Source organism: Rissa tridactyla, chromosome 7, assembly GCF_028500815.1.
Source record: "Rissa tridactyla isolate bRisTri1 chromosome 7, bRisTri1.patW.cur.20221130, whole genome shotgun sequence".
Lineage (NCBI taxonomy): Eukaryota > Metazoa > Chordata > Aves > Charadriiformes > Laridae > Rissa > Rissa tridactyla.
Genome location: NC_071472.1, coordinates 37,571,498 through 37,859,855, shown reverse-complemented (window position 1 = coordinate 37,859,855; position 288,358 = coordinate 37,571,498). Strand labels below are relative to the sequence as shown.

Sequence of the window (288,358 nt, the reverse complement as noted above, 5' to 3'; positions counted from 1 at the left end):
CAACTGAAATCCAGCTTGCATAAGTACAAGCCAGAGCTGGAAAATCAGTTTAAGCAGATAAAGTTAAGGACATGACAAACTCTAGTAAAACATTATGAGTTAGTCACTACAGGAACTATATATCAAGATAGCCAATCTGTAGACATGGCAAATAATTACAATGTTTTCTGTCAGCCTTCAGTACCAAGAGATACCATAACATGGGATCACTCCATTGCCACACTACTCTTATCCTTTCCACTTTACTTCATTATAATCATCCTCGATCCTGACTACCCAGAACAGCATATACTAACCAAGATAATGCTGACCGTAACATACAAACTACCTAGCACTGAAAGCACTCATTAGCAAACAATATATTTGAATGCAACATCTGATAATGCATTTCTGAAGTACACTCAGACACAAATTATCAGAAAGACATTATACCTCCCTACAAGTGCAGCCCCTCCATGAGTTAAGCCACCAAGTCAGCTGACCCTGGTGGCCACAGCAAAAAGTGTAAGCAGAAGCCGCTCACTGAAGAGAAAGTTGTCTCCGCTCCACCCCAAACCAGGGCAGCATTTTAAAGTTTTATGTGCTTTAAAACAGAGGTTTCTTTAAAAGTGGATGTTGGACAAACCCACCCATCAGGCTGTTGCCATTTCAGAGGATGCGTTTGTGGACAGATATGGATGCATTTGACATCAAGTTCTGAACATCTTTGCCAAACCCTGTTAGAAATGACCTCCTACATGGAGCTAGTAGGTGGCCCAGAGCTTCTGGGGAAGCGATCTGGAAGCCACTTGCCAGCTAGTACCATAGTGTAATCCTTCCCCTTGACAAGATATATATTTCAGGAGAAGCCTGACAATACCCAAGGGTTTTCAATCCAGGAAAGCCAAGGAAACTGCCCACAGTAGAGTTACTAATTCTCTATAGCTAAGTGTAATTTAAAACTTAATGTAACATAGTTTTTATACATATTAATACTAAAAAAGTCAAGCCAGTTTCATATTTCTGCTCCACAGGCACTTGCACAAATAATTTGATTTGAGCAAGTGGTACAACGTGACATGTAGAAGTGATGAAGGCAGCCAGTTTCAGCATGCCCACATCTACAGGCATCAGTGGTGCACACATGCTATTTATTCTGCCCCAACCATATTTAACAATGAGCAAAGAGTCAGCTATAATTAGTTCTTCAGTCTTTGTAGCAAGACTTCCATAGGTTTGTGTTTGGTTTTGGGTGGGGTTTTTTTTGTTGTTGTTTTTTTTTTTTTTAAAAAGAGTGAGCAGAATTAGAAATAGTTGGCTACCTTACAAAAATCATACAGATGAAGCCTGACAGGAATAAGAGTGCTAAGCCCAAGGCTGCTGCTGTAATTGCAACATCAGGCAATGGACAGGTTGATTAAAATCAGCATTTTCATCTGAGTATTTCAGCCCTCCAGGACATGGTCCAGAGACCAAATTGGTAGAAATTAGTCATGCCTTGCCTATTACCCGAAGGCACAGGCTTGCATACAAGAATTTGAACACATAACTTTAAAAACTTCACTGCTGTCCAAAAAGGATGCTATTAAAGAAAAAAAAAAACCCACACAGATTTAGAAAGATCAATATTTCTTGCATTTCTTCCAAAAATGTTTCTATTGAGCATCCATCTGTTTATTTAACATATATCCTACATATCTTGGGATTACAAGTTTATACTTTATCATGTTTTAGCATCACTATGCACAGAAAAAATGCAGACAGTAACCTAACTTTTAAGAAACTATCAAGAAATCCTAATTCAGCATGAAGTACTGGAAACAGTATCAGGTACACAGTTTTCATTCCCACTGTATTATTTTTATGTGTCAAAGTACTGAATTATATAGATAAGACACAACTAAGTATATACAACATACACAACAAATTGCATCATCTGTACATATCTTGAAGCTGTAGAAAGAAGAATATGTTCCTAAAACCAGCTGAAGATATCATGATTTTACTTGAAAGGGACATTTTTCTTGAATTTTTTTTAATGTCAGGCTTTGCATGTATCAAGTGAAATCCTAATTAGGCATAACCAAAGATCCTTTTCTGATCACTAGAGGGCCAAGGCATCGAGTTAGGTAGTTTATTAGTTCCTTAAATTTGCATTATTAAGTGATTAAGGTTTGGTGCTTAAAATTTTTGGAAAAAATTGAGGCAGTGATTAATCTACTTTTTGAAACTCATAACATTAGGCTATGTTTTAAATGTAATATAGAAATTACTGAACAGGTTTCTGGGTTGACAGATAATGCTACATGATTATTTAGCCTCTTTCAAAGCCAAGGAAAGGTTATGTTTACTAGACCTTTTTTCCCCTCTTTTAGTCTATAAAAAAAACAATAATGCCTCAAATCCAGCAATATTTAGTTTGCTTCCAGAATCATTATTTGAAGAGCCACTATCTTCCTGCAAGAATCTTTCCTTTAAAACAAACGTTAATTTGTCAAGGGCAGATTAAAATAAACTTGCTCTTTGATACACACAAAAAAACTTCCTTTGTGAATACAAACTAGTGTCCTCAAACCATGCCTCAACTAAAAACAAATGGTAAAAGCCTAGATTGCTTGTTCTTTCTTATAAATATTGAAAATCATATGCCAAAAAGGGTTTAATAAGAGTACTTTTCCAAGCTTGCTTCTAGTAGCAAGTGTCTATATTCACCGAGATGAAGCAAAATGCAGAAACATCATATTAACACTAAATGAACAGTAAAGTCAACCAGTCAAAAATTAGTTTTCAAATTTTTATCCTCAATTTATAATTACTCTAGTAAGTACTTGAGAAGGCAGGTGTTCAGTTACTTAAAGTAGAGCTGTTGCATGACAATAGTGCGTTACTGCTACAAAAGATGCAGCCTTTACTATACTGTTTATACTCCTCACTCATGAATAAATATCATAACCAATCAATGCTTGCCTGATAAGTGGGCTACCATCATAATAAATCACAATTGAAATTAGAATCCAAATTATAAAGAGTTACATTTTGATGATCCATGATATTTAAAAGCACGGTGCTTGATAGTAACTATCAGCACCACAGCATGATGCATAGTATATGTAAATACAGAGGGAAGAAAGTAAGAGTAATTTCATTTCCAAAGACCCTGCCTTAAACCAATTTTGAAGTGTCTAAACAGGAAAAAAGTCACCAAAAGACTGCTGTAACAGCATTTTGAGTATAGGCTGCCTATGTGCGCAGTACAACTTCAAATATTATTCTGGAAAAGTGAACAGTTTCACTTCATTTATTTTAGAACATGGAGCAACAGATGTATTGGCTATTAGTTACATCACTATTTCCTCAAATACTAGGAAAAATTGAACATGCTGTCTAGCTCCAGGCTGGTTATCCCTAAGAATCATTAATCAGCTGCTTACCATTTACAGTACAGCAGTTCATGAGGCTTAAGTTCACTTTGATATTAGTGATACAACTATGATACTATCATACTCATTTTGTTCCTGACCCTAATGTTAAAAGACAATCAAAGAATATTTAAAGAAAAAAGTTTTTTTTAATTTCTCCCAAGCAATTTAGGGACTAAAAAAAGTTGGTTTCCAGGCAATATTTTAGTTGGTACATTCCACTATGCAATTATGTTCTATTTTACACAGTTGTGAATTAAAGACATTGAGGCAAGAATATCATTTTTCAGAAAAAAACCTCATCTGTAAAGATTATATTTAAGGTTATGAACTGAGGTTGTCCACCAAGCTATGCCCTACAATATCTTTGCTACAGCAGCAATATGATTATAACTCTTGATTTTCATAAACCTATGGCGAAACTTAGAGATCTGGAAATTCCCTCTTTCACACAGTTTGGACTTGTCAATAAGAACACAATGTTGCTCTAAAATGGGCTGTTGGTCAGGACAGCTGGCATTTCAGAGTTTGACAGATAAAACATTAATAGAGGCTTTTAGAGTGCTGGTCACTCCATTGTCATTCAGAAAGTCTGGCCTGTATCACAAGTATGTATTTCTGAAGAAACAGAAGTTGAACTTACACATTCTCCAATGCAAAAAAAATATCTGTTGTCTAAAGAAAACAATCATCATCTTTTCATCAGAAGCTTGTTGTAATTTCAATAGGAATGTTAAGACTGAGTTGTTTAGAGTTTTTAGTCTACTGAACTGCAAGGATGGGTCAAAAGTTGAGCTACTGATTAAGTATTTCATGAAATCAGGGGAAACTACCCAGTCTGGAGAGCTGCCATAGAGCACAGATTTAATCACTGTTTGAATTACCTCTTCCGAGAATTCTTGATTAGAAAGTTACTTCTGATCTCCAGCCAGGTTGAGATTTTTTGATAAAAGTGTGATTCTATAATACACAAAAGTTTTTATTAGAAAAGCCGGCATGCTTGTCCAATACAACTACATGAATTATGTTTTTAAATTATTAAATATAGAAGAAACATTTTCTAAGGGGCATTTACATTACTTTTTTTGCAGTATCACTCAATTGACAAGTTTATGAAACAAGTATGATTAAGTGATAAGCATATTCTGCTTGGACAATGCCAACTAAAACAGGAAATTGAGGGATCCAATTCACTGCCTTTCTCATTCAATAAGAAAATTTAAACAAGCAAAATCCTGATTGCAAAGAATCTACAATTAAACAGAAGTTACTTTGCAGAGACTACTCTATAAACACCATGATGTATTCAAAGTCAGTTATGACAAAACTTTTGAAGGGTCAAGCTCAAAATAAGCAGTGCTTAACTTAGAATCAATCTAGAAAAAAATAAAGGCTTATTTACAGTTTATTAATCTTCTTAGAAGAAAGTTAGAGAGTTTGTAAGGGACAATGCATTTCCTATATAAACCACCAGATTCTGCCAAAGTTTTCCACTATTCTTCTGTAACAGAAATCAAGCTAAGGTTTTTTGATACAACCAGAGAAGCTAAAGACTGAGTACGCGATGTGACATACTAAACCATTAAGCATCTAGCCTCTCTGTTGTGGATCAGGTCATTAAGTCAGGCGCTAGAATGAAGACAGCAAACACTGTCCAAGTCTCTCCAGAATTGAGACAATTCAAGAAATAAGCAAACAGGCTTCCCGCTCTACCCCAGCAGCAGAGGCAGGTTTATTTCTATAATATATCTTACTGCCAATGCAGTAAAGAGAGCATATGCAGCTACTGTTAAGAGATTACAGCTTTTAGGAAGTCCAAACCGAAATTTCTTTTACAAGGTGTATTTAAAGGTAGGCATAATGAATCATCACTGATGACAAGGGGTTTGTCTTGGTGTTTTGGTGACTTTTTATTTTTTTTTTTGAGGCAGTTAGTTATTCCATCTGTTGAACAATGCAATTGGAGGAGCGGAAGGAGGCAAAAAGAGTAACCTTTCTACTTCTTATGAAAAATGGTTCTATTTGTTACCTTGCCTATACTCTATACCTGACTCAGGCCAGTAAACTGCATCCCTCCATCCTCATCAACTAACAGAGAGTGACAAGAGCATATGTTACACATCATAAATGTGACCTAGCATCACAGATGCTGATCACCAGCTCTCAAAAAGTTAATACATTTCCCTATGCGCATTGTAAAAGTATTTCTACTGGTAATTCTAGATACCATAACTGTATTTGAGTTTTCAGCAGGATGACCATTTGTTCAATCCTAACAGAAATAGTTTAGTTGTATTTACAAGAGATATTTATACTGGAAAGCAGTTTTAGATTCTCTCGTTTCTACCTTTAAATCTAGCGAGTAATTTTCATTCAATATATTCATTTAAAATCATTACCATTTTCTTCCCAGAGCCCTTCTTTCGCACTTCATCTTCATTTTAATGAGATGAGAACAAGTTATTTAAGCAGCTATAAGCCACAACTGAAGTTTTGACCGATTTATAAGAAAGCTAAAATATTTTACTGCAGAGCCCTAAGTCGTCAATAATCATTTTCTACATAGTATTTAAATGTCTGTTGCAACATGTGATCTTTAAGGTAAGCCTCCAGAACATTGCCATAAAATGAGTTTTGGACTGAGAGAAAGCACAATATTCCAATCCTTTGTATTTAATCTTGCAAGTTTTACTCCTTTGCACATCAAGTGAATTTAAATTGTCATTATGTAAAAGTACACTACAAGCTAAATTTGTGTAGCGTTACTTATATTACAAACTCTTAAAGAAGCTAGTATACAGTTCCTTCACATAACGCTTTCCTGATCTGTTTCAAACAGCAAATTCTAGAAAAGGAGGAAGAGAAGAAGCATTAAATTCTCTGTACAGCCAGGCAACAGGAACAGAAAAAACTTAGTTACTTGGTGAAATTGATACTGGAATTAAGTCTGTTTCCAAACAAATCTCTGACACAGGATCATTATTCCTTTTAAAGTAGTATAGGAGACTTCTAAAACATACCTTGAAATAACAAGACAGTCCAAACCTTGATTCAGACTGCAATGGGTGTTTCTTCAGTAGCTAAATAGCTACTGAATTCAAAACCAAATTCATTTAATCAGGAAGCCACCAGTGAGACTTCATTATAAACATGGATAGATATGTAATATTAAAAAGCTACTGCCAAAGGGCTTCAAGTTTTAACTTTAAAAACTGTTCTCTTAATTTTGGCAAAAGCAGATTAGTTAGAAGTCTTCTAGCAGTAGTGCTTTTGAAAGAGTTCAAGATATCACAAGTATTACCATACAGAATTCCCATTTTCATTGACATGACAAGAATGTTCCATCACTTGTTGAATTATAAAGAACTAAAACATGGGATAAATAAGTAAGAGGTAATTTCACTCAATAGTAAGATTACTGCTGCTCATCAGGCTCTGTTTCCCAGATTGAGTTTGGTTTTCCTCCTTTTACCAGTTTCATAACCCTATACAAGTTTAGAAATAAGTTCAAAAAAGGTATTAAACTGTGTGACAAGCAGAGCAACGAATTTATTCAAACCAACTCTTGAGAAGGGCAATGTTGAAAGGACAGGAGATTCCATTATTTCTCCAGATCCATTTGATAAGTCTTATTAAACTGACAGTTCATGATAATTGCTTGAGGCATTTATGTTCATCACTAAAGAATGATGGGGTTTTGACAGTGAGAAAGATATCTTACTGGCAAATGCAGAAGCTGTAACACAAGTATTAGTGTCATCCGATCGACATACTTTTTACAAATATTCTGTTAAGTGTCCTGTCATTTTGTGATCCTGCTCTACTAGAATCAAGGGATACATGCTACTCTACTAGTCCTTAAGTTCTGCAAATACATTAGTTTTTCTGAAGTAGCAATAGAGACTTAACTAGCCTTTTTGTCTGACCTTAACCATTATTTTCCACCAAAGAAGAAGAGATACCTTGTCACAAAACATTGCGTAAGAACAGAGTTACTTATGCCCATCAAATAATTCTTCAAGGGAAAAGTGTCATATTTCTTTGTAAGGCTTAATGAGACTTACCAAACTGAGAGGAAGACTTGGAAGAAAGACAGTTTATTAGTAAAATTCCTCAAGTGTTAATGTGGAAGACTTTAATCCACAGGTGTACTGTAGCTAACCTCTGAAGATAAGACGCATAGCAAAACCTACCATAAGGAAAAGGGTCTTTCATACTACTAAGAAAATTACTACTTCCAAAGTCCGTATTCTTCAACACGCAGTAGATACAGGCATGCAATTCCTACAGTCCAAAAGAAAAAAGTGACAGCTGTCCAGAGAAAAAAGTGCATAACACAGAAGTAGGAGATTGAGCAAGCGACACCAAGCGTTCAGACAGATGTTTTTCCAGGTCAGACAATCCATGAGAAAAAAAAAAATCAGAAGACTGACTACCACTGTTCTTCCATTTACCACCAGGGAATTAAAAAAAAAAAAGCAGCCCTCACCAAATCAGTGCCTCCACACACAAACTATGTTTTGGAATATATACCTAGTGTGGGATATGCACTTACATAGAGAATGGAACAAGACATCTTCAGGACTCTGAAGCAACAGCCCCATACTCCAGGTTAATGCTTATACTTGCTCTGAGTGCTCATCCATTGCTGCTTCTACTTTTACAAAACTTACTCCCAGAGATTCTATAACATTCTAGTATTTTAAAGAAGTTTGCTCCCTACCATTTGAGATTTTTTGCTTTCAAATTTTCAGTCAGTAAGCAACTGGCAAGTGGTCACAGTTACTGCACTGTTACAGAACGTTTATTAGAATACATGTTTTACTTGTCACATGACTAGTTACAGCACAAGTATACTCATATATATACACACACACTTATGATCTTCATCAACAAGAGAGGGGAAGACATTTGCTTTCTGCATTTCAGACATGCCATCACTGGTCCAGAGGCAGAGAATTATACACTTCATCTGCATGGAGTTAACATGAACTTCAGCACAACAGGCACTGATGTTGAAAAGCAGTATGTAGGACAGTATAATGTTCTAATCCAGCCCTTTGGAACCAGCATTTCCGTTCCTCAGTTTAAGCAGTGTGGAATAAGCACCAACATTCAGCCTGTTGGTAAAACAACAGTTTAAGCCATGCATTATATACCCATCATTTTTAAGCTGGTATCAGTTCAGCAGGCATTTGTTTGCAGATGAGCAACACATCTGAAAGTCCTTTGCTATATCTAGCATAGCAGCCTATTCTTTACACCTCAAGAATTGCTCTCCAGTGCTTCATTTCAGATATAACAATAAGCTTCACCAACAAATAAGCTGTCTTCTGTCTGTTTTGATTTGATTTCACCCATTTCTGATAAGGCTATAAGTTAATATTCTGTTTCCTCGAAGAGTAAATAAATAGTGTGAAATAAGTTTGCAAATGCACTGTAAATAATTGGTTTTATTTGAACTACTTAGTACTAGCAAATTCTGCCTCATTTATTTTAGAATATTCTTGTGTAAGTGTGGTACGATTATTTTCTCACAGCTCTTCACTTGATTTTCATGAATATAGGAGCAAACCACTCTGCTGGCAGGACTGGTTGTCCAAAACATCAGTCAAAGCTTTTATAGAAACACACAAACATGAAGGTAGAATTGAAATTATTACACTAGATGTTTGCACTGGATCATAAAAACACCCTCTCATCTTGCAGAGAATTACTTACTATATTTCAAGTGTTGGCTTAAAAGATGGAATGGGTAGTAGAAGGCTCTGCATGTTACTTTGCATTTGAACAACTGTGCAATGAACATACTAATTCATCAAAACAAAATCCTGGTACACCCCATCTCATTACTTCGTAAATCAGTTTGAGGAAATCTGAAATCAAACAAATTGAGCCGAGTTCAGATCTCATTAAGTTTAACTAAATGTCTAGCTTCACATTTACTATGCATTCTTCATTTCTATGGGGAACAAACTAATAGGGAACCTTTAAAAAGGGAAGAACAATGTGTAGCTTAAACTATTGCCTCACCTACCAACAAATAAAACGCTGGCACTCGCTGCACACTTCTTACCATGGGGATCTAAAATACCGTTTCCAAAGGGCTGAACTAAAATTTTATACTAACTTATGTGCTAGTTTTCACCATCAATTTGTCTTGTGTTAAAAAAATACAAGATGAAACATACTAGGTTTGAAATCCCCTTCTCCAAACTCCCTAACAGAGCCTTCTCATCTCAAACCCACAGCTAGAGCAATTCTTTGGAAATAGTCAATAATTCTCATCATTTCAGATGCTCGCCTGGCATCCTAGCCAAGTGGAACTCAGACACCACTTACAAAGACAAATATTTGTAGAACTAAATTCATTACTTGGAAATTTTTGTTACTTTGCACCCATTAGTTTTAAAATTTATCTGTATTTTGTATAGTATTGTTTCTAATATCATTGAGAAAATAAATCATTGAGCATCAATTTCACAGCATTTTTCATCATTTTTATTTTCAGCTTGTTTGTTTTGAAGAAATTAGCATTTTTAATCTATTTTATCATGCTTCTCCTAATATTCACATTGTCTCTATAGAGCTTTTAACCAATATCCTATGCAATAGGCTAAATAAAGTCTCTTTAATTTTATACGTTCAGTGAAAAATAAGAGGAATAAAATGAAATCTTTAGTGTAGCAAAAGTAGTCTGAACTCCAGAAGTGTGAACCATCAACTACAGCTACATTATAAGCCTTCCCAAAAGTATCATTCAAATGGAGTATTATTCAAATGCATTTAATTCAAAAAGCAGGAAGAATCGCTTGAAGTCTATTATTCTTTCCTGAATTTTCAGGATCTTTGCAGATCTTTGGCTCTTTTGCATCCTTTAGAACACTAAATTCATAGTATTAGTCTTGACCACGCATAAATGTTTTGTGATGCATTTATGTCAATCAGTGCAGTAAATGAGCTAAGAATGGAGTTTCTCTAATCACATTATAAAGTAGATTTTGTTTGGGTTGGTGTGCTTTGTTTGGTTTTTTTTTTTAAAGGGAAAAAATGTACTTTTTTCCCCACAGTGCACAGCTTGTATTCTTTTGTGGTTGCTCTAGGAAAGGAAAAAAAAACCAACACACAAGTAGCTGAGCTTATTGCAGCTAACCAAATGAGTTAAAATGGTAAAGTCTTTATCATCTTTATCAAGCAAATCTTCAGGAAGAAAACTTAAAGAACATTAAGTGGCTAACTTGCTCATTGGCAGATTGGGAAGGAGAAGGGACAAGACATATAGCAACCCCTTCTCTCACATGAGAATCATTAGCATTTACAAAGTCTTAAGCTTTGAAGGGAAGAAAGGCTTCCGGACACATTCTGCAAAGGAAACCTTTCAAACATCAACAGAGTGCAAATAAACGATGTGCCAAGTCCGCTACAGAGAGAAAACCTCAATGCCAGAAAGTTTCCCTCCCCCTTCCTTGGGGGGCAGAAAGAGAAAGACAGATTGTTGATGCCTAGTCCTGTACTGAAGTTCCCATAGAGTTCTTAACTCTTGATGTACAAGCTCTAGAAGTGTGATTCATCAGTTCGGCAAGAAAAATGATCAGCTATGGGAACTGACTTAACAGTTACACCATATGATTTTTAAGAATTTCTAGAAAGCTCTGCTCCCACACCAGACTAAATGCTATGATGTTTCTGATACCAGACATCTGATCTGAACTGTCCTGTCCAGCAAGCCTAGAGGTAAGGAACAGGCAAAAATCAGATTGCTGTGTTTCCTAATTCAAGTCTAACATGAAAGAAAGATTTTAATGTTGAAAACAAAGAAACAGTGTTTCAGAAAAGGAATTTAGCCCAACAAGAAGGTTAGGATAATCAAGCATGTAAGATTATAGATCACTGAAAGTTTTGACAACATATCTGAACTTATAAACACTGTCGCAGTCCATATTAAAAAGATATTATTTTTAGAATTTTTTTTATTCTGCTATGCAGAACCAAATTCCTAACTTCCAAGGACAAAGCAGCAGGTATAAGGGAAAAATAAGTCTACAGAAATAACAAGAACCCTTGTCTAGTTTATATCCCATGGAGAAAGAAATTGTGCAGAATTACTTTGGAAGAAGTGGAATCAATTTCAGTCTAAACTGGCTTCTGAAGATAACCTGTGGAAGACAGTCTTACCCTGAAGCTTAAAACTTACATATACAACAGAAACACTCCTTGCTGTTAGTTTCTACATCATTTGATTAGTCTCTCAAAATAACAGAGCCTGTGAGTAGACTTATCTTAACTTCGGACCTGGTTTATCTGTTTTAAGAGCCATATTCCATGCTTCCCCTATTGTAGGTTCTATGTCTTCTATGTGCCTGTCTGGAAAAGTCTAATAAGTAGAAACTTACTTCTAAAATACAGATGACAACTAGTTCTTATCTGTACTCTCTTCAGTAGAATTACACCATTTATGAAGTACTTGAGGGGTCTTCAAGGCCCAAATTCACCAAGATCCTTTATGCAGTTAACCTAGCCTTTAAGAGTAAATGGTGGGTCTAAATGTTTGCATACCACAGTCCCACATATTGAACATTTCAGTGACATAATCCATATAGGTCCCACCACAAATGAAGTGGGGCCATTCGTCCAGCAAGATGCTACATCTCAATTCTGCATTAACAGCCCACAAACCTTATTATTGCTACATTTGTGGTAGAGTATATGCATATATACTTTCTGGGCTTGGAGCCTTGAATTTAGAGACAAGGATATGTCTCATTACAGTTTTTTGTCTGCCCAGGGAAAGTTAATGAACCTAATACATATCACTTAAAACTCAATTCTTGAGTCATTGAGTTTCCATTTACACAAACCTGGAACTGGCAGGCCTCTACATTCTGTAGTGATTATCTTATCTATCACTGAGCATAATAATTAATCAGAAAGTTCAAAAGAACACTTTTGCTCATCTGCTTTATTCATAACCTGACTGGAAGATTAAGACATGCCTTAATTTGCAGTTCTACAATAACAGTTCTTCAAAACCGATTAGGCAGTTCACTGAAATAATTTTGAAGCATGTGGATATACATTAAATCCAGCGATTAAGATTTCAGACACACCTCATTATAGTTTTCTTCGAAAGTCTGACTTTTCACTTTGCATAACAATCCTTGCTTTTTTATGAGCATTCGACCATTGTTGCCAGCTACCACAGTTTACAGTAGTTAATACTGCAATTAACATTTTATTGTGACTAAACTTCAAGCTGAAAGCTCTACGAATGCCTGCGAGCCACACAGACCCTGCTCCACAGGTCTTTCCTCTGATTTCAGTTGAAACAAAATAAGCATTAAGTAGCTTTGTTTTAAAAGCTCAACATAACATCAACATAGCGCTAATCTCTCTAACAGCTTGTATACACATTCCTTGCTGTTCCTGTAGCTCAATGTGCAAAAAACTGTTCTGTTACTGCCTTCTAAGCTGTATTTCTTCTTGGCTTAATTTTTCAGCCCCTCGTCCACAAAACAAGGGTCTTTTGTTCAAGAGCGTTCAGAGTTTGGGCTTTTACCCAGCCACCTTCATCTACATAGTATCTTACCTTCAGTTATTGGCAGTTCCCTTCTCCCTCTGTAAGAGAAGTCAAGCCCCTGCTTCCCATCTGTTTGCACCGAGTCAGTTCCTCAGCCGTAGACGCTCCTCCAGTGCGGCCTCCAGTCCTAGTGAGCTAACTCGAGTCACCTTCTGCAGGCTCAGCTCCTGAGGGTGACCCGCCGCCCTGCACGCCTGAGCTATTATACAGACTTCACACTAGTCATTACAGACTTTATTGCACATTAAAGGTAAAGCACTGATTAGTGGTTCCTGCTGTGCTCATGTGTCACTCAGCCTCTACACGACCATAAACTCCAGCTGTCTCCAATGAGGACTACTTAAAGGTACATTCTTGCTTCAGCCAAACAAAAACAAGTCTCAACACGCACGAAATTTGAGACCATGCCACAAAGCCCTAGGAGGCTCAGCTGTATATTCCACTTCCTTTCTGGAAAAAGGACAAGACAGTCTGCTTTTCCAGGGTAGCTGAGTTGGCAATTCAGCTTAAGCAAGGACCAAGCTCTTTTGCTTGCAATTACTCCCCTCCCCCCACCCCAAGACAGATCCATTGCCAGGTGACAGAACTTCAGAGGATTAACATCATTTTTTAATTGGAAATACATACAGACACAACCTCCATTGACCATGGCAGAATTCTATTTTCCAAGCGTGCTACCATTCATCTGTTCTGTTTTCTGTTTGCCTACCTCAGCAGCTGACTTGTTTTCCCAATGCTGTTCTGTAGTTAAACCATGCCATCTTCTAATCATGAAGAAATGAGTCTGCCTTTTTAATAAGCACTTACTATTTGGACAGCTTTTTTCTCCTGAATTAGGATATGGCAACACTAAATATTAGCAACCACGTACATCCCCACTTCACAAGTTCATGCCCTTGAAACTTTTTCCTGTCAAGCAGTATAACAGTTAGTACAAAAGGAACTGCACCTGCTTTAATTATAACACCTTCTAGTAAATCAATTTCAGGGAAGCAAGAAAAACCACAAGAAGCAAAGAAAGGAGTTTTGGGGTTGCTGTATAACAGGGTTGTTTACTGAATTGTTTGTTTTTAATATAAGCAGTGTAAATAATGGTCTGCAGCTCTAATTTGGTCATCTACCACCACCATTCCCTTACCCGTGCTCAGCAAACATATCAGAACTTCTGTTTCTGCTACGGATCACACGCATTTTTGAACTCGATCAGATTATTCAGCAAGATAGATAGCTCATCCGGTCGGTGCATTTACACTTTCTATCAATACCACTCTAGAAAACCTTAATACATTTCTTTTAGTCAGCACAGAGCAGATTTTGTCTAAGACAAACCTTTTGCATAGGCAAATTTCATTTGAACAATATTTAGTTCTATTTTGCTTCCAGACATTGCTGTCAAGTGTTCAATAACACAGCTGCAGCATCTAGCTCTCCCACATTTATAGTCTGTCAATTCCTAAGGCTCTTTTTTAATTAGAGCTAGACATGCAGCTTTGAATCTTTCAAAATTTACCAAGTACTCCACCCATACTTTTAATTGTGTTCCTTCAGAGGTAAACATTATCTACATGCACTGAACTCATGAAATTTTGATATTAAACAACAAGCTGTCCATGATCTGTTTTGACTTCTAGAATAAAACATTAAAGAATCAACAAACTCTTACTTGTTTGTTGATGCTGCCTATGGACTGGCAGCATACATGGAATGTCCACCACAATCGACATCAATGTTTCAAACTTAAAACATGTCATTTTCCTGCGAAACATTCAGTGGCAAATAAAACCTACACACAGCCTGAGAAAGTTTCCCCTCAAGGTGTGTGTGTGGCGGGGGGGGCACAACTGAATTTCTACTTTACAATACCTCACACTCATTGAGTGTGTGAGCTAGATAATACTTGATTATTAAAACAGACTGACAACCAGGAATTTCAAAACAGATATTCCCTATGACTCATCTGATTATTCTTCACTTAATTTGAACACTACCAATAAGAAGTAGTGACTACTGTGGACACTGGGATAAATCACACTTCATACCATCTTTTAATTCCACTTTAACCTTCACTGAAAGAGGTTACATGTCAGAAAAAAATTAAGCAACTAGATTTTTACATTGAAGTAGTACAAAAAGCAACAGCAAAAAAAAACTTTAAACAAACTAGAAGATATTTTCCTACATAATTGAGTTCTTATTTTCAGATTTCTTCTGCAGCAGTAAGAAAAAAAATGTTCACCATGATCATCATTAGGATACAGCTGTAATCCTCTGGCCTGAACCACAATTAACCAAGAACGACAATCTCTTCAACCCCTTACCAAATGTATTTTCATATGTAAGACCCTAACAATTTGAAAAAAAACCCATGAATTACCTTACAGATAAGTCTTACTTTAATAGTAACATTTTAATGACAAAACCCCAAATAATCAGTGTGTTAATATTGTTTTTCATCTGCAATACTGATGACTGAAGCATTAGAAGTTTAACATTCCTTTCTTAAACTGTTTCTATTTCACGTAAGTATCATTTGTCTTCGGTGTTCAAACTAATGCTTTATTCATTGCTCCCTGTACAATACTGATTGACCTTGTAGATTAAGCTTTTGTATGATATTATATAAAACTCTTTACTGTAGTTAAGTGCAATTATATCCTACTGTAGTTAAGTGCAATTATGTCCAGAGAGTCTTCCATCAATCCCCTTTGTTTCAGATTCACCACAGTTTCCTTTTATACTGACTCTTCACTACAAAATCACAGCGTACAGGAGCTCTGATTTCACTCAGTTTTACCAATTGAGGTAGAAGAACAGATTCAGTAATATAATTTAGATAATTCATAAAGATGAGGATAAATGGGTCATTTAAGATCCAGGACTCACCATCATTTTCAACGTATATATTTATATACTTTTTAGTTTAAGCTCTTCTGTAGCCTTTTATTTTTCACATCTCATATGCTGAACTTCCTTCCTTTATTAATTTGAATTCTATCTTCCTGTCAAAAGCCAGGCCCTGTTCCTAGAAAGATCTATACCCATGCCTAGGTTTATACAACAACTTGCTTCCCCATCCTTTACTTGCTCAGTCCTCCAAGTAAGAGTCATGACAGGTACCAGATGGATATAAAAAACAGACACAGTTTCTTCTGAGAATAATAGGAAACTATAATACAAAATAGTATCAAAGAGAATTAGATTTGAAGTGTGCTTGAAGTTCCTGATTTTCACTCTAACTTTTTTTTTATTCTTATCTGTTAATTTCATAGTAAGGCTGCAATGGTGGTTTGAATCCTTTCAATTTTAAATTCTTGGTTTAAGATAAGTTTCTCTTAAGGCTGAGATTTAGTAAAGATAAGATCCTTCAGAAAGAAAATTTTAGATCGTATATGAGAATATATAAAAAATGGACTTTCCAGTCCCTGTTGCTTGTAGCTTATCAACAATCCATAACTAAGGTTTTTGATTGTGCTACCTACTTAGTGCAAAGAAATTGTTTTAGAGTTTTTTTCCCCCAAACAGTGATTTCAGATGCTAGCAGGTATATAAAGTCTCATCTTACAGTTCTGGAAAGTCAAATAAATAGATCCATCACCATGAACCCACAACCAGAAGTAAACACACTCCTTGATTTCAAAGGGAAATGTAACAAATATTTATACTCTAGTCCTCCAGTAATTTGTGACCGCACACAACCCTATTTATGGGAAAAGCCAATAAGAGTCATTATAACAATTTACATTCAGCAGAGCTAAATCTTCGTTTACAAATACTTATGATTAGAACATACTTTGTTCTGTGTTTGCAAAGCAGTGGGAATACAAGCATTGAAGTGTTTTTCTAGCTGCAAAGTGAAGACTTATAAAAATACAGTTGCTTTAGTCATTTGTTCAGGAAATTCAACAACCTTTGCAAAACAAAACCTGCAGAATAAACAGTGAGACAAATACAACTAGAATGTTTTTCCTTAATGCACCAATCAGTATCTACTACAGCATGCTCCACTGAAATTCACAACGGTTTCATAGGAACACATGCAGGATATCTAATCACTCAAACTCTCTTCTTCCCTGCATACAGCCTCAGAGCACCCGCTCTAGCTCCATCAAGCCTAACACTTCAGCATTCCACAGATATCTTATGAAAGTTATATGAACAGATAAATAATGAATAAACAGAATTCCTTGGGATCAGGAAGTTTAAAGCTACAAACAAGTAAAAGTGACAGTCAAAGGACAATGTATTACTCAAGTTTTTGGGAAGGAAGGAGTATCATAGTTAACATAAGCATTCATAGAGTGTTGAAACAGCAACATTGGCAGCAATTCAGAGTACAGTAATAATAGAAAGAGACCATTTTTTTTAACAACAGATGCATAACGCAAGACCTCCCACTGAGAATGAGAGGAGACTAAGATTTGCAAAGTACGCTATTCTGTTTGGCTACTTTGAAGAGCATGATGACAAGAAAGTGTTATTCCCCAGCAGTAACATGAATTCTTCGTCAACATGGAAAACAAATTCTGATTTTTCTTGATCTTAATACAAAGGTAAAAGGGCAAGCTAAAAAGACGTCAAATTATTTGATGCAACTCCACATAAGCTTTTAGGATTTCAAGTCTTCCCGTTTGTAGTATTAGCACAGCAAAGTTTAAGTAGTCTTAATTCAGAGATTAATAGCCAAGATATGCCAAATAGTTTTTACGTTATAAGACTGGAGAATCCCTGATTAGTTTAAAGTCTCCTTAATGAGGCAAATCAACAAAATAATATGCTAGTCTGCTCACTGTGCCCTTATCTGCATTTATCTTAAAAGACTCAGCAGTTCCAGCAGTTGATACATGTAGTTTCTGAAACACTAAATACTTAAGAGAAGGCAGTCTTTCTTGGTCATGAGAAGGATAGTGTTTCTGGTCAAACATTTAATACTACTGTAATAATCAAGAGTGATACTGTACATCCTGGAGCTTTAGTTTACCTGATTTTGAACAGAGTAATAATTTATATAGTTTTTTTGGCTAAAAAAGGTTATATATTTTTGAACAAGTCTTTTCAGCTTATACATAAAGATATGGAATGACTGATGAATATTCTACTTATGTTCGCATAAAATTAAGTAAGTTGAAGAGTTACTACCCAAGCTAGAACTCTTTCTGCACTATACACGTTCATGATATTTAGACAGTGAGGATAATTATTTAAGTAGCACAAATTTAAGGCTTAAGAGGTCTAAAAATTTGCAATAAATCCAGTAATGAAATGAATACTATTACAGTCTCATATTCCCTACTCCCCACCGCCATTTACCTCTTTGGAAGGGAGCTGCTAGCAATTATAGCTTCATTCTGAGGGAGTTTGTTAGGTCATCTAATGCTAAGGAATGTGGTTTTCCCTGGCTAAGTCTTTAATTATAAGAAACATTCACTTTTTCTCCTTGTCAGAGACAGAAGGAATTATAGCAATATTTATAATCAGGATGTCCAACTTTCCTGTTAACTTAACAACGTGACAGGCAGGAGAATGCACTGACCATTTTTGTAGAGTGCAAAGTCCACCTCCTCTTTACCTGTCTTTCCCACGCGTTTAACAGCATCATCTCAGACGCTCCTGGATTACCACATAGTCATCTTCATTCACCTTCCAGTGTGCTTAAGTTAAGTTCTTTCTGTTAAATCAAAAGAAGCAGGTGTTAGTAGTACTCTACTGAGCACGTTCATTTCTCCAAGCTTTCCAATAAAGCTGACTAAAGAAGTAAGAATACACAGTCTGGTAAGACTTCTAAAATGAAACAATCTATTAAGAAGTGCTTTTCCTAAGCAAAATTTAGTGACAAACAGCCAAAGGATAAAGAATCAGAACAACAACAATAAGAACCATTCCTCCCATCTGAGCATAACAGCTTCTCAGAAACCTTCCTTTAAAATCAGCAGGGAAGCAAAACCATTAAGCATAGAATAACTTACTCCTGTGCACTAAGTTCAGAGAACATGCAAGCAGACTAGTTGCAGAAAGAAACAAGGACAGATCTAGTTCACAGAGAAAGCAAACAAGGAGACAAGACTAACTACAACACAGACAGCAGCAGTGTCCTCACCAACAAGGATGCAGTCTTATAGACCACAGCAGAACATTCACTGTGACATCATTAGGCCAGCAGTTATGAGACAAGCACTAGGTCAGGTCTGAGATCACACTGCAAAAACCACCACCAGACAAAAGGCAGCACCAGGCACAGCACTAGCTTCAAAGATGGATCTTAAATAGCTTTATGCAGAGGATGTGTGGGTAGAGATCCCAGGAGAAGCTGATTTGGGCAATTAAGGCCTATTGATGCACTCAGGGCCCTGAAAACTAGTTAGTTGAAGTTGACATGATTCCTTGAAGCTGAGAATAATTAGCTAACCTGCATGTTTTGACACAGCTGAATAATGTCTTCCCTGACAAAGGCGCTAATTACTCCTACTGTACTTGGGTTATCACAGCTATTACTAGATTTTCTCTAGCTAATAGGAACATTGGTATATTTTGCAAGGCTTTCTCTGAGGGATTTCAACAAACTCTCTGCGGATATACTGGGAGAGATTTGTCAAGGCTGGTGACATATTTTATGCCTTCTGCACCGATATTTTCTACTGGATTTGATAAATCCAGTTTTCTTCAGAGAAATCAGAGAGCTGCTCAAAGGAAGCACTATGTAGCTTAAGCTGAGAGTTTGAGAGGACCCAAGCTGTCTTTGTGTCTGTTCTGAACAAGATTAGATTTAGGCCTGTGTAAATCACCTTAGGTACGAATTTGCAGGGCTTGTGACAGAGAGCTGTGGACTATGATTACACGCACACATCATGTCTTCCAAATAGGACTTTCCAACAGGACTGTGTTAACGAGGCCTTAATTTGATGTAAAACTGATTTGACAAAATCAAAAGAAGCAGCCATTTCAGGCAGGTTCAGTGTTTTTAACAATGTTCCATTTCTGATCAACACAACAGGAACATCTCTGTCTTTCCTTCCCCCTCTGAGAGTAGCACATCCCTCTAAAAGAATCATAGAATCATAGAATTGTTTGGGTTGGAAGGGACCTTAAAGATCATCTAGTTCCAACCCCCATGCCATGGGCAGGGACATCTCCCACTAGATCAGGTTGCTCAGAGCTCCATCCAGCCTGGCCTTAAAAACTTCCAGGGATGGGGCTTCCACCACCTCTCTGGGCAACCTGTTCCAGTGTCTCACCACCCTCATGGCGAAGAACTTTTTCCTAACGTCCGGTCTGAATCGTCCCATCTCTAGTTCTAATCCATTCCCTCTAGTCCTACCATTACCCGACATCCTAAAAAGTCCCTCACCAGCTTTCCTGTAGGCCCCCTTAAGATACTGGCAGGCCACTATAAGGTCTCCTTGGAGCCTTCTTTTCTCCAGACTGAACAGCCCCAACTCTCTCAGTCTGTCCTTATAGGAGCGGTGCTCCAGCCTTCTGATCATCCTCGTGGCCCTTCTCTGGACATGTTCCAGCATGTCCACATCTTTCTTGTAGTAGGGGCTCCAGAATTGGATGCAGTACTCCAGGTGGGGTCTCACGAGAGCAGAGTAGAGGGGGAGAATCACCTCCCTCCACCTGCTGGCCACGCTTCTCCTGGTGCAGGCCAGGATACGATTTGCTTTCTGGGCTGCTAGTGCACACTGACGGCTCATGTTGAGCCTCTTGTCTGCCAGCACCCCCAAGTCCTTTTCTTCAGGGCTGCTCTCAAGCCAGTCACTGCTCAGCCTATATCGGTGCTTGGGATTGCCCTGACCCAGATGGAGGACATTGCACTTGGCCTGGTTGAACTTCATGAGGTTGGCAGGGGCCCACCTCTCCAGCCTGTAAAGGTCCCTCTGGATGGCATCCCTTCCCTCCAGCGTGTCAGCCTCCCCACACAGCTTGGTGTCGTCGGCAAACTTGCTGAGGATGCACTCTATGCCACTGTCCATGTCGCTGACGAAGATGTTAAACAAGACCGGTCCTAGTACTGATCCTTGAGGGACTCCACTTGTCACTGGCCTCCACTTGGACATGGACCCCTCGACAGCCACTCTTTGGGTGCATCCGTCAAGCCAGTTCTTTATCCACTGAATTGTCAGTTCATCAAAGCCATATTTTATAAGCTTGGAGACCAGGAGACCAGGAGATCACACTGTCATGCGTGACAGTGTCAAAGGCTTTGCTCAGGTCCAGGTAAATGACGTCAGTTGCTCTCCCCTTGTCTATTGATGTTGTGACTTTCTCATAGAAGGCCACCAGGTTTGTCAAGCACAATTTGCCCTTGGCGAAGCCATGTTGATTGTACCCAATCACCTCTTTGTTATTCTTCTGCCTCAGCAGTGCCTCCAGGAGGATCTGCTCCATAATCTTACCAGGCACGGAGGTGAGACTGACTGGCCTGTAGCTCCCTTGTTCATCCTTCTTTCCCTTTTTGAAAAGGGGGATTATGTTTCTCCTTTTCCAGTCAGTGGGGACTTCACCAGACTGCCATGACTTTTGGAATATAATAGAGAGCGGTTTAGCAACCTCATCCGCCAGTTCCTTCAGTACCCGTGTGTGTATCCCATCGGGTCCCATGGACTTGTTCACTTTCAGGTTCATCAGATGAACCTGAAAGTGAATGTCTCTGCACAGCCAAATGAAGTGTGACTGAAGCACATGCGAGCACATTTGCACTAATATTAATCCAGAAGTAAAACCCCAGATATTGCAGGAGGGCCCTCAGCATAGAGCATCACCTCTAGGATAGCTCTGCTGAGGATACAGTAATTCACCTGATAAGTATTTTAGCACTAGTCCAGCTAAACTCTGTAGTCACAGCTGTGGTTATAGATGTTGGCCAGTTCACAGCTGGCAGCACAAGCATGCCAGAGAGAAACCATACGGTCATGTCATGTTGTTACTTAGATATAGCATAAATACTTTCTGCACGTGCTAGTCTCTGATTAATGTGTTCAAAGCTTTTTAGCACATCTCCAATCTGTTTCTGAACCTTAATTAGGAATTAAACCTGAGGTCCCTTAGAGCTGCTGGGATCTCCATGTGACTTTCCTTCTGGAGGCACAAAAGCATAAAAGTCTGTCATTGCTATTTCCACATTTATGTTAATTCAGTGTTAAGCTGGGCTTTCAAAGCTGTTAGGAGGAAAGCACATACTGTTTGTCTACTACAGCTCTTGAGTATATTTATTAAGTAAAAACATAGAAATGTTCTAATGAAATTTTTTAGCTACAAAAAGAAATAGGTGTCATGTTTAGAACATGTTATATATGGTATTATATATGATCTGCTGGTGACTTTTTGAGAGTATTGTATGGACTAGAAAAAGACTTTTTGTGTTTTATTTATAATCAACTGCCAACTTTCCAATAATAGCAGTGATCTCATCAGAAGTGAAACAATATGTTCCAATAGACCAAATTCCTCTGGAGAAAGTGTAAGGAAAGGAACAGTTTTCAAAAAAAAACCCTCTGATTTTTGAAGAGGAACATTGCTAAACTTTTGTTTAATATAAACTCAAAATATCAACCTTAAGTTCTTCAAAATACAGGAAAACTACAGAGGCCGTGTATTTCAACTGCGATAATGTTTGCACAATGTCAGCTACATGAGCTTACTTGTGAGAATTAATGTAGCACCTTTTGTAGAAGTCGTCACTGGAGCTTAAGCCACTGCAGAAGTGAATTTAAAATGAGACTCTTACAAGTATTTTTCTGACTCATGTACCCACAGACATATGCACTGATATGCTGAAAATACTGTGATACTGTGATAAAGCACTTCAGAAATGTCCCAAAAATATACTTAAAGAATGACTGTATAATAAAGTAGCTTCTAGTAAAAAATACATCACTTTAATGCAAACCACATTTGAAAAGCCGTAAGTGACTCTGTAAAGAGCTGGGGTGTTATACACCAAATGTGTACAATGTCCACCTGTGTCATTTATAGCAAAATACTCACGTGCAGAGTGGCATGTTGCAAATACAACAAAAACACAGCACCTTAAAGAAAAAAGGGTTTCAGTAAATAATATCAAAGCCCTGTGTGCACTAATAGGCCTTAACTGCCCTGAGCAGCCTCACCTGAGGCCTCCTCTGAACAAGGATTCCATATAAACTCAGGCTGGGGCCTGATTTAGCTCTGTTCCTGAGGGTCTGCATGGTCTCCCTGGTTGGACTGTGGTCCTGGTGTATCTGCTGGTCACCAAGCTGCTGGTCCTACCCGTATGCCTACTGCTGGTGCTGGGGGATGGTGCCATGTTGGTGGGGCCCCAGGCCTGGGCTGTGGCTCCCCTCAGCTCCCAGTTTGCTCCCCCTGAGGGAATAGCCCTGCTCTTGGTGCTCCCTTCTGTATAAACAGTGCTCTAGCCTTGGTATTTTTATTTGTTTTAATGTATATGGGGTATAGCATTTGGGAGTGTGAACTGACCCGCTGTCCAAGGACTCCAGAAGCCATATGGTAAAAGTAATGGTTGCCTCTATTTAGCAGGTTACTTTCCCTATGTAAAACGCAGAGGTAACAATAGAGGCGGTAACAGCTTTCCATCAGGGAGTAAAACCTGGAAAAGAGGAGGCTTTACGTATCACATGGAAGGAGTGGAGAAATAATTTAGCAAGGATCAGAAAAGATAGTAATAGTTACCATAAAGTTTAATGCAATTTATGCAGTAGAAGTTTTACAGTTGCTCGTTGTGGGCTATTAAGCATAAGAGAGCGTGCAAATGAGCAGATTAAAAAAGCAGGTTTTACTCTAGTTCTAAGGACTAAACTAACTTTTTCTGGGATGATGAGAGACATCCTCAGCGAGTCAATACTATTTATATCTCCTTTACAAGGTATTAAAAGGTTTTCTTATGCTATTTATAGTGTTAAAATTAAAATAGTCTTATCTGATATATACTAAAGCTTATATTCATTGAAGGATAGCTTACAATAAAGAAAGATAACTTTGATAAATGTAATTCTTATCTAATAGCCTCTCAGGGAAAAGAAGAAAGAGCTGAAAACTTATTTCAGTGCTACAGCTCAGATCTCAAATATGTGATTGCTATCTTGATTTCCACAGTTACTTGATCAAGCCAATTTCTGTGAAAAAGGTATGCTATTCTAGAAACGTTAAGTATTCTTGAGTTTTAAGTGATACCGGGGGATGGCTATGCGTTATTTTTCCCAGAAACTTTGTGTTCTGAGATATACCCGTGTGCATCTCATGTTAGAAATCAGACTGTTTCTTCTACTCTGTTTATTAAAGCTTAAAGGATATCATGCCCAATCACTCATAGGTGGAGCAGGGAAACTGCTTTTTTGTGTATAGACAGACTTGGACAGAGTACAACAAGCTGTTGGTTAAATCTAAGCCTCGGATTAAAGATGCCTTTAATTGTACATGAAGGAAGCTTTTTAGATTGGAAATATGTAAAATGGATCATTTTTGCCCACGAGTGCATTAGACAATAACTGATGCATTAATGTTCAGATCTCTGCCTTCAAATATTGATTTCATGTGAAAGTTGGCACATCATACGAAGTGGTGTTTTTTGAAAGAGCTTGTTAAAGTAAAACAATATCCATTTTAATGCAGGTTTTCTTTTGTTTTAATTCTGGCTTTGGTTTGGCAAATTTGGTCTAGTAAGTTTTTTTGCTTCTGACTTTAAGGCCTTAATACGACCCTTCTCCTTTCAGAAATGCAAAAATTGAAAGGATATTGAAAGGCCTGGGTAAAGAAAGCATAAAGGTAGTATGACAACGTGACGAATTAAGTATCTTCATATAGAAATTCAAGACAAAGAGACTGCTTTGCTGATGTGACATCTTGTTGGGTGACTCATTCTGAAAGCCCTGTATCTGTCTACCTTGAGCCTGCAGCACCTCTCTGGTTCCCCTGCAGACTGCCTGCGCCAGGGAGTTCAGGAATTGCATAGGCTCCATCAGGCATATCTCTGCCTGGATTCTACTACCCCGTTTTCAGTTCAGTCAGGTATTACAATATGAATGTAGATTAAGATTGCATTGCTATTTCTTTGCCAAATGACACCTCACATATTTGCTTTTCAAAGCTTGTATCAGCAAGAAGTTATTATAATATGCTTGATAACTTCTGCAGTACTGACAGTAGCAACAATACTCTTCCCCCTGGCACCCCTCTCCCCCCCTTCACCCCCCCAAAGATTTGACATCACTAACAGTTGTTTCTACACTGTTGTGATAGATGGAAACAGTTTTGTGTGCTGTCAGCTATATGCCAGGTATGTACCCTGGGGCAGGAGGGATCAAGTGTGGTGTCACTTGGACAGAGGAGAGAAGGAAGGAGAGAGGCCTGGAGGCAGGTTTGAGGAAGAAGCATGCAGAGGCTGGAAGGGGTTTAGACTGGTGAGCTGCAGCTCAGGCAGAGGATAAGCAGATGGACAGGACTCTAAAGAATGGAAGGAACCACATAGAGACCCAAAAGCACTTAGTGGAGTTTGCTGCAGCTCATTTAGTTAATCGAAACAAACACTGGAAGCAAGGAGCTGCACTGTAAAGACAATGGCTGGAAAAAAGTTCCTTGTTAACACTTTAATTTCTGTCTTCTATAGTTCACTAAGTGTTTTTCTATTTAGTAAGTTAATTATCCTAGACTATACAGAAATATAGTCCAGCCTTCTAGATATTCAAAGCCTTTTGAGCTTGGTTACATTGATACAGGAGACCGTCTTGGCAGATTCGTTTTAAAGGGTTGGCCAAACTGGGTTCAATTCTAGCTGCTGCTATCACAAAGGTTAAATCCTGATACACTAGTGCCCCAGTGCAAGAGTTAGGCTTCCGTCCCATGGATGCCCCATGTGGAGACAGGGAGAGGACTGTGGTCTGTGCGAGCAGGGCCCCTGCTCTGGATGATCCAAGGCCTCGGGCTGTGAGGTGCAGGCAGTGCTAAGCACACCTTTCCCACAGCCAGGTGGTCACTGGAGTGTATGGTCTGTACGAGCATAGCATGTTGCCTATGTACCAACAATAGGTGTAGCTAGACTGACCAAAACCTTTAAATAAGGTAAAGTCAATTCACTCAATAAGATATTAGCAACAATAAAGACAGGTACAGAAGGAGCAACTGGGTATAAGAAATTTATAAAGGGACTGCATTTAGATTTTCTTTCAGCAGAGGTTTTAAATACTGAATTACCTATTTAACTAGCTGATTGTTCTTTTAAGCTAATCACATTTATTTGCTTGTTTTTCACTATCTCTGCTATGTAAAATCGACCAAATACAAGGATAAAAGCAAAGCGATACCCTGTCACTAAGAAAGAAGCAGCACGTGTAACTTCCCATATTCTAAATGCAATAGAGCTTTTAATTTAGAAGAGGAGGAGAGTAAATATTTGAAGACTGGCCTTCACAGTGTCTGAGGCTGTGGTGTGTAAGAAATGTTACTTCAATTAGTCTATTGTAGTTGTATGTTATGAATATCAGTTGTTATGATGGCCCTTTCATCCAACATGAACAAAAGTAATGAGACAAAATGCCATAAATGTTATACTGAACTCAGAAGAACAAGAAATCATTTACACAGGACAGATGTGTCTTCCTAGTTATCTCCATGTAGTGGAACATTTTACACGCAATGCTAACTTGTAGTTTGGGGATCTGTGGAGACAATCATTCTCCTTGTATAAAGCCTACTGGAATGTTTGTATTGAACATTCATAGTCCATGGTTTAAGAATCTGAAGTTTTCCATTTGAATTTCCTTGACTTTGAGATGTGTATGTCATTCTGAATGCTATTTTCCTTCTTTCAAAGACTAGAGTATGATCCTTTGCATGTCTTACAAAATGAATGCAAAAGAACATGGTAATTATGTTCAAAACTGTTTTCTTAAGCTATTTTAAACAGAAAAATTAAACAGTTTAATTCCTTCGCATTACTTTGGTTCCTTGCAATGACCTGTAGCAGCCAACAAAGCAAATTAAAGTAGAAGAGGATTGTACTTTTGTAACATACTTGTAATGCAACCTTGCAGTAAGCTATTAAAAAAAAAATTACAACCCAAACCTAGAGAAGCTCCATGTAAGCACTGTATACACAGGTGAAAAATAACGGAGCAGAGGGCATAGTAGTTAGTGCTTTGTGAATTTGATGGACTTCTGGTGTGTGAAAAACATTTCATTTCACATTGCATTGTGGAAAAACACTATGCTCTATGTTTCTCATGTTTTCTGTTCCTCCCAACACTGCTCATTGCTACTCAAGCTAGTATGTCCATTAATTGAACTTCAACTGAGGAAAATATTTTTTTGCAGATTCTGTTGTAGGTCTAAAGAATAACATTTCTATCAAGAAAGGTGAAAAAGAAAGTTTAACTAGTTTACAAGTTGTTCTAGTCCCTAGGTGTTTATATTGAGTTTTCATACATCACTCTGCTGTCTGAACACAAGGTCTATGGACCTTTAAGACTGAAACTTTCCACTTCTGCTTCCTTGATTTCATAGTATTTGTCTCATTCTGATTGTTACTGATAAATAATTCTTCTAATGTATTTTGAGCTAGCAAGAAATTAGTTTAATGTGAATATCCTCTGTAATACCTGCTCATTATAGTAAGGTTATATCGTGAAGGAGAAAGATGATTCACTTTCTTCTGGCATCAGTCAGACTCTATGTTGCTCAACTGTGTATGAGGACAAATGATTGCCATCCACACTGGCCAGGAGAGCTGGTACTTATTGTTAATCTGTCTTTTAGGTTTCTTTGGCAGATTCTTTTCATCTCTGCAACATTTTGGAAATGTACAATATTTTCATAATATTTTCATTTTGAGAATAAGAAAATCAACACAAAAATCATCAAAAAACGAACACCAAAATGATTCCAAATATCTATTATTTGGTTACTTCAAGTACTCTTTCTTTTTATGAATATAGAATATATGTAACAAAATTAAACTTTGTGGATTTTTCAATTTTCTGAAGCAATAAAAACCCTGGCCCATGATATATACTCTCACAAATTGCAATCACAGCTTGACAAATGAAGCTGAAAAGCTTGGTTTCTACAATTCATTCTGGGGCTAATATACTCAAATTAATATAAAATATGGGGAAAGTATTTATTTTTCAAGAAAGAATGGATATGAGTTTTCTCCCTGTGTAAATAAAAATGTCAGTCCCAATTAGGCCTTACCTTGTATCGTGAATTGATACTTATCATTGTAAAATATCACTGTCTTCTGCTGTACAGTGTTTAAATTAATGGACTAGAAATAAATTACTACAGAGCTACATTCTGCATTTCTTCAAGTTTCTAGAGAAGTTTTCAAAAAGTCTGCATGCCCAGACTTAATGAAAACTTTGTTAAAGTGTTTGAGAAGTTTGCCAGCGATAACAAAGAGATGATGATAGGGAATAGTTCAGAATAGCAAACATAAAAGTGATGTTTATCATCCGGATTCTTAAAGGAGAAGGAATAACCTGCAGCTAGAGGATTTTTCCACATGACAGCAGGTAGCCAGCCATAAAGCCAAGTTATTAAGCAGAGAGCATGATACCCTATAAGAACACTTCTTATGAATTAGGGAGAGAAAAATCCTGCCTCCCAGCAATCACAAAGGAAAGAATAAAATAGAGGGAACTGTTCAGAGCCTCCCAGAGGAAGAGGAATACTGGTGAGTGGATGAATACTGTTTACGACCCAGCACTTGATGGAAGGTGTAATAGCTGGGGAAGACTGATTGGGTTAGGAAGGATTTGGGGAAGAGTTCTTAAGCAGTTGAGTCCGTGCTAGTTAATTTAAGGCAATAATTTTAAGGCAAACACAGAAGTGTCACAGGAGTTGGTTGAGTATGATTAATGGCTGTTGTCATGGAACAAAGGAGGGTCTTCAATACTTCTTCCCTACCTAACTTCTCAGTACTTGGCTTACTTAATCCTGCTGGGGTTGTGATTTCATCCAAGGAAGGTTTTAATCATTCCAGGAAAAAGGTATACTGCTGCTAAGTTACTTTTCATGCTGTTTTGAAAAGCATTTCTCACAAGCAAGTGAAATAAATGGTTTACAATCTTAATCAAGTTAAGATGTTTGTAGTTTCAGTTGGATTAAACATTTTAGGCTAGTTATCTAAGGAATCATCATCTTTTGACCTTTTCCAGTTCTCCCACCTTCTCCTTTCCTTCTTACTTGAACCTTGGGGCAGTTTTAACCAAATTTGACAAGAACTGAAAATACTTTTTAGCTGTTATAGGCTGCACTAAAACAAATGTCTGAGGAGACAGATGGGAGAAACCTCAGGTACAGGAAAAGCTGTGAGTTTAACCACAATGCAAAAAAAAGCATTGAGGAGATGGCATATGATATCCATATGGTATGTCAGGTTTCAAGACTTACACTGCTCACATTGTATTTTATCTAAACTACTCATAATTTAGACAAAAGCAGAAATGTGAGTGGATGATAATGTACAAAAGGAAAGAGAGTATAGATCAGGCTCCTCTAGCATAAACACTAAACGAGGCATGCGGGCAGTGATGAATACTTCTCCTTCAGCAAAATATTACATTTTGAAAAAGAGCTGTCTGCCTTAGAGAACACAATAACTGTGTCACAATATGAGCGTCCAGTCACATTCCTGCAAGCAACTCTGCTTTTCAGTCTGTGTTTTCTTCCTTCTTTTCAAGACTGACTATACTAGGTATCAAGGTCTCTCTGATAAGAGTCTACAAAAGTGTCAAATGAGAAATACGTTTCCTCTGCTTACCTTCCTTGACCATGTGTTTTTTATAAGTTCTTCAAGGAGAAGTTTTGCTTCAGGAAGGCAATACCAATTCCAAAAAAACCCCATACCATTCTCTTCTTCTCAAAAAAAAAAAAAAAAAAAAAGAAAAAGCACGCAATAAAGTGCCCTGGGAGGACTACATGCAACTAAACAGTATCTGTATTTTGACTGGATTAGCTAACATATTTAATTGGCTGAAAAATTTTGGGTAAAGTGAATTTAGGCATTTCTGAATCCATTATGATGTAGCTAGCAGATCTGTTTTCTTATTGAAATTCTATCATTTCCTTCCACAGAAGAATTATCAAAGACAGCTGCCCTTTATTTTTTCATATTATATGTATGAATTTTTTCAAGGGACAAAAGGAAAGTGACTATTTCTGTAAGAAAAATCTGTCCTAGAAAAGATACTTATTTCCGTCTGTAGATGTACTTTTTTTTTTCCTTTCCTCCAGTCCATTAGATACCATGATCTGGGTGTTGTTTACATGGTATGTTGGTGTACTCTGATACTCTGAAAAATCTCAGTATCCCTTTTGGAACTACAACACAATGGCAGTTTGAGCAATCTTCTCAAATTCCCTTAGTATTTTTCCCCTGAGCTCTTGCTTGGGATTATAGCTGTGAAAAAAATAACCTGGAGAGCAGGGAGGAGTATGGGGTTGATTTGTCTGAGGTTTAAAGAAAAAAATATCCTGGCATCTCTCCCAGCTAGTTCACATCATTCATTTAAAAACCTAAAAAAAAAAAAAAAAAAAAAAAAATTAATCCCATCTCTATTTGTATCAAGATATACAGAACCAGTTTCAGAATTCTGAGCAGGGATCGTGCCCATACCCGGAAAGAATTGTCTGTATTTAGTTCAGTTTTGCACTAAAGCAGAGGTATTCCATCTCTGTTCTATAGTAGCCTTTACTTTTTGGAGTCTGGTATAATAACATATGCCAAGTAATGAGGAAAAAAAATCCAAACCACAAGTTGATCTATCAGGGAATATTATATAGGGTACAGAGCCATGAATATTTTCCTTGGAATTTATTAAGAAAAGTCTATAGAATGTTGTGTTGTCTTTTCCAGCAATGTCCTTCAAAGCAGAGCTTGTTTCTTGTTTGCTTGTTTTTCCTCTGCTATTGGACATAGGCTTTCTCTTTCTACTGGGATAGAGAGATTTGAACAAGTCTAATGCTTGTTCCAAAAGGGACAGGTCCATAATATCTGAGGATATCTGAGGAAATATCTGAGGAAAGATGCATTTTTCTGGCTCCAGATCTTGTTTGCAACAACAGGATGCAGTATTACAAGCAACATTTCCAACCGTAAATAATGAACATAATTCAGATTACTGCATGACAGCACAATATGCACCAATAGATAACTTGTCTTGGTTTATTTGCTAAATGAGTAGATGCAGTCCACAGGTTGAACTACCACGTCCAGTCTTTTCTCCGGTGTGTAAGTAGGCAGAAGAATAAGATTTTTTTTTTCCCATTAAGAACTTAGTGATGTAGAAAAATCACATCATCCAGACACCAGCTACTTATTGTTGTATCATGCCTAATTGATGGGTTTTATTTTACTATCATCAGATTAGATATGAGGTGAGATAAATTTAGAAGAGGCATGGGAACTCTCTTGTTTTGGTGTCATGTGCCTACTAAGACTACCCTTGAGAGGCTAATGAGGTTAATTCACAGCAAGGTGCAACAGTAGTTTAGTAATTATCTTTAAAAGGGCTTGCTACCTGTTTGCTGTGAATTTGTAATGAAAGTATTCTGCCGACTCCCAGAGACAGGTAAAGAACTTGGATACAAATTGATTAGCAGTTGGGAGATGGTACCTCCTAGAATAAACAGATGAATGAGTTTTGTTTCTGTGTATTAATTAAGTTAATGACAGCCATTTTGTATGCAGGATTTTCCCTTCTTTGACGCCATGTAGACTGTTTGCTTCAGTCCTCTTGCCTAGACAGAAAGCAAGTAAGCGATTATCCAGAGCAACTGTCATCCTTCAGGCTTTCAGTAGGTTACCAACATCATATGGAACATGGACCTTCCCTGGTAAAGGCTCATCAAACAAATCAGAAAAGGCTGTGAAGTATGTCTGCAGGCGGGTTCACTGAGCAGATAATCCAATTTGCTTATCTTCTGCTCTCTTTGTAGCACCTGCTTCTTGAGAATTCGCTTGCACTTACTGTACTTAGCTTCTCTGAGGACTTCCTATGGTAGAAGCAGAAGTGCTGTAATAACCGCAGTGACGTGGGCTTGAAAAGGAGTTCAGGTAAGAGAGGAGTCAGTATTTTAACTCACGATAACATTCGCTGTATTCATTTTGGAAGTGACTTGCAATAGGACTTTGACTTTTTAGAATTTGCTTGTTTGATAGACAGTCATTAGTCTATGAGATGATTAGAAATGATCATACTAGCTGGGCATCATCACAGTAAGATTAATGTAGGACATGTTTTTGCATTTTAAAGACAGTCTGCAATTCTGCATTTCAGAAATATATTCAATCCTTTAACAGTATATATTGGAATTTGTAAACTTTCTCCCTTGTTCCCTATTTCTCGATCTCTGGAAGTTGTGCTAATATGGCAACGGGTGAACATAATTTGAGCAGTAAAAAAAACCAGAGCTATTTTAAGACTAGGACACTAGGAAATGAATCACTTAAATAAAATGAGAGATAAAATATTAAGACATATATTTTGCAGTTTGTGCAACGATAATATGAAATTAACACATAGCCTTCTATTTGGAATGAAATTTAGGGAAAATAGGAAGACATACTTTAAGAAATGCATAATAGTGAATGCATTTCGCGTGCATATTTACAACACATGTCTCTGAAGTTAAGTGTGGCTTTAATCAGTTTCACAGTGGTGGAAGTATCATTCAAATTAGAGTTTATACACGGTGTAGTTGGCTGTCAAGCAACATCCAGTCTTTTCTGCAATCATGTAATGAAAAGGGCCAGGACCTCATCCGTGCTTTGAACCTTCTGATGTATTTTAAGATGTTTTGCACTCTGAGTTGAAGTAGTAGATTCTAATACCATTAAATGCACTGACTTTCTCCTGTTGCCAAGCTGGAGAGGAGAGACCTTTTTGTGCAGGCATTTTTTTCCCTAGGGCCTCCCTTAAGGCAAATTTTTACCTGGTTTCCATTTTGTAACAGAGGAAAAGCAACCTATTGTATCTGTTTCAGTAGCCAGGACATTCAAATATAATCACATAAAAAGAAAGATGCATTTTAAAGTTATAGAATCTTTATTTATAGAATATAACCAAATGATCGGATGAGTTGTACAAATACTGTATTAATATTTCTTTATAATTAGATTTTCTTTTTCACAAAGAAATTCCTTTAATAGAAAATGGTTGAATCCCTGTGCAAATGGTCCACACAGAAAACTTTCTGATTTTCTTGTTTATTCAAGTTTATTTTTAATCAGCTCTAAAAGGTTTTTTAAATAGTGTGGTTTATATTCTTCACCTCACATAGGATTAGGGAGAGTTGTTTTCTCTTCAGTCTGCAAACACATCTGGAACGAGGAATAAAGTCCAATCAGTGTCCTTCTAAAAGATATTACTTTTAGGATGCAGTGCTGCTGCCAACAAAATTAAGGGCCAAAGTTCTTTTGCATTAACCTAATCTTGCAGTATTTGAACTGTGAATAATGCACAAAATTTTCTGATTGCTGATTACTTGATTATTTTTTAAATGCAGAGAAAATTTTTCTATTAGCATATATTTATCATGAGGTTTTATAAAAAGATAAAATTAATAATTTTATGCCAACAATGACCTGTTCTTTAAATTATTAGGAATTTCACTGGACTTTTTTTAGTTCTAACCCTAAATGAAATGCAAAAAGTTACAGAGCAACTTGCATTTGGGCAGTCATACACATGTTTAGAGAGAATTGCTAGATGTTTCTCACACACACTTATCTAATCTGTAGTGCTTTCAATATGTTCAACTGAAGATCCAAAGACATTTACTCCTTACTGTGCTCATATTTTATTGTCCTAAGGATTCTTCTCTTGCTTGCTCTTTTACCCCACAACTGGACACCAATCTGAATGACAGCCTCATTATCTAAAGTTTGTTGCAGGACACAAAATTAAACTCAGAGTTATAATAGAATACACGTCTAGCAATACATTTTGTCCTAGTCAGTAACAAATGGTAGGACTAGAGGGAATGGATTAAAACTAGAGATGGGATGATTCAGATTGGATGTTAGGAAAAAGTTCTTCGCCATGAGGGTGGTGAGACACTGGAACAGGTTGCCCAGAGAGGTGGTGGAAGCCCCATCCCTGGAAGTTTTTAAGGCCAGGCTGGATGGGGCTCTGAGCAACCTGATCTAGTGGGAGATGTCCCTGCCCATGGCATGGGGGTTGGAACTAGATGATCTTCAAGGTCCCTTCCCACCCTAACAATTCTATGATTCTATGAAATGCTAAGATAATGTGATAGAATACTACTAGTCAATTCAATGTAAACTGTAGTCTTAAATCAGATTTGATCTTAAAGGTCAGCTTCCTACAGCAGTTAGCTTTCCTAGCCCTTAGAAGCATTAGAAGTATTACACAGCAAGTTCAATTAAAAATCCACTGCAACTGAGTCTGTCAACTTTCAAACACTTCAAACAATTTTAAATATGAGAGCTGGATTTTCTCCTACCAAATCGCTCTGTTACTTCTTCCTTTCCTATGAATTTTTATGTGCTATGAATTAAAAAAAGAGGACAATGATGCCATCTTGCTTTCTTTTTTTTCCTCTGAGTAGGAATATTCTTGCACAGATTATCAAACACCTTGCTATTTCTATTGTTTTAATGCAAGCCAGGTTACACAGGGGAAAAAATAAAATAATGATCATCTATTTTGATAAAATAATTGAATCCTACTTTCTTTTCTAAATGTATGCTTTACACTTCAAGGAAGGACTACATATTTTTTCAGACTCATGTTTCTAACACTCTAAGTTTGGGGGGTTTTTTTGTTGGGTTTTTTTTTGGTTTTGTGTTTTTTTTTTGGTAGCGGAATGGTCCCACTTATGTTCATATCAGATATTCCTCAACAGAACTGTCTGGAAGACTGTTTTTGTTTGATACAAGAAGCTAGTTTGAAATGGTCTTGTCCATCCATGGGGATCAATACAGGCTACTTCTTTCTTTCTTTCTAGATGTTTTTATTAATGTTTCCTAACCAAGGACATAAAGTACCTCTGACTTAAAAGGCTGACTTGCAACTGTGGTCTTCTTTATTCTGGAATTTTTACTTTTTTTTTCTAACAAAAATATTTTTGCAGCAAAGTAAATCTCGTCTTTCTGAAAACAGCTGTTTAAACTTGTGATTCTGTGCACTTTGTGTCTGTTTTGCCATACTTTGGTTAAATGTTAAAAGTTTCTTTTGGAAATGAATACACGGACCTAAGCAGTATTTTTGACTGCTATTGATGTTAGCTTTCTTCAAACTTGAATCTTTAAAGCCACTCTGTTTCTCATGTTCCCTTTTCCCTATTATTATTATTTTTATAATGCTTTTTTCTCTTTGCCATATAAGAAAAATAAACAGGCAACAGAACCTCTCTGTTCTGCTGCTCATATGCTGAACACATACAGTCTTTATGCATTATGACTGGGACATAAAATCCAGCTGGTGTTGATTTCAATAAGGAGACATTAATCATCCATCCTTCCTCTTTAATGAAATTGCAAAAGAACGCTCCCAATTGTATTGACACTGAAGATTTCTCAAAAGAAAAAGAAACTGTAATAATATGGCAAAAATAGCTGTGCCTTTATGAGTACATTTTTTAAATGCATAAACTTTTAACAATTGAATGTTCTTTGGCATTGTGTAGAATAGCAAGATTCACAATGAAGAGACATGCAGTGGTATGTGATGCATGCTGATAAAAAGCTCTCATATGAAAGCAGAGATATAAAAAGAAGATTTAGTTTCACATAGACTAGTATAATTTTTTTCCTGTGAAAATCATAGAATCATAGAATTGCCTAGGTTGGAAGGGACCTTTCACATCATCTAGTCCAACCATCAACCTAACTCCGACAAAAACCATCACTAAACCATATCTCTAAGCGCTATGTCTATCTGTCTTTTAGATACCTCCAGGGATGGTGACTCAACCACTTCCCTGGGCAGCATGTTCCAATGCTTAATAACCCTTTCAGTGTAAAAATTTTTCCTAATATCCAGTCTAAACCTCCCCTGGTGCAACTTGAGGCCGTTTCCTCTTGTCCTATTGCCTGTTACTTGGGAGAAGAGACTGACCCCAATCTCGCTACAGCCTCCTTTCAGGTAGTTGTAGAGAGTGATAAGGTCTCCCCTCAGCCTCCTTTTCTCCAGGCTGAACAACCCCAGCTCCCTCAGCCGATCCTCATGAGACTTGTTCTCCAGACCCCTCACCAGCTTCGTTGCTCTTTTCTGGACCCGCTCCAGCACCTCAATGTCTTTTTTGTGGTGAGGGGTCCAAAACTGGACACATTACTCGAGATGGGGCCTCACCAGCCCCCGAGTACAGGGGGACGATCACTTCCCTAGTCCTGCTGGCCACGCTGTTCCTGGTACGGGCCAGGATGCTATTGGCCTTCTTGGCCACCTGGGCACACTGCTGGCTCATATTCAGCCAGCTGTTGACCCACACCCCCAGGTCCTTTTCTGCCAGGCAGCTCTCCAGCCACTCTGCCCCAAGCCTGTAACACTGCATGGGGTTGTTGTGACCCAAGCACAGGACCCGGCACTCGGCCGTGTTGAACCTCATACCACTGGCCTTGGCCCATCGATTCAGACTGTCCAGATCCCTCTGTAGAGCCTTCCTACCCTCAAGCAGATCAGCACTCCAGCCCAACTTGGTGTCGTCTGCAAACTGACTGAGGGTGCGCTCAATCCCCTCATCCAGATCATTGATAAAGATATTAAACAGAACTGGCCCCAACTCTGAGCCCTGGGGAACACCACTCATGACCGGCCACCAACCGGATTTAACTGCATTCACCACCACTCTCTGGGCCCAGCCCTCCAGACAGTTTTTAACCCAGTGTAGAGTACTCCCGTCCAAGCCATGGGCAGCCAGTTTCTCCAGGAGGATGCTGTGGGCAATTGTATCAAAGGCCTTACTACAGTCCAGGTAAACAATATCCACAGCCTTTCCCTCATCCACCAAGAGGGTCACTTTGTCATAGAAGGAGATCAGGTTTGTCAAGCAGGACCTGCCTTTCATGAACCCATGCTGACTGGGCATGATCGCCTGGTTGTCCTTCATGGGCTATACAACGGCACTCAGAATGATCTCTTCCATGACCTTCCCAGGCACCGAGGTCAGACTGACAGGCCTGTAGTTTCCCAGATCATCCTTCCAGCCCTTCTTGTGGGTGGGCATCACATTTGCTAGACACCAGTCAACTGGGACCTCCCTGGTTTGCCAGGACTGCTGGTAAATGATGGAAAGTGGCTTGGTGAGCACTTCCACCAGCTCCCTCAGTACCCTTCCGTGGATCCCACCCTGCCCCATAGACTTGTGTATGTCCAGGTGTTGGAGCAGGTCCCTCACCATCTCCCTTTGAATTACGGGGGCTTCATTCTGCTCCCCACCCCTATCTGCTAGCTCAGGGGTCTGGGTACTCAGGGAACAACTGACTCTACTACTAAAGACTGAGGCAAAGAAGGCATTAAGTACCTCAGCCTTCTCCTCATCCTTTGTCACTGTGTTACTGCCTTCATCTGATAAAGGATGGAGATTCTCCTGAGTCCTCCTTTTGTTACTAATGTATTTATAGAAACTCTTTATTGTTCTTAACATCCAAAGCCAGGTTCAGTTCTAGTTGGGCTTTGGCCTTTCTAATTTTCTCCCTACATAGCCTTACAACATCTTTGTAGCCTTCCTGAGTGGCCTGCCCCTTCTTCCGAAGGCCATAAACTCTCCTTTTTTCCCCTGAGTTGTATCCATATCTCTCTGTTCAGCCAGGCCAGTCTATTCCCCCAATGGCTCATTTTACGTCACTTGGGGACAGCCTGTTCCTGTGCCTTTAAGGCTTCCTTCTTGAAAAACATCCATCCTTCCTGGACTCCTTTACCCTTCAGGACTGCCTCCCAAGGGACTCTGTCAAGCAGGCTCCTGAAAAGACCAAAGTCTGCCCTCCAGAAGTCCATGGTGGCAGTTCTGCTGCCTTCCCTCCTTGCTTCTTTGAGAACTGAAAACTCTATCATTTCATGGTCACTGTGCCCAAGGCGGCCTCAAACTGTCACATCCCCCACAAGTCCTTCTCTGTTTACAAAGAGCAGATCCAGCAGGGCTCCTTCCATAGTCAGTTCCCTCACCTGTTGTGTCAGGAAGTTAAGCCCAGCACACTCCAGGAACCTCCTAGACTGTTCCCTCTCATACTAATCTGTGTTTCTTTTCTCTTGCTCTCCTTTTAAAATTATTTTATAAGGTCACAATTTCAAAAATTCAGACTAGAATGAAAAACAACTGCGGGAAACCATGATGAAATAGCAGGGTACGTGCTAAGTGATCTTTTGGGTCTTTCTAGTATCTGATTCAAGAACCTAGCTTACAATAATAAGGCTAAACAACTATGTTTGGGTACAGCATAAGAAGCAAGATTAGTACAAGGAAAACTATCAAGAACAGGTATGTCACTTAACTGTGGTAAGTTAGTGTTCTCATCTCAAATACTTTTTTTTTTTTTTTTTTTTTTTTACAAGGTGGATTAATGACTGTCAGGGAGGGAAACATCAGTTCATTTTGCTGCTGAAGTAGGGCTATTTCCTCTAGTAAGCTCTGACAGTAAACAGTCAATGCATAAACCATAAGTATGCCTGGCAGCTTGTAAATCCAGTTGGTTTTATTGTCTCCTCCCTTCTTTGGGTCATCTGTTACCCCAGCTGTCATTATTTTCTCTTCCTTTTTCTACTAGTTTCCTTTTTTTCAGAGTCCCCTCTACTCTCTGTTCTTTTATATATACACTTTCATAAGAATTCCTTTCTATCCACCCTAAGCTTGTGGATATGTGGAGTTGCTAGACTCCATTTATTGCTGGCTGCATTGTTTTAGTCTTTTGCTTTCATTTTTATCCTCATCGGCTGTGAGTAAAGGCAAGAGACTTTCTGTATTCTATTTGCTGGTATATGGCATAAACAGATTTCAGGCTACAAGAGTGTAACCAAACACAGCAATAAGTGGCTAAAAGAAAAGGATGTTGATTTACTTTCTGCTCCTATTTCACCAAGAGCAAGGATTTTTATTTTTGTTACTTTTTGCTTATTAGTTCCTGACATCTTAATGTGTTTTGCAGAGTTTAGTTTTTTATGTCTTTGGGGTGTTTAAACTCAAAGTAATTAATTTTCAAATACCTACATGAGTTAATTCTTGAGTTACTCTGGTTAGTTAACTCTTGCTGTATTTCTACAGAACTGTAAAATTATATAACTAAAATGCTTGCAATTCTTCTGTTGATATATATGCATTTGATACGAGAAAGGAGTTCAAGACTTAAGTCCCAAATTTTTCTTCGGAAATGTATCTCTTTGAAGATGCTGAATAGTTCTTTTGAAATAACAGTAAGTGCTTCCTGGGTTTTTTAGAAGTTTATAAAGAATGGTAAAATTTGCTTTAATAGTAAAATTTATATGCTATGAGCTCTCTAGAATAAACATAACTAATTAGGGGCATACGCTGAGAAACAATAATTCTAAGGAGACAGGAACTAATTAAATTCTCCAAAATGTCATATTAATGATTAGAGGAGATTTTTGGCTGAAAAGAACAAAGGCAGAAGTTACTAGAAAGCGAGATCTTCATACCTTAATTTATGGCTCTAAACCTAAAAATAATCTTCTAAGTCCCACTCATTTGAATAGAACAACTTCCATCATTGATATTGAAGCTAATACTAAGAAAATTGTTCATTTGCATTTCATGTAGAGAAGCTGATCCTGCATTTCTTAGGCAACTGTTGACCAAAGGGTGGTATCAGTTAGACCAAGGATAATGCCAAAACTGGAGTAATTTCCTTTCTGTGGAAGAGGTAAATAAATATCCCACTGTACAATGTCATTCCACCCTATGATTTTTGTCTACTTACAGCTGCTTTAAGCAGCTCCTGCAATCTTAGTTTGTTTCTTGCCTCTCCCAGTTGCAGTTTGCTCTCTTTAGTTGTCCTCATCAGTCATTTTTAAGACCCTCCTCTCAAATAGGTAAGTGAAAAAGCAAAAACGAACCCTATATTTCTAGGTTTTTCGCTTCAACACAGAAAGTCTGTATATAAACTTGTAAAGAGGCCACACAAACAGCTCAGTGTAATCACAGGTGAGGGAGCAAGTGTTCAAGGGTGAAGAAGGGCAGTAATCCTTTAAAATGTTTTTGCAATCAGAAATTATCATAGGAATCAGATAATTTTCTTTGACCCTTTGTGCATAACTTAAAATTACAGCCAAGCAGCCTTTACTGGGGGAGTTTTACTTTGTTTTGTTTCCTGTCAGTTTTCACATTAATACAGGAAAAATGTATCCATGTGGTATCCATTTCAGCATTATTTACTATAACTAATCCCAAGTGTGCAATACTTCCAGCTAATGAGCAATATAGATTAAAGGCAGATGTTTGCTGTAACCATGAAGTTGGCATTCATCTCACATCAACATGTTTAATCCGTGCTGTATGTTTACTTCTTGCTATGTTGGTCGTCAAGTAGCTGTAGTTCTCTTCTGTTGTAGTTTAAATAAGAGGCCTCCATCTTGTGCCTTTCAGACATACAGAAAATGGAAGCTGGTAGTGTTCATCAGTGTTTCGTTTATGAGCAGTGAACACAAGGAGGTCTGATTGTCCAGAAGCTAGTTGAGGTTGCAAATCAGCAGGAATTTGATTTTTGGAGAAAACCATGATACTTGTAAAACTGGGGAAGAGACCTGCCAAGCTTAACTTCAGAACCAGTCGAGCTCCTCCATTGCAACACTTGCACAGCACGAATTCCAACCCATCTCTCTGCTGTTTTAACTCGGGCATGATGGCAAACATGTGCCAGTCTTCTACAGCAAATTGGGAAGTGGGTATATGCATCTCTACTTGGAATAAATAGGTACTGAGTAGTTGTCTTGTTGTCTCTACTACTTGTAATGTGACCATGTATGAGGTGGCTTGGTGCTATGATCTTCACACAGAGATTAGCCCTATGCAATGTTGGATGCTGAGATGTTGGATCTGCGTTGTGCAAGCATAAGATGTGGGTCTGTGGGAACCCCAGACAAACAAGATATCAGAAAGGACTAACAAAAGAAGGGTCAGTATTTAATGATATCCAATAGAAGAATAAGGAGTAAAATAAATAAGAATAAATCAATTTGTGCTCATTTAAAAAAAGCGGGTGGCAACAAACTATAGGGAAAAAACCCACAACTGTTCTCAGATGAACAATTAGCAAAACTAAGGTATTAAATGAACAAAAGAAAAACAACTTTCTATAGAAGTCAATGACACAAAAGGAATGATTCAGAAATATTTAAAGTTTTAGACAGAAGCAGAGAGAAATTATTAGAGAAAAATACTCTAGGAACAAATATCAAGAAAATACACTGTTAGGGAAGTTAATTTTATCTGCTGACATTGGTGAGTATGATTGTAGTGCCCTGGCAGACGTCCTTTAGCCTCATTAATCTAGAGAAAAGAGATTGCAGTGGGATGGTGGGAGGTTTTCCCAGGGCATTATTTCTTTGTATTGTTAATATCCGCCATATACTAATGTAAAATTACTTGCCATGTTGGTACATTAGTTTTTCCTGAATATCAAAAGCTTTGCCATTCTCGATGTCAAAAGCTGAAAGGCTCTGAAAGGATGTCTTCCTTCAGGGTGAACTAAGGAGCTTACAATACAGGAGGAGAAATTGTAAATTCAGGAAGATTAGCTAAGGTTCTTCATGTTCTCTTAGGCACAACATGAAAAATAACATTTGGAAGAATATTTTTTAAGTAGGGAAGGACAAGTCTTTCCACTTACCAGAAGTGGAAAGGTTTACCAGGACTAGAGAGCTTATGGTGAATGGAGAAGGAGGTTCTAGATGATTCATGGAAGGATTCAGAAGATGGGAAGAAGAGCAGAGAGTTCTTCCCCTGTAGGGAGTATGTAAGAAATTTTAGGGTTAAATGGGCAATTAGAGCAAAAAGTTCATGTAGTAACATGTTTGGCTTCAAGACGATCGTTATGAATAAAGCATGGCTGGGTTATCATGACATAAGGAGTTGCTGGTCCATGCAAGATGCGTCAATAGCGAAATATAAATTTATTTGTAGACTGTTGGAAATATGAGAACATGTTTGCTCACAGTTCCCTTATTTAGTAGTAGGACTATAGCTTCAGAGCTGACATTTTTAAAGAGCAGAGATAAAAATTAGGAAAGATTCAGCAGTACATGAAAAATATTATACCTTTAGGACTGCGGTCTCCCGTTGCATCCATCTCAATTGGTGGGGATACCCCTGGGGTGTTCCCTCCTGTTCCTAAAACCTGAACCATCAGAGTGGGGAGGAAAGCAGAGACTCACCTGAAGCCACACAACTGCTACATCCCATCCAAAAATTAGGGGAGAAAACACAGCAGTGAGTGCAAAGTAGAAAGTGGAACAGCCGTACTCCAGAAAAAGGGAATGAAAAGTCAGTAGAATATAATCCATCCAAGAAAAGGACAAACATATTAAGTAAGAAAAACAATCTGGCATTTCTTTGGGGAAATGGGAAGACAATATTGAAGTTGAAAAAGAGCAGTTCAGAAAAACTATTTTAAATGCCAAATTTCAGTCATCTTTGTGTATTTTGTGTATGGTCTCTATGAAAACTTCACACTGACTTTGAGATTGCTAAGAAGTATGCACAACTGACAAAGAGTATGCATGATTCTTGTAAAACTATTGGTATTTAGAAAGTATTGTCACCATCTTAACTCAGTGTTAGTTGTAATTTCCCTTTTTCCCCACACTAATTTTGAAGGTGATCCTGATTATTAGGTGGAGAATAAAGGAAAGGAAACATAGTGCTGAATTGTTCATTTTGTTTCCACATCTATGACATGCCTTAGAAATTTTAAGTGACAGGCAGGAAAGCAGATCGATAGCAGATGGGCATTTTGTTTTGATGGTTTCTTTAGTAACTTTATTCCCAGTTTTGTAATTGAGGCTATCTTTTGTTTGGTAGAACAAATAATGATGTTTTTTTCTTGTTTATTGACATGGATAGGATGGGCTACCCAGACATGAAAGGAGAAAATTTGACTTTGTTTAACTTTGATTTTGATAATGGCATTAGTAATGGCTAATCAGTCATTAGTCTTCTGTAATGATAAGGTATTTCTCCAACCACCTGTTTCTTCCTAGTTAATACCTAACAAGTAAATTTATCCACATATCCACCCTGTGGGATGTGCTGGGGGGCTGCCAGCCCCACTGGTGTCCCCATGTTCCACCCCTTGCCCCCGTGGGTGTCACTCACCGCTTCTTCCCTCTGCCCTCCTGCTGCAGGACCTTGTAGCCAAACTGGCTCTTGGTCAGCCCGTGGAACAGCCACGGGTGCCTCAACTCGACATTGAACCCCATGCACAGCCCTGGGTGGGTGGGGACAGCGAGTCCTGAGGGAAGGGGCACCCCTGGACCAAGGTGTCCTGTGGCCCCCCATCCTACACCCATCCATAGGGATGGGGCCACTGCGGTGCAACCCCCAAACCACCAAGGCCCCATACAAAGACCCCCAAAACATGATTTTTTTGGGTGCCGCTGGGAGCACCCATCTCCGACCCAGCAGGGAATGCAAATGGATGTGTGGGGGTAAGGACATAGGGATGGATGCAACCCACGATGGTGGCTGCAGCCCCGTAATTAGGCAGAGCGATGCCCCCACAGTGGGTTTTGGGCAGCAGGTGATGGGTGGGAGGATAAAGAGTCTGGCTGGGGAGCTGTGGCATAGCCCTGGCACCCATGGGTGCTTGGGATGCCCATCACCCACCAGGGGGGAAAGCTGTGGGGAAAGAAGGGGAGTGCGGCCGGAGGATGGTGGGTGTCTTGGAGGGCCTGGCTGTCCCGAGGGGGTATGGAGGAGAGGTCCTGGGTGCTGAGCACCCTGTGGGTGGCTCCAAGCACCCCATGTATGGCACTCAGCACCCCAAATGCAGCACTCAGCACCCTGTATGCGGCACTGAGCACCCCCACATACAGCACCCAGCACCCCACATACAGCACCAGGCACCCTACGTCCTTATGTAAAGGGAGGCTGCAAGGTCGAGCTTCCAGAAACATGAATACCTATTGTCTTTGGTATGGTTATAATATACTGCTGTGTTTTGCCCAGCATCGTGTTGCATTAGTGTAGTTCTGTGAACTGTTTGCTCTTTATTCAATGGATAAGCAGCCATGGCTTTTTTTGAGAGTAATATAATAATAACATCAACCATCACAAATTAGAACGGTTATTACTTTCAAAGGGATGCTTAGGCTCCATTTTGAGACGTGATGAATGTTAAATAGTCACTAGGGGGACGCAGGAGTTCTGGATAGAGTTAGGGTTCATCTTGAACACGTTTTTATCACCGTAAATGCTGCTTCATCAATAGCAATTTTTGAACTTTCAGGTAAAGTGTTGTACTCCATGTAATTATATATAAACTTAAATGCACTCTCTATGGCATTTCTTTTGGAAGGTCATCTGGGCTTTTTGCCTGACCAGCTTCAAGTTACTTTTAAGCAATAGCTGTTTCAGATATAGTCCCACATATGGTCCAAATTCTGGGAAATGTTTACTTCTTTAACTTATCATTCTTTGCTTTCATGAAAGACATCTGAAGATCATTGTCACAAACAGAACTTTAACAGCAACGCTAACTACATCCGGTAAAGGGAAGCCAGTTTTTAACCTCAACTTGTGGCAGATGGACAGCACTGACCAAGGGATTCCTTGTTTGTAACTCAAGGAAGATCTATGGGACTGCTGAAGGCATAGGCACAAAAGACCACAGTTTAGTTTTGTAAGAGTTACAATTCCAAGACTGACAATATATTTACTTGAGAGAGTTCAGTATGATATCAGTCATGAGTGGATTTTTAGATGTGTTTTAATGTTCTCCAGATGGTACAAGTTCCTTGCACTTGTTACTTTATTTTATATAATGGACTATTATCTTTTAGACAAGAATTGGATTTTACCTGCAACATCAAAGTCCATTTACAAGCTGTCTACAGGCTGAGCTGTTTTTCATCCTAAAGCACAAAAAAGAAGGATTACTATGAAAGGACAAACCCAGTAATAATGATGTGAGATATCTAGCAAGAAAATGGGAAAAAAAAAAAAAAGTCTGTTTTTGAAACATTTGGCAGAGTATAACAGGAAAGTCTCATGGTCTGGTAGCTATGGAAATGTGTGAACTTGTGTCCAGTGAAAGCACTTAAACCTTATTGAATGTGTTCATAAAGAGGAGAGCTACCAGGCTGGTGAGGGGTCTGGAGACCAGGTCATATGAGGAGAGGCTGAGGGAGCTGGGCATGTTTAGCTTGGAGAAGAGGGGGCTGAGGGGAGACCTCAAGGCCCTCTACAACTACCTGAAAGGAGGTTGTAGAGAGGTGGGGGTTGGCCTCTTCTCCCAAGTGAATAATGACAGGACCAGAGGAAATGGTCTGAAGTTGCGGCAGGGGAGGTTTAGATTAGATATTAGGAAGAATTACTTTACTGAAAGAGTGGTCAGGCACTGGACCAGCCTGCCCAGGGAGGTGGCTGAGTCACCATCCTTAGAGGTATTTAAGAAACCTCTAGATTTGGCACTTCAGGGCATGCTCTGAAGGGCAGAGATTGTAGGGGTTTGGGGTTTGGTTTTTTTTTTTTTTTTTTGTGTGCGTGTGTATGGTTGGACTCGATGATCTCAAAAGGCCTTTCTAACCATGAAGATTCTATGATTCTATGATAAATCACATATATCAATTGTCAACTAAGAAATCATTCTATAGTTCACTTCTCACTCCTGTAATTCAAGAAGAATACCTAAGAAGCTTGGAGGAAAACTTGGAAGTTAATTCAAATATCTGAACAAGTCTATTCGAAGTCTCTATTTGCAGATGCTAACTCAGGGGTTCATTTTCAATTAAAAGGTGGTGTTCTGTTCCCCTTGCTTGAAGGTACCTGTTTATACCAGCTCCGAAGAAGTCTGCACCAGAATCTGGCAACCATGAATCCCAAACTCCAAAGTGATGCTCACTCTTATTATTTTTACCTAAAAAGATAAATTAATTGTCTGGAATTTACTAAGGATTCTTAGTCTTAGATGGAACAGCCACTGGAAAAGATTAATGGCACTTTCTGCTTTCCAGACATGTCTATTCCAGGACAGAGGACGTATATAAAAATATTTACAGTGTTGAATTTCTGTAAAAAACCACCATTTTTTCTATGAAAAATGAGTAAGCAAGAAATGTCTCATGATTTTGGTAGTATTAATGATCCATGATGGAGACAAGTGGTTTTAGAAATTATGGTACAGCTGACTACAAGAGAAGAGAGTTCATTTCTGCAGAACACAAATAATGTAGATAATTAATTACACTTCAGACTTTCAACTACACTGTAATTGTAATTGGATATTTATTTCCTCTCCTACAAATCACAAATACATATTGTATAACATGGCTTTATTTCTTTTCCAGTATTAGGTTATTTGTTTCAATATTAACCCTGTGCTATCTTCAGCTTTTATATCCTTCCTCTAGCCTCCTACCAGTATTACCAAAATTTCTTCTCTTTTGTAACTTTTCAGTTTTACCTTACATGTGGAAAATAATCCAAGGGGTTTTAACATGCATATTAAATGCATGCCTCACTTACATTGTCTTAGAGATATAAATCACAGTTTTGGTGAGATGTATCTAATGTAAATAAATAAAACTCATCCTTAACTGCACGTGTACCTACAGCCGCTCTTGCATGAAGTAGAATAAAGTACTACATATGGAAAAGAAGCAAAGGAAAACAGATGCATGCCTATAAAATATTGATTTGGCTTTGACTAAAGGCCTTAAATAATTCTTGGCATTTGTGAGGCCTTGCTTAGGTTATTTTACTAAATAGCTTTGAAGATTTTAGTTTCCAATTTACCTGTTCATAGATGCTGTAGTGTTTATGTCAAGGGACTAGAGACTCTTCCAGAGCTCAATCTCCTTCCTAACATTTCATCTAAGAGAAGCCCTAAAAGCAAAAGCTTTAAACAGATTTTTTTTCTATTTAGAGATTTTATTCTTGTATAAATATTTTATTAATATATTACAATATTACTCTCAATGAAATCCACAGGAAAAATCCTTGTGAATTCAGTGAGAGCCAACTTGAAATTTTACTTTGGTTTAGGTACCCTTGAGTACAACTTTGTTACATTGTTTTCAAATTCTAGACAGTTTTAAAAACTTATGTCCATGTGTAGTCTAGGATAGAGTAATGATTTCTTCTATTCTTTCTGTCTTAAGCTAACGGCATGGTTAGTTTTAAAAATGGCATGGTTTCAAATAATTTCAGAAGTAGGCATTCTGCCAACACTTCAAAGGATAACTGACTCAGGAAAAAAAAGAGCAACGATATTAACTATTTTGCACTCTTGTTCTCTGCAAAGACTACTACATATTAGCCTTTTGTTTTTAACGAAAAGTCTCTACTTCTTCCTCTTCTCAAAACTTTAGAATGAAATGCCCAAAGTCTGTTTCTTTCTCTTGGCTTTGTAGATGCAAGGTATATAATCAGCATGAGTCTGTGAGAAGCTCTGCATGAAAAATTGCTTTTCTACTTTGCAAATACTTTGTAATGCTGGCTACAGTACTTTTAACGTTACGTATTTACACAAAAAGTTTCAGGGATAGAGAGACTTGCACCCTTTTCGGGTGGAAATTCTATGAGGGATGGCATAGAGGACCTTCCTCTTTAGATATATTGCTAGTTGACACTGATCTCACGCTCAGGTTTACAATGATGAACAGTAAATCAGTTGCCTCTGCCACCCCCCATACCTGAGCATTTTCAACACCCTGTTTTTCTCATCTGTCTGATACTATTTTCCTCAGGCCCTGAATGGCATTTAACAACACAATAATTAAGACACCAGGATAAAACTGAATAGCCTATGACACCTACCCAATCAAAGTAATGTAACAGTACTTTCTGCACTTACATTTTTACAATGATGAAAAAAACTCATTAACAACATAATAATGAGGAAAAACAGTATCAAATATCCAGCAAGAATCCTTTCATAACTGTGAACACAGGAGGAACACAAGAAATATTGGGATAGAGTGCACCCTCAGCAAGTTTGCCAATGACACAAAGGTGGGGGGGTGGCTGACACACCAGAGGCTGTGCTGCCGTCCAGAGAGACCTGGACAGGCTGGAGATCTGGGCAGAGAGGAACCTAATGAAAATCAATAGGGGCAAGTGTAGGGTGCTGCACCTGGGGAGGAATAACCCCATGCACCAGGACAGGTTGGGGGCTGACCTGCTGGAGAGCAGCTTGGTGGAAAGAGACCTGGGAGTCCTGGTGGACAACAGGGTGACCATGAGCCAGCAATGTGCCCTCGTGGCCAAGAAGGCCAATGGCATCCTGGGGTGCATCAAGAAGAGTGTGGCCAGCAGGTTGAGGGTGGTCATCCTGCCCCTCTACTCTGCCCTGGTGAGGCCACACCTGGAGTACTGTGTCCAGTGCTGGGCTCCCCGGTTCAAGAGGGACAGGGAACTGCTGGAGAGGGTGCAGCAAAGGGCTACCAAGATGATTAGGGGACTGGAACACCTCTCTTATGAGGAAAGGCTGAGGGTCTTGGGTCTTTTCAGTCTGGAAAAAAAGACAGCTGAGGGGGGATCTTATCAACACTTATAAATACTTAAAGGGTGGGTGTCAGGAGGATGGGGCCAGGCTCTTTTCAGTGGTGCCCAGAGACAGGACAAGAGGTAACGGGCACAAACTTGAGCATAGGAAGTTCCACCTAAACATGAGGAGGAACTTCTTTCCTTTGAGGGTGGCAGAGCACTGGCACAGGCTGCCCAGAGAGGTGGTGGAGTCTCCAACTCTGGAGACATTCCAAACCCGCCTGGACGTGTTCCTGTGCAACCTGCTCGAGGTGAACCAGCTTTGGCAGGGGGGTTGGACTAGATGATCTCCAGAGGTCCCTTCCAACCCCTGCCATTCTGTGATTTTGAGTCAATAAACCTTCACATCTTTGAAACACAACCGCGTTCCCAGTTAATCAAGCCAGAAGACACCTTTTTCTCATGTTCTTCCCTCTCTCCCAACCCCCTCCATACCAGATCTTCTAATACAATACTTTGTCATATGTTCTCCGTAAATCCTGTCTCAAAAGAGTTTTTGGTTTACTGTCAAAAAAAAGTGAAAGTTCAGTTAATATGATGTTATATACTTGCCTTCAAGAGACCAACATCTGCTCTGACGATCTGATGAACAGTTACCTTGTTTCCTGGTTTGTTAAGTTTATAGAAGGCAACTAATTGTCTGGGTATCCACGCCCTCTTGGCTGTTGCCATCCCTGATACGGAAACTGATCATACTGCTAATGATTCTTCCCTCAATTGAAATACAGAACTTTTTTTTACATCCTCCTAAGATCATTAAGATCAATGTGGGGATGTGATTTTTGTTTACAACGTGGCAATTTACAGTTCTCTGGCACAGCAAGGAAAACTTAAAATGGGGACACACACCACCACGACAACATTAAAAGGCCTAGAAGTTAAATATGAAATTGGGAGTGAAATTTTCTCTGGCATTTTTTCTCCGGAAGAAAGACTGAAGGGGGATTGCTTTGGTTTCTTATTTAACATCCTTGCAGAGTAATGGTAGGTAGTTTTTGGTCTACGCGAGAGGTGAGATAGTGCTCAGTAGGGAGGTGAAACCTCTCAGGTTTTGTACTTGGTGCAATCCTTTGATCTTTATTCCTTCTAGTAGCTACTTTCTGGTAAATCAGACCAAGTGATTAATATTTACTCTTTGATCTTGGCATAGCTCCAGATCTAAATGAATACTGATTCCATTGCTTTTGCTCATCCTCTATCATCTCCACTCAGTCTTCACCATCTGTTTACATGACTGACATTTACAACCTCATGAGAACAATAAAACCAATCAATTCCTGTAAGGAGCCAAGATGCAAGCCTGTCTTTATGAACACGATTTTGTTCTCTCTTGAGTATACTCTTTTCATTTCTTGAGTGCCTGATTCTTTGCTCAGCTTCTCTGCAACACTCAAGAATGACGGCCCCAGTAACAACCTGACTTTATCCACTTCAGGTTTTGGGGGACCTAGACTACAGAGAAAGTCACTTTTTGCTCCTAGCCTTTTGCTCCTGAATCACAGCAATTAACAAATAAGATGAAGAGGTACTAATGATAGAGTTCATATATTTTTCTCCACTTTTCCTCTCAAATACTGTTCTCAATCCATCCCTAGGTTGCCACTGTTGATGGAAAAGAATTAAAGTAAAATAAATAAATCACATTTTCTTCTATTCCCTTCAAATAATATGCAACAATTTAAGTAAAAAATAGCTTTGCTCTACATTCCTTTTATTTAAGCATTGCAATACAGATTATGTCAAAAATATATCTCAGAAGAAATATGAAGCTTCCTATGTACTGAGTATTTTCTTGTGTTCTAAAAAGTCTCACTTTTTTTAAGAAAAAAATTTGCATGCAGAAAGGATTTTGAAAAATGTGCTTTCCTGCGGTAATATGTTCTATAGTTATATTTTTATTGCATTTAAAATGGTATAACTTGACTTTGGACAAAATCTACCCTGACTTCATCAAACACACTTTACTTCAGAAGAAAAGGGTAACTAAAAAATACGCCCGTATCATCATTTATTCTTAACTTTCTCTGGTGAAGAATCTGCTATGGTACCACAAAAGTATCTTAAAGTGCCCTTAATTTTACTTGCTTTCTGAATCACCTTTGAAAAACTGAAGATAACATGTATTTCAACAGCCAAAATATTTTCTGTTCGTCTAGAGTGTGCTCTGCTTTGCTGTTGTGACTAAACTACCAACATTTATTAGAGCTTTAGTTAAATTCTACTGAGGCTTAGTTTTGGGAAACATAAAACACCTAAGGGAGTCCATAACTTTACAAATAAATATATAAATTTTGAATAGGTAGATTAAAACTCTGAGACTCTACTTAGTAACCAGACTGCAGGTGAGCTTGTCTAATCAAAATAAAAACAGTATAGTTACTGAACAAGTCTGAGTACTTGTTTATAACATATAACAAAGGTCAACTTTGGATGTATGTTATGAAATGTCAAATACATAAACATGCTTCCTGACACTGAAATAAGAAAGCAGTTAAACGAGCTGCCTCGTTGCTTGAAAAACCAATCACACAAACATGAAAAACAGGTAATCAAAGTCTAAATGTTTAACACAATTAACAATTCAAACTCATGATAGACTAGATTACTCTGTGTTTTTATTTCTGAGAAACTACTAAAACCCAAGGGTTTTGGTAGCAATTTACTTTTATTTTTCTTCCATGATGGCATAGAATTTACAGATTATCTCTCTTCCCATCCTTCCTTGTCACTGTTTTTGACAGGCACAAATGGCTAAGGAGAAGCATGCAATGTAGTTGTCAGCTCCAGCAAGGTGCTGTGGAATTGTGTATGGGAATAGCTGTCAGTAACACCACCACCATCCCCCCCCCAAAAGTTTATTTGTGCATTGACCAGTCATGGATCAACTGTTAATGAAATAGGAATGTTTTGCTCAAATTCATTAGATATTCCTTCAACTGTCTTAACAGTGCAATAAAGACAGGCTTATTAGGGTTTGGGGTTTTGGTTTGGTTTTCTTTTTTTTTTTTTCCCCAGAAAAATGTTTAAGATTCATTTTCTGGATGCTGAAAAAAATTCCTGTCTGTGTTGGTACTTAGAATATAATTCCTGTACAACTTCCCCCAAAGTGTTTTCCGTTTCCCTTCTGTCTCAGAATTTAACTTTATTTTTTAGAATTCGGCTGGTATGATTCTACCATAGTCACAACTTTCCACACAATGATCATAGAATCATAGAATGTGTTGGGTTGGAAGGGACCTTTAAAGGTCATCTAGTCCAACCCGCCCTGCAATAAGCAGGGACATCTTTAACTAGATCAAATGATCCTTTGCAACTGCTTCATAGCCTGTTAGTTTGCTGGTAAAAATTACAAATAACTTTGCAACCATATAAGAAGTTTGCATTTGTTTCCTTTGTGAGAGAGAATGAACTGATGGAAAAATTCAGAAGCCTTATAATAATCTCTAGAGCAGACAAATTTACCACTAATTTGCTTTAGTTTTGTGTACATATTTTGGAGGGGTTTAGTTTAGTAGTGAACAGAATAGGCAGCCACACTAATTAACTTTTTACATAATTCACATCTATGCATGTAATTATACATCAGGGCTTACTGATTTAAAAAGCTGCCTGCTCTTGACTTCTGCCCTTCATGGTTTTTTTCTATCATGATCCTTCCACTCCCACTGTAAATTACCACCCTGAACTGCTTTCCATCTTGCCTTTAAAAAAAGAAAACACCCACTGCAGACAAAACACCTTTGCTTTGATTTCAGTGACATGTTTTGTTCTGCTCTCTAAATGGCCATTCTCGAGGTTTGTCTATTGATTAATGAAAAATAAAAGGCATCTTTCACTGTGCTGTGAAAAAAATCAGGCAGAGTAATGACAGATGAGTTTCCTGCCTTTCTAAAGACACTACATGCTCCTTACTGGCAGTATCATGGCAGATGGCCACCAGGAATAAAAGAAATATGGCAGACATGAATTCCTTGTCTTTCTACAGGAAATATGTTGTCTCTAACTTGGATTTCCTGTGGCTGTCATAAAAATATATTGATGTACACTGTTCCAGTGTTTCTAAAACATGTTTAATTGGCAGTGTATGCCACATGTAGTATCTTCAAAGTCAGGACGATGTTACATATCTGTATCCTACCATACTACTTCTGTTCTCCTTTTCTGTCACTGAAGATACTCAAAACCCACCCGGATGCGTTCCTGTCCAGCCTGCTCGAGGTGACCCTGTTTTGGCAGCGGGGTTGGACTAGATGGTCCAAAGGTCCCTTCCAACCCCAACCATTCTGTGATTCCATCCTTCATTGTAGACTTACCCAAGACCTGTGGAAGTGTCTCCGTTAACTTATTTTTTCCTCAAACAATGCTTCCTTCAGGAATGCTGAGCTACTAATTTGCACTCCCCACTTTCTCAACTACTGCCTACTCGTAATATTTTCCCCCTCCCATTTCTTTGCTTCAACCAGACTTTCCTCTAGGCAGAGCTTAATTAGAATAAGCTGTGATGCCAGGTGCGATGTGCACACCCTTGAGTTTAGAGCACTGTCCCGAAAGGCCTGCTCCCCTCTGCTTGGAGATGGCTCTCACCAAACGTGAGCCCACCTGCGTGGGCCTTTAGCCGAGGGGCACCCATGCTCCCAGTCACCCCCTTACTCGCCATCCTCCAGGAGATGTGAGGCTGAACCAGCGCTAGGCTTCCCTGGACCGGCCCCGGGGCAGCGGCACATCCCAGACCCCACGTTGTTCTCCCGGCGCCTCCCGCTACACGGAGGCCTGGGCCTGACTCAGCTCCCACAGCCTCGGGGGGCGGCTGCGGCCGGAACCCGCGCCGGGGCAGCCCGTGCTGGGTATAAACGCTTGCAGCCAGCGATGGCGTCACCGAGGGCCACACTGTGACTTCACGGCTACGCCTTCCGCAGCGTCTGCGGTGCCGTCCTCCCATCCGCCCGCCGCCAGAGACCCCCGGGGCGGGGGCGCGAGCAGCCGCCAACCGCCCCAACGGCCGACCTCCGCCCCGCGCGTGGCCGCGAGGGCACCCCCTGCCGAGCGCGGCGGGGCGCGCCCCTTCCGCCGCCGTGGGGCGCCGGTGCCAGCGGCGCCGCCTCCCTCTCCCCTCCCTCCCTGCCGGCCGGCGGCGGGAGGCAGGGGGAGCCCGGGAGCAGCGGCGGCGGCCCGGCCCGGCGGGCAGCGAGCCCGGCAGGCAGGCGGGGTCCCCCCCACCCGCCCGCGCTGACGTCAGGAAACTTTCTCCGCGGCTGAGGCGGGAGCGGGCCGGAGCGGTCGCCGTGTGCCGGCGCGGCGAGGCAGCGGGACGGCCTCCATCACCTCGCCAGGTACGCGGCGCTCCGGGCCCCGGCCCCCCGGGGGGTAGCTTGCATTGGCGGCGGTGTTCTGAGGGGGTGGGGCGGGCTCCTCGCCGTCCCTCCCGGGGACGAGGGCAGCCGGGGTCGGGCGCAGCCTCCCGCCGTTGCCCGAGGTGCGGTTGGCGAGCGGCAGCAGGGAGGACGGTCTGGGCGCCTGTTGATCGCCGAGGCGGCAGCTGCTGCGCCGGGCTTAGCCGCTCAGCCGCTGCCTTTGGCTGGAAACTTCGCAGCCGGCGGGGCCACGCAGCCCCGCGGGCGGCGAGGAGAGGCGGGCGGCGGAGGCGCGGAGGGGGAGCCCGGCATGAGTAACGGGGCGAGCGGAGCGGCGGGGCAGCCTCGCCCATCTGTCGAGGCTCGTCTGTTCGGCAGGTCTCACCTGCGGGAAGCGGCAGCGGCGGTGGGTTTGGCGGGGCGGACCCGGCCGTCGCCTCCGTGTAGGTGCTCGTTAGACCAGCGCGAAACTTGCGGTGGGCGCAGCCGGCCGCGGTTCTCTCCTCTAACTTCAAAACCTCAAGGACTTAGGGGTTTTAGACATGCTATGTGCTTATGCGATACGGTTTAGGTTTTTTTTCTTTTGCATTTCAAATAACTGGAAATAATCAAATACCTTTCATTCTGTGTTGGTTTGTTGGTTTTTTGTTTTTTTTTTTTTGTTTTTTTTGTAAGTACAGTAAAGCCATTATCTGAGACAAGGTTTTGTTTTTTCTTCTGAGGGCTTCGCCGTGGCAGCTCGGCGGTGCTGGCAGGCGAGCCGAGCCGGCCGCCGAGGCTGATGAACGCACAATTGTTGTACAAGGGGAGGATCTTCTGCCCGTAGACAAGCCCCAAACCACCAAGTTAATTTTAACTCCCTGGAGCAGCCGGGCGTCGGGAGGGTGGAGTACTGGGGTGGTTTGTCGGATCATCGTGCGAATAGAACACTGAAATCTGAGCGGCGATCGCAGCCGCTGGCTTGAAGTCGGGCGAGGGAGATTCAGGGAGAAATTCTCAGTTTAAGGGGGTCTGAAAGTTGTGTCATAGCTCTCTGGAGGAATATGTAAAAGTACGTTGCTCGTTTAATTTCGCCATTCTTGTAATTTATTGCAAGGCACCGAGAGTCAGTCAAAGGCCCGTAAAGGTTAATTGTATTCTTCATACAAAGGAATTTGCCCCCTTCCAAAGAACTAAATTTCTGGGGTCTTTTTTGAACTTAAGACGTTCATTACATTTCTAATTTAAGTACCATGCAACTCTCACTTTTTAAATTTTCAGTTCCTACAGTTGCATTGCAGTTGCAAATTTACAGAAAGTCATCTTCATGTAGACATAACTAAAAAGATGTTAAAAAAACATAATAAACTGGAAAGCAAGCCGTATGTGAAGGTGATTATGAAAGTGTTTTCAATGTGTGTAAATACATATACAATGTTTTAGCAATATGTTTGGTCTACTGAGTATAAATATAAGCATCCATTTTTACACTTCACACTTCATGTGAGTAACTATGAACCTGTTCTTTTAGAAGTACTTTTATCTTTTCTGTGATTTTCTTCCCCTGCATGGTAGACTAACTTATAACTTTAGTCATGCCTTTCAGTTGTTGCAGTGATAAGCAATGCTTCAAAGCTTCAAACCTCTGCCACTTCATGGTGATAATCAAAATAAGACAAAATAATTCACCCGAGGGGAAAAGAAAAATACATTTTTTGAAGGTCAAGCTTCTGTTTTTTATGTCGATTTCAAAATGAACAGAAAAGTTTACCTCATAATTATAGACTTACTTGATTGATTTGTTGTGTAGTAGTATGTCAGGGAGAACCTCTGATATTTGGAGATTATCCGTGTGCATTCAGGGAAGGGAACAACAAAACAGTGGGGTAAAAAGGGCAATAATTTCGTGATTATCAGCCTTACACTTTTTGGTACACATTTTATTTTAAAGTGTATGGATGTGTTAGTGATTATAGGCCTCCTTAAAGGCATATAGTTATGTGAAGAGGTTGAATGGAGTGAGTGATTTATGGATTAAGAGCCTAGGAATTATGGCACGGTGTTGATGGACGCTATGGAGTGGTTCAGTTTGTGCTTTTAGCAGAGTTACAGTGTCAGGGATATCAGTGAAAAGAGACTAGAAATAAGCAGAAGCAAGTACAAATCACATTGCATTAGAAGTAAGGATGACAGTCTTAAATGTGATCTGGCTAGCATTGGGCATGTCTTGTGAGTGATGAATACAGAAATTAAAATGACTTTGATGCCAGAAAAAAAGAAAATGCAAGATTGCAACAGTGAACTACGACTACGATGTTCTGTGTAAAGCATTTTAAATCACATTGGAAAATACAAAACTGATACTAGAGGACCAAAAAGGAGGGAAGATGTAGTTAATAAGAGCAGAGAATGAGAGTGATTGTTACACAAACTCAGGGTTGGTACTGCCTCCTTAGTCTTTTGAGACAATTTTGTAATCTTTTCGAGGTCTTTTTAGAGTTCAAAGATTGTGCATCTGCTGCGCAGCAAAATATTCACCTGATGTGGTGTTTCAGGATTTCCTTTACAAGCTCATTAAAGTAATTTTGTTAGTCTTTTGCCTGTAGACGAGTTTACAACTCATGATTCGATAGCAGTGTGTCTGCATGGGTGTGTTCATAAAACATTTGTAAATATTACTGGATGCTCTAAAAATCATAAAAGACATATAAAGAACTTGAGAGGTCAAATATGATAAACTGGCATTTATATTGTGATTATATAATTATTTTTTTTCTGTTGATATAATCCCTCAATAGCGTATTGCTTCGATGTGTCACAAGAAAATAATTTGAATTACCACATGAAATAATTAAAGGCCAACTTCAGCTTGAGCTGTGGGACTAATGCAGCTTGAAAGAGAACAAAAAAATTAACTACCTTATCCTTGAATTGTTGACATATCTAATACAACTTGTGGCCGGATTCCAATTCTGTTACTTTTAAAAGAGAGGGAGTAGAGCACTGAGACCTGAAAAGTCCACCAGGTTCACTTCACAAAAATCACTGCTCCTCTAGAATTTTCAGTTACTGTTGATGGTGAAATGGGTGGCAGAGGTTGAGGCTGTGTTTCAAGTAAATCGGCTCTTGAGACAAAAAATGCCGAATTAGTGACTTAATAGAGTTGTTACATAAGAATACGCTAATTGGGCTCAAATAAATGTTTTCCCCATAACATTTTTTGCCTTGGTGCTATCTGATTTTTGAAGGGGTAAGCGCCTTTAGTGAATCGGGTTGTATCCCAGAAAAGAACAAACAATACTGTTGCTGTTAGAACACATAGGGCCTCTGCATAGCTACCTAATAATGTTCTCTCGGTTCTCTTGCTCTCAATATATAACACTTCATCTAGGAATACTTGTTGATAACCTTGTTCCCAATGGAAGTCAGTTCCTTCCTATTATCTGCTAAATCCCTGAGATCAGAACACTGGCTTTTTTCATGCAGTCTGTCTCGCTACCCCACTGTCAGTGCTTCGCTGAAGATGCCTCATGATTTAAATGCTACATCAAACTGTTTTGTGGATTTGCTATTGTGGAATAGCCACTATTACCATTTGATATGTAGCTTTAATCTGGGATTACACTCCTGGCCTGTGGTGGTGGTGGCTAGGGGCAGGAGGGAGGATGTGTTACATTTACTCTTAGTTGTCATTTTGTGGTCTATCTTCAAGGTATATGCCCGTGATGTAACAGGAATGGCAGAATGCAGTAGTGGTACTACAGTGAGTTGTTGCTCACCCTTTTAGTCTTAGGTATGCAAGTGTAGAGTTTGTCTGTGCTCAGGGGCACTGAAAGAACTCTGCAAATGGTCAGTAGTAGATCTTGTCTTAAAAATGCTTTCTGCCTAGGCTGCAGTTCCACCCCATCTAATAAGCAGAAGGATCATCTGAAATGCCTCATCTTTCTGTGCTGTCTCAAAACATGTTAGTTATGCTAAAATGAACATCCACAGAAGGAAGTGATGTTACCACATAGATTTTATCCAGGATTTTGATAGAGAATTTGGCCAGCTGGAAACTCATCATGAATTCTCAGGAAAGAATTTACACTTTCATTTCTCCTCCCCTCTGCCAGCTTAAGCAGCTGTTCTAATCACCAAGCTAGGAGGGTGCTCTGGATTAAAATATTATCATTTCCTCAGGTTGTAATGACTTTCTTTGCCTAGTATGTATTTACACCCAACAAAAGGGAGAATGAAACAAACATGTCTGTAAGAAGAGATAATACCTGAGTTCCCAACAGCCAAGTAAGCAGTAAGCTTTCACTGGAGCAAGGAGCAGAACTCAGGCTTTGTAACACCGATGGTTTCACACAGGCTAGTTGATAATGTGGCAAAGAAGTTCCAGAAAACCCCTTAGATGAAGATACTGGATTTCTTTAACTTTTGCAAAGTTCTTTTCTATTTTGAAGGGCAGACATTGAGAAATTATGTTTATTCTTTTAATTCCCAAGCCTGACCTACTCAGCTTATTAGTATATACTGTATATTCTGCTTACTTTGTTAGTACTGCGTATGTTTTACATCTAAATCTGTGCTTGCATATTTGGTCTTATTCTGAGAACTGAGCTGGGTTTTCTCCATTTTGTATCTCACTGCCACTATAAAGATTCAGAAACATCTGTGCAGCCAAATGCTTTTCAGTTTATTCTGTCAGTGGTACCTGATCAACTCCATTGCCTTGCATGAGTTTGCACAAGTGTAACTTGGTAAACAATTTTCTTAATAATGCACTTAATAATGCAGGTTGGAGCAGAGGCTGCAGCTGGCTCAGTCTCACTTTTTTTTGCTCTATGGAACTAAGAAGAAGTTGTTAACATTTGGGGTTTTTTTTGTCATCAGAAAGTAGAACCATAATCTGTGGAAATTCCTTACAGATTCTGGTTAGTCCTGTGCTGTAGAGAGATCCTCACCAGTACAAGTAAATAATACTTTTATTTTGAAAAATGTATGACTTTTAAGGCAAATCTTTTGGCATTCAGAAGTGTCTGATGGCTGCTTCTGTCATGCTGTATTGCTTTAGTGGGGCAGGGTATGTGGGTACTCCAGTATTTGGGAATAGACACGGATAGAGGAGCCTAATCTCCAAGGTGCTTCCATCTTCTCATAATCTGTAAAATAATACGAGAACTTTAAAACTGCATTCAAATTCCTACTTACTATTTTCAGATAAAACGAAATCGTTTTTGAGGACTGCTGTATTATCTGAAACTATTCAAGAAATTTAATGTGATTTCCCCCCCTCCATTCTTTCTCTGCTCTCTCCATCCCCCTCGTTTTAATGGGGGCAATCTTGGACAAAGGCAAAATGCAGTAGTAACAGGATGTGTAAAACAGATTCCTGGCTACTACCTGCTGTGACATTTAATAGTCTAGTCTATTTTCATTTTTGTCCTTTTAAATGCAGATGTTAGACCTTCAGTTCCTTCTAGGCAGGATGGGCCATTAGGAACTTAAACAGTGTGCTTAAACTTTCTAAGTGATCTAGGACACTCTAAATCCGTGTAGCCCTTAAAAGTTTTTTCAGAGTTCTTAGCAGCCTATCGAAAATCAAACTTTGTTTCCGCTAGATGAAAGGCTGAGGTAGTGCAGCTGCTGCACTGGGGGAAAAGTGGCTGGAAGGGAGGTCATTGCCCATTCTCACCTCGGTTTTGAAGCTCTCCTTGTGGCAGGGAGACCCCCTGGGAGAGTTGGTTTCTTCACAGCCGCAGTCTGTGCCATCTGGGCTTTGGCAAGTTGCTACTTTGCTAGCGCTGGCAATTTCTATCTGCTGCCCTGTGTAACTGTTGTAAACTATATGCATAAAGGTACTCCTAACATTAACCAATATATTTTCTTTCTTGTGAGATTGAAAACTTGTATTTTTCTGTGTGTGTACGTCTTTTAAAGAAGGTACCTCTTGAAACAGCAGTATTTTTTTGCTTAATCTGTTGTGAAATCTTCTGGAAAGTGTAACAGAAGTGAGGTAATGAGCCTAGATAAAGGACTGTGTTCCCAGTAAAAAATGATTTTTCCTGCAGTCGCATCTCAAAATGTTGTTTGGAGCAGCAGTCATCTTTGCATGCCAGTTCCATTAGGAGTTCTTAAAAAAAGTTTGGTGTGTCCTCAAACCTATTTTCTTGATGTTAGTCCAAACCATCTTTCCAAATGCCTTGCTGTGCAGATATGTGCTGTCTCGAATGCTTTCTTCCTACATGCTGTGTTGGCAGCTGTATGCATTCAAAGATCATGAGTCAGGTTCCCTAGCAAAAAAAAAAAATCATAAAATAATGAGATTAAAAATAATAGAGACTTTGTCTTTTTTTGAATATTTAGTATTGTTTTCCTTCTTTAAAGCTTTTTCTTGCAACTGTGTAGATGTGAACATTTTATATTGAGAACAGATTATTTTTCTTTTTTTTTAACACAAGCTCAAAGTTTCAGGACTTGGGTCTTCAAGAAAAACAGATCTTACCAGACTTGCCCGAAAATGATGAATGATGGCACCACTGTGTTTGAGTATCTGCTGATACACACTTCAGTCTTAAATGAGAAAATATTGGTTAAAAGGTTTCATTTTCATCCGTGTTTGTATTCAGATGTAACAAAGAGGCCTCTACTGATGATTCTAACAGCTTGTTCATGTGCTAAAGTCAAAGGAGGTTCAGTGCTAGAGCTGAAAATACTAGCTGATAAATGTATCTCTCTCTTTTCTGCTTCCCAATTGATAGGGTGACAGAACCATCACGTCCAAAGCAGTGAACAGTTGGGGTTACAGCTAAATGGTGGTTCCACGTTGTGGGCTATAGTATGGACAAGTCGTACCTATTTTAGAGTAACTGTAGTTAAAATAACATGAAAAAACATGTTAAAGCAAAGCAATAAGTAATAGTGAGAGGTGAAGTGTATACGGTATAATATGATGCTGAATCTTTACTTGGGACAGAAAATAGCAGGGGACGATGTAGCCAGCAGAAAGTAGTTTGAGAGACTAACCCCCACCATTGTGGGGGTTAATCTGTTTCACATGTGTAAGCTTTAAAGCAGAGCATACTGTGGATTTGTAAACACAAAGGTCTTTAACATCTGAGATTAGTACAATCTTTTTCTTGATTCAAGCAGCCTAAAAATTGCATTAGTAATTTTGTAAGTTATATGTTGTATTAATATTCAATTTATCCTGTTGTGCAAATAGGCTTAGAATGGAAGAAATACTCTTCCAACAAATTTTGCAGCTGGAGCTGTTACTAATTCTCTTATCTTTTTGTGCCATACAGTAATGGCACTTAATTGTTTGCTTCTGCTGTGTTTTGTGGTGTGACATGCAGTATGTCAACATCGCTAAACTGCAACATTAGTGTATATAATCCTAATGTTGTTGAAAGAGATAGTTTCCAGATTTCACCTAACTGTACGAAACAGCTTGTGTAACTACCAATGCAGTGCTTTGTACATTCTCTTATAATGAAAGATTGTAGTTGTTTTTTCTCAGTAACAGGTTACTTTTGTCTTCACGCGTGTTTTTGTGTAGCGTGTTGTACTGTAAGCTAAAAGGCAACAAACGAACGGGGCTGGGCCAAAGTCTGTGGCTGGGAAAGCGGGTTGTAAAGAAAACAACGTTTTCTTACACAGCCACTTAAAAAAAGCTGGGATTCTCATTAAATTGTTTGCTATCCTTATAATTTAGCGCAGCTCGCTGAAGTTGAATCTACTTTTTTTTTAAAGCATATTAGTTTTATTTGGAGACCAAAAGAACCAAAAGACCGAAAGCATTCCAACTTGTAAAAATGATTCTACAACCTACCTTCCCATCCCATGCTGTGGTGGGAGCTCTAGTTCTGGCTTAGTCCCCACAGGTTCGACATCATACTTCTTAAGAAACCAGCCAGTCTGGGAGAGGGCACTTTGAAACTATAGTTCCCAGCTTCAGTTCTCTCAAAGGCTATTGCTTCTGCACTGAAAGATAGCAGAAACTGCAAGCTGCGTTGTAACCTGGCTGTACTGACTTGCAGTCTCATACGTTTGTCACAAGTAGTCTCTCATTAACAGCAAATGTAAATTAGAAGAGCATAAGAGATATTTATTGTTTTCTCTTTCAAAATGAAATACTTCTCCCAGGAGTCTCAGTTTCATTCCCCATGTTTTATGTCTGAGGATATTGAATGTAGCTACTAAACTGCTACACTGATTTTGTGTTAGTAATTTTCTCCAATATGAAAAGTGACTCTTGAATCCAAATCATTAGCTGGCATTTCAACCGTGTAGTACTGTATAACGTGCTTGCGCTGGTAATAGCCACACCTGTCAGTGCAGTTACGTTGGCTGTGGTCAGTGGCTCTTTTTTACCGGTTTTGACTGCGATGGCATGAAATAGCTGATGACTACAGACATGGCAAATCTGCCAGTGTGGAAAATTCACAGGGCAAGCACAGCGTACACAGGTATCATAGTAATCTGTCAGGAAACTGAAGTGCAGTTGACAGCACTATTGATTGTTTCTCTTAGAAAAGTGCCAGTATTTGCTTTGCTTGTTGTACTGATTGGGAAAGCAAAAATGATTTTACTACACAAGTGACATTTCTGCTGCGAGGAAGGAGGATATCTGTATCACAGTTGGCAAGGATACTGTGCTATACTTTTGAGTAACTAATGCATAGCGTTCTGTATTATGTATGTTTACTTTGTAGTCTTGCATAAATACATCAGGGAATGGCTGGTCGTTATCCACAGCAGTCAATGGGAAGTTGTCACACTGTTTGGATTTTCTCTTTTGTTGTTGGGATAGAAGGAGGGGGTGACTATGTAGCAATAATATGATGCATGGTACCATGCTTCATGTAGCTATGCATTTGAAATAGATAATTAAGAAATAAGGCAGTGTATGTTATATAGCCTATTCTATATGGACATTTTGTATTTGATGGCAAGCTTAACATGTATGCACTAATAAACATACTTCAACTTGCTCCCGATATAACTGATGGCCTTCAATCTTACCTGTCTTCAAAATGTAGAATAATTTTTGCCACGAATTCTAAACCCAGTCTCGGATGTGGAAAAGATTGAAATGCTTTAGGGAACAATTTGCAGAGGCTTTCTTAAAGGTTTAAATTTCTGTTTGTCCCAAGCTTGAACCTAATAGGATAAAGGATATCCTAAGAGAAGATGCTATTTTTTTGAACTGGTAAATTTGGTGGCCTTCTATGACAGCGTTACAGCATTGGTGGATAAGGGAAAAGCAACTGACATCATCTACCTGAACTTGTGCAAGGCATTTGACACTGTCCCGCATGACATCCTTGTCTCTAAATTGGAGAGACTTGGATTTGATGGATGGACCACTCAGTGGATAAGGAGTTGGCTGGATGGCTGCATTCAAAGAGTTGCAGTCAACGGCTCGATGTCCGAGTGGCAAGCAGTGATGAATTGTGTTCCTTAGGGGTTGATACTGGGACCCGTGCTGTTTAATATCTTTGTTGGTGACATGGATGTTGGGGTTGAGTGTACCCTCAGCAAGTTTGCCGATGGCACCAAGCTGTGTGGTACAGTTGACACACTGGAGGAAAGGGATGCCACCCAGAGGGACCTGGACGGGCTTGAGAAGAGGGCCTGTATGAACCTCACGAAGTTCAACAAGGCCAAGTGCATGTGGGTTGAGGCAATCCCAAACACAAATACAGGCGGGGAGGAGAATGGGAGCAGCTGTGAGGAGAGGGACTTGGCGGTGTTGATGGATGAGAAGCTCAACATGAGATGCCAATGTGTGCTTGCAGCCCAGAAGGCCAGTTGTATCCTGGGCTGCATCAAAAGAAGTATGGCCAGCAGGTTGAGGGAGGTGATTCTCCTCCACTATTGTGAGACCCCAGCTAAGTACTACATCCAGCTCTGGGGCCTCTAACATAAGAAGGACATGGACCTGTCAGAGCAAGTCCAGAGGAGGCCCACGAAGATGATCAGGGGGCTGGAGCACCTCTGCTATAAGGACAGGCTGAGAGAGCTGGCGTTGTTCAGCCTGGAGAAGAGAAGGCTCCGGGGAGACCCTATTGTGGCCTTCCAGTACCTAAAGGGGGCCTACAGGAAAGCTGGGTAGGAACTCTTTATCAGGGAGTGTAGGGATAGGACGAGGGGTAGTGGTTTTAAACTGAAAGAGGGGAGATTTAGATTAGGTATTAGGAAGAAATTCTTCACTGTGAGGGTGGTGAGACAGTGGAACGGTTTACCCAGGGAAGTTGTGGATGCCTCATACCCAGGAGTGTTCAAGGCCAGCTTGGAAGGGGCATTGAGCAGCCTGGTCTAGTGGGAGGTGTCCCTGTCAATGGCAGGGGTGCTGGAAGTAGATGACCCTTAAAGTCCCTTCCAACTCTAACCATTCTAAGATTCTGTGATTTACAAAATGTCTTTCGAGTTTTATTCTCGTATTACTTTTTTTACTTTTAAATTCCTGAATTTCATAAATAAAGCAGCAATGTAATCTTTACTTTTAGATCTCTAAAGAAAGAAAACGTAGTCACTAAAAACTGATAAAAATAGTTGCAACATCATTTGTTTACACATTTTATTCAAAGCCAGATGAAGAAAATGACAGAGAGCTAATACAGATGAGAGATGCTATTGTGTGGGGAAAGTGAATAATTTTGAAGTACTTATAGATGAGACTCTTGATGAAGTGGAACATGTGTAGCTCCTTTTGCTGGCCAAGATGTTAATTTAAAATAGAGTAGAAATCGTCTTCCTATGGAGGCTTTTTGTGAAGACTCTGTGTGCTTCATAGACTCCATGTATCCAGATATCTTTGGTGGTCACTTATTCTCTGATATTTTAAAGAATTTCCTCATCTGTGATACTTGTTGCCTGAAACTTAACTTCTTTCCAAACCCCACTCCTGGAGGAATCTGCCATACCTCAAACAGAAGTTCAATGTCAGCACAGTCATCATCTAAGCTCTTGACATCCAGAATACATAAGCAGGTCATATTTTGATAACTTAAGGATATTGTACTTTATTATGTAGCATTTTTCTTACCATTCTTGGAGGATATCCTGAGTCTTTATAATTTTACGGCTTATGAAGAATTCCTAAATAAGATTTTCTCCCTCTTCCCATTTTGGAGTTGTGTTTCCTCTGTAGCATTGTTAGGCTTGATTAGGATCTAGGAACTTTTTGAGTAGTGAGTCAGAAAAATAAACAAAAGCTGAGCAAGCAAGAGCTTGGAAGAATGGAGGAGGAATGGAAGAGATTTTTGGTTTAAGTGTAGATTAAATCCTTTCAGCTGTAAATTTAGAGGTATATTTCCCTCCCCTGCATGTACACCTTTTCCTTCCTCTTCCCTTGTCCCTTCTCTTGCCCTTGCACCCTCAAAAATTCATGGAGTACAGTTCTGTTATGCCTTCCTCAGACGACCTTATGGGATATGCCTGTATGTGCTTCTTTAAAAAAGCCTGAAGGGAAAAGTTTCAACTGTAACAAATCTGTTGTGTAAATGTGCAAAATAGCAAATATGCATACAGTCATAAACCCTAACGATTCCACAGCAGTCCCTTATGTAGTTCTCATGCAGAGCATTATCTGTGTTGTGACTCTCTGTGCTTTTCAATTCGGGAATTCGAGTTTTTTGACATTGTAACCGAGCAGTGATTAACTGGTATGAAGAAATGGACCATAAAATAGATGTTTAGTGAAAGATAAATAAAAGCGTACTTAGTAAGATCAGTGGAATACATTTGAGATGTGTTACTGGCATACCCATGACTGCTTAAACACTGAAATAATCTGTTGCTATTTAATCCAAATCAGTTCCATTTGCTAGGTCATCTGGAAGTTACTTTTGCTGAATAAAATTCTTAGTTGTTTAGACAAGTGGCGGGGGGGGGGGAGAATGTCAAACTACTGAAGAAATATGCCTCAACAGTAAAGAGCATAATAAAATGCTAAAGATCTCAGTTCTGGAAGAGAAGTAAGTGGTTGGCTGGAAATAATTGCTTTGAATATTTTGAATTCATTATGGTGAATTTTGCCAGGTGCTCTTGAAGAATATTTGTGTATGTTACTTACTGTGGTGTTTCTTGTGCTTGCTGTGAGCCACATGTACTTCTGTGTAATTTGATCCTGTTTGTTTATGGTCTAAAAACTTCCCCCCACCTCCCAGACAGCAGTATTCAATTGCGTATTAAGTTCAGCTGCTTTTTAGAAGATGTGATACAAATGCAAGTCCCAGGCAGTGTTTGTGTAAGGTAAAATGAAGTGTATTTTTTGTTAGCTACCAAACTTCTTTTGAATCTTGATGTATCTTGACAGATTTCTGAAACTTGCATTTCATTATGTACCTAGGAACATTTTACAAGGGAAGTTTGCAGTTCAAAGACATATTTGTAATGTGTCTGGAGGAGGCGACTTATTAACAGTACTCTCAGACTCTTACACTGTGGTGGGATGAACGGTAGGGAGAGCGCTTTCTGCCCTGTCCTATCTTGTCACTGATCTGGAAATGTGTCAGTTATTCGAGCCTGCCCTGGCATGTGGCTGTTAGGAAAACCGATAGATATACATGGCAAAGTATTGGCTAGGGCAACAGCTGATAAGTGAAAAACTGCATTGTGAATGACTGCAATTATATGGTAACTAGTTCCATTTTGTTACAGATGTACAAATTCTGCTCGTGTCTGTGCTTTGATTTCTCAGAGTACTCTTGATTTGGGCATTTGTACCATAGTTCTGTTTGAAACAGCCATGATGCTGCTGAAATAGTGGTTGGATCCTTTCTCTATCCGTGTCCACCCTTTACCTGCGTGATGCACCTTTCTTTGGATGCTGGCTCAGATATTTACAATATGGCATTGGGGACTGGATCCAGTATGACCAAGAACTGGGAAGTGGGTTGAATAGATCCATTTATACACATTCAGTCTGATTGCAGTGTAACAGTGTAAGGTGCAATAAAGTTGCTTTTCAAAGTAGATAGAAGTTAAGCTGTAAGCCTTGGTTCAACGTACATAGGTTTTTTTTCACTGCTTGCAGTGTAGTTCATCACTGACCTGACCAGAACAGATTCATCTGCATAAACATAGTTTCTATCTGGCCTTCATTGATGTCATTTTATACTCTTCAAGGCACAACCGCTGTAACAAGTGAGGATAAACAGTGCTGTATTGTGGAAAAACATAAAGCTTGTTGTTATTATATCCAGTTTATTTAGCTTTGTCATAAATTCAGGTTCCTAGGTGTGTGTGATGTGTGTCTTAGGGAGGTTTGTTTTGTTTTCCTGCTGAGCTCTGTCAGGAAAAACACAAAAGCATTTTTTTCTTGGCTCTTGCCTTTCTTTAAAAATGTAGAACGCGTTGACTTCTGAATACAACAGAACACTTATTTTATCCGTTAAATAATAATAGAAAAGAAACAGAAATGGGAGACAAATGGAAGAAATTGAGACTTTTTATTTTGTTTTCTTTGTGTTTTCGTGTTCTTTTTTAAATGCAAACTTCCTTGTTTGGCTCTGGTAACCACTTAAAGAAGTGGGGTTTATGGTTTTCTTTTCATGTTATTGTTACTAATATAATAATCTCTTATCACTTGCAGAAAATATGTGCTGTGCATTCAGTGCTCTTTCCGTGCCATATAAGCAAGAATGTCTTAATCTAACCTATATGGTGGTGTACATTGCATAATGTTAACCATCAGGCTGTCCATTGTGTAGATTGAATTTCATGGAAGAAATGTGTATTTCTGTGGCACTCCTGTCATAGTCGTAGTGTTAATTTCATTCTCTGTGTGGTTATGCCTGTCCTTCTCCATCAGAGCTACTTGGAAGTGTCTGGAGTTAATTTGCAGAATTTTGGTCCCAGTTTTCATGTGTTTATAAGAGATTAAGAATGCTTTTTATTTAATGCTACTGTTTTATGCTATTACATTGGGATTAGGTGAATACTGATCTCTGTAGAATGGGAGCTAATATTCTTATTATCACTATTTAATAGATCAGTTGAGGGTGGATATCATTAAGTAGACTATTATTACATAGACTAGATAGGCTGTAGACCAGGTTGATAGCTTTTCAGGCCAGAGCAAACAACGTGGTGGTTCTGGTTTGTGCAGGGACTGTTGTGGTGGCTTCCTCACTGACCCCCCAATTAAAATGTGTTATAGCTAAAGATACAATTTTGACTTTGAATCTTCACTGTTGTAAGATTTATCATAATGTAGAACAGAACGTGTCAGTACTTAATTGCCTTTTGGAGGATCTTTTTACAGTTGATGATGTTGCTGCTACTTGAACAGAGGAGGATTCTGGTACTTAAGGGACTTGTTGATCTTGAAAACGAAGGCAGGCCATTTAAACTGATTATTTTCAACTCTAGTAGAATTATTTTTTTATTATTTTTTCTCTACTGGAGTTGGGCTACAGCAGAGTAATCCCGTTTTTCTTTTGCTTCTCTTCCTGGCAATGATTTTAGAACTTGTTGGCTTGCTCCAATAAAATTTTTACACATTTCACAAAATTGGATGAATGGTTAGAAAAGAGAGATTGACATTAGTGTTCCTCTAGAAGACATGTAGCTGACTGGGAATGATGTGGCAGAAACAATGGATTCTAGCTTATCACCTGAAGTCTGCTCATTTTTTAGTGACAGTTACCTGTAATAAAGCCTCTGACAAAAAGATTTTTTTCTTGCTTTTAAAAATTTGTCCATTAAGCCTTGTCATAACGGATGAAACCTTTCTAGTGCTTTATTTTGGAGTGGTCTTACAGGTGCACATTGTGAAATGTAATGTCATTCTTTATCATGCTCATGCAGTTCAGTCAGTCATCTCTGTTATTTATTATTTTGTTTTATTTTCATCACATTTTATCACATTCTGTTTTTTTGTAACTTTCATTTTAGCTCTCCAGCTTTTTCAGTAGACAATCTTTTACTCAGTTAATTGTGCTTTATCAGAATTGGCACGCACGATACATCGAATATATGTACAATATATTTGTATTCCTTTTTTTTTTTTGCCTCTTCAGTGTTCCCGATTTTTGGGGGTGGCGTGTGGATCAAATACCTTGCCTTTTTTTCTCTGGGAATTCTCAGTTTGCTGTAGATGTCGTCTACTGTCTTGAAGAAATTCTACGCAATCCATATGCTCCTAAAATTTGCAGTTAATTTTCTTGCAAGTTCTTTCAGAAACCTGGATGGCTTTAAAACTGGATAGAATGTTTGGTTGTGTTCTGCGTATTTTTTTTTCTTTTAAGAGGAAACGCTTATGCTCCCAGTTGGGCTTCTTATTTTTCAGATGTCTTTTCAATATTCTTTGTTCAGCAGCGTGCTAAATGGCCCTTTTTTCTATCTGCACAAGATTTAGACTTGCTAGTTGTTTCTCTTTTTTTTTTTTTTTTTGTATTTACATTAGTGGCTTTTTATAGCTTGGTATATGCTTTTAGCGAGCTCTATAAATTAAAACAAAAACTAATGGAATTGGAAATCTTGTCTGTTTTTTCTGCTGTCTGTTCTCCTCTTGCAGGCGGCTGTGTAGTAATGTTTGTCTAGAGGCTTTGAAGGTTATTATTACATGAAAGAATTTTAGGATCTTCTGTCTTCTACTGGGAAGCCTCCCAGGGTTCCTTCATCAACTGCTTGTAGCTTTTGGTAGCTTTTCTATTACTGTATTTACTGTATTACTTCTATTGCTTATTGTTTGCTGTTTATATTTTTTTATCTACGCTTGGAGGGATTTTTTTTCCTTTCTGTGATTCTTTTTAGTTGGATAAAATTTTAAAACATTAAATTTTGTGTTCATGTTTTTTCTTCAGTTGCCTATTTCAGCTGATGATTTTTATTTTTTTAAATATTTTCCATTATTCCCCTTATGCCTCCATTTCTCCACCACATTTTTTTTTTAACCTTGCAAATGCACGACTTGGTCACTGATTCTTACAATCCCATTTGCTAATTTCTACAGTTCAATATCACTTCAGTGTTTTTCTTCTTGCATTGAAACTGTATGCATATGTCTTTATGCATCTCCCCGTTCATTTACAGAACTTAGTGATGACTTAATTGATACAAACAAGAATTCAAAATCTGAGGGAATATCGGCCACATTTGGTCACTGTACCCTATCTGTGATTCTGCAGGAGAAAACAAGAAATAAGTGTGACTCATAAACGCTGGATTACTTTCATGTCTCTCTCTTTTACGACTTTCCTGACAGAAATGGTACTGCGTTGCCATTGCAGGTCTGACTCTGCAATTTTAGCCAAGGATGCAATTTCAATCTCTATGACGTTTCTTAAATATTCTTTTCCTGTGAGCACTCTGTGCCTCTCCACGTTTGCAGACTTCTAAACTGGTTTTTAAGGTATGACGCAGATTGTAGATGATAAAAATAAAAATGTACCAAAACCTTTTGGGTTTAATATGATCTGGTGCTCTCCTCTGGATCAAAAGATGAATGCTATTCAAAACTGTTTTCCCTTCATCTGCAGCATTGCAATGATGTCATCTAACAGGACGTTTTTAACCTACTGTGATTTTTTAAATACTTAATATGTTTTACAAAGGAGGCTTTTCCTATTATTGTTCTCTTGTCTTCTGTGATGAGAAATACAAATGTCCCGAAGAAAACGTTATGTATAATTTTAGCTGGAATACACTGCTGATTTAAGTAACAAGTAGGACTCCAAGATGCAAGTGTGATAATATCACAAGTTTCAGCAAGCCTTTCTGGAGATTTATGGTAACTATTAGGGCCAATACGCTTAAAGGATGTTTTTCCAGCTTTCAAGTTCAAAGAGAGAACAACCGTTCAAGTAAAAATAAATCTGTGGTGCAGGCTTCTGTCATAGCAATAATCCTAGTGGGGTTTTTTTTGTGAGTGCAGTACATTAATACTTGATGGCCTGGACTTTGAAATAAAAGCATTGTACTACTCGTGTCACAACTGGCAATGCAGTGACCTCCTGCCTTTCGAGTCCTAAAATACACATTATGAGTGTGATGGTATCTGTGAATGGAGAATATGTGTGTTTGTACAGAGCTTTGCATTGGAAATGTAAAGAACATGCTGAAAGATCTCATTGTGGTGCAAGAAGGGTTTAGAATCAACCCCTAGTTTATACTGCACTAATGAACAAATTAGGTGTTTTCATGTGGCAAACTGGGAAATTGGTGCCAGAGAAATAAAGGTTTTTCCTTTAAGATTCCTTCACCTGCATCCATTTAGTCCACAGGTTAAGCTGTTGACAAAATTTGAGTTTATATTCATTGCTGAGAAACAGAAAATGTTTTAAAGTTTGTCTTCATATTATATCTTCATATTATATTCCATATAATCCAGGAGTAACAGAAGCATCTTTCCATGCTAGCTAGCAAGTACATTATTAGGTACAGTCCACAATAACGAACAGGCTAACATAATTCTTAAGTGGTTGTGATTCATTTAAGGAGTTGCCTTTGTTAAGATAAATCTGAGTAGTTTTCAGTTTCATAAAGGTGGATGGCTGTGTGTGGGGTGTATCTCAGGAAGACTTAGATTTGCAAAGTAGCAAAGCCAATATAACTTTGTTTTTTGTCTTTTTTTACTGTTTCTTGAATTGTTTGTTCATGGCCATAGACGTAAAGTTTGTTGGAGAACATACAGTTATGCTATAAAAAAGATTTTTGCTGAAATTAATATTTTTAAATTGCTGCAAGAGATTTTAATAGTGCACATGGTGCTTTGTTTCATGTACCTTTTTCTAGTTCTGTTTGTTGAACCCTGACCCTCGTTGCAGCAGCATTACATGAATAGCAGGGGCTTAACATGAGTAAAGAAGTAGGAAAAAAATAGAAATATACATATAATGACAATTTTTGTGATTCTGTTAAGAGTCTTGAGGTTATGAACTTGCTTATGGATCATACACGCCGATGAGGGCAGACAAATCTGAGCGCATCAACTTCTGGTTTAAACAAACCATATGGGAGACCATTCCATTCCAGAGATACTGTGTGTATACCTCCATAGTCATGTTATAATCCTTTAATACACTCTAAGACAATTTGGGAGCAAGAGAGTGTTTGTCATAAGGTGGTCATAAACCATGTGAAGTTTCAGAGGTCAAATGGTTGAGTAAGATTCAGAGATTGGTGGTGTCAGCCCCACGTTGAAAGGCAACCCATAGAAATCTCTCTAATTTCCACGTTGTGCCTGTTTATTACTGCCCCTCTATGTTTATTTCTGTATTTCTTGATGTAATGTGTCTCTGTCTCTACATCACTTGTTTTTCATGTGTGAGCATGATCAGAATCTTTTTGTAACTTCTTGACATGTATTACTGTTAAAGTTGTGTTAAATATTCTAGCACTTGCGTTGTAAGTTATTTGGAGTAACTTAGTCATAAGCTATTTGGAGTAGCGTGCTGAGAGAAGCCTTTAGGTTCACTTTCATATCTGCTAGTAGGTTGTAATTTTAAGAAGGAAAAAGAATTTGTATGTTAGGCTGAGGAAGGGTGTGGGTTCATGTAAAAACTTCTATCTGTATTGCCTGATGCTTGCTTTGGACTCCCTCTGTATAAGTAGTAACCTAAGGATTTGATGTGGCTTCTCTATGGGGTGGTATTCTCTTTTTTAAAGGTATGTGTAAGTAAACGTGCTCCCAGATTGTTTGAATTAAATAGTTGAATTGAACTGAACAAGTTTGAACTTGCTGTGTGTTCCAAAGAGGAGGAAAATGTCAATTTGGGAGAGCACAGATGTGAGGGAGGTCTAGCCATGATTATTGGTGTGTTTCGGGTAGTTGGGTTGCAATTTGCAGACAAACACAGTTGTAATATTTTAAGAATAGATACTTCTACAAAGCAGAAATATACTATACTTCAAATATGTGACGATACTAAAGAGGAAATATTTACTTAAATTATTTACTTTGTAACAGAAAGCAAACAGTGGTGTGGGTTTTTTTTAACTACCTCAAACTAGATAGTGAAAAAAAACACTTGTAAACTGTGCACACTGTCCTCATGTCTACCTTGGGAATTTGGTGAAATTATCACACTGCACTTCTGTAGTTTTAATATTTTAAAAAGCTGCATAAGAATATGGTTATAAAAACATTGGAATTGGTGTATCTGAAGGGTCAGCTGATAACCTACAGTGAGGGAAGGTAACGACTGGAGTGCCTTAGCAGGAGTGGCAAGCTCTTAAATCAGATCATTGCTGATGGAATAGTAATGTATGATCATGGCATTAGTTGTCTCATGCCATGGCTTCTCAAAAATGAATTTTCATTCTCTGTCACTTCGTTTGCAGCTTTCAGAAACTGCTTTTTCATTGAACTGTATGACTGGTTTTCGTGATTGAATATGTACTTGTTATTCTAGAAGCATCTTACAGTGAATCATAGCCGATCTACAAAATAAACTGAGACTAGATAATAATCTCAGTTATGAATTCTCACTGCTGGCAGTGGTATGCATGTGCACATCATCAATGCAGATGATAGACTTTTACTTACTAAGATTGCCAAACACTTTCCAGTACAGAATGCTACTTCTGACATGACCTTTTATGAAACTCTTAACTTTTCTGGTCTATTACTTGAGTTATATTACTAAAGGAAAAAATATATTTGGAGAAGTAAAAAAGTGGAACTCTGTAAAACTTTAATTTAAAATGCTTTGGTCCTGGTTCTAAAATTTTAGAAATGTCTTATCTGAAAACTTGCAATGAATTAGTGACATGTGGTATTGTTTTTCTCTTAGCAATTCATTTTGGGGGATGTGCTTTCTACTACTTTGGATTTTAGGAATTTTGCAGAATCAATTTGTATATACCAGCATTTTCTTCACACTCATATCTGGTGTAATCATACAACATAATTTGGCAGAGGCTGCTAGAGGTCACCCATTTGCCTCTCTCTCTCATCCATACCAAAGTGGAGAAACTGGGCCTGTAGTCAGAAAGAGGTTGAGGATACCTTGGATTAAGATTTTAAGGCTGGGAGGAACAGAGAGTTTAAACTAGGAGCCAGTACTAGATCAGATAGTAATTTTGAGGGGAACAGAAAAGCAAGGTCCATTGGGAAGATGGAGTATCTGTTTAGAGGAGGTAGATACCATGTGAGGAACTGGTAGTTAAGGTAAAATTTAGACTGCTTTGATGAAAAGGCAGAGACCATGAACTGAGATGATATTAAAAATGGCCAAGGAGCCTTTGCGTGGATTTTCTATAAGTGAGGAGGGACTGGGACTCGGGATAGTCATGGGGTATAAGAGTAAAGGAATTTATGCAGTCAGGCTGGAGGACAAGCACAAAAGATGCTGAAAGGGATTTGGACAGAAAGGGTTAGTCTTGCATATGATGGGAAGACAGAACTTTGTCCTTGAGAACTTAGTTTCCTCTCCAGAGCCTGAATGGAACTTCACCAATCAAATATTATTCTGGAGAATGTGATTTTTCTCCTTGTTTTTCCTATTTGATATTGGTCAAAATGCTGTTGTAAGCTTTTCACTGATGTTAGGAATACTTGACTCTAGCTCTTGTCTCTGATTTGAGGAAGTGCTGATTCTCCTACCTGAAATCAAGGGCAGCTTGCTTTGAACATAAAGTGCTTCACATTTTACAGCTCTTTAGGAAATAACACCTGAGGGCTTAGACACACTGTTTTCTTGGCAGATAGTTTCTGTAGCTTCTGCCAGGGTTTACTGCACCCACAGCAAATCAGTTGGAGTACTCAAGCGTCGCTGAGTTTGAACTACCTCTAACTAGAGTAGGCAGCTAAATGTTTGATGATGATGATAATTTCAGATTGGGACCTCCAATTCTTTGATAATATTGAATAGCCACAGTCACTAAATATAAAATGAAGACAGCACTATTTTTGAAATTGAGTTTTGAAATACATTGAAGTTCGTGGGCTGCAAAGTGCTCTGGTGGGAGCTGCCATAGAGCTTTCTCTTGTGAGCATCCTCTGTTTTCATTCGGACTCTGCTTTGAGGAGTTTGCAGTAAACAATGCACCAGGCTTTACAGTGGACCACCAAACAAGTTACCCATTCGGTGACCAGCATCTGTTTTGTGTACTGAATGAGGCAATAGCCTACAGAAAAAGTCTTTCATTACACAGACACATACTGTCGGTATGCCTACATGTAAGGGATCCCAGTTAGGAACACACAGACATTGTTCTGCCATTTTACAACTTTTGAGTGATTGTTTACATTGCTCAAACCTTGCATGTAGTGCTTCATCTAAAATGTGAGAGATTAGCATAACCAGTTGTTCAGATTTTTAAGAGGATAGGGCCTTAAACTGGATTGATGCGACAGAGGACTTCTGAGTCAGGTGTCAGAAATACTGAGAGTCCTTTCCTTCTCCTGGGCTGTGCTGGTGGCCAGGCTTGCCTTGGTTGAACAGGGAATTGTCAACTAAAGCATCACTTCTGAGTGCTCCTTTAGGAAGAGGCAACTTCACATAGCTTTTGCCAGAGGGAATATTGGCAAATACTGGATGTGTAACAACTATGCAGAAGTCTTTCTTGCTTGGAATACTTCATATGTTCTTGTTCATAAGTTGTTACTGTTAATACAGTTGAAGGATTTGACAGTCACAGACAATTCTTTTTGGAAAGCCAGGGTTATTGCTCTTATTTGTGATTTATTTTTTTTTAAAAAGTTTATAGGGATTAAATTATTTATGGTATTTGACAGTAAACGTTGTTGTAGAATCATTGTGTCTGGATCATCTGCTTCTTGTTCTATCTCCATGACTAATTAGCTTTAAAAAAAGTCATTGAGCTAATATCTTACAGAGAAACCTCTGATGTTAGATTTGATCACCTAATTGCTCTTATAATTGGCATTCATTAGAGCTCTTTCACAAGTCAGGGAAATAGACCTCCTTTGTTTTATTTAGAATGTTGTAAAAACAATTGAACTGGCAGCTGATTCCAGTTTTCTGTTCAGTAAGCAATTTTGGAAGACTGTGGGCTATGCAATTGTCTGATTTGCCTAGGCTGGAAAAGTTAAATGTAAAGAGAGGACATTTCAGCATATGGCTCTGTATTAGCAATTACATGCATTAGTGGTTAAGCTGCTGTATTGTGTCTGCTTTATAAATGTTTATATTGCAACTTTCTACTAATAGATGTTTATGACAGCCAGTGTTATGGAGACATAAAGTACAGTGTATGGCAGTGATCATTAGTTATGGTCCAGTAAAAAACTAGCTACGTGTATTTGCTAGCATATCCAGTCCTAACCCATGGTGATAAGAACATCAGCTATTCTGTTGTTCTTTAATAATTAACACGAGGTCATTGTCAACTGGGACCTAAATGTTTAAGTTTTTATATTCAGCATAGTCAAGTTTTAGGACTCCTTAAACATAAGCAAACCTTGAAATAAAATGGTACTGATGCTTACATAAAACCTATCTTATTCATTCTGAAATATTTTGGAATGTTTTCTGATTGCCCGAGTACACGTGCAGATGAAATAGACAGTCTTGTTGTCTGTTCTGAAAATACAGGCAGCTCTGTAGTGAAAGGCAGCTTTGAAATGTCACGCTGTTGTCAAGAAAATTCATTCACTGATCACTGCCCATAAAAATCAGTGGAAAAATTCTACAGTTATGAATGGTCTCTGGATCTAACTTCTCTAAAAAGGGAATAATGTGATGTTTGAATTAAGCTATGATGGGTATTTAGAAACCCAAATATTTATACTTTTGCCTTATGGCTTCTCTCAAATTCAGAACTTTCTCATTTGTAGATCAGCTCTGAATAACACTGCGATTGTGGAATGATCTGTTTTAAGTTGCAGTTACAAAATGGAGCTTGTTTTAAAATCTTTGCCAGTTAGAGACAGTCTTCTGGAATTGTCTGCAATTTTTGTAATTGTAACAATGAATGTTTAATGTGAATCAAAGGAACAAATGAGGTATTTCTGGTGGTATTCGTCCTGAAACCAAGGCATGATTGGCAAATAATGAGTTGTCAGTATTATGTCTTTGCATGACTTCACTGGCTGGATCCCAGAAATACTGATTTTTCACAGCGGTGAAAAAGACGAAGGGCTTCTCTCGGACGTCGAGTTCAGGTGTCAAAGTATACAAATTCCTCTGACAAGTGTGAAAAATGACCTGTGGACCTTATCCCAGGTGTGTAAGCCTGTAGGGCGAGGACTGGTGAGCTGTTTTGTGCCCACAAAGTTCAGTGGTGAACAAGCCACTTTTTGCATTGGAAAGCATTTAGTTTCATACATGTCTGTGGATGCTGATATATATATTTTTTTTTTTCAATATGGACCTCTTCATGCCACTGAAAATTGTCTTTTGTGTTTTATTTCTCCACATTTCATATATTCAGAGGAAACACCTCTGCTTATTAAAACCTATTTTTTTTTAAATCTGTATTATTTAGGAAAATTGACTGTTAATGCATTTGATGAGATTATTCAACATGTTCTTCAGATGGTAAACATATGCAAAGCCCCTATACCAGACATGTTTAAATTGCCCAAAGAAGGCATTTCAGTGATTTGCAGTAACAGCTCTTAAGAGCCTGTTAAATTCTTGGGAGAGTTGTGGTGGATTTGTGTCCTGGGGCGCTGGTACCTCACCAAAATTCTTAAATGCATTCAATCCTCGGGAGCTAATCAGTCCTTAGCACTGGCAAATTTTTCCTCTGGAGGTTTAAATGCAAAGGATCAGCTGTACTGCAAATCATCTTTTGGTTCATGTTTGATCAAGATTAGGCTAGATGAATCTGATGTCCAAAGTATTAGTAATATATGCAAGCACGAATTGAAGATTTTGAAGTCACTTTATGAGTTATGAGGAGTTTGATCCAGTGATTGTGGTTTCTGAGCTTTTTGATACCTTTGAGGTGAGATGTGAGACAGGTGGAGAGGAGAGAACAGTTAGACCAGGTTCAGTAACACCTCTTTTTTGGTTTCATCTATGTGTATCTGATCATATAAATGCGTTTATTAACAGTAACAGGTCATCAGTTATATTGGTTACCTGATGTAGATGGAGTTAATTTGTATTTGTTGCTGGATCAGAAATATGACATGAGGTTTTAGTGTGCTGTTTACACAGGAGGAAATCTATAAACTTGATAGGCCTTTTGCCATCTGAATGCTTTCTGTTGTCACTTCCAGGCAAATGAAACCGTAATAATTGTGGAAAAGAGGAAGCTGATGTTTATCCTAGACCAGTGTTTTTTAAGATTTTTCTAACCAGTACGTGTCTTCAGAATTATGTCAACTTTTATTACTAATTCAGGATTCCTCACTGTGATTTTTCTTCTTGGATGTTCTTTATCTCACTTACATATGCTGCTATTTTATCTGTTGCTTCACTTGTATTTCAGTGCTCTACTGGGCAGTTGTCAGTGCTTTAGATGACATGTCTATTAAGAGTGACGTTGTCATTAGCGCTTTGAGAGAGAACTGAAATCTAGCTATTTTTCTGTGGCAGTTTCTTTGGAAAGTGTAGTGCTTAAAAACTTACAGTTTTGAACTTCTGTTGTACTTTTTCAGTTTGTTTCATTTCCATTCAAGTTGTTGCACACTGGTGTAAGGAGCCAGTATCAGTGGCCTGGTCAGATGCAGTTTGAAATTAGCAGGACTCTGTGGTTGAGATCTGCTGTATGATTTGGATTACTGGTTTAAATTCAGATTGTGATATAGGGGTTTGGGGAGGGGAAATCCTTTTTAGAGCTTGACAAACACTTCTATGTGCTAAAGGTACGCAAGTAGGTAAGAATGTACTTACTCCTGGTGAAGACACAGCAAGACTTAGTCATGAAATAAAGTACCGTGATATTTTTGTCTGATTAGCTGACTTTCTTACAAGCGTCTTTAATCATTCCCTCTCAAGTTTAAATGGATTTTAATCTGTATGGTTTATACTGTAAGAATATAGTTGCATTTCAGATATGATGCTTGTGATTAAATAAAGGAGCGTGGAGTGGGAGGACATGGGAGTTCATGCGCAGTATTAAAACAGCATGGGCTGTGCTGGCAGAGTCTGAGTGTGGAATTACACTGTGTAACAAATGATGCTCTGGCACGTGTAAAGTATCATAGCTGATGCTGAAGTTTCTCGATAAAAACATTTCTGAGAAATAAGGCAAAAATAGCGAGATACTCTGATGATATGCCACAAATTGTAAGCTTTGGCCTCTTCGCTTAATGGAAGTCTTATGTAAACAGGAGTTGCTGGGATTGCGCAAGTGGGTTTGAGTTTGTTCGGGTTTTGGGTTTTTTTTTCTTTTTAATATAAAGCTAATTCTTGTCTATAAAGAGATGGTGTTTCAAGGTAGCATGCAGTGTGTCTTCAGCCCTAGCTCTGGCATTCTCTAGCATCAGATTAAGTTGGTCTATTGCATAAATTGGGAGACATAAAAAAAGAACCCAGAAATAGGAGTTCTGCAGAATGAGCAGTGTGCTTAAAAGTCTTACGAACTTCAGATCAGGCTCCTAAAGATACATTTCAGCTGTGATTGTTAGTGACAGAGAAATATAAATGGGCCCTTTCTGCTTGCGCTTGTCACATGAGACAGTCAGCCTTTGTGTAAGAGTCTGTATGAACTTCACTTATTTGTCAATTTTTTTTCTTTTGCCTTTCTGCCCAAATTTTAGTACTTGCATTATGAAAATTGTTAGATTGGTTTAGTTACAGTAAATACTCTTCCAGTGTCTTGTTTATTGGGAAGGAAGAGAGGGGATGAGTAGAAAACTGTTGTTTATATCTATATTCCCTTATTACTCTCATTAGCATGCCAAATATCTAATGAAAAACTGCCTTGTGGATTGTTTGTTTGTTTATTTATTTATTTATGGAACAAAGCCTGGTCTGCTGATGTGATCTTATGGTTCCATAGTGCTAGACTAATATACTATAAGTGGCATTAATCTGAAGCTCTGTCTTGGCACCTTTAACACCGTGTGTGGGATTAATGCAAGGTTTTGTTTGCTTCACCTCTTCCTTTCTGTTTTTAGTATTAATTTACACAGTAATACTGGATGCTTATTATGTTCAAATTGGAAAGGAAAAAACCTGTTACTTAATGGTATAATAAAGCCAAACTTTTTTATTTTTGTTTTTTATTTTTACATGTTGGTGGTAGCATTTATCTAAGGTAAGAAGCAAAAATAGTGGAGCCTGTATGGAACAAAAAAGGGAATAATTTTCTTGTCCTTGCCACAGATCCAGATGCGCTTTTACCATAAGAGAAGCCTTCACTGTTCCAGATTTAGTTTTATCTGAGTTATGTTCATCCTTAGGGATACCTCGATGTGCTACAGCATGCTTAAAGACAAGGTGATAAATGTCTGACTAGCTTAATAAATGCAATCACCTGATGATTTTTTTATTGTACAAAACTCAGGAGTAGGCAATATTCTTTGACACAATGAGCATATGAGTGTTGGTAAACCTGTGTTTAGAACCTAATATCCCTTTACACGTTACTGTATATTCTTCCTTTAGATTTAGGGAAGATTTAGTTTAGTTTTCACAAAGGAAAGACGCAATTCTACTAACCCATGTACTGAAGTCATTAGCTAACAGCCTCAATTAGCAATTAGTAACATATGAAATGCAGAACAAATGCAGGAAAAGCAAGACTGATTTAGCCTTGAATTTTCTGCGGTGGCCGTGTTACCATGATAGAAGGGTTCATTTGGTAGACCTGCCAGGCAACTGGAGACTCAAATTGTTAAAGAATAAATTCTCAGTTTTAATCTTTTTTTTTGGGGGGGGGGGGGGGGGGGGGGGAGGGGGAAGGAAAAAAAACCACCTTTGGAACCAAGGTAGTAATTAGTCTGAAGCAGGACGGATTAGCCCCACTTACAGTGGAATTTAATTATTTGGAAGCAATTAAATTAACATAGGCTGAGTCTGCTGAGCTTGAGGGAGGGATGAGAATAGGGTTTTGTGTCAAAATTCAGTAGTTAAAGCACTCTCTCTGCTTCTGGATAGCTTAACTTTATAATTTAACATAACTATCATCTTGCAACTTGTCATCAATTCAGAGACAACTAGTTTTCTGTAAATAAAATAGCCCTTGTTTGTAGGAGGGGAAGCACTTGGTGCATACCCATCGATCTGTCGCTATGTTTCAAGGAGGAAAGACACAAGACCACGACTGGTATAGCCAAAGTGTCAGGAGGGCACTTGGCAAGAAAATGTCCACTTTCTGTTAGAGCTGCTGGACTGTTTTGTTTTTAAAAAAGGATGGGAATGGAGGAACCAAAGACTTAGCGGTCTGGTACTACCATACTTTCTGCAGTAGAAAAGAGAGGACAGTATTGTTCCAAAAGTGGTGCTTGTTGTAGACAAGGTGAAGGTTGGGATCAGATCTTCAGCAGCAGACTTTGGTGAGAAAGAGCCAGTCCAATGCTGCCCGTTTGCCCTGGCTGCAACTATTTGGTGATGTCTGCACCTGCCGTTTAGGGAAAGGTTCTCTAGAACAGCCACATGTGAGTTCTTCAGGGCCGTGAGCTCTTCCTACACCTATAAGTAAAATATTAGCAGTGCCTGCTCCTGCAGCTGCTAGAGGTGTAGGGCTGCTGGAGAGAGTGGGGTGTTTCCTCTTTGATTTATCAGTGAGGAGGGGAGGCTGAAGGACCGTGTTAGGGTATGTGCCAGCTGATTCCTTGTCCATGTCTGACATCCAGATGAGAAATGGGATGCTGAAAACACCTTGTTTTGGGGATGAGGGGGCATTAAGTATAGTCCCTTCCTCCCTCAAAAAAACCCAACCCCAGTGCTGCTGTAGTTGCTTTTGGCTATTTGACTGTGTAGTATAGTGTATTGTATCTCTAGTGGTTGCGTTAGGTTTCAAAGCACGTTGTTGTGTCAAGGCCTCAAGGCTCCCTTGAACACGTGGGATTTCTCTGTTTTCTGCTGGCAGTAGGTTTGCGTTTGGCAGTAGAGTAATAACATTTTAAGATGTAGTCAGTTATGTCTGTGGAATGTGGTTTGGGCATATATTTTAAAAGGAGGAACACAAGTTCAGGTGTATGCATTTCCAGTGACAGACTATTTTAAAAAAAAATTTCAGTTCATGGATAATCTTTTCAAATTTCTCTTGCCGTGTTTTTACTAAGCAGGTTGATGGTGTGTGTCTCTCAGACATCCAGATTCTAGCACAACAGCAAATGGACCCAAAGAGATCTAGTCAACTTACTATGAAACGCTTTGCATGGTGGTGGCTACAAGCATTAAGTTGGAATGTAAAGGGAATGTGAGAAGAACCAAACCCAGCTGGTTGTGTTTCTCCTCAGAAAGGGACTGCACTGTTTTGAACACAGACCACAAATGGGGAAGAGTTGACCATAATCTTCCTCCTTAGCCTCTTACATGTATAGTTAGAAAAGGCAATAAAGGCTCTTCCAAATGTTACTCATTTTTGGTGCTGAATTTGGACAATGAGCTGATAAATCCTATGACCTCTCCCTTTTATTCTCCGTTTTCCTTGGAGAGGAAGGAGAGGAAGGAACTAGCATCCTTGGGATGCATCTAGGTTTTAATGCCTATTGATTGTGGTGCAGAATCCTGCTGTGTTTGTGGTTTGTTTTGTAGCAGCATCCTACAGCGGTATGAACTCTGCTCGCAGGACACCGTAGGTGAAGGTTTAGCCTGACAGATTCTTTTGCAGGCTCTGTGGGAAGTAATGGATGGACAAAGGCCACATTTGCAGGCATTTTCGTTTTGTTTTCTGGTTGCAAATAAATCTTCTCCACAATTTATTCATTGTACTGTGAATGAAAAAGCGGATGTTTTGATTTGAAAAGGGAATCTTATTTATAATTCTTGAGTATAAACAAACTGTGGGGAGGAAGCCTTATTGGAAACCAAAACAGCCTCATTAGACCATCTTGTACGACTGAGTCCTGGAACAGCAAGTAACAACCCTTTTGGTGTTTTGTGTAAATGACAAGTGTGTGTGTGTATGTCTATTTTTAGAAGGGCTTCCAAAGGGCAGCCTGCTGCGTGGGGGTTTGTTTATGGTTCTGTGTTATGCAAAACATGGTGTATTCCCAGCTCAACTCTCCTCCTGTTTGAAGTTCACAGACTGCCTTTATCTGCCCCCTGTGAACTACTGACTGGTGCAGGGAGTGGGAGGCTGGTAAATGATAGAGCTGTCTTTCCGCCTCAGTTTCCTTATAAATGGCATCAAACGGTAATTGCTTTTCATTCCACGCTTCAGAAAGAGCAAGATGCAGAGCTGGGGTTTGCTTTTTCCCCAGGGTGACGTGGGTGTGACTGATGCGACAGAGCCAGAAGAATTTGGCAAAGTAGCCAACTGTAAAGGGAATAATCTGTTTCTTCTGATGATGGATGGCACTTAGAAGGCAGCTGAGCTTGAAAGCCATTTCTCATGCTAAGACTGTGACGTGCAGGTCAGCCATTGAGCAAATGGAAGCCTTCAAAGTGCAAGTTAATAGCTTGCCAGGTTATGCCTGACAAGCAGCAAGTGATTCGATTTTAGTACCTGGGAATGTATCTGGGTTGATGGGTTTGGGTTGTTTTTGGTTTTTTTTTTGGTGTGGATCATTACATCTAGTAATTTTAATATTTTTCTAGTTGCATGATGACTTTTTCCTAAGTTCAGAAATACCTTAAACAAGACTCGGTTAATAAGGAAATATATTTTTGTTCCTAAATAGAGTAAATTGCTATAATATCTAAAGTGATTCTACTTAACTGCTGCACATGCTGTTAAGAATATAGGATAAAAAACATATTTCAGCTTATTACCACAGCCGAGCAGGTGTTAAAACATTGGCCCCTCATTTTTCTGTGGAGCAAACTGACAGCTAGGTGGGACAGAGCATCTTTGTGTGTTACTTTCGAAGAAACGGTCATGGAATAGTGATGGTGAGTTTTGACAGGAAAACCTATAGTGCAGTAAAGCTACATTGATAAAAGATAACATGCTGTTAGAGACCCTTCTAGTCTAATTTCACAGGCAAGAATCTTAGCTTTTGGAGAGCTTATATTGTCACATTTACCTCTGATTTGGTAAAAGAATGCTGTCTGGAATACTGCTTGAGGAAAGGCTTCCTGGCAAATATCTAAATACCTAATTTACCCTGTGAGTTTCAGAGCTGTCTCTACGAGAAATCTAAACTTTGAACAGCTGCTTTTATTTGGAGTTTGAGAAGTAAGATGAATGAAGAGAGATTTTTTTTTTTCTATTGTATATCCAATAAATGATGAAGTATATGTAAACAAGAATGTCCAAAACCATTATAAAATTTGGATTTTTCTGCTGGGAGGTAAACCTTTGAGACTTGGTCAGTAGCACATGTTACCTACTGCTCCGCAAATACAGGAAATTCTGATTTTTAAACTGCTTGGGGTAATGTTAAGCACTGTACTTGGTTCTCTTCAAAGGATTAGGTTTTGATAACTCTTCTCCCTATGACAATGTAATGTATTATTCAAAACATATTGACTGCACGAATAGATTGTATTCTTTAAGCAGCAGCATCTTGACAATACATATTTATTTTAGTGTGTCTGAAACTCCTGTGTTTACCAGTTATCATATTTTGCCACTGGATTTGTTAATCACAAAGTTGGAGTTTGGTTTTACAAGCATGTATCGACACAGTAATTATGAATGCGACTTTTTCATCTTCATTGTAATAAAAGTTTTAATCAGTATTTAAAAACATATTTTTCATGACACAGAAGTGTGTTCATATCTTGATACATGTATGCACTCTGCAGTTTTCTTAAGAATGTTTCAGGTTAGCAGTTGGCCTTAATTAGCAGTTGGCATTCAGGTGAAGTAGAAACCTAAACTTTTTAGACTTCCATACCAGCGAGGAACATCCATTGTATTCTCGTAGAATGAATTCATATTACAGTTTTGATTCAATAAAAACAGAATATAGAATCATAGAATTGTTAGGGTTGGAAGGGACCTTAAAGATCATCCAGTTCCAGCCCCGCTATGCCATGGGCAGGGACACCTCCCACTAGACCAGGCTGCTCAAAGCCCCATCCAGCCTGGCCTGGAACACTTCCAGGGATGGGGCAGCCACAGCTTCTCTGGGCAACCTGTTCCAGTGTCTCACCACCCTCACAGTAAAGAATTTCTTCCTAATATCTAATCTAAATCATCCCTCTTTCAGTTTAAAACTGTTAGCCCTCGTCCTATCGCTCCACTCCCTGACAAAGGGTCCCTCCCCAAATGTGGTGCTTACTAGTTAGCACATTAGGCAATAATCTGTTTCAAATTCTTCATTCTACTTTTTATGTGGTATTGGGCAGTTCCCAAAGTCCCAACTGGAGTTAAGTACCTCTGTGGTGCTGGGAAGTAGGGTTTTTCTGGATCTTAATTCTGTATTTACAAAATGTGTTCCTCCTTCTCTTTTTACCATGTGTGGATGTTATGAGGACAACTAAGAAAATGTTGCAAGGTATTTGTATCCTGTGGTACTTGTGATCTTATAAAATCATGTGCTAAGACTAGAGGATCTGCATACAGAAGCAGATTTTTTTTTTTCCTCAGATATTTATGCTTAGAAGAAGTTGGAGAACAGTGGCTTACATCACTTATCCTCAAAGGGCCCATTTAACTTAATGCCAGATATGGTGTAAGTGTTGACTGAATAGTTATTCAGAGCATCCAGTTAGTGATTGAATATGCTGGTGTGATTGAATTAATGCTTTAAACTATGTCCCCCAAATCGGGGGACTGGCAACCTTATTGGGACCTTGGATGTTGTTATCAGTAGAAATATGTTGATTATATGGACACATCAGACATTAAAACAAATAACTAAATAACCGATCTCTGTAGGAGAGATCAGAAAGAAAATGTGGGTATGAATACCTTGTGTGTACATCTGGTATGCCTGTGATAGGAAGTTATCAACTATGGGAACTTCAGTTGGTTTATGGGAAATAAATTGTTGAACACACACTAGGTTGCTTACAACACGGATGTCGGTCTCAGAATGTAGAGATAATGAATATATTCCTGTTTTAAATGCAAAATATTGTGTTCTCTCTTAAAATTTTTAAAAATAGACATCTGAAATGTGTTTACCCAGTTCGGGATGACTCTTGGCAAAACCTTTTTTCTTCCTTTCTGCATATGAAAGCAAGGCATAGTGATACTATCTAGTTTTAAGCAAGAGCTAGAGCAACAGGTGGATGATGCTATATGTAGTTTTCTGCTTGATTCAAGCTTACAGTATTCATTAGAAATTGTTTTTTTAGAGAGATAACAAACCCAATACAAGGAGAAAGGAATATGGAATGCTTCTACTGCACCTTCATTATTATACCTTTTGGTAAATTGATGCTCCAGACTTTGACTGACTTTGTGCTAATATTGTGATACATTTTCTTATCAGACAGTTAATGCAAAACTTTATTACCTGAGGAAGCAATAAAGTGGAATAAGGCACGTAGCTTCCTACCAATAGTGCACTTGGCATTGCCATACCATTACTTAGTGTGATTTTGTTTACTAATGCTTCCCTGTTTTTATAAATTTAAAAGGATGCTGGCTACCGACTTCTGCCAAGTAGCGACTTAGCCAAATACTAGCTAAGGATTACGAAAATAACTGTTTTGTTTTGCATTTGTTTGTACCTGATGCTTTCTGCAGATGTTTAATGTTGTTTCAGATATTAGATATGAATCAAGTAAGAAGCTATGTGAGCATGAATATTGCTTGGAAATAGTCTTAATTTTTCTTCTGTGGTGCCTCAGTATGGCTGGCATTTTTCCTGGATGTGGCTCTGTATGCTTGCATTCTGAATTTGCCAGTCCCAAGCCATTTTTCCTGCAAGTTCTAGAAGTGTTTTTCATGGTAAAGCCCCTATTTTTTTCCATCAGCCTTAGTTGTGAATCGTCCTGGAAAGTTATGAGGAAGGAATAGGATGGCTTTTAACAAACTTATTTTCTGAGACTTTGAAAAGTTCATGCCTACTTGCAGACAGTGGCATAGGCAATTGCTTATATTGCGCCTCTTGTGGGAGAGGGACACATGTCCTGCTGTGCAGTACTGCGTATGGGAAAAACATGCCAACTAGTAGCAGAAGAGGGGAGAGAGTTTCTTTTAACAGGCATGTCCACTTCTATCTACTTCTATGGAAAAAAGTTCATCTCTAACAGAGTTCAAATGAATGGAAAGCTCTAAGTTAGTATGCTTATGGTGAAGCAGCAGCTTATTTATAATAAGTTACTTTGTGAGATCTCAGTAAGGACAAAAAAAATTAAGCTAGACTCTCCTTATTACTTCGTGTTGGAGTAGTATAATCTCATAGCTATCTTGAGAGGGGCAAAAAAAGAAAGTTTTTTATTGAGCAAAGTACTTGTCTATATCATAAAGAGACTTCGGGTTTCTTCAAATCAAAATATTTGGCACTAACCAAAATACTTCATTGCACAGAACCTTTCAGAGGTATAAGCTGTTTGGAGTTGGAGACAACCTTACTTTCCCCCTATTGGACATTCTGTAGTCAGTTGACAATATCTTAATGAGTATTCTTGGTTACGTCCATGAAGTAGCTCATTATTCCTTAATTCTGGAAGATTACTTACTGTTCCTGGGTAGTGTGTGGTATGTTTTTTTTGTTGTTGTTGTTGTTTTTTGTTAAATGCTAAGAACATGCTTGATAGTATAGTAATTTTTTTTTAAGCTGTGTTGTCTTTGCTATGCTTTCTACAGTCACCTGATGATGTCATCAATGCAGGTAGATAGAAATGACAAGTCATTCAATTTGTCGGACTGCCTGCTAGTTTTGCTTTCTGTTGCTGTTCATACAGTAAAGCGCTCTGTAGTAGTGGCAGTGGCTGAAAATCTATTAGATGGCTGAGGAGGTAGGCATGATTTTGGCAAAAGGAGCCTGAAATTAAAGATGATTCCCATGGAGTATCCACGTAAGGTGCTAACCGTGGAGAGATTTCCTTCTGCTGATGTTTTTAACCACCTGAAATGAGGAGTGCTAATTCTAGATCAGCTGAACCCTTCATAAAAGGACTGCATGCAGTGTTCAGCCTGGCAGAGCGCTTGGTGAGAAAACTAGTGGGTAGGATGGATTCAAAGTCAAGGAGAGCTTGGGAAAGTTGTAGACAGACCCCCACGGTCAGCTTTACTGGACTGGCCTACAGCAAAGGAGTGGTGGACGGCTTGGAATATTGTATGGGACAAATGTATCCCAGGTAGCAAAGGTGCAGACTTTTGCAAGACAAGATTACAGAAGGCTACTACTATTCAACGTATTGACCCTGATCACCAAATCACAAAGATGCCTGAAACCGTTTTGATAAGGACAAAGGAAAAAGAAGTAGCTCATTTTGTTTTCTTTCCAAGTGTGTAAAGAAGAATCAGAAGAAGCTACAAAATCATATTTGTCTTCCAAATGAGCATGCTAACTTGGTATCTACATTACATTTTTAAGTATACTGTTATATTATCTGGGTTTTGGCCGCACCTAGAAGAGATACCACTTAGTGCTGCTTATCATAGATCTTTCCTCATGTAGCAGTAGAAATAATAGCAGGAACCTGAAAAAAATCTATTTGTTTTACTGGTGGTCTCTTGTCAGAGTAACTACTAAATAACCGTTATTCTAACTTCAGTAGCTAAGGTTGCTTAAATTTGGCACTTGAATCTCCCAAATTTGCCTTGCCTTTCACACGTAAAATTGTTTTATTTCACTGCTGGAGCTGCTGAGCCTTCATGGAAATAAAAGGTGGGATTTGCTTTTTATTTTTGTGAAGACAATACTTAGAATTGTAATTTCAAGAGTACTTTTTACCCAAATTTGTAGACAGGGCTTGTCATGGAATTCAGTGTCCAAGCATGGCTTGCCCAATATGCAGTGTTCTTAGAAATTCTGTGCTGCAGTTAAGAGGACGTATGTAAAACAGTTCCTCTCTTTCTCAAGGCCATGTACTCAGCATAATTAAAGAACTCCATGCATTATGAAACAAAATTCTAGGATTGTTAACAACAAAAAGGTAATAGGCTGCTATTCCAGCCTTTTTTGGCGTCTCTTTTTGGAGTTTCTTTACAGGTTAAATGTTTAGTCAGAAGGTCTGTGCTTGTGTGGTTAGAATTGCCGGGGGGTAAACTGGAGCTGAAAATCGATTGGGTGTTAATACAAAGTAGAACATCTCTATGGGAATCGGTTATTTAGAAGCTCCCTGTATCAGCAATTATTTTGACTCATTAGTTATTCTTCCCCTTGATATAGTCTAAGACTTTAGTAGCAACCATGGAGTAACTCTTCTGAGATTTTTACAGTCTGAGAAACATCTTGCTTCCAGACCCAGTAGCTTTTATCTCTTCCAAGACTGTTCTGAAAAAGATCAGGGGATAGCGGGAGGAGAGGTGAAGCAGTGGAGCGCTGCTACAGCCATAAAGGCTTAGTGAACTTTCGTACCTCTCCAGCATTAGCAATATTCCTCTGTTGTTAAAAGTAAGCAGCAGTCTGAAGTTTGCAGTCACAGTATGTTTGTTTCCATTTTTGTAAAAGGTACGTGCATCTTCTGTGATTTGCTTCAATGATGTTTATTATGGTCCCGTATTGCCAAGGTGAAATGAATCCTGGCAGCTGCTTCTATGAGGGAGTTGTTATTTGAGGTCTTCTAGAGGTGGCCTGTGTTTCACGTTGTTTAGTTAAAAGATCTTTGTGTTCTGCCAAAAAAAATGTGAAGTGTATATTCCCAAGTGTTTCTTTTGTGGGTTGTTTTTTTTTTTTTTTTTTTTTTTTTTTTTTAAGCAGAGAAGGGGTAATGGTTTTATGGTATAATGGAATGGCAGATTATCTTGATGGTAATTTTCTGGTATGCCGGGTAGTGCAGCCACGTTGTTTCTGATGTGTGTATTATGGCTTATTTGACAATGCTGGAAGCCAGGGAATTGGAATTACATTTAATGCAAGGCCTGTTTCTTTCAAAATACAGTTTCTGTTTCTGTCAACCTTACGTAAGAGGTGTTAAATGAAACAAGTGAGCTACACAGATGGTACCCCTGACTGTGCTGACAGTCAGAAGATACATGTTCCTGCTTCAGAAGTCTCGGCTGGGCCAGCTACTTCTTAAACTATGTTTATGTGAGCTTTTTGTTTTGTTTAGTGTCCTCCAGATGCTACTGGAACTTCTTCAGGCCCGTATAGGTGACTGTGAGATACTCTGATGTGTCTGGTTGTATTAGCGTTTATCTGAATTACAGTTTTGAGGTCTTACCAGTGACTGATGTCTGAAATAATGGATCTCTAAAAAGGCTGCCTTCTGTGACACCTGTGAGTCTGGATGGTGTGTGCATTGTTTTTCTCACATATTAGCGAGTGATGGTGAATAATATAGCACTGATAGAGATAATAAGGTGAAACGTAAATGGAGTAGGTGATTTTTACTTTGTCTATATCTTAATGAAGTTTAATTCTAAAATACCTCCATGACCATTATGTCTGCTTGGAGACAAAGTTGTTGAGAAACAGGGTGATTGTTGAAAAGCTCCATAAAAATGAGCAAAAGATTGTCAGTTAGAGACTTAATGCTTATCAGAAACAGAAATGAGAAATGCTTTTGCTATATTGGAAAACAGCAGGTAGTAATGCACGTGTTCATTTGGAGGGAGATGCATAACAGGAATCAATCACTAAACCAGATGCTGGATAACTCACTTTGGAGGTAAAGCATATGTTTTTTGACAATGAAGATGATTAATCTTTTGAACAAACTACCATTTGGGAACAACGCTGTAGCCATTCTTTGAAACGTTTAAATTGAAACTGGAAGTTTTTGTTTTAGCTTTTTGGAGGTGGAATTCTTTACTAGATGAAATTTAATGGCCTATGACAGGTAAAACAGGTAATTTTGGTCCTTAAATTTAAGAATGCTCCCATTTCCTAGCTTTGCATTCTGATGTGTTGTTGGCTGCTGGATGTGGAACAGTCTGCTTTGCTTACTGTTTTTTTGCTAAAATGTGATGTGATCGTAGGGCCCAGATATAAGCTCCCAAAGCATTTTTTTTAACTGCTCACCTACTGGCGTTGCAGAAGCTTCTACATCTTAGTGTATGTCTTCAATAGGTAGCTTCTCTTTGCTTTGGGCTTATCTTGTCATATTATTCAAAACTGTGTTTGTATTTGCGAAAGGAGCCATTTCTTAGAATAGTGACAGGTACAGATTCACTTTGTTCTTTCTCTTAGTGTAATAAGCCATATTACAAGAAAGGTCTGGTCTTGAATTTACCGGTATTTTAACTTTTTATTATTTATGGCTCCAGGCTGTACTCAGGAATTTTTTGGTGCCTTCACCAATACATTGGGATGAACCTCTAGTAGAGTGCTCTGTAGCGTTGTTTTCTTAGTATTGTGGGCTCTTCTCATTCTTGTGGGATTGAAAATACAACTGTGTTCATTACTCAGGACCTAGGAAATCTAAGGGATGGAACACTTTACTCATCAGTTTTTGTATAGTGGGTCCATTTTATTCCCACTGTGTGTATGTTGTTGTAGTAAAACGTTGATCTAAAAATTCTGAAGGGGCGTTGTTTAAATTAGCATGGTTTGGCTTTAACAGCAGAATTGGCAAGGTAGGCATGGTAGCTGTGATCAGGTCCTCTTTTGGTTGTTGCCTTTCCTTGAGTTAAAATTACCCTTGTGATAATACTGAATTGTCCTCGAAAGACTGTTTCCATTTTACTTTCTGTTGTATGCTTGCATTCCTTTTTAAGAGTGTGTGGATCAGAGATACCAACTGGAAGAAGGGAGGCATCTTCTTTCCTTGGGGCAAATGAGTATGCTTATGGGAGAGGATTTTCCAGAGACAGTGTGACACCTGCCAAGTGCTGCAGAAAGTCCCAGCTTGCATGAAGTGTGAGAAGCAGAGAGCACTATGGCAAGTACTCTGTAAGGACTAGAAGTGACTAAGCTAGTTTCCAGGCTCACAAACCTACTGACTTTGCTCAGGCTGAGCCCAGAAGGAGGATTCATTGGTGGGGAACCAGGAGGGAGGGGAAAGCTCTGTCTTCTGTTGGACCAATCACGTTGAGTTTTCTTTTCTCAACTGATCTGTTGTGACAGATGTTTTGATAAGATTTGTCTTTTCAGTTTTAAAAAACCCTGGATTGGTTTGGGCAGCTTGTTGTAGGCAAGTGTAGAGTAGAATTGTAGAGACAATTCACTGGACGAATTTGTCTCAGGCCAGCTTGGAGTCCTAGGAGAGCATCATACAGCAGTTAAGTAGGAGCAGTGGAGTTTACTATTACATGACTTGGACAACGAAGATTGTAATTGCTGTGGAATATACCTACAGCAGGAGTTAGAAGGAATTTTAAGAATGGCTGTGTGGAATCAGATTAATACCCTGTTTTCCTGCTATCCTATTTGTATACTAATTTTCTTCCTTACCATTTATTGGGGAAGAGCATAAGAATAAAGTAGCACACGGAGACGCTTTCTTAGTGATCTGTAAATGAATAACAATTAGGATCGAAGCTGATTTATTTTCTTAGGGGAATTTCATGGACGTTTTACCCCCATAGGTTTGTCCAGATACGTTTTGAATACTTGAAAGTTTGGAGCATGCAAAAAGCATAAGCTCCTATCAGTGTCCAAGTTAGAATCTCTTGTGTATTCCTGTTTAATCATTGATGTGGGGCAGGGGAAGAAGCTCAGAAATCTCACGAGTTACATGCATAGTTAAATGCTGTGTTGCTTCCAGAAAATGAGAGGCTGATGTAGGAATGCCTTTGAAGGAACTTCTCAAAAGGAAATTGAGCACAATAATGTAAACTGAATGTCATTCCACTGGACAGGAAATGTAGCGAATAACTGAATTGAGACAAGAGGTGTTGTAGTAGCTGTTCAGTTTTTAATGAAAAATCAAAGCAGTCATGTATTTTTTTTTTCCCAGTTCTGTGCACCTTAAAAAATGAACAGTTGTACTTAATTTTGTAAAATATATACCATGTCTTTGTTAGAGAATACTGCGGGAGGCATGCAACATCTTATAGAACTGGCTCATGAACTTTGTGGTTGTGGTTTTTTGAAATAAATGATTGCTAGAAATCATTAGTGTCTCATATGTAAATATAAGTTTGAACTATAACTCTCTGAATTCACAGGCTTTGCTTATATAAACTCGAGAAGGTTGTACCTCACATGGCTTTTGGAATATTAGAATTATATCCAAGATGTACCATTTGGCTTGCTCTTTTCAGTAAATTTAGTTATCCTGCAAATGAAGCCCCCAAAATTTTACCACTGTAAAAAGATGGAGTATATATGTTCCAGGAGAAGGTATAAAACTTATATTTTTCTCATTTGTCCAGGGAGATGTTTGCAAAAATGAGGGAGGAGGGAAATGGTCTTGTGGCATAGTTTTAGAAATTGTTTGAAATGTGAGCAAGGATATCTAAAAGTCTTAGATAGCAAATATCTTACAAAAAAAAAGGAAGGTTTGAATAGAATTTATAGCAAATGCCAAGGTTAGACATTGTGCTGCTGGCAAGTATCCAGAAAGAAGGCAAAAAAATGCTTAGGAAGTGTCTGTTATTGATCCATCTTTCACAGTTGATGTAGTAGCCATGGGGGAAGAGGGCGTTGGGTAATGTAGGCAATATGCAAAATGAGCTAACTAAAAATCCCTTGATCTTAGAAATCTTGCTCAGAATGGTTGTGCTGAAAGGGACAACTTCATGTATAATACAGGAAGAATGCCTTCAGAAGCTTACCATGCAGAATTTTTTATGCTGTAATTCCAGCTTTTCCAGTACAATACAAGTCATTGCCTGCTTTAACTGTTATCACTTATGTGAGTTCAGTTTTCACAGTGGCAGTTGTGACATCTGTCTGCCTTTTTATATGATTACAAAGCTGATGTTTCTTGCAGTAAATCTACAATTCACGGTTTTGTTTGTTTTCATCCACAAAGCGTATTATTCTTTAGTGTGGTTATCTGTAGCAGTGCTACAGATTTGATACACAAGGGTGTCCTGGGGATTCTGATCTGTTTACAAGTCTGGTTGTAGAAAACCACTTTCACACATAGTCAGCAATTGGTAAAGCTGTCATGATTTAATTCTACAGAATAAAGATAACTTTGTCGTGATTATCAACATGTATATGTTCATCACTTAAAGTTTTTTGTTAATAATCACACTGGTAGTTAAACAGTAATTTCCAGGGCTTCAGTGCATTAGGGGTCTGATTCAAGTTATCCTTAGCTAGAGGGAAAGGCTCCTATCAGCATCTCCCCATGCTGCAGCTACCTGTCAGGGGAGCTTAAGTATTAACCAGGGGTTTTAATGATTTCGGATGACATGCAAGGCATTTCTCATGTAGGAAAACTGATAACCTGCAGAGCCTTTGATATAAGCTGGCAAGAGGTTTTTATGTCTCATTCCACCTTACTGTGATAAATCAAAGACGTCTTTTTTTTTTTGTTCACCTGACAGTCTTGCTTAGGGTTAGGAGTTCCAGAGCAAGCGATGAAAAACTTTAACTGTTGTCTTGGTAATGAGGGGCTTGGGTATGGGTATGTGCATGCTCTTGAGTTTTAAGAGATACAGTTAGTGTTTGATTATGGAAAATATTCAGGTGAAATGAGGGTGGGGTATCTTTCCTTTATTTAGCATGCCGTATTGGTATCATTGATGTCTTGATCAACTCTGGTAGTTTTTGCAGTTCTTTCTCTGCTGGACTGGCCTCTTCCCTACTGAGGGGAGTTTGACTTAATAGCCAGTAAAATAGGCAAAATAAGTGCAAAATCTACTATGAGACTCTGAAGTTTACTTGACCAAAGACTTAACTGTTATAGAATGTTGATTACATATTTTGCGAGGCTCTACTAAGTATCTCATATCCTGGATTTTTGAGTGTATGTATTTTAATGTTTTTCCAGTTGGGCTACATTTCTCTTGGCTTTGACTGTGTGGTCATTACTATGCCTTAAAAGGAGGTCAGCTGCGTTTTTGCAGGTAAATACTGGTTTTAGTATACTAGTAGTCCAGGCCTCTATGAAGAAATGTCTGTTTACTGTTGGACTGTGCAAATACATATAATCTCTTGATAATATATTTTAAAATGCTACCCATGCTTTTTGTCTATATGACAAGAATGAATTGTGGTTTTATACCTGGCTGTTTTAAAAAGTAGATAATTGCTCTTTCCGCTGCAGATTTAGGTTGCTTCTAATGTGAAACGGAACCATACAGAGATTAGGTGGTTTTTTAAAAGTAATTATTTCCTAGAGAAGTGAATACAGACAGAGAAGGCAGAACTCAGATCAGATGGAATTCCTGCAGATGTTGACGCGAGCTTGCATTGGGTCAGGGGTTGGGTCCTTGTTATCCCCTTGGAGCTGGGCTTGTATGGGGCTTCACTGCATCTGGGTCTGATGGCTGTATCAGTCACGTCACCAGCATTCCCACGCTGTTCTGTGGAAACCCTCAGAAGTGATTGTACTTGGTGTGGTTAGTAGAGATGGATCTTGGGGATTAAAATTAATGTCTGAATAGAGGAGCTCTATCTGCTACTGATTTTGTAGTATTTTACTTTGTGTATATATGCTTTATAGAATCCCAAAACTGCAAGATGTTTTTTTTTCCCACTTAACAGTTGTGCTCTCGATCTTTACATGTACATACAGATTGCCCAGACATAACTTGTTATTATAAAATATCAGTATTTGTGAAAGTGAATACAGTATTGTGTCTTAACAAAATTCAGCAAACAATAGCAAGACTACAGTTCTGTAGTACAACCTGAATTTTATTCCTACAATTTCAGGTAGGGTTTTTTTTGGGTAGTCTTACAATGTCACTCTAGGCACGAAAAGGCAAGGCATGTCTTAAAGAATATGATAAACTGTCTAGCAACAGTCCTAAGAAAAGCAAAATTGAACTGTCCAAATGAGTCCATCAGGCTTTTACCCTCTATAGTGCTTGGTGGGAAAGTGAATGGTTACAGGCTTGAACCTGTTTGAAGCACACACACCTGTAATATGGAAATAAAAAGGGATGACCTTTTCTGTATCTGTTTTTTGCTAAGTATAAATGTTTAATAATCATAAAGGTTACCAAATGAAAGTATACCTGATAGGTTTTTCATCTCTTTTGAAAGGAGGGATTGATTCAAATGCTAACCTTGCAAGAAGATGATGGGCTGAATTTACAATATAAAAATTACTGCATTGAAGGCTGTGGAATAGCAATGAAAGTTTTGAGTATATAATGGTTGCCCTTTTTACAGCCAGTACTACTTTTGGACCTTTTTACAGTAGAATTGTGTTTAGAGATCACTTAGAAAAGCAGTATCTTCCCTTATTTAGTCAAGTGTTTGCCAAGCATGATATCACCAGAACTCCATCATAGTTGCGTTTAAGGGGAATAGTATGCTGTCCAAAGCCAGCAATAGCAGTCTGCTGCAGAGCACAAGACGCGAGGTCCTCATAGCAGTCCCATCCAGAAATTGTGGATTACTGTGGCTATTGATCTCCCATCATCAGTCACTATAAGTTGTGATTTCTGTCATCTCAACAGAGAGAGGTTTTAACCAAGAAAGGAAAGGAGGGAAAAATTAAAGATGGGACACACATGAAAATTTCAGACAGGGAGAGGGGAAAAGACCAGTTACGAACTGAAAAATGAGCTCTAGAGTCAGGATGATATTTCAGGGAGATCAATTTACCAAAGGATATGGAACAGTAAGAACTCTTAACTAGTTTAGAATTTCTGTAAAGATAACTTTCACCCGTTTTAAAAGATCAAAACAAGCTTTAGTGGAAGGAGGGGGCTGTACCTTATCTTCTCTCCTAATTAACTTACTGCGTATCTTCCTGCATTTGTGACAGGCCAGACTGAATGTGTTTACAATGATAAATGACCTTGCCGAGACTGTGGCCGGTTCATCATGCGTTGCAGGGGTGACTTGAGTCTAAATTATGACAAAGCCAAATACTGTGTTTTGGTGGAAGATGTTAGATAGCCATCGGGAACCACAGTAAGATAAAGTGTATTGCCTGTGCCCGACCAGGAATGCCTCACTTCATTCCACTGGGAGCGAGTTTGCTTAAAATCGTAGACAATATCTGCATGAAATGCAGCTGTGGTGGTAGAAGTGATGCTTGCTGATTTCCTAGAGGTCATTACTGTGACAAGTTGAAGATAGGGAGGGAAGTGTTTTTATCTATTGTAAGTGGAATCTGAAAACAGCCTTCCAGATCCTCGTAAATACTACCTCTTATTTCACGGGAACTAGTGGGAGTTGCTTACTTTAGTGATGAGAACTTGGGGTTGATGTATGACATCTAGTAAAACTGTCTTTTAGTCTTTGCGTTGATGAGTATCTGAGTAATCTTAATTAAACATATACAATGTTGAAAGAATGTTAAAGTAGTGTTGTGTTTCTTCTTGTAGGTAGCATTTAGAATTTACTTTCCTTGAAACTTGTCAGAGATGTTTAAATTTAATCCTATTAATAGCTTCGGCTCAGGGATAATTTTGAGGTTCTTATCTAAAAGTGTTTTATCCATCTAGTATATTTTTTTTCACTATGACTTCGGCTTATCCTTGCTTTATGTAATGTGATTTGCAAAACAAAGTTGGAGTATATCTGGCTTTAGGTCACTGATTACAGCTAGACAAACTTTTGTAGTGGAATGTGTTTAGCAAATAAAAACCTGTGAGACCTTTTAAAAATTCAGATGAAAATTGAACTTAACCATCTTATAGATTTATAAAAAGCATAATACCTTTATCTGATGATATGTTTGAGAAATCCATCTATAATACTTTAAAAATGATAATTGTTTTACTTCTTGCTGAAGGAGTTTTTCCTCTGTGTAAGTACCTATACAATATCTCTATTTTAGATTAAAATAGGCAGTGAATCACAAATTATTTTTATATAGTCTATTTTAGTAACTGATAATTAAAGGTAGGTTTGTAGTTTGTCAGTCTTGCTTTTTGTATTGGCCCATCACCTTTTCCTGGATACAGTCTACTTCTTTACATTCAAATTCAGGTTTCAATTGACATGCTGTATATAACCTCTACCATCTTCCATCATATAAATAAATGCTGAAATGCTTCTTAGTTTAAGCAGTAGATTGTCTACATCATTTGCCATTTCAACTGTTATTCACCACCGTTGTCTAACGGCAATTAGATATTTTGTAAAAGAAAGAGAATGTTTCTATGGCCTAGACAATTTGGGGTAATGCCAAATAAGTTGCTGTGGATGCTAAAAATTTTGCAACTCCAGTGCTCGGTGCATTGTGCTGTGCAACTTTTTGTTTTGCGCTTTTGTTCTTTCTTTTCCTTCCCAGATTACTCCTGAGAAACAGGATCAGATATCCAGGATGAAGCTGGGTGATGCTTCTAAAGTCTTACTGGATCTTGCGTGGACCAAGCCTATTTTCTTTAAGGTGGATGTAAATCTCCCTATGTGATGCTGTTTCAATATTGATATAATCCTGGGATTTTGAGTGAAGCTCATAATCCTCATTCCTTTAATTTCTTCCATCCACAAGGGCAGTCATGGCTTGTGTCATGCCTTTGGTTGGATGTTCCATGCCTGTAGTTAAGGACAAAGTGGAAACAGCCAAGGGTAGGTTATAATATTGTGACCAATGTGTGAGGTTAAGCCAAGGGCAGAGGAACAGTGAGGATCTTTAAAAGCCAGGATCTCTGTAGGGAAATACTATTACAATTTCCAAAGTAATGTCTTATTTACTGGATACCTGACAGTCTTCTCCCTGCCCACCCCCCTGCGCCCCCCCCCCCCCCCCCCCCTTCATTTTCTTCATGATTCCATTTAGTTGCCTGGCTTTATTTATTCATAGAATCATAGAATTGCTGAGGTTGGAAGGGACCTTTAAGATCATCGAGTCCAACCTTTAACCTACCCTGACAAAAGCCACTTCTAAACCATGTCCCTAAGTGCCCCATCTACCCTTTTTTTAAACGCCTCCAGGGATGGTGAATCCACCACCTCCCTGGGCAGCCTATTCCAATGTTTAATAACCCTTTCAGTGAAAAAATGTTTCCTAATATCCAATCTAAACCTCCCCTGACATAACTTGAACCCGTTTCCTCTCGTCCTATCACTTGTCACCAGGGAGAAGAGGTCAGCCCCCATCTCTCTACAACCTCCTTTCAGGTAGTTGTAGAGGGTGATGAGGTCTCCCCTCAGCCTCCTCTTCTCCAGGCTAAACAACCCCAGCTCCCTCAGTCGTTCTTCATAAGGTTTGTCCTCCAGACCCCACACCAGCTTCATTGCCCTTCTCTGGACATGCTCCAACACCTCAATGTCCCTCTTGTAGTGAGGGGCCCAAAACTGGACACAACACTTGAGGTGGGGCCTCACCAGTGCCGAGTACAGGGGGATGATCACTTCCCTAGTCCTACTCACCACACAGTTCCTGATACAGGCCAGGATGCTGTTGGCCTTCTTGGCCACCTGGGCACACTGCTGGCTCATATTCAGCCAGCTGTCAACCAACACCCCCAGGTCCTTTTCTGCCGGGCTGCTTTCGAGCCACTCTGCCCCAAGCCTGTAGCGCTGCATGGGGTTGTTGTGACCCAAGTGCAGGACCCGGCACTTGGCCTTGTTGAACCTCATACCATTGGTCTCAGCCCATCGGTCCAGCCTGTCCAGGTCCCTCTGCAGAGCCAACCTACCCTCAAGCAGATCAACACGCCCGCCCAGTTTAGTGTCATCTGCAAACTTACTGAGGGTGCATTCGATCCCTTCATCCAGATCATTGATTAAAGAGAACTGGCCCCAGCATCGAGCCCTGGGGGACACCACTTGTGACCGGACACCAACTGGATTTAACTCCATTTACCACCACTCTCTGGGCACGGCCATCCAGCCAGTTTTTTACCCAGTGAAGAGTACACCTGTCCAGGCCATGGGCAGCCAGTTTCTCCAGGAGAATGCTGTGGGAAACAGTGTCAAAAGCTTTGCAAAAATCCAAGTAGATAACATCCACAGCTTTTCCCTCATCCACTAAGTGGGTCACCTTATCATAGAAGGATATTAGGTTTGATAGCCATGACCTGCCCTTCACAAACCCATGCTGACTGGGCCTGATCACCCTGTTCTCCTGCATGTGCCGTGTAATGGCACTGAGGAGGATCTGTTCCATGACCTTCCCAGGCACCGAGGTCAGACTGACTGGCCTGTAGTTCCTCGGATCCTCCTTCCGGCCCTTCTTGTGGATGGGTGTCACGTTTGCTAACCTCCAGTCAGCTGGGACCTCCCCGGTTGTCCAGGACTGCTCATAAATGATGGAAAGTAGCCTGGCGAGCACTTCCACTAGCTCTTTCAATACCCTTGGGTGGATCCCATCCGGCCCCATAGATTTGTGCACCTCCAGGTGCTGAAGCAGGTCCCTCACCGTTTCCCTTTGGATTACAGGGGCTTCATTCTGCTCCCCATCCCTGTCTTCTAGCTCAGGGGGCTGGGTACTCAGGGAACAACTGGTCCTACTGCTGAAGACTGAGGCAAAGACTGCATTAAGTACCTCAGCCTTTTCCTCATCCTTGGTCACTATGTTGCTGGCCCCATCTACTAGAGGACAGAGATAATCCTTAGTCCTCTTCTTATTGCTAATATATTTGTAGAAACTTTTTTTGTTGTCCTTGACAACAGAAGACAGGTTTAGTTCTAGCTGGGCTTTGTCCCTCCTGATTTTTTCCCTACATAGCTTCACTACCTCTTTGTAGTCCTCTTGAGTGGCCTGCCCTTCCTTCCAGAGGCCATAGATCCTCTTTTTTTCCCTAAGTTGCAACACTAGCTCCCTGTTTAGCCAGGCCGGTCTTTTTCCCCGGCGGCTTGTCTTCTGGCACATGGAGACAGCCTGCTCCTGCGCCTTTAAGACTTCCTTCTTGAAAATCATCCAGGCTTCCTGGGCTCCTTTGCCCTGGAGGACTGCCTCCCAGGGGACTTTGTCAGCCAGGCTCCTGAAAAGCCCAAAGTCCGCCCTCCAGAAGTCCAAGGTAGCAGTTCTGCTGACCCCTCTCCTTGCTTCTCGCAGAATTGAAAACTCTATCGTTTCATGGTCACTGTTCCCAAGACAGCCTCCAACCTTCACATCCCCCACAAGACCTTCCCTGTTTACAAACAACAGATCTAGCAGGGCACCTTCCCTAGTTGGCTCTCTCACTAGCTGTGTCAGGAAGTTGTCCCCAGTACATTCCAGGAACCTTCTAGACTGTTCCCTCCCTGCTGTATTGTATTCCCAGCAGATGTCCGGCAAATTGAAGTCCCCCACGAGGACAAGAGCTTGCGATCTTGAGAGTTCTCCCAGCCGTTTATAGAATATTTCATCTGCCTCCTCATCCTGATTGGGCGGTCTATAACAGACTCCTACTACGATATCTGCCTTGTTAGCCCTGCCCCTGATTCTTACCCATAAACACTCAGTCTCATTATCACCATCATTTAGTTCAAAGCATTCATAACACTCCTTAACATACAGGGCCACACCCCCGCCTCTCCTTGCTTGCCTATCCTTCCTGAAGAGCCTATAGGCATCCATGGCAGCACTATAGCTATGTGAGTCATCCCACCACGTTTCTGCGATGGCAACTACATCATAATTATCCTGCTGCACAATGGCTTCCAGCTCCTCCTGTTTGTTGCCCATGCTACGTGCATTAGTGTATAAGCACTTCAGCTGGGCTATAGGTCCTTTCTCCTTTTTACTGGCGGGAGCCAAAATTCTGCCACCCCCAGACTTATTCCTAAGGAGCCTGGTTATGCCCCCTATCTTTTCCAAGTCTAGTGCCAGCATGCCACCTTCAGGCTTTTTGCTAGCAAGCTTGGATCTATCCCCATCCCCCTTCGAATCTAGTTTAAAGCCCTGTCAATGAGCCCCGCCAACTCCTGCCCTAAAACCCTTTTCCTCCTCTGAGACAGGCTTTTGCCGTCTGTTGCCAACAGCCTGGCGTCCTGAAAAGCAGCCCATAATCAAAGAACCCAAAGTCCTGCCGATGACACCAGTCTCTGAGCCAGGCATTGAACAGCTGGCATTTCCTATTAATCTTCTCATCAATCCTCGCAACTGTTGGGATAGAAGCAAACACTACTTGTGCTCCTGATCCCCTAACCATCCGTCCCAGGGCCCTCAAGTCTTTCTTCATTGCCCTCAGGCTTCTTCCTGAAATTTCATCATTGCCTAACCTCCCTTCTTTTTTTTTCTTTTTTTTTCCTCTTATTTATTGATTTTCATAATCTAAAATAACACAGAATGAGAAATTATGTTTTTTTTCTAAACCATTGAGTTCATGGAAAGAGTGCAGGAAGTAACGTGCAGGGGAAAGGGCTTTGATTTAGATGCTGTCCACTATACTTGATCCACAGAAGTTCAGTTATGGGAAGCAGCATCGCATGTGTTCCAGGTCGTTCTAATCTCAACTGAGACACTCTGAAGTAGCAGGGAAATCCAGGCTGGGGCTGAAGGACTGTGCAAGGATGTGCTTAGGCCATTACGGAGTGGCAAAAGTGACGTAATCAACAGTGCTTCCAAGTGTAGGTCTGTGAAATAGTAATACACAGGAAAATTTTCAGGAAAATCTAAGGGAATGCAGTTTTACAGCCCAGCAGAAACTTCTTCATGGGACCTTAATGCGTGAGACAATCTGAAAGCTCAGGTAAAGGTGTTTTGTGAGGAGTATGTGGCAGCAGTGTTCACTATATGATCTCAAAATACTGAGGGAGGGAATCATTCCCCGGTTTGAATCATGTAAATTCAGATTTTTAGGCAAAGATAGTGGGTCAGATTACAACTTTTCCTGGGAGCTGGAAAGGGGTTTGACTTCAGACAGATTCACTAATGTTAGTCTTTCATGTTGGCAACTGGCAGTGTCTCAGCTTGTCCATCATGATTTGATAATACTTGTTGGAAGCTTTGATTAGAAGTGATGTGCTGCAGGATATCTGGAGAGTCAGTTTATGTTCTGACGGTGTCGTCGTATCTGATACAGGAATCCCATGGGCTGACATCACTTCTTTAGTCTTTCTTTAAATGGCCCTTTATTTGATTTAGTTGTAACTTCTTTCTTACTAATCCAGTGAACACTTGATACGTATGCATGTGCAGGTGGCAGGGTCTCATGTTTGAACCCTGACAGTCCTTAGCCATTGGTTGAGTGTCAATGTACAAAATTCTCTAGCTTTAATAATGAAGGCATATTTGATAAACAATCCAGAATGTTACTGAATCAATAAATGTTGACATTACCTTTATTCATGAGTTTTGATAACAGCAGCACTTAAAGCATCTACATCTAATATATCGTAAGATACACATTTTATCCTTTGGATGATTTCTGTACTGAGGGCATTTTCTCATATGAAGCAATGTCACTGTCGGTTGCTCCAAATGTGAATGTATAGAGGTATGTGGCTTCTATCTACATTATGTTAAAAGAGATACCAGACAGTTGGGATTGAGTATTGTATGATCTTGAGCTCTTAATCTGTTTTTATTTAGTGTTTGGAAAAACTCAAATTATTTGGGTTGTCTTCCTAAATAAACCCAGGATTGAAGAATTAAACTAAATTATATTTTGATGTTCAGTGCATTTCCTCACTACTTCCTGTCTGGATACAGAACAAATGTATTTTATTATTGGGAAGTAATATGGTTGTTTAGAAAACTACTTAGGCTACAGTATTTGTGTTGGCAATTTTATTTGCCAGGCAGAACAGTTCTGTTTTCTTTCCATCCCCATTTGTGGAAAGATTAAATCATCATAAATCATGTTCTCAAGGGCTGTGATGCTAAAGTTATTCTGTATTATGCTCTAGGCTGCATGGATTTAGGCAAGCTGTCATAGAATCACAGAACTGCCTAGGTTGGAAGGGACCTTTCACATCATCTAGTCCAACCGTCAACCTAACCCTGACAAAAACCATCACTAAACCATATCTCTATGTCCACCCCTCTTTTAAATACCTCCAGGGATGGTGACTCAACCACTTCCCTGGGCAGCATGTTCCAATGCTTAATAACCCTTTCAGTGTAAAAATTTTTCCTAATATCCAGTCTAAACCTCCCCTGGCGCAACTTGAGGCCATTTCCTCTTGTCCTATTGCCTGTTACTTGGGAGAAGAGACTGACCCCAATCTCGCTACAGCCTCCTTTCAGGTAGTTGTAGAGAGTGATAAGGTCTCCCCTCAGCCTCCTTTTCTCCAGGCTGAACAACCCCAGCTCCCTCAGCCACTCCTCATGAGACTTGTTCTCCAGACCCCTCACCAGCTTCATTGCCCTTTTCTGGACCCGCTCCAGCACCTCAATGTCTTTTTTGTGGTGAGGGGTCCAAAACTGGACACATTACTCGAGATGGGGCCTCACCAGCCCCCGAGTACAGGGGGACAATCACTTCCCTAGTCCTGCTGGCCACACTATTCCTGGTACAGGCCAGGATGCCGTTGGCCTTCTTGGCCACCTGGGCACGCTGCTGGCTTATATTCAGCCAGCTGTTGACCCACACCCCCAGGTCCTTTTCTGCCAGGCAGCTCTTCAGGCACTCTTCTCCAAGCCTGTAACGGTGCATGGAGTTGTTGTGACCCAAGTGCAGGACCCAGCACTCGGCCATGTTGAACCTCATACCACTGGCCTTGGCCCATCGATTCAGACTGTCCAGATCCCTCTGTAGAGCCTTCCTACCCTCAAGCAGATCAGCACTCCAGCCCGACTTGGTGTCCTCTGCAAACTGACTGAGGGTGCGCTCAATCCCCTCATCCAGATCATTGATAAAGATATTAAACAGAACTGGCCCCAACTCTGAGCCCTGGGGAACACCACTTGTGACTGGCCACCAACCGGATTTAACTGCATTCACCACCACTTTCTGGGCCCAGCCCTCCAGACAGTTTTTAACCCAGCGTAGAGTACTCCCGTCCAAGTCATGGGCAGCCAGTTTCTCCAGGAGGATGCTGTCATCTGTAACCTGGCCTTATTTAAATAATTTCTTATAAATCAGAAGCCTAACAGAACTTTTATCACCAGATAAAAACAATTCTTTTCTTTAAAACTGGCCCCAAATTGAGTAACTTGTCAGAATGTTTGCATCAGAATTGCTATCCAAACAGGAGGAAAAAAACAGAGTACATGCTTCCTTAAATCAGCTTGAGAAAGGTAGATTGGAGGTTTGAATTCTAATTTTGCTGATGTTCTTACGGACTACTAGGTACAGAGAATCCATGCTGAGAAATCAGTGCATCCAGGTGCTTAAATATACTGATGTGACTATGTTCATGCCTGACTCTGGGGTTGAGGAGCAGGCCTCTGTCAAAGGTCTCAATTGATTCTTTGGATTTTCGTAGGTTTTAAATGATGAATCTGTTCTAAGTCTGAGAAGAAAGTTTGGTGCTTGCTGAAAAGTTCAGGCTTAATGTGGATGACAAACCCCAGTATTTCAAAACTGAGATCTGTTTCTGTGGCTGAGGAAGGCTGTGAGTGTTGAACATATGATTGCCTTGGATGTGCAGGTGTTTTGAAATCCCATTTAAAAGAGAAGTTAGGACATGCAATGAGGTTTACATAGTGGTTATTTTGAAATACCTTAATTTATGTATTGCAATTTGGACTCCAGTAAAGCCTGAAAACCACAGCTTTTCCAGGAGTGAGTAGTTAGTGTGATAGCTAGTTGAACCTAAGCACAGCCTTATGCTTCTGTTTTCGTGTCAGCTTAGTAAACTGGAAAACTTTTCTGGCATTCCTCACTCAGCTCTAAGCTTTGTTTGCTTAACATACTAAGCACAGGATTGGTCCTTTTTGAAATGGAAAAGGAGTATTTCCCAAGGCTTTGTGCGGTGGAGGAATCAATTTCGTACAGTCATCTACTATAGATTTTTTTTCTCCCCTTTTCCAGCAATGAAATTTGAGTTGTTTCTGAGTATTTTCCACCTTTCCTGTCTCTAGCTCCCTTCCTAGCTCTCTGTCTGCCTTTAGACAACGTTTATAATCACTGTGGTGTTTTCTTATTGTGGTGACCAATAATGTCTGGAGTACAGGCTGGCTTAGTAAACTAAAGTGGTTTTTTGTTGTGTTTTTTTTATTGTTTTCATCTTCATTTGTTAGTGATGTTTCATGAGGCTTCCCACTAAATATTTAACAAGTCTTCTTAAATGTTGGACTCATGATTTTACAGTGATACATTACTTTCCTATCTTTACACAAAATTTCCTAGTTGGAGAGATGCATTTGCAGTATGTCCTCAAGGCATCATCACTGGTGTTTCTTGCTGTAGAGACTTTTTGCTGCATGGTGCATGTGATACGTTTTGGACTGATTTTACCTGCCTCTGTTAATTCCACCATGGGTGTGTGTGGATAGGATTTCTGAGTAGTGCAAGCAATACTTTGAACTCGCCGAGCTATGGCAGCCATGTGAGGAAACCATCCTTACCAAACGGTAAATACCACGTTACACAGGGTTACAGTATAATATATATACAGTACTTTTTTACAATGAAGAGGGATCCTGTGGGAATAAATTCAGTGCAGTGCAGAACAGTTTCAGAGGGCAAAGCTGCTTTTGAAGGCAGAGGTATTTTTACTGTCAGTGAGGAACTCTGACTTTTGGCATCCTCATGCACTTCTGAGTCCACAGAAAACAAAGTGTTGTTGCATGAGTCATGCAGAGCAAGAAGCAATACTATAATTGCATTATGAAGTATACAGAGGAAAGAGTTCCAAATCCCAACTCCTAAATCCAGAAGTTTGTGCTTCTTGATTGCAAAACAGCAGCTCTGAGCCTTGCATTGTTCTCCCTGTCTCATCCCCACTCAAACTTAAAGGGGAAGCTTAAGGAAAGATTGTTTGCCTGCTTTTGAGTCTCTCTGGGGAACAGTACTGCTAAGATCAGTAACTGAAGTATAACATGCAGAGAAATTGTGTATTGGTGCTCTATGTGTGCATACGCACACACCAGTGCTACCAATAGCTGAAAACTCCTGTGAGTCTCTCTAATTTTTTCCAGGAGTGTTTTGCTTACTCATTCAGCTTGGTGTGCTCATACCGTCTCCATTCTCCAGGTCAATAATCGACATACAGTTAGGTGACACTGGTCACATAACATACAGTTCTGTGCTCATTTCTTAACTCACAAGTCACTGGCCTGTCTGATTTTTACACTTCATTGTTCTTTCATTGTATTTTTTTTTTGAAAAATGTTGTTGTGCAGCGCTCCTGCAGCATGTAGTAGTCATGCTTGCTACATTATTGATTTTTAGTGAAAATAATAATAGAACAAGCAGAAAACAAATTCATGACGTTATCAAGCAAAACTAAATATGAAATGCATTGTCTGAAAGTAGAATGGGTTCATTGACTGTTTTGTTCGTTCTGGCAGTTAGATCAACCCTCATCACAGCAGTGAAGGCGAGTCAGTGAGTCACAGTTGGCTTGTCTGTGCTGAGCAGAGTCATTCAGATGAGCCTGTGACTTTTGCTAGCTGGCGAAAATGCCCCGTACTCCTTCCCGGTATCTGTAGGGGAGTGTGAAGGAATGATCTCTGCTGAGCCACGCAGCTGCTGACCTGTCAGTGGTGATGCACTGCCTTGAATACCTGGTGAGACAAATGAAAATGTACGTCCTAAAGATGTTGTGCTCTCAATCGAGTTTTAAGCACGTCATATTAATGTGTTAAGACAATTTGTGCGTACCCTCAGCCGGACCTGCTGCCTATCAAGAAGCTGTGGGATAAGCAGGATTTTAGACAGATTGCATTTCTTCAGTTTGTCTTTGGTTCTTTAGGGTGTCGTCAGATTTTGGGACTTCTCTGCAATTGTAAGGAAACTTTTCCTTGCTCTGGTCAGAGGTATTCTAACTGTTATTTGGGCGTAAATTAAAATGTAGGAATAAAATAGTTGTTGCATCCTGTGATAGGGCTGTATATATTGCTTATTTCTCTAGTCTTGGAGATCTTCAAAATAACCCTGGGATAAATTTCACTCATACAGAGGAATTAAGCGATATTCTATTTTGATGTTTCTTCCCTGTTTAGGAATGTCCGCATCTTTAGTTTCATCTTTGCAAATACATTCTTATTTAAAGTGTGAGAAACGACTATGTCTAATCTGGGAATCTACTTAATCCTTTATTTATTTTTATTTTACTACTCTTTTCCTTGTATTAGAGGTCAATGCGATTTTGAACTGTAAAAAGTCAGAACTCTCCTCCCCTGAGAAGCACCCTAACACCCTGCTCCCTGAATTAACCTTAAGAGAAGAATTCGGCTTAGTGGATTTTGATTTTTGTACTAATTGTTTTGCTCAGTTTTATTTTCTTGAAAGCTTTTACTACCACATCAAAGATTAGAAAGCTCTACCCCCCCACCCCCCCAACCTTTTTTAAAGATTGTATTGTAAACAGGTTGATTAGACAACTATAGGACTTGTCAAGAGGTTTCTTTTCAACTTGAATGCAGTTGCTGTTAGCTAATCCATGTTTTAGCTACTTCCTTCCTTAATCCGCCATAGCTCATTATTTTATGGCACTACTGCAATGTTCATATTGCAGGGTGGCTTTAATTCTTTCGAGTACTTCAGCTTTGCTTTCTCTTTCTTTTATCACCCACTTTAGAATTTACTTTAGGCTTTTGCAGGTCAACATTACATTTTAGTCAAGATCATATCACATTACACCACAGATTCAAGATTTAAAAATATCCTATACTGTCAACATTAGTTTATGGATAAGTAAAGCCAATTGTAATATGAAGTATATAGATACCAAAGTGCTAAGACATAGAAGGCTTTTAATCCTATCTATAGAATAGCAGGTTCTTTTTTACATCTACTGGACCAGAGTATGTATAAAAATTATTTTCATGACACTGCAAAAGAAGAAGAATGTAAAGTTGCAAAAGAAAGAGAGTATTAATCATATTGAAATTATGTAAGAATGCAACAGGGCATGCGTCTATGAACTGAAGAAGGGAGGTCGACAGGGATGGGTGTAACCGAAGTTGGAAAAAGGGGGGTTTACTTGAGACTATTGGGGGCTGTAGAAACTGTTTTCCTTCATGTGGATTTAAGGTTTGGAAATTTTTTAAAAGAGTATAATCAAGATAAGCGTATTTGCACTGGACATGCTGTATGCATCAGCTAGGACAAGTATGGTTATTCATCCAAGAGTTTTCAAAGAGCAAAATTTAAATGGTTTTGGAACATTTTCCTCCGATGTACCTTGCACAAATTTTATAGCCTTGACTAAATGCTATGTCTTCTAAAATTGCTGTAGCTTCCATTAAGCTATAATGATATAGAGGCATCTTCCCTCTCTTGAAGGCAGAGTAAATCTGGAATATTTAGGAAGAATTTACACTACATACTGGGACTTCTATAATTTGGAATGTATTCTGATATCTGAGTTTCTTACATGTGCTTCCCTTGCCGTGTGTTATTATACGATGTGGGTAGTACTGACCTGTGAATGATTGTCAAATCTTTTCATGTGTGTAAGTGAAAAAATTCTTTGCTGTTTTTGTATATAGTGCACTTAAAAATATTTTTATTGTTATTATGAAAATCAGAAGGTGTAAATGAGGAAGTAGTGCTGCTCAATGTTACAAGTACTGTTTTGCCAACTACTTAAAGCTGAAGAGCTGCTGCTGTACTCCGAGACAGATTGTTGCCTTTTGTACAAGAGCTGACCACAGCAAAGGAACTTCCATGTCTTTGTCTGATAATTCCAGTTTAAGAACCTCTCTGCATGATTTCTGAAATATCTGTGCCTTGAATACAGCTGGTGAATTGCCCTAAGGTTCTGCTGTGCATCCGAGTCCTTCTACTGAGAGCTGCTCTATAAATGTAATTCTTGAAATACTGGTTACAGTGCCTGCGAACAGTACAGTGTGAATGATTTTCTGAATAACCATTTGTTGGGAGGCAGCTATGTCAACAGCTTCAGGCACTATAGGATGAACTGCAAATAAGCAAAAAAAGAGTAGAGCCATTGGGTTAGTGGTTCCTGGTTCTGTTGCTCCTTCTGATCCAGCCTTGAACGTTGATGAGTGTTGCCTTCCAGAGTGTCCTATGATCTTTTCTCTTGTTCTGCTTTTACTGTGGAAAGTATAGTTGGAATACTGTTACTGTATAGTTCCAGCAAAAAGTACAGAGAGGCAAGCAAAAGTGGTTAAACTCCCACCCTCCCCAGCCCACCCCCCAATTAAGCCACAAAGTCATTACATGGGGAGTAGATTAATGGTTTTATCTTCTGTCTGGAACATCAAATTCTTAAATAGTACAGATTTGGAGTAGAAATAAAAATACGTTATTGCAAAAGCTGAAATTACCTATTCTCTACCTTTTGGCTTTTTTTTTGGCGGGGGGGGCAGAGAGGGAAGAAAAACTTAGGAAATAGAGCATCAATGTGAGGGTATAGCGTTTGCTTGTTGACTTCAGTACTGTCATGATCATGAAATGGTACAGGATACATTTCACATTAGATCAAGGGGAAAAAATCCATGTGTGTTGTAACTCCAGAACATACTCCCTTACACAAATGACCTTCAGCATTTACTATCTTGGTATTCCTATAAAGGCGTCATAAAAGCAAGTGAAATAGGTGAGCATGATGTATTGCATAACTAATAAAATTGACACATATTTTGTTTGGCAGAATAACAAGGCAGTGAAATTACAATGTTGTGGTGCAGTATACAGTCTCTTAGAAAATGTTTCTTTCTAATGTATTAGTGCCCAGCTTGTATTCTACTAGTATGCTATATGTATGCTATATCACTAATCATACTTTTTGGGTCTTTTTTGGACTTAGCTTACCAAGTTACAGGAAGAGCATGAAAGGCAGAACGCATTCTTGCTAATTATAGAAAGAGAGGCAAACTAGCAAATGAGAATAATTTTCAGATTTTCTTTTTTTTTTTTTATATTTTTGTCAAGGGTTGATTTTTAGAGGACATCAATTGTTTCTTACCTAGAGATTTATATGAAAAAGGAAGTATAAAGTCATGGAGTTTTGCTACTAACTTGTTGATAAAAAGACAGTAATGAATGTGTGGTGTATGCAAACAGGACAAATTAGCATGTCTGAAGGACGTACCCTATTGAGTATTAAAGGATTTAGTTAATGAACTTGCTGAACCACTGGTAATTATTTTGAACTACATAGACAACTGATACTGTCGGCAACTTGCTAGATGAAATTATTTGGAAGATTAGTATTCAGAGATAATAAGTTTTGTTTGGTAGATCTGACTTTAGTCCCTAGTAGCATAAATAGAGTAAGTAAGCGCCTGGTGCAAGGTCCTAAAGCCTTTTTGCCTCTGATGCTTTTCTGCTTCTTGACTAGGAAAACAAAATCAACAAAAAGGTGCCTTTACCTAAAATAAACTTTAGTTAAGAATCTAGGTCTAGATTTGAGTAATATTTGATTGTGTGGCTAGCTTTCAGTAGAGACAACCAGGTATTAAAGTTTAATATGAACTTAACTTTCTTATTGAATTGAGACCACAGTGAAAACATCAGAATTTCACCTTCATGATTATCAAGTGTATGCGTAATGGGATAAAGTCTTAGAGATGACAAAAATAATACAATTAGTTCAGACGATCACTCAATATCAAGTTTTTCATTTGTTTTATTGCTGTTTCTTCTTGCATTTCTATGAAGATATAAGGGTGATCTAGTGGTAAGATTTACGTGTTTGATAAGGAATGGAACACTTATAAATCATCATTTTAAACATAATGGAATATTGTATAGTCTTGAAAATATCAGCTCCTCAGCTGAATAACCCTGACAAATCTATTTCCATTGTAATAGATTCTGCACCAGTTACTGAAATTTGACTTGAATGAAATAAGGAGACACAGGCTAAAGAAAACAGAATACATGAAAACGAATAGACAAGTATGGTTGAAAAGGCAAACCAAACCAAACCCCAGATAACTTTATTTTGAATGAAAGGGAGACAATTAGCAAGAAAGATATTTCACCCTTGAGAAACAATTGAGAGTACGAAAACTCAAATAAAGCTGCTTAGAGTTTTGGGGGTAGGTAAAGGTTGCTATCCTTGTAAATTAGCTGAATCACTGAAAAGACTGAAAACCCTAGAAGTTCAGCATAATCAAGAACTTCCTTTGTTGACTTATTTTCACTTTTGCACCTTAATTTACGATTTCACCTTGAAGAATATATTCCTTATTTGCTGTATATTTTTCTTTAAATTTCCCTAGGTGATACCTCTGGTATCTTCCGTATCTCCGGTAATGGCAACAAGCGCAAGGTTTGTTGTTTCTTTGGAAGCACAAAATCCAAACAGACTTGATGCAGGCTGGGACAATTTAAGTACGTTATCTCCAACAGTCTGCAGAGAGCAGTGTAATAACCAATGTCAACCTCTCCCGAGTACCTTGTGAGTAGGTTTCTAGTTCTGATGTGGTGCCAAAATAAAGTGGTCTAGCTGTGGGTAGTACTATGGAGTAGCAGACCGTAGTAAACCCTTTGCAGCCTTAGTAGGTGTTAACAAAGCCCTTCAAGGAAGGGTAAAGTGAGAGAAGGTCACCAGTGAAACTGGATGACGCTATCCTGTTGAGCTATGTGATGAAAGAATGTGTTGTGGGTTTTTTTTTTGTTTTTTTGTTCTTTTTTTTAAAAATTGTATCACCTGTTTATTTATTGTAGTGGAGTAAGTATTGGTCTGTGATTGTTTTTGGTGGGCTCTGTGCTGTACCTGAAAAGCCTTTAAAATCCTTGAATGCAAGAGCTTTGTGGTTCTTGACTGTAAAAAAAAAAAAAAAAAAAAAAAAAATTCAAATTGAAGGGAGCTGTCAAATAAGGTACTAGAGGCATTGCCGTCACTTGGTTTTACTTGTCACCTTGACTTAAGAAAAAGAGAAATAATAATTAATTGGATTGGTGTAGGTGAAACTCAGTTGCGAACTAATGAAAAAAACCTGTGACAATTAATGGATGTAATGATACAAACTGGGGAAGGACTGCATAATATAATGCGTTTGTGTTGGTTTTTTTCCCTCCTTCACTTTAAGAAAAAAACAACCAACCATGTCAGGGGAAAAAGGAATGAAGTAGAGAAACAAGAAATGATGGGAAAAAAATAGCATGAGTTCATATTCCTCATAAAGATGAGTTTTTACACTAGGGCAGCAAAAGATAGACCAATGGAAACAATGTATAGAACATGTAGGGTCATCTTCTCCCAGGTGAATAATGACAGGACCAGAGGAAATGGACTGAAGTTGCAGCAGGGGAGGTTTAGATTAGATATTAGGAAGAATTACTTTACTGAAAGAGTGCTCAGGCACTGGACCAGCCTGCCCAGGGAGGTGGCTGAGTCACCATCCCTAGAGGTATTTAAGAAACGTCTAGATTTGGCACTTCAGGGCATGCTCTAGTGGCAGAGACTGTAGGTTGTTGGTTGTTTTTTTTGTTTGGGTTTTTTTTTGGTTTTTTGGGGTTTGGTTTTTTTTTTTGTGTGCGTGTGTATGGTTGGACTCGATGATCTCAAAGGTCCTTTCCAACCATGAAGATTCTATGATTTATTCATTTCATGGATCTGGGAAGCTTGATTAGGTAAAATTCTAGATTAGGTAAAATTCTAGATCTGGTATCCTGATATCTGAAAGTCAACAGATCCAAAAAGTTTGAAGGGAATAGTATAGGTAAACATCTCAGAGTGAACCATCAAAAATACCAAGATTTAAATTGGTATAGCTTATCCAAACGTTCAATGAACAGGGTAAGAGTATTTTAAAATCCTCTGTAAATATCTCAAAATGGAGAACACCAAGGAATGAAGGCCAGGGTGATTACTTAGGAGGGACCAGGTCTCTGGTAGAATCAGGAACAGAGCAGGAGCAGACTTCTTTGGCTACTGGTTCTGCTGGAGAGTGAGTTGAACTTCCTTATGTTGAAACAAGATATGGTACTATTTCTACTGACAGATTTCCTAGCATCTGCGGGAGTGCAGTATTCCCTTAAAGGAATAGGATTCTGGTCTAATGCTGCATGCCTTGTGCGTCTCATACTTAGTGGAATTAAATTAATAAATGGTCAGGCTATTGTTCTGTTTGCTAAATGGTTATTTTGTCTGTGTAGGGCAGTTGAGGATAAGGAAATTATGGGAAAATATTTGGAAATAGAATTCCTATTTGAAGCTACAGTTCTATTGCTCCCAGCATTTTAGTCTGATTTAGACCTTTCCAGCAGAATTCTGGAAATATGTTTCCATTAAGCTGTGTACACTAAATTTTCTAGAATGAGAAAATAATTTCTGTGCCTTGGTACTACATTAGTTTAATATCTGTCGTTGTTTCTTTTTATTCTAGTACATGAGAAACTATAAAGCAGCAGTGACAAAGGTTCAAAAATGTTGGCAAATGAGTGATCTGTTCCACATGAGAATTAGTGTCTGCTCTATACCTTGGCAAGAAATTTGAATGCGGAAGGGTAAGCTGTTTTAATTGTTGCTATGAACTACTTTACAGAAAAGGATTATGCAAATATTTGAATTTTTTTGGTTGAGTAGAGGGGTTTTTTTAAGACTGGAATGGGTGACTCAGGTCAGGCTTCTGGTTTCTTTTCTATTTAAAGTGCTTGTAACAAAGCGCAAAGGCTACGTTTGTAGACTTTGGGGGTTAGAGAGGTGCTCCTGTCCATTTACCCTATTAAACAGTACCCTTGACATGAAGTGAGCTGCTGAGTGTATGGCAGGACCAAATTGTTGACCCAAAGCCCTCCCAGTCTAAGTAACTGTGTTCCAGTAACCCTGTTGTTCAGTGAGAGGTAATGCTTGTTGGCATTAATATTACAAATTGGCTTTACCTCTCTCTCTTTTTTTTTTTTTTAAATGCCCCTCCCTTCTCCACACCTGATAACTCAATGCTTAGATTGAAAACACTGCTACAGTCCACTGAAGCTGCCGTCTCTTTACTTCTCTGTCGTATAGAGAGAGCGGCTTGCTTGGATAAAGGAAAGGCAGCAGCTGGGAAGCTTCCATTGATTTATTGGAAAAAAGGCAAAATACGGAGACTTAGAATGTTACGGGTAAGAGTTTATTTACGGCAGTCATTGTGATATACTTGTCAAAAACATTATATAAAGCTGAACGTTTTCTAAGTGTGGGCAGGGAACTAGGAGCCTCTGGAAAACAGAATGTTTTACTTTGCTAAGTGAAAGGAAGGTAAGTGTAAGCTATGTAGCAAACTTTTATTGTTTTGATATGAGGATAAGCAAAAGCATTTGTTTAGCAATCTAGTGGTTAACAAAAACTTTCTCTCGGCTTGCTTATTTCAGTTGCAGCAATCTGCTTTTGAGCAAGTGCATATCACTTCTTCTGATTATAAATTCAAAACTCCGTTGAAGTACCTCTGAGGAACTGTAGAGCTAAAGTCAGTTTAGGGTGAGTCAGTCTGATTCTGATGGCTTTCCCAAAGGTTATCTTTAATCTGGCACCAAGATGGGTGTTGCTGTGTTGCTATGGCTCTTCAAACTACTTTCATTACTTCTTAAAAACAGATCACTAGTCTGCAGTTCCCTTCTGACCTCCCCTGTTCATCTTGATGACCTCAACGTAGGTGGTATGCAAATACTATGTTTCAAATCAAAGGTCCTTGGATTTGGAATTACTGGTATGGCATCATTTTGTAGGATGACCAAGGGTGACTGCAGTTTACTGCTGATTTTCAGAGTCAATGTGTATGTTTGCAACTTAATGCTGTTATTTCCCAGTTCCGTCTCAGACAGGTCCTATGGTTCTTATTTCCTGGATGGCTGGGATGAAGAACTATTGGTCTTGACTTTATTTCTAAAATAAAACAATGGGTATACAAGCCCTTAGCTTTCTTCCTTAAGCTCTTTCAGCACTTAGGCAAGAGTTTCTTGTGAAAGATCTTTCTCATGGGGCAGATGGGAGCTGAGACCTAAAAAATAAGGCGGAGGGGGGAGAAGAGAAAGAATAACTTAAAAACAAAACAAAACAAAACAAAAACCAACAAAGTGTGCCAGTTGTGAAAGGAACTTGTAGTACGAGAACAAATAGAAGGAGACAGATTGTCTCTTTCTGACAACAGCAGCTCAGAATCTTCCCCATGTATGTGCTGCATTGTCCTTTTATCTCTGCACTTGAAAAAGACTACCTAATGGATCTCTCCTTCCACAGGTGGGGCAAAGAGACCCATTGGCAAAAAATATTGTTGATAGGCCTGATTGCTAGTCCAAAACACAGAATCATTTTGTATGTGTAGAGTTACTTGAAACATATTTATTTAAGGTACTTAGATACAAATTCTTTTGCTGATTTGCAGCAGGCTTATGCAGTAGTTGGAATTCTGGAATTAAAAGACAAAGCTCTTTTTATGTACAAAGCCCTTTATTTTAAGAACGTTGAATCCTTGGAATTTTAAAGGTGTATGTCGTTTTAGCATCCATCGCTTGTTCTGAGTAAATGAAGAATACAGCATTGCAAAGGTGTAGCAGAAATGACATGGAAAAAGCATAGACTCGTGCACAGAAATTCTCAGGGCCAGTATTAATCACTGGCATTATCAAAATCGGATGCTGACCAGTGGTGGTATCTAGAAACTCTAAAATGGTGAATGTGTTCTAATTTCACTATAATGAAGGTAAAAGAAATGTTTCAACTTCTGTATGTCATTTTGCAGAAGATTGAAACTTATTTTTACTGAAGCGGTAACGTACTGCAGTAGTAGATGGTAGGAGGTTCTAGCATGCATGACCTGGTTCAGATGGATAACACTATTGATTTTTATTCTTTTTTCTAGTGCCTCTGTATTAGTTAATTTTAACTTCATTTTCTGAGTCTTGATTAGCTCAATGGTAAGTTGTCATTACAGCATTCGACTCCCTAAGGACATGATCTATAAGGCAGATTTTTCCAGTGGAGGGTCATGATTCAGCTAATTTACACTTAATTTAAACAGCAGTTGGCCTAATACCCTGAAGTGGAATTTGATATAACTTGAAGTCCAAGAGTGTAATACCATAAATTAGCGTTTATGTTAAGTACTCTTTAGAGACCTGCAGGGCAGGGTGGTGGGAGACGAAATGCCCCTTGTGTTCTTTTTTCTTTTTTTTTTTTTTTGAAGTTAAAATCTGAAGGAGGATTAAGAAAGCAGTTGCACTTAATGCAGAATTGCCATTTAACGTTTCATTGGGAAAGCTTTGTTCCATCAGTTTGCTCAGACTTCATTTGTTTGCGCAGCCTCTGTATTTGGTTTTATATTTTAATGCCCTATTCAAATAAATGAGCATTTCTTGTAAGTTTAGTGCTGAGCTATGTTTAGTTACTTAAAACAATATTTATAAGATACAGAGAATTTGCCTCCATGTTGGCATCTAAATTATTTTTGTCAAGCTGAGCTGATGTCTCAGAATGCTGTATAGAGATGGAAGATTGAGGAGAAATGAATTGGATTCATGTTTTTCCTGACTTTTTTTGGTGCAGCCCCTCTGTGGACTGACTGAAGCATGACTCTCACTTCACCTAAGAAAAGATTGTTACTTACTGGAAGATTTCCTATGTACATCAATGCTGTGGTTTCCAGCTTAGTATCGCAGCTGGTGTGGAAGTTGCCAGAGATGGTCCTGCTCTTCGTCCACTTTCTAGCGCTTACTGTCAGCCCTTACTTTTTGGTGGCACATGGTAGGAGAAAAATTCAGCTCAGTTTTGGGGTTGTAATTTGTTTGTTTGTGTTTTGCTTCCACCCGCCCGTTCCCTGACAGAGTTGGCTATTCAGGAGCACTTGTGCCACTGTAGAAGGGCAGCATAAGTGAGAGTGAGTGTTTGGGGACAGAAGGCAGTGAGGAGCACAATTGCTCCAAGAGTATGTTAAATCATATGTAAAACTATTTATGGGACTAATGATAGCTAAATGTGTTTGAGTGGCTATGTTTCTGTGAAGTGGTTTTCAGCCAGCTAGCTGGTGAGTAGTTAAATTGCATTTGTAAAGTTTCTAAAAGCATAAGAAGAGTCTTTTAAGAATTGTTTTAAGAATCTTTTAAGATTGCTTTTAAGTAGCTATACTTTAATGTGATTGTGGAAACTGTACAAAACCTTATTTAATGGGGTGATAACTAAATTTGATGGGTCATGGTTTGGATCTGTAGGTTTTAATAAGTAATAATAACCATGGATAACTAATAAGTATATACATTAAGAAGATTTTTCCCTTAAACAATTAAAACCATTTTTGTATTTTTATGGTGTATTTATATGGTGTTCTGAGTGTGAGTAGAGTATACTAAGATGGTGTTCAAATAGGAGGGTGGAGCTGTTATGTGCATAATCTGAATCTTGAAAATTCTTTCTATAGATCTTTAAGCCTACCAGAAAAGCAGTGAAATCTAGCCTTAATTGCAAGGTGTTTGCCTGACTAGGATTTTTTTTTTTTTTTGTTATATGTTGTTGACTTTCTTGAATACAACGTGGATCCTGTTTTTAGGGGACATAGCAAGTTTTGGTGTACCAGTAAATATCACTGTGCTTGGTATTGTTGACCGTGATCTGTTTATTTAAGGCTCGGTTTCTCTCATTCGCTATTTCTGCCAAGCTGCCACTGTATCTCCCATCTGTCTGCTGCTGGATCTCTGCTTCCCCTTCCAAATCGCTGGACTGGTTTTATCACTACTTTTTCTTTATTCCCTTTATTGCCTGTGGTGCCGGCAAGGAGCCAACCAAGGCTGAAGCCAAGTGCTTCAAAAAGTAACATCTTTTTCCAGGTTTCTGTTTCAAGGTATTATCTTGAGCTTCTTACAATCACCTGTATTAAAGGCATCCTGCCATTTGCGAGAGAGTCTCTCCTTTTTAGAGGGCCATTAAACTTTTTCAAGTTCGCAGGAGGTGAGGATTCTGCCACATTTCTAATTAAATTCTTCTTTATAGGCAATTATCCTTTTTTTTTTTAAACCTGCTTCTAGGTTGAATTATTTTTATTTTTAGTTCAGCATTAGGCTTTAGCGTCTCTGAAAGTCAAGCAGGTATATCATCTTAAAACATTATCTCAAACTTTTTGCAGTATTATTGAAGTAGGTGCACTGCAGTGCCTTTTGGCATAATGTGTAAGGTCAGGCTCTAATTACTCTTTAGTTTAAGGTAAGTTGGAGACATGTAATTCTAGCTGCCTTATCCCTGTTAATTTAAATAACCTAAGAACTGAGGCCTCGCCTATAGAAGAAAGGGGTTCATCAGTACCAAGATCTGCTGTGTTACTCAGAAATGTCAGTAGCCAGGGAACCTACTTGATGCAGTTGATGAAGTTGCTGGATGCTCTGTTGTGTCAGTGCTCTGGCCTTATGCGATTTGCTGTAATCTGTCAGAACAGCCTGGTCGACTGTGTGCGTGACACAAGGAATGAAATGGTGTCCCAGCAGATCGCTCTCCGGCATGACAGGTGCAGATAGGTGTGTCTTAAGTGATTTCCAAAAAGACATGTTAGCAGCCTAAATACATGTAATCTGTGTTTAAAAAGGCAAACAAACAAGAACTGATGGATTGTGTTCTTGCATTTGTTGTTCTTCCTGTTCACCCCCCCCAACCACAAATATTGCTTGAACCGTGTTTGGGAGAAATCCCCGTGTCTGTATTTTGCCATTTGCTATCTAAATGCTTGCTTGCGTTAATGATGTTCTGCTGTTGAAATTCCTCCTCAAAACTACTTGCTTCCTTTCTTTACTTACCTACAAAAAATAAAACATCTGTCCTTATTAGGAATTCATAATGGCTATCCCATTCTGCATTTATAAAAGTATACTTTTCACTATGAGTAAAGAGATGAATCAAAGTATCCGAGGTCCACTCTATAATACGTTTTATCCTCTCTAGTAGAGATGTAGACAGAGAAGTTACACAGCCCTCCTCCGTCTGACCCTCAATCCCATTTTTAAACGCAAGTCTGTTCTTTCCATACTTTTGAGTCATGGCAAAGCATGAAATTAAAAACCAGTCAATCCATCTGTGGTAAGAGGCTCAGTGGCTTTGCCCAGCAGATACTTATTTATTAGGTAGTTTCTTTTTTTCATCTAACACCTGTTATATGATATGTGAAATTGAAAAAAACTTTGTTGTAAACTTATAAATGCAATCTGTTGCCACCTCTGATTTTCATTTATAAATTACTTTCTTTTTAGGATCCCTCTCCAAAAGTTAACATTCCTAACATGTATGAAGGGTTTTGTGAACAGATCAACTGCAATTTTTTTTTTGACTGCTCTTGAGACAGGGTAATGATTACATTTCACATCTCAATGTTCATGGATTTAGCATGAAAACACCTAACATTCATGTTAAGAATCAACGAACTGTATTGTAATTCATGTTGTGTTTATTTTCTCATTGTTTATATATTTGGTTTTATATCCATAAGTCACTGCCTGTAATTCAGTTCCAGAACTGGAATATTTACAGATTTGTTTATCATGTTAATCTGAGTTACAAGGCTGTTTGATTCTGGCCTTTTACAAACAGAAGTACCATAACTAAATTAAAAAAGGTTAATAATAACATAAATATAAAAGCAGTAAAGTGCCTTCCCCCCTATTTGGATTACTTTCTTTTTGTAAGAAGTTGCCACTTCCTTTTCATCCTCACCTTTAACTGTGTTGTATCACAGAAGTGGGAAGGCTGGAGCTACCCAAAGTGTATTCAAGGTCCTAGGTGTATTAGAAGTGATGTTTCCACAATTCTGTAATCTTATTTCCTCATTTCATTAACTTTTTTGGTAATTGTGACACTTTAATTTGCTCCTGGAATGGAAGTACAAAGACCAGCTGGCCTTACAAATTTTTGAAAAACAATGGGAGCAAACGTGTTGCTTCACCTAAATATTGTCTAGGTTGTAAATGACAGCTTCATTCGTAACGTTTTGAGGGGTTTTATGTAAGTGTCTACTTTGACAGCTCAAAAACTTGATACATGATTTAGCCATTAATAAAAACTTACCTAATTGGATCACTAGACATGTATGCTATTTAAAACACCTCTTCTTTTTTCATTTTTAAGTGACTATGGAATTCAAGATGGAGACGAAAAATCCAAACAAAGGAGATTTCTGAATAAATATGATTGCATCTTGCTAGATTTAAACCAAAACCTACTTTAACAGATAGGAACACTTAAATTTTGGTCTATAAAAAAACCCAAAACAAACAAACACCCAAACCCAAACAAAACCACAAATGAAAGAAAAACAGATAGCCAAATAGGTCATGTTTCAATGATGCAGAATAACAGAAAATAAAGGCCCACCATATTACTGTTTTAACAGTAGGACATTTTTTTGAAAAATTATCTAAGTCCTCCTGTGAAGTTTGTAGCACCTAAAATAAAAACATTTTTAAAGACACTTCAAAAATCAGAAATGTGAAGATTAACTTATCATATTTTAAATTCATTTTTTAACTTCTGCTGAAGTGAGGTTCATGGTTGTGTGGTGCTAAGTAGGGATTCTCTTGCAGGTTCTCTTCTACGTGCTGCTTTCATCCCTTCCGCTTCAAGTATGTTTTATTTTCCTGGACGAATCGAATCCTTTTTGCAGACTTACTGTCCAAAAGTAACTCTCGGGCATGTCCGTTATCATGTGTTTACTCTGCTGTACCGGGACATTAATATGTAAGACTCTTCTTACAAGGCACATACGCTTGCTTGCCCCTCTGCCTTTGGCAGTAGTCGTGTCAGCAGCTCAGGGCCGAGGCGACAGCCCACAGGGCTGGGTGCTGTGCTCCGATGATCTATGACGAGTACTCTGTTACCTTTGAATAAATGACACGGCTCAGTGGTTTGCAATTTTTATCACTATGGCACTGCATATTTTGGATTGGTCATTCACCCAGTGTTCATTTAAAATTGCCAGTCTTAAGACTCTTAGTTTATTCTTCCCCTCTGCTGAGTTGTTTGAAATTAAAACTTGCATCTGAATGTTCCTCTACACTTCTGATTGTTTTATTTTGTAGGCATTCTCTCAAACTGGCATGTTTCCAGGTGTTTGGTTCGCATCATCTGATTCTGTGGGTTCTTTATGTATGCTTTTAAATATGATCTCTCCAATGTGTTCTATCCTTTACTGCTAAACGGTGGGAGAAATGTGTTTTCCTGAACATCAGCCTGGGCGTCTCTGCTCTCCCATCTATAAAATGCAATGCTGACCTTATTATGTGACTAAAGAAGGTGTCAAAAACTACCATAACGGCAGCTATGTGGATATTTAAGAAGAACAGATAGCTAACTCAGGGGATTTTCTAGTAACTCATTTGCTGTTGAGCTTAGAGAAATTACTTACTGCAGTTTAGTGAATTTCTGTGAATCAGATAAACCGTGTTAATTGCACAGATATGGCTTCATGACAAGATAAAACACTACGTTAACCTTGAATGAAAGTGGTGAATTGTTATAAATTTAAAGGCAAGTTTATATTTCTTTATTTCTTTGGTTCAGGGAGTTGTGGATCTTTTTGTTCTTAGAAATAGCCTCGATTGATAACATAATAAAACAGACTTTGTACTTGGAAATATCACAAGGTTGTGTTGTTATACAGCTTGGACTGCACTACGTTCTAGCACAGAGTTTAGTGGTGGATATCACAGAGTATTTGAGCTACATTCTTGGCCTTTACAGTAATATTTTGTGCTCAAATTTTTATGTTACTGGGTAAATATCTTTTCAACAGCAGAAGTGCAGCTTACTAATTCTTGCTGCAGAGGAAGATGCATGGATATCCGATGGCTAGCAGTCTATTTAATAAAGATAGTTCTCAAAAATAACTTTTTCAACAGGGGGGAAATAACAGTGTCTGCTAACAACTTTTCATTTATCACCACTGAATTTCTATACAATCTGGTTACTGATTCTTTGAATCTGGAAGAACTACCGATTTGAAACTGGTACAATACAGATTAGTAAAAAGAGGTATCAAAGGGTGATTCTTTGTATGGGTAAAATAAATAAATCATTTTGACTTTGAGATTAAAAGTGCAGATCTTCTAATGCAGTGAACTACCAATTTATGTAATTTTGATCAACATATTGTAATGGAGTATTCACAAAGCAGCCAGATCAATGGATGTAAATGTCACAAGTGAGGTTGTTCATCACCCTGAGCAAAGCAAAGATTTGGTTTCATGTGAATGAATCTATTCAGTGCTGGAGACTGTGGACACAGTGCCAGAATGCAGATGGTTTTTTAAAAAAAAAAACCAAACAAAAAACCCCCCACCAAACCAAAAAAAAACCCTCTAGCTAATGTGAGTTGTGGAATAGAGTTGAAGGTGATACGTGGATGAGAATTCAGGGCAGGCAAAAATGTGTGTCTCATGCAAAGCAGCCTAGGGAGGATGCACAGGAAATTTTTACTAGTTCTCGTGTGTGCTTTTGCTCCCTTTTGCTTTAACAAATAAAAAAGGAAAAGAAGACTCTGAAAAGTAGATAACGTCCTTTTGACAAGAAGCCATGTAACAGTGCAGACCTATATTAGTACCACACATTTAGACCAGTCCTGCAAGATTTTAAGACTGCCAACATGAACAAGGAGTTCCTGGATGCTCTCAAAAGCAAAAAGGAGGCCTACAGAAGGTGGTAGCAAGGACAAGTAGCCTGGGAGGAATACAGAGAAACTGTCCTAGCAGCCAGGAACCAGGTTAGGCAAGCTAAAGCCCAGATAGAATTAAATCTGGCCAGGGATGTCAAGGGTGACAAGAAAAACTTACTTAAGTATGTCAGAGATAAAAGGAAGACTACAGAAAATGTGAGGCCTCTCTGGAAGGAAACAGGAGACCTGGTCACCCAGGATATGGAGAAGACTGAGGTACTGAATGACTTTTTTTGCTTTGGTCTTCACCAGCAAGGGCTCTAACCACACCACCCAAGTTGCAGAAAGCAAAAACAGGGGCTATGAGAATGAATATATCCTCTAGTATAGGAGAAGATCAAGTATGAGACCATCTAAGGAACCTGAAGGTACCCAAGTCCATGGGACCTGATGAAATCCATCCGCAGGTCCTGAGGGAACTGGCAGATGAAGTTGCTAAGCCACTTTCCATTATATTTGAAAAGTCGTGGCAGTCTGGTGAACTTCCCACCAACTGGAAAAAGGGAAAGATAATCTCCATTTTTAAAAAGGGAAGAAAGGAAGACTGACAGGCCAGTCAGTCTCACCTCTGAGCCGGGTAAAATCATACAGCAGATCCTCCTGGAATCTCTGCTAAGGCACATGGAAAATAAGGAGGTGATTGGTGACAGCCAACATGGCTACACCAAAGGCAAATCGTGCCTGACAAATTTGGTGGCCTTCTACGACAGGGTTTACAGCATTGGGTCGATAAGGGAAGAGCAACTGATGTCAACTACCTGGACTTGTGCAAAGCATTTTACACTGTCCTGCATGACATCCTGGTCTCTGAATTGGAGAGACATGGATTTGATGGATGGACCACTTGTTGGATGGCTGCACTCAAAGGCTTGCAGTCAACGGCTCGATGTCCAAGTGGAAACTAGTGACGAGTGGCGTTCCCCAGGTATTAGTACTGGGACCAGTGCTGTTTAACATCTTTGTTGGTGACATGGACAGTGGGATTGAGTGCACTCTTAGTTTGCCAATGACACCAAGATGCGCGGAGTGGTCGACATGCTGGAGGCAAGGGATGCCATCTGAAGGGACCTGGCCAGGCTTGAGAAGTGGACCCCATGCAATCCCAAGCACAAATACAGGCTGGGCGGAGAATGGCGTGAGAGCAGTCCTGAGGAGAGGGACTTAAGGGCCTTGGTGGATGAGAAGCTCAACATGAGCTTAAGTGCATTATGGGAGAGGAAGCGGCTTCCCCAGTATTAATAAGCAGCTACCTTCTTTTGTTATGCCAATTTTAGCTCCAGAATTACTTTGGCATAAAAAAAAAGAAGTAATCTTTTGACTTATTAGTTCTGACTTCCTGATTTTTTTTTTTTTTTCCCCCTGGGGAAAGGGGCATGGGGGTAGCTTATGAAACTCTCGAGAGAATTTGAAGGAAAGTCAGGGGTTGATTAATTTTCTTTAGTTTAAGTTTGCTTTCAAATGACATTTTTCCTTTTGGCTGCTCATTAAGTGCTGCTGTTTGGTTGTGTAGATGTATTGTAAATTAATAGACTGCAAAAAAAAAAATAGTTTCCCAGTGGCTTGATTCCAGTGATACTTGAAAAATTAAGACCTGCGAACTGGTGTAGACTCTAGTTTGAGTGTTAAAGTCATTCAGGTTTCAGTGGCAGCATGTTGAGGTTTTACTGCTTAAAAAAAATTCCTATACTGTCAGTTTCAGCAATGTTCTCCTTTTGAAGGAGCTACAAAGTGAGAAGAATATTTTGATTTGGCTCTTATAGTAATTGTGCTCTCACCTTGTTGCTTCCAATTTTAATGGAGTTTGAAAGCATTGGTGGTATTAATAGACTTGTGCTTTTTTTTAAGAAGTCTGAGTCCGGTTATAATAAAGGATAATTTCTGGAAGGTTAAACACGCAAAGCTAAACCTTTGTTGAATAATATCACTGAGTTGTGACCAGCACGATATACTTTTGAAAATCCAGTTAGCGGAGAGACATATTCTTGAGTGAAATAGAAAGGTGAGATTAATTTTGTGCTATCATTTGTGCAGTGGAATTCCCAAAAGATGTAAATATAGGCAGAAACAAATCAGAGCTTGCATGCTCAGTCATAAACGAAGTGAGGAAAAGGAGCACAGAGGTTTGGCAGAGTGACTGGGAACTTCTGTCCGCAAATAGACTGTAGTAGTTAACGTCTCCATTACTCCCATCTTACAGTACTTCCTCTCCAGTTCCTTTCCAGCTTATCAAGGTGTGTAAGTGATTTCATACGTAATTTTAATTTCTAGCTGAAATAATGTTTTATGCTTTAAGTTTTCAAGGTAACTGCTAATTAGTCATTTTGATTTTCAACTCAGTCCCCTCCCCCCCGAATCGTAACAGGAACTACTTTTTCTTCATTTCTATATAGAAATTTGTATTGTGGTTTGCATCAGTATTGTTGAGAAACTGATTTCTTTCTTGAGAAATACAATTCTTCTCAAGTGACCTAAATGCTGCTGTTCTGCAATAGCTACTTAACATTTTTTGGTTTTAAAGGCAGAGTCAAAGATATTTGTAAGAATTCAGTAGCAGTCCTTTTTGTCCGCGTGCCAGCAGAGAGCCAGTTGAGAGCGCACACCAATGCATGTGCATATATATTCAAGCACTTTCCAAAAGAATGAGCTTTGCTTGAGTCTTCTTGCATTAATTTTCCATTAAAACAGAATTGGTTTTGGAAAAGTGCAGAAAACTGTAGCTAAAGATGTGGTGTGTTTTGACCAGGATTTTTATAACACTGGGCCATAATGACTATTGCCTGTTAAAGAAATTCTCATATGGTGCCGCATTTCTCAATTATTACCTTTGGGCTCATTTTTTTTACAAAAAGTTAAAAGTGCAGTAGAAGCGAGACTTCTTTTACACAAGCTTGTTCTTTTTCAGCACTCCTCGTTATTTCTTTGGAAATGAACTTCTGTGAAATACATAAATACCAGTAGAGATGCTCAGCTCGCTCTCTCGTGTGGTTGATTGTTTGTGTAGCAACAGTGTTTTGCAAAAGCGGTGTTCAAGAAGTGTTTGTGAAGTTGTATTCGTGTATGAATCCAAACATGAAGTAATTCAATTTTCATTAGCTACTACCAGTGTTACTTGTATGTCATTCTCCTGGAAGTAACTTAAGTAATCTGAATAGTTATGTGTGATTCATAAAATTGGCAGTGTCAATGTACGTCGTTGGGGGAAGGAGGAGGAGAGAGTAGCATGTGTTTGATGTAACAGTTGGATGTAGGGTGCAGGTTTATGTTGATGGTTCTGATTTTGTTTCACCAGCTGGCTCCTAGGTTTGGTTTTTGAAAGCAGCATTTTCGCAAGCGCGGTAGAGGGTCATTTTACGTTCTGTGGCTTTGCTGCAATTTCTTCTCTTGAAATAAGAGTGTCTGGTGATAACTACCTAGGAGAAGCTTCTCTATGGCTTCGTGTTACAAGGATCTCATGAAAGAGTACATGGATGCTGGTTGAGTTTTGCCCTTCACGTAGGAGGACAGCTGTTGGCCCTTGGGAGCTGGGCTTTCCGAGGAGGTCAGCACTGGGTATTCAAATGCTTGGTGCTGACTGTTAGGGACAGATGTTAAAGATGTGTGAATATAGTTTAAGTGCCATTAACTTGCAGTCTTCTCTTGCACAAATATCTTTGAAAATCTGCTTTAAATAAGGTCATATTTGATACACTGTGAATCTGTATGCGGAGTTCTTCAAACCTTGCTAGCAAAGCTTATTATTTCTGAAAGGACCGAGGGGCTGTGAAACTGTCACAGTTTTGCCTCAGTGTTTATGACTCTAGTTGCTGTATCCAAAGCCATAGACCAGAGTAGGTAGTTCAGGTCTGTATAGAAAGAAAGGGAAAATAAATGTCTGGCTTAGGCGTTGAAGCCATTCAATAGGAAACTTTCTGGCAAGGGTCTGTTTCTAGTTTTTAAACATTGTTCTTCTGAACTTTGGGGTTTGGTTTTTTTTGTGTTTTGGGTTTGTTGTTGTTTTTTTTTCTCCCCTCCACCCCCCAATTTTCAAGAGAAAAGCCTAAAAATAACTGTTTTTGAAAACATGGCAGGTATTGGTACCTACTTTTCACACCCCTCTCCTTTTACCTCCAGTAGTTCAGTTATGAGATCGGTCACTGAATCTGCTGTTAGAAGTTGTCTGAATTTTCTACATATTCTTAGGAAGATGACCTGTATTTATTTGTCTCCTCTGGTTCTGGGAGTTCAGCAGAGAATGGTGCCTGCCTCGGGAGTGAGTTGGTACGCGTAATGGTTTAAGGATCGTTGTCAAAGTATCACATGCTTGTAAAGGCAGGAGAAGACACTCTTTCATCCACAAATATTGGAGGTGCCTCAGTGAGGGGTTTTTCTATGGAAAGCTGAACAAGCTGTGAACAGACTTGCAGCGTGTTTCAACTACGTGGAAGTTAACCGGAGCAGGGATTGGAATAATGTCTTCCCAGTCCCAACAAGCCAGTACCATTCTCTGTGTGTTGCAAGAATGTTTGAGTCTAAACTTGTTGATCTATCATGCTTTTAAAAACTTACATATTCTCCTTGGTCTGAACTGTGTTAAAAGATACAGAGCACTCCTATCCAGGAAAATTGAAGAAATTTGTCTTGCTAGCTTGGAAATTCTATTATGTAGCAGTCTATATCTCAGTAATTTCCACTAAATTACCCTAGGACGGATCTCTTATGAATCTTATTTCAAGATTTTGGTAATAACCGTAATAGTGTACAAAACCTGAATGTTTCTCCTTAATACACATTGTAATGAACTACCTGAACACATACCTGATCTACAAGACAGATATGAGGAGATTAATTTGTCATAAATGTTATTTTTTCAGTTTCATATCTGTGCTTTTAACTTCATATCACGTTCTTGTCAAAATGTTGGGATTATTCAGAATGTATTCGGAAGGGCTAAAGAAGATAAGCTAAAGGAATGTAATATGATAAAGCCTAAAACACAGTATAAACTAGTTTTCAAGATACTCTTGAGATTGATTTAGTAGAAGTGACAAAATGGATATTGCCAACTTTTCTCAATTTTGAAAACTGTTGCAATCACTTAATAAAGCCTGTCACATCTGTGTAAATACAACTTAATGCTGTCCTTGAGGCTAACCAGTTAAAGTGAAGATTCTGAGTGTAATAATAGTATCATGGATTTTAAAAGTCTCAGTGAAGTGAATGACACTTTTTTTTTTAATCTTTTGTTAAATGAATGACACTTTTGTATGTCATTGTTTCACAAGTATGTAATATGTTAATAAATTTGTACTGAGAAAATCAGTTGTTAGAAATTTGTATGACAGTGATTTTTTTTTTTTCAACATGTGGCCTTCGGCATCGGGAGGGAATTGATCATAGGAACTGGACGGTAAAAGATAAGAAAGCAAGTATATCTACACACACTCTGCATGGCAGTCTGTACACCTAGAATTTATACAGACTTCTGGCTCTTCTTTGAGGGAGAGTTGTGGAACAAGGGTCCCCAAATTAGTTAAAGGTATAAAAGTACGGACTTGAAGTCCTGCAGATAAATACATTTAAATATTTATATAATCTTTTCCTCCTCCTCCTCCCCTCCTCCCCACCCCCACTTTTGACATGATTATAACATTTCAGCATATACTTCTCATTTCCGTAAGAGGACAAACTCTGCTAATTTTGTATTCATCTTGTACACAAAAAAAAGATAACAACCCACCCCACCCCCCAAAAAAAACCCCAAAAAGCTTTTACGATTAAAAGTACCCCAAACCATGACTTAAAAGAGTTATGAAAGCATTTGTAGTGTCATAGTTCACAGCTCTTGGGGAAAAAGGTGATTATTTCTTTCATTTTGTATTCATAATAAATTGGAGCAAGCCTGTTGAACTCCTGGAGAGAGGACTGCAGCAGAAAAAACACCTAGTGTGGACCGTGAAGTCTGGACAGGAGCACAGATAATACGGCGGCAGGGTGGTGGTGGTGGGGAGACGCAGGCACGTTTCTCTTCATTCTTCTCTTGCTGGTTGTTCCCTGGTACCAACCCAGAAACTTTCTGATTGCCTTTGTCTAAACAGACATCTGGGTTTTTCACTTCCTCTTAATCATCTTTTGAACTTCAGTTAACTTTAATGCACATTGAGGGAAGCGTGTAGAGTGGTCTTGTGGGACCTGTTGAGCATGTGTGTACTATGGCACCTCTAATGCACTTTTCAAGTTCAGCCAAATATACTTTGAAAAAGTAGTAAAATGCTACATTTTGTTTAACTGTTGCACCTCTACAATGGATCTGCTAAGTAGGATGAGCTCTTCATTGTAAGTAGAACTAAATTAAGTTATTTCTAAAATTGGTTTGCTTTATTTGGAGATTACCTTTAGAATACCTAATGAGTCTTTCCGTCTCTGCCTTTTCTGTCAGTGGCACTTTTTACAATGTGATTGGGAAAATGCAATGAATGCAATAAATATAACCTTAAAAATTTAAGAAGGTTAACAAGAATTTGCTATTGTTTGGAAACCCAAAGATGTAAAATACACCCCATCCCCCCCACCAGCAAAGAAAATGCAATGGAAGGTTTGAATTGCCAATGATTAAATAAATAGCTTATCTAGAGTGTGTTTGGAGCAATCAACTCTTCCAGAGGAGAAAGGAAGATGTGAACATAGAAGGAACCATATTCAGTGTCAGGACATGTCTTTGCTTTTGATGGTGTGTATCCATTCCAGCAAGGACTGAGTCTAAAGTTTTGGAGAATTCCTCATGATGCAGGTCCAGTATCCCTTCTACCAGAACTATTTTATTTTTAAGAGCAGTTCTATGTTTAACTCTTTGTAGTGGACCCCATCGCTGAATCCCACTCTGTTGCTGTTGAAAACAAAATACTAATAAAGCTCCCCAGGCTCTTCATCATCCAGCTGAAAAGCGGTGGGACAGGCAAAAATCTTGTTCAAATTCCATATAGATGATCATATGACTAATGGGATGTCAAATACGGACCCTCTTGTCTGCAAGTGAGCAAGATGTTTGGCATCTGCCTGTCTTTTGGATGCACGTGAAAGTGCCTGAGTTCTTTGAAAGAGGGAACGTGTATAAAGACTTTCTGCTGGCTCTGAGCATCTGACATTTATAAGTTCTTGTACAGCCGAGAAAAAATTAGGCTGACACAACTGAAATCCTTCACCACATTTCACTAAACACTGGTGCTTGTGGATCGGAGTTAAAAAGAAGCTCCTCTTGTATCCTGTTATGATTGTTCTACGATAATGAAACAAAATAAGAGTATCAGTTTTTCTTGCAAAATATAACAGGTTTGCGAAGAAGGGAATATTAATGTTTTTAAAATTACTACTTTTGTTTGAACAGTATAAACTTTAGTTTGTTCTGTGAGTAAACCCACTAATGCATATCAATGTAATCATTGATAAGCATAATACAAAATATTTTTTTACAAATAAATATGCTGAAAAAGGCAATATTTTAAAAATTAAATACCTTTCCTAATGATTTAAAAGCCAGATCTATAAAAATGTTTTTGTGAAACAAGTGAATTTTGTATTTCTGTGTTTTCTTAAGATAGTGCTGTTAGCAAATTTTCTGAGGATTTATTGGTGCTTGCAGCAGTTTTAAACACATTTTCTTCACTTTAATAATGAAATTTATTCATGTATTTTTTTGATGATGTTATTTCTTCTTGCTGTAAAACAAAAGTTAGCAGTAACCTTGCCTAAGGAGTTGTTTTTGCTGTCAGATGTATCAGTGGTATCCCTGTGTCCTTGTTACTCAACTGTATTTTCTTTTTTCCTGTTGAAAGGAGCAGGTTATTTTTAGGAAATGGGAGGGTAAAAAGCCACTTACTGGAACTTTTTGGAAACTGGTATGAAATGCGTGAGTGTCATATAGATTTTTCTGATTCCTGGTCTCTGTTTGATGTTGATATTTATATCAAAACACTACTGTCTGCTAGTCCTCAGAGTTTCGGTGAATACTCCTCTGGCTTTGGCAGATCTGCTGTATGAGAAGTGCCTTACCTGTGTTCTGAAAGACTTCTTGCTGTGGGGGGAAAAACATTTGCCACAATGGTACTAGGCTTATACTGGTTGAGAGAGGGGGGGTGGAAAAAAAAGTAGCGCATGCATGATTCTTCTGTACCTTCCATCTGGTTTCAGGAGTTTGGGGAGAACAGGGGCTGTGATCTCCGTCAGACCAGAGGAACGTTTTTAGATTTCAGATTAGGGTGTTCGTGCCCATCCCTTTCATAGGAGAGTGAGTGTGTTGGACGGGGAGCTATATTTTAGGGCTGTGTTTGCCAGACCATTCTGTCTTCTCTTTGCTCGTGCTCGGAGAGTCCCCGTGACACATCTGGTCACTCTCATGCCTCCCTTGCTGCAGGCTCCAGGGCCAGCACTGCAGGCTGACGCTCCACCAGAGTTCTTGCTTGAGCTCTGCCCCATTGAAAACATCATTGTCTCAACAGTGAGGTATACTTTGGTAGTGGGGAGGTGAGAGTATTAGATAGAAGACCAGTTCTTAACTAGTTCCACCCCCCGCTGCCTCCGCACGTGTGAAAAATTACAAGAATTAACCTTGGACTTCTGCATATTTGCCTCCAGCCAGAAAGAATGACTGCCGCTTGACTCGGGCTAAGGAATGTTTTTGAAAATGCAGAGATTAATAAAACTTTAAAGGTAAAGTTTTCCAATGATTGAATGTTCTCTTTTATATTCCATTTGTGCTTCTGTGCCGTTATAAAGCCCAAGCACAGGCTAAGAGCTCCAGCTGACAAAAGGTTGTTCAGTTTTGGTGAGGCCCATAGAGCTGTGCTGTTTTTGAGGATCTTGAAGAGGTATTTTTCCCCGCAAGTTTTTATAGCGCTAAATTCTATTTATATGCTGTTGTGGTTTATAATTCCTATAAAACTATTCTATTATCACTTATAAACTTAAAGGGCACATGCATTTTCATAACCGTGGATGGAACTGCTTGCTTCCCAAATATTAAGAAAGGCTGCATACGAGTGCAGGTTTGGGTCTGTGCTGGGTTTTGTTCATTGACGCGTCACATCTTTTTCTTGTGGTTTTACTGTTTCAGACGAGAAAGGGTTTGTGGCAAGTGACTGTTTCAGTAACTTGTCATACAAAAGGAAGGGGTGTACATCACGTTTGTTTATGACATGATGATGATTGGTTTTGTGTATCACGTAACATAGTCCTTTATTATCATAATTTTTTCCTTCGCTATGTCACGTCATATCAGGACAATATTTTTGTGATGTTTTGCTCCAACTCGGAAGAAGAATTTTAAAGCTGTTACCATATTCTGAAGTTTCTCACCTTCAGAAGTAACTTTATAAACCTAAGCTTCATTGCAAGTCAATGAATCACACATTCCTGTGTGCTGCGGCCCTTTGGAAAACAGGGTTTAAAATATTTTGTGCATTCATTCTTTGAGAAATGTTATCCAGTATGCTTGAGAGGCTGGGGTCTGAGAGGGGCAAAAGTCTGAATCTTCAGGTCTTCTGAAGCTAAATTTGTCTTTGTATGGAAACTGTGTGTGTGTTTGAAAGGGAAGGAACAGATTGGACGACTTTTTTTTTTTTTTTTTTTTTTTAAATTTCATTGCATTTTATTAAAGGGAGTGGATGGGTGCAAGTTGCAGGTTTTAGGGCAGTTTTGTTGGAAGAGTTATTTGTGGAATGAAAAAGAGGTACGTGGGGAAAAAAAAAAAGGTTCAGCCCAGGTAATTGTTATAGCCGGTGCCATTCAAAGGAACTGGCTGGGGGGAAGCTCACATAAATCCTGAGGGGAATACCCAGTTTTTAAGAGGAAACAAGAGACAAATATGACCAGTTGCCCTGGTGGTTTGTTTCATCCCCTTCCTACGCACCACCTCTCTTGGCTTGTCTGAGACAGCTCTAAATTTAGAAAACATATCAAAACACAACATTTCTGAAGGAACCCGCAGGCATTTGAAAGATGTCTGCGTGGAAGTTTCGGTGTTGTTTCAGCAGCCAGGGAGGACTGAGGTGGCTTGTGCTGGAAGCTGGAAGGCTGCCACTCCGCTTCCTTTGTTCGGCTTCCTTTGCTGCATAAAACAGAGGAGACAGCAACTAACATCCTTAGTGTTAGAAAGTAATTACAGAGGTGACGATTTCAGCTTCAAATCTCACCTCCCTTGCCCTCACCAGTCCAAATGCCTGCAACCACTGCAGTCACCATCTGCGCTAGTTTCATGGCACCCCCTGCCATTTTGCAGTTTCTTCCTCACTGTAAGAAGCACCTCACCATGAAAAGTAAGGGGTTAATGACAGCAAAGACAAAAGGAAAAGGAGTTGAAGGTGTTTGCTTTCCCCTGTTACTGGTTAAAGTTTGATATCTGAGCTGAAACGTTCAACTTCCCATGCCACATGCCTATCTCACTTTTCAGACTGAGAATGTCATGTCTTCCCCTCCCCAGAATGTTTGGCTCTTATTTATATTTTTATTATTTTATAGTTTAATAAAATTATTTTCTATAGTTTAATAAAATTATTTTCTAAGCCTTTTCTCTCTCTTTTCTTTCTGTCTCTTTTCTCCCTGCCCCAAAAGAAATAACTTGATATAACCCCAAATTTCCCTAGTTTATACCTGTTCAGAACTCTTCATGTTTTGTTAATTAACCGTTTTTTATTTCTTAGTAGTGTTTGGTTTCTGGACAAAGCTGAAGAAAACTCTTAGAAGTAAGGTGGAGAAACATTCTTTACATAGGTGTGTCTTCGTAAGTGATGAGTAATGAAATGGCTTGGTCCACGTTCCTGTTCCCTGATGCCTCTGATTGTTGCGATCCTTTCTAAACAAGTGGTTTCATAGGAAGGACTCCCCCTTGTGCACAGGGCGCCCTGTACCATAGCAGGATTTTCAGACTTACCTTCCTTTTGAGTTCGTTACGAGCTCTGAACAGATTGTTTTGCAACTCGGTTTCTTCCAGTGGCTTTGTGTGTCGAGCATTGTCAGAAACAAAACCATATTCTGCCAGACAACCTGTCTAGCGTCCATGGTCAGAGGACAGCTTGCTTGACCCTAACAGGTTGGTTAGTTTGTGTGTTGGAATGTTGTGAGCAAAGATATCACAGATACCTCTAACCGTAACTTTGGTCTTCTCCTGATGAAAAACTTAACAGTGCTGCTAATGACAGTCTGATATCACCCTCTTGCCCCAAGCCCAGCTGATGAACTTGAAATTAGCCTTGTGGTGTTTGGGTGGGTTTATTTAAATAGCAAAATTTTATGGGGCACTTAACCATCTGCTTTTTGTGCATCTGGGAGGTTGATGAAGTTGTTCATATTAGAGTTTGAGGGAGTTTTAAAAGGCGTTGCATGTAGCTAATTGGGTTTCTTTCCCTATTTAATAACATTTTCTGTGATAAGTGGAAGTATGCTGGTTAAGTGCTTTAATACATTTTTGTATTTTCTTCTACTGATGTTTTGTTGGAATTGAAATTATGAGCACACCTTTGGCAAAATACTGCCCATTTTTAGGTAGTCAATAAATTTTGTCTGTTTTTACTGTAGATTACTATAGTGGTAGTATATCCTTGTCTATGAGGAAAAACCGTATACTTAGTTACTGTTAGCTGTGTTTTAAACAAAATACTTGAATGCTGATCTCTAGAAATGTGGCCAGCCAACAGCCTCATGATGTGCGTGCATAGGCTCTATTTAGGAGATCCTCTACTCAGTAAGCCATCTCAAGTATGTTGCTTAGTTGCCTCTTGGATGAGGACAGGAATACACAATTAAAAAAAAAAAAGGGGGGGGGGTGTCCAAAAAAGGAGATGTTATGATCCCATCTGGAGGAGAACTGAAGTGATTGGTCTAGTGCTGTGCAGGACAACTGCCAGAAGTATCTAAGAGGGGAAAGCATACTCTTTTTTTTTCTTTTTTTTTTTTTTTTACTCAAAACCGCTTCCTGCACTGACTGTAATAGTTCATGAAGGTGAACATCCTGAACTAAATTCTGCCATCACTTATACATCCTAAGTGTATATATTAGGCTGCCTGTGTTCCCTGTGAAAGTAAGCCTGTAAACTAAACACACTTGTCAGTTGCTTGAAAAAACTGAAATTCCAAGGTTCTTCCCAGCTTTTTACTTCATTTAAACTGAAATGATTTTCAGCATTTACACTGCTGAAAGTCCTGTTCTGTGCCTTCTCTGCGAAGAGAAGTACTTGCATGTTGGCAGGTTTTGGTGGAACTCCCTCATGGGTGAGCAATTGCTTACTGGAATTACCCCAGTAATGCCACTGCCTGTTCCAGGGATGCTGCTGAAATCATTCCCAGGGCTTCAGAGCCCTTGTGGGTGTTTGCTGGCTTCACTGACCTGTGCGTAGCACTGCTGAGCGTGAAGGCAGCCAGCGGGAATGGCCATGGGGGTATCTAAGGCTTCTGCGGTTTTGCTGTTAAGAACTACTATGTAGCGCGACAAATGCGTTGTTTCTTGATTTTTGTATGAAAATAATTAGATAGAAAGCCTATCCTGCTACCGTTGCTTATTTCATTGCGTCCTCCCTTCTTAAATAGTCAGTGAAATCTGTAAATCAAAAATGATCTGGTACACGTACTTTAAAGAGCAAATATTGGTTGGGTGCACATCTAGGGTACCACACTGTAGTTTAGGTAAACAGGGATTATTCCTTCATTCTCACAGGACTGTATGGAAAAAAGTCCTACCACATCAGTGATTATTTGAAAATAAAGTGGAGGTGGTTTTTAGCTGTAATTGCCCACATATTCTGATCTGAAAATTATCATCTCTCTACATGGAATCGGGATATAATTGCTTTAATTGCTATGGAATATAATTATTTGAAAAAGAGGGGCAAGCACCACTAAAGTGTTCATGAGTTGCATGAAGTATCTTAAATGAATTTGTCCTACTCCTCTTGATGCTGGCATTTGAAATACTGGCGTAACATTTGTATTTATTCAAAGCGATGGTAATGTTCTAGCTGACTTCTGAGATAATCTGGTACCAATATTTTTTGGTATCGGATTTTTTTTTTTCTTCTTTGACTGGACTGCTGTGAGAGCAGAGAAAGAGGAAGGGCAGCTTTTGGCTGGAAGATCTGAACGGAGTGGAAAGAAGTGGCGGGGTGGCTTAAAGTATGGTTGAAAAATACAAATATCTGTATATTGCAAAACGGGGTGGTTTTGAACAGTGTTAGATTTTTTTTTTTGGCTGCAAAATGTTGGTAAATAATAAAATTGTAAAATAATGTGAATCAAAAATTAAGACTCTAAGAGTGTTTTTAAATGAAGAAAATACAGAATTTACTGTACAGTCTGATGTAATTAGAGCAAGGAGGTAGTTGCTCTGATAGAAGACAATTTTTTCAGTATTGAATCCCTGGGTGAAGAGGAGTCTCTGTATTGTGATTTTTATTATTTTTTTTTTTTTTTTCAACGTCAAACCCATGTGAAGATGAAAGCATAGCTTGAAATAATCTGGCAGCCTAAATGACACAAAACAGGGCAGTGCAAATGTGAACTGAATGTTTTTATGGAGTTCTGTAGTCAGCATTCATTCTAAAGCTTTCCTTGCAACCTATTTGTGTGTAGTATTTGTCTTCATGTATACGTATAGTACCATCGGCTCTGTGTCTCTGGAATCTCAGCAAGAAGACCTCCACAGAAAGCTTCAAAATGTCTTTCTGTATCACCTACCACTGGGCATTGAAACATCAATCTTCTCAATTCTGCAATTTCTTCCTTAGCAAAGCACAACTCCCTTCAATTTCTCAGAATTCTTTCAGAATCCTTAAAGTTTGCATGGTCTTTAATATGACGATAATGAGCTACCTTCAAATATAATAATGGACCTTTTTGTTTTCTTACGTGTTTTGTTCTGCAGATTAAAGTGGGGAAAAAAAACAAACACAGAAACATTGTCGACTGGATAGATTTTTCAACATGAATCGTGCTTTTAGCAGGAAGAAAGGTAAGTAACTTAGCTTATGTTCCATGGGAGACATAAATATCACGTATAAATTCTTTAGAATATCAAGAATTATACAAGGAAGTACTTATGCATAATTGTACCTAATTAATTAGGTAGAAATGGGCAGCCTACTATAAGATATACAGAGCAAAGCATTCTCAATTGATAGTTATAGAGCTTTCTGGATTGTAAGGCTTATGTTGAATTTAATAATATTTTCTTTATTGAGGGGAAATGTGTGTATACATATATATATATAAAATGCACACTTTTTTTATTTTCTGCACACACCAAAGGATGCGCTGAAGGGTTTTAGAACTCCTAAAGAGCTAGTGACTTCTGTATTTATTACATATATTCATTGGATTCTTATTCTTGGAGAAGCTATTTTAGAAAACTGTATTTAATATACTTGAAATAGCTCATGCAGCAGAATGTCTCTTAGCTTTAAGAAGCTATTCTGAATTTGTAGCAGTCTGAAATGGTATGCTTTCCAAAAGAATATCAAACCACTAAATATTCAGAGTTATGTATGTTGCTCTTCTGGCTCGCTTATTTTCTTTTCACAGTCTGTTTATGATTAAACCTAAGTTTTAGATGGAGCATTAGAGATGCAGCTTTTTTTATTCACAGCTTTGTTGCTACTTTCCCCATTTGTTTGTAATTTAGAAAATACTCACCAGGTGTAATTCCTTTCTTTTTCATGTAATTCTTTTATTTTTCATGTTTTCTTCCGAAGATTCTGAAGTGTGATACACACTGAGCCAGAGCTCCTGCTTTAATAACTAGGTGTAAACTCAATTGGAGTAAGCGTAAAAGTTTCGTTTATCTAACACAAATTCCTGCTTTGGTATCAATATCAAAGCTGGAAATAAAAGGAATCTGCCATAACTTTTACCAACATGAAATGGTAGCATCACTGCAGCCTTCCATGCCTAGTACATTTATTTGTTATAGCCACATGAATCAAGATAACATAAGTAGTCCAGAATATCAGCAGACATAGCTTGATTGCAAAAGGAAGATACACTTATTTGCAAAGGCTACAAAACCCGATGAAGGATCATTTGATAACCAGTAGCACGATGGATGCTGAGGAAATAAGCTCAAAACCATAGCCCGCACTTTTCTTAAGGACTGATGTATTTTCTCATGTAGGTTTTTAACACCTCTGTCAACATCTGTATCTACCAGCTGCTTGATAGCGTTGCCTATCTTCTTCCAAATATTTTGAGAGGCCATTTCTACATCCTTTAACTGTGGTTTTATTTATCACAGCTGGGAAAGAAGCTTGGGTTTTGTAGATATTTTTTTTTTTCCCCTAGGCAACCACAGAATATTTTTTTTCCTTTTTTCTAATGACTCTTGATAATATTTGCAACTCGGACTGCCATCTTTCAGAAATAGACCAGCAGTGTTTTATAGGATGTTTTCCTCAGTGTTTTGAGAACTCTAAAATGCTCTTTTACTAATTCTCATTGCCCTTGCCAGTGTCTGCTGCTTTTATGATCAAATTGTGAAGTTGTATCCTCAGGTATCTGGGATCATTTGAGGGGTCTGGATTCATTCCCTTCTTTTTTCACTACTTCTTCATAAGAAAACTCTTACTGACCTCACCTAAGTTCTTGGAATTTGTGTGGTCAAGGGCATCTGCTGTGTTGTTCAGTTGATTTTGCGTGCTATTCTCCTTACCCCAACAAGAAAAAAGTATCATAAAAGAAGCACTTCATTGTGCGATTATTGTGGATTTTTACAAATGATTCACAACTTGAGTAACCAGAAGAAATAAATACTGTCATCCACTTATTTTACTCATAGTATCACACGCAATATTTTCATTCTTTTATCCTAGGAAAAACACAAATTTCAGTTAAGCGGGTTTCAAGAATAAGTGAAAATTACATATTTTTCATAGAGCTTTCAGAAAAGCTTGGCCGTACCAGCATTTGTGTCTAATGACTGCCTTTTAGAGCAGGTTCAGACAGGTTCAATTGCTGAGCCTCCTTTATTTTATTTACTGATTTTACTCCTAGACTTCAGAGATAGAACAATTTCCACACCTGTGTTTGGTGGGATTGTTTGTGGATTTCTTCTGTTTAGGAGAATGTGGATATTTTGAGGAGTTAACTACGGGAGTGCCATGACTTGCCTAGCAGTTCTCTCTAAATTGTAATTAGCCTCCTGGTGGCGATGCTGGTAGGGTTTGTGCTAATCACAAGTTTGTATCAGTCTGTTACCTTGAAGCTACGTAAACAACAGTCTCAAATATATAGGATGAGGTGAATTTAAACAGGTCTGAGTGGTGCTTTCACTGCCAAAGGTTATCTGACCTGCGCAGATTTACAGACTAAGTGTCCTCTAATCCTCATTGACACGCTCGGTCTATACGAGCTTTTCAGTACAAAGCGTATCTAGAACATAGGAGTTAGGGCCATAGCTCCTTATCTTTTTGAACCAGGTAAGCTGGTGACTAGAATGACTCTTTGTCTGTGCCGTAGTCTCTGAAAAGATCAGTTCTTGCTCCATCACCTGGTTCAAACAGCAGGACTTTCTTCTAAGCACAAGTACTTGTTGTAAGTTTGTTTTTGAGGGCCATGATTTGAGCATGAAACAGCCACTTCCACCGGCAAGGTGTGCTGAGTGCTCTGACCTTAAAAACAGATGTTACAGTCTTCGCCTCTCTCATTCCCAGAGATTTTGCACAAACTTCTAACCTGGACGCCTCATGCTTGTATTTTAGTTGTATTTGTTTTCATTGGGATGATAATAATTTTAATTGAAGACTTAATTGATGTGCTTAAATCTCTAGTTGATTGGGAGTAAAATTAAGTTGTTCATCTTTCATCCTAATAATGACAACGAAAAACGTAAGAAAATGTGAAGTTTAAGGAAATTCAGCTTGTTTCAGGAAGTACTTGCACAAGCAGTCCTAAATACATGAAATTTTTTTTGTAGTCCAAGTTGTAGTATCAATAGCCATGAGTTCATATGGGAACAGGGAAACAACAAAAATACTGACCAAAAATAGGCAATTTTTGGTTTAAAGCTGGTATCAGCACCAGCTGAAGTTGCGTGTTTTAATGTGAAAAAATGTAGTACCTGTTCAAAATAAAACAGCCTTTCTGTTGACTTCAGAAGTAGTTGGTTGGACTACCAATTACATATGTTTTGGAGAAGATATGATGTTATGGCAATATTATATGACAGTACAAACTGTACAAAAATATATATTGTTTTCCATTCCTTGATGAATGAGTGCAGTAAACTGTAGGTTTTATAGATTATCTTTTTTTTTTTTTAAGGATCTCTTTCCTTCTCGCACAGAAACAAATACAGAACAGTGTTATATATATTCTTGCTGCTTTGTTGTTATGACAAAGCTTGTGAAAACGTGTATGTATCTATCACACTATAAGGAGCTGCTTTTACATATGGTCCAGGTTTGGGTCACAGTTTCTGAAGAATCCTCTTAATTTTTCCTTTGATTTTTTCTTTTAAAGTCAGGTGTGGTAACATGCTCACTTTGAAATGTTGTAGTGCAAAAATTCTGTGGTGCAGATCGAAGTCTGTGAATCTCAAAATATATTTGCATCTTGATAATGTCGGTCTCTCTTTTAAGTAGTTTAGGGATATTAATGTAATTCTTCTGTAAGATTTTCGTAAATGCTATATTTTCATGTGACTTTTTTCTCATTATTACTTTATTGGTATCTAAATTGAATTACCTATTTGTTCTTAATTTATATGTGATTGTGTATATAGGTAACGTATACAAAAAAGAGAAAACATTAACTATGGGGGTTTTGGTTTGCTTTGGGTTCGTTTTTTTTTTTTTTTTTTTTTTAGTGGATGGAGGTGTATCTCCTATATGAATTTGGCACATTTTACTGATTCTGTGGCCTTCTGTTCAAAGCCATTAGTATCAGAATCGGTGCATACAACTAAACAAAAATCAATTAGTATTTGTTGACTTTTGCCTCATCAGAAATGTGAAAGAAAACTACTGTTCCTCCTAGACAGAGGCATTTCTAAATACGGAAGGACCGTAATCCAAAACTTCTGGGAGAAAGAGTGAAACTTTTTGAGTGTCTCAAAATAGTGCTAACAACGTAGGTGTGTATGTCAACTTTGGGCTAAATTTAGTACTGAATTACAACGTGTGACTTCACTGGACTTCAGTGAGGCTGTAAGTCACAGTTGTAGTTAGTTCATTCTTTACTATACCTCAATGGTCCTCCTTCGTGCCAGAATAAATGTCAGCCTGACTTTACACATGGCACAAAGTTCCATGCCAAAGCAGCTGTTGTATGCGGGGAATCTTAATTTTCTAATTTCGTTTCCCCATACGATAGCAGTTCATAAGGTTGGTAACTGGTGCCGCATTATCAGCTCATGAGATGTAGATGGTATTCATAATGCTAAATGGAATATATTAAAGTAGTAGCCTGTCATAAATCATAAGCCATAACATATCATTTCTGTGCAATGGCTTTTTATGAATCTCATTTATGAAAGTGTAGGCAGATGAATTTAATGGACAGGGTCTGACATATAAAAAAATGCAGTCAAAGATTATAGGATGCTCTTTTATGTGAACAGACTGGCTACAATATGATCTTTATTTTCATTGTAAACTTACGCTGCATTCCAGAGATGACAGATGTTTTATTTAATATTTCTTTCTCTGAATGAGTAGACAAAAGGTGAAGCCCCAAAAGGGTGAAGGGAATAAGTATAAGCCTAAAGCAAATACTTTCATTCTGTCAGAAGAGTATATTTCACATCGGTGATTTAAACAAATGGGCTGTTGTGTGCTAGACTTCCACATCAACAAGAATGACAGAAAAAAAGCATAAAGAAAGAGTAGATACTCATATCCTTTAAAGGCGTATAAATAGTCATTCCTCATCGTGGTCTTCAGATATTCTTGTGATTGCACTTTGTCCTTTCATAAAAGCACTCATCACCTTCCAGAAAAAAAAACAACCCTAGGTCTAAATCTCCTCTTCTGTCCCACCCCCAAAAAGCTGCTGGTTGATGTTCATGGGATTTTTTTTAAATAAGAATTTTTTCAAGAGCAAAGTTTGGCAGGAAAAAAGGGTGCTTTTTTGTATACCAGATATTTCTGTATTCTTTTAGTCTCGGTTGACACAAAAATTAGTTCTCTTAATACTTTTTTAATAGCTCCCCAAAGAGGTTTTGTGTGTTCTGGATACTGCTTCTTGAGTTTTGAGATACAGGGTCATGTGGAAAACAAGTATTCAGTGACCAAGTCTCCTTTTTGGATTGGTAACCGAGTATATTTTTTTAAAGTATCAGTTGTACTATTACATTGTTCTCATTACACTATGGAGATACCCTTTCAAGTATGCCACCAAGGAGAGTTGAAGGGTTACTACCTTAATTTGGGAAGGGCCAAATCATCTTTTGTTGGTGGGATGAGGAAGTGGCTAGTTCTGCAGCATGTGTGTGTTTGTGTGCATTTTTATGCGTCTCTATGTATTTACTTATATTCTGAAAGCAGAAGGAACACATCTAATTGTTTAGGAAAGAAATTATTACAGTATGTCTTTAGAAGATGAATAGCTACAAGTGAGGAGTATGCTTTGGAAACCTTCTCCATAGGATTTATGTTGGGTCTGCACAGATAAAAGCCCAATTTTTCTTTTTTTTTTTTTTTTTTTCTGTTAAGATGAGAATAGGAAGATAATTTCCTGTTGGCTATTTTATCTGCATTATCTTTGGAAAGATATTGCAGAAATCATCTTATCTATTGCCTGCTTTAATGATTATTCTAGCCAAGTTAACAATGATTTTTACCACAATAACTATCTGTTGCTCCTGCAAGGAGGTCCTTTTAAGAACATACATGCACTGCTTAACCATAAAGCACTAAATACTGATTTCAGAATGGGAACAGTGTTGAAGGAGTCTTAAGCTTTTTGGTTTCTACCCTATTAAAATTTATACGCCTTAACTTACAGAATGTTAAATGATTCACATGGCGGTTTGACAAGCATATCTTTCGAGATCTACAAGCTAATAAATTCTTGATGTAAGTTGTTACCAGTGTACGATGCAGAGTTCTTGTCCAAGTGTACTATTGCGAGTACCTTCCCCAAGCTACAACCTAAATGGTTCATGAGTTACATAGGTACACTGCTAGTTAACTGAATGAATGTCTAATTAAAGACAAGATGTATAATTCTGTGTGAAATAAATTTGGATGAGTACCAACCATACCTTGATAGGAATAACAACGACTACTTAATTTTGTAGGATATAGTCTTATAAAGCTGTTGGCAAATTGCAAAGAACATACAAAATATGTATGTACTATATGTACGTAAGTACTCTGTATGTATTCTACATACAGAGTCTAGTTGGAGGTCAGTGACGAGTGGTGTTCCCCAGGGGTCAGTACTGGGTCCAGTCCTCTTCAATATATTCATCAGTGACCTGCATGAGGGGATAGAGTGCACCCTCAGCAAGTTTGCCGATGACACAAAGCTTGGGAGGGTGGCTGACACACCAGAGGCTGTGCCACCATGCAGAGAGACCTGGACAGGCTGGAGAGTTGGGTGGAAATTATGAAATTCAACAAGGGCAAGTGTAGGATGCTGCACCTGGGGAGGAATAACCCCATGCACCAGGACAGGTTGGGGGCTGACCTGCTGGAGAGCAGCTCAGTGGAAAGAGACCTGGGAGTCCTGGTGGACAACAGGGTGACCATGAGCCAGCAATGTGCCCTCGTGGCCAAGAAGGCCAATGGCATCCTGGGGTGCATCAAGAAGAGTGTGGCCAGCAGGTCGAGGGAGGTCATCATTAGAACAATTAAAATTCTGTTTTAACTGTATTGAGATTCCAATTTCTGTTCCTTTTCCTTTGTTTTGCCCTACCAAACTGACGCACACTATGTTCTTACTTTAACAGTTTGAAATTCTTCAAAAACTTGCCTTTTTAACAATATTTGACAAGCTTAATTGATACTTTTCAAAATTTATTTATAGTTACACTGGAACAGTTGACTGAACTCTGACTCCAAAAGTGAAAGGTGGAGTTGGAGGTTTGATCTGTACATACGTCTTAGTGAAAACTTGTGAAAATGTGTTCACTTAAAAGAAATTACGCTACACCAGTAATCTCTTTTTCAACTTTTATCTTAACTTTTATCCTAAACCAGAAGCTTTTATCGAAGCCACAGTGTAGCTCTTCTGGTGACAGAAAGACATAAGAGGTATAAGCTAAATCGCTCAGAATGTTTTTCTCGTTTTCCCTTTAATTTAGGAAGTTGAACTTGTTAAAAGTTCTTAACATCAACAACTTAGAAGTGCAAAAGGAAAGATCTACTAATCATTGGTCAGTTGCATTAATATATTATTATGATCCTGTTTTCCTATCCTGTCAAAACCTACATAGTAGCATCCATATCTTAAAATATATAGTATAAAATGTGTAGGTTATGCAGCGAGTGTTACTATTTGAGGAAATGCAAATACTAGCCTTTTCTTTCATTTTGTAACTATGCCAACCCAGCATTCTATGATATCATTTTTCTATTTTAGTAATTGGCTGTTTGAAACCATTCATGAAGTCCTAGATAGTATGAGAGGAGGACAGAGAGGCTAAGCATTCTGCAAAGCTCGCTCTGTTCTAGGAAGATACAGCTTCAATGTCTTGGCAAAGAATAAATACGCCTCCAGAGAACATTTTATATTTGCCAAAAAAAAAACCAAGGAAAAGAAAGAGCAAAAGTAATTATTTTTTAATTATGCATATTGATAGACATATACTATATGTGCTTAGGGCAGAATCTGACTCATAATTTCAATTGCTTGATCATGGTAACCTAGTAGTAACCTTAATAAATTGCTGCTATTAGACACACAGATTGTACTCAGACATTCCTCTAGAGGGTGGTTGGAACAAATACTGTAGCTGAATTATAGAAGAACATGGGTAGATCTATGTTCGTTAATAAATGTTTTGATATTGCATTCAGATGAAAACTCCGATAAGAAGCCTTAAGTCTCATGGCTCAGCGTATCAGTTCATTCATTGCCTGCATTGTCGAGAAGACAGATTCTACCTTGTTGTCTGACTCACTTAAGTGAGGTTTGTGAGAACCTGCCTCTTGTTGCAGTGCAGGATAAAGAAAATGATTTAACAGGGTGCCCCGTTGTGAAGGTTTTCTTTATTTATACAAAAATAGATACTCTAGGAAAAATTAAAGATACATACCTGTATACACACACTGAAGTGAATAAGTTATTTGTTCCCTGAAGCATTAATACCTAGATGAAGCACTGATCTTGTGGGATGCTCTCTTCTTCTTCAGGAGACTGTTATTAGGGTCATTGTCTTAGAAGATCTTTCTTTTCATAGCCAGTTTTGTAAAGCAGGAAAAAGACAGTTCGAAGATTTGTTCTCTTCTCTTAGCATGGAAATCATCCATTGATATCAAAGAGATTTTGTTTCAGTAAAGAATAAAGGCGTTTAGTTTTCACCTTCTAGAAATTATTGTATTTTCACTGTGGCACTAAAACAAAACAAACAAACAAAAGTTAAAACCAGAGTCTTTCTCTGTTCACCATATTAAATGGAATGGCCACTAGGTCTCATATGCTTTGATAAATGCTTTGGAAACATAGTTGAGTAGAGCCTCTCTTAGCATGCATGAATTAATGATGAGAGTGGGGCTTAGCGAAGCGGTTAACTGAACTTATGCTGTTGAGTATTGTTTTGCCATTTAGAAAATAGTTCATCACTGCCTCTCTACTAAATCCATTCTATAATATCTATGGGCAGTAAAGTGTGGAGAAATTAATCTCAAAGGGAGAACAATTTCTTGGCACTGTTACTGCTTTTCTTTTTGGTAGATGAATGGTCAGCTGTGCTGTTATCTAACCTAGTGTCAGCCACCGCTAAGTGCAGCACAGTTGTTCTGGGTACTTTATGAAGTTCCTGAGTCTGTTGACTTCAGCGTGTGATTTGTCAGCACGTTCTTCTTTGCTGGCTCTCCCAACACAGCTGAGGCCTCTGAAATGGCTTACACCGGTGCTCCCAGATGACGTGATGACCAAGCATTTGATGTGAAATGCAGACTGTAAAGGAATCTTTCCTTTATAATGGAAAGGGGCTGGCATGATTCAAGGGGGACTAGAAAGGAGTGAAGTCTCAGTTCCGAGCACGGTTAATCCTCTGACCGTGAAAGTGCCCAACCCCCTGCCTCTACCCTTGCAGTTCTGTCTGTCAAACCCCAGGTCTTCCAAATGTTAATTTTATGCAGTTTTTCCACTGCCCTTAGCAGAGTAGTGTGTGCTGGCAGGGAGCAAAACCTGAGAAGCTCTCACTAAAAAACTAGATGGGATGCTGTGCTGCTGCTGCCACAGAGACTCTCTAGAAGCCTGTGCCTCCCAGTTAGCATGCCATGCACGTGAAGAGGTGGTGTGTAGAGGCTACAGGATTACTAACTCTCTATAACCAGGGCTGTGCCTTACCCTGTGCCCTTGAATTCTGACCAGTGATTCTTCTTCCCATCTTTTCTCCCATACAGTGCCAGAGTGTTTGGCAAAACCACCAAATACTTAGGCTTTTACCTCTTAGAATCTCTCATACCTCACTCAAGCTAAACTCTACTTAGGATTTAATGGACTCTGGATGGCTCAAACTCATAATTCTCAAAAAATACCTGAGCACTTATTTAAAATTTAATGTAAATGCTAAGGCAGCCTAGATCAAGAGCTTCAGACAAGATCTAAAATAATTGTAGTTTTCAGACAGTGTGATAGCACGAGTGTCTTTTTACTTTCTACTGCTGTTATGTTAGATGCGTGCAGTTGTCAGTTTTGGTTTTATCTAGGCTTTTGGTCCCTTGTTTAGGACTTACTATGTATCTTTAAAATGTCTAGAACTCTTGCTGCTATATAGCTAGTAAAATAATAATATGAACTGTGATTTTTTTTCATTGTAGAGTTTCATATTTTGTTGCTTCAAAATGAATAATTAAGTACTAAGCTGTGAAAACCCATTTAAAATTAATTCAAAAAGTGAGGGATCATGCAAACCACAATCCACATCTACATCATGTATTTAAATGAATACCTGCTTTATAGGTTTTCTTTTTTTCATATTTTTCTGGTTTATTGAATGCAAAATGTCTGAAACCTGGTATTTTCCAACTTCTGTGAAATCAAACTAACTCTAAGCAGTATTTCAAAAGCTGCTGAGAATCACATAAATTCAAAATCGGAGCTTACAATTCAGAAGGAAATGCTGGTAACAAACTTCCCCATAATGGCTTCCATGATTTTTTGCATGTCTTTGGATCAGTGTGCATTTTGCCTTGTATTGATTTTGTTTAGCATTAAGATCAGGCATTTGTTTAGCATTAAGGATCACAGGTCAGCAGGAGAGCACCTGGAGTGCAGCACAAAGGAATTCCAGCCCCTTCAGCCAGTAAGTCAGCCTCATCAGGGGCCCATGCAAATGCATGTAGCATGGGGAAGAAACCAGAGGAGTTGAGACCTGCCCACGCCTGCAGAGCTGTGATTTTATTGGCATCACAGAGACATGGTGGGATGGCTCCTATACTGAAGTGTTGGAATGGAAGGATACAGGTGAGGGAGACAAGGAGGGGGTGTTGTCCTCTGTCAATGACCATGTGGAGTGCATGGAGCTCCGCTTGGGGATGGATGAGGAGCCGATCGAGAGTTTATGGGTCAAGATTAAAGGGAGGGCAGGGACGGGTGATGTTACTGTGGGGGTCTGCTACAGGCCACCTGACCAGGAAGATAGGAGCAGCCTCATGTTCGCAAGCCCTGGTCCTCATGGGGGACTTTGACCACCCTGATATCTGTTGGAGGGCATAAGCAATCCAGGAGGTTCCTGGAATGGATTGATGGTAACTTCCTTTTCAAGTGATAGAAGAGCCAACGAGGGGAGATGCTATATTGGACCTTGTTCTCACCAACAAGTAGGGGTTGGTGGGGAATGCAAAGCTCAGGGTCAACCTTGGCTGCAATGACCAATAAAATGGGGGAGTTCAAATCCTTAGGGCAGTGAGGAGGGCGCACAGCAAGCTCGCTACCCTGGACTTCAGGAGAGCAGACTTTGGCCTCTTGAGGGATCTGCTTGGTAGAGTACCATGGGCTAAAGCTCTGGCGTGGAGAGGGGCCTAAGAAAGCTGGTTAATATTCCAGGATCACCTCCTTCCAAGCTCAGGAGAGATGCATCCTAACAGCAAGGAAATCAGGCAAAGCCACCAGGAGGCTTTGGATTAACCATGGATTGGACAAGCTCAAACACAAAAAAACAAGCCTAGAAAGGGTGGAAGCAAGGACAGGTGGTGGAATCCAGAGGATTCCTGCACTGTGCAGGTCTTCACTCCGCTGCAGTAAGCGTGATGGGGCAGAGAGCAGTCCTGCCTTTGTTGCCAGCTTCCTCTCTGTCTGGGACTTGCCGTCAAGCCCAGGCACCAGTCTGCTTGTCTGGCCTTCAGCAGTGCGCTGACTTGAAATACAACGGTTACGGTTAACGCAGGACCTTTTGCGATTGGACAAGCGGTAAGGGTTTTAAACCGAAAGAGGGTAGATTTAGATTTAGATCTGCATACAAGGAGGAAAATTTTTACAGTGTGGGTGGTGAAACACTGGAACATTTGCCCAGAGGTGGTAGATGCCCCATCCCTGGAAAAATTCAAGCTCAGGTTGGATGGGGCTTTGAGCAACAACTTTAACTAGATGAAGGTGTCCCTGGTCATTGCAGGGGGAGGTGGACTAGATGACCTCCAAAGGTCCCTTCCAATCCAAAGTACTCTATGATTCTATCTTTTGGGTTGTCAGGCTTTATTCTAACATTCCTAATTCACACTGATTGTTATTTTTCAGTTGTGGGTAATGTCAGCTTCTGATATTCTCTCTCAAAATAGAGATCAGGTTTCAGGTCCTAAAATATTCTGGGAAATGAGTGCTGTTCTTTGTTCCGGTATTCCAATCAAAAGACACAATTGAAAGGAAGAGCCACTTCAATGCATAATCGTACTCCTGGGTGCCGCTGAATGGACAAATCATGCTTCCTTAATTAAGAAGTGATAATATCACTCTTCAGTAATGGAGCTGAACGTTACTGTCATCTAGAATGAAATTTGCTTCAAGAAAAAAAATTTCCTCCAGCTTGGCAGTTTTGATCCTTTTACTGTGGTGAATATCTTGTTTAATAGTTTTCTTGCTGATGTATATTAAAAAATATTTAGTTACTGGTTTGGCATTAATAAGCGTCATGGCCCTTGAAGAATTTGCAGTGAACAGGATTTTATTGTTCTTACATGTAACTAACAAAAAAATGAGTAATTGCTCGAACTGCAACTCCCATTAAAGGCAAAGGGAAAAAGGCTAGAATTTTGCTTTAAGCTATATTCTGTTACTTAATTCAATAAAGTTCCAGATTTATGACTTTAATTCATGCTCATTAAAACAGGAGTATTCTCATGTTAGAAAATACTACTAAATATTGAATGTGTGGAGTATAAAATACTGCTCAGTGTTAGAGAGTCTCTCATGCGGTTGGTAATACAATTTAGTATTTTGGAACATTTTTATTTTTTTAAAATGCTTTCAAATGAGAAAACTTTTAAAAACGGCTTCTAAATTTCTAATAAAAAGAAGTTTTTTCTAATGTTTGGAATTCCACCTTGAATTATGTAGAGCATTCTAAATGGCTGTTAAAAAGAAGGAGGGAAGGTGTATTTCACAAATGATGAACTCATCATGTCACCATACGAAACATGCAGCAGGAAAAGTAAGAGAATAGCGCAGTCTTGCGTTGTGAAAATCATTGAAGGAACATGTGCAAATTCAGTTAGGATACGTAAGGAAAGATTAAAGAAGATCTAAACTTCCGAATCAGTTACCACCATCCCACTTCCTTCTCTTTTCTTATAGAAGGATTAGGGCTTTTTTTCTATCAGTTATTCTGTGATAATTTTTCCAAAATTATTTCCTGTGTTCATTTAATGGCTTGATAATTCATCCAAAAAAGCACATAATTCATCAAAAAAAACCTAATTAGAAGCACAACACGCAGTCAACAATAGCAGGATACAGAAAATACTGAACTGAGGCAGAAATACCAAACAAACTTAGACCAATAAATGTGTTTGGTGGGGGGGAGATGGAATTCTTATGGTAAATCAAGTTGGTTAAAATGGGAAGTGTGCCCAAGAGAAGTAACTAGGTTCTTTCATGTAAATCTTTGGGAAGTTGTGAGATATGCTGCATTTCCCTCCATCCCCAATAACTGCTTCAGACAGGTATTTATCTAACTAAAAGGAGGGTTGTTGATATTTTCCAGATAGTTAAATTAAAAATTGAATAATGTATTCAGTGCTTCTTTTATTTTGCTTTTCTGTAGACAAAACATGGATGCACACTCCTGAAGCCTTATCAAAGCATTATATTCCCTATAATGCAAAGGTAAGAAAATATGAAGTTATTTTGTCCTTTTACCTTTAGAACACAGCACATTCTGTCTTCCTTTCCATTTGAAAACTGCAAACATGAATTAGCCAAATGAAATAGTGAAGAAAAGCTTAGTAAATGTCTGTTTTGCAGATGAAAAATTTGGGTTTCTTAAATAATGGTCAATTGATTCTTGTTCTGAATTATTTGATGGTTTTCTAGAAAGCAGACCGGTGTTCCTCTTCTACTTGATGCTCTGTTTCTTTTTAATGGATGCAAAATGGATGGAAATTTTGAGTGCAAAGGAATTTAACATCAGGCTGCATGTCTACAGTACTGTAAAAATTAAAATTAATAGCACAAACTTCTTCTGAACAATAGCAAAGGCAATGACTAATGATCCTGTCTGCCGGATATATTGAAATGTCAAATACTCTGAAAATATGGTAGAATAATAATGGAATTTTTGCACACTAAAACCAGAAGTTTTACTCATGTTTTCTTATCCCAGTTACAGTGTAGTTCTACAATAGCAATTAATCTAACCTACAATTAGTCTAATGACATCTGTTCACAGGAAACACATCTTCCTAAAGTAATGAGTTAGAAAATGGTTTGCGAAAAGGAGGAGGGAATACACAGTAATCAGCATAACTCAGGGTAAACTGAGTCATCGGCTATTACTTGCCTAAACTGGGAGGGTAATTCCATAAGATTCCACAGTGGTCTGTTCTGGGTGAAGGTCTTGTATGATTGGTATTTTTCAATATAAAAAAAAAATTCTTTCACAGGCCAGGACTCAGTTTCCTATGTTGGTATTCCCTGCTATTGTGTTTGCAATTTCCTTTTACTTAGTATTGCTGCACAGTGAGCAAGTGCTTGTAGTGGAAATTTTAGTCTCGTTCTGCTAGTTGCCAGGTGAACATGTTTTTATTCTGTGTGCTCTCAAACTGAATTTTGGACCAAAGGATATATTACCATTTAACTGTGTAGCCCTGCCAGACACCTTGGCTTTTATATTAGAGTTTTTGAGAGGGAGGAATACTTGCCGAGGTGACTATGCCATCTGTTTTAAGAACAAGCTGAAGCTATGAATTCTGTTAATGCACCGAACAATGTCCATTTGTTTCTGGTCTTTACTTCAAGTGGAAAAAAAACCCCACAACCTCCCTCATCTTTTGTGTATCATTGTCTTTCTTAAGAGCATATCTCATGAATAGGTGTCAGTACAGTTATGCAGAAAAAATTTTGGAATAAATAAAACGTGACAGCGTGGCGATGACTGTAGAAACCACAGCATCAGCAGCTTCTGGAGTAGTAAAGAGGGATGAGGAATTCCTATCCAAAGAAGTCTCTTCTCAGCCTTGTTAGAAAGACTCTTGGTCCAAAAAAGTCTTTCTGTTTATTTAGGCTAGTATATGCCCAAGTGTCCTCTCCAATTCTGCTCCTGTTTAATGTGGGTTCTGACCTTACCGAGCCTCCTTGACCTTCGTGCTGTTGGCCTCTAGGGTCTGTCAGAATACTTGCAGGCAAGCTGCGATGTAGTACAGAATATGCATTTTTATTTAAAAAAAAAGAAAAAGTGTACCCATTATTTTCATTTGAATCACAGTAGAAGAACTTGATTCATTACTCCAAAGCAAGCAAAAAATTGTTCTGCTCTGTAACTGGAGTGTAAAGGGTATGGGATTTCAACATTGCGGTTTTTTATTGACACACGGCATAAATTTACGTAGCTTTTATGAGGTTAGCTGGCATACGCAGACATAACAACATTATTAAATCTAGGTGATGTTTCCACCTCAATTCTCAAGTACCATTTTCATTCAGTTTTGCAATATTTTTCTTTTTAAGAAGAAGGCATGTATCTGTTAGTACCTCATTTGGGTTTTGTAATGTTCTGATTTTTAACTAAAATATCCCATTGATTTCATGTCTTGTAACTATATTGTGAAATAATGATTAAAAACTCAGTAAGCATTCATAAAGCAAGTATTGAAAAAGAATCATTGATTTTTTTTTTCAAATGTTTATATTGTTCCACTTCCAATTCTATAATGTTCTATTCATACAATTTTTATATTTTTGGGGAGGAAAAGACAATACTTAATCTTATTTTACAAGTTAACTATGCGAGTGAAGAATGACGTGTTCAGAAAATCGAATCAATTTGATGAAAGCAGTACCAGAGATGTTCTTTTTTTTTTTTTTTTCATGGGCAAGTGAGCTGTATTCTGCTATGTTGTTTTTTGAATGCAAATTACCGTGGATGAAAAAAAAATGTTTTCTCTTCTTTATAAGACACACATACCATTTCTCTGACACTAATCTTCTAAGATGATCAGAAAAAAGAGAGTTTACTAAGAACAACCGGAAAAGATGGGGCTTTGTTTCTTTACTTGTTTCCTAAGATATCTTTTAAGAATTACAGAAAGCTTGTTGATAAAATGCAATTCATGAGTTGACTGTTATGTTATTAAAAAAAAAAAATCCTAGCACAGTAAATTGGAAATTAACCCTGCAATATTGACAACTGGCCTTTTTTCTACAAATTGAACTTCTTAATAGAGAATTAGTAATGTCTTGTATCTCTTAGGACATACACTCGCAGGATGATTTATGGTGATAATCCTCTTTGCAAGGAAACACGAGCAGAGTTGTTTCTTCTGGAAGTAAAATCCAGGAGCCACGTGTGTCATAAGGGTGCCCTTAAATATCAAAGCATGATTCCTTCTCTCCTTTCCAGCATACCCAGTCCTCATGGTAATTGCATTTTGAAATTTGCTGGGTTTTCACACGGGTTGGCATATGGCATAAGTTGAGGGGGGATGGGGTTTTTGGTTTGATTTTTGGTTTTTCCAGTCTTTTTTGGGGGGTTAGGTTTTGGGGTTTTTTTTGTTTGGGATTTTTTGTTACTGTTGGTGTTTTTTTGGAATTTGTTTGGGTTTTTTAATCTTACTCATGTCTCCAGTCTTGGTCTTGCTGAAGGCACTGATACTAAGATGCCACACATTTCAGTATGCTCTGGAGGTGAAATCTGTGCCTACTGAAATCAGTGATATTTTTCTTGAAGATATCACTCCAAATGAAAGTATATTGATCACATAATTCTTTTTTCCCAAAAAGATCATTTAGAATCTTAATAGTATATTATCAAATACAGGGATACAGGACTCATTTAGATGAAGTAGCACAGTAATTTTCATGTTACCGGCATATAAAATACTAAGGCAAACCAAAATTTCTCTTTTGTGTCATCTTTCTTCTGTAATGTTCCATAACTAGGAGCAGATGTTTGTTTTATTTTCCATACTGTAGGGGAAAAAAAGTTCTCTTTTCCCCAGAAGTCAGTTATCTTGATTTTAGGCCAGTTTCCTTTCTCCAAAACAAAAGTGATCAAAGTGTGACTTTATAATGGAATCTGACTGCAACCTTAAAAATGGACTGATTGTTGTCATCACTTAACTGATACTACCCTGAGGGCTGTCTTTCTGCTAATAAAAAGTTACCAGTGCACAAAACAGCAATGTTTGCTACGTCTTTTTGTAGTATATATATATATATATATAGATATATATTAAAAAAAAATATATATTCCCCTTTTTAGTCACTTGGTTATTTTTTTGGCTTATATCAAATTTCCAGATGTACATCTCTCCATGTTGCTGATTAGAGGTTCAGCTTCACAAGCCCTGGTGTTTATGTTGGCTACGAGCTTACTATGGAGTCAGTAGCTTTGACCTTACACTAGACTGAAGAGCCGCTATTTTACATAATAACATGACGGCGTGTTAAACCCTTGGGAGATTATTTTACCAAGAGATGTGATGGCTTCCTAGCGCTGAGGCAGCTACTGTTCTAATGTTTACTTCAGACTTATTTTAAAGCTTTGTGTAGTGTCACGTACATATTGATGATTCTTGCTGACATTTAAATTTGAAACTTTGAAGATAAATGAGCAAGCCTTTCTCAAAACAGGCTGTTAAACATGTCTGTCTTCGTTTATTTGTGGTATTTTCATGACAATTGTGATTTTTTTATGTAGTTTCATGGATGATCTTTCCTCTCAATTATTCGATATGTATCTTGGACCTGTATTGCAACCGGAGGAAAGGAGAAGGAAAAGAAAAAGAGACATTAATAACACATACCCTGCAAAAGGCAGTACCTAGTAGGATTAATCTACACCGTAGTGCAATTAACAGAGATTAGTTAGGTTTTCAACTTTATGTAATTTCTTATTTCTTCAACTTTTTTATCATTAAGTAATGGCAGAGAATACAGGCATTTTGGAGAAGAATTTCATGTCAAAACTGTTATGCTTCTTCTAATTGATGTAACTACCATAGCCGGGCTCTAGGTGCCCTTATGTCTTTTGAATATCTGCAGATTGCTATCATTAGTCTACGGTTATTATCAAAGCCATGTTTTCATGGCATAAACTGCATTCTACTGCAAATTTTTGTTGCTGTAGATATACTCGCAATTTCTCTTTTTCTGTCCTCTCAGCATACTGCAGAATGATCATGGGTTTGTGTCAGTAAAAATAATTAATGAAAGAATATCAAAGGAAAAATTGTATATAGATTTTCCAAGTACAGAGATATACAAGGCATGCTGTTAAAATCTGTACTAAAATTTATGTGGTGAAGTCAGATACAGCAAGATATTCCAAACAGAGCATGAAAATGTTGAAAATTAGAAACTAATGAAGTAAAGAGGGCATTACAGAAAGTAATTCATTTTCTGTATTTAATTTATTATATTTAGAATTAATAACTTAATTCCAATTAACTTTCATTAGATTATCAAAATGTCTTGGATGTAATCATAACTAATGTAATGTTTAAGCGCAAGAAAAATGAGTATTGTGAAAATATACAAATGACATATGAAAGCAGAAAATTATAATTTTACAATGAAATGCAAATCTGAACTTCTTAGTTACTTTTAATAAATTATAATTATTAAACTCAGGGCTTATTATACCAAAGATGACTAATAATGTAAATAAACCCTAAAATATTTAGAGACTGAAAGGGGTGCTGTCAACAGACTTCTTTGCTTCAAGGAAATAGACGTACCTGTTCCATCTTGCTTACAAGATTACATACTTAAAATATGAGAAGGACAGGAGAGGATAGCATTATATCCACAGATAACCTACAAAATAAATGACTGTGATGCAGAAGGATTGTGTCTAAACTTTCAACAGCAACAAACATAATCACATATAAGTAGCTGAAGGAGGGGAGCTGCATTTTAACTGTTCAGCTTCAAGTAGTTTCCGTTGTTGTTGTTTGTCTCTGTAAGAACTGGTGAATATTTCAACTTCCTTAAAATCTGAACATCTGTTGGTTCCTTGGAGAGCTCGGTGGGGTAGTGAGTGCTTTTGAAAAGCCGTCAGTCTGTCTTGCCTGAGGTTGCATAGCCAGCTTGTAAAGGGGCGAGAATTAAGTTTGCACCTCCTGAGTCTTGGTCCAGTCTTTTGAGCAGAAACCCACCCCTCGCTTCCCGTCAATAACGTATCACTGTGTAGTAATGGAAGTTGAATAGTATTTGCAGGCAATTGTGTATCTCATCTGCATATGAAAGCACACAAGTTCGAAGACTGTATGAATGCATGTTGCATGTGCTTGAGTAGCCCGCAATGTCCCCTACGCATCAGCACGTCAAGATCATGTTGCAAAAATTAGTAGGCATGTGGCTTATGGTATCTGTGTGCGTCTGCACCAAGACTCTTGTCTTTCACACCCATTTACTATTGCCTGTCTAAAAACTGAAAAATGTGCCGTGTTCATAATTGGAGTACTGGTGTCTTTTTTATGATTGAACACTGGCTGAGAAGTGTAGAAAAAATTGTGGAATAGCAACAGCATGGTTTTGACATGTGTATGGTCTCTCTCCAGGAGTCTATCGCCCTCTGCTAATTTTAGGCAAGCATCAACTACAGTCAGTGGAAGGGCTGATACCCTTTTTGGTTTTGTCCGCCGTGCACAATGGCAATGTGCTATTGCAAAGGCCTCCCCAGGTGCATGGGGACACTGCGCGATAGCATGGTTGCTACCACAGAAAGCACCCACTGCTGCACCCACTCTATGTCTGTACCTGGCATGGCATCATCATTTGACCACTCAGGGCTAATAAAAACCAAAAAAGGTTCAAAACTTCTGAAATAACGCAAGGCAGTTTACCTTAATGTATAACGTTTCGTTTCTTTTCCCCTCTCAGGAAAAGCAGTCAATAGAGCACATGTCTTTTAATGAAATATTTTTGTTAGATACCAGTAAAAAAATAAATCAGTAAATTTAATTGGGGGAGTGAGATAGAAAATATTGGTCATGTTTTTCAATACATTATAAACTGCAACTGAGAGACAAAACAGTAGCTTTTGATCTATTCTCCAGGGCTCTCATCTGCTCTCAGGTTCTGCTTATGATCCCTTGGTCTCCTCATAAGCTCCATTTTGCTTGAAATATCTAAGTACTGTATGACATACTTCAGTTACAACTATGGAAAAGATTTGCAATGCAAATAAGAGATGGAAGCTATAATTTCATGGCACGAAGAAAAAATAGATCACACCGATTACTGGTGGTGTATGCAGTGTAGGATCTGAGAAGTATTCGAAGTCCCTTTCTCAGTAATGTATTAATATGTTAAAACTCTGTAATGAAGCAGGATTGGGACAGAGACCCTAGTCTGCACTGCAGATGATCTGTAACCTACAACAGCCCTGGAGGGTTTCCTATTCTGAGCAAGTTTTCAGTTTCCTTTGTATCCAATCTGTTTGTTTCTCTCACGTAGATTACCTTCACCTCCATTCTCTTTAGCAACCTGGCTGCTTAATTGCGGTCTTTTTCCTCATCTCTAACTTTGAGCAGTCTAAGTTTCAGTTCTCCTATCAGGGAAAAATATTTTTAAACAGCTAACAGCTTTAGACATATTTTTTTTGGTAGAAAGTTTTAGAATCAGTTATTTGGCACTGTAGATGTAATATCTAACAACTATAATCTGTATTGAAAATACAAGTCTGCAAGAGATTTAGCTCATTGTCAGACTTTGAAACACACCCAGTTTTAGAAAGATGGAATGCCTTATGATTCCTTGAATATTAGGGTTGTCCTTTGGCTGCATTGCATTTGTGTTAGGATTTGCTTTGGGAATTGAAGTGTAAGAATCTAGAAAAATTTAGGTTGGAAAAGACCTCTGGAGATGATCCAGTGGTCCTTTCTGAAAAGGGCGCTGACTTCCAGGTGAGACACAACAGAGCCTCATATGATTGAGCTTTAAATACTGGCAAGGGCAGAGATTCGTAGCTTCTGGGAAGCCTGTTCCAGTACTTAAGCCCTGTCATTGTGATTTATTTTTTTTTTCTCATTTGTAGCTGTAATTTCTTCTGCTGCAACTCGTGGCTCAGCCTTACACATGCATGTGCACACATAGACCAGCCTCGTCATCTTCAGATTGAACAAACGCAGCTCCCTTAGCTGTACACCGTGGTCCGTTTTCCTAACCGTCTTGTTGCCTGTGACATCCCTCACCAGTTTTAACTCCAGCTAAGATCTGGCTTTCCTACGTTTATCCCTGCATGCCTGGAAAATGTTTCTGTATTCCTTCTAAGTAGCCTGTCCCCATGTCCACCTTCCACACACTCCCCTTTTGTATCCGAGTGGTGCAGGGCCTCGTGCAGCCCAGCTGATTCTCTACCCGCTGTTCAGGCCTGCAGGAATGCTTTCCTGAGGTACGTGGTTGAGCTCATCGCCGCGTGGCCTGTGGCTTTCAGAGGGAAGTTGGTGTTGCTGTCTTACTATGAGGCTTCTACTACCATAGCAGTTGGTCTAGTTACCTTTCACATTCAGGTTAGGTTTTGTTTAAGCTTCAAAGTGTGAATGCAGCTTAAGGAAACAATAAAACTACAAGGGCCAAATTTATTCTGCAGGGCCTGAAGAGTAAGCCTTGTTGGTGTGCCCGTACAGGAAAATGCTGTATGTTGCTGCTTACTACCGAGCTGGTCTCTTGGTTGTAGAGGGCTGTGGGTTAGCATTAGGAACCGGGATTCTAAAATTTCTGGAGAACGGGTGGTTGTTAGATTTCTCAGTTTCTTTAGATATGGGAAGAAATCAGGCCTAAATGTAATCTTAAGCCTTATGTTTTGTTTCACTTTAAGAATGAGATACCATTGCTCTATTTCATCTTGGAATCAGAGGTGCAGAAGGGCTGGAATGTGAAACTTCTGAAATTCATACAACTTCTGGATTATGAGGCACATAGTTTATGTATATATGGGAAACTTCTTTCTGACTCAAGGCTTTTTGTAGCCTTTTCCTGTACGATTTGATCTCCTTAGGTATGTGCATTGTTTTGGTTAAGTTTGAAGATCTGCAGCAGGAGGTTCCATAATATTGATTTGTATGGCATGATGTGCAGTTAGGAAGACTTTTGTTGATGGCATGATTAACAGAGTACAATGGTTAACAACGTGGTACCTGAGACCCATCTGTGCCAGGTACATTTTTTAGATTATTTTTGTTGTATAAATTATGACTCTTTCCAGTAGTCTGGGTGTAGAAGAGCTGTTTGTTGTAACATAGGGCAGACATATGTTGAGGTGTTAATCCAGCAAGTTCTGAAAATACAAGAATATATTTATATATATGTATGATACACAGAAAAGGCAAGTAGAAGTTTTCCTATAGTAGTAATAACTCTTTCAACAGCAGTTCTTCAGAATATGGCATTTAGTATTGAACACAGCATCTAAAGCGTACTTCTAAAGATACTGTGTTAACTAAAAGTTTTAAAATAATTTTAAATGGATGCATCACTTCCCTTCCCCAGTATCTGTCTCAAAAGAGCAAAGCAATGAGACTGTTGAGACATTAGAAGCTTTGTAACAACTTTTATAATGTGATTTTCTTATTCTTCAGAAAAGAATAGATTAGTATTTGAGCATAAATCTTCACTTTAATGTGAAAACAACTCAGAGTCGTGAGTTCTTCAGCACCAGGCAAGAGCAGGCACCAGTTGACTAACAGGCAGTGAGTGATATGAATGTCTGTTTAAGACAACCGAACAAAACTCAGAGGTTTGTCCAAACAGAATTAACAAAACAACAAAAAAAAGCGTGCAAAGAAAAAGGGTGGGATTTCCAAAGACCTTAGGGTCAGCAAAGAATTAATCAACTCTCTGTGTTCCTTTCTGTTCCTTCTCTGTTGCTGATATTTATTCCCTTGCCTCTCCTTAAGTCTGCTTGAAACTACCAATTAGCCTCATTAGCATGCCCTACGGGGTTTCTTTCTACACAGTTATATTTCCATGTGAGCTGTCAGCTGTGAGAATGTGAGGTTCCTTTAAGCAGGCGTTTTAGCTTCTGGACTGTCAAGTGTCAAGTGAGTTGCATGTCTGACACTGGAACTAATAGGCTGTAGAGTTCAAACATCTAGATTTTTGTACTCGTGGGCTAGGTGGCCCACAGAGGTTTATAGACTGTTCTTGCTTTAAATTAGGATCAGGCCTGCAGATGAATTAACTCTTTGTTATCTCCGATTTTTACTTTTGACAAAGCTGGGTATTTCTGTTTGCTCAGCCTTTGCTATGTTTATGGAGCTACTGCCTTATTCATACATCTACTATTCACCAAAAATAATTAGGAAAGTCTCCCAAAATAGACAGGAAAAATGAAATAGAACTGGATCATAGAAAATAAGAGAATGGCACAACTTTTTTGAACATAAACTTCTACAGGGACATACAATTTTACCAACAAAACCAAGACTACAGGAATCTGTCCAACAGCCAGGCTGTTCACCGTTCAAAACGAAAAGTTTCACATATACTGACCTCCATGAGGATTCATCCTCAAGAAACCATTGGACAAGTCACCAGCTGCAGTCTCTGACTTCATTAACTTTAATAAAATAACAATGTACGCTAGTCAGTCATGGATTTCTCTCAGAAATGCCTCCTTCTGATTTAGAAAGTGTAAAGCCAACCTTGGCCTGTTTAAAAAGCATTTTGAACTTTGAACCTGAGACTTTTAGGCGTGACTTACTAGAGGAACTGATCGTTTCTGGTTTGGGACATAGCAAAGGAAAAATGTTTACGTGAACTAATTTGTAAAGCTTTGTTAAAATGTTTTGCATTTTTACTAGAAATTCTTGTTGGCTGTGAAAAAGAGAAGAGTAATGGATTACATTGATCTAAGCTTTAATTTTTTTTCCTACTGTATACTTTTTTATAAGTAATATTTTCTTCGTTCTGAATCCTTAAGGGAAATCAAATCACATCAATTCCTGTAGTTTGGCAAGTAGTTTTTCAATTTGTTGCTGTAGTGTTACTGAAAAGAGGGAAAAGGTGGAAACAAGGGCATACATCAAATCTTAACGATAAGTGTGGAACCAAGGGTTGCATTTGAAGGAGCAGATAATTTGAAGCATGAACTAAAAATGTCCCTAAGCCATATCTCTTACTATTGCAGTAACACTTGTGTGCTTCTGAAATGGGAGATACTGGGGAGACAGAGATAAGTAACTCGGCAAATCACATTAATTAGAGCATTCTGTTAATAAGATTAGGTGGGAGGGAAGTTCTGTCTACTCATGAATATAGGATTATTGCTGAAAATCCATTGAAGCCAGGAATGCATAGGGCTTCCTAAGTCAGAATTTAGAGGCCGTATCCCAACTTGCAGTTTATGAGGCTTTGAGGAACTGCAACTATTAAAAGCAAACCCATTCTCAAAATGAAAAAGCATTCATTGGAATTGCATGTGCATAGTTAGTGTCCAAATCAATTTAAAAAGCTTTAAAACTAGGTACAGGTTTTGGGCTTGAGTTTTGTTTTGTTTATTTTTCTTAATAGATGTCTAACTGACAGTACGAGTGGCCTTGCTTTGGTATGTGGTCAAGTGAATCCTCCTGACTCCTTTAGCGATGTATTTCAGGGGCATGCCATCTTCCCCCTCTTGCGTTTGGGTAACCAGAAGAGAGGGAGGTGGGAAAGTTGGACCTCTTCACGTGTTTTTTATTTTCAAAATTGGAGAGCGCTCTGTTCATTTTGTACTAGCTGTAGCTTTTTTTACTTGTATTAGCGTTTGCTATTAGGATGATGTTTGGGAGAAAAATGGGGCTCAGTGTTTTACATTGATTTCAATCAGTAACACTCAGAGGTACTAACTGAGATTGTGCTGTGCGTTTCCAAGAGGTTGGTGTAATTCATCGTAGTTCATTAGATTATAACTTCTTTGCAGCTAAGGGCTTCTTTTTGATGTTTGTGCAGCCTCTAGAATAATGAGACAGAGGCTCTAGGTGCTACCCTGATGCAAATAGTCATAGATCAAAGTTCAGAATAAGTAAGTAACAGAGACCTTGGACTTGACTCTCATGAGCTTTCTTCTCGGTTGGAATAATTAAATGGTAATGCAGACAAGAAATGGGTAAACTATTATCCTCAGTTTAAAGATAGGGAACTGGGGTAACACTGGAGGTTTTCCACACATCTGCCCCAAATCTCTTCTCAAATCGGATCCCAAATTTTGAATTCTACTTCAGTGCCTTGAGCTGAAGACTAAATGTGTTCTCAATCCCTGCTCTCTCAGTAAAAATGATTATGTTGCTTTTTAGAGAAGACTCTAAACCCTTATATGAAGGATTTTAAAATACACTGTTTTCTGATTTTATGTTCACATAACGATGCGGATATCACAATAATGATCTAGACTAGATTAATTTCATTACTTTAGCACCAGAATATAGATCTTTTATTGAAAACCATAATATTTTTTATGAAGTAAGAAGTGGCAGCCAACATTAGTGTTGGGTTAATTGCCATTGTAAAATAACGTGTGAATTACTTTCCAACTCAGTTATGTTCTCTTAGAACAGTTCATCAGAGATGTCCATCTCATCTGCTGATGGATCTTAAGGTCATGATAACAGTGGTTTCATTTTGTATCTGATGTCAGGTTGAAGTAGTCACTATTAAACATTTTTGCAGTTTGCTAAAATAATCTTTCTAATAAAAGATCCCGTTCCCTAATTTGTATTGTTTAGAGGGAAAAATATTTCCTGTGTTTAGGTAGTGCTCTGCAAATTAGTTTTAAATGTCTACAGAATGGTAGCTTAAAGAGAGGCAGTTCTTTCTGTTCCAAGTATTATTTTAAAATAAATTGCTCTCATCCTAGCTAGCTTTTGGAAAAACTCTGTTATTGGTATTCTTGAGGTGCCTGAAAGCCAAGTGTTGAATTATGGCGATCACATGTTTTATGTAAGATTAAGGCTTTCATGTAAGATTATGTGAAGAAAAGACAGTTTCTTCTAAAAAACAGATTAACAAGAGAGAATATAAACAGGTTCATAAAACAGTAATCATCACAGATAAGACGTCTGCAGTTACGTGTAGGAAAAGTGAAAGATCCAATACAGCTAAACCAATATAAGAAGTGCTTTTCTTGTTAAGGCTCATTGCCTATGTAGTACTTGCTTCCAGAATCTGTGGGTGTCGTTGAAGAAGAGGGATTCAGAGTAGGATTTGACTTTTATGCAAGCAGGGCATTCACAGATAATAAGGCAGAGGTATGTTAAGGGTATGTTACCAGTCCTCGAAAGGAAGATTTCCAATATGCTTGTGTTATTCCATAACAATCTTAAATGTGATTCCTGAAGATTCTTGAACAGGTTATCTTGTACTGGTGGTCACGAACCTCTGGTAGATGAAAAGGCTCTCTCACTGCTGTGTTTAAGTGAGACATTAGTTAGACATTAAGTGAGACATTAAATTAGACTAAATAGTCTTAAGCTTCCGTATGCTCTGGCACACTCCAGCCTCTGTTCTTTATTTGGTCTTTCAGCTTGCCTCCTAGGTGCCCTTTCTTTATGCTATTCCCCCTTTTCAGTTAAAATAATCAAAGCCCCCAGAACCAGTGCTGGTTTCCCTGGCCTTTTGCTTTTCCCACAAGATACCCACTTTATTTAAAGATACGTTCTCAGTACTTCAAACATGATGCAATTTTGGGGTCACAGTTACTACTCTGCTTTGTCCCTGTGTTTTTCTTCTCTGCTGCATGGAGCTTCTCTGTCTTTAATTTCCACAGATAGACAGCTAATCTGATTTTCCCGTGGCTACCCCAGTGAAATACTCTGAAAATTTCTGAGGGTATTCTGTGAATACAGTAACTCAGAAATAAGTCTATAGGTGTCATTTGTGTAAAATTAACAACACATTTAAAGTAGTAGATGGAGCTTAGGAAGTAGTTTTTAGGAACAAAGAAAGAAATTACGTTTTCAATTAAAAACCACAGACGTTTTCTGGGACACTTATATCAAAATACTGCTATTAATTTATGTGAACGTGGCATTCCTTTTAGCACGTTCTTGTAGATGATCCATGTGATTGTGGATTGCGCTTTACATACTGATTCAGGATATTTCCCAACTGAAGTTGCTTTACTAAGAAAACATTAGGCCTGTTTTTTTTTTACAAATGCAGTGGTTCTCAGTGTAGGAACTGTACAGTTCAGTAAATAAAAACCAAAACAAAACAGCAAAGCTAGTTCACACTTCAGGTTCCTGTCCTTTAATACACTTCAGTACATATTATCTGTCCTGTAGTGTTTTTTATCTCCCCAAAAAACATATGTATAAATTATTTGCTACGCACTAAAGTAGCTATAATACTAGAATTTAAAGAGCAGAATTTAATATTTAGAATTTAATAATGCTAGAATTTAAAATTACCATGTTCTGTGCTAATGATAGCTTGAAAGAAAATGTTCAGATTATGTTTGTATTGCATGCAAAAATTACTGAAAGTGCTATTGAATTTCCAGGCTACTAAAGCTAAAGCACTAGCTCCACACACTTATGATTCTTTCTCCAGAATAACTATTTTATGGTGCGCTGCTTGTCCTCTGTTTGACAGCCAAGTGTTTCTATGAATCAAGGATTAAACCAGGAGTAATTTATTCTAATCTATGGTGCAGTAAGGCTCACAGTATTAAAAGTCCTGATTCAGAAGAGATGCAGTGGCCTTAAATAGATGATTTCATATTTCACGTTAAACTGGAAAAGGGCTTTAATAAACGGAGAGTAATGGACAATAGTTATTTGTTCCTGTTACTAAGGCTATTTGCGTTTCAATGAGAATTTTGTTCCTAACTGTGGCTACTTCTGTTTTTTTGTCCCACAGGGAATTCTTGTTTCTGTGTTCATAATGTCATTGCATGTTGCCATGGCGAAAGAGTGTGATACTACAAGTTCAGCATTATCATGTTAGTCAAGGACAAAGGAGGTATAAATTAGTTTAGAGCAAAATAAACTTTATTCATGAAATTGACAATGTCTGTGGAATTGTATCTCTGCTTTTATAAGATATTGTTAATATTTTCCAGTACAAACGAGTAACTTCAATACTTTTCCATTTGTCTTTATTAATATATATACACTATATATATATGTATAAAAATCCATCACAATTTCTTCCACAGCTTGTAGAGTTTTATTTACATGGAACAGAGGAACTCTAATGATTTTGCGTCCAGCTTCAGTCTGAAGAAGTTACTGCAAGCTGAACGCTCAGAATCGCACAATCCCACCTTGAAACGGCACTTGGAAACTCCTGGCTGTTCTAGTACATGTTGTTATGAAAGAAAGAATCTGAAACCTGCACTCAGATTCGTGCCTAACAATGAAGTCATCTGGGAAATATCTCTTTGGAGGAGCAGCCACTTTCGGAATGATGTTGTGGCCTGTTTATTCGTGGCTCAGAGGTGCACCCCTAATTCAGCTGCCTCCCTACAGTTCTGAGCTAATCAAAATTCCCCAAATTTTGGAAAGCTTCATCTTATTGGTAAAGCTGAACGTTTTTGTCAGTTTTATGAACTAAGATTTTTTTGTTATTGTTATCGAATACTTGACAGCATAACCTGTTTCTTCATACGAGTTTTTTGTAATCTTGGTTCAGTTTTCATTGTTCTTGGGGAGGTTTTATTTGAAAGGCTGAATATTTGCAACAGGAAGAAAGAAGTCAGCAGGACAGATGGAGCTTGAGAACACTGAGTTCAAGCTTTAACTTGCTATAATTTGTGAAAAAAGCTAGATGGCCTGCAGAATGCTAATACAGAGCAGACCAGCGCATGCTACAGTTAAAGAAACAGCGGCGTTATGAAAACCAGTGGGTTGATAGAGCAGAGCAAAACAGAGCCAAAAGCTGGGACGGCGGTTTTGCGTGTCTTATGCGGAGTGTTACAGTGGTAACTCATATAAATTGTTGTGAGAATACCAGCACTTGGGATCGTGATCTTGCTGTTGCTTTATTGTAGCGTTGTACTAGATTGGGGGGGTTTTGAGGGTGTGGGGGTCTGTCCTTTAGCTTTATGGGAATGCCGAGGGAAATTAACTGTAACCTCAATTTGGGTAGGCTAGTGGGTTTATACAAGCAGTAACAATGAAAACATTTTTTCACACTGCAGTACAGTGCAGTTCCCTCTGGACTTGCCAGTGTTGCTAGCTAGCATCTGCAGAGATTTAAGTGGGAATTAAAGCAAAGATGGTCTCTGTTTTAAAGTTTCTAACAGTACGTTTGACATCTTTGCAAAAGAGTCTGTAGATATAGAGCTGTTTTTACTACTTCAGTACATTTGAGTGGAATATAGGAATTGTTGAAGTAGTGTCTTATGGTTAATAGAGGTTAAATCACTGTATTGGCATCTGGTTTATGAAAAAAAATGAAAACAAGATGTCAACTTGTTAAGAAATCAACATTAAGAAATCTGAAAATATCTAGGACTTGGTGAAAAATAGTATTTCAGTAAATATGAGGGCTTAGTCTGACTTTATTATTTTCATAAAGAAATGATGCTTGAGTTGAATCCAATTCCTGTGGTGCAGAACTAAGTCTACTGTCTAATTATTGACTTGTAAAGCTGAAAACTCTGTCTACTCTGTTATTATACAGTTCTAAAGCTGAAAAGTTGATGTTTAAAATAGTGACTGTGAATTATTTTTAGGTGGGCTCTCTTCTCTTAAGTTAAATATTTTTTTTTAATGGGAACAATCCAGCCAGGAATACAGATCTTCTGAATTGAGGCATTCAAGCAGTGTGATACATCTTCCATGAATGAGTATCAGAGGCTTCATGTTTAGAATATACCTTTCTAAAGGGAGTGCCAAGATTGATAATTAGTTCTCTTTTCCCTGTCTGGATACAGAATGGTTCTTGTGAATAAACAGGCACCCTTCCCTGTGCACCCGCATTATCAGAAGTATAATCTGTTTGAATAAACACCTTCACTGAATGTTGTTTCAATAATGATGACTGTTATGGAAATAAAGAAATACTGTATTCTAAGTTTCAACAGTGATTTTAGAGTTACCAGTTCTTAGAGATCAGACTAAATAAAATCTAAACTAATACGAGAGTAACAATAGAGGATTGCAGGAGCTGGCAAGGATGTTATTCAGCATCTGTAGTTGGATGGCTTGGTCATTTTCTAGGCAAGTCAGAAGCAACTCAGACCACGGATCTGGTCAAGCTAGATCACATTAGTCAACAGTATGCTCATTTGGTGAGTTATCTCTTGTTAGTTATCCTAAAATTTCCAGGCAGTAACAGTGATACAGTACAGGAGGCTCTGCAGAGTTGACGAATAGCAGTGGAGAAACACAAGACAGTAATTTGATGCCATTGTTTGATGTTAGGTGAATCTCTGTGTTAAGTGTTAACAGTTTCTGTACTGAAGCAAAGGAACTATAATAACCTGATGATGGTGCCTTTGAATTACCCACAGACATCTCCTGTTGCTGACAGATGTTTCTGCCAAAAAAAAAAATAATTAAAAAACCTGTTGCCATGTGTAAATGCCAAAACTGGGAACACTGAATGTGTCCGAATTGAAACCCAGAGGATAAAGTTTGGAAGAATGTTGTTCACTTTATCTAATCTCTGAGGACAGGATTCTTGCATGTGAAGGGTAACGAACAGTGCAGCACACCTGAAGAAAGAATGCTGTCAAAAGAATGTGTGTGTCCTAGTCACAACCTCAGAACATAGAACAAGAAATTATTTTTCTCCAGTGATAATTTTTTTCTCACTGCCATCTTCCTCTGCCCTTGTTTCTTTCATGCCAAATACTATCTCTGATTTTTTTGTTTATGTATCAGCTATGTAAAGGGCACCTGGGCTTAAAAAAACCCAGGCCTTCAGTATGGTATGCTGCTAATATTAGCATCGCTGTCACTTGTGCACTGTTAAAATGTTCCTCTTTAAGCCCTTTTCCTATACATCAAAAACTTTTAAAGAATTGTCTAAACATTACTTGAGCTTGCAGGTTTTTTGCTCCAAGCTGGAGTTTCCGTAAGGGATATTCGTATTGCCATCCTGCTGTTGCCTCGCTGCCTCCACTGGGTAGAGCTCACTTAGACCAGAAGTGAACTGTCAGCTCCAGCTAACAAGTCTGCAGAGCGGAGCCAAAGAACCACTTTTTCCTCATGCGGTTGTTTGGGGTGGAAGTAAGTTTGCATGTAGCTGTGTTTATATTCTCAGCCTGCGGCTAAAATCTGCATAGCTGTAGGGTGGCTGATCGTGGTGTATGCAACGGGAGAACAGCGTACACCCCATCACCACCACCCCAGCTCCATTATGATCTTCAGATTCAGCCTGACAGCTCTTCAGGGCATGATACAGTTTGAGATGTGCTTTTGAAGTGCTGTGTAGATTGATGGACTGAAGAAATACTGAATGTTTTTCTTCTACAACTGGTATTTTCTATAGTGACAGTCTTGACAAGATAAGCTTTTTACCTTTTTGCTTTCTTTCTGTATTCTAGCCTGCTCTTATCTTCCTTGTGGAGGTACTAGCTGTATCTCCTAATGTTGTTTTACCTTTAGGATTAGTTGGTTTTATGCAGAGAACAGCTTTGGTAGCTGTATTGCAATCTGATTTAAGATTTAATTTTAAATATTTCCTCGTTGATAGCCACTTTAGCTTATATCCACGCTGGTCTCTCAGCAGAACGTCTAAGTTTGATCATTTGCAAAGTGTGTCCTAAATTCTGCTGAAGTTCTGCTTACAAACAAACTGATTATGTTAATATAAATGTGTACTCCTATTCTGTTTTCCTTTTTCTATGCCCTTTAGTTTTTCCCCATCTGGCCGTGGATTAAAATACAGTGGAACTTGAGGAAAAATGTGACCTGGTGTAATTATTCTTATTATTTTGCCTTGAAAATTACACCAAGCTAGATTTAGCTTACTTGGACCATGCATCAGGTTTCTTCCCAGTGAGCAGCAGAGTAATTTTTTTTCTTATCAAATCTAAACATGGGTTAGAAGACTGGTGTAGGCGGGATTAGGACTGCCACGTGTCCTCAGTTTCTCAGGCATCTTTACCAGAATGTTTCTAGATATTCCTGCTTTCAGGTTCCTGGCAATAACCACATCCAGAGCCTGATGAGGTGTTCTGCTCCAACGAAATGTCTATGTTGTCTATGTCCGTCAACTGTTCAAAAGCATCTTAAGCTTTAGTTATCAAATTATCTTCTTTGTGATTTCGTCATTGCAACAAACTTAGACTGAGATGATTGCCTACACATTTGATATTCAAGAGTTCTTAGCTACTACGCTTCTAGAGAACAGAAGAAAGTACCGATTCAACCAGTGTGGCTTGTTGATAGGTTGCTTAAAATTAAGCACAATGTGTTTTTATATCACTGCATCTGTAAGATTCTTTTGTTAACCGTTAGCTAATTATTTTACGATCCTTTCTCTAATGCTCTTTTTCCCCTCCAACATTTCAGTAGCTTATGAAATACATTTTTATTTCTTTGTATCTTAATTACTGTAAATATTTTTACCACTGTGTTTTCTCACATGCATTTAGCTTGCTTCTTCTGATGGATGAAATACCTGGTAATATTTTATTTCCATTAGAAGATTTCTATTAGAAGACCCTTCTTTCTTCCTTATATTTTTAATCGTGCATTTCTTCCTGTTTGGCAACTAGTACTTGAACACTCCCTCAGAAAAACACATAGAATTTTTTTCCTGTGTCAGAGTCCCCATTTGTTCAGAACATTACATGACAAGCGAGGGACATGCAGGGAATGTGCTGATGTCTGCGGCACTTCTCTCTCTCATACTCTCGTGCGGTGAGTTTGATTTCTGCTCTCATTTAAGCAGCAGTCATACCTGGGAGAGGCAGTTGTTTTTAAGGTGTTGATGAAGAAGTGTTTCCCAAAAGGGAGAAAAACCAAACTTTTACGTACTGTGTCAAAAACATGTATTGGTAGAGAACCAAGGAAGTTGTTACAGGTAGGGAACTGGACTGCAGGGTGGGGAAAGAAAAGGAAGCCAAAATAGAAAGAGGTGCGTATTTTATAGTCCATATTGTACTTCTGCTGTTTAATTGACAGAGAAGACTCACGTATGCAAAGCTGAAAAAAAAATGTTCATGTCTTAGAAAGTGATTAACAGCTTAGACATTTGTTCATCTGGTTTCTGCATAGCTTCAAAACTGGTCCCACTTCTCTTTCATTCTCATTTTGTAATATATACTGTCACTCTGATGTTATCAGAATGTGAATACATTTGTCTTCCTTTCATCAGTAAATCAACATCCCTTCAACTTATGCTGTAGAAGGAGCTAATTTGTCAAATTTTGGCAGCAGGTATCCAGTAATTTTGCATTGCTTTTTCATTTCTTTATTGCGTGAGTTTGGTAAGTACTTTTTTTCCATATAATTGCATTTAAATCTGCATAAAAGCAAACCTTTAATGTGCAGGGATGTCAGAGGAATAAAGAAATGTTGCACTGTGAAAGAGATTGAAATGTGATGACAAAAGAAAACAGATGTTGTTTTCTTATTAAAATATCCTACACTGCTCTCTACTGGAAGAGTGGAAGTCTACGTTAAATATTCAAAAGTGCACCTAAAACTATTTCTTAGTCAAGTTTTAGGCGTAATGATTTTTTTTGGACCCTGGTAAAACTAACTTTTCCAAAGGATGGTTAGGGTTTTTGTATTCCCCCTAAGTTTTGAAGAAAAGCACCTGGATATACTTTGCATGTAAAAAAAAAAACCCCAAACAAACAAAAACAGACCAAACAAACAAAAACAGACCAAACAAACAAAAAACCCCCCCCAAAACCAAAAAGAAGCAGAAAGTTGAGGGTCAAAATGTAAGCTGATAAGGGGAAGAATTACTCGAGTGTATTAACGGCAAGGAAGAAAGTGAACTGTTGACCTTAATGATTTACCTGGCCTTACTAATAGCTATTGGGTATGTGGTAACTACAATAGACTTGACAGAACTGCAAAGGATTATGAATGCCTGAAATTGCCCTATGTTTGAATTGACTTTAAATCGAGCCATCAAAAGAAGACTAAAAAAGACTTAGCTTTCTTTTAAAATTATTAAAACTATTAAAATATAGTTTCTCCAGCCAAAGTACCGCTATGAAAGCATTTTTAATAATTTCACTATGGAGTTGGAGCGAAACGTGTCTTGCTTGAGTTGTAAATGCATAGGAAAATTTCAACTACCTTCTGAAGGAAGAGATATTCCCCGCAAGAGGTCCGTTTACTAGTTTGTCGTGCAGAACAGCCCTCCTGGCCATTACGGGGCTGAATTATTCTCCCAGTCGCTGTCAATGATAAAACTTCTGTTGATTCTAGCATCATGAAATAGTGTCTGTTAATTCTCTGCAGCTGTACTGTCTTGCAAATCTTTGCGTGTGGAGCAGGCACATCTGGTTGTCTGCTAATAGTAGGTTATAAATGTTTGATCTGGGGCGTTTGTCTTGTATATGGCTGGTCAACAGCTCGCTTTGTTAATGGCAAATGTCAATGAGGGAAGAACAAACCTTAATATACTTTAAAGGAATGATTAAACAGTTTTGACTGATAAGATCCGTTGACCTCATAAAAGTTATTTCGGATTATAGACAGCTGCAAGTGAGATCAGAATAAGTAATATGTTAGAGAAATAACCTTTCAACAATTTCATAGGGAATTTATGTGGGGAAAAACATTGCCTTATTCTGCTTTATCTCACACAAAATATTAAATGTCATCCTCTTCGAAATTCTTAAAGTATCCAACCGAAACTCGGTATGGTTGTGGTGAACTCATTAGCACTAAACGATATATAAATATTTAAAAAGATGAGTCTAACGGCATGCCTACGTTATTGAGCATTTCTGTTTGAATTGGCTTATTACGCATGAAGTACACCAACTGCAAGACTAACCCTTTTACTAGATGCAAACAGTAAACATGTGTAACAATCATGTGTAAACATTTCGTCAGTATTATGTATTTGATGTTAATGAACACTTAAGAATTTAATGCATTTATTAATTTGCATATACGATTAACACTGATCTGAAGGGGAACTGCTACATTCTCTTCTGCAATTAAATGCAGGAGTTTTATTAGCTTGACACTCAGAAAGTTATATGTCCTATGGTTGTTGGTGTTTTTTCTCGTCAGCTGGGTCTGCAAAACGGCCATAGCTGCGGGAGGGAACCTGAAGTGATCAAAGCAATCGCTGACTTCTTATGTTCCTGTCTAGAATTCTGCATCAGCATTGCTGTCTGAAGCAGCCTGATCTTGAAAAGGGAAGTTTCATATTTACCAGTTTTGCTTTGAAATTTTTTTACGCTCTTCCACAATTAATATTTATGCTATTCATGCCACAGCTCTTCTAAATCTGTGTGAGATTTGGTGAGAAAAATCTGCGAAAAAGACCATAATGAAATGTCCATCTCCCCCATTTCATGAGGATGGTGAATTAGTTGTTAGTTATTTACTTTAGAAGTCCCGGAGGTGGCAGCGCATCCATTCTGTGTTAGGGATTATGCAAACACAAAGGCCTTTGTCACATTGAGCTTGTCATCTGAAGTCTCAGTTTTGCAAATATATACGTGTTTGCTTAGTTTAACTATTACAAACAATGCTGTAGTAATTGGTACCTAATATTAACCAAAATACGATGATAGGGCAAATCACATAGAAAAGATACAGAGCAAATGGAAAAGCAAACCATTAAAAGCCTCCGGTTAATATGTTAGCTATATGTTAAACCTATATTGCATAGTCATTCTTTTGATATAATTAGAAAATAAATTGTCTTGATTGGAAATTCTTTTAATATTTTGCCCCACAATAGATCTTAATTGCTGTTTTACTCTTTATTACTGTCTTACCATAACTAACTAACTAAATAAATAAAATGAGAAAGCTTATGAAGCTCAGGCATGAAACCTGTAAGCAGTTAGGACTAAAATTTGAGCTTACCTGAATAAAAAACAAACAAACAAATGCAGTTAAGAGACAAAAATGTGTTATCAGATACAAACGTTGCAGCCCATGGCATGGTCTCATCATCTCGGATATTAACATGCTACAGATCTCCTTTGTAATTATGGATTAAATGCATCTTACTGTATTTTATTGAATGATTTATTAAACATAAGCTCTAATTCCACATCCAGTTCAAAACTGCTGAAAGCAATAAAGGTTTCGGTAGTGATGCTTATTGTCAAAACCATACTCATCTGGAAGACTGCATTGCGAATGACTGGGAGATTTCTGGTTAGTGAAGTGAATACTATTGATATAATGCTCATATACTTCTGGTCTTGGTTGCTTATTTCTTTTGTAACTTGTTGAGCAAACACAATTAGTATGTGAGGAACTGACAGTCATTTAAACCTGTGCTTTCAGCAGTTTGTCTTTCTATTTAGATGTTTGCTTCTCCCTCCTTTCTGTGATCAGAAATGGTAATTTCTGTTTTGGGGGGCATTACTGTGGACTTAGAAATTCAGTGAAATTTAACAGATGCCCTAGCTGTAGCAGAAGTTTAATTTGGTGCTTGCAGTTTCTAAGGCAGTAATGTGAATAAGCATGAGGTACTGTCCTGGTTTGGGCTGGTCTGGCCACCGAAACGAATTACAGATGCTCTCCCCCACCTCTCCCTTTGGAGAGAAGAGGGAGAGTGAAGAAGAGACTTATGAGTTTAAAAGAAAATAAACTACTTTAATGAAATAGCAATAAAGTAGTAAAAAAGAAAATAATTAAATATATACGCTATATAGAAAACCAGTATCAAGCTCCCAGGATGATGATCATGTCACGGATTGGCACTGGGAAAGTCCCAGACTAGACTCAGCAACAGACAGGAACCCGATTCCAGATCTCGATTGAGGAACGCACGATCGGGATCAAAGGCAGATGAACAGACCGAGTCCTCCTTGGCTGCTGGCCATTGAAGAAAAAGGGCTGACCCTTTGATCCCACAGGTTTTATACTGAGAATGGTGCAGACGGGATGGAATATGCTGTTGGTCAGTTTTGGGTCACCTGTCCTGTCCATTCCTCCCCCTACGTGCGACCCCTCTATGCTTTTCGTCTTCCGACCCTCCAACGGGGCAAATAATGAAATTAGCTGACCTTGGTTGTTATAGCAATAAATATAAGCAAGAGCCTCTCTGCATACCGTTCCTTGGCATAAATTATAAACAATCAGGTCTTATCACTCTGGGAGCGGATACAGTTGGAAAGAATATGTCGTTAATTTCAGAGAGTTCAGTTAGTTAGAAAAGGCTTAACTGAAGAGTAAAATTACTGAACAAAAAATTGGTTCTCTTTTACCTCAAAGCAGGGCAGGTACAAGCCCCTGGAAGAACAGTATTTATGGAAATTATTGTTCATTAAAAGATCAGTCTGCTGCTGAGAGTTATTGAATACAGCAAGATACCTTCATCTTTCCTGGACATCAAATAAGAGCGAGATTGCTGAGAGGGAAGGGAAGGGGAAACGACTCTATTGCTTTTGAGTTATCTTTTGCTATCTTAAATCTCAGTTATCTGGACGGAAGTAAGCAAATAAGAAACGTAGGGCAGCCCTGTGCCTTTCTGGAGAAGTGTCTGCAGGAGTCTGCGTACCCTGGGACATGTAGAAGTGTACTCGACACAGTTCTACCCATGGTCATATGAAGAAGTGTACTAAGGAGTACGGGGCTGTTTACATTGATAATGCCTCTGGAGCTGCAAGTTTCAAACCTATACAAATATCAGGAAGCATGTGTGGATGTATGCGCAGCCGTCTTCCAGTTCACCGTGGGCAGCAGTGACCTGTGTGCTCTGTTCGTTGAGCCTTATCCACGCTTGCAGCTGTTATTTCCTGTGTTTATGCAGGATTCCTGTAATGTATATAATGTACCCTGGCCTGCTCACAAACTTTACAGCAATTATACTTCTACCTCTTGTGTTGTGCCAAGTGTGTGGTATATAAATATGCTTGTATACAGATATCTGGTACTATTGGCATTCCTCTTAGATTCTCATCCAACCTTATCTGCTTTCTTTCTTGTCCATTTAAGCTTGTGGTTACCTTTTTTTTGTTTTTACTCGCATACGTTTGCTCATATATATTCACTCACCTTTCCCTTTCTGTCTCTGTCACATGCAGTATCCGTAATGTCCAAGAATCATTCTTCTTTATCTATATGCATTTTCTTCAACTGTCACTTTTCCAGGGAAGAACACACCCTCCGTTTAAAGTCATCAGAGATGTTGCATGAAAGACGTCAAATCGATAATAGAGGTTTCTGCTTCGTTATTACAAAACCTTGGTCTCCTGTCTGGAGAATTGTTATAGCAGAGAATGTCGATGGCAGATGTGTGTGGTGTTTTGATTTACACACTGTTGTATTCAAGATGGCACATCACATTTCAGAGTCAGTAGCAGATTTCTAATGAGACTTAATTATTGGTAGAGCTGCAAAGGTTCTTTGCAGGAGAACTGCTTGAGCGCATTGACTACAGTAAACACGTTTTTAAGTTTCAATAAAATTTCAGAGCTACTATGTTGAAAGCGTCTGTAGCTTGGCAAATTTAAGTTCCTTTTGAAACTGCTAAGACTTAAAAACCACACATAACTCTGTTATTTTTACACAGAAAATTGTATACTTTAGAGAAAAAAGGGGGTTGGTTCTTTCTTGCTAGCGTTATTTTGGCGTATACAGGTAAACGATATGACTCAAATCATCTGTACCTTGATGTGAAAATCAGTAAATTCAAAAATAATTAAATTATTACACAGATGCGGTTCAGGCAGGATTGTCCCGCCTTTCATAACAGTACAGTAGAAGGCAAGCAAAAGTGTGTGGAAGAACATAACAGCATTTCAGTGCCTTACAGGCCTGCTAAGGTCCCTTTGAAGTATCATGCTTTGTATATTAACAGGTGTATGTTTGGTTTTCATTAAAACCTTACTTGGTAAAAATATGATCTCTAGTAGAAATTCTTTGAATATGAGCCTTGTATTTATGTAATTTGGAGCCTCATTCCTTTAAATCTATGAAATTACTGTACCAAGCATCTCTGAGACCAAATCAGGCCTTTTTAATTTATCTTGCATCACTGCATGGAAGTTTTAGTGACATAGTCCAAACCGTTGGCTCATGTTGATTCATGGGAAGTATCATATTTCAGGTGGTTTTTTTGGCATTTTTTCATAATTTCCAAAAGAAATTATATTACCAAAATTACAATTTCCCAGTGGAAAAAGGTACTTAACCTCTGTTTTACAGACTTGTATAGGACTGAGATAAATAAAATGTTTTTTAAAAGCTGCTTTTAATAACTCTTATATTTGTCTAATTAGAATGTAATTCTTGTTATTCTCTTGATTAGAAATAGCTGCATGAAGATTTGTTATTTATCAACTACCAAAACGATTGTATTTCGAAAATAATGGGAAAATAAGATTACTTGAGTTAATTAGGCCTTCTGGTGCATAACTTATTTCTCACAAATTACAATCTTTTCAGTTTCTCGGCAGTACGGAAGTGGAGCAGCCCAAAGGCACAGAAGTTGTAAGAGATGCTGTCAGAAAATTAAAGGTAAGAAAGAATTCTTAATGAAATAAAAATGGAATGTAATCTTGTTTTCACAGATCGGACACTTTGTAAGTGGTTATAGGTAAATTCATTGGGTTTAGTAGCAGTTGCTTTTACTAATCTCTTCACTGGTGTGTAGGCCTTTCCCTCTTATTGTCAGATAAGACAATGTTCTGACAATGTCAGATAAGACAGATGTTCTGCTGTACAAATATTTAGTTGTCTCCTAGATTATACAGTTATTTATAGTATAAACTTTATGTACCTTAATGTGTACTGCTTGTTCTTTTGAAACTTTAGGGCTTTGTTAGTACAAACTTAGGTAGCAACAATTTGGTTCAGCTGCCAATCCTCACTTTATAGCTATTGAATGCATCTAATTCTGGCACTCCAAACATGTTGCCAGAGAATTTAAGAAAATGAACTCTTCCTTGACTGAAAAACTAGTGACTTCAGTCCTGCCCGTCCTGCACTTCTCTGGGCTGTGCGTTGCTTCCTGGGAGTCCCAGTTAGGTGAATCGCCTCTTGTTGCAAAACGCAGAATACCCACCACTTCAGGTAAGCTGTTGGTGCCGGAGAGCAGGGCTAAGAATGTCAAACCACATTGTAAGTGAGCTGTGATAGGTAGCTCTGTGGGTACTGGCTGTCCCTGACTGCTCTTCATCTAAACCTAAGATGTCTGATCCACATAAACTGACAGTTCGACCGGAGGTGAAGGTTTGTGACATTGGCGTGAGTGTCGTGAGCCTCCAGCTGTGATAATTGGTGATGTAACTGGAAATAGAGCTGTAGTGAGAGAATAGGGTTTACAAACTGAGGCTTTTTATGACAAGGGATATTACTGCCTTGTCCTCCAGGTCTTCGTGTTTTGTTTGAAAAAGTCTGCGTGCACAAACCCGATCTACATGCTGGTGCCACGTAGATGGCTGAGAAAATCAGACATTTACAATTTCTTCTTGGTTACGTGATCTTGAGCACTGAGGGACTTGGTAGACAATTAGAAAGTATCCCAGTGAAATGACGTGTTGAGGGTTGCTAACTGATAATACGGCTTTGTCTTGGCTGAGTGACAGCTTAAAGCTCTTCAGGTGCTATGAGTTGTGTCAGGGAATGCTCATTTGATTTTTCTGCTAACTCACATTGCTGTGGAATGGCACTGCTTCCTGCTTGTCTGCTTAGAGCTATTGGAGCATTAGTTTATTTAGATATAAAAATTATTCTGCCCATTATTGTACTTTGCTTAACTTTTTGTAGGGTTTTCGTTATTCATTTAAACAGAAGTATCTCGGAAGTGGACAGAAAATTTTGGGAGTCGATATTAAAAAATTTGATTCTGTGTTGTTGTTATCATAAAAAAAGGAAGAAGGAAGGCATGAAACGCTACTCACATACCTCAGCTTTGAAGACTGAGAGTTCCCTTGAAAAAGCCATCGTGACAAAATTGATCAGTAATTGTGTTAAGGTATCGAAACAGAAGTTCTTTGCCATTATTTTCGCTCCACCAAAATAGCACAGTTGCCTTTAAAGATCTGCTTAGTCAATTCTTAGAATGTTTTATGCCAAAAAGATTTACTCTGCTGCAGTTCATCAGAAACATTGTTGTCTAGTTGTTTTAAAGTGTTTTAGGCTAGCGTAAGTATGACCCTTTTTTGGCCATTGCAGCATGCTACGATGGAAACAAAATGTATGGTTTTGTGTTCACCTCGTGCAGTCCACAGCCAATACTGGGGTGAAGCCTGTTGTGTTAGATGTTTTCTGTTTATAAAATTCTATTACCCTGAGAAAAGTTAACTGTGCAGAAATCTGTCAAGGTAATATCCTGCCATGGAGAAGTTTCAGTTCTATTTTAATAATGTTTTATCAGACTCCTCCTAAGTAAAGCAACTGTTAAGTGTCCCTGTCTTGCTGGTGGAACTCCAGTTTAACCTGGGCTCTCACAGATCGCTGGAGCATTTTGTTGGGTTGGACTGTGTGATTTGGTACCTTGAAATAGTTTACTCTGAAAGCAGGTCCAAAAAGGATTTCAAATAACTGTTCTCTGAAGTGTAGGAAGAGCCAGAACTATTTTCATTTGTCAGCCTAGCACTAAAATTTAAAAGTAGTCATTTTTTGTATGTACTTGTGGTGTCATTGGAGTATGTAGGTATCTGTTCTAACTTTTTACATGTGTTCCCTAAATAAGCCGCCTTGGAGATATGTGTCTGAATCGTTGCTGCCAGAATTACTCCAGTTCTTCAAGCTTGGAAGTTTGGAGCTTAGATATTACTTGGAATTGTATATAGTCATATGTTTATTGGAAAACTCACAAAGTACTTAAGACAACTTTTGGAAAGACTTGAAAAATCTTGGAACAGAATTCAGAGAGCAATAAAGAGGTTTGCTGTTTAAAACAATCCTCAATGAATTGAATACTCATTTCAACATTGATTTATGTTATGCATCTGAATTCTTTGAAGAGAAGCCTAGAGGTACTGGATTTCATAATTAATAACACAACTCTAGCTTGGTTTTAGAAAATGTTAATTAAAAATTTTAAACCAGTGAAAACAGTTTGAAAACTTATGTCTTGTTTTGAAAGAAAACATCCATAGCGTTTTTTGGAGTAGGAGAGTTTTTAAAAGATGTGTAGCTTGTGATGCTATATTTAGGGTAGTTTTTTATTATACGGATTTGGTTTTAATCACAATGTTAATCATAATTTGTTTTTCATGAAAATGAATAGCTAGCAGAAAAACAACTGTCTCTTCTTAATATTTGGAGCTGTTGTGCCAACTAGTGTGTATTGCACCAATAACCTTTTGAAATACTGTCACTGTAAACTATTTTTCTGAAGCCATCATGTCATCAGACTGTCTTCAGAATAGACATTTGATATGCAACTTTTTTCCTTCTTTAAATCAAAAGATCTTAACTCATACGGCACAAAGACTCTTCACTTGCCAGACAGGTTTGTGCAAAACGCCATTCCATGAACTTACTTTTACCAGCAGGTGGAGCTGATGTTCTACAGTAAAATACAAAACTTGGAGGAAGTTTTTTTCGATGGTTCGTTGTACTTGTTTTATCCTAACTACTACTACTACATTTTCTAAACACTTCAAATTTTTCCTGGACCAGTTGCAATTCGAATATACATTTTTTTTCAAGCATCTATATTTAATTTTTCTAGAGGATTGTCCAGTGGTTTTATCTAGTTGGGATTATGTTTTCATATTTTCATATTTTGGGATCATGTTTTCATATTTCTTGGAGCTGTACTGCAGGAGAAAGAAGAAAGTTGGACACTAGTATTTTAAAATGTGTATTTTTGTTTCTAAGGTAAGGTGGACTGTTCTCATAATTTATTACAAGTAGTTTTCTGGTCAAACTAATTTCTAGAATGAAATAAAAACTAAGGAAGATGGTACCAAGATGTGTCAGAACATGCCTACATTCAATTGTGTAAATGTTGGCAAATCACACTTTATTTTATGAAGTGAAATGATTAATTTCCTTGATTAATGAAGGGTATAACTTCTAAATCAGACTGTAGGAATGAATTTGGTCTTTCTCAAAAAGTGCTTGAAGCGTTGCCAGAGGTGAGAACAGGTTGAAAGATCAGCATACCAGGTGGAAAGGGCAGCATAACGAGGCTGTTTGTAAGACAATGGCATGAAGGGGTGTTAGGGAGAAAACAGATGTAAACACCTGAGTTTTGGGCTATTCCTTTTACAGTCTTCAAAGGGATGTTTTTGTGAGGACCAAACTTAAGGCTGTTCTCTTACCAAACTTCCAACTCAGTTTCCTTTTCTCCTCCTCTCTTCTTCTGTAAGTGGAGATGACCAGATAATGTAAATAGAATTGATCACTTTTAAGCCAGTTGAAATAATCATCAGCTCCTTGACCCTTAAGGATACACAAAGTGACGAGTGCTCTTTCACACGCCTCTGCACATGCTGGGATGCTGTCCTGCTGCTGCCCTTAATAGACCATCAATGGATATTGTTCTGAGCTCCCTTTCGTGTGGAAGCTGGGTTTCATTTGTTGATGAAAGGACAGAGGAGGGTGGAGTACAGAAAATCTATTAATATTGGGATAAAGAGGTTTCCAGTCAAGCCTTACAGCCATGACTGTTGTCTTGCAAGTACTGGAGAAAGACAAATGTGTGGTCTGGGACCAGCCAGGGACAGCCTGAAGACCAGAGCAGATCAGATGATAAGTGCTGAAGAAGAGAATACCTGTTTACCCTCCCTCTCAAAAACCAACCAACCAAAAAAACCAGCCAAAAACCCCCACCAAAAACAAAACAAAAAAACCCAAACAAAAAACCACCACCAAAAAAACCCCAACAAACCCCACACCACCAAACAAAATAAACAAAAAACCCACCCAAAACAAAAAAAAAAACCCAACACACCTGACCTCCCCTCCAGCCAAACAACAAAAAAACCCCCAACAAAACAAAACAACAAAAAAAGCCAACTTCAGGGAGTGAGAGGTGGAAAAAATACTGTATTGCATTGTCTACACTGTAGTTAATAGATCAATAGCCTTCCTCTCAGTCCAGTGTGGGTCTGGAAAACAAAATACAGCTTATTCCGTAGAGATGGATTTCTGAGACAGCTTTTTCCCTACGCAGCTGATTATTGAGAGATTCAGGGTCGCATACCTGTGGCCTTTTAATAATTTTCCTCTTCTTGACAGCTATTTTTAAGAGGTCCTAATACCCACATTAAATGTGCATGAGAGTTTGGGTGGTAATATGACCAAAAAGATTATACGTAGTCACTATAAAGGAAATAGGGCTTTTTTTTTTTTTTTTTTTCAGGCGTCTTTCCTTACAATGAATGATTTTATGAAAAAAAAGAGGAAAAGCATCTTCTCAAAGCCAGGTATAAAGCTGTGTCTCAGTGTAGACAACTACATTGTCATCAGAGAGACATCTTTTAAGGTGTCCACATGAAGTGCAATGTCTAATGTCTCACTGGAAGCCTGCGTAAAATGAAGGAGTGGAACTCCTATTCCCTGGGCTAAAAAATAGCACCCAAATCATGGAAATGTCTACCTCTGATGTTTCAAGGTTTTTTAATAAACTCCTGAGTTGTGCAGTGAGGTGTAAATATTAAATAAAAGCACATAGCTTTGATTTGCATAGCTTAAATTGATTTTGATAGAATTTTGTTTTAACCGTTATTTCTTTAACTAAAGCTCCTGGGTGTTTTTTAAAATGTGGGGTTTTTTTCCCTCATTTTATTTTTTGTTGATTAATCCTCTGATTGTGGGTTGCTAAGACTTGATGCGTAAGCATTGCAAATGTAATTTTATTAAAAGTCTCAAAGTATGCAATTTTTCCCTGCTACTGTAATAAAAGGCAAGATATGTGGAAGTTATTTCATTTTTCTTTTTAAAGCTAGATTAAACCATAGAAAATAGATTTATTTGTATCTCTTCCTTTCCCTAAAAGATTCAAGAAAAATATGATGTTAATTCCCAAGCAGTTAAATAAGAGCTAGCCCATCCCGCTGAGCTGCTCATATTATTATTGGGCCAAATCTGGGTGTCTTGCCTGAGAACAATATATGTATAAACTAACAGCTTAAGAATTTGGCCCATCGTATCTCTTCCCAAGCCATGCTGTGATTCATGATCATTTTATATCATTGTCCATTTTGATGCCAATGGGAGGCTACGGATTTTTACCCTCTTAAATAATCTTGTTACTGTGCGAGCTACAAATATTACTTTGTTTCAAATGTGTGCTGAAAGGAGAATATAATGTTTGTAAATCTCCCCTGTCCAGAGGTTCCTCAGGGTCTTCTTAGGTAGAAGGAATAAAGAGAAAAAATAGAAGAAAAAACACAAATTGGCTGATACCTAAGTGTGAGGATCTGCTGTTCAAACCCTGCACGAGTTTTGGAGGTGGCTGAACTTGGCATTCCGGAGAAGGTCAGATTCGAAAGAAATTACTGATCAGTATCTGGACATTATCTGTTACTACACAGGACAGGGAGTGGGCAGGAAAAGCATTAAGAAATTAACTGCAGCAGATTTTCTGAATTTATCTACGTATACTTTTCAGAGGCTGTATCCCAGTAAACCTTTGATTAAAAAGCTCGTTTGTCTCTGGATGTCTGTGGTGAAGATTCTTTTGTGGTTTTTCTTTCACCGTTAGCTTGGTTTTGGTTTGATTGAGTTTCTTGTGAAGTGCGTTTCCAGTCCTCTGCTAACTTTTGCGAATATCCTGCGATCTTCCTCCATTTTGTCAACATCCTTCTGCATTTGAAAACCTCAGAATGTTTGAGTAGTTTCTCACAAGCAGCTGATGCAGTGCAGCCGTTGTTGTCTTCTTAAGGGTCTTTTTGAAATATCCAGGGGTTGCATTAATCTTGTACTTTCACGAGAAGGTCCACGGTTACTAGAAAGCATACCATGGCATCAAGACTTTCTTAATTCCATCTTCACAGATTAGCCCCGAGAAAGTAAGTTTGTTCCCATATGTATGATTTGCAAAGTTGGTATTGCAGCAGAGATGGTTTATTTGCGTACAGGCAGTCTGCGGTGTTCTGCTTGGTGAGGTATTCTCTGTGTTATTTGCTCCTCCATCAGCCTTCGCGATCTGAAACCTTCCTCTGTGGTGATTTGAGAGTTCAGATCGTTAGTTACTTTTCTCCCTATTTTTTTTCCTCTTTTTTTTTTTTTTCCTGTCTGCAGATTTTATCAGTAATTATTTTCCTCCTGGTCATTGTTCAATAATGTCACGCTTAAGAAATAAACCCTGCTGGAATACATTAGAAACATATCTTCCCAATGACAATTTCCTGTTTATAACTGCATCTGGAGACTAATATAACTAACTTAACTAATACTTTCTTTGTATTGCTTCATTTCCTAAATATAACGGCATGCAAAACTCAGTCAAATGCTTTCGTGTATTTTGACAAGCTGCATTTTTTTATAAAATCCATATTGATCATCATTAATTCATGTCACTTGAATTCTCTAGTTTTTGAACTTGATTTATGCTTTTTGAGAGTGGAGAGGTGGTAGGGTCATTTTGTTTACCCTTTTTTTAGTATTGGCACAGAATTATCTTCTGGAACTTCCTCAGTGTTATAAGACTTCTTGACTACTTGGAGCAAGCTTTGGCCAGCTGTTCTGAAACTTGTGCAAGTTATTCAGATCTATTTATTTAAAAGTTTTCATGTTGTAGCTGTTTTTGGGGACCCTGATGAGATGATTACAGTTGGAAAACCAAGCATTTCGTCATCATTCTCAACATACGTTATGGCTTTCACTCAGTAAAACCAAATATTATTTATGCCTCCTCTTCATTACTACACAGAAATACCTGCGTGCATCTTGCTTATAAGGGGACGTTTCTAAAAAGCCAGGGTTCCTTCAAGTTCAAGGCTCTTCCAAATTGGTGTGTGCCCCGGGCTTATGTATTGTATAGCTGTGCTTCTGCGCACTGTAAAGCGCCTTGGAAACTGAGATGCCCAAACTGCCCGGGTGATCTGTGGCTTTTGTGGTCACTCCATTGAACATGTAGAAGAGTGAGCCAAGCGCCGACCCCTGTTGTACCGTGAAAAGGGACCACGTTTACCCTCAGATTTTTATCCAATAAAAGGACATAATCAAATCGCAAATCAGAAGGGAAGGCTGGCAGAGTGGGGGTATTAAGTAAATGTATGAAAATTATTACAAAGAAAATTGAAGTGTTTTATTAATTTTGGGAAAAAAATCGGTGCTAATAAAACACTGATTGGCTTATCACTTTCCTACTTTTTGAAGCCAAGACTTAAGAATCAAACAGGTTAAATTGGCAGTATAAAACTAAAGTCAAATCTGGGGGGGGGTTAATTAGTGATTTTTATTCAAGAAAATATAGGGTTTTTTCCTGTAGCAAATTTGAATTGTCGTAGAAAGTCAAGAAATGTAGTTGGCCAAAATGCCTATAAACCAGTGATTAGGGTTTTTTTTTATTTTCTATAAAATTATTTATTTTTTTAAGTAAAAAGATGCGTATGAGATGACACCCTCCCCCTTAATTAAAATAAAGGGATGGGGCTAGTCATTAAACTGTATCAAAAGTATACTCTACTCTGAAGATGTGAGAAAGGGGTTTGAAGACAGGAGGGCAGGAAAAGGACGTGTATATTGCAAGAGCTATATACATGATATTGAAGAGAGGCGGAACTAGAAGTTATGTTAGATTTGCTTGACTTTTGACTAGTTGGTTTTCACTAGTACGTCATCATGTACAAACCTTCATAAAATATTTAGCCAATATTTAGCAATCCTAGCTGTTGAAGTGTAAAGTGGGTATTTAGATTTAAGAATTGGTTTTAAGAATGGCATGGAGTGGTTTAGGTGAAAGTCTTGTTTGGGTTTTGGTGCTTTTTTTAAAAAAAACTAAGTTGTGAAGCATATGGTACTTATCAGCTAACATGATACATTAATCAGGAATAAACTGGATAGGTCATGTTACTGTATGAAGTAATAGGATTAATTATAAATTAATACAGAGTTACAAAAATTTTCAATAAGTGTGCTTTCAAAATGAGGAATAAAATTGGGAGGAAGGGAAAAGCAGGTTAATTATGTGCTTTTAAGGTGGTTCTTAAAACTAGTTAATAATTTGACATGAATGGGGCTTCCTATAAGCTTCCTACAAAATGAAATAAAATAAATGGAGACAGTCATGTGGTGTAAAGCAGTTGAGTTCATGGAAAGATTTCCCAAATACTAATTGGCATAGGCCTAGGGACAGAGCAAAAACCTAAACCCTCAACTGTCACTTAAATAATTAATTAAAATCAGGAATTTAGGTGTATTGGGGGGGAGGTATCAATTGACTACAGCCAAGTACTTCGCAATCACAAGGTAATTCAGGCTTCTGTCTTCCAGGTTTAACCCTTCTTAAGACAGGTTAGCACCCTTGTGGGTGTCCTAGACTCTTTATACCACTAAAAGTCACTGTCCTCGCTGACAGTATTTGTACTGATGGTGAACTATGTGCTCAATTATTCTTAAATGGGAGCAAGTTTGAGGACGCAGTGTTCATGTGAAGCAGAGACTCCAACTCCTCTTGCCTTCAGTGAGTCATCGTCCTTATTTATGCAATTAAAAATGCCATTCCAGGCTGTCAAAGACTTGAGAGGAAAAGGGCTGGTAACAGAGCAAAATATAGAGCAATTCCGTATCTTTGTGAAGAAGTTACTCAAATTCATGGCACTTTTTAACTGCCATGCAGTAGCAAATTTTAAATACTCTGATTATTTTGTATGTAATGTTCATGAGAGAAAGACAAGTAAGATCTAGCAGCTAGAGAAGGAGATATAAAAAGATGGAAGATGTATTGAATAGGACTCATTACACAACCCAGTCTCCTAAAATGTTGTCTAGCCATCGTCTAGTGAACTCTTAAATAAATCCTGAGAATGCTATAGAAGAGATCAAGTGTTTCTTACATGTTGACAGCTGTAATGCTTTCACATTGAACCTGCTTAAAAGAATTGATATCCTTAGAGGAGCATACAGGAAGTACCCTCCGTGCATGTGTACAGAAGTGAGTGTAGAAGTAGTGGGAAATGGAAAACATAACGCCGTTCACTGCTCAACAACCAAGCAGTTGACAAACTATGCGAAAGCGTTCACGTTTCTACTGTTGTAGAAATCTTATGCAAAAGCTTAAATTAAGTGCATAGACAGCAGATAAAAGTTTCAAGATGACCAGCTAAGTAATTTTAAAATATTTTTTTCTTGTATTATAGGAGTGTTCTATAGTGTGCAGTCAGAAATGCTGTTCTGTGCCCAACTGTGACTTTGGGAATGATCAGCATTGTTTATAAGAACTTTTTGAAGGAGGAAGGAAAGGACTTCAGGTGGAGGGAGTTGAAAGGAAATGAGAAAAAACAAAAAAAATAAGTAAAGAAAACTTACTATTAATGTGATTGCTGTTGTATTTTTCATCTTATAGTTTGCAAGACATATCAAGAAATCCGAAGGCCAGAAAACACCCAAAGTTGAATTACAAATCTCAATCTATGGTGTAAAAATTCTAGATCCAAAAACAAAGGTAAGAGACTTACGTGTTTATGGTGCTAAAATAGTAATTAAATACTGGTTTTGCTGTTTTTAATGTTTTTATTGGTTTACAAAAGTATTACAATGAAAACCATTCTGATGATGGAAAATTATTCTAAAATACCATTTCTTAGAATCATAGAATTGTCTAGGTTGGAAGGGACCTTTCAGATTGAGTCCAACCATCAACATAACACTGATAAAAACCACCACTAAACCATAACACTACAAGCACTATATCTACCTGTCTTTTACATACCTCCAGGGATGATGGTTCCACCACTTCCCTGGGCAGCCTGTTCCAATGCGTGATAACCCTTTCAGTGAATAAATTTTTCCTAATATCTAATTTAAACCACCCCTGGCGCAACTTGAGGCCATTTCCTCCTGTCCCATCACCTGTTACTTGGGAGAAGAGACCGACCCACCTCTCTACAACCTCCTTTCAGGTAGTTGTAGAGAGCGATGAGGTCTCCCCTCAGCCTCCTTTTCTCCAGGCTGAATAATCCCAGCTCCCTCAGCCGCTCCTCATGAGACCTGTTCTCCAGACCCCTCACCAGCTTCGTTGCTCTTCTCTGGACTCACTCCAGCACCTCAATGTCTTTTTTGTGGTGAGGGGCCCAAAACTGGACACATTACTCAAGGTGGGGCCTCACCAGTGCCAAGTACAGGCGGGATACAACACATGCGACATCTTCCCAGGAAGGTACACGGTACTCCAAAAGTACCATAAGTACTATTGCAGGATTTTCCTCTGGCACAGCTTGACAATTCCTTTGTTTTCAGCAGTTAAGTCCATTGAGTCATCCCATGGATGGATTTTCTGTTCCTTTGTTTGCTCTGGTATTTTGGAAGGGGTTACAGAGTAAGCAAAACATCCTCCTTGCACACTTCAAAGAGGAATAATGAGATAATCAAGCTAAAAAGTATTTATTCAATAGTCAGCAATTCTTGACATCTGAGTGCTCTTAAATCCATATGTTGGATTTGAATGAACTGTTTGTTACTGTTTCTTAATTCTGGAGTAATTGCTACCATTCAGACAGTGATGCTGCCTTTTAAGAAAACGTAGCATTAGTTTGAGGCTAGATCTACTTGCAACCCATTTTCGCTTCAAACTCTTGATACAACCACAATTCAACAGTTCATAAGCAGAGCGGGCAAGAAATATCCATGTCAATTACAGCAGTTTTTGCATCTTCCTTACGTCATAGGGCAGCAAGGCGTACTAAACCCTGTCTCCTGGCAAAAACTGTTTTAAAAGAACAGTTTCAATTGCCAAAATGCGTTATTTTCCTGACTGTTCCTGCAGAGATTGACAGAAGTTCCTGGGGGAATAGGAACATTCTAATCTCTTAGCAATGTTATTACAACTCAAATAGTGATTGACTAGGAGCAGTCTTTTTATCTCCTCCACTTCATATCTTAAAGATACACGTAAATATAAATTTGAATCAAGTTTTCTTTCGCTTTGCAAAATTTATAGATGCTTTAGGAAATGACTTAAATTCTGTGTTATCTTCACTGATTACAATAATTTTTTTCTATGTGTTTTTGAAACAAGTCAATATTGTTACAGAGAAATATTGGTTTACATTCATGTGATGACTATTAATTGTGGTAGGAACAGGAGGCCTGCTGATGTGTCAGGACTTGATTCTATACTCTATAATCCAAAAAAGGAGGATTATAGAAAAGGGGTTCTGTCCTTAAATGATACAAAGTAGTTACGTGGGTCTATGAACCTAAAAGAGCCAGAACGGGCATGTGTTATTTATGTAACTACAACAAAAAGAGATTAAATGTGAGAGGGATTTGGGGACATAGGAGAAATAGGATACATAGAAGAATGGCTGTCAAGAGTGAGAAAAGGAACCCAGTTGGGGAAATGGGAAAAGATTGCCCATATGGTCCTCTTTTTGGGGTTTTTTTGTTTGTTTTTAAATAGTTGTGTGCAGAGAGGACAAGCCCTTGTTTATGAGCTTATAGTAATCTGGGAACCCTGGTGCTGCACAAAAACTTCCTTTTTTTAATAGATAATAGTTCACATCTAAACTGCATATTTTCCTTTAAAGCAAATACTGCTTTCCCATGTAATAAGCCAAACAAAATAAAATACCAAGAAGAGACTTGTTGAAGAAAAACAATAAAAAAATACTTGAGATAGTTTATTTCAGTCTTGTCAGGCTCTCTCAGCTGAAGAACATTGCCACTGCAACTTTTTAAATAGCTGTAGCATGATTTTTAATAGAAAGTGAATTATAGTATCTAAAATACGCAAATAATACCGTTTAAAAGCTGTTTAGATTGCATCTTAAGTAAGCAATTATTTATGTGACTATTTCTCTATGCTGCTGTATTTGAGTAACAAATTCATTTTCTTTCTCTTTTCTGTATTTAAGATAGAAAGGTAAGGACTTATTTCAGTAAAACCACTTTAAAGAAACACTGGGAGTGTGCACATGGAAAAAGAATGGAGTATTTTACATAATCATTCCCAAATAAATTGCATAGGGATGCAAAACAACAGTAAAACCAATTTTCTAGAACAGAAAATACCATCCAAATAAACACTCCCAGATAAATGCTGTCCAAATGAAAGCTTCCTGCTTATGTTCAGTAAAAATGGGAACATTTGTTGGGAGATGAGTTTGCTAACTTCTGTTATTTGGGCACTCTCATGTACAATGAAAGACGTTCAAAAATGTTAACCGCAGCTTGCCTGTTCTTTTGTAGATGAGGAAATTGAGAGATTTACTTTGTTCGTCTTTGTCCTGAGCAAGTGTAGTAGTTTCTTGAGATTAATCTTTCTTTTTATTTGCAGGAAGTCCAGCACAACTGTCAGCTCCATAGGATATCATTTTGTGCTGATGATAAAACGGACAAGAGAATATTCACTTTCATATGCAAAGACTCAGAATCAAATAAGCATCTGTGCTACGTATTTGACAGTGAAAAATGTGTAAGTATGCAACATGCTTTAAAAAAACTAGTGACTGTTGGTCTGCTTGGAAATAAGAGGAAGGATTAATAAAGGCAAATAGCCTGCCCATTAATTGGGGTCACTTTGATACAGTCTTTCATGCTGGTAACTTTCATGCCTTGTAACTTAGATGCATTAATTTAAATGAGAGCCTTTTTCTTCATTGATCTAAGATGGTTTTCTGGGACAAGTCTTCTACCCACCTCGGTATCCTAGGCCAGGCATCTGCAATGCTTTCAGAGAACAGACTGCATCCCACCAAACTTGAAATGTTTGCACAGCTGTTTTGCAGAGGTTGCTGCAATCCGGTGGCTGAACCTCACAGGCTCTTCTGCTTATGTGTCTGCCTCAGATATCTTTTTTTTTTTTTTTAATTTTTTTTTTTTACAGCAGGGTTCCCCCTTCTCTGCCCACCCCACTGCCACATCTCGAGTTTGTTAATGCTGTGATGCACTACCAGAGAATTCATTGCACCAACCACTGACATTCTCTCGTGTCTGGGACAGAGCAGGGCAACTGTTCAAAAATGTGCAATAGCAGAAAAAAATAATCCTTCAGGACAGGAAATGAAGAAAATGGTGTCAAGCTGCAACAGGGTCATGTGCTTACCCTGGCAGAAAGTAATTAACAAATAAGAACACTGGAATCATCACCAAAAATGGATGTTTAGGTTTTTTGTAATCTGGCGCCTCTCTTTTTGTTTTATTCTGAAGTAGCTGAGATATCATACAAAGGAAATACTGAGGAAATGTTGTTTTGGTTTTTTGGGGTTTTTTTTTTTTTTTTAGAGAAAGATGCATATGCACTTCTATTTATATGCAGTTATGCAGCATTATGTGTTACTTCACAGTGTTTCTGATTTTTTTTGTTGTTGACCAGCATTGCTCCAGTGCCTTCAGTAGATATCGTTCAGAATTGCTATACGCTTCTGTTCATTTCCCTTCAAATTTCTACCCCACGCCTTTTTCACACATTCCTGCGATTTTTACGTTGCCCTTGCAGTCCTTGCACACTCTGCACACAATGGTAGTACCGTTCTTATTCCAGACCAATGTGCTATTTCTTTCTCTCTAACCTGATATTTCACTCTTTGGACTTTTTTTTTTTTTTCTCTGTTTCACTCTTTGTTTATTAGTACTCTCAGGTTTCGAAGGATCCCACCTCACTTGATACTTTTAATTTCAGCCAACCTTCATCCTTCCAAGAACATAGGACTGCATATTCCCAGTGTCCGTTAACACTTTTTTTTTACTAACATAAACAGTTATGCTCTAAAGCAGTCCTAGTTCAGCTTTTTTGGTCTAATTTGGTTAAAATAATTATTTTTTTTAATAAAGGTAGCCATATGGGGTTTTTTTACAGTAAAAAGATAGAGGGGTCTTCACACACCTCTACTGACTGACTTTACTGTTGCACTGATGGACGAAAGGCTGGGAGCGTCACATTCCGTACCATTTTTGTGCATCCAGCCATTTGCGTATGTACAGGTAGTGAAGGAAAAACGTTTTTGGCGTTAAGCAGAATGCTCTGCTTTCATATCCAAAAATCACAAAAGTATTTTGTGATCATCTGAAATGAAATGCAATTATATAAAATATTCATAATATACTAATTTCAATCTTATGTTTTATGTAAAGGCAGAAGAGATAACTTTAACAATTGGTCAAGCGTTTGACTTAGCTTACAGGAAATTTCTGGAATCCGGTGGAAAAGACGTTGAAACAAGGAAACAAATTGCAGGTTTACAGAAAAGAGTAAGTTCTGAACTATGTTTTTTAAAGAGATAAAGGAACATGCTGTTGTATTTGTGTTACCTGGTTCTATGACACCATAATTTCCAGCATTATTTTCGGATTGATAAGAATTGCAGCAGATACTAAAAAAAAGAAAACTGAAAAAGTACCTGATAACTATGGAACAGTATTTTAAGTTTTGCCATCTTGCAAGGTCATTAAAGAGAAAAGCAAGGTTGAAATATGGAAGATAGAGAAATTTAAGTTTAATTATTTTTTGTAATTGGATAACTAGTTAAACACTGCTTCTAAATCACCAGATCTCGGATTAAATTTACTCTCAATGGATGCTGTTGTTGAAATGAATGAATATCCCAATAGCTGTTGCAATAACCACTTGCTTTGTAGATTCAAGAATTAGAAACTGAAAACACAGAACTGAAAAATAAAGTTCAAGATTTGGAAAACCAGTTAAGAATAACACAAGTTCAGGCATCTCCAGTAAGTACATGAACATAACTCTTTCATCTGAAGTTACTCTAAATTTTTAATCATGCCGTTTCCAGTGATTGTGATTAACATACAGTGATCACGTAACATATCCATTGAAATGCAGTATTGAAGTAACAGTAAGATTGTGACAAGCCAACAAAAGTGCAAATTGCAGTCTCTCGAATTGTGGTTCTTTAATCACCTTGTCATACCTATTTGTTGCTGCCTAAAGACAGTAAATACTCGTAGTAGATGTCTAAGCATACTGCCTGGGGATGAAAAACTGTTCTGCACTTAAAGGAATCTGGTTCAAGAATGGTACTTTGGATTTTTCTGGGAACTTCCTGTCACAAGCATATTGTCACTTACAACTGACATTTTCTAAATGATTATTTTTAAAATTTTGCCTGTCTCAAAGGAGTCATTAGGTCCCAGGAGCTAACTGTGTGGATAGGTAAAAAGGAGCAAGTGCGGGTTCCTCATCATTGGAAATGTCTAATGCTTTCTGCATGTCCTATCGGTGATCATGACAAAAGTATTTTTAAATGACTGACTGACAGTTACTTGCGTCTAGGCAGGACCTCTAAAAATGCAGGTTGCATTGCAGACTGATCCTAATGACTCCCCTCCTCTTACAGGTGTATTCTATCTATGCAGCATTAGATAACTGTAAAAATAAGTCAAATTTCTTAATGTACCTATAGCAAATATTTAGAAAAAGATGGACTGCTTTTAAGCTGTGCATTTTGGGCCACCTTGTTTCTGCCCTCAATGTACACCATTTCACTTCAAGTGGATGTTTAGAAATTTGGGCAATGTAAAAATATGTTTGTAATGGTGATGACAATTTTTCAGTAGTGTCTGTACACTCCCTTGGTATTGATTAGATTGTTGTTCCCACGAGGAACTGTCATTCCGTTTTACTGAAATCTCTTTAGAGAAGAGAGCCCCATAAATTCTAAATACTGCATAACTCCTATAGTGAAAGTTGTAAATTATGGATGTGTTCTCACTTATGAAGCATGCAGTGAAAGATAATCAACTTTATTGCTAGATTTGAAATCAATTTAGTCAATTCCTTAATCTTTTATTTTCCTTAATTAGGATGGCAGCTAGTTTGGTTTTATTTAAGAATATAAGAAGTAAATATATCTTTGAATTTAACTAAACAGGCTCTTAAGTCTTTCGTGACAGATGCATTTCTCTTTCATTTAAATTAGTGAACAACTTTGTAATTCTGTTTAGGAAAAAAATTAAAAGTATCATCAACGCCCAAAATATTTCCTGTTGGATGTGTAGCACATATTTATATTTATTTTGTCTTTTAAGACAGTGGCGTCTAATTCCTTATTGATGAGTTAAGATTTAAATTTGTAAATTTGCCAGCCATTTGTATTCTCTCCCTAGATGATGTTTTATTGTTAATTACTGTTGGTGCAATGAATGTGCTTATGCTACCACAAAATTATATAATAATTATTGATAATTATTCATATTAGAATATTAATCAATTTTAATAAATCACTAACAGCTGTTATTTTTTACATATAATTGTATTGCTTTATTTACTCCTTAATCTTTAAGAAAAACCACACAAACGTTTCCTGTCACGAATTTCTGAGTTTCCTCATGATTAGAATTGCAGTAAGAATCTCCTAACAGCCTGTTTGATACCTAAATCTATTCTGCCTCAAAATAACCTTATTTAATAAATGATTTGAATAAATATTGGAACATGTTGCCCAGAGAGGTTGGAAGTGTCCGTACTCTGGAAGGTAACTGGGTCCTGCTTCAAGCAGGAGTTTGGATTCAGCTACTTTCTGCTTGTGTGATGCTTTGATCAGTTGTGGAGCCAATGATAAAAAGAAAACGTTTTCAGGAAAATGTATTTCTCAAATCGATGAATATAACCGTATGCACCAAACACTATCAACTTTTGTACCTGACCAAGAGACGTCATTCAAGGAGGCCTGTTTTAAACTAGGTTGTGTGCATCGTAAATCAAAGCTCTTAATTGTGCGAGCGTCAAAGTAAGTTCATGTAAGTGCAACAGATGGGTTGAAAATAAATGAAGGCATGGACAGTGAGGTTATGAAGTGACACTTCAGTGCAGGGAAGAGGAAACATAGATTTTATTTATTTTTTTTTTTTAAGATAGTTTGAGTGCCTGGAATAGCAGTGGATATAATTTGATGATACGAAGCTGCTTTTCTACCGTGTGAGCAACAAACATATATGAAAGAAGGAAATTACAGAGAATTCGTAAGACAATTAATTGCCCATCATAGTTCGCAGTTACTTTTATATGCTTTTAATTCAAACAACTCTCATACAAGGATCCCTTTGCAAAGTTTCAACTCCTATTAGAAAAAAACAGAAGCAGTGCAAAGAATGTTTTCCTCTATTTGTACATAATTTCTGTGATGAAAAATAACACTTTATTTTTAAAAAAATTATTAGGGATTTAATTTTTTTTTGCTTAATTTAAAACTTACAAGTCCCATATTAAAAATATCTATACTACTGCTGCTCTGTTTCTTCAAAATTAACAAAGAAAAAGAGCAGTTCTGTCATGTCCATTTTGTCAGAGTGACATTTTCAAATCTGCTGTTAGTATTTTGTTAAATACTGAAATAAAATAGCTTACATAAATGAAGCAGAATATCCAGCACGGGGAATCATGGATTTGTTCTATGATTCTATAAATAATACCTTATGAGTCACTTCCTAAGCATTTTTAGTTAGATGGAGGGGGAACTTTGCTTCCCTGCGGATATTCTTCATGTTACGTGCAAGGAACGTAACACAATCATTCTCGTGATATAAAGCAGGTTTATAAAACTATCAAGTTTAGGTTTTTTCACAGCTCTCGTATTTATGTTATTGAATTATAATTGATGCCAGTGCCATACTAGAGCTTTCTGAAGCTTTTTTAGACATCATAACAAACTTGATACAGCTATAACTCCTTATCTGTCAGTCCAGTTTGCTTTCATTCTCTGTGCTGAGGTCAACGGAGGAATCATTTACCGATCAACGGAAAGTTTAAGCCCTTGTACTTTATACCTAATACGATAAAAGTATATGTGCCATTAACTGACATCACAACAAGTTGTAAAGAAATGTTCGGTTTCACAAGCGACTTACAGATAGTTACAAAGTTGCTTCTGTTTATGCTTAAATAGCACCTTGGATTTTCTTATCTTATGCTTTCCTTTTTCTGTTTGGTTCTTTGCACGCTGTTTGTACTTTCTCAACATTTGCCAGATGTGCTGAAATGGCTTTCCTGTCTTATAGGTTGTTGACTGTGCTCTTCCTTTAGTGATTAATGCATGGTCACAGGAACACTTGGTAATCAGCAATTGATTTAGCACTTCAAAAGTCAATGCTAGCAACTTGATTAAACAAGTATATACTTAAAGAAGCAGAAGATGTTGCAAGGGCCTGTGATGACAGTTCGCAGAACGTGACAAATATAAACATTGAAATCGCGTTGTGTGCTACATCCTCTTCTCTTCTGACAAACCATTCTATCATTTGTGTGCAGTGCCAGTCTTACCATTTCTTTACTCCCGCTTCTTCCTTCTGAAATTGATCAATTTTGATGTCTTTAATTATTCTAGACACGTTAGTCTTCCCATTATTTTTTAATGAAATGAAGTAGATAGAAGATAACTTCAGAAATTTGAATTTTGGTTCTTTTTGTATAATTTCACTGATGCTTGACACTGTTTTTTTAAAAATAGCCGTTTTTGCCTTTCCTGAGGGTGAAGCTAAAGCTCAGTTCTTCTGATTCCCAGACCATTTTCCAATAAACAGAACCAGATTGCATCTCCTGTTCTCTCATCAGTATCAAAAAGACCATAGAATCTGAGAGCATCTTTAAACTGTGGATGGATAGCTTAATATTTATAGAAGATTAAATGCTTGGTTCGTTTCACATTTGAAAAAAAAAATCGCATCTCAGCATTCAGTTCTAAGCAGATGCATCCCACTTGTCACTTTAAATAAGCTTTTCTGACTTCTCGTTGTCATTTAAAATAGGCTTGCTAACTAAATATGAAGACATACATAAAGCCATTTTCTGAAATTCATACTCAAGATTAAATGTAGTACTATCAAGACTTAAAATTCAGATCCTCTTTTGCTTCCAAAATCATTTAAAAATATTTTGTCTATAGTTTATCAAAGGTGGTTCTTCATATACGTGATGCTCAGGAACAAAATAGATATACCAGTCTGGACTGCAGTACGTGACTCTACTGACAGATTTACTTATCAAAGGAGTGTATTCCACTTATTGAACTCATAGGTAATAATGTAGAACGCTTTATTTGCAAAACATAGTGCTAAAACATCTTCAGTTGCTGTTCTCTAGCATCAAAATGTGTCCACAGAAATATTAAAATGTCTCTGGCATCAAAATGTGTCCAAACAAATCCAAAATCCATCAGTGGTCTAACTAAGAGAAGAAAATGCAAGCAGTGAATTGTAAGCTGAAGCTTAATTTTAAGCACAGAATTAAAATTAATTGAATGATTGATAACCTCACATGTTAGAGAATACTTTTCCAGCTGAAAAATCCATTGCTAGTTGTTCTAATGACGTTCTTTTTTTAGGCAATAATAATAAATTGGAGTATTAGGGTGTTTATTGTGAGTCCTTAATTGCTCTACCTAACAAAAATCCACTCACAAAGCAAAATTGAAAATAATAATAATAAAAAATTAGAGGGGACTTCTCTCTCTCCAGTTCACAAATAGTGCAGACTATAGGCTTGTTTGGTAAATATAAAGGGAAGTCTATCTAAAACTGCTTTCCTGATTCTTCTTGCTTGTATTGTTAATTTTTTTGCAGGCCTTGTAATGGATTATTTGAGGATGTATTTTAAAATAATACTGGCAGACCAAAATGGGTGCAAATTATATGCATGAATAATGCAATTACGTACCCTTTACATTTTTGTGATGTGTAAGTGGCTGCTAAGCATTGGCAGCAGTCAAATTCTGCTTGTGAAGGAAATTTTTTCCTGTTCTAAATCTAGTGAAATGGCCAAATCAACATCAATCTTATCTACTTGCTTTTTCTGTCAGTTTGTAAACTGTATGGGAAAAATAAAATTTCTTTCTGAACATATAAAAGAAGCCATTAAAAGCAATGAGACCATAGTTGGAAATGGAAAAAAAACAACCAAACTAGGTTGTATAATCAAATACTTGTGCATAAAATGTATTGTGAAAGTTGAACATCAAATTATCAATCTTCTGCACACTTTTTCTCTCAGGGTGTTGTAACTATTTGGATTTAAGTTTGTTCAGCACATTCAGTAAATAATAAACTGCTTAACGATCTTTTTTTCTTCTTTTGGGTTGATGTTTTTAAGTCTTGATAAAACTTTAAGAAGTTAATCCCTAAAATATCTGCTTTTGCTAGTGCAGAAGTGTTACACAATAGAGACTGACACCTTTTTTTCATTTCCAGAATGAATCTGTCAAGGATATACTATATCAAACTAGCAGTTTCCTTAGAATACTTTGACTTTATAGCTGTGCTTCTGTTTGCCATGGGAAATGTTGGCATGGGAAGTTCCTTTTGTCTCTTACTCCCTTGCATGTGCAGCTAAAGTTTCCATTACTTTATATCTGTGCTGTTTACTCTTCATCTGTTTTAGTGGTTTGGCAACACATTAATCACTGACCTTTTTTGTGTTTGGTCTTGATTATATGAGGACAATCTGATTTTCATCTTGTTGTTTGTTTATGATGACGCTGCTCAAGTTTGTATCACAGTAAGACTTTGATGCTGCTGCCGTGTATAAATCCAACTTCCAAAGATGAGTGCATCCCTGGGAGCGCTGTTTCACACGACATCTTTTTTTTGCTGTTTATACTGCCTGGGTTAGCTGTACACAGGTTCATGTGGGTTAGCAGTTACATACAGTTAGTGCCCTCAGTTTTTGTAGTAGACTGAACAGTAGGCCCTCGTAGGCCACTAAGGAACCTCTGATGAGATAAGAGAGATTTTTAATCTATTTTGGGCTTGGCTGAAGTTTCTCAGGCATGCCTTTCAGGTTTTCTCTTTGAGCAACATGCTTAAGGCAGAGAAGGAAGTTATGACAACTGCATGACTCTGAAGTTAGATAGAACAAAACAGGAATATTCAGGGAAAGAACTTAAGAGAGAACGATGAAATATGACAGAAGCAGAATCCAAAGGCAGCAGGAAAAGGTATCGTAAGAAGCAGCCCCCAAAAGGGGTGGTGTTCTTCCATGCACCATAAGTATTGTCAATGAAGCAGTACGTAATATGTATTCTTCTCATGGCAGTGTTGCAAAAAAGCTCCATTTTTACATGGATCATTAAAGATACTGATTGATCAGACCTTTTTTTAAAGTTCTTTAATTGTGACTCAGAAGCATAGGCCACCTGCACCTATTACCCTCATTAAAAAGCTTTAACGTGCTCATGAGAAAACCCTAAGATAGACGTTGGAATGGTATGCATATTTCAGAAAAGGGTTTTGGAATGCCTTTAGGCATATCACTTGATTCCTGTTTGCATTAAGACTGCCAAGTGGAAAAACGCACATGTTCTTTCTTCGCCCATCAGAAAGAAAGAAAGAAATTCGCTCTTTCAATTTTATAATATTCTGTATGCAGTTCAGTGAGCACTTTTTGAGGATTTAAATTTCTATTATGGCAGTGATGTTAAAAAAATAATAATTTGAAATCGGCAATGTCAGATGTCATGTAACTGAACAAGTACTAAATGAACCAAAGATGTAGCAGTTAATTGATGAAGTTGCTAATGCTTATACATGATTTTATGAATTGGTAAATTAAGATATCCTTACTAGTCACAAATCTCAGGTAGCTTTTAATCAGTGGTTTTGAAACTCTCTGCATAATTTCCAGTTCAGGGTCGTTCACAGTTCTCTATAACATTCACTGCTGTTATCCACTGTGACTATTCTGTATATTACCGACCTGAATGTTCTAAGGAAGAAAAACATTTTCTAAATCATTAATACACTTATGTGGTTCCTATGGGGGTATGACACAGAGATTGCAATCAGTGTCTTGAGACATCTAGTAAAAACAAACAATTTTGAAATAATTTCCTGATTAACAAAAACTCAATCATGCTACATTTTCTAGTATGAGGCAGCCAAATAGTGCATCTTCAGCATCAGGCTAAGTAGAATGAGTCAAAAATAAACTCTTTGACAGGCACATAATAACATCTGATCATAATAGGGACCAAGCCCACTGAACTAGTATGTTAATTTTGTTGAGAATGCTATCATGTTGTTTTCTTGTGTTGATGAAATGGGGCCCGAATTGGAAAGTAATATATTAACCTGACCAATATTCAGTGTTACACAGTGGGAAGCTCAGACAAAACAGAAAGGCCCCATAAAATGGCAATTTAATATATTTTTACTATATTTTCTTCCTTTACAATTCGGTGTAAGAATATTAAGTTTCAGAAGTTCTACACTTTTTCGGTTGTATTCTTTAGAGTAAGCGTCTGCTCCTTTCTCCTCCTGCATTTTCTGAATCTGATGATACTTCCTACATATCCTACATATTAAAAGCTTTCTATGCAATCCCCTTTGTGATCTTCCAGTTATTACTTTCGGTTATTGAATATGCTTCCCTGCTGTACCTGTCCTGTCCGTGGGCGCGAAACAGTGCTCACAACAGTGGTGGGCTTCCGTACAGCTGTGCAAGTGCAGAATTACTAATGAAAACTCGTCATTGACACCACATGTTGCCGAAACTGTCATATGAACATTGAACATATCTTACCTTGCCCTGTATGGTGTGAAATATCCTAAGTTTATTGTTTGTTAGATAATTAGGAGGAAATGTGACGGCCAGATGTTCAGGGCTTGAAAGATACAAATAGTGTATATTGTGGGTTTGGATTGAAACCTTTCATTGCCTGTATTTAATACATGTTCGTCATCCTTAGAGTTCTGCTGCTCTGCATCCTGTATGCATTTTACTGGTTGCTGCATGATTTTTCATATGATATACATGCTTTTTTAATGGAAACTACTCATCCTCTCCTGTTTTGCATTTCAGGGAAATACTTTGCTTCCTTAGTTTGACTGTTTACATTTAGTATCTTCCAGTGTTTACTAATACGATATCTATTTTTTCAAGTATATGTATAGCAGCAAGTATTACACAGTGGTAGGAGAACAATGTGTAATATTCAGGAAAATTGGTTCTGTTTTACCTCAAACCAGGACAATTGCAAATCTTCTACCTGTAGTCTCGTGATACTCTTGAAATAATAATCAAAATTATTTAAGTCTGGTTTCTTGTAGTATTTTGCTTTCGTTTTTATTGATTACCATTCCAAACCCTCAATTTCACAATTCCAGCTTGGCAACAGATGAGTTCTTTGCAATTGCAGTAAAAAAGTGTTTTTTTCTTATGAATTGCAAATTTTTATTAGAGAGTTTTGTGGTGTTTGTCGTGTTCTCCTAAGTATGGCATTGTTACTGAATTTGGATATCTGTACCCTTAGCCTGGCTTATCTGTAAAGAAAGTGAAAAAAGGAGCTAAGACTCAGTTTAATATGATTTGAAATGTTTTATTTTCTACATAACTATGAAAAAATGGTTTAAAATCATTGAGTAAATGCTGCTTTACTGGAGTTATGCAAACTTCTAAGGAAGTAATAATGCCTTATCAGTTGTGTAACACTGTATGAAGAGAGAAAAAGCAGACTTTGAAATTTTTGCTGCACGTATCTACCGCTGCTTCAGCCTAGGCAAGTCGGAGGGTTTTTTAGGTGAGGTACCTACAGCATAGATCTAGTTCCTACCTTCTCAGTGTATAAACTCCGGCTCTAGCCTGCACAAGTGTTTAATCCCTTCTGTTAAGATTCAAAGATGAATCTGTCCTTCTCTAACGCCTTGTTTTAACTGTTCAGAGCTGTTTTCCTCAGATTTTAGTGGGACTTAAACTTGGCCTCAACAGAAGGATTGGTTGGGCACCAATTTCTTAAATCAAATATTTAAAGACATTTCCGTTTTTGCTTTTCTTTCCAAGGTCAGTGCTAAAGGCTCTTTGTTTCTAATTTCAGCTACACAAGATCCATTTCTTTTGAAACCTTTCAGGATTGCAGATATTTCCAGTCGGGGCAAAAAATCAAGGGGTTTTGGTTTTTGTTAGAGTGGACAAAGCCCTCGCAGCTTTGCTCTCGATACACAATGAATCTTGCTGGAATATATAGTTAAACAATCCCTGGTCATATGAGGCACAGCTAGCTTCAGGTTCTTTTCTGCTTAATTCAGACCAGAACCTTGCAGTTACCACTCTGTCGTCTTAGGTGAATGCTCTTACCACCTGTATTCTGGTGTGGATGTTACTCATTTGCCTCTGTTCAAAGCTGTTCTGTGGATTTGTTAAGAAGTCCAGAGAATCTTACAATCCTCAACATTTTTATTTCCCCAGCGGCAAATCGTTATTCAGTCTTACATCCTGTGCTGCTGTTGTAGGGACATGAGGATTCCTTTGCTTTGCAACAATGAGCCTCAGCTTTTCAGATACCTACTGAAAATACCAAGTTCAGTTAGTTGTTCACCCACACGGAAAAGTTGGAAGAGTATTATTGTCCGTAAATGTTTAGGTTCTCAAATCCTGTCGACAGGGAAATGAAGAGTCGTCTAGTATTAATGTAAATAATAGATCTTGTGCACTGGGAGCTTCTACTCTAAGAAGGTTTTAGTTAAATAATTAAATGTGCTTTAAATATTGGTGGGATGTAAATGGCAGGTGTTTCCTGGTTTAGAGAAAGAAAATTCTGACCTGTGCTTTAACCACCAGAGTAACTCTTCTCCCCAGATATGTGTTTACCTGCTAATTTACCTATGCAGATATGAGATATTGCTTATATGTTGGTGGATTTAGACATTTGTCAGTGCATCTGACACGCTCACTTTTGGAAAGATACCTGTCTGCATTTTATTTGGTGTAATTATCAAGGAGCAAGTCGTCTTCATGCCAGTTAATACTGGGTTACCTCTTACTGTGGTATTTTTTTAGATTTTGGTTTAAAATATGTTCAAGTTCTGTGTCTTGTAACTATAGCACTGAACAGCAAATTGCTGACAAACTTTTTTGAAGTATGAATTGTGTTTTGGTTTTTTTTTGTTTCTTTTTTCCCTGACATTACCACGTTCTGTTCCTCAGAATGTTTTCTCTTTCTGTGATTCCTTTTCAGCTGCTGCACATAAAGTGTGATAATGATGAACATATGTTTCAAAGACCCTCTACTTTTTTCTGGTGTAACAATGAGGATTCACCTCCTTGTTTAGATATCTCTTCCATTACGCTTACTCCTAGGAGTTCTCCTGACTCTAGACTACCATCTGGATTGTTAATACCACCACCTTCAAAAAGTGGTCTTCCAAAGCCAACCAGTGAATACAGCTGCCCAAGACCTCGTGTAATCCTGCTGTGCAAAAGCTTTTTCAGTTTTTTTGGCTTTCCTTTGTTCTCTGCTGTCTTTTAACTTGTATTATAAATGTGCATTTTGTACAGTGGTTAGAGGACAGAGCAGATGTATCTTAGGTTCTCTAGGGATACTCTTAAAAATACAGAATTTGTGAAGATTTACTCTTATTTCTGCATAGCTTTTTCTCTCCCACCCCCAAAACATAAATTCTTATTTTCCCAACAGGTTTAAATTAGTTCATTACTTAATTACTTCTGTGTTATCTGTCAATCTTTTGTCAAAATTCTTCATATTAAGAATAGTTATTCAAAACAAAAAATTCTAAAGGTCCAACTTCAAGGGCTTTCCCTCCCCCCCCCCCCCCCGAATTTGTAGAAATTAAACAACTTTTAGCATACTTTGTAAAAACTCTGTGCAAAATGAAGGTTGAAAAATATTCTTAAATATGAAATGGGCATATTGCCTGCTTTTTCATAGCAATATGCTTATAGTCTCAACTCTTCTTCCATTTGCAAGTAACATTTGGCTGTATTTGGCAATCATTGTGGCTTTCTGCATGTGTTCACTAAATAAAACTGCTTCTTGTGCTCGTACGTATTGAAAATATAAATTTCTTAAAATAACCAAATTATAGTTTTACTTAAACTGGCTGTATCAATAGTATTAAAATGGCCAATAACTTCAACAAAATGGCATATAGGCAGGAGATGACAGTGTAAAGTTTGGGTTTGCTTTATTTGCCTAAAAGACTTATTTAAGTTTAAACATAAATACTGTTTGGTTTTTTAATCTACCTTCTAGGTAGCTATAAACACTTAGCAAATAAGGAGAATCTACATTAGCATTTACTGTCTCCAGGACATTCTAGGATTATCCATCAACGTTGACGGGAAATGTAGGTTAATACACGGCATGTATACTTATGCATTAAACCTGATCCCACCTTCCTTGGGCAGGCAAACCCTGTCTACATTCAGAGAGGGTTTTGTTTGTATGAATAAAAGGATATGAGATTCAGTATATGTTTACTTTGGGTCAAGCACATCCATTGCCCTGCTTTCAGTGGGAGCAGATGACAACACCCAGCAATCTTCCTGACTTAAATTATACTGGGTCCCTGGCCATGCACAAAGGCACCAGGGGGTTAATGCAAGGTCTATGAACATAGTAATAAGAGCCTGTTGTGTCTAAACTGTATGCACTGAAACCTTTTTACAACAGCCTACCTTTGAAATTGCTGTCCTAACTCATGTTGAGGTCAGTAATAGTTCTGTATGTGGTCTTTCCAGGGAATGACATGACTAATTTTTTTAAACAGAACAAAAAATCCGCAGCATGTTAAATGTGGCACTTTTTAATTTTTTTTTCCTTTGGCATTTCAGTATACTTAGGTAGAATTGTCCTGGTTTTTTGGAAATATTTAACAGTTCTAAATCTCTCCTAATCCAGATTTTAAATAGGAATTCAGACCTCCTGAGAAATAGGAAATGTAGGACTTCAGATTCTAGTTTTCTTTTTAAGCAGTGTATTCAGTGGAAAACCACGGATCAATGTCCTGTCCTTCTCAGCAGCCACTGCAGCCTCCAGAGGGAAACCGAGGGAGTTCAGAGCTACCTATAGGCTTGGCTTAGAAATGTGTGCTGTGAGCTGTACGCTGTGAGAGAGCAGCTTCACTTGCTGCAGCAGAGGCACTAAAGAAAGCAGCATTCCAAAGTAGGGCTTAGGTCCACGAAACTCTCACGGACCTGCAGTGCTAAAGACCACCTGCTTGCCAGGCGGTTGTATTCACGTATTCTGAGTAAAAGGATCTGTGTGACTAATTTCACTTGTGCTTAAAATTTTTCATGTGAATATTTTGGCCAAATTGAATCTTATTTGAAAACAGCAGGCTTTCCCCGTGCCTGGCTCTATAGTCTTTCTAATACAGAGAATGTAGGGGTTTTGTTTTGTCTAAATCATAGCATTAGCATGCAAACTAGTTTTGCATATCTATTGTGCCTTTGGCTTGTCAATCTCAGTTTTAATCTGTTTCATCATCTGTCTTTAGTTCAGTTTGTTCTGACTTGACTGTGCCTATTTTGTGTCCTGAAGTAATGACCTGATGGCAGGAGGAATTAATCATTAGAAAAGAAATATGGCTATAGAACGATAGTGATTGTTGGGTTTGGGATTTCTTTGCCTATCCAGTGTTTTTTTGAACCCTTCCAAATTCCTGGGCCTTACTCATGCAATCTCTTTGGTTCCACATTCAAGGATGAGAGTTTTATTTTGGATATTGATGTTCAGTGTATTGGATGTCTAGATTGTTACTTACCAAAAAATTAATTTGAAGCTTTGATCACACCAGGTTTTTTAAGTTGTCAAATAAGTTATCACGTAAGGAAGAATTAGTAAACAGGAAATATCGGGATTGTATCTTTTAATTTTAGCTACTTGTTCTGTGCACTCCAGAGTGTAGTATATTTTTGTTGTAGTATTACCTTAAATGAGTCTCGTGAACGTACCTGTATTCATCCGTCTGCAATATAGAACTGCTTGTCACCAGCTTTTTCAGGTTTAACTGCGATACATTTCTGGCTGCACCAGATGGACTGAAAATGGAAAAATTACAATGCTGCTTATATATTGGAGAGTTTTAGCATGTCTCAGACTCTGAACTGCAAATGCCATTTGCTTGGTGTCAGGAGCTGTTTTTTGCATGCTGATGGTTACTTTTAACATTTTTGAAAATGTGGCATTTATCTGCATGCTGAAGAATTCAGTATTGTGATCTGTTTCATGTGAAATATTGCCCTAATATTTATTGTCCTTATTGTAGGCAGGCAGTGTGACACCTAAATCACCCTCCACTGACATCTTTGATATGGTTCCCTTTTCTCCCATATCCCCTCAGTCATCAACACCTACTCGCAATGGTACACAGCCTCCTCCAGTACCCAGTAGATCTACAGAGATCAGTAAGTTTTGTAAGAACTGACCTAATTTTGCTTACATTATATTTTTTTAAATGAAGCATCTTTAAAGATTTGCGTACGTTTTGCATGAAAAGCCAAATCCAGTTTTTGTAAATCACATTCGTTAATGCCATTTCATTTTTATACCATCTTCCCAAAGACATTGAGGTTGCTACCGAGTTACATTATAAATAAATTTATTTACTTGCTGAAGCAATTATATGAAGAGTTTGAGGGAGTTTGGTGGGGAATTTTAACTTGGCTTTTCTTTTACAGTATCTCTTTTGTACTTCAAGAATTACTTTCACTTCCTCTTAGTTCTTTCCTTGACAATCCACAGTTATAGCATCTAAAGCCTACATTTCTGGGGAAGACAACAGGTGGAGTAAGTATCGTGATGATGATGCAGAAGGGAGAGCTGAAGAAGTCCCTCAAGATGTAGACTGACTTGGAATACTGATTTTAATGCTACTTTTCATACCATCTACAGCTTTGTTTTTCAGTTATAATTGATGAACCTCTCCAGAACTGTGGAGCACTCCTAAAAGATCTTCAAAAGATGATTAACAGTAGCAATTTTATTTTCTAAAGGCTTTGAAAGCAGCTAGGGTAAGGTTCTTGGTTTCACTGGAAATCTTTTAGGAGTCCACAAAGTATTTTTAAAAGCCTTGGAAATGCCTTGGGGGAGAGGAGAGCGGAGCATGCAGAAACAGTGATAACGGTTGTAGAAATAGCAGTCTGTGTGTAGTATCTTCTATTGCTGATGCCTACTTTAGTCTGGGTAAGGAGCATTAATGTTACTGCCTGCCACCATATAAGACCACATTCGAAGAGTTTCTGCCTGTTTTGGGGAATGCTGCTAGTATGTAGAATTTTCAGGTATGAATGAGATGTGCACAGTTATAAAAATGCATTGTGAAACCTAAGTCAGTGGGTGTATTCCCCAATACCGTATCCTATGCACCTTTTGTTTTCATTACTCAGAATGACCATCACCCTCTAATGAGAAAGTAGATGTCAAGGCTATTGATTCAATTAAAAAAAAAAGTTATTTTTTAGGAGAAAATTTTAAGTTAGTTTAGATTAATTTCTATGGGTTTTTCAAAGGGTATATTAACAAAATTAAAAACTATTCTATTATTAAATTAATATTAATTATTAAATATTATTAAATAACTTAAAAGAATATTAAAATATTCGAATAGAATATTAGAATAGAACTTCTATTAAGAGAATTTTTACAGCTTTGTAAAGAAGAACAAAAGTAATTCAGGGACACTCCCTCCAAGAACTCCTTTAGTGTTTTCGAATTTGTTCCTCTGAAACTAAAGACAATGCCATGAAATCAATCTCAATGTGCAGATCCGGCTTCAAAAATAACAACTGCTATTGAATTGCAGGGTGAGATTATTTTTTTTTTTCACCTGTTGTCCTACCTCGGTTCCGTTGAAATTGTGGCTGGAGATCTTGTGGGAGTCGGTGCTCGATGCTGAGTGCTCTTGAGAATTCCAACCGTGTAGGCTTTGTAATTATTTAATGAGTGAGTTTTATAATACAAAAAATACTATAAGTAAGTCACTTATTCAGTGATATGTACGGTTTAAAATAGTTGTTTCTTCTGCATTTCATTCATTTGCATTAAATTAAGATGATGTAGTTCAGAGACACGGCAGTCGGTGTCTTTAAACTCTCTGTGCTCCTCAGTGTGCCGTGCTTCAGAGACTACAGAAGTACATCGAAGTCTTCATGCTTTTGATCCCTGCTCTTCAGTCTATGTCATAGTACTTTATATGTTGAAAATTGTCGCATTCATCAGCTCTTGACACCCTTTGGCATATTTCAGAAATGCAATTTGAAACAGAAGAGGAATCTCTTATAATCAAGCAAGGACTTACTGCCTTCGATGAGAAAGTTCAGCTCCCATAAGAATCTCAGTCAAGCTGTGTAATGTTACATTACTATAATAATGTACAATAATAAGTTGGTTTGTATGGTGTTATTGCTGCCAGTACAAGCAAGCTGGCATTTCTTTCTCCAATACAAGTGAGATAGGTGGCGACAGAGAGGAGCTGAAGTTGAGTCTCCCATTTTCTGAGGTCTTCTGACCATCTTTTCATGTTCTTACCTCTACTTTGTCACTGCACTTGAGCATTTTTTGCCATCGCTTTTGATGAAATTATAGGGTGATTTTCTTGGATTTTCTCATTTTTATAACTGTCACCTTTATCACATTCAGTAGTAAATAAGAAGGGTAAGGATGCATGACCTATTTGCTAGCGTCAACCTTAGTTGCTGTGTTCGTCTAAGTGAGGTTAACCTGCCTATTATCTAGGGATGACACTTTTTCTGCTCAAGCAAAATGAGCTTTTCAAAGCCAAATTTCATCTTACTCATCAACTGGCCAGTTTGACAAATCACCCAAGAATAACACTGCACAGGAAAAACAGGTCCTATTTGCAGGGTACCAGTAACAATACCAAGCACTTTGGTTTCCTCCAAGACCAAGAGCTTCACAGTTGATAATCGGCACCAGGATGGCAATTGAGCTTTTCATAAAGAGAAATGCCTAGAGTTAGAATTCTGCTTGCAAGCTCTCCTTTGGGTAGTTTCCCCAGAAAAAAATGGGGGGGAGGGGGGGTGTGTGTTATAAATTACATCTTTTGCTTTGACTAGCTTGCAGTATGTAGTCCAAGAAATCCGGCATTCTAATACTGGAAGAGTGCAACACCGACCTTTTCTCAGAAAGGCAATTATCTCCAAAGCATTTAAGCTTTATAAAAGGGAGCATTTTCTTGAAATTTTGAATTGTTATTCAGCATCATACCAATATGGCTTCTCAGTAAATGTCTGGTCACTACCAGGTAATCAGTGATAACAAATAGATTGATTTTACCTATTTTGAAGGAGAAAATTGTATGATTTTGGGACAGAAAGTTGCAGATAGGACAAATAGGTGGTGTCTCTTTAGGTAATAATTCCAAAGAAGTGGTTTTTTTCAAGAAGAAAAGCCCTTTCTAGAATTGTATTTATACTCAAAATGTTGCTAAGAAATACCTCTTTTAGTTTGCAATAACCAGCTTGCAGGCTAAAGATAAATACCGCAGCCCAGTGTAATAATAGCTTAATTGAACAATTGACCAATGCATAGTTAGTGCAACCAGAAATGCTGTGTTAAACACCAAGCTTCTGCTTCCTTATGGAGTGAGGGATTGCAAACTTTGGGTTATTTTAAAGGAAGGAATTAATTTATTAATTTTAATTATTTAAAGGAGGAATTAATTTATATGTTTCTTGCTGGCACAGCATTGTTGTCTTATGTCAGAAAAGAACTGGAGAGGAACACTCTCTATCAAATTGTTCAACATTTATTTCACTCAAATGCATCTTGAACAATCCAAGGTCACAACTGGCAGATGTAGAAATCTGCTCCAAGATGCTGTCTTTCCAGAGATTTAAGAGTCTGTTGTTCAGAATAACGGTGGAACCATTTTTTTATGCTGTAATAATTCCAAAAGAAAAAAAATAAGGAGTAGCCTGCAGCTAAGGGAAGGTCTTCCTGGACTCTACTACCTCAGCTGATTCCAAATATTTTCTTGGGTGCTTGTCTTCATTGTGATTAATTTTTATTTGTCATCACAGCTGCTCTAAGACATCTGGGGAAAACATATAGCAGCATAACTCCATGCCTGGATGATAGCTAAGGTAAAGAAGATTGGGATGCAAAATGCAGCAGAAAAGCTAAATATTTGTCATTTTGATTGATAATTGCTACGTTTGAGTTTATTACAGAATGCAGGTTGCTACTCTCCAGTATTCCGTCTTTCTTGCCCTGAATGTCAGATAGGTCACAGAAACAAGAATTTATTACGTGTTCATGTGTTTCTGTGGTTTGAGTTGCGGATGTAAAACATCAGCATTTCATGGTATTGAATTTGTTGGTCGATTTTCCCAACCTGCGAATTTATTTCCATCCAGGAAAGGGGAAAGGGAAAGGAAATTATAAGTGCTCTTTGAAAGGATCATTTTCAAAGATTTACTGGTTGCTTTGTATTGGAGAAAGAAATACCTGACTACGCTACAATTATTTTGGGGAGTGTGCCAGGCAAGCTATTCTTGTTATAATTAATCTTCATGCAAATACTGTAACCTGAAATAAAAAATTACTGATTTATCCCATCTCTGCTAAAAGGGAGGCTCCTGTGAACAGTGGAGTGAATGGTAGCAGATAAGCTTATGGAGATCCCATGCAATAGTGCAGCTCTGCAGAGACTCAATTTTAGTATTCATCCAGTTTCCGCGTGTTCTTCAGCTGCCGTTCAAAAGAGAGATACTGATGATGCTATTAAAAATATTCCATAGAACTTTATCCCTCCCTGACTCTTCGCAGTGCAATCTCTCATATGACATGCAAATTTTAAATGCAGAAAAGCAGTTGTACTATGGACTTTTTCATCTGGTTTACTAAAATGGTTAGCAAGTTATAGTAGAGATAGTTCCAAAAATAACAATTTTTCATAGAAACTCATCTAGGAAATACTTCTCTGTTCTGAATTTGGTTCTGTACAGGGTTTATTAGGCTCTGTCACTTAGAATAAGTTACACTCTGGTTAATTTTAAGGTCTGCATTGAATAACAATAGAAATGGAGTAATCCTTCACCTGAAGGCACCTGACACTAAAGGAGCTAAAGCTTCTGCAAGTTTCCTGCTAACGAGCTCAGAAGTGCTGTCATTAATAAAAGCCCAATAATAAGGCATGAATGAGAAAATACCCATAATACTGTACAAAATGCTTGCTTTCAAAAATAGCCGTAGGACATATTTCAGTACTTAGAAATGCAAGAGTTGCGTTCTCTACTGTTTTTTCCTAAATACATTCCTGAATGTTTGCTAAGGCTTGGTGTTGAAACTGGCTGCTTTCAGCTGTCTGACCACACAAAAAACTGTCAGCTCGTCAGCTCCTTTTAAGGGTAAAAAGAACCTATGGAGAAGGGGAGAAGGAAAAAAAAAAAAAGAAAGAAAGAAAGAAAATGAAAGCATAATCACGTTTTGCCCAGTAGAGGTTAGATTGAAAGTCAAAGCTGCTATACATCTAAAGGTTACTTGGTAGGAGCATCAGAGCATCTGGTTACACTGGAGCAGACTCATTTCGGTTGTGAAAGAGGCAGGGACGAGGTAGATCCTAATTTTTACATTAGATTATCCTAGTTAAAGTCTCTTTTGCATGCAGGTGGAATTTATTTATTTAGGCTCAAGTGGGCTTTTGGAATAAGTCTCTCCAGTCTGGGCCATCTCCTGGTCCCATGTGACAGTTTATAGCTGTTTAGCTGCAGTTTTTGAGATATGTAATTAATCAAGTTTCTGCTTGTTTCTGTATACTTTATTATGTGAATGAATGGTGGTAGCTAATTATTTAAAATGCCTCTTGTGCAGCCTGATAACACCTAAATGATTAGGTCAGAATACATGGAGACTGACGTGCATAATAAAATGTTGAAGAGCCTAGTACAGGTCTGAAGTATAGGTCTAAAGCTCTGACTCCAAGGAGGCCAAAATAAAGACATTTATTTAGCTATATGCACAATCTTCAGCATCAATAAGATGACAGGTTAACACTGTACCATGGATTTTCCGTCAAGTAGTCAGTTGTCAGCTTACGTATCTTGGATGTTTAGTGTAAAAATCTGTGGTTAACCAGAAAACTAGCTAGTCTGTACATTCAAAGATACTAACAGCCCCTTTTACTCTTACGTTCTTAAGCTAACGTTGTTTTAAGGTAGGTAGTATGCTTACCAGGTCTTGCTGAACAACCATGAAAGTTAGGAGACAGGGTATGGTTTTAATTTTCTTTCCACCAATGACAAGACTGTATTAAGTTCGTTCCGTAAATTTTGCAATCAATGCAGTTGGGTTAGCAAAATTATTTTCTTAGTGGTTTACTTCAACCCAGTGTGGGATAGACAGTCTGTATAGATGGCATGATTACATGTAGAGGAAAAAAAAAAATCCCATTGCTGAGAAGGGTAAAATCCACAACCTCAAAGTATTTGGGCTGTCAGATGTGAAGAACCAGCATTATGCTGTTCTAATAAGAAAAAAAAAAAATGTATCGGAGGTGTTTGTTCCTGTCCAGACAAAAAAGAAACAAACTCCTTCACCACTAGAAAGCATACTACGGTTAAGAAAAAGTGAGACACTATATGGTATTATTGACAGAGGGGAATTTGCAATCATTCAATGTATGAATCCAGATTTAGTGGAATTCTAGGGTAAGTGACCTTTCATGATTCTGTGCTTTTTTCATTCTTTCTTTTTTGACTTGATCGTATCCAAGATTTTAAACCCCTGACAATTAGTTTTAGTTACTGCCAGCTGTGCATTGAGGAACTCTATCAAATGAAGGCCTTACCTTCCATGAGTAAGAGTAGTTTCTTGTCCTTACAAAGACATCCTTAACCTGATGGTGAGAAGTGGCATACAGGGGACAGGAAGGCTAGTTTGTTTGCAACAATATGTTTCTGACGTAATGCTAAGATGAAATTGGACAACTGATGTCCAGGTGTTTCCTGTTTATGAAACTCCTATACACACCAATTCCAGAGCGCACTTTCGTAGAAGATGCCCTATTCAAACTGAAGCTTCTTCTCATCGGATCCCTAACATTCCTGTAGAAGTCACAAGCACTAATGAAAGCTAAGTAGAGGCTTAAACAGAAGTTGATGGTGTTCTTGGAAAAATATCTGAATATTAAACATTGGAAAATTGTAATTATCAAAGACCTGGCTTTCAAATTTGGATGTTAAAAGTTGTGGTTAATCAGTTGCATATCTGGAGGTTCTGTTATTCAGCTTGTAAGGAGGTGTAAGCTTATGTTTTCAAAACCTATTGTCGTAGCCCATACCTTTTCTCTCCATGACTCACTTTTCTGTTGTTCCAGAGAGAGACCTTTTTGGAGCAGAACCTTTTGACCCTTTTAGCTGCGGAGCAGGAGATTTCCCTCCAGACATTCAGTCCAAACTAGATGAGATGCAGGTAACTATTGAGTTATCGATTAGGCAGTTTTCTGTGGCTGTATGACTATTCTTGAAATACCTGTTTACAGTATTCTGAAAATGTATTCCAGACTGCGTACACAAATGCATACAAAAAAACCTATTTCTCACTATTCCTTTTGTAAATATATCTCATCATCTTGGAGTTGGAGTTTGAATTTTTCTGAAGATCCTTAGCCCATGGTATTAATACAGACACCTGCACTAATTTAGGATTTCTCAGCAGCATAATCAAAATAGATACTGCTACTCTTGCCTGGGAAGGGACTGAGCGAACTGAAAGAGAGCTGAGGTGAGAGCCCTACAGATGCACTGATGCTGTAACTCTTCAGTTCCAGCAGTCACCACTATCCCACTGGATCCTAATCTTTCCCTCATTGGCATCGGTCTGTTTTTTCATAGTGTTGGCATAGGCAGAGTACATGCTTTTAAGGTGCCACAGTAATTTTCTCCCGCCTTTATAAATAGCTGTATTTGACTAAAGCACTCTGGGACAATTAAACTGTTGAGAATTGCCTCAAGAATTCTGAACTGATGTGTTTTTATCAGAAAATGTTTGTTGATCCTGAAACACTCGATAGTATCTGCTCAGTTACTGACCCAATTTTGAAGCAGTTCGAAGAGAAAGCTTTCAAGTTTTGGAATAAATCACTCTCTTCAGTCAGACTTTCCAAAGTGCTAGTTCCTTGCCAGTTTACTTATCTGTACTTTTTTCAGGAGCCTGCCAGCAAAACGAGAGGCTGAAAATACTGGGAACTCGAACTTCTAGGATCCTGGCTCCTCAGCAGAAAGTGTTCCCAGGGCTTCCAGCCCTCTTGTATCTTGAGAACCCCACAAAGTCCAATAGCTAGCTCTCAGGCTTCTTCAGTTCCTCTCTTCTGCCTGGAGAGCAGGAGAAACATTTCAAAATGGCTGAAATAAGATTTAAACATTGTTTAGTTTACCTGAGTAAAATTTTTGCATTCATCTTCATTGGGAAATTTCATTTTCCATGTCAGTTTAGGATGGTGCCACCGGCAAACTCTGCTCACTGTGAAGTAAGAAATTCAGATTTTTGCTTCCCTGTACTACGGCCCACATAGTTTCCAATAGCAGTAAAAGCCAAAATTGGTTTCTTTGCAATTGCGTTAAAAATGCTTGTGTTTTGTGAACGCTGTGATGTTATTACCAAGCCCTTTAGCACAAAAAGCAAATGTTTTAGCATCTCACATTGATAGATATCAGTGTTTCCATTGTGTATAGCCTATTTTAGGAAAACGTATACTGTAGTATCTGTGATACTAGGAAGAATCCTGCGACTATAGCTAAATGTCACACAGTAAGAGTTCTTACTACAGGTAACTTTTGGACTAAATTTTATATTGTTAACATATAAAGCTGGAAAGTGTTATCACCTCATAAAACATCAGTGAATGGAACAGTAGAAATCTTTATCAAAAATTTTTAAATTCATAAAATGAAAAACTGACATCATTGTTTGTACTCTCTTCACCTGAAAAAGTAGACAAACAACTAATAAAAAACAACCAAACCTTACGGCATTACTATGTCCTATTGCAAAGAATATTGCATTGGTCAGGTGTTACCCTGTGCACATACATGTTTTGGTTTTTTACAGCTTTTTGTATGCTTTATAAATGAGTCTCACAATTAGAGTGTCTAGCATATCAGTCTGGGCATACCCTGATGTTTCCGCTGAAAATTAACTAGTGGGCCTTTATGTAGACACAAAACTTGTTCAGGTGCAACCCAATTGAGAAGTGTAAAGCTGACAGAGTGTGTGTGTGGGGGGGTGGGAAATAATATTCTGACTTCGGTCAAAGCAAAAGCTATGTGCAGTTATTTTACTCGGGGATTGGTGGAAAATACAGATTAAAACATGTTTTTCCTAATACCTTTTTTTATCTTCTTGTGCTTTCCTGGGTGCCTAGCGTCAGCGATGGTTGGTATATCATATTTTAATAATGGTATTTAAAGCATTTACAATTGAAGTGTGCATGTGTTCATGTCTGCTGTCTTTATCTTTATGTATGTGTGTGTACATATATATTTATAAACTTTTAAGATTTATATTTTATGTATACAGCTCCAAGTCAGGGCCATTTTAATTTTTAGGGGCCTACAATTTTTAAGGTAGGGACATCTGATTTTAGTTTTCTTTAGTCTGTCTTATCAGCTGCTAATAATACTAAGCCTTCGTTTTCATTCTGTTTGTTTTCCACGTGTACTAGTGAAATCTCCAGTTTTCATTATCAGATTGTCAGTAGTGAAATGTTTTAAGCAAAACCTTTGATACGTAGATTTTTGTGTTAGTACAATAATAATTACTTAAAAACTTGCAATGAGCAGAAGATAGCTATGCTTAAAAATTAACGGTTGTTAGATACATAGCCTATAAGAAGGAAGGTGAAATGGACACTAGAAAAGCTAAAAGCACACAAAACGTAATGTGCTGTGGGAAGGCTAACGTGAAGGAAAAAATCTAGGCTTCTTTCCTTTTCTGGAATGCAAAGTGAAGGGATCTGTTGTCTTCACGTAATGAGAGTACAGCCTGAGTTTCAATAAATATGTATTCCATTAAATGTACAAAGGTAAGTTGTTTCTGAACACATCTAATAGTTCAAAATACCCTCTGATGGGGTATTAAATGCAGTTTATCCCACACTCAGAGTGGCAGGCAAGCTGCCTCGGCGCCGGGCAGAGACAGCCTGGTTGAAGCAGCTCAGTCCAGACTCTCTTATCCTATTTCTCGTGTAGAGTTATGTCTGTGTAGAGTTATCTCTGGGTGTAGGGATGCCTCAGCAAACATGCCCCAGTCTGCAGAAAAAGCTGCCTCGGCCTACGTGTGCGTGGGAAGGTGATGTGTAGGCAAAGCGGGAGAGGAAAGCACAGCGCAAGAGGCGTTGGAGTATAAACGCTGAAGGAGTGGGTGCTTTTCCTTTTCATCTGATACTCTGAATTTAACGAGGTCAGATAAAGTTCTCTGACCTCTGGGGGAACGTTCTTACATCTAAACTTCAGTTAGGATCCAAATTTCACACTTAAGCTCTTTCTGTTCCATTTCTCGGTCCAGTCAAATTTGGAGAGCTCAAAACCCAAACATGTGCTGAGATGTGACTTCTGCAGCTCGGGCCTCTCTCTGATGACTATCCAGCCTCCCGTTTCCCCCCACCCTTATGCTGAAACGTACTTTCATCCTCTCTATTTTGACAGTATCCAGACATTAATAAAATGAATTTGTCTATATTCCCAGAAATCTTGCAGTGAGGGGAAGTTTCCCTGGATCATGAATCATACCAACAGCAGCTGCTATAATTTATTAAAATCTCAAGGTAGTTAATATCATAAAGCTTCCAGGAGCTGCAAGCCATTCTCCCTGCATGGCTTGAAGCAGTCAGTAGGCTTGTCGTCTTTCCATTGGAAATAAGTTATGCCCAGCCCTCTAAATTGTCTTCTCGGAGACATGTAAATTTACCATTGGTTCATTGGGTTTGTGCTGACTTAAGTTCATCAAGGGAAGTCACTGTGAAGTGATGAGTGAGTTAGCTTCAGAGCCATAAGATTGACTTTGTCAAACTTGCCTTCTGATAAAATGGAATTCTTTGTCTTATACCGTTTACTGTTTTTAACCAGAATAGCTCACATCTCATTATCACAGACATAAAAAAAGTGGGAGTTTTGGAAGAGGGATTGTTTTCAGGTCACTTTTTCTAGTGAAAACAAGCTTTGCTCCTCTCTTTGAGACCAATCATATCCTTTAGTAAAATACCATTATTTTTCTGGGTAACTAAGATGTTCAGTCCTTGAGTTAAATCACTTTGGAACTAGAAAAGTTACTTTACGCTGTCATCATGGGGATATGAACACAGAAGTGAGGCACAGTGTAGATGCATGCTTCATAACCCTTCCTGTTCCCGCTTCTGCCCGGTACCAGGGATGGCCTTTTTCTTCATTCCCTGAAAACCAGCAGATCTGGGAGATTTTCTGACCACATGAGGAGTTACATTTCCTGAATTTTTAAAGTATGCGAAGCCATAGCACACATGTTTTTTAATGAACAGGCAGTGTGTTATGTTAAGAACACATGTTATTAAAAGCTGAAATGACTGAATTTTACAAGCCAAAATACTTAAAATGCTGTGTATTAAAATTAATGATACATTTTTTTATATATAGTATGTAATGTGTACCAAGTGCTGACTATATATGTCATTTTTAAAGAAAAAAATATTCTGCCTAACACATTAATCGAGTTTATTAGGAAAAAGATAAAAACAAAACATAAATTATAATCTGATCGGTTATTCCAACTGACTTCATTATTATTACAGCTGCGAATGCTGGGTTTTGGAGTAGAGAGTCGAAAGTAGGTGTATGCTGTATGATGGCTACTATAATAATCATACAGAAGCTTCAAGTAGGAGCCATAAGACTTGAGAGACATATGCAGTTCAAGTGTATAGATAAACAGTCTGAAGTTGCAGCAGGGGAGGTTTACATTAGATATTAGGAAGAATTACTTTACTGAAAGAGTGGTCAGGCACTGGACCAGCCTGCCCAGGGAGGTGGCTGAGTCACCATCCCTAGAGGTATTTAAGAAACCTCTAGATTTGGCACTTCAGGGCATGCTCTAGTGGCAGAGATTGTACGTTGTTGTTTTTTTGGGTTTTTTGGGTGTGTGTATGGTTGGACTCGATGATCTCAAAGGTCCCTTCCAACCATGAAGATTCTATGATTCCATGATTCCTGAACGTGGACATAAGGCTCAAAGTGTTCTGCATTGCTGTGAGAACTACACCGTAAGATACTTATCCTGTTATCCGCATTAATCGCAGTTCAGCTGTGTCTGGATGTAAAGGAGAATCTTTTCTTAAAACCTTGTCTTCCCACAGCTCGCTTGACTACTGACGGCTGATTGGATTTTTTAATTTTTTTTTAATTATATAGTATGTTTGCAAAAGTATAGTTTTGGAGATTCCAAAAATTATTTCAGAATTTAGTTATTTGGCAAAACTTGAGGGATTAGGAGTGGAGATGGCTGTGGGAGATCTGAATTCTGTGCTTTCCTAATCTCTGGAAATTTCCCTGCAATCAGTTTGCCAAAGAGAAGAGTATACTGGACAAGGATGTTGTAATTTCTTTTCCCTTTTGAGGGATACATTTAATTTAATGGGAATATTGGTCGAGACAATATAGCTTTCTTTAGTTTATACTCCTACGCATTTCTTGTCCTCCACTTCATGAAGAAGTCCTCCACTCATTCATGAAGCAAAAAAAAAATCTGGATTTTACATTCTTTTAAAATCTGAAAAATGCCCACGTGGCCATCTGGATTGCCTTGATGTCCTCTTTAACGTTGTTGGGCTTTTTTGACCCTGTGGTTGGCCTGAAAGTTTTAGCCTGCTGGTGACTGTAGTATCTGAGCCTTGAAGATAGCGGGTTTTGTGTGATTTAACAGGTGAACATTGAAATGTCGTGTTCCTGTTATAGACAGCTATATGCATGAGCCCCGTTTTTAAGCATGCATGTGTTAACACTGCATTTCCTGGCACTGTAGTGGTAGGTTTTACTTCCCTATCAATTCTGCCCATAATAGAAGCTGGGTTCTAAGGTATGCAACTGGTAACAGCAACTGGTAACAGCACCTGGCAACCACACTGCTATTTTCTTTTAGAACCGACAATAGTTCATTACGTTAATAAAGTTAAAAGGTTTTTTAAATGATTATGATACGTGTAGTGCAGCAATCTCTTAATGGATTAATATTGATCACATTGCAAATATGTGAAAACGTGATTGTTTTAAATCCAAAATATCACAGCTTAAAAGAGGGGAAGGATTAAGTGGTGGGGGAAAGTGGTCTGGAGAGAAGTTGCAGATGGAAAGGTCAAGGAGACCACTGTTCTTCAAGAAGGTAGAAATAAAGTCAAGTTATAGCAAACACAAGCTAAGGGATCAGTGACAAAATATCAGTTTGTACGGAATGAAACAAAAATGAAAAAACCCCACATGATCAACATAAGAGCAATGAGATGTGTGTGCTTCCAAAATACCTAATCCAATTTGCTCTTAGCTAGCCAGAAAAAGGGCATTCAACGTGCAGCGACATAAGACACCAACAAACGGTGCTTAAATGTATAGAAGAAAGATAACAGCACGGAGGGCATGAATAGGATGCGTGTTCGGTGAAAGGGCTCTCTGGATTGCTAAGAATGAAGCTGGCTGTCCTTGTTAAACCAGTTGCCGTACTGTTCTACTATTGCAGCTGTATCAAGCATCCTCAGGTTGAAGCACAAACCATCCCCTTTCCAGCCTCATAACTGGAAGCAGCCGTTAAATACTTTAAAAGATTTCAGCCCAACTGTAACTGAGGGGTTTACAATTTAACAGGCTAGACTGTCGGGTTAATGCTCTGAATTCTGCTCCTTTGACTGCAGTTACATCAATTAATCGTATCCTTTGGGTAAACGAACAATGTCTGTTTATAACCAGATATGTTTGACTCGGAAATTCAGATACTGTTTGCTTGAAATATCTTTTGCATTGAATGCTCCTCCTGTTAGCACTTTGAAAAAGACAAAGGAGAGGGGAAAAAAAAAAAGTCAAAATACACCAGTGAGCTTTGGCAGCACCGTGTCACCCAGGCAGAGCAACCTGGGTAGCACAGTTGGAGAAGGTTTACACCGCAGTACTGCTGCTGGCTCACCATCTCATAGTATGGATCTGCCTTTAGAAAAACGCAAGTTTTACTGAGGAAATCTCAGATCGCTGCAAGGAAGTTTATTGGGTTTTTCAGCATTACTCTTACGGCAGTAGCTGATGGGGTTATTAAATATCCATACGCTTTTAAAATCCTAGCTTGTGGTTTACATTTGTTTGAAATTAAGCTGGTTTGACTTGAGATTTATGTTTTAAAGCCAAAAAGTATGCTCTTGGGGAACTGCTGTGCATTTTGAGAAAAGGTTGGAGTTTATGCCTAATCCCAATAGAGGTAGTTTTACAAAATGACCTGTTCACAAGGTGTTTGCTTCATGAAAGCACACGATTGGTTTCATAGCATGCAGTCAGCATTCTCTAAGTGAACCGTACGTTAAGACAACACTGAACTGACCACTGTGACAGCTGCCACCGGAGCTGATGTTCTCATGGCATTTCTGTTCAGAGCCCTTGTTTCCAATTGCTTATAGCTTTACAGCACTTCACCTAACAGACTGACATTTTTTTTTGACTCAAAGGTGACTTTTCTCTTGAAGGTCAAGCCACAATTATTCTGCTTCTTTTAAAGCAAAAAGAGAAATGAAAACAAGAGCATTTTGCCTGTATTACAAGTGCTGCTGTTATTTTAGAACCGGTGCAAGCTGAATACGTTTTGTAAACCAAACACAGGTACTTGTAGAATGAATTCCTTTTCGACAGAGGGAGCGGTAGCATCTAGCTTATAACCATTTTGGTGTTTCTACCAATACAACTAATGCAAGTAAAAAGAGGATTTTTGGTCTGAACCTTTAACGAAATCCTTTGTACTATCTGAAGACCATTGTATTTGATTTCACTGAGTTACATGCCTTTGAAATGCACAGGTTGGTCATTTGCGATAGAGCAAGTATGATTTTATTTGCCGTTTTAATGAAGCTTGGGTGGCAGTGGGCTGGAAAGCACCCACCCATCTATTTAACTGCAGAGGGAGCGATTCAGAACAAACCTCTGAGGTGGGCTTGAGTACTCTACTTTTTGTTAGACTGCTTCTAAGATAAGGGATTACTGAATGTAGGAGACACCTGGTATTAGTAACAATGTCTGTAATTTATCTGAATCTTTAAAATACAAATACCAGAAACTCTTTGGTCATATAGCCCTAATCTTTCCTGCTTATAAATCATGTTGAGTTTTACTCCGGAACAACATGGTGCAAGTCAAGCTTGTTTGGTTTTGTATCAACCTATGAATTTCCAATATTTTTATTCTATACTATTTTCTTCATTTTACATACGTACTGCATTTCTTTTTTTGTACAAGATACATCCTTCTATAAGTAAACCACTAAGACTTATTAAAAATCAGCTGGCCAAATAATGTAAATGTCTGTGAATTCACTCCGAAGTATCCTTATGGTTTATCTGCCTAAAGATAAGCTCAAATTTAGATGTTTTTAGAAAGAGAGCTTAATCCTTCAGAAATCACTTTCCTTTTTATTAACTATGTCTTGTTTCATTGCAGGAGGGGTTCAAAATGGGATTAACTCTTGAAGGCACAGTATTTTGTCTTGACCCACTAGACAGCAGGTGCTGATGACAAGAAATTCAATGTGAAATTCCTCTGCAGTGTTGGGTTTGTTTTTTTTTTTTTTTTTAATTCTGAACACGTATTCACAGATATTATGTGTGCCAAAAATTGCTTTTTTCAACATGTAAACTCTTGTAACGTTTGCTTCTGTAAAAATCCAACTTAGTTCCAGTCTTTCCCTGTACAAATGTAAAAAATTGTATTTGTTTATGAAATATGAATTTAAGTTACGCTGTTGTGTTTCTTTCTGTCACGTTTTGGCCCGAGTTTACTACGCTTCATGACTATTAGCCTGGAGAAGTTCTTGAGAAAGCTCACACATTACCTCTCTGTTTGCAGACGTGCAAGCATGATTTTTATGTAATACTTTACCTGGCAGCATTTTGAACTTACGCTTCTAAGACATTATTTAATATTCAAGCCATAAAATGATTAATATCTAGTGCAAAAAGTTCAAATTGCAGTGAAAAAGCAGAAAATACTAACCATTAATATATACTTAAATCTGGATGCCATGTAATTGATTTCCATTACTGTGTATGGTTACTACGCTGTATATATGTTGTTATTAGTTTATAAAATACAGAAGATCTTTAGGTCCTTAATTCATGTTTTTGAAACTAACAATTTGTTAGTATGCTAATTAGTGTTTAATGAGCATAGAAGAACTGCTAAATTGCAGAACGGACAAAGTCACTGCCCTTTGTTCTGGTATTTTATAGCTGAACTGTAAAGTATGTAATTTGGAATTCATTACATGATAACCATAACTCAAAAAGAAGGTTATGGTCTTACATATACGTAGGAATTTATGTAATTTTGTGTATAAGCATGCACTCTGTTTACTGTGCTCAGTTCTGTTACTTTCAACACCTGAGTGTTTACAGTCAGGCTATGTTGAGTATTTTTTTCAGTCTGCTTTAATGTTATATGTCTTACTATAATTTTGAAGGTTGCTCCAAGAATTCAATATAAGTTAGTAAGTCCTTCATACCCACTGGTTGTTAATGTTACAGAAATAACTGCACACCAAAATTTTCAGCTGCAAGTGAATTGAACGCTGACCTGTCTATGCATATACTCTTCATTAATCTTTAGCATAAGCAATAAAATACCATCTTAAATCTATCTCAGAAAATTATTATCATTAGTGTTTTGATGCCCAAGCTCCACATCAGTTCAATTCAAAAACTTTAAAAACTCTAATATTTTTCTCCTCAAAATATACAGCTGTGGGGGAAAAAATATTCAGATTTTTTTTTTAATATATTTTCTTTCCTTTTTCATGAGAGGTTTTTTGTGATATGGTTTTATCCTCAACGGTTACAGTTTACACTAAAAATGCATTTGGCAAATTCATCATCACGTGTATATCTTATGCCTTGTTCGACAAAGTACTTCTGCATGTACTTTTGAGGTCCACTGAAATGAATGGGATTATTCCTGTGCCGAGGCTGACGTATGCTCAGGTACCTTGCTGAATGGGGGCCTTAACGTTCTACATTACATTAGTCTTCCTCTCTCTTATTCTGTGTTCAACATTCATATAGAGTATTATATATAAATATATATATATTAAAAATATATAAAATCACTAACAAATAGAATAGTCTATGTTTCATAAAGAAAAGTCTTTATAATTTTGTTTGTCCTATAGTATTTTGGAATTTGTATAATGAGGATGTTTAGTAGCCATTGCAATGGCCTTTTTTAACAAATAGAATTTGTATTTTTATTGTACTTTAAAAAGCTTTACATAATAAGCATCTATTTAGTGGTCATTTATTATCAATGGTAACACTAAGATAATATTTGCACATTTTAAGAAACCTTTTTCGTTACTGATTTTTATGATAGCTGACTGCAAATGGCATGGTTAAATATTACGTACCTGCTCGATCCATACAAAATTACTTAAATCAACACAACAGTGCATTTTTAATGAAAAGATTATGTGATCCAATTGGAAACTGTATTTCTATGTAATCTCAAATGTCTGTTTAATTTTGCCTAAAATAAATGTTTTTAAATAAATTGCGTCCTAGAACACGATGTTCATTCAGTAAAATGCCCAGAGGGAGGGAGGGTGGGGAAGTGCTTAAACCTTGGGCAGGACGTGCCACAAAGAATGGTTTAGCGCTGAAATGTGTCAAAGTCACCTTAGATGCTGGCAAGAATCTCATCTCAGCCAGAGTAGAATAACTCCGATGTTTGACCTTTATTAATGAGTTTGGTCTAATCTGTAATCAGCAGAGAAAAATCGTGTTCTATGTGCAGCTACTTAATACTAATAATTAGGGACTAACTTTCTCCACAGTGCTTCGTGGATTTAATGGACTCTTTTTTTTTTTATTATTGCCTTTTTTTTTTATACTTAGCTGCTCAGTATACTTAGCTACTAAGTGACCCTAATGGTTATTTAAGGAGTAAAGGATGTATTTCAAGTCTTTCTGAATCCTCGAAAGCAACCTCTGTGAATGAGGTGTGTTAATGGGACAGGCTGCAGCATATGGAGTGGAAGCTTTTGAGAGGAGAAAACTACTCTTAAACCATCTGGTTATTTACTTCCATTGCAAAATTTCTCTTCAAGCTAATACTCAAAACCCATGTAACCTCTGCCATTTGTGGAGATGGGGCTTGGACAGTTCATGGGAATTGACGCTGTCAGGGCTGGCAAGTAAGGGGTATGTGTGATCTCCTGTGAGTTACAAACATGAGCAATTCTTTCTCTAAACTTTCTTAAAAAAAAAAAAAAAAAACACTTAAAAATCCCCAAAAACTTGATAGCTGGTTTGGACTGAGAATATGATGTGGTTCTGCTGATTGTGTGACTGCAGGCGTTTCACTTGAGAGAAACCTGTAAGAAGAGAGTAACACCATCGACTAGGTTAGAGACACGGTGCTAAATGAGTTGTCAACAAGACTCTTTTTGGACTTGTAAATTTGCCTTCCAGCAAAAATAAAATACCAGTGCAACTGGGTGCTACCAAATTTATCCACGCTTTTTCTCTTCCTTTTGGGTATCTTTCCCTTTTTTTTTTTTCCCCTTAAACTTCTTTAAACTGTGATCACGCTGCTGATTGTGCTAACTGTGCCTGTATCGCTTCGTGGACATGTAATACCAGATTTCGGTTCTGCTTGTCAGCTGCCCAGCTATTGCACTGGCGTGTCATACCGAGCTATATTAACACCTAGAAGCAAGATTCCTCGCTTTCTGTTCCTTTTTTTGCATGCTATGGACTATTTTTCTCTTCCTACCTGCTCATTGCACCATGCCTGAGTAACTGAGGTGCTTAGGCTAAAATTCTTCTTAAGTCAAATAAGCTGATGCATGGTGTGTTTTCTTTTTTTAACCTTTGATAAATTCCTGAGCATGACTTTTGGACGTTAATAAGCTTAACCCATTGTTTTTACTTCAGATTGATTTCTGAGTGGCTGTATTTTGTCCTTCCATGTGACAGGTGTGATTTGCGTTAAACTTATAATTGATCAAATTGCTCAGATTGGCCAAGATCAAATCCTTCATGTGGTAAAAGGAATTCCATTTCATTTTGGCTTCACTTATGGAAAGAAAGGAAGGAAAAAGAAAATTCTCACACTTGCAGAAGTCGGTGCGGTTGTGTAATCCCAGAGGTGATTGAATGTGCCAAGGAATGGGCTGGCTCTGAGACTTCATTATGATGATTATTTTTCAATTTGGGGAACTAAGCACGGTCTCATTCTCACCAAGGAATTCTGCTTCACAAAAAGAGTCTCTTCTGCAAAGGAAGAGAGTGCCACTGCCTGAAAAATCTCTAGTCAAACATCCAGAGCTGCTGCGTTCATTGCATCTTGTCAGTCACTGGAGATCGTCACCCTTCGGACACCCTCTTAACGCAAAGAAAAAGGTTAATAATTGCAAGCAAGCTCTTTGGCTTTCTTAATTTGACACTTGGGGGTTTTCTTGTTGCTTTTAAAGTCAGAGAATGCAGAAGTCACACTTAAAAAAAAAAATATATCGGAATAACTGGCCATATGTTTTAAGATTCAGCCAGAAATGCCTGCTAGTAGGTGTTCTATAAGGTTCAGGTAAAAGACAGCTAGTAAGCTTTGGCACATAAGTAGCCTGCATTCTGCCCCCCCCTTTAAGGCGTATTCTTAATAAGAGACTGAGATGTGTTGTTTTGTCAGCTGGTGAAAAGTACATAGCAGTTTTCATCAACAACAGAGGAGTTTGAATATATCATTTTGTTCAGTTATTTCAGAGTGGTAGGCAGCGTTTTGTCGAAATGAAAGCCTGACATTTGTAATATATGCAGCCTTCTCGAGATGCTTCCACATTCAGTGAGTGTCAGTGCATAGATTAAAGAAATTTCAGATTTATTTATTCATCAGACCAAAACACTTCCTGGAACTACAAGACTCTTTCGGTGGATTTCGTGGGCAGCATACATAATAATTGTGTGTGATGGGTTTCTGAACATCTGAATATGCAATTTAGCTTTTGTGTTTAAGAAATATAGTTTGGGATGGAAAAAACCCTGCAAGTTTAGACTCCTACGGTGAATTCTGGAACGGACTGAACCTATTTTAAGGCTCATATGAATGATGGCAATCAAAATGAATATATTTGAGTTTGTGAAATTTTTTTTTCTTTTTCCCCATGTTTTCCACTATTTATTTCATCAAAGTTTATGCCTTGCAATAAATAATAAGAAGGAGCAGAAATAGATTCAGAAGGAAGTATATAAGAAAATTAAAGGGGGAAAAAATGGCATCTTTTGCCAACATCATCCAATTTAGTACCATTGCGGGTTTTTTTCTGAAACTTAACTGATTTGGTAGCTTCTCTCGTTCTGCCCTGTCACTTTTTATGCTTACATGAGGATTGCGCAAGGGCAGCCAAGAAGCAGATTTGCCATATTTGCAGTCCACAAGAACTGCTATGGGAGCGATTTCAGCTAGCCAGAAACAAGGAATGTTTTTCCTACCGCCTGTAGCCTTGTTACGCCGAGTAGGTAACTCACAGTTGAGCCTCTGCCAAGGTGCCTGCCTGCCACAAGTTCCAATTTCCATCCATTTATCCTAATTTCTAGTGGTTTGTACCGTATTAAAGACCTAGCTGATTTGTTTATCTGATGAAGGCTTACAGGAGGAAAGTCTTCTGTACTGGAAGCGCTATAGTTAATTGTGCTTATACCCATATAGATTGGAAAGCGTGACAAAAAGAATAACGATCATCCATACTTTCTGAATGCCTATTACTAAATTGTTTACATAAATTAATCTCCTTCTCCCAAAACAGAAGTCTTGGAATAGGCCCTTAAGAATTTTCATCAGTTCTGTTTCCTTTGCAGCATCATCCTACACACAAACTTTTCTGGCTAAAAAGCAACTCGGAAAATCTATTCAACTGAGCATTTGTAAATGGTACTCGGGGCTCTGCCATGCGTGGCATTTAAATTGTTGCAAATTTCATTTCTTTATATTATTGTATTCTGTAAACATTCAGTAAAATCAAGATACTTTTTGAAGCTTCTGTGCAAAAATTAGAATTGGAATATTTTGAGCATTTTTCACTGCAAATAACTAAATGAGTTCTCTAGCAATCCGTACTGGTTTGCTTTTGAAAAGTACTGTGCATTTTAAATATTTTGAGGTGTTCTTGATTATTTTTAAAGGAACTTTGTTGTTTTCAAATAAAGTGATCCTTGATGCTGTGGAAATACTGAGAAAATACTTAGCCTGTGTGCTGCACTGGGATAAGATTATAAAGAAGTTATGGTTCTTGGGGGGAATAAAACCAACCAACAAAATCTATTTGAAGGGCCTTGTTAGAACTGTAAAAATCTGTTTATTTCATGCTCATTGTTAAATTTTAGGGTATGTTAGAACATACTTTGCTAGGGTTGTTTTGTAGTAGGAGAGTGCTACTATAATTGCAGATTACAGTCACCTACAGTTTAAACAATGCAGGAATGGGTTTCCCATGTTTTTGCAACCTTGTATGTATTAGAACTCTATGAAGAAGACAGACTAGATCTGAATTTCTGAGACACTTTGACACTGTAAAATAACAACATGGTCACACGTAATTCGTGGCAGATAAACCTGAGATGCAAAATGAGCAACTACATTTGGAAAGAAAGGTAAGAGGGTTTCTGAGATAAGTGAGAGTGAGAAATTTTACATGAGAATGAAAATGCTCTATGGGATTGCTTGCCTGGCAGGGCTCAGCCATGCTCTGTTCCCAAGTTATGCAACATTTATGTAGTTTTAACTGATGATCTGAGATACTGCTTCTGAGAAGCTAAAAAAACCCCAAAATTAAAATAATGCTTGATGCTGCTTCCATATTATCAATTGAATGTCTGGTGATCAAAAGTTTTAATCTTGACTTGTGTGTGTCTGTTTTATCATCTTTATGGTTGTGAGTCTACACTAAAATCTGTCCCTCGGGGTGTATTTTGATAGTACCTGTAGATTGCCATAATATTCAATGTACATTGTAAAAAGATTCGAGAAGGCTGTGATCTGTGTCATCACAATCGGATGCTGTCGTAACATCGCAATGGATTGATGTATGAAACTGAAGTAATATAGTGTCATAGAAGATTCCATTATTTAATAGTCCTTTAAAAATGGAGGTATTTTAAAAGAACCGAGTGTTATTTAAAAGGCAGAAATGTGTGACTAGAGACCTAAGTAAACAAGATGAATTGCCTCTTGGCACTCTAATAAATAAACCAGTAAGGCCGCTAGAGCCACATGAGTCATAAAACCATAATGAATTTACATGAAACTTAGGAACAGGGATTTGTTTTCTCAGAACCAGAGATTCAGTCTGTCACAGACCTCCCCAGTTAAAACGTTGAATGCCAAAGGGAAAAAAAATATAAATCCCTCGTGATATTCTAACCAATATTTGACTCTGATCCAATGTATTGCTGTAGAGAAGTTTACATCAAGGTTGGACTAGAAACATGATCATCACAAGTAGTAAAACAGACTGTATATTGTGAGAGTTCAACCATTTAGAAATAACAGCATCACTTGTAAAAGGCGTTTGCTGCTAAAAAAGTGTAAGAGGCGATAATTATGGTTGCAAAGGGTACTGGAAAGCAATTGGAAAGGCAGTGTAAAATGAGAAAGGTAATGTAAGTGAGATTATCAACAGGAAAACCTGAGTTTGCATGACAACACAGACCACAGAAAACACTTGCATGATGTCTAACTGCTCTGTGAACTTTTAACTGATTCAGAAAATGTTACACAGTAGTATCTATTAAATGTCTAAATACCACTGTTTCATTGATAGGTTTTGTTTTTCCAAAACAAATGTGGACAAACTGTTTACAATATGGAAAGTGATTTTTGTTTATTGATCTATTGATCTGTTGATTGATTTGGGGGTTGGACTAGATGATCTCCAGAGGTCCCTTCCAACCCTATGATTCTATGATCCTCTCTGTTCACATTAGAACAGAAAAGCTGATATCTGCTGCTGTACCCATGGCATGGTGTGGTACGCAGACGGCAACGTGCAGACGGGTAGGCTGAATGCTTTTCCTACAGAGACCGATGCTTCCAAATGTGTAGCTCTGGAGTCAGGAGGGGCGTTTGAGGTGGTTAAACCGGGAGGTGCTTCGTGCACTGCAATTTCTGGATGAGAATACAGATTGCCAGAGCTGACAGGGGTTATGGAAATGTCAAGTCGATCGCCATCAGGATTTCAAGCGCAATGCAAATAAGTGCAGACAGATGTCAAAGGCATTCCAGACGCTGTCCCCTCTCTCAGCTGTTATAAAGCAGAGAACATTTAAAACTTTCTTTTTCTCAGCCTGAGAGTAAACCCATGGGGAAAAGTACCTTCAGATACATTCCAGCAGAATTTAGATTGAATAGGGACGTGTTCTGACGTTCCATATTTAATTAAAAAGCAAAATTTATTTAAAAAGCAAAAAGACAGTAAGCAAGATAGAGTGTAATGCTATATATAAAAAATGCATTACCTCTATGTTTTATAAATGCAAGCTTTTGAAACTTGAAGTAGTTACTTGTACACAGAGCATTCAATTTTCTGTTTGTTTGAATACTTATTTTTCTTATAATTGCTTAGATTTTATTAATTAATTTTGTGGTTTTTTCACAATTTTAATTTTCCTAGAGAGCCTTCTGGAAAAGCATGAAGTATGTGGGCTCTGTGTATTTCAATATTCAGATGTTTCTGCCTAGAAATAACGGCAAAACACCTCTCTCTCTTAAAACCTAATATCCAGTCGTCTTCCTAGCAATCACAAATTGCATGCTGATGTCGAAGGGTAAGTAAGCCTACCAAGGAACGTTGGAAAAAATATTGTGGTTGGCCCTGAGAAGCTTGCTGTCTTCCAGGAATCATAGAATGCTGAATTAGTTTGTAATCTACAGCTCCATGTCTCTCTATGTTGTGCTTTTTTTTTCCCCCCACACCTTATAGAACAGCATCACACAGCTCGAGCATTGACTGAAAATGATCCAGTGTTGCACGCTTGGAAAGTAGCATTTGTGGCTGCTTTCCATGAGAACACTGTTTTACGCCCAAGGTAATGGGGAGTTTGTGCCTGTTTATGCGTGAGCATACAGAGACGCAAGTTCTGTGTGTACTGAGACCTGCCAAAAGGCAGGGACAACTGAAGGTTTTGGAAGTTGTGCAAACTGCTTGAAGAGCCTTGCTCCACTTTTTCTGACCCAAGGTACCAGAAGCAATAACTTCCAGTGCCGAGGCCACCTGTGCAGGCTGACTACAGCTGCGTTTCCAAGTTGGGAAAGTGGGACAGGACAGTAAAAACTGGCAGATGGTGTCACTGCAAACCCACAACTTGATGCAGCCACCTCTGAAACTATTTGTATAGTATGTTTTGAATTCTGCACAGTATGCTAAGACCTCTCCCCCTCCTCCCCTTTTCTGTAGTCCAACTAATGTCTCCTTAATTCTCTTTTTAGGGCAGCTTTTTAGGGCAGTGTTGCTCCCATCTTGTAGTCTGTCTGGTTTTTATGCAGCCAGTTGTTTACTCTTAGTTTTATTCTGGTGTTATAGTTTATGTCCTGACAATGCATAATGAATATATGCTAGAAAAACACTGCCAGATTTATAAAGCGGGAAAAGAGAACAGTGCCATAACTTTGTTTTACAAATATGATTTCTGACCAAAATTCTCATGTGCTGCTCTGGGATTGTCTTCTACATACTAGCTTTTCAAAGCTGTTTTGTTAGGGCAAGCGTGCATTTACCTTCCAGTTGAACTGCTGTATTGGATGTTTCCCAGTTTCTTTACCGTTGTTGGTATGGTGGGATAAAGTCAGAAAAATGCTCCTGCTACTTCTTCTATCTCCTGATGTCATTGGATGGCAGACCATTCCTTTATCTTCATATGTATCCACATATTGAGATGTAGATATAAATAAGATCGTATGTATATAGTGTATCTTTTTATGTTATTCCACCACAGTGATCCTTAATCCTTTTAACTAAAAGAAGGTCAGAAGTTGAGGATAAGGGCATTAAAGGCCCTCTGCAGTGGAGCCAAATTCCAGGAGGCCACACTGTCAAGGAGATTCACCCCAGGCTTCTGGCACCACAACTGTCTGTACACCTGGAGGGCTGCTGTGGGGCATGATCTCTGGGTTTGTCCCTTCAGGTGGCCCTCTGGTGCTCAGCATGTCGGTGTCCAGCAGCGGGCAAGCCTATTGGCATGAGCCATTACAGCCACGCATGTAGCGACAGTCTCTTGCTTCCAGTCCCATGGCTCAGAGACACGCAGATATGCAGTGGGACAAACAAGTGTGTTGTAGCCATCACCTCTGTGCTGTTTTGCAAGGCCCCTGTCCCCTGCTGTACCTTGAGCAAGTCAGACGAGTGGATAAGGTCACCTCCTGCAAGGTGGCACAAGGTGGAGATCACTGTTGCTATGGGGGTTCATCAGACCGAAATATGCAGGAAGGGTTGTGTGGCCCAGCAGGACCACTAGCTCCCTGGAGATGGGCACTGGTATAGTTGAAGCTGTTGGAAGACAGCGAGGAGCCATTCCTGTCACAGTAGGAACAGGGGGACCAGGCAGCCCAGGAATCCCCGCCCTGGCTGTCCTCGTTGACTGTGAAATACCTTTTGTGCTAGGATGGCTTGCACCCACTGATGGGGTGTCTGTACCCTGCTCTGAGATTAGATGAGCCTTTGATGTTTCAGCGCTGGATTCCTCCTTACTCTTCCAGCTCCCCTCTTCCTCACCACAGCAGTGCCTGTGAGGGCACCAGAATCGTGCTTACACAGCTACAGCTACATCCATTAGTCTGGCCTCTTGACTAGTTTATACAGGACTTTCCTTTCTGCTTTTGAAAAGAAATCCTTTATTGAACCTCACTTGATAGGCCTTAATTGTTTTTTTTCTCCACGAGCTTTAATTGCTTCCTGTGGAGTGTCTGTCTCTGCTGAGAGAGAAACCAGGCTGCCAGGCACCACTGGCAAAGGACCTGTCTGAAGCCTAAGTATTTAAACCTCATGAAAGGCAGACTAGATACTTCTAATGAATCAGTCCCAGCTTCCCTTTAAAGTCTGTCTGGAACTGCTTTCTTTGTGTGGCTGCCATCGTGGTCCTCAGCAGTTCATTTGGTAAGGAGATGCTGGTTGAGGCCAAGCCAAATGTACTCTTGATTTCCACAATGCTCTCTTAGGACCTGTCTGTGGCTATAGCAGATTAAATGCAAATGGAAAAGTGAATTGCTGCCCCACAGGCTTGGCTGCCTTGACTATCCAACCTCTGCCACCCACGTAATTCTCCGTGACCAATATTCCTGTTAATATTTTCATCCTCCTGTGCATTGCTGTAGGCGCGTGAGCTATTTGCTAGGAATTACAAAAAAGAGACCAAAGACAGTGCATCCTCCAAATTTGTGCATTAACTCAGGATAAGACCACACATCCATGCAGACTGTAAAGCTTCCAGCTTCATCTCCGCCACTGATTGATGGATTAATTCCCTAATCCACTACTGCCTCTGGCCATCTCAAGTCCTGGGAGCTCCAGGGCACAGTCACGATCCTGTGCAAGGGATTTCCTTTATGGTTGGAGGAAACATGTCAAGCAGCAATGAAAAGGCAGGCTCTGAGAAGATTCTTGTGGTCAAAGTCCTCCCACAAACACCTTTCCTCTTCAACTGCAGTAGATACAAGTAGCTTTTCTTCTGAGTCTTTGCCAGTGTGGCCAGGGGCTTTCCCGACTTCTTCTGTGGGTAAAATACTCTTTAGTGTGAGAGGTGGTTCTGGTGGAGAGAAGGGGAGTGTGTGCTGCATCCCAGCCTGTGGGAACTCTAGGATGCAGGCCGTGCACCCACAGACTGCCAAGCCTTTAGCTGCGCCCGGACAGGTTATGACAGCTTTATCAGTTTCCTTTGGAAGCTGCAGCTGGAGCTGGTGTCTGGACAGTCTGGCTGCGCAAACAAGCATAAGTGCAAGGTTGATGGGAAAGGTTTGGGTTGGGGACAAAAATGCTGAGCTTTTGCATTAGCAGCCTGTTAGTGTAATTAAAAGGGAGAGGAATGGGAAAGACTTGCAATTGAGGACAGTGCAGGGAAAAGGCGAGAGAGAAAATGGCATAATTCTGTCGTTCAGTCACTTTTTCTCTCTTGTGACGGCATTTTTAGCAGCTGCTAGAGAAGCAATGAACCATGTTTTGTGTCAGTATATACATGCACAGTGCCTTTATGTTAGACCTTCTGTGACACTTAGGGCATCCTCTTGAGCTTCCCAAGTTCTTGCTACCTGACTTCATATCCAATGGTTGGTGTGTGGGGTTTGTTTGTTTGTTTGTTTGTGGGTTTTTTTGTGTGTGTGTATGGTTGGACTCAATGATCTCAAAGGTCCTTTCCAACCATGAACATTCTATGATTCTATGACAACGCATGGAGAAAGCACTCCTTCCTCAGTCAATGTGTGTTTCACACTCGTGGAACTTATTAACTGCTAACAGCAAGGAGTTCCTCGGTCCTTGAATGGATTTATATTTACGTTGGTGCATGGGAGTATATTTTTATGTGATCCTTTCATGGATCATTATACATTTAATTTAACTGGTATTGTTTCATAATAACTGTTATTGACAGAGTATAATAAATTATTTCAGCTGACAGTGCTTCTCCCTGTGCTTGTCCCATAGGTGCCCTTAGATACTTGCCAGGTGACGTAGGCACTTATCTCCCCCAGGGCTGGCAGACATTGTTCTTCCCCTATAAGGATTAGCATAATGTAATTCTAGTCCTGTCTCTAGGGAATCTAGTTACTTCTTGGTTTTGCCCCTCTGGAATAAGGAAAAATGTTTAAGTAATGTTCATAACAATATAATTACCTACATTTATATGAAGTCAGCTTGCAGTATGGAAAAAAGTATGAACCTTTTGCTTAAGAATATGGCAAGAGGGGGTTACCAACAAACACATTAAATTCCAGCTCTTGCTTTAATTGTGCAAATGCTTATATATGTGTGTGTCTAAATGCACATAGTTACATATATATATATAAATACATACATAATTTAAATAAAAAAAAAACAAAACAAAGATCTTCTGGAAGACCTTACAATAGCTCAGTAAGTAACCACATGAATTAGGTGTAAGAGCTGTGGTCTTCATCACTTACAGATTAATGCTGCTACAAATCTTGTGAAATACTATTGTCCATTCAGACTTTTACTGTTATCTATGAGCTTACATACATGAATCTCAATTTATATAATAGATAGTTTATGCCAAATTTACTTTGCATATCTAAAAACATAGTAGAAGAAAATAGGAATTTTTATTTAGCATTTTCAGTGAAGAATAAAGGGGAATGTCAAAGAAACTGATCAAGAATGGAAAATTATTGCTGAACTGAAAAGAAGTTGCTTTGCTACAATGTGACAGTTCTTATGATACTGGATATGTGTGCCACGCTGTTATTCTAAAATGAGTAAGGCGATCTTGTGGAGAAACAAAAATACATTACACTATGTGAGAGAGTTAAAGTGGAAGGGCAGTTTTGTTAAAATAAACACTTTTTGAAGAGGTTTTGTTAGAAGAAAAATCAGCGTATTTTGTAACTTAAGCCAAGATAGCTACAGTTATTTGCAGGATGCATTCTCTCTTCTTTATGTCTGTGTTTTCAGATATAGACATCCCAGCACCTGGTTTTTTAAACAAATTGTGATCATTGTAAAGAGTTGCTTAGTTAATTTTCTCTTTACACAAATCATTCCGTGGGTTGGATGTTCCAACAACCCTGTATTGAGGTAAAAGGATGGGGTGCAAGAGAGAAGTGAGTAGACTTTTCAGGAGTCCAGTCTTAACTCTTTCCCCACGTTTGCTGATCCTCCATAGTTCAAGACCATCTTCCAGCGTGACTTTCAGTGACTGACTTTAAAATATCCCAGAACCAGCTTCTAAAGTTACCAGGCTGCAAGGAGTAGACCTCCTTAACTAAGGATCTTCTTTCTCATTCACACAGGGCTGCCACCGAAAGGACAGGATTGTAGAACAAACTTTGAGGTGGAAAAGGGAGGAAGGGGTGTTTTTGGGAAAAGGAATGAGAGCTGGAAAATAACATGATTAATATGTTATCCCGTCTTCAAACATATACAAAACAACATCATACAAAGGGTTAAAAATTATTCAGAAGATTGATGTATTTTTTTTAAGCTAGGGGCATTAACATAATTTTTATTTTATCCTTTTTGTCCTTACCAATACTTTTGATCTATCCACAAAGCCCAGAGCTTTGCTCCTAACAAGAAAGGAAAGAAGCATAACGCATAGTAAGAGACATTCTGATATTACTACATTTCTAATATATAAAGTTTTGAATCAGTCTATGGTTGTCCATTCTGTACTCGATAAAGCTGTCGCTAGCTGAGAGGTTAGGCCATAATGACTCTGTCAGGTCTTATCTTAGATCCTCAATCAAATTTCACAGGAATGGCTGCAGGCTTTTGAAGAAATGTGCCACACTTCTGAGGACGGATACTCCATAATCCTCAACGCAGCCTTTAGCCAATTTTCTGGCCTTCAGCTTATTAGCAAAATGAACTGATTATAAAGAAAGCCGCAGAGACCAGCTTCAGGGCAGGTAAGACTGCGCTGGGGAAGGGATCTGCAGTGAAAAGGGCCGACAAAAAAGCTTGCTCTGGGGCTTTTGGAAGCCGGCAAAAGCCGTCGGCGTGTGCGGAGGGCTGTCAGCTGGTGGGCGGGCTGCTGAGGGAGCCTGGGGCGCAGCCAGCACCTCCCCCGGTGGATCAAGCCACCAGGTTATAAGACGCCTCCGGGAGGGCAGGGACTAGTCCTGCAGAGCACAGAGCGAGCACCCGGTGCTCACCCCAACTGGCCGCCGAGTCGCAAGGTGTCACTTGCGTGTAGAGACGCAGCCATGGTTGCTACCCGGTCGAAGGCTGCTGTTAAAAAAACTGTGGGCACCCAGACAGAGCCCCCACGCGAACATGTGGGCGTCCAGGTGTTATAGTTGAATTTAAAATAAATCAAGTCCGAAATAGATTCAATAAATATTTATAGAGGTAGGAAGGCAAAAGCAGCGCTGGGCAGCCGGGGAGTCACAGCTCCACCAAAGGCTCGCAAATTCAAGCAAGCTGAGCAGCTCTTTTTATCTTCACGGAGGTCGGTTTCGACATCTTCGGTACGCCCCTCTGTAGCTTCTTGCTTGAGGTAGTTTAGATAAAATGTTGGTCACAGAATCAGCTTAAAACAATACATTCTGATAACATTGTGGTTAAGCTTTTTGTCAAACAGGAGTTCCCATGTTGGTGTAGCAAGATAACATTGTGGACATGTCTCTTCTGGTTAAACAGGGAGTTCTCAAGACTGCCACAATGGGTTCGTTCCTCTTGCTTAACTTGTTCGATCAGCAAATCACCTTTAGTTACTTATTACACAGGCCTCTGGCTGCAGAGAGTGCCGGAGCCTGGCACTCGCGATGGAGGGCAGCGGAGACAACACCTGTGTCAGATGTGAGCAGGCAAATGATCTGCTCATTCTGGTGGCTGAGCTGAAGGAGGAAGTGGAGAGGCTGAGGAGTATCAGGGAATGTGAGAGGGAGAGTGACTGGTGGACCCGCTCCCTGAGAGAAAGGGAACGGGTTGAGGCCCCACACAAGTCAGAGGACCCCCTCCCCTCTCGTCACCGGGCGATAGGAGGGGATCGCAGAGACGAGGGGGAATGGAAACAGGTCCCTGCTCGGGGAAGCAGGAGAATCCCCTCCCGGGCCCTCCCACCTTCCCAGTTGCCCCTGCAGAACAGGTATGAAGCCCTGCATGAGGAACTGGCTGTTGGAGGGGAGGATGATACACCCAGGCCAGAAATGTCAGAAAGACCAAGTCGCCATGGACCCAGCATCACAACTGGCTCCAAAAGGAAAAGCAGACGGGCCATTGTTGTGAGTGACTCTCTGCTGAGGGGGGCGAAGGGGCCAATATGCCGCCCTGACCCACTTCACAGGGAAGTCTGCTGCCTCCCTGGGGCACGGGTCAGGGATGTGTTGGACAAACTTCTGGCCCTAGTGAGCTCCTCTGACTATTACCCCCTCTTAGTATTTCAGGTGGGTAGTGATGAAGTGGGTAGAAGGAGCCCAAAATCGATTAAAAGAGATTTTAGAGCCTTGGGGCAGTGGCTTAAGGGATCAGGAACACAAGTTGTATTCTCCTCTATCCCTTCAGTGGCAATCACGAATGAGGAAATTAACAGGAAGAGGCAAAAGGTCAACTCGTGGCTCCGGGACTGGTGTTATCGGCAGGGCTTTGGGTTTTTTGATCACAGGCTGCTGTATGAGTCACCTGACCTGATGGTGGCAGGTGGGACGCACCTGTCCCAGAAGGGGAAAAGAATTTTGGGGCAGGAGTTAGCAAGGCTCATTGACAGGGCTTTAAACTAGATATGGGGGGGGAAGGGGAGATAACTGGGCCCATCAGGAATAAACCCGAGGGAGGCATGCCAGGGCTTGAAGGATGGTTGACTCGCGAGGACTCTCACTCTGACATTTCATTTGAGAGAAGGGACAGACATTTAGAAATCATGGAAGCACCTGAGAGGGGTCTGGTGGGAAATGGGGCCCACACTCACAAAAAGGTGTTGGAATCATTAGCACATCTGAAGTGCATCTATACCAATGCGCGCAGTATACACAACAAACAGGGGGAGCTTGAAGCCATGATGCACCAGGAAAACTACGACATAGTGGCTATCACAGAAATGTGGTGGGATGCCTCACACAACTGGAGTGCCACAATCTATGGCTACAAGCTCTTCAGGCGGGACAGACAGGAAAGGAGAGGCGGAGGAGTGGCCCTGTTTATGTTAGAGAATGCTGTGAGAGCTCGGAAATCAAGTATACTGGTGATGGGGTGGAGAGTGTTTGGATTAGGTTAAGGGCCAATAAAGCTGATATTGCTGTGGGAGTCTGCTATAGACCTCCCAACCAAAGGAGTGAGGCGGATGAAGCTTTCTATAAGCAGCTGGGGGAAATCTCGCGGTCACTTGCTGTTGTTCTGGTGGGGGACTTTAACCTCCCGGATATCTGCTGGGAATACAACACAGCAGAGAGGGAACATTCCAGGAGGTTCCTGGAATGTGTGGAAGATAACTTCCTCACACAGCTGGTAAGTGAGCCGACGAGGGAAGGAGCCCTCCTGGACCTGCTTCTTGTGAACAGGGAAGAACTTGTGGGGGAAGTAAAGGCTGGTGGCCGTCTAGGGCACAGTGATCATGAGATGATCGAATTTCTGATTCTTGGAGAAACAAGGAGAGGGGTTAGTAAAACTGCCACCTTAGACTTCCGGAGGGCAAACTTTGACCTGTTCAGAAGACTGCTGGACAAAATCCCTTGGGAGGCTGCCCTGAAGGATATAGGAGCCCAGGAAGGCTGGACATACTTCAAGAGAGAAGTCTTAAAGGCACAGGAGGAGGCTGGCCCTGTGTGCCGAAAAACAAGTAGGCGGGGAAGGAGACCGGCCTGGCTCAATAGGGACCTTTGGCTGGACCTCAAGAACAAAAGGAGAGTCTGTGACCTCTGGAAGAAGGGGCAGGTCTCTCATGAAGCCTATAAGGATATAGCAAAGCTATGCAGGGAGAAAATTAGGAGAGCCAAAGCGCAGCTAGAGCTCAACCTAGCTACAGCTGTTAACAAAAAATGTTTCTATAAATTCATTAACAACAAAAGGAGGATTAGGGAAAATCTCTCTCCCTTATTGGATGCAGAGGGAAACATAGTCACAAAGGATGAAGAGAAGGCTGAGGTGCTCAATGCCTACTTTGCCTCAGTCTTTAGCAGTGGAACGAGCTGTTCCCTGGGCACCCAGCCTCGTGAGCTAGGAGACAGGGAGGGGAAACTGAATGAGGTCATCGCAATTAAAGAGGAAGTGATCAGTGACCTGCTATGCTGCTTGGATGCACACAAGTCTACGGGACCAGATGGGTTGCATCCAAGAGTGCTGAAAGAGTTGGCAGACGTGCTCACCAAGCCACTTTCCGTTATCTACCTGAAGTCATGGCTAACTGGGGAGGTCCCAATGGACTGGAGGGTAGCAAATGTAGCACCCACCTACAAAAAAGGCAGAAAGGAGGATCCAGGAAACTATAGACCTGAGAGATATCGAGGTGCTGGAGCGAGTGCAGAGGAGGGCAACGGAGCTGGTGAAGGGCCTCGAGAATAAATCTTATGAGGAGCAATTGAAGGAGCTGGGACTGTTTAGTTTGAGGAAGAGGAGGCTGAGGGGAGACCTCATCACTCTCTACAACTACTTGAAAGGACATTGTAGAGAGGTTGGTGCTGGGCTCTTCTCACAGGTAATTAGTGATAGAACAAGAGGGAATGGCTTCAAACTGCAGCAGGGTAGGTTTAGGCTGGACATTAGGAAAAAATTCTTCACAGAAAGAGTGGTCAGACACTGGAATAGGCTGCCCAGCGAGGTGGTGGAGTCACCATCCCTGAATGTGTTTAAGACTCGTTTAGATGTGGTGTTAAGGGATATGGTGTAAGGGAGAACTTTGTAGAGTGGAGTTGATGGTTGGACTTGATGATCCCAAGGGTCTTTTCCAACCTAAATGATTCTATGAAAGTTTTTACATGTTTAAGAAATGCCATGGTAGCGTACATTAAAGTGGAAATAGAAAGCCCTGTTTATTTCACAAGGAAAAATAAGTTTAAATGTTCATTAATAAATTATATTATTATTTGTCACAAATATTGTGTTTCTTAAGCCAAAAAATATCACACTTAGAACAATATAATGAAATGATGTAGATGAGTATGCAGCCAGCATTTCCACGGCAAAAAAAAGCAACCCAAACCATTAAAAGCAATGGAAGAGTTGGTGCTTTTTCTGTTGGGCTGAATTACTCTGTTCTCTGACTTGATGTTTTAGCAATCTTTAGCTATCTCTTTAGCAAACTTTAACTAAAGTTAATTTCATTAATGCTACTAGGCTGCAATGTTTTTAGATCAAATATTAGTGACCTTTTTATACTTCTCATGTTATCTTAACTCACTCATGAATAAAGCTTTTAGCACGGTCACTGGTAACCTGACCTTCTTTCACATGACATGACCACAAGCTGAACTCTACAAAGAAGATTTTACTTCTTTTGTTTTGTCCCTGATCTGAAGTGGTATCAAGTTTTCTGTTGTTTCTGGAAAAGCTCAAATCCAAGCTGAACTCCACCATGGTCTATGGTTTTGATCTAAGTCTGAACATGCAGTTTGCAAATCTCAGGCTGCTCTGCTAGGAAAACCTTGACAAGCATCTGCTTCATTTTACTTACCAAAATTTTAGATGAATTTTAGTCACTGGCACAAAACGGAAGTCAAATCATGCCTTGCCCCATTTTTGTCCTCTTTTAGCAGCTTGGCAGAGGGAGAAGCTCGTATTGAATTGGTAATCATTTACTCTACAGCCATACCATTACAGCAGTGGTTCCTTACCGTTCAGGATGTCCCACCCTATGTATGCATACGGCAAGAGGTTGAAGGGGGCCAAGATACTTACATTTGAGAGCAGCCCTTCCAAACCACATATGTACTACAACTTCTGTACCTTCAGATGTCTCTGAGATAGAAATAACTTTGCCTGAGCTGAGCATGAAGGGTTTCATCTCACCTCCATGTGGCATTCCCAGGCTCAGCCAGGGTAGAAGGCCTCCCAGGACCTGACTGTGGCAAGTATGTAATACACATGCAGCTTTGTGTTAGTCCACAGCACGGCAACAGTGGTCAAAAATACCACGGGAATTTAGGGGAAGTGGAGGGGGATGAGTAAAGATGTTAGCTTTAGTGGCCCCAACCTTTGCATGCTGGTATCGAGTATGTCACCTGGGAAGTGGCTTTGATGTCCCGTGCTTCAGTTTGGCTGCTGCGAGTGCCTGGTGGCATCTTGGAAAGTGGCGATGCTGTGTGTCATTCAGGTTTGCTAATGCTGCGGGGGCTTTTTATTTGCTTGTTTTAACAGATGAGGGAGAAGTACTTGCCATAGGACTAGAATTGAAGCAGTCTGAAGGGAGGCTGGTCGGGCGGGAATGTTTCCTTTACAGGGAGGGAGGACAGATACGTTGAAAGATGAGAGTTGGAGAAGGTAGCTAGGAGAGTGCTCTGGAAAAAAAGGCATTTCCACTCATCTATACCTCTCACTAGAACTGTAAACAAGATAATTAAATCCACCTTGCTATTAAACAGGAGACTTAAAATCCTTTTAAAGACAATAGCTCATGGATTTAAAAAAATTTTAAAAGAAAGGGGGAAAAAAAGAAGTGTACTAATAAAATATTTTATTATTTTATGCAGTTTTAAAATACTTGTGCTTCCTGTCATTATCTTACTACAGATTGAATAGGAATTAGTAAGAAATATCTCCTATAAGAAGTATATTTTTGTGGTTCTTTCACAACACTGAAATATATGTAGGCCACTTTGTCCTACCACTTTAAATGGTGGGTATAAAATCCTTGTAGTATGTGGGCTGAGTGCTGCTTATTTTCACGCAGAAACTCTATTGCAGGGTCAGTAACAGGCGATACAGTAGTGAATGATAGCAGGGAAAGAAGTGGAAGGAGTCGTTATCAGACCATTGGCACTATTTCTTTCTGAATCCTGAACAGAACAAGGATCCTCGTTTCAGTTGTTTCTGTTTATTACTTTGGATGTATTGCCCATTTAATTTCATTGCTGTACTTCCCTTCAATAAAGCATATCACACAGCTATGATTTTAAACAATTACATGGGTCACATACATATTTATGGAAACCAAACCCCTGCAGGAGCCTGCAATGTTTCATAACAGCCTTTCTAAATGATTGCCTGGTGAAATGCTGACCACAGTGTAGTAGGTTTAATTTCTATTACATGCAGATGCCTCTCTTTGTGTGGTTTACTTTGCTGTAACAGCATTCTGTGTCAAGGTGACACTGTACCCAATTACAGCAAGAATTAGCAACAAACTTAGCGACGTGCTTATTAGACTGTTTTATTCGGGAATTAGTTGATTTTGGTTTTATTGATGTCCTTGGGGAAAATCCAACGGGTTTTTTCTCAAAATGTTTCAGATCTAAAATTAATATCGCCAGGGATTATTAAATTATCTGGGCTCATCTGCTGTTTCCATCTGTTAATAGAAAAGTGCAACTACATGCTTTTCTTCTTCATGATTGACGTTGTGTTTTACTTTGAAAATTTTCTATTTGTAAGAGTCCTTGCATGACAAACCTGAGATATTTGAAAATTGAGCATCATAAAAACTGCATTAAAAGATATCCCATGTAGTTGTAACCTCTCTTAGATATCCTCACTTACATGCAGATTGATTTTCCAACGTTTTCAAAGTGGTTTTCTCAGGACAGGGGGAAGTCAGTGTCCAAATTCCACAGAAGTTCAGTGGGAAATACCAGCTGATGCAACTCGCTCTAACTTTAGATAGCGTCAGTGAAGAGACAGATGTACAATTCAGAGGTCTGCCAAGAAGAACCTGAGTACTTCTGGGTATTTTGAGCCACTTGAACCCTAATGGTCCTTGCCTGATCCCTGGATTTAATGTGACCAACTCAAAGACCCTCTTGGGCAGACTCCTGTTGTGCTTGGTCTTTTCCTTTAGTGCTGTGCACTGTGAAATTAACCACCATCCTCGCCTCCAGTGCTGAGTGCAAGCGCACGCTCCGTGCCAGGCCTTCCGATGAAGTGCTTGCCATTAGGCTATTTGGCCATTTCACTCCATGCCTGAACGGAGGATATTGTACTTTGATTTTTACAAAAGCTTTGAGGCCTGCTTTATAAGATTCAGGATCTGTAGATTCTCCTAAAACTGCTGGGGGTGATGTGAAGTCACCTGTATCCGATGCATGTTTTCTCACTGGAAAAAAAAACCACCCTAGTTCTTATGTGAAGAATAGAACTGAGAGTAGACAAAACTGGACACTTTTATTTTTGAATTGGAATGAAAACTTCAGAAAATACAGACATCTGCAATAAGGAGTCTTCTGGGACACATTTCTGAGCCAGCATTACTGGGTGTTGTGGTGCCAAGTGTTGAGATTTCCTGATTGTACCAAAAGAGGGACTATTGATTTATTTATTTATTTGCTTTCAAGCCATGCTGAGGAAAGGGTCTTTCTCCATCTATTGTGGAAAATAGTTTATTTTCCCTCTGTCATGAGGCGGAGATGGAATATTATGCCACAAATCAAATTACTGAAGTGTAATTGAAAAACCAGCATTGCCACTCATCTGTACCTTTTACTGGAACTGTAAACAAGATAATTTAAACTACCTTGGTATTAAACAAGAGATTTTAAAATCTTTTTTAAAGACAACAGCTCATGGAGTTAAAAAAAAAAAAAGAAAGAAAGAAAGAAAAAAAAAGTGTAATAATAAAATACTTATGCTGAGAGAGGCTTAACCAGGGATTTCTTGGTTTGGAGATCTGTAGAAGAAAAATACACCATGATAATTCCCAATTTCTTTTCTCAATTAATTATTATTCAGAGACTTCAAGCAATTCTGTCTTCCCTATATATTGTGAATCTCACGGTTTAAGGTGTTGTCTTAATGAACTTGTTATACCATTTTATATCAATATATAAATCATATGTATGATTCTACCAGTACCTGACATAGCCATTAAATAATAATGTTGCTTAGGTACTAAAATTCAAAGTTTCTCTTGTTATTTCCCATATATTTTGTTTCCCATATAGCTTAAGTGTCCAGCTCTTCATCTTAATTTTTCCCAGAACCTCATTTGAATCTATTATTAATATCCTTTTCCCAGCCTCTTAGACTTCATGCCAAGCATTACTGGTCCTATGGAAGACTGGGCTCACTCCCCTCTCTAGGCTCCCTGTGCACGCTAAGCCTGATTTATTTCAAATGTAAATCTATCTTTGTTATTTGTGAGGAGTTACCTACATTGAAAGCCATTGCAAGAATGAAGGTGCAGACAAGGCAGAGGACAATGTAGTGTAGCCGATGTTTTTTTTTATAGGATAATAAGAATCAGGTTGTGTGTGGACTTTGACTCTTCTGTTTCCATCTAGCAGTCACTTTGCTAATCCAGTCCATTCTCATGAACCTTTATGTTTAAAAGGTCTCTGCCGCATGACCATGCTTTGTTTTACAGTCTGAAAACCACTGAAAACCATAAGTAATGTAACTTGATGTCCTGTTAATTCACTTAAAAGTTCCTGCAGCTGCAATATTGTGTGAGTGACTCTGTGATGGCCAGAGTATACATACTGGGAGAAATGCCAAGAAAGACACATGCGGTAATGAGCAGCATCTAGAAAGTACCAAGAAAGAGAGGATGTAAAAGTAGGTAAGTAAATATAATGATTGTGATCTTAAGTTGAAAGCAGATTCAACTGTAAGTGCTATAAATAAATATAGCGAGTAAATAAAATCACAAATAAGAGAGAATAAATATAGTTATTCCCAGGACCTTTACATTTCCATGTTTCTAGAAAATTCTTCTGTACTTGTTTTGCTATATCTATTTTATGGGGTAATATCCTTTAAAACAGGGACTCTGCATAGTTGTGCATTCAAATATGGCATTAAAAATATGCAAGAATTAAATCCTATAGGACTATCTAAACTAAATTCTGTAGTCTCTTATAACGTTTCTTTTGGATCTTTCATTTTTTTTCTTTTTTTTTTAATAAAACTGCAGAAAATTCCCATAGGGGATCAATTCTAGAAAAAATCCATAGCATGGTATAGATTACCATAGGTGTCCACAGATAACAATAGCCATCTTATATAATCTTTTGTCATCCTCCAGATTCCATTTAGAGTTAAATATTTGGAAAAGTTTTATATATCTATAAAGAAAATCATCAGTTTCTGGGTCATGGTTTCTCTTTTCTGGTTCTCGTAGTTCAAGTTAAATAATTTCTTTTCTAAATTTATCTTTTTTTTTTTTTTTTTTATAATTTATGTTCATGAAAATCATCAAGCTAATTCCTTATGAAAGCAATGATCTTCTTCCAGAAGTGGGACTTCCTTACTTAACAAATGAATCCGGCCCATTTTTCTTTTTAAATAATTGTACTTTTAGAGACTGTCTCCCAAGTGTGTTGATACTGGGGTTTTGTGTGTTGTGCAAGAATTAAGTGATGTTGATCAGGGGAGGGAAAGACGAAGAGGAAAGTTATGAAATACAGTCAGAGATTTCTGAATGCCATGTGAAAAGCGGCTGCTGAAAATCTAATAGAAGACAGGAACTTGGATCCAGGACAGAATTTTGTTAGAGACTACTGCAGGACCAGAAACAAAACCCTGATAAAATAATTAGAGCTCAGGCAGTTGGTGCAATTCAGATGGAAGGTGTAGAAAGCAGATTATCGTCTCACATCCAGGAGATGATAGAGAATCCAAAATAGTTCAGTGGAAGAAACTTGAGTACACAAGAAAATGCACACCGTGTTGTCATGTTTGTCACAGCACATACAAATCAGAACAGTGGTTAGCCTCTGTAGGAAGGATGCACTGGTTTGAAAGTGCCAGAAGAGTCATCAGTGCGTTGGCAGACAGGGCGACAAGAGCACTGTTAGTTTAGGAAGGATGACAGGATCCCAAGTCAGCCAAGATTTTGAGATCTGTCTGCACCCTTATTCAAAGCAAAAATACAAAGAAAAAAGTTTTTAAAATCGGATTTGTTTGCATATCTGGAACAACGTAACTGATGAAACAGAGAAAACTGAAAAGAAAGCAGATGGAAATAAACGGGTCTGAACATAACCTTTGCCAGCCCTTGTTGTCTTTGAAAGAGAGGATGTGTTCCCTTTTCTCGCTCTCAGTCAAGAAATTTTCTATTTCTTTCTAGTTTGCAGCAAATTTTACATGGTCCTCTAGGGAAAAAGTTTCTTTCTATCCCCACTGAGGCCTTGCCATGGATCAGCGTCCTGTCTTTGCCATGTATCTCCTGACTTGCCCCAGCTGTCATCTCCCTCTCTGTCCAGCCTGTGCTCTGATGCTTCCCCGTGGCGCCAGGGGTTTCCCATGGCTGGTGGCAAGAGACAAGCAGGCTGCACCCACCTCCACACCTCTGGGGGGACCAGAATCACTGAAACAGGAGTATCTCCAGGGATCAATGGACACAAGAGCAGTGGAGGGTGGTGGAATCGTTGTTCCAGAAGAAAATGGAAAGTTTCTTAATTTTAAATTGAACAGAGACCTGCAACCCAAAGTGGTGTCCATGATTCAGGGAACAACGAAAAGAAAGAGGACAACAACAATCAGAAAATAATCAGATACAGGGGGGTTTCCAGCAGTAGAAGAGAAAGATGGGGGACTTTAGGCAGGACCTGGTGAGCAATGGGCATTTGGCAAACAACTTTTAAAAAGATTGCTTTTTAGTGACAGTCGTGAAAATTTCAAGTTGAATACAAACACATGAGAGACCTGATGCCTGGAGAAACACCGTTCCAAGTGTATGGCAAAACCGCACTGATGTGAAGAGGAAGAAACTACATATTTCAACTTTATATAAAAAATGTAAGCCCATCTAGACTCCAAAACAGTATAATCTGCAATTTCTGGAACTCCTATGAAGGAGAAGACCCAGTAAAATGGATTGAATTTATTTGAGTAGCATGGTCATTACAGCACAATATTAGTCCTTCGCAATCCTAGATGGATTTTTTGCCATCAAAGGTATTCATTCTGAGAAAAATGTGTTTAAGTTGACATTTAAGGGTCATTTAAGGATTGGGATATATAATAGGAGGTTTACATTGTCCCTAGATAAACAGCAAAAATCAAGGAAATAGTTAAGGCTAGTGCTTGTGCCAAAGATTATAAAAAAAATAATCTCAAAGGACACCATGTCAGTAAAACAGAAAAATCCGCTCCTTGGAAAAAGTACAGATAAGCTTAGGACGGGGGTGAGGGGAGGGAAACAAAAAAAACCCACCCTGAAACAAGAGATATTTGGCTTAATCTCAAATAGTAAGGATAAATTTGTGAGATCTCATTTAATCAAATCCACTTTTGCTGGATGAGATGTATTTTAAATGACTGTCTGGCAGATGGCAATAATTCAGTGAACCACCTCAACCCTTGAGGTTGAGAAAACCCTTTTCTGTGTAGTACGAGGGAAGTTCTAAATATTTTTTCCTTCAGTCTAGCACATTGGTAAGAAAAAGGTGTTGAAATAAGTAACTGCTCACCTCAAAAAAGATGGCAGGGTAATGTGGATATTTTGGTTAGTACCGAGTCATGGTGCCAGCACTATTAAAAAAACTCTGTACAGTCCCCAGGGAGCACAGCGGTGAGAGGCAGATCAGGCAGAAGAAAATGTAAGAGACTGAGATCCGGGAGCTCCTTCTGTTTTATGAAAGCTGTAGCATGCGTTAGCCCAGGGGGAAGTGATCAGGCTTTGTCCCAGGGACTAGCCTGCCACCTGTGAGGCTGCCACTGGGAGCGGACCCCTGAAACGGTGGTGCATCTGAAGGGCTCCTGGGACTGGGAGGCAAAGGTGCCCTTGGCCCTGGAGCCAAGCCCGAGGCACAGGGAGCTGTGGAGTGGTAGGACCACAGCGCGTGGCTCTCACAGAGCTAAGGGGCTCCATGCTGTCTGTCAACAATGATGTTTGGAGGTCTTGTGGGAAATACATTGGGTAGTACTTCATGCTGTAGAGTATTCATAATTAATAGTCTCTGTATAAGTATTTAGGATGTTTATTGAGGTAACTATGGTACACTGGTAACCCAAATATTCATGGCGTTGTTTGTCAAGGACCAGGACGTGCAGGATCTGGGCCTTTTGAATGGCACTGGAAAGAGCAGGAAGCACATCCTATTTCCAGCATCTTCAGTGAAGTGGTGCAGGCTTCCCCATGCAGGTGGCTGCCGGGGTAACTAGAAGGCTTAGACAGAGGTGATGAGAGGGGAGAAGAGAGGAAGAGCAAGGAGAACAGAAAGCATTCAAGGTTCTGGCAAACTTCTGGAAAACTTCCGGAAAACTTCATCTGGGAAAAAAACAAAACATAGTCAATATTTTACTGTGTATAACATTTCTTGAATGTGCATTCCTCTAAGGCCTAATTTTTGTTATCTACAAAGTGTGTTGCTTCTGCATCTAACCTCCTTCTCTTCCTCCATGTCTTTTAGTGCTTTCAGGTCCCTCTCCCCTTGCCTGGGTTACCCTTGTCCCGAATGGTCTTGTTCCCACCTCCCTTCCCTTTCCTCTCCCAAACTATCTCCATTTCTTCAGGCACTAGTCATTTCCTCAAAGCCTTGAGCTTTGCACCATGGTAGTGACTTTTAGTTCAATGGTGACTTTTTAATGCTACTAACCTCTTTTAAATAGGGCAGAGGAGAAGGATATAGCATTTAGGCCAATTTTCTTCTTTTCTTTCTGGAAAGAAAAATCGTATGTTCACCCACAATGGTGTGTAAAGTTCATGGACACAGTGCAAAATCAAACGGCTTAATGATTTCTCTGGCTGAATAACTCTTGGATCGTTTTTTTGGATATGAACAGTTGATGCATTGCACATCCCTCTGTCCAAATGAAAAACAACATAGCCACAGGCCAGATTTGCAGCTGATTTAAATTGGCATGGGTTTATTTTATTTGACTGAGTTTTGTACAGGATCTAGCGATGTGTCTGGAGCTTAGTATATCTACCTCCTGCTCCCTGATATCAAAACGTTAATCTGTAAAAATAAAGATGTATGTAATTGTATATTTTCAAATTAATAGACCAAATAAGATTAAGATGAAAGAGACTACGTCATTTTTAACTCTATCATTTTTATTGTCTATTTTTATTCTTAGTTATTAAAACAGAATATAACATTTTAAGAATAGTTCAACTCTTATTTAATATTCATATTTAAAATCAGTTCTCAGAATTTTGTAACAACTGATCTCTGAAACTAGGCAAAAAAGGAATATAATTTTATCATGTTGAAATAAATTCTACACTCGTACAATTTGCTTATCCAAAATCTAGACAAAGTGTTATAGAGGGTTGTAGGAGAAGGCTGTGCAATTAGCGTAACTGCCTGCTGGATCATCTAAACTTCAAAATATCATGCAGTTTCCTCCTCCTTCTCAGGGAGGTGCTGATGCCTCAAAGAAGTATCAAACAAAATGATATCATTATATTTTGTCAGGAGGTAGTTCTGTCCCTTTCAAATGCTCAGCAACCCTTTATTTTTGTATAAGAATAGGATCTGCTTTTTGTAATGGAAGTTTATGCATTTTCAACTCATATTTTCTATTTCAGGCCATAACTGTCCCTTTGTGACTTCAAAATCAGCAATCAGCTGCGTGTTAAGATGTCAGTTGCCGAGTTAGAATTGGGACTACTAGGACTGGAAGGTAAGTATTTAAATAACAGGGACAGAGCTCTCTTTATGCAATGTTTTTAGGGCTCATTATTACTTTTAGTCAATTCCTTAAAACTGAGAAGATGGATTCCAAACTGTAGTGAATGAAAACAAGAAGCGTTGGGACAACCTCCCCTCTTACTTGTTGTTACAAACTATTATAGGCTAAGTTATGTCTTCGATGAAATATGAGCACATTTCATAGCCATAGGAGCTAGGCAAGCAGAAAGGAGGGAAAAAAATCACGGTTTGCTGACTGCAGCTTGTTTTTTTTTCCCTTTCCCTGCAGAGCAGCCCACACAAAATAAAAGCAGTGTTTATCTGTTCAGACGTAAGAAAAATTATCATATTTGCCATAAGAAAGTCAATACGCCTTGGAGAGAAACTAAGCTAGCAAAGATTGTCTGCTGTCCTTCTTTCCCACTACCATGGGAAAGCCATCATTAACAATCTGGTTTTGTTACTTTCTAATCAGGGACTCACAGGGTAGACCCTCACATTCATCTGTGGTAACACCAACCTCTTAGTGACCATCATACAGGTAAGGTTCCCTTTCCAACCATGCCAACTTATGAAAAAAAGTCACAGTAAAGGCACATGGATTTTCTTGTACATGTCAGTACTTTAAGGGTCATTACATAAGCTGGCACCAATGTCTTGGCTTTTTAGTCTCCGCGAATTGTGGTGACCATCTGTAAGATCTGAATTTTGCAGCTGTATTCAATAAGACACTGTTGGACTAAATCTTGGAAAAAAGTGGCTAATGCCAAACCGTCCATCACTGTCAATTTGGCCGTGCTTTAAACTTGCAAATATAAATTTCCCTGAACAGTTGGGAAACAATAATAAAGTCAAATGTCTCATTAAGCAATACATGCTTCATCCTAGTGAATGTATCGCATATGAGATAAAGGATAAAGCATAATTAATGGCATGCGTGATAGCACAGAGATTGTGTGCACCATAATGGCCTGTATTTCAACTTTAACTCTTACAGGAAAGTAGTTGCTTTACATAAAAAGGACGAGTTCATCTGAGGTTTGTCCAAACCAGTGTTGCCAAATAAACTGAATTATGACAGTGGTGTCATGCAGATTGCAACTCACTGTAAACTGGCCTTACGTAAGGTCATTACACATGAGAAAGTTTCTCATTTACTTTGTGAGGCAGATAGGGGAACTGTGGTCAAAATCAAATGCAGCAAGTGCCTTCAAATAATTCAGGCTTAAATCAGTTCTTGACTCTCTGATAAAAAATAAATCATTATATAGGTAACAAATCCTGGAAGTATTCTTACCCAAGATCAATGAAAGACTGTCAAATGTCTGCAAGAAGGTATGAATGGAGTGGATCCTAAATCATTCAGTATCAATTACCCTTTATATATTTACTTTATGGCCTCATATTTAGATGCAGCAGGTTTTGCTTCCTGATGGTTTTCTGGTGGTTAAAGCTAATCCAATCAATTATAACATAAAACCATAATCTAGTAAAACTCATTGGGGGGAAAAAACTGAGTGAAATGGTATTGCTTAATATAAAAACTTGTGTTGGCAATATTCACTATTGCACCATTTAAGTTGCAAATCTTACTTAAAATAGGGGGAAAATTAAGATTAGGAGATGGAAACATAAAAGCTAGTGTCATATTTACATTATTATTTACTTTCAGTAGGTGTTTATATTATGCAGCATATTTTTTCAAAGTGTTATTACTACTGGAACTTAATTATTGATCTTATCCTATAGTGTAATGTTAAATAAAATACAGAATTGCAAAGTAATTCACATTCTATGTATTTTCAGCATTAGATTTATTTATTCCGTTACTGAAGCACTTTATTCTCATTATAAAATTGTTAGAAAACACTTCCTTTGTAAATGTTGGAAGTTCAAACAAAGCAAAAAAGTCTAACTTTAAAAAAATAGAAATACAAACTTTTCTAGGAGCAACTGCAGCTCACACTCATCCATGCTTTTGTATTGTTCAGCTTGTTGCAAAGCATGCAGCTTGAGGTACAGTTCTGGCATCTTATCATTTCATTTTATAGCAAAGGTCAAACAAAAAAAAAAACATTTTAAAAACATTTTGATGTATATATAATCATGCCTCAAATATGTAATGAGTGGAGATTATTTCTAACTGAGCCAAAACCAAACCTGGCATTAACAACAGTAAAATTTGCAGCACAGGCATTCCGACTCTGACTAATGCAGGGAAGAAATCTTTCATTATTCTCCAGTTTTCTCATGACAGTCTTCGTATCCCTGGAGTTTTGATTCTAACCAGCAGCCTGACAGTCCCTCCAAGCCGACCTGTCATTTCCTCCCTTCCGTGTAAGATCTGCTAATTTTTAGTTTAAAAAGTAGTTTACTGGGGCTTTGATATATTCTCCTCGCTCTCTCTCCCCTGCCCCCTTTTTTCCTTTTAGGCTTGTGTAGCCCAAAGCACCCTTCCAGGCAAAGACGTGACAGAGAAGCAGAAACAGTCTTTGCCGAGCATCTGTTTGGGAGCCTTCCTAAAGGCAGATCCCTGCCGACCGCTGATGGAAATCAGCTGTGGGAAAGCAGAGGGCGTGAGTCATGTGACCTCTTGGGGCTTAATTACTGAGAAGTAAATTGCCTGGGCCCCTTCTCGCTCACTGTCTGCTTTTCGAAAACAGGCAAAACGTGAGCAAAGGAGGCAGTTCTCAAATACCCAAACGTGAACACTTCTGCTTCAAGAGTGAGTGTCTCTAATTTGCATAGACCCATATGATGGCACACTTATGTCTGCGAGCAAAGAGTATTGTGAAAATATGCGAACACATCTGTTTCCACACAGCATGAAAGCAGGTAGTAAAAAGGAGAACAGTCACAGTTTGCAAACGAGAGCACAGGTATCTGATGTAGTTGACAGGCAAAAGTAGCTTTAATATATCAAATCTTGTGGAGGAAGCCAGCATGATTGTCTGCACAAGAGTTTACCTCAACAGCGTAGTTATAAATAAGCATCACTGTTTTCTAAATAAACCAAAACGCTGGTGGCTTAAGATACCATCAGCAGACTGTGCCAGTATTGTGTCAAAATAACTGTAAAACCTGGTAAAGGAAAGCCATATAACCGCGATTAACATGTCCATCCTATGCAGGACAAAATGAAGCTTCACCAGGTACGGGGCTAGCCTTTCTGTCCATAGCCCAGGGGTGAATATACAGGTATGGCTTTTGTTACATTAATCTTAATGAGAAAACTATGATTATCGTGCATAGCTGTGCTTTTGCATTTAGAAGCATGCTTTAGTTAATGAAGAAACATGCCTTTCTGGTGGAGCAGGGGTTTTTGCTCAAATCTCAGTATCAATAGCAAGGACGCATCACAAAATGATTGCATTTCTCTGCAGTTACTGCACAACTGAGATGTACTTTGTGCATGGAAGTACATGATACATTTAATCTGGTTTTGTTGCAAGACTTTTCTGAAGCAACATCAGCACATATGAGCACAGCACCTATTTTCTGTCAGTCTTTCCTAAGGTCCTCCATATTGACAAGAAAACAAATGTACCAGACTAGGGGAATTTCTGTGGTTTACTGCCAGGAGGAATATAGCACCTTGGTGGCTGTCCAAGAGTCTTAAAAATTAAGAGCTTACAAAAGTCTTTCGTATGGCAATATTTGATTTACCACAGTGTTTCCTGTTCCTAACGCAGGGGGACTTTGGTAGCTGTTGACAAACAGTCTCTTTGTACTGGAAACCCCTATATTATGTCTGGATTTTGAACCAAGTTCTTCCATGCTTTTGTACGAAGATGTGCCATGTGGCCATAAAACAAGCACATCAGTAGTTTATAGTTTCTGGGCTACACAGCATGACTATGAAGTATGTGATGGGGCTGGGACCCTGTCAGATAGATGAAAGCTAAAAACGAGCGTGGTTAGGGAGTGACTCCAGAAAGGACAGGCTTAGAGGTCAGGCTGGAGGAAGAGAAAAGTCTGCAGGAACCACAAGGCAGAAAGCAGATAGAGATAAGCTGGTTGTTTTTTTTTTTCAAAATGCTGAAAGACAGTCTGAAAGAAAGGCTGAGAGCACAAAAGCTGGACAGTGGCCCAGGCTGACTCCTAGATCCTCACGGGGCCCTAAAATAAAGCAGCGATGTTTGGAGCATAGACATAGCCAGCAGGATGAGGGAAGTGATTATTCTTTTCTGTGTGGCACTTACGGAGTCACATCTGGAGTAGTGTCCCCCATCTTGGGCATTCGAGGACAAGAGGGATGACAAACAGTGTACATCAGAGGTCCACCAAGATGGTTAGGTTTGGACTGTGTCGTGTACAGAGGGGTTGAGGGAATTGGGTTTGTTCAGCATGGAGAGCAGAAGGCAGAGAGCATCTCATTGCTGCATTTAAGCTCCCTTGTGGGGGTGAATGTTACAGAGAGGATAGAGCCAGACTCTCCTCAGAGGTGCAAAGCAAAAGAATGAGACATAAAAATCACAAATTGCAGCTAGGGAACCCCCGCTGAATACAAATCTGCAGCTGAAGTGATTCAGCACTGTAACAGGTAGCCCAGAGAGTTTGTGGACTTTTCATCCTTGTAGGCCTTTGTTGGTACCTTAGACAAGGTTCTGAGCAGCCTGACGAAACTTCAGAGTTAGTGGTGCCCTGGGCCCCTGATGGGACCATATGGCCTCCAGGGGACCTCCCAGCCTGAATTACTCTGGTTCTGATGTACACCATTTGCAAAGCAACAAAAGGTACCAACCGAGAAACACTCAGTAGAGAAAATCATGGAGCCCAATGAACTAGACCATTCACTAAACACTTAGCCTGTACCACATTCCCCAGTGTATAAACGGGGAATGAGCCTTGCTACACATGGTATCCAAGGGGGTAAATGTCTCAGCAGGTGGGGTGAGGTTCATATTTGTCCTGGGTTCAGAGAGGAGCCACGAGGAGTAAAACACTTAGAAACTTGCCATATTTTTTCATAAGTCAGTTCTTATCTTATTTTTACACTTCTATACCAGAAATAAAACACCCTTATCTTCAACTGACAAAGTTAAATGTCACCTGGTTCTGTTTCTGCTTACGTTTCAATTGGGGATCGGCCAGCTTTGAGGGGAGGGTCACAAGCTCTAGTTTGGCAAAAATGAAGGAGAAAAAAAATATTCAAATTCATAATAGTCAAATCATGTCAAATCATCTGAGTATTTGTACTGCAGGTTGATGGTTGCACCATCTCTGTGTTTGCTGCTGGGAAGCCTAAATAGGATCTTGGCTCTACTCTGGACACAAGTGCAGGTATAGAAATTGTCTATGGACAATTTCTAATGTGTCCAAAGAATGCTAGCCACAAACATACTCAGTTATTTCATTGGTATTTAGTCTGTTTACCAAAAGTAAACAGATAAGAGTATTAGAAATTGTGTGTTTGTAATTTGTGTCCCTATATCCAGATATTTTTTTAAGGAAAAAGTCAAGAAGAATCTGTAAAGAACCTTTTCCATTTTGTTTCTCAGTTGAGTTTTGTTTGGGTTGGTTATTTATTTATTTATTTTATTTCCCCCTCAACTATCCTTCTTTCTGGAAAATACTCATGAGACATATGTTTTGAATGCTATTGTTTAACCTTAGCTGACATGGCCATCTCGAGAACACATGCAGACTTGCAAGTTTATAGACCTGGTGCACATGCTTTGAAAAACACATGTATCACTTCCAGACTGTAATTCAAAAAGGTTTTTGAGCTCTGCAGTGCTTTATTGACAGCCTGCATTGGTGTCTTATTCTTTAGTTTTGTTTTGTTTGAAGACTGATTTCCTTTCCTATGTTTTGCTTTTCTCATTGCATAAGCCAAAGTAGTTCTTTAGCTCAATTTCTTTCCTTTCTTTGTTAGTGGAACACAAATTTTTTACATGTGTATGTTCCTGTATGTAAAATATGCTACTGTTTATTGTCTTCAGTTATAGTATTCTATGTTGTGAAGTGTAGCCATTTACAGCTTTGTCTTCTGCTTAGTCCAAGCCTTTATTACTGGCACAACTCCCATCAACACTATGTGGAGGATTGAGGCAAATGTTTTTGGCTTAGGAGTCAGTTTGGAAACACATTCTTGAAGTTTTGAGGGTTTTCCGTTGAAGACTAGAATAGGCAAAAGGATTGTTCACTTGCATACGTGCTACTTATGTGAGTAAAGGATTTTAAAAGGTCTTGTTCTCTTTTGTAAATCAGAATTATGTGACCAAAAAGGAACTGTGGATTTTATCCTTGTGCTGAACACAGTGATTCCATGGTCTTAAGTCTGTAGCCTTAATTAAATTTTATTAAAACCTTTACTTAACTTTATTAAGCTATGAGGACTTAGAGGCAGAAAGCATTGTTGGTCAGGATAATTGTTTTTCGAAGTTTGATAAAAGCAAAAAGATTGATAAAAGGAAATGTTTTTATGAGAGGTTGAATATATTCTCAATAGCAATTATTTCTGTCAACCACAGCTAAGTAAAATATGGTGTCTATTTTGTGAAAGACATCATTATCAAATGAATCTATTATTTTCTGCTTCAGCATCCAAAAGTGCTTGGATACGTTAATGGCTTGTACTGAATGTAGATCATTTAATTCCAGATCTTTTTGGTTTTTATAGAAAACTGGCAAATGGAGTAAATATAAAACACTTTTCTGGCAATTAAACCTTGTTATGAGTAGATATGCATAAACATCCAAGAAGTTTCTCTTGATGGAGTTCCTCCCTAAACATTCCAGCCTCATGGACGAGGCTCAGGTCCTATGGAAAATGGGCAAGAATTTGAACCAATAAACCCCATAATTCTCCTCAATGCGTAGGAGGCCAGACCAATGAGAAAGACAAGTAACTTGGTGTCAACTGGGGTTGCTGGCACCAAATGCAACATCTCCTAATTAGTAGAAAATCCTCCTCTTCATCATAACCCTACATATATTCCAGCTACCACTAAAAGGACTTTAAGGGTCACAACTCACTGCAGACAGCCCTCCTATTGAAAGCTTACAATATATATGGATCCCTTTTAACAAAACATCCTGAAGCAGTGAATCCCAGCTATTTCTTTTCCATTTATGCTCATTTTTATGCTTTACTTAATTCACATTTTGAGTGAATGCATTGAATTCAGTAGCTATAAAAGTAATGTTTTTAAACTGTATTTTACTAATAAGCTGAATATTTCAGCTTTATTCTTTAACTTAAAAAATACAAAACAAACCTGCCATCTGGGATGTGATTATTATCGTTCATAAAATCTAAGTAGTTGTGTGCAGTAAGAGCCAATTAGATTCTTCTGTTGTTTAAATCCTGTCCTAGAGCTGAGAGAAGTCTTGTCTACAGGCTAAAACCTCTAAATCAGAGTCTCCCTTAGCTAACTTCACTTATGTATAGGGGATTTCTATAGTGATGAAAAAGTCTACATGTTCATGTTCTGTTTATGACAAAATCTACACGTTCATCTTCTGTTCGTTGTTTTGTTAAAAGTGCGAAGAAATGTGAATGACAAACATTAAAGATGTAAAATGGATAATCCAGCCGTTGCTGGTAGAGCAGGACATCAGGATTTATTTGCTTTTGGTCATGAAAAATAACATTTTGTTAATCCTGTGCATTACTTGTGATTAAATCACACTGCAAAACACTGATGCATACAAACACTCTTACTGGCCTCCCCACACACGCTTTTCCACTTGGAATAGAGATTAAGAAGCATTACACACAGAAAATACCAAATGGATCATCAAGGGCACTTGTGGGACCTGCTCAAGCACTACAGTGAGAGAACAGGTCATTTTTTCCTTGCCCATTTCAGAATGAGTCCTGCCACAGGTCGGTGACACGCAGCAGCAAAACAAAAAAAGCTTTAAGAGAGGATGAGATATTATGAAAGATGGATCTCTGGACCCATCTGTGGCCTGCCTTTCAGGAACTCTTCCATAGTTTATATCTAGTCCAAAGCTTTTAGGAGAGAAGGGGATCTGGAAAGGCAAAGTTTTTATAGCCAGAATTACAAGCTGACCCTAGGGAGTTTTCTTTCCTGGAATTGGTGAACATCCGATTGACTGACTGCAACAGTGAGCAGATTGCTGAGTGATGAATATGTAACAAATAATGTGTGATAAAGTCATCCTTTTCCCCAGATAATCTGTACCAACCCAAATGAATAAATGTGTAAGAAAAGAACAATAGTTGGCATATTTATAGGAAATTTGGCTTATTGCTACTTCTAACTCTCTGTTGTGTGTGACAGAGATTTTAGATTTTGGGGCTATGCAAATAAGGCTTAAAAGTGCAATTCCTTTAAAGGTACTCATTGGAAGCCCCATGCAGCTGGTGGCTTTGGCCAGCATCGGAGATGGAGCACGAACAACGAGAGCTGTCAGTGCCCCAGCTGTCTGCTCCTCATCCCCACAGAGGTGGTTTGGCTTTATTCAGCTAGTCACTCAATGGGGTACTTGAATTCTCTGGGTTGCAGCAGAGTGACCACTAGTGTGAGGACACATTTAAGTTCTTTGTGTTTGTAGGACCCCTTTTTAGCAGTTAGATATCACACTTTCATCTATGAAACAAATTTGTGCATGTTTTTCTGTTCAAACTGACGCTTTGAAAGGCCCATTTCGCCTCTTGTATCATCTCCACCACCTCTGAGGTCCCATGGAATGGATTGAGGACAGCATTGATCCTGAGTTTCTTCTGTATGCTACTTACCCATTATAGCCACTGCACACCGAATTGCTGCCAGCAACATTTAACAGCATTAAACTGTTACAAATCCCATTCCAGAGCCTCATTGGTAGAGCAGTGTTTCATCTGAGGTCTTCAACATCTTGCATGACAAGGCTGCAAGTTGAAATGTTAATCCATTATTCATTTGGGTGATATTTTGCTCAAAGACGTGCATAGGACAGCTACATTCTGCACAATCCTTGAATTTTTCACAGCAGTTGTGTTTCTACCAATCAGGTGTCTGGTGGCCAAGAAGACGACTGTGGATCAGCACATGCTGTTGCCTCATTATATAACTGAATAGGTCCTGAAGACGGGAGTTCCTTGCTTTCCCTAAAACAAGATGATCAGCTGGAAGGAATTTTCATCATCCTGAATTTCTTGATTTAGATCAGACAACAAAGTCTCATGCAGGTAGGTGTGAAAGCATCTGGCAAACAGTTCTGTGCCAGACTACTGGGAGCAATGGCTAAATTATCCACTGGGTATGAGGGCAGGAGCTGCGGACAGGTGGCAGAGAAGTGCTTAGGATGGGAATCTTCTCTGTTCATCTGCAGAGCACTAATTAGACATAATATATAGTAGGAGTTGTACCAGTTGCTGATTGTTCTTGGATTTTCTGTTTGGGACAGAAATGTGCTGCCCCTACTGCCCCTCACCTCTGCCAAACCTTCCCCTCAGCAGTGCTAGAGGTACAAAGCAAGGCAGCTTCTGTTGGTGAACTCCTTTTCCCAGGAATATGATTATGCTCTGCGGGAACACCCATCACAACCACCGACAGTCATTTTACTGAGTCCATGTTGCAATTCGCTTGTCTAATTAGATGAGCGGAATTGCTTCATTCTGCTCCCTGGTGTAAATCTCTCATAGTTCTATCAGTATCATGCTGTAATCTGTAATGCTATAATCAGCACAGAACGTATCTGCCTATTTCCAGAGTATTTGAAGGGCCAAAATGTTACATATTTATGTGCAGTTGGTTAGATGGCTCTCGCAGTTTCCCGTCTACATCACGTTTCATTGCAATTTTAGTTTCTCCAGAAATGCTCCAGTTACCAGCGAGCACTAATTTAATTAAAATACAATTCTTTCCTAATAAGAGTGAGACAGTCAAACCCATTATCTAGTAGTGCTAGAGATACTTTGTTGACAGTTCTATGCTAGTGTTAATCCTGCAAACCGTGTACTCATTAAAGAATAAAGAGTTTCAGTCTATGAGCTGTGGATTACGAGATCTATTTGTCCCCTGTGAATTTTTCAGTTAGGGGAACACTTGCTCTGTCCTTTGTTCTGCCACCACAGTAGAAAATTGTTTCACAAAGCTTTTTAGCACTAAATAATTGGGTTTTCATGTCTATAACTTCATCTCAAAATGAACAGAGACCTTAGAGAACAGAGATTATGCTCAGAGATCAATTATATTTATATAAAAAAAAATTATCCTATGAATTTCTTTTAATCATGTTCAAGGCAATTATGCTACTAAACCAGAATTCATGGCACTTGGCTTAAATCTTTTCTTCTCCTTCTTTTCTGTCATCTGAGTTAAAGCTAGTCTTCATTTTTACCTTTTATGGACAATTTTATTTATCTCACAATTTTGTGAGTTGAATAATAATTCTTGGACAATCATAACAGTTAATCAGATAAGCTTGCCTTTAGCGTTAACATCCCTACACGTGCTTACAAGCTCTGGGGATCTTTTTGGCTAGGACAAGCACCTCTGGGCTTGTGTTGAACTGTGCTTCTGATGGGATGATAGCCCTCCATACAGAAAAAGAAAAATTAAATTTCTTTCAGTGTGACTGTTCTCATTTACTTGTTTGTCTGGCAAGCTTCACAGAAGGGATTTGGCAAAGAAACACATAACTCTGCCTCATATATTGAGATATATCTATATTTTGAATTACGAGTATGTGATCTGAGTATAAATGCTAAAAGACATGAATCCTTTCCCTGTGTACCGATGTGATTTCCCATAAACACTTATGACACAGGTCTTAGCAGTGTGAATGTAGCCAGGCAGACAGGACACAATCTATCAAAACCATCCAAGAGGATATAAATAGGCAAGATAGATAAGAACCTGGGTGGTTTTGATTGGGTTTGGGGCTTTTTGATTGAAGGCCATGCACGTGGTTTTAAGTACCTTCACGGGCTATATATTTCCAACTCATGAGGAAGTTTAGTCTTGCAAACCAGGGAAAAAATATTTTTCAGTCTGGATTGCTTTTTGCAAGCAAATTACTCATAAGAGACACAACTACTTAAGCCCCAACAATAAGACAGCTGTCAGCTTTGACCGGTAGAGGTGTGAACCTACATTTGTATGGGTCCAACACAGGTAACGTGTATGAGAAGTCACATACAGGGGTTGCTGTAGGGACATTGGAGCTATATTCTTAGGTGCTGGTAAGTGAGATCTCAGAGTATATGCTTTTGAGCAGGGTGAACCCTAATATAAGTGAGTGATGAAGAAAAAGTTTGGGAGAGTATCCTTAGCTCTACATTTTAAGACATAATAGAATGAAAAAGTAAAAGATTAAAGAGTAAAAAGCAAGCAAAGAGGGTAAAGCAGGCTTTTCGCACTTATTCAAAAGAGAAGTACATGCTTTAAAAACTGAAAAGCAGTTGCCAGGTTAAGAAGTTACAATTGTAAGTGCAGTATATATAGTACATAAAATACATTTCAGGCCTGCACATCTACTGTGCCCCTTGTGTCTCAGCTTTACTGAAAACGTCTCTTTCTGCATATTAACTAGGGTGCCTGCATTAAAGCACAATCAGGTAAAATTCCATATTCACTAGGAATCCTTGCACGAACGTTTAAGTGAGAACTACCTCAGTTAATTACATAAAAACATATAAATACTTCATAAATCACTTCCCTTATGAATTAAGAAAAGAATCCTTGAAGGACATACATTGTAAATTAATTTAATCCAGTAAAGTGCTCCATGGCTGAAGTGCATTTACCAGCACTCTTTAAAAGTAAAGTCAAAGAGCGCTTCTTTTTTAGATGAATTAATTAATCACTGTGGGCATTCCTTAAATGATGTAGCACAGGTTTTGTCATTCCTGGTATGGAGTTTTTGAATGATGCATTGAAAGATCATAAATTCAAATATTTGTGTATTATTATTGTAGAAGTCAAATGTGTCTTATTTTTTTCCCTAGTTCTTAATTTATTTTCCCCATCCTAAAATTTCTTATAAAGGATTTGAGTTATCCTGTAACTTCAAGCTCTTTTTTCTTTAATATATTTTTCACCGACTCTGTAGTCAAGAGCTGCAAGGTCCAGGACTGTAATTCTCTTCTCTCTTGCCTTATGCATACATGCAAATGAAACTTTTTAACCAGCAGAAAGAGGGTCAGAAAAAAATTAAAACATTGTGCTTGTGTGTACTTGGTTTCTTCCCTCCCTACAAAAAGAGAAACATGAGAAACTCATTTCATGTGTCTCTATTTGACCAAGGCAACCATTCCCTGACTGATGTGATAAAACAGACTTTCCCAGGGGACAAAGCATCAAGTTGACAAAATAAAAATACAAAAGAAATGTGGAGAATATGCAACTGGTGTTAGCACTATTCAGCTTTTTCAGGTGTGTGTTACTATAGGCCCTAAAGGGGGTCTACAGGAAAGATGGAGAGGGACTCCTTATCAGGGCGTGTAGTGATAGGATGAGGGGTAATGGTTTTGAACTGAAAGACAGTAAATTTAGATTAGACATTAGGAAGAAATTCTTTACTGTGAGGGTGGTGAGACACTGGAACAGGTTGCCCAGGGAGGTTGTGGATGCCCCATCCCTGGAAGTGTTCAAGGCCAGGCTGGATGGGGCTTTGAGCAGCCTGGTCTAGTGGGAGGTGTCCCTGCCCAAGGCATAGGGGTTGGAACACGATGACCTTTAAGGTCCCTTTCAACTCTTAACTATTCTATGATTCTGTGATTCTATATTGAAAACACTGCAGTAGTATCTTTAATTGCTTAGCATTCTTATATCTTTTAGAAGAGAAAATGCTCTCTGCAGCCTAGTGTAAAAGTGCCCCTCATTAATCCTGACTTGTCTTATACAATGGGTTGAGTACAAGCATGTCCGAGATGATAGAACAAAAATATTCACCTATTAATATTAATCCTCGTGCATGCAGAGAAACTTAAAAAATAAAACCAAACAATTTTGTCATTATTACAGATACACAGAATGAGCCATTAGTGTGAAAAGTTAATCCATTAATGTGGATGGCACGAATGTGCTATGTACAATAGATGGCCAAATGGAAGCAAGAGTAGATACTGAGCACCTGTGCACAGAAGATTAACATTAATTGCCTATTTTTACTGTAGAATGATCAGTTTCCTAGTTGAATGATAGATCATGAAGTTTCCAGAACCTTTCCAAAACACCTTTACAGAATCAAATAACTGCTTATGATAATGAAGAAATTCCATACCTAGTTGATAATAGTATCATGCCATTAAATCTATTTATAAAAACTATGAGTGCATATTAGGAATGCCACTACATATTTGACCCCAAAAATCATGCAAACAAGGAAGTATTATTTTTTTCCACTTATTTCCATGAAATCACACTTTTGCCCTTTGTAGGCAGCTACGGTAAAAGGACTGGATAATGTATCTTGAAAATGACAAAGCTTATTGGTCAAAAGGATGATAGCTAGTTCCTCCTAGCTTCTTTATCAAAAAGTCAGCAGCACCATTTCCATTTCTGAAAGCAGAAGAAAGATGACTGTCAGGGGAATTTAGGTATAGCCATTAGATGTGCAAAACAGAAGAATAAATAGGGTGTGAAAGTAGGAATGAATCCATGTCTATGTCTCTGTCTGTTTTCAACATTCAGGACTCATAAACATTCTTGTGCTGCAGTTTTCTCAAAAAGAAAATATTGCTGCATGAAATTTGCTTTATTTCAGAAAGACATGTAATCTTTAGATTAAAAAAGTATTATTTGGTGTTAGTTTTTTATTTTTATCACTTATTTGGTAGTCTCAGCTATGCAAGATGGCACTAAATACTTATCTAACACATTAATTTGTTAGTGGAAATCTTCATTAAAGGAGAAAAAAGTGTAATGTATGATGATGTCAGAAATCTGGACATATATATACATATAGCTCCTGTGTATTTGTCAGGGAGTAACAGAAAATTATGGAACACCTCCTGTCTAGAATATCTTCTAGCATATGGCCAAGTTTTGGAAAACTAAGTCCTTCCTACATATTCCCAGGATTTTAATGAAAAGGACAGACTAAGTAGAGACAACTGGTTGAGGTGGAATTAGGAAAAAAAGGAACGGGATCATGCTCCAGGAATATACTTTAAAAAGTGTTTATCCACTGTTATCCAATTTTCTCTAATACTATTTCATATGGGCTATGAACAAAAAAACAGCGCAACCTACACATATATACTATGATTTGTAGATTAGTTTATGTAAATGTCATAGGTCTTTAAGATAGCATTAAAATAATCCAATGTAATTTACAGAACAAATGCTATAGACTTTATTAACTAATTTTTTGTATTATTGAAACAAAGTGTGACTGAAAAATCACATGCTATTTTGAAATATGTTCAGTCATGATACCAGCTTTATTACTCTCTTTATAATTAATCACAGTACCTCATTGAGTAAGAAAATGCATGCATTTGCTGTAAACCACCAATGGTAGTCATAGGGCTGATTGATAGTCATTTTTAGTTTGCTAAATTACGTTTCCAGACATTTGGATATTTACTGTGCCTTCTTGTTTCTCCTATTCTGATTACACATTTACTTGCAATCTCATGAAGATGGGCTAGGATTTTTTCTGTACTATGTACAGCTCGTATTTTGTTAACAATAGCAAATCAGTGGAGGATGGTCACAGGGTATAGGTGGCATCTTCTCCACGGTGTTGGAGGAGAGGTGGCAGCTGTAAGAAGGTTGGGTCCCAGGAAAGACGTTTTGCCTCCATCCACCCACACAGCAGGGGTGTCTGGATGAATTACACCCTCATGCATGGATAGTCATAATGTGCTTCTACCTTTCTGGTGGAGAGAGATCACGTTGTGATGTTCAACAGATAAAGCAACTGCACTGTCAGCATGCATGGTTACCTTCTGTGGTCTGGAGTATCTCCCAAACCCTAGCAATACACTTGTCTTCTCTCCAAACTTAAAAAATTGCTTAAACTCTTCAAAATGACAAGTGAGTATGAAGCACCACTGTAGAGAATAAAGTAATTCAAGCTAAAGAGGTGGAGCGCTGTTAGAAAAATACTGCTTCACGTTGAATAAGGCAGATCCTAATAGGATCATGAATGTCATTTTTCTTTTTTCAATTTTGAAGAGTGAATAGGGTTGACGCTTCCTGGAAACTAGAAATCCCTCCAGACACATTAAATTCCAACTCATCTTTATCTTATTAAATAACTAATATGATCCAACTATCCATATCAACACAAAGATGCTGAACACAAGCAAAATAAGTCTTTGTACTGTAAATAGAAACTTGTTTTGGACTTAATTGTATCTTTCCATGCAACAGCCTATGGAGGATGTGAACTCTGATAGCCCCTGTTTTCTGAAGAAAGTGAAACACACAGTTAATGTAAATGTCCTGCTTTCAGTCTGGGACTGTGCTATCCAGGCAGTGCCATATCACGATGTAATGGAGACGCTCATTGTAATGGTTACAATCACTCCTCTCTCTTTTCTATTTGAAGGAAAAAAAAAAAGGAAAAAAAAAGATTTTGTTAGGTAAGGCATGCTCTGCCTGTAAAATAGGAGGCAATGGCATGCAGAGGCCTGCCACCCAAGCCTTTCTGTGGTAATAGGACTCAGAAGCTTCCATCTCAACCCAAATGAATGCTGAAGAACATTTTTAAGTGCTCTGAGCATAGTAATCACCATGCAACACAGACCTATCCGGGTCCTTATATGCCCAATGTGTTTGCATTGAGAGGGTTTTTCAGAGGTCTTTAGACACTTGGACGGACTCTTCAGCAAGAATGCAGAGACCCGTGTGGTGGTTCCAGACAAGCAAATGAAGTGCATGAGGACAAAGTACAGCTTTGTCCTCAGGCAGCCAAAAGGCAAAGTTTGGGCACAGCCCTGTGTGAATTCAGCTGTACTGCTTCTGATCGGAGCTGGGACAGTTATCGTGCAATAGTGGTGGATATGCTAGCTTAAATCCAAAGAAGCTGTGAGCCTCCAGCCTCATGCTAGGCTTCAGGTGGGACCCATGGCATGGCTTTGTCTGGGCTCTGCAACTTTTATGCACCAGATGCTTGCTGCCAATCAGACTTAGTGTTGAGGTAAGGATGCTTTCAGCCTTTTAGCTGGAACTGCCCACTGCCAAGAATGAAAACGCAACAGGCACCTTCACTCGGATTAGCTTCTTGTATGTCACATTCTTTCCTCACTGGAAAGGATATTTTGACATCTTGCTGATTTGTTGGCATTTGCTTTTTCTTACTATTATGAAGTTCAACAGCGGCAAGTGTAAGGTCTTGCACCAGGGAAAATATAATCCAGGAGTGCAGCAGAGGAACAGCTCTGTGGAAAGGGACCTGGGGTCCTGGCGGACAACAAGCTTAGTATGAGTGAACAGCGTGCTGCAGGGGCAAAGAAAACCAACGGGATGCTGGGTTGCATCAACAAGGTCATCGCCAGCAGAGATAAAGAAGTCGTTGTCCCACTCTACTCAGTGCTTGTCAGGCCACCCCTGGAATACTGTTCACTACACAAAAAAGATATGGACAGGCAGGAGAGGGTCCAGAGAAGGGCCACCAAGATGATCAAAGGCCTGGGAAGCCTGCCGTATGAGGAAAGGCTGAGAGAACTGGGTTTGTTCAGTCTTGAGAAAAGAAGGCCTAGGGGAGACCTTATCACCATGTTCCAGTATTTAAAAGGTGTCTACGAAGATGGAGACTCCCTTTTTACAAGGAGTCACATGGAAAAGACGAGGGGTAATGGGTACAAGTTACTCCAGGGGAGATTCCAATTGGACACAGGAGGAAAATGTTTCACAATGAGAATAGTCTGCCATTGGAATAATCTCCCTGGTGCAGTGGTGGATTCCCCAACATTGGACACTTTGAGGATTCAGCTGGACAGGGTGCTGGGCCAGCTTGTCCAGACCTTGCTTTTGCGATGAAAGGTTGGACCAGATGATCCTTGAGGTCCCTTCCAACCCGGGATTCTATGATTCTATGATTATGTCTGCACTTCTTAGCACAGGGAGAGCCTATTGCTTTGCTTCATTAAAACATTTACTATAAGAAGGCTGAGATTGCTTTCCCAAGTTGTACCAGGTTGAAAGCATTGGCTGTGTGCTTTTTGTCCCAGTATTCATTCTCTGCTTTTATTTAACTTTAAGTAACTAATTGCTAATGCTGTAGCCTCTTCCTGATGGTTTATACACTCTGTGTCAGTATAGTTAGAACATTTCTACTACAAAACCTTTTTCATTCATGCAGCTATTCATTACCCTGTATGAATTATTTAATAAATTGCATTTTTTTCAGGAGCAAAGGTTCACCAAGACAACAATGCATTTTAGTGACTGATTTGGTAGGACATATCCTAAGAAAGAATCTCTGCAAGAATTTTATCATCACAATTGTCAGTTTTTAAGGACTTTGCCTCTTTAAGGACTGCGGCCAGATTGCACAATATTTTGTTTTAACTCTGAATCCACATCTTCTTCAGTCCCATTCTCCCCTCTCCCAGGCCGACTGTAATGAATAGGTCTGATTTACAGATGGATAATGAACAAGTAGAGGTCTTCCTGCTGCTGCTGTCTGCTGGTCACTGACAATTCCACTTCAGCCTTCCATTCAAAACATAGCGGGCTTCAGAAAGTGTTTCCATGAGAAATAGACAGGGAAACATCTGTCATGGAAAACGAGGTAAATAAAGAAGCTGGGTATCTTCTTTTGTCAGAGAAAGAAACAAAGAATATTTGTGCCTCTTTATAGTTAAGGTAAATTAAAGAATATGCTTTTCTGAAAACTTATCCAGTCTTATTTCTTTTTCTGATCAAGGCAATAATGTCCTTGCTTAGTGTCCAGAAGTTTCAACTGTCATCCCAGCATGATTAGACTCAGAAACAGTTACATATCATATTCCAGTTTTACCAATCTGTTTTCTCCAGGATCATGTTTTTCACCACAGAGATGGACAGAAGTGATCAAGAAGAGTCAAAGCAAATCAAATCTGTGCAGAGCATATGGCGTGTTGCAGAGTGCAGGTAGCAAAGAACTTTCTGCTCCTTTTTGGTTGCAATTTGTGAGTGCCAGAAGAGGAAATCCGATTATACAGTTACACTTGCTGCATATGGAGGAGCTGCAGAGCAAATAAAAGTTTTATCAAATCAGCAGGCAGTTCTCTAATGCTGTTACATCTGCTTGTTTTATTTCCAAGACAAAAATTATAATTTATGCACAAGGAGAGCAATCAAAAGTCCCTAGATTTGTAGAAGTAATGTGCTAAGGTACATAAAGAAAGGTCTTAAAATCCCAGATACAAACTAATGTGTGTTGATTCTTAATAAAGTAAAAATTGGACGTAATATTGTGTTTCCATTCTTTGTTACCCTAAGGAAGATAAATTTGAATTCAAAAGCAAAGATAATTCTAGTGGGAATTCCAGTGTGGTCTCCAGTAACCTAGTGTTTGAGGAACATTATCTGTCCTTTATTTGAAAATGAAGTGTTTTTCTTACCAAACACACAGGGTATTATTTCATCCTACAAAGCAATACCCATGTCAGAGTGGATGTTTTGGATATATTGGAAATGACCTGTTTTTTAAAGTGGAAACAATTATATCAGAAATTGAGGTTTCCTTATAGGATTTTATGATTCAGAACAACAACTCATGCCATATAAATAACATGGCTTCCAGCTTGAGAGCATGTGTATTAGTTTTGTAGAACGAAGATCCCAAAATGGCAAATGGAAATAAAGATTTATAGAAGAAACAAATCTTAGATTTTATTTTCATGTTACTAATCAGAAATTGTATAGTATGTAAATGTCATACATAATAAAATAAAATAGAATAGAATAGGTGTTAGTAGCTGCATTATGCTAGAGCAATACAACTTATATAAATAGTTTGTCTCAGCTAGAAAGAATTCAGGGGTGTTCTTAGAAGAGTATTTGTTCTATGCAAATTAAATTAGAGAACTATAGCATCGCTTGCTGCATCAATCTTATTTCCTAATGTGCTAAAGTCACTCAGCAATATATGTGTTTAAAGCAATGTTCAGGCATGCTGGATCACTGGCAGACAGTCAAGGTACTAAGTCTGACATGGAATTTCTCAGTGACTGCACCCACTGGCAAGCTATGTCTAGCTGCGCTCCTTCTCATCGTCTTCTCCTTCTAGGGTCACACGAGGCCAGAAGAAGCTGGCTCAGAACAGGCTTCTGCCTCATTTGACTGCAATGGGAAAAAAAAAAAAAAAGAGTGGAGAGGCTGTCTGGTACCTCGCTTTAGTAGGAGGAACCAGCTATCCTTCCACTGTGACCCTGTAGCTTTGGGGGAAATGTCTTGTTTACATCCTTTCCTTAGCTTCCTCTCACCATTTGGTTATCCCCTCTGGCAATAGTCATCTATTCTTTACCACATTCCCTAGAGCCTCGGGAAGACAGAAGGGCATGAATGGCCGATTCCTGTCCTGCTCCCTTCTACTGGTATTCTTTATGGTGTGACCTTACCCTTTCCTATGTGTGTAGTGTTCCTTCCAGCTCATATGGTCCATCAGTTGGACAGACTGCATCTTGCTGTTTATGGGGGATTCGCTGTCTATGCATAGAATAAGGTCAGAAGTGAATAATGGGATAATTCTGGCTTGCAATCTGTTCTGAGTGAGCTTAGTAACAAGTCCATGAGTTATGCTAGAGCTTTATCAGCTCTAAAAGATGTCGGCCTTGTTGGAAAGTCTCCAAGGACCTGAACGTATCTCATAAAATGAAAAAAAGTTCTAATAGCTAATCCTTATTTCTAATTTTTTTTTCTTTTTTTTTTTTTGTACTTTAACAGTCACTTATTAGATCTTATTTTATATTTACCTGATAAATTGAGAATGCTTTGCTACTTTCTTTCTTACAGACCATGATCAATCTCCTGCTAAGCATATTTTTGATACGTCAACTCACTGGATCTCCATTAGTGTCCTGTAAGGTAGGTTTTCCCGTTCTTGAAACATCTCTTATGGATACGTTTGGTAGGATAAACACCAGAACTTAATGCAGAGTGGTAATATCACAGTGGTAAATGATCATATCCAGCCACAGAAAGAGCTTCTCCTGATGTTCTGTATTTCCTTCCATGCCTCTGTTCCTCTTAACTTTATTACCATAAGCCTTTCTGAGTCATGTTTTTCCTAATGTAATCCCTAAACCTTAGGAGTGTTTTGCCGATCCTGTTGATACTTAATTATGTAATTGGAGGATAGTCTTCTGGAAATTATGTGCTGTGTAACTTTGAACAAGTTGCCTTCTGTTCCTGTTACTTCGGTAGCCTGTGTATAGAGCGGAGGGGTGAGGAGGTGCTGAGGTGAAAGGGGGAGAGTGCATGAGTGAGAAGTGCTCTTTAGAGAGAATCATAAACACTAAAATGAGGTAAAGTGAGATAAACACTAAAATCTGCCCTTTAGGAGGGCAGATTCCTCCAGGATGTCAGCAGGATGAGGTATAATGTATAATCACTTTTTACTTTTTGTGAAAACAAAGATCTTCATGGCTCAAGCATCGAACCATTCTGAATGAAATACAAAGTGGATAATTTACAAGATTTTATTTTCAGAGTGAGGCCGACATTCAGACTGATGCCTAAATACAGCCATTTCAAAAGTTTTTTGAGTAACCACCACTAAAGAGGGTGACTGCCTTTGGAAAAGGGGACATGTTTCCGAACATGCTCTTGCGTCCCTGGATCGCCCCAAGCAGCATACCAAGGCAGGCTGGGTGAGCAATGGGTGCTGCATTCTTCGACGTGTAATTCTGTAAATATCTAAGCCGCGCTACAGTGAAAGCACAGTGTCTCTGGCTCCAGTGCAGATGTTTTCCATACAGGAAGCCTCTAATCCAAACTTTCCCTCCTCTCCTCTTGCTGGCCTCACACGGCCTCATTGTGCTGTTTGCTCATTCTGAAACAATTATATACATTTGAATGGCAGCCAGACAGACTACAGCCTGTGTTTTTAAAAAATCAGCCAATCATTCTGACCATTGCATTTAGCAGAACATTCAAACCAATTAGGCTGCAGGTAGAAAATAATTTCTTCTTTGTTGTTAATGAGCTTAAGTATGGTGATCCACTACACAAATTCTATTTCTTCCTCAGTCATTTCCCAGAGGTCCCACACTCAGGCACAAACCATATATACACACGTATCTTTATTCATATCAGAAAATTTCCGTGACTTTTTGGAGATACTGAGAATTGCACAAAGGAGGTATTTGCCAAAGCATTTCTCCGAAGCGTTTCTACTTTCGAACAAAAATGTAGGTGAATGCTGAAAGATGCTGTACAGCTCTTTGCTTGTGTTACACCTTGTAAAGCTCAATTCAACAAACTGGTTTTCCTGTGATGAAATGTTACATTCTTACTTTGAAGTGACAGGATGTCAGGATGACATGAATTGCTTAATAAAGTTTCATAGCAGAGCTGAAGTAACTTGTAGAAGACTTGTATATTCCTCATGTTTGCAGAATTAAGAAGCAGCTTTGTATTTTTTTCTAGAGCCAAAACACACAGGAAAGCATGCATAATTTACTGGAATACAACGGGATAAGGGAACCTTCTGAAGTATTTTATTTAGAGTTTTGCTCTGGTTTATATGTGCTGCTCTTTTTGTTGTGTTTTTCTGGCAATCTGAACTTGCGCTTTCCCAAAATTTATGGAATCTGGGCTGTGTGTCTGTGAGCATATGTGTGGCGTGAGTGGCTTAGCAATATTATCTTGATCCAGAAAAGGAAACTTATTGTACATATAGGATGATAAATTTTAAAAGTGCTTTGAAGGTGAGAAGGAACAATCTTACCACTTGAATGATTGAAAAGACCTGTTTAAAGTGCACTCTCAATCATGTTTTTTTCTTTGCAAATCTCTAATGTGCCCATTGTGTGGCTTAGCTAGAACATGTTTCGTGCAAACTAGTGGCTTATTAAAATCCCAGACACCCCATGTTTGTTTCCTCCTTTCCATGTTACACAAAGACAGAACAGTGCCATTATATTTTTAATTACTCCCATGGACATTCCAGGACACAAGCAAGAGATCTACATTAAATGTAAGTCATAAAACACATCTGTAACGCATGGACCCCCTTGAAATGCTGCTATACCTATGGGCTGTGTCTATATGAGTAAACCCAAGCATGGCTAGGAACATTCCCAAGTGCTGGCATGTCTGTGCTAGTAAATAGAACTTTACCTGGCATGAATTCATCCTTTTCCAAACAATGCTGTACCCAAAGGATTCCTGGGCACATTTTGGTGTTTTGGCAGTTAACGCTCATGGTGGCCGTTCCCTGTAGGCAGACCTCCTGGAACCTCTCCTTTGGGAGACTTAAAGCCATTGTCTAGCATCAAAGCAGGCCATCCTAGTCCACTTGGCCTCCTCCACTTGGCCTCAGGGCTCAAACCTGTTCTTAGGTTTACTGGAGCAGGTGTAGCCAAAGGGATTACTGTAAGAACCAGTAGAAACTGATATTTCCCTGGACCTTGTGCTGTCATGGAAGGATATTTTGGAAAAACACCCCTAGTCTCTCCGATAAGGAACACCTGCTCATTTGTGATTTAAATATCAGGTATCATACTGAACTAATGAACTGATATATCTCTAACTTGGTTACAATTGATCCTTCATTTTTGAGAGCAGATTTTCAATTGAAATATTCCATCTCGGCTTCTGTCAAAGTTTATTTCAGTTTCCCACAGACCTGCTGAGCTGCTTTGTTGTTGCAAATGAGTAATAGGAAAAACACCATTATTCTGAAGTTTCAGGGCAAGATGTGTTTGAAGAAGAAACTCATTGCCTACAGGTTGGACCTCAAAGAGGTTGTTTAGAGCGTGCTGGAAAGCGTGAATTTCACATAAGGTTTTTAGCAACATTTTGGAGATTGACAAAGTTATTAGAAATCCTCAGGAAGAACGAGAATGTCCTCTGGTAGTGAATCAATTTAGGACATGTTTTACTCCTATTAAAAAAAGTTGAAGAAACAGACTTGTCACTTAGAAATTTTTCATAAATGGACATGATCAGAAATCAGCAAAGAATCTAGTCTTTGATATAATGAGGCAAAGTGGAAGTACAAGATGGTGATTTAAGCTATACATTAATAATTTAAAATATTTGTTATACACAAAATTCCTAACTAAAATCCAGTGTAGTGTCATGGAATAATTTATACCTCAGAGGCTGACGCAATTGGCAGAGGCATTTTTCATAGTGGAAAAGCCAAAACATAAGCAGTGTAAGAGGAATAATTTACAGAGCAAAAAGTGTGGGTTGTTCACGCCAGGCTTCCTCCTAGAAAAGGCACAGCAAGAAAGGTTTTTAATCAGTAGCAAAAATTTAAGACAAAGAGTAGAAGTTCTGCAGTGCTTCTGGCTGGCTTCCAGACCAAGGGGCAGTCAGATGCCTTTTCCTCCCACTCCTTCACTTGGTGCTAGCAGGAGTCAGAAACTCTAGGGCCAGTGGCAGTATTAACAGCATAAGGGTCTTTTGGGGTCTTCTCAGCAGAGTGGTGTTCCATCCTTCTTTTTTTGTCTTTGGACATTTCTGCCAATTTGACATGTCTTATTATCAGGATGTATCAGGGTTGCTGATTTCTGCCTTTCAGTGTTTTCTCTTCTTCATGTCTTTCATTACTTCTGTTAATTGTAACTCTCTCTCTCTTCTCCCAGGAGAATGATTTCCTCCCTTCCTGATTGCTCTTCCATAACTCCTTCCCCATCTTCCACCTAATCTGGGCCTGTCATGTCTGTTCTTCCTCTCAGAGATCTTTATCCAATTTTCCTTTCTCAGAAGTAAAAGAAATGAAAGAAATGTCAAACAATTTGTTCTAATATTTTGCAAATAATTTATTCTACTGTCTTCCATGTTACCTTTTCCCTCACATTCACACTCTTTGTCGTTGTCTATTTAGTTTATAAGTGCAATCTCTCTAAAAAAAAATAAATCATTATATGCAAAATCTCTTTTGAGGTCTTCACTAACAGAATGGTGTTTAATAACATGTTGGAATAAGTCAGAAGTGACTCTGTGAGTTATGAAAAGGAGCAATGTTATAAATGTGTTCTTGGGCGTGTAATATGACCTAGCATATTTGTTGCCTCTTAAAACTGGAATGTTGCATTCATGGTACATAGCTTGCTCCAGTGCAATAGAGAGATGATCTTTCCTTTTTCTAAGGTGTCTGTCACAACAATTATTGTGAACTGACTATTGCACAAGAGAAACCATTGCTTGGGGTTTAGCTTCATAGAGTTCTTGAGTTGAAACCACAAACTGACGAGTAGCCCGTATGAGTGAATATTGTTGGACTGTATAAGTGCAGAGACAACAAGCACCTGGCATCTGGTATTTATCTGAGCATTTGGCTTTGGCTACTGATCTCAGCAATATCTGGGAAACTGTTGAGGGAGTTCAAACAGTTGTGACACATACCATAGTTTGGATGACTACTGGCTTTTCATGTGGACAAAATTCTTCATCTAATTAAACCCTGAAATTCTGCTGATGCTAGGTACATATAGTGAATGCCAGTAACATTTCCCCTTCGATCCCAATAGGAAGTGTTTCCACTTCCAACATGAAAAAAGGACACTCTCCATTAAATTGATTGGCTCTCCATAGTGACCTAAAGTTCTACTAAGTCTTACTTAACTTTCAGGTTTGTGGCCCCTACCACCTTTCTGTTGGATGGTCATAAATAGTACTGAAATTTGTCCTTATGCATTCTTCAATAATGATACTAGGTCAAAGTAAACTTAGCATTGCTATTGTAATAAACCATTTCACCATGTTTTACTAGAACAGTCTGAACCTGGTATGGGTAACACTATCTCTGTACAATGATTATTATTTTTTTGAATCAATGGCTGAAGTTGTTACAAATGAAAGAAAAGGAACTACTGCAAAGGCAATACAGCATGAATACCCAGCTCTTACCTTACCACAAGTGAAACCATGATACACCTCAAAAAAAACAGCTGGGCATCAGATGCAGAGAGCAACAATCCCACCTATGAAAAGGTCATAGGTCCCATGTATTGACCAAAGAGGGTACTGATACCTTCCCTGTCTAGGCATTTCTGTTCTAACATCCCTGAAACCTGTAATGACATCGGTTCTGGGGTTTCCCATGACAACGCAACTCTCCAGGAGGTAGTCACTAACCAGAAATGTTCCTGGAGTAATAATAGAGACATGACAAAATGACCTTGTGATGTCCAACTGGATCCTTAGGATTATGGGGAGCTGGGAAATAGTTAAGGACACCTAAAAACCGTTGTAGTTTCTGCCAGGCCTTGCATTATCCCTCCCTGGCAAATACGGTAGTCCAATCTATACATCTTTGCTTCCCCCAGTCACCATGTTTAAAAATTACTTGGCTTGACTTTTACTATTTAAATTATTTTTCCTTTCTTGAACTCCGGTGATCTTACACTTCCAAGTACTTGTATACTTGACTGAAGTTGATTCTACTTTAGTGAGTGCAGCTGTCTGGAAGATCGTATACCTAAAAGCTTCCTGTTAAACATACGAGTTTGCACTGCATATGCTAGGTTATGTACTTTTAGCAGTAGTAATTATATTTTGTGGTTTTCCTATTTAATGATTCACTTGAGCTTTTTTAACTTGGATTTTTACTTTGTATAAAGAATGAAGAAGTTGGTTTTATATTAAAAAAAAAAAAGAATACAGCCACATGCCTCTCAGCTGGTCCATTTGGCACTAGCCAGATTGCCAGGAGTGGGAGAAAAAATTCCAGTGAGCAATCACCTGAGGTCAGAAAGTCACCGTAGCACGCAAAATTGCCAACTAGTTACCTGTTTGACCCTAACTCACTGGTATCCTTCATTCTTTGTAAGACTGCACTGCCTAAGCTTCAAAGGCAAATCTGAGCATCGCCCAGTGCTGGCTTAGCCAGCAGAAGCAGTGAGCGTGTTGTCAGCTGACTGACGGTGAAGTCTCAGCAGGCGGCGATGCACAGGCAGAGCTTTATTCCAGCTGGAAAACCCCTGTCTTTCAGTCAGAGGTGGAAACTTGCTGGGGTAAGGTGAACTAGTAAGATAAACGCAAATTTTCTTTTGCTCCTTCTACTTAGGTTGCTTATGATTTTGGGTCTGAAAGGCAGATTCTTCAAAACAATTCTTTTGATTTGAGTCAATTTATTCAGCTGCTTTAATGAGGTGTCAAGACTAGAGATGTTTAACACACATTGTTCAATGAATGAGGGTGAGATTTTGCTGCAGTTTTGGATTCAGATGATAGGCAATTATTAACTAAACTTATTGTATATGTTTAAAATTGTATAGGTTCTAATTTTTGTCCTGTAGAGGACTGGTAAAAAAACAAGCTTCAGGTTAGGTCTAGTGATCAAATCAAGGTCAGTGCTTGGACTGACAGGGGCCCCAAAGCTAGATTTTTTTTTTCCAGAATGGGATTATAGCTTTCATTTAGGACCCAATGAGTTTATTCTGTCTGTAGTGGCAGCAGTTGCTGGCCTGTGATGAAGGTTAAATCTAAGATTAGTGTTAGGGTTAAGTTTAATGCAGACAAGAGACAATAAGCACCTCCATATGAAGCTGCTTGCCTAGTTTTAACGATGTCAAAATGTTGGACTTAAAATTAGTTCCATCGCCCAGAGAGGATGCTCAGTTAGGTTCAAATTTTTGTTTTAGCTGGTGGTGTTTATGGAGATTGAACTACGTACAATTGAAATATGTTTCACCCTCACAGAAAAAGAACTAGCGCCAACAGAAACACCCTAATTAGGTTCTTTTAGTTGCCAAGAATTTCAGATTAGAGGAAAATCAGTTTATTCCTGGGTTGAAATTAGGGTTCAGACATGTTGAATGCTGCAGAACTGTAACTCCATGCAAGAGAAAAGCTTCTCACATAGATAAATCAGGCAAGGACCTCTTGGCTGGATCTAGTCTCTCTAGCTTATGTTTAATGCGATTGTTAAAGACTCAGGAGAGCAACGACCTAACTGGTATTATCAAAGACTCGGAGAGCCACTGGAGGTGGATTTGAGCCAGCGCTGAAACTGGTTCTCATGACAGAGTAATTGGTTTATGGATAAATACAGGATAACAACTCTGGGTCCGAATTTCGCTCCATAGGGGAACCAAGTTTTGAATTAGCAACATTGTGTTGTAGCTGATGAGTTTTAAAGTGGCAATGGCTGTGGGTTGACACACAGTGTCGTCGGTAAGGGCTGATGCTAAAGGAGTTGGGCATCGGTGAAAAAAGATGTTCCTAATGCAGACTTAGTCATAGCTCCTTTGCTTTTCTTTTTGGTCATTTCTGAGTGACCAGAGATCTTAAGCTCAAGGCTAGTGGTAGTGCTGGCATGTAGCCTAGGAGGGCTTACGAATCAATGTTGCATACTAGGCAGCTAGCACTGGGGATTTCATGCAGGAAGGAATTTCTGTGATTCACACTGGTCTCAGACATCTAGAGTCTGTCCTAACCGGGGTAAAGGGGATGATGGGGGCTAATGTTAGGCAATGGGCTAATGTCCTAGTGAAAAATGGAGATTTAGGTGTGGTGCAGAGAGGGCCAAGCATATTTGTGTCAGGCTGGGCTAGCAAAAGTTTCCATTTTATGCCCATAGCCCACTTTTATAATTTCTTCAGTGAATCTAGAAGAAAGTGCCTAGTGTTTTCACTACAAATATTGCTGGTTTGGATATAAGATTTTCCCTTCACAAAGCAGCGATTTTAGTTTTTATCTAAACATAACTGGTCTTCACAGGGTCAGTTGCAGAATTTTGGGAAAAATTTATGTGGTATTAAATAATTATTTAGGACTTGTAGTATTACAGTTGTTACAGAGTTAAATCATGTTATAAGAGCAGATGCTATCTATTAACACAGACTGTTATGGACAGATTTACACTGTGTATTGTAAACCTGAGACAAAACTTTCTCTTTTTTTTTTTTTTTTCTGTGTGGGTACTGTGTTTCTCTGTGTGGATGTATTAGAGTTACTGCACCAGATGGGTGATGGAATGCTCTCTTGCTTCCCTATGAGAAGAATCGCGGGCTCAGGAAGCAATTTTGAGAAAGAAGTTTGGATGTATCCCCTCTTCCTATCCCTGGAACAGAGAGAAACAATATAATTTTAAAAAAAAAAAGCAGCAGCAGAAGAGTTCTCACCATAATCCCTTCTCACAATAAACAGAGTTATCTTCTTTCATGAGTTAAATTTGCACCAATAAACAGACTATGAGCTCCCACAAGAACATGCCCAACACAGTCCTCCACAGTCTAAAAATCATCCTAAAAATTACCTGAAAAATGCCCAGAGTACAAGAATTATCAGACCTGCAGACCTGAGCTCTTCATATTTGTCCTGCAGACTACATTCCTTTTGGATAAAACCCATGATATGCCTAAATCGCCTTTATCAAAAGAGATCCTGAGGCATTTAGGCATCCAGGAGTAGTGTAGCACAGATACTGCTCCATTCTAATCAGTATAAGACCTGTCAGGAGGGAGAGGTTTCTTTAATGCCAGCTCTTTTTTGAAGTGTGTTAAATGAAGTATTGACTCCAAATCATTCATGTTCTGGATTGAATGGACTCAAGGGACTTCAGAGAGCAACAGTTCATCCAAACTACCCTGAGAGATGTTTGTAATTAGTCTAATAAGTCTTTTATGGCAGGATTAGATGATTGTCTCCCTGTGCTTATGTACCCAGGGAGACCTTTAACTTATAAATTGCTATGCCTTGGTTTAAAGAACCAAATGAGGAGTAATTTGGGGGTTCATTTAGTTTCTAGATGATTCAGCATGAGTCTAGGAAGTAGGAGGCTTTCTTCCTTTCACAAATCTCTAAGTGACTTCAAGTGCAAAACCTATTATTCCTATAAAGTGTATGATGAAAAGAACAGTTCAGAATTTCTGCTGAGTGAAGTCTAAAAGATCAGGGCCGTACAGGTTCATAAATATTGCCAAGCATCTCACCATTACCCTACTATATCCATTTTATTTAATCTTCACATCTGACAGTAAAATATTGCATTGTCACACACTTACTTTCAATAGCAGCAAAAGATTCCCTATTATGACAGCCATTTTAAAAAAATACATGAATGTCTTTAAATTAGTAGCAACATAATTTGTGACCTTTTTCTCTGTCATGTAAACGATATTCCCCGATTCTAGCTCTAGGGGCGGGATAGATCATAGAATCATGGAATAGTTTGAGTTGGAAGGGACCTTTAAAGGTCATCTAGTCCAACCTCCCCAGCAATGAGCAAGGACATCTTCAACTAGATCAGGTTGCTCAGAGCCCCATCCAGCCTGACCTTGAATGTTTCCAGGGATGGCGCATCTACCACCGCACTGGGCAACCTGTTCCAGTGTTTCACCACCCTCATTGTAACATATTTCTTCCTTCTAGCTAGTCTAAATTTCCCCTCTTTTAGTTTAAAGGCATTACCCCTTGTGCTATCACAACAGACCCTTCTAAAAGCTTGTCCCCATCTCTCCTGTAGGCCCCCTTTAAGTACTGGAAGGCCACAATAAGGTCTCCCTGGATCCTTCTCTTCTCCAGGCTGAACAACCCCAACTCTCTCAGCCTGTCCTCATAGCGTAGGCGCTCCAGCCCTCTCATCATTTTTGTGGCCCTCTTCTGGACCTGCTCCAACAGGTCCGTGGCCTTCTTATGTTGGGGGCGCAAGAGCTGGACACAGTACTCCAGGTGGGGTCTCACCAGAGCAGAGTAGAGGTAGAATCACCTCCCTCCACCTGCTGGTCACGCTTCTTTTGATGCAGCCCAGGATGCGGTTGGCCTTCTGGGCTGAGAGTGCACATTGCCAGCTCATGTCCAGCTTCTCGTCCACCGGTACCCCCAAGTCCTTCTCATCAGTGCTGCTCTCAATCCCTTCATCCCCCAGCCTGTATTGATACCAGGGTTTGCTCTGACCCAGGTGCAGGACCTTGCACTTGGACTTGTTGATGTTTATCCAAGAAGGCCAAAGTTGGTACTAACTAGGCAATGTTAATTCATGAAACAGAGTGGAATCCAAAGTATTCCAGTTTGACTCAGGTTTCTGGGTACGGTCTCTCCACCTAACAAAAAAAATAAATGACTTCAGTGCCTGTAAACTCTTATGCATTTCATGTTTCCTATTTCCACTGTGGCATTTCTGACTGTGCTTGTTCTTTTATGTCCTCAAAACATTCATTGAACATTGACTAACTCTGGCTTTTTATTTCAGAAAAAACTAACACATCACTTTCTAAGTTTCACTCCTAAGATGAAGTTTCTGACCCTAAGGATGTCCAGAACATTCTTAAGTATTTGTAGCCTCAAGAGTTTAGAAAAATTTGAAGGATGGGAAAAAATACTTTTTACCATATCTATTATATTTTTTTTTCTGTTTCATTTGGGGTGAAATCTTTTATCATTTTGGTAAAAAATGGTAAAAATGAAAGTCGTTGAGAGTGAAATGCAGAAGTAAATGTCAAGAATTTTAGATACATGCATGAATAATTCTCCTGTTGACAATAGTGTAACTATTCACGTGTATAAGATTTTAGTCATCAAATATCAGTGTGGCTGATGATAATTGCAATTATGTAATGTTGCAAAAGTTCATACAGATGATCATTACTAAATAGGTTATATTACAGGCTAGTTCCTCAAAATCAAACTTTTTCGAATTTTCTGTATTTCATTCTGGTGTAAAATGGTTCAGATGATGCTAAAATATTCTGGTCTTCCTTAGGACCAACTTTTTTTTTCCTTACCTTACTTCCAAGCCTGTAAGCTCCCTGCACACAGAGCTACCCTCTTTTCTGAGCAATTTTTTGGCATTTGGCCTGCCTTTTTTATTTTAATTGTGTGTTAAGATGATGGCATGGCTTATAGCAAGGACTTCAGTTTTTCCATAGCTGCACACAAAGCTGGTATTTTCAGTAAAGTTCAAGGGAATTAGACAGCCAAATCCCAATAAATTTCAGTGGATGCTGGACACAGAACTAGCTCAGCTGCTTTAAAAATCCTAAAAGGCTTATAATTTTCTTTGCTTTTACTAAGTCAATATAGCAGTCTTTTTAAGTGAAATGTTTCAAAATGAATTGAAACACCTGTTCTGAATGGATCTACATATTACAAAAATCTAGCAGCATAGCTCTTAAAATAGTGTACATACTCTTTTCCATCCCTCCTCCCATTGTAAACTAAGGACCCAAAGATCCAGCAACTGAAGCCAATGGAAAGCGAAGCTGCTGAGCAACTCTGTAAACAAACTCTCACAGCTCAGTGAGGTATTCGCAGAAATATATCCAAAAATGTGTTTTTTGTTTGTATAGTGTCTAAATGCTTGATGACTGATACCGACTCTAAATGCAACTGAAGTGCACCATAGAATGAAAGGATATATGTTAACCAAGGGTTTCTTACAGTTTCTCAAACCTCACAGATATACAGCACAAGTATTTGTAATGTGAGAACAGTGAGTCTGCAGCTTTAAAAACAAAGGCACTAGTAGCTATGTGTGCTCATTACTTCCAAAGCAAAACTATAGCAGAACATGATTCAGTGTTTGTAGCATTTTTCACTATTTTTTTTTGTAATACTTACTGTATGCTGTAGGATATATTCATATCAATTTGTGTGTTCTGTTCATTTTCAGAAGTGTTATATTATTTCTGTAGTCTCAGTGCGGAACATTTCCATGGGTTAACTAATTAGAAAGTTTTTTAAATTAAATACTAAACCAGTATTTTTCTACTTAACTGAAAGTGGGGGGTTTTAACTCTTTTTGGCTTTGAGAATGCATGTTACAGATTCTGCATATTTTATCCATCCTCACCAATCAGTTATATGATGTTCCACTTACTAGGCAGTGATTTTGAAGCCATGATTTTAAGAGGTGGTGTCAGTCATCTGTTACAACTTCAAATGCTTAATTGCTTTAATCGAATAAAACTGGTTTCAAAATTCTTCAGGATCTTAGCACTGCAGAAATTAGTTTCCCTGTTCTGATTGTCACATAATGACAAATCCATTTCCTCAGTAGTTATCAGATGCTCCATCTTTGAATGGACATGACCAGGTTATCTGTGTGTGGAAAACTCTTAGGATTTACCTCCTTCCACGTATTCTTCACTGATCTACTTGCATTCCCCCAAAGAATGAGGAGACACAAAGCAACACCCATGAAAGCAGTCAATACGATGTAGTGCCAGGACTTCTAAGACACAGCTGTGCATGGAAACAAAATCCAAAGAACAGGGAAAAAATAATAGAAGGGATTATATATGTCCTTCTTCACCTCACAATTTCTGACTGTGTGGGGTGCCAAACTATTCTGAGAGGACAATTTTAGGGCAGAGATGAGATGCAGTGTGGGTGGGAGAGCTACAAGACGCCAACTTCTCCCACCCTATCTTGGCTTCTGTGGCAAGCTAGTCATCTGCAGATCCAAGTCAGGCATGAAAAAGAAAAGTACATTTATTTAGGCCTAGGTCCATGACTTAAAATGTTATGTTGTTTTCTGTGTATTCAGGGAAACCTGGTGATTTAACTTTGATTTAATGGCCCTACTGATCTGACCTCTCCACACCTGTTATGACTCAGCTAACTTGGGATACCAAACCCATTAAGATTATACAAGCATTTTATGTCCTTTTTGACTGTTTAAGTTGCTAAACATGTGCTATGAAACTTTGACAGAGTTTGGATGGCAAAACATTTCTATTAAATAAAATGGTAAGGAATCTGAAATACCCATTTGAAAACTGTAGGTTTAACATTCGTGCCTATATGGTTGTATAAGCTATGGTGTATATAGGCCCCCTTGAAAAGAAAACAGATTTTATTGAAGGCGTATGCAAATGGCAGGCAGACACAAGCCATCCAGGAAATTGAGCACTATGCCTGAAGCCATTCCTTCTGTTATGAGCAGCTTGGTCAAAGGTGGTGAGGGAGCAATGTGTCTTTAGCATGGTGCCCGAGGAATCAGATGCAAGATGTAGGAGACACCAGTTGAACACCCTCCTAAGCCAGAGAGGGTAAAGCTCTTTTACCTCTCTTCTTTCACAGTGACACCACTTCAAAAAGGAATGCAAGATCTGGGGCAGCAAAGTGCAAGGTTGGCGAACCATGCTTCTACAGCCCACAAGTGATGGCACTCACCATCATGGTAAAGAGGGGCAGCCTTGAGCCAGCTTCAGCCTCAAGGATGTTTTCTGCACCTTCTTTGATAATTTGGCTATTAGTAGGACACGTGCAAGAGATTGGCACTCAAACCGAAGAATTTTCCTACTGGCAGACTCATTACAGGGCTTCTGTCATGCTTTGCTTCACCTCTTGCAACTCACCTCTGTCTAAAAAAATAGATATATATTGAATAAGAAAGCTAAGGTATCATTAGGCTTGCCTACCCCATCCCTTGCCCATTTGAAAAGACTTTTTCTGCTATTGAATTTTTACTGTCTATTACAGTTTTTACATCTCACTATTTCTTCCAGATAGCTGGTCCTTGTAAATTATGCAATGAGAGTATGACTCAAAATAAGGACAAACAATATCCTCCAAAGAACTAATTTGAGGCTTCAACTAGATCATTCCTCTTTGAGGCCATATAGAACATTATTTTTAACATGCTCCAGCAAAAATAGCCATGCTGCAGAACGGCTTCATTTCTAGGAAAATGAAGAAAATCTTGAGAATCTGGCTAACACATTTTGTACTGGGAAAATCACAGAAACTCATTGAGGAGGAAGCTATGCTAGGAAAAAAAAAAAGGCACAAACCAAATCTAACATCTGAGAAGATGGAGGAGTCAGCTTTCAGAAACCAATAGGGTGTAATTCTTCAATTATATTCTGCAGATCTCAGAATAAAATCTTGTCAACCTCTCTCTGAGAAGGTATAAGAGCAACAGAGGAGGAAGAAAATGAAGTATTCTATCTACAGCTGTCAGAAAGAAACGTCCTAATTCATTTTACATTAATCTTCCAGAGTTGGAGCTAAGAAGAAGAGAAAAGGGTAATTTTGCAGTTCAGTGAATACTCCACGCATTTATTATTTTAATGTTCAAAAATGTGCAGTAAGGCTTTAGAAGAAGGCTGCGTAAGTGCCATCTGTATACTAATCTGAGTACACTGAAATGAATTGGACTCTTGTTGTTCACAAATACAGGTTTAGAAGTCAAAAAAAAAGCTCAGTGTTCATTGCACTGTGCTAAAAATCAGAGGAAAGGGACATATATGTATCTCAAAGCAAAACATAATTCAAAGAATTTAAGTATCGTTTTATACATTTGTTTTCTATTGCTTTTCTGTTTTTCATGTCCGCGGAAGGATATTCTGTTCTGCTATTAAACTTTCCTAGTCAACCACTGCTCTTCAACAGCTTTCTTTAATAACAGATACAGCACTGTATGCTTAACAGCTGATGCAGGAACCTTGGCCTGGGGAGCCATGAGCATTGCTCAACGAATACTTCCAGCATGGGTTTGACTCTCTTTCTCCGTGCTGACTCAACAACCTATCAAACAAAACATTTCATTATGTAGGCTCTGTGGGACATGTGGGATACAGAATAGAGAGCATGAAAGGGTAGGAACACTTCACTATTATTTTGCAGTTACAGAAGGTTTGGCAAATGATGGTATACACTGTTGCAAGGCAGATGCTATAAATTGGGTCAGTATGATATATATGGCTGCCAAGGAGCTGTTTAAGTGTATTTTCACTGTTTCCAGCAAAAACAGCAAGAGAGAATTAAAGACATCCTGAAGTAATTATGTCATTTGGAAGGAAAATATGGCAGGGATTTTTAAAACATACGTGCAAAAGGAAGAACAAATTGAGCACATACTACACTTGAAAACCTAATGGAAAAGGATCAATTGATAATCACAAAACTGTTCAGTTGTCTTGCCCTCACTTCAATCTGAAATCCAAATTATATCCTATGTAGAGTCACTAGCAAAATGAAAGGTGGGAACTGCTGTCTTTAGTTTGGATACCATTTTTAATTTCTGCTCAAGGAATAAGGAAGTTTGTATTAACAAATGTGTTAAAAATTAGTTAAAAGAGTAGAGCATTGAAGAGAAAGTCAGCTAATCAACTAAGATATTAGCATAGACCATTTATTCAGTTGCTGAAATACATTTAAAAAACATCAAAGCCTGCCATGATAAAATCAAATTGCACTTTAAAAAGCTGTAGCTTTTCTAAAACAATAGACAATAAAAGGCAAACAGCATGCGTGACTGGAGCAGTAGGTTACTGTTCACTGTGATTTCAATTCTGAACGGCTGAATTTTTGACTTTTATTCTCAGATCTGTCAATAAAGGCCTTGGGAGTTGCCAAAATATGCAAACAAGAGGCAAAAGAGACAGACTGAAAGCCACTCATGCTGTTTGCAGTAAGTAGTTTTCTTTAAAACTTCTTAAGTCTTTAAACGTCATCGGTGAGAGACAGGTTTTGTATTGCTGCTCACTGGTACATTATAATGCTTTTTTAACAACAGCATTTCAGTGCTATCCTGACGACTCAGTCAGGGTCAAACTCCTGTTGTAGCCCACATTTTGGAAAACACACACCAGTCAGCAGGAACTTGCTCCTCTTGCAAACTGTCTGTTAATAAGCCTCTTTCCACACCACTGATTCCAGACCATTATATAGTTGTAAGACCGTAATACCCAAATTTTAAGGACTTGATGGCGTTTTGCATTCCTTAAAGAGAAATAAAGAGAAAAACCATTGAGATCTCAGAACGATTCCCTCAGAATTTATCTGTTTATATACGAGAAACTTCTCATATACAATACTGAAGGCCTCAGTCTGTAAGACGTAGGTATTCTCAATGCATAATAGAGGCTCTTGCGGCTACACAAAAACTGTAACACCAGTGGGTACCACTTCCCAAACGGTGATCTGTCCATAGAAAGAAAAGTGGTACAGTGCTAACACATCTATCAGGAAAAGCAGAAGTGAAGGTGAACATGTAAAATAACATTTTTTTTTTAAAAGAAGAAACCATGCAGAAGAGAGTAAGGGACAAATGGTCAATGTCAAAGGACAAAAGGAGAAAGATGAGAAAGGAGACTCCATTGTATATCTTGGGAGAACTTCCCTATTTTGAGTGCCAGGAGACAGCAGCATGGGGAAATACAGCAAGAACCAAGGTCACTTGATAATGGGCTGGACTGCAAGACCATGCCCGTGACTAAGTCAGTCCTAAATGATTAAGTAAGTCCTTTCCATCTCCAATGCCTCCAAAAAAACCTCTGCTCTAAAATAATAAATAAATATCCATAGACAAGCCAAAACAGAAAAAGATGTTTCCTCTAGAAAGGACCCATGGGCCTTGAGGGAGATGGAAATGACATTATTTTGGTTTGGAAGGAATTAATATTGGAGACAATCAAAATCCCATAAAGGAATCTAGTAATAGTAAATGTCCTAAAATTAAGGGTGGTTAGTTAGCTGCATGGTTTGGAAACACTTCTGAGGCATCTCTTTAAAGACTCATGTATCTTTTCGAATGCAATGCTTTGTTATCAGGCCCAATACTGCAAGTCATGAAGGAGACGTTACACCTTTTTTTTTTTTTTTTGACATTTTTTAGGATCTGCCAGCAGGTTTGCGTTGCAAAGTTCCTAAGCGTATTTAATAACATACTAAATTTGCCATTCTGGTTTCCAGAGGCCCATCTAGCTTGTTATTTCATAGTGAGGATAGCGTTTTGGAGCTGATTGAAATGTTCAGTGTTAAAATGTATGTGGCTAGCTAGTGCTGTCTCCTCCACAAAGGAAGAATATTTCCTCTTTGACTGTCTTTGCATTCCTATTTGCTTTATGCAACTACTTCTGAGAGCTTTATGGCCAACTGTCTACAACACGCCACTTTTCATGCTATTCCTTTTTTGGTCTGGAAAACTTTATTTATTTTTTTTTTATACTATACTCTGTAATGCTGTATTACTCACTGCAATCTTTCACCTTTAACCATTTTATGGCACTGTTTAATGGCCTGATTTATGCTTAGAACTTGCAAAGTCACAGGTTATCAAAGTCAAATGATCCTGCTTCTTGCACTCGTGCTGGGATCACGTTCTGCTCAGGATCTTTCCATGTATTTTAAGCCATGCAGTTCTTTGAAAGCCAGCACTTCTCATAAAATGGGCTTTTCTTTCTTGAGCTTTGCTTTGAACATACCTCTCCCCCACGGCACTGTTTGAAGCAAATCTGAGCAAATGTAGAAAGAAAACTTCAAGAATACCTAAAAAATAGGAAAAACCTGACAGAAAGGTTTCACAGATTAACAGTTATCTGAAGTTGAAAGTTTTAACCATTAGTAAGGGCAGCAAAAGGAAGCAGGAGTTTGGAAGCAAGAGAGAGATGTATTTTTTCCATAAGTTTGGCCCCCAGTTCTGCTTTTTTGCATATACAGAGCATGGTAAGAAAAGCTTTTCCTCAGGACTTGCATCCTTATTATTTATTACATCCCGGCAGCATGACGTGATGTGCCAAGATCTCAGCTGGATCTGGCCCAATATTCCAAAATTAGGCAAGTAAATGGATGCAAGTCAAGTTAAGGTTTTTCATAGAGTTCAGAAGTGAATGATTTGACCTGTAGATGTTCACTCGGTCCATATTCTCCTGCTTTCAGCAATTACTCAACTGAAATACAGTGTGCCACTGCAGACTTGGGCCCTAATCCCACACATCAGCTCTCCTCTGTTCTCTTTGTTCATGCTTCTGAGCTCCAAGGGGGCTTCCCTTGGTGAACTTGCCCTTGTTCCACACCAAGAACAGCCTTTTGGTTCAGTGGGCCTAATAAAGCACTAAAAATGTTCTTGTGTAATTTTTTTTCTTTTTACATCCATGGTAAGGTTTGCACAGGTGGCAAAATTAAAAAGATATTTCTAGTAGCTCTGCTGACAAAAGGAGAAAGCAGCACGCCTGTCAGAGCAAACGTGCATCCTGATCAGCTCTGAAGTTACAAGTAAACAAGTACTAAAATATCCAAGGTATATAATGAATAACAACTGGTATTTATTTTCTCCTTTCTAGTCCATGTGGGTAAGAAAAACTGGCATAAACTATGCAGCTACAGTTGAGCAAATTTTTCAGATTTCATCTGGTTTAAATAACTAAAAGTTTTTCTCTCATCCTGAAACTATCTTATGAAGCTATTCATAAATTCTCCTCCCAATATGGGGATTTGAAGTGACGCTTCCTATTACCCAGTAGGGAGGCTTAATGTCAGGCCTTGAGTTTTGGGAGTGGTTTGGGAAATTCTTTCTTCTTTCTTTTGATGCTGTACTTGTGTTTATAAATAAAGATTTTGTAACAGAAAGGGCAAAAATTCAATGGGACTCAATTCCTAAATGCAGAAGGTAGCCCACCACTGTATTCAGTCATTATCAGTCCATCTTAGTGACTTCTTTGTTACAGGAGACAGAACAGACAGGGGAAAATGAGGAAAGTTTGTCCCAGAACCAGATCGGTTATATTGCGCTACCACGTCTTGAATGCTTGACTCACTGTATCTGAGACTGTAAGTTATAAGTAGCCATAAAAGTAACTTTTCCACAAGCAGAAGTATTTGCTTACTCATGTCTGCTAGCTGTCCAAAACAGATGGAAAGGAAGGCAACCTCAAGAAAAACATGGATCAAGTAAAGTTAGATTAACCTTTCAGACAACATTCATATCTGGCATTCATACAATGCAGAACAACGATTGGTAAAAAAAAAAAAAGCAAAAGTGGAGTAAATTGTTCTAAATCCCGAAGAGAAGAATGGATTTGCCAGACCATTTCCAAAACAGGTTGGCAGCCTTTCACAACATTGAGCTTACCACAAGGAATGTGCACCATGTACCTTTACTCTAGGACATGATCTCAGTCTAACCAGAAGCTCTAAGATTTCCGGCTAGAAACCCTGTTATGAGCTTTATTCCCTTAGTAAAATTTTAAAATGGGGTTATAATTGTGACAGGCTTTATTGACAAATGTATACCCTTCTATTGTATGTAAGGTTAGCAATTGAAATAAATTTACTTTGTCTTGTTTTTTAAGAAAGAACGTTAAGCCTGGAATAGAAAATAAATGCAAGATTTTGGTTTGGTTTTGGATTGTGTGCACTTCCCTCAAGTCAGGCTAAAATGAAGAAATGATTGAGGCTAACACGCTGTTTGTTTGTATCATTTCTATTTTCTCTACAATGTATAACATAGCTAGGTCCTTGTGATTGTTTGGATGAGGTGGTTTCAAGTTGCACTTACCGCTTCAGTTTATACATCATGGATCTGACCCCAAGCAATGAGGATTTTCAGATCCTGTTTTGAGTAGACACCTGCTGAGGCAGTGGCACTTCATCTTTCTGTTTACTGCAGTGGCCTTCAAGCCAGGCTTTGGCGGTCATTTACAACCCTGCTTCCACTCCTTCCCCTATTTCTTCCCATGACAGTAGATACATTCCAGAAAGGAGAAATGCTGGTAGTTGGAGCCCTAGGTTCAGCCAACAGCACTTTTTTATACTCTTCTTCTACCATTAAAAAATTGTCTTATGTTTATCTCTGCCCTGTTTCTTCACATCTTCCTTGTCACCACACAAAATTGCTGCTTTG

At 38.7% G+C, this 288,358-nt stretch overlaps 1 protein-coding gene across 5 annotated transcripts; it reads left to right on the top strand.

The window, feature by feature from the left end:
- Window positions 1-53,811: 53,811 nt before the first annotated feature.
- GULP1 (GULP PTB domain containing engulfment adaptor 1) lies at window positions 53,812-222,970 on the top strand. Of its 5 annotated transcripts, XM_054208466.1 has the most exons (13): window positions 53,838-53,969; window positions 114,272-114,392; window positions 137,424-137,510; window positions 150,921-150,982; window positions 176,800-176,871; window positions 186,827-186,925; window positions 189,758-189,895; window positions 191,554-191,670; window positions 192,058-192,150; window positions 202,383-202,607; window positions 205,435-205,573; window positions 212,506-212,600; window positions 220,838-222,970. In XM_054208466.1, exons 3-13 carry the CDS (start codon window positions 137,483-137,485, stop codon window positions 220,907-220,909), a joined length of 1,140 nt encoding a protein of 379 aa, XP_054064441.1. In that variant the 5' UTR covers window positions 53,838-53,969; window positions 114,272-114,392; window positions 137,424-137,482; the 3' UTR covers window positions 220,910-222,970. The 5 variants fall into 5 exon arrangements, with proteins under 5 accessions (XP_054064440.1, XP_054064444.1, XP_054064445.1 ...); XM_054208465.1 differs by lacking the exon at window positions 114,272-114,392 and having other exon boundaries at window positions 53,812-53,969; XM_054208468.1 differs by lacking the exons at window positions 53,838-53,969; window positions 114,272-114,392 and adding an exon at window positions 54,146-54,433.
- Window positions 222,971-288,358: the final 65,388 nt, after the last annotated feature.

Bases quoted from the DNA above. Each gene is read 5' to 3' on its own strand.
- GULP1 (XM_054208465.1), top strand. From the start codon at position 137,483: ATGAATCGTGCTTTTAGCAGGAAGAAAG. The intron at 176,872-186,826 runs GTAAGAAAGAAT...TTCATCTTATAG, and splicing joins ATGCTGTCAGAAAATTAAAG to TTTGCAAGACATATCAAGAA. The intron at 189,896-191,553 runs GTAAGTATGCAA...TTTTATGTAAAG, and splicing joins TATTTGACAGTGAAAAATGT to GCAGAAGAGATAACTTTAAC.